Here is a 238,397-nt window from a genome sequence, read left to right as displayed (position 1 = left end):
GAGAAGAAGTCCTTCAAAGTGAGTCCATAGGTTGTCGGAACATTTCAGTGATGCAGCCGGTGAAGTTTGGTTCCTTTTGGTTCAAGAGTCTGGTGGTTGAGGGGTAATAACTGTTCCTAGATCTGGTGGTGTGAGTCCTGAAGCTGCAATGCCTTTTTCCTGATGGCAGCAGCAAGAAGAGAGCATGACCTGGTTGGTGGGGGTCCCTGTTGATGATTGCTGCTTTCCTGTGACAACGCAACGTGTACATGTGCTCAATGGTGGGGAGGGCTTAATCCTTAATTCCCCCACTATGGAATATTGTGTTCTAAATACATTCAATGAGGTGGTTTATCATTCCAATGAGGAAGTTAATCATCCCATCATTAGCAGCTGGCATAACTATGCCTTCAGCCTGGGTTCTAACCTTTGACATACCTTCACAAAGTTTCTCAACTTCTTATTTAAGATGTTCCTTAATGTAGACCTTTTTTAATTCAAACAATTAGTTGCATTCATAATTTCTCAGCCAATAAAGCAATTGTCTTTTTTAGGTTCAGCAAGTCTTTATAAGTGGAGTTTATAATTAAATTTATATTTATAATTGTGTTTATACATTGAGCAAGTCGGGGGGTTTTCTCTTTGAGGTGAAGGAGGATGAGATGTGGTTTGATACAGGTGTATGAGATGTTAAGAGGCATAGATCTAATGGATAGCAAGAGACTTCTTTCCAGGGTCAAAATGGCTAATGCAAGGGGGCATAATTTGATGTGTTTGGAGGAAATTATGGGGGTGGAGGATGTCAAAGGTAAATTCTTTACACAGAGAGTGGTGGGTGCATGATAGAGGCAGATACATTAGGACCATTTAAGATAGGCATATGGATGATAAAATAATAGAGGGCTCCGGAGGAATCAGAATCAGGTTTATTATCACCGATATGTGACATGAAATTTGTTAACTTACTACTGACATGAAGGCCAGAGGGTTGCCCGTCAGCGCGATCAAACTGAGGGAAAGCTCGGCTGAGCAGTTATCCCGCTCTGCTTGGGAAATAGAGAATCGAGAAAGCAGGGGATGAGAGGAGGGCGACAGAAGTATATCAGGAAGAGACCTGTGAGTTTTCCGAAGACAGCCTTCACCCCCTCCAGAAGAGTCATAAAGTTTGGCTAACTTTAAAAGTGTTGATAAGCTAAACAGAAGCAAAAATAGATGGTGCTATACCTATCTAAACAAATACTTACTATAATATGGATTTTATATTACTACAACTATTATATAATATATTACTATTATTATTATATTTTTTATTCATTCATTCATTCATTTCTTTTTCCCCACCTAAATGAGAATGTGTGTGTATGTATATATATATATATATATGGGAGGAATACACAGAGAAATCTTTTCTGTGTAATGCACTTAACTTTTATGGGTACTGCAATGGGGGCCTCAACTCACAGGTAGGAGGGGTTATCCTCCACAGCTAGACGTTTCCTCTAGCTCAACCCAGGGCCATCTACTAGAGACCTCAGCCTTGGAATCACACCTTTGTTGCCTTTTTTTATTATTCACATCTCTTGGTTCTTATTTGTTCAGGGAGTAGATCAATTAAGTTTTATTCTGTTAATTTCAATAATATCTTGACAGATAAATACACATGGCTAAGGACAAAGTAAAATTCATTTCTTTTAATGTCAATGGCTTGTTAAATCCAATCAAATGCAGTAAAATTTTATCCAAAATGAAAAAAGAACAAGCCGATGTAGTATATTTACAGGAAAATCACTTAAGTGATAATGAGCATGGAAAACTAAAGAGAATGGGCTTCACTAATTTGTTTTTCTCCTCATATAAATCAACACATAGGAGAGGAGTTGCTATTCTTATCTCAAAAAAGCTAAATTTTGAAAAAGTATTTGAAATGGGAGATAAGGAGGGCAGATATATTCTGGTAAGAGGGAATAGAAACAGAAATTTAGTTAGTCTATTGAATATATACGCACCCCCAGGAAGTGGTATTAATTTCTTTCAGACAATTGCTAATATTATGGTAACGGAAACAGAGGGTCTCCTGATATGTGGGGAAGACTTAAATTTACAATTAAAACCGAAGTTAGACTCTTCCAATAGAAAAACCTATGAAACAAAATTTTTACATAAGAAAGTTAATACACTTTTTAAGGATGTTGGTCTAATTGACATATGGAAGGACCTTTTCCCCAACAGAAGGGATCACACTCATTATTCTGCCCCCCCCCCATTCTGTATATACAATAATAGACTATTTCATAACATTTGGAAAAGACAAAGACAAAATAAACACCTGTGGAATTGGGACAATAGATGTGAGTGACCATGCACCTATATATTTACCTGTTGATTTTGACCTACAACCAAAGAATACTATTTGGAAACTAAATTCAAGTCTACTCAATGATCCCTACTTTAAGGAACAAGTTAAAAAAGAAATTGGTCTTTACTTAGAATTTGATGATACTGGAGAGGTTTCACCTCCCATTCTATGGGATACTCTGAAGGTTGTTTTAAGAGGAAAAATTCTAGCGTTATCTTCATATAAGAAAAAAATAAGGAATAAAACAGAGGAATTAAAAAATAGGCTGAAGGAACTAGAAAAAATCACATTGATTTTGGCACAGGATACATTAGAGGAAATTTTAAAAATTAGAAATGAAATTAATAGTTCGGCTACGCAAGAAATCAGGAAAAATTTAATTTTTCTGAAACAGAGACATTATGAAAGTGGATCTAAGTCTATGAAAATACTGGCATGGAAACTGAAAAAAAAAATAGCAGAAAATACAATTCATGGAATTAGGGATCCAAGAACAAAAATGATGAAAAATAAGCGAAGTGAAATTCGAGAAGCTTTTGTAGTGTTTTACGAAACTCTATATTCCAAAGTTCCAGGGGGAAGCATAACCCAGATTGACACCTTCTTGAATTCTCTAGAGTTACCCACTTTAAGCGAAGAACAAAATAAAACGATGACTGCTGACATAACTGAAGTTGAATTAAAAGCTGCAATTAGTAAGCTTAAATTAAGCAAGTCACCAGGATCAGATGGGTATACGGCAGAGTGGTAAGAAGAATTTAAAAATGAGTTAATTCCTGTCTTACTCCCCACACTGAATTGGGCTCTAAAAAAGGCACAAATGCCACCCAGCTGGAAGGAAGCGATAATCTCAGCTATACCGAAAGAAGGCAAGGATAAAATGGAATGTGGGTCATCTAGACCAATATCCGTTCTTAATGTAGATTATAGATTATTTACCTCCATCATGGCCAAACGATGAGAAGAGTTTCTACCCATTCTGATATATAACGATCAGACAGGTTTTATACAACAACGCCAACACAAGACAATATACAAAGGACACTTCACATTATGGATCATATACAAAAAAAATCGAAGCAATAGTGATAAGCGTGGATGCTGAAAAGGCATTTGATTTGGTAATTGGAATTTTCTTTACAGAGTTTTTCATAGATTTGGTTTCCATGACAGAATTATTAAAACTATACAGGCACTTTATGACAACCCTACTGCTAGGATTGAAATCAATGCGTATTTATCAAATAGTCTAACCCTAGAAAGGGGCACGAGACAGGGTTGTGCATGGTCACCACTACTCTTCGCAGCATTATATCTGGAACCATTAGCTCAATACATCAGACAAAATGAAGATATTAGGGGAATTACTATTAAAGGGACAGAGCATAAATTGACTTGTTATGTGGATGACATTTTGATCTATCTATGGCAACCAACATACTCGTTACCTAAATTGATGCAATCCTTTGAACAATATGGTCAATTATCAGGATACAAGATCAGCATAGATAAAACCCAATTACCCACATATAACTATAGCCCACCAAGAGAAATTGAAAGTAGATATCCCTGGGCATGGCAAACAGAGTCTTTCAAATATTTTGGTATCATTATGCCAAAAGATTTGACTAAATTATCAGAATGTAATTATCAGCCTATATATAAAAAAAATTAAGGAAGATATTACAAGATGGAACCTAATTGCTTTTTTTCCAGTCTCAGTTCAAGGGTTGAATCTATTAAAATGAATATACTGCCCCGACTATTATATCTCTTTCAGACCCTACCAACAGAGATTAATTAAAATCAATTCAATGAATGAAACAAAATGTTATCAATATATATTTGGCAAGGTAAAAGGCCTAGAGTTCGTCTCAAAACTTTACAGTTAGCCAAGGAAAAGGGGGGGATGGGGCCTACCTTCTCTTAAAGATTATTATTTTGCAGCACAATTGTGAGCTGTGATATGTTGGTGTAACCCATCATATGTCACTCAATGGAAAAACATTGAGGAGGGGATACTTCCCATCCCCATACAAGCAATTTTGGCTGATAACAACCTGCATAAATACTACTACATAAGTACTATTACCTAGTACATAAGTACTATTGATAACCCATGGGTGAAATTGACTCCTAAAATATGGAAAACTATTACAAAAGAATATAAACTAGAGGGAGATATTCCAATTCTTAAATGGTGTGCATATGACTCGGATTTTACGCTGAATGAACTGGATGCTAGATTTAAGGACTGGACAGCTAAAGGGATAACAGTTCCTTGCAATATAATGAAAGAAGGAACACTGTTCAGTTTTGAAATGCTTAAAGAGAAACACTTATTAAAAAAACAAGACTTTTATCGGTATTTACAGATGCGACAATATGTTAATAGGACAGTGAAAAATGTAACCAAGGCAAGAACGTGTTTGATACAGCTATTGAGAAAAGCATATAATTCAGATAATGGTAGTAGAATCATATCAAGTGTGTATAAGGGTTTGTCAAATCTTAAAACACATTCGACTTCATACATTAAAACAAAATGGGAGAAGGAAGGAGGGATAATTATATCTGAGGAAGAATGAACAATGATATGGAGGTATCAATGGAAGTGTACCAGTTCACAGAAATAGAGGGAGTTTGGATGGAAAAACTTGATAAGACATTTTATTACACCCTCTCAGAAATTCCATTATGATAGTAACCTCCCTTTTTGCTGGAGAAATTGTGGAAATCAAAATGAAAACCATTATCATATTTTCTGGGAATGCCCTGTTATCAAAGTCTATTGGAGTGGGATACACAATGTCCTACTAATCTCCTACATCTTTAAATGTGAAATACCCTTAGAAAGTAAGACCATATATTTTGGGTATATTCATCAAGAATGGTTGAAAAGAGATAAATATTTAATGAATATACTGCTGGTGGCTGGTAAAAAGACTCTTACTAGGAAATGGTTATGACAGGAGAGCCCAACATTAAATGCATGGATGGAAATTACAATGGACATTTACAAAATGGAGAAGATAACAGCATCTGTTAATCATAAACTGGAACAATTTGATTCATACTGGGAAAAATGGTTTAACTACATAACACCTCATAGGCCTGATTTTATTCTCACAAATCAAGTCAAGTCACTTTTTATTGTCATTTCAACCATAACTGCTGGTACAGTACACAGTAAAAATGAGACGTTTTTCAGAACCATTGTGCTACATGAAACAATACAAAAACTACACTGAGCTATGTAAAATAACATTAAAAACTACACTAGACTACAGACCTACCCAGGACTGCATAAAGTGCACAAAACAGTGCAGGCATTACAATAAATAATAAGACAATAGGCACAATAGAGGGCAGTAAATTGGTGTCCATCCAGGCTCTGGGTATTGAGGAGTCTGATAGCTTGGGGGAAGAAACTGTTACATAGTCTGGTCGTGAGAGCCTGAATGCTTCAGTGCCTTTTCCCAGATGGCAGGAAGGAAAAGAGTTTGTATGAGGGGTGCGTGGGGTCCTTCATAATGCTGTTTGCTTTGCGGATGCAGCATGGGGTGTAAATGTCTGTAATGGCGGGAAGAGAGACCCCGATGATCTTCTCAGCTGACCTCACTATCCGCTACAGGGTCTTGCGATCCGAGATGGGGCAATTTCTGAACCAGGCAGTGATGAATCAATGAATATGTTCTAAAAAAAGATCAGTTCCTACTTGTACATAGTTTTCTCCTTTCTCTTGTTCTTTCTTCCATCTCTTTTCTATAAATGTATACCTCAGATAAATATTATGTGGAGATTTGTAGCATATATGACCTTATTATATATATGTACAATATCTGAAATATACCTTATGGAAATGTTTGATAATGAACTTCAATAAAAAAATAAATTACAGAAAAAAAGAAATTTGTTAACTTAGCAGCAGCAGTTCAATGCAATACATAATCTAGCAGAGAGAGAAATAATAATAAATAAAACAAAAAATAATAAACATGTAAATCAATTACATATATTGAATAGATTTTTAAGAATGTGCAAAAACAGAAATACAGTATATTAAAAAAGTGAGGTAGTGTCCAAAGCTTCAATGTCCATTTAGGAATCGGATGGCAGAGGGGAAGAAGCTGTTCCTGAATCGCTGAGTGTGTGCCTTCAGGCTTCTGTATTGATCTTAATAGGTCGTGGGCATAGTGGGCGGAAGGGCCTCTACTGTGTAGTGATGTCCCATTTTCTACTGTATGTATCTTGGTACAACAGGACCCAGACAAGATTCAGCCAACATGCAATATTCATGTTGTATGTGTTACTGTCAGAGAAATTTACTATCACTGATTAGACTTAAACAAAGACATAGACCCCAGTATTCGATTTAACTACTTTGTACTTGAATTACATGATCATGGACAATCAGCTGCAACTCTACTAAAGCAAGCACAAGCATGGTCTTTTATACCTTAAATTACATGCAGTTCAGCAGTTTTGGGTGTTCAAGAGTTCCCGTTTAGAGCCTATCAACAAGATTCCAGATGCTTCCATTCCTTACACAAAATTAGACATAGGGTCCCCACTTAGTCCTGTAGCCTTGAAGGCTGAAAGAACCTCTCCATTAATTATAAGCAACCAAGCTGTTAGTCAGTTAGACTTGAAGGCCAATGGTCCCTCCCCATTCATTATAAGAAACCAAGCCATTAATCATGTAGCCTCGAGGGCTAAGGGTTCCATCTTACAAACAACATCCGTGCATTATTAGTTCTTCATTACCAATAGGACTTAACACATACGTGCATAATCAGATCTTCATTTCTAACAGGACTTACTGCTAATTAGTACGAGTAGGCAGACCCCATCTACCTCTTACCCTGCTATTCTCATGATTTCGTTAACCATTAATTCTCAAGCTTAATTTTCTTCCACAGTTCCTGGGACAATTTCCAACAAAACTCCAACTATTTTCCATTGACATTCATCAGCATACCCACCAAATCAACTGGGTTACAGAAATGATAAGAGGAAGAAATTCCTCACCGATGAGATCCCATGTGAACCAGGAAACTTCTCGTAGATGAAATAACAACCATTTTTTAAATTAATTGAGCAACAACCACAAGGTGCTGGAGGAACTCGGGAAGAGAAACAGTATCAATGGAGGGGAATAAACAATTGACATTTTGGGCCTAGACTTTTCACCTGAAACATAGATTATTATTGTCCTCCATAGATTTTCTCTCACGAGTTCCTCCAGCATTTGATATGTTTCACTCAAGATTTCTAGCATTTTCAGAAGCTCGTGATTACTTGTTTAGCTATTTCTCTATTTATTTCAAGTCAAGTCAAGTCAACTTTTATTGTCATTTCGACCATAACTGCTGGTACACTGCATAGTAAAAATGAGACGACGTTTTTCAGGACCATGGTTTACATGACACAGTACAAAAACTAGACTGAACTAGGTAATAAAAAAAACACAGAGTAAGCTCTACTAAACTACAGACCTACACAGGACTACATAAAGTGCACAAAAACAGTACCGGCATTACAATAATTAATAAACAGGACAATAGGGCAAGGTGTCAGTCCAGGCTTCGAGTATTGAGGAGTCTGATAGCTTGGGGGAAGAAACTGTTATATAGTCTGGTCGTAAGAGCCCGAATGCTTCAGAGCCTTTTCCCAGACGGCAGGAGGGAGAAGAGATTGTATGACGGGTGCATGGGGTCCTTCATAATGCTGTTTACTTTGCAGATGCAGCGTGTAGTGTAAATGTCCGTGATGGCAGAAAGAGAGACTTTGATGATCTTCTCAGCTGACCTCACTATCCGCTGCAGGGTCTTGCGATCCGAGATGGTACAATTTCCGAACCAGGCAGTGATGCAGTTGCTCAGGACGCTCTCAATACAACCCCTGTAGAATGTGATGAGGATGGACGGTGGGAGATGGACTTTCCTCAGCCTTCGCAAAAAGTAGAGACGCTGCTGGGCTTTCTTTGCTATGGAGCTGGTGTTGAGGGACCAGGTGAGATTCTCCGTCAGGTGAACACCAAGAAATTTGGTGCTCTTTACGATCTCTACTGAGGAGCAGTCGATGTTCAGCGGGGAGTGGTCGCTCCAAGCCCTCCTGAGGTCAACAATCATCTCTTTCGTTCACATTAAGAGACAGGTTGTTGGCTCTGCACCAGTCCGTTAGCCGCTGCACCTCCTCTCCATATGCTGACTCGTTGTTCTTGCTGATGAGACACACCACGGTGGTGTCATCGGCGAACTTGATGATATGGCTCGAGCTGTGTGTTGCAGCACAGTCGTGGGTCAGCAGAGTGAACAGCAGTGGACTGAGCACACAGATCTTGGGGGCCCCTGTGCTCAGTGTGATGGTGTTGGAGATGCTGCTCCTGATCCGGACTGACTGAGGTCTCCCAGTCAGGAAGTCTAGGATCCAGTTGCAGAGGGATGTGTTCAGGCCCAATAGGCTTAGCTTTCCAATCAGTTTCTGAGGGATGATTGTGTTGAATGCTGAACTAAAGTCTATGAACAGCATCCGAATGTATGTGTCTTTTTTGTCCAGGTGGAGGGTGGTGGCAATGACATCATCAGTTGAGTGGTTGGGACGGTATGCAAACTGCAGGGGGTCTAGTGAGGGGGGCAGCAGGGTCTTGATATGCCTCATGACAAGCCTCTCGAAACACTTCATGATGATGGATGTAAGTGCAATGGGACGGTAGTCATTTAGGCAGGACACTGAAGACTTCTTCGGCTCGGGGATGATAGTGGCGGCCTTGAAGCATGTTGGAATGGTGGCGCTGCTCAGGGAGATGTTGAAGATGTCAGTGAGAACATCTGCTAGCTGGTCTACACATCCTTTGAGCACTCGGCCAGGAATGTTGTCTGGTCCAGCAGCCTTCCGTGGGTTGACCCTGCACAGGGTTCTTCTCACGTCAGCCACGGAAAGACACAGCACCTGGTCATTCGCAGGAGGGGTGGACTTCCTCGCCGCCACGTCATTTTCTGCTTCAAACTGGGCGTAGAAGTTATTCAGCGCATTTGGGAGGGAGGCATCACCTGCACAGTCAGGTATTTGATTTTTTTTTCTCCATATTTCATTTGTTCCAACAACTTCAAGCATTTTCTTACTTCCCTTTTCAGTTTATTTCCCACATCCTCCTGGGAAATCATGATTCTCGAACAGCTGCCCAATCTAAGTGATTCCCAATATAGAAGAAGGTAGTGATTTTCGCAGCATAGGTCTCAATATGTTGTAGTTCCCTTTTACTGCATTCACTCTAGCATCTCGTTTCCATCTTTGAACGGCACAGAGAAGAAGAAACGGCTTGAGCTTTAAGCCCTGAGAAAACCCTACAAGGGAAAAACCATATTGTACACATTTAAAGAATCAACACCATATTGACTTTTGCCTGTACCTCTGAACAACTCTCAGCGATAGATACAATTAATTGCCCTTCAATTATTGTGTCAAATGGAGATATGTGCATCTTTTTTTACTCTTAATATGCTTTCCCCCTCCTATTCTTGATTCTGCAACCTGCACTTTGCTTCTGCAAGACCATGAAACATAGAGGCAGAATTAGGCCATTCAGCCCATCATGTCTGCTCCACCATTCCATCATGACTTATTTATTATCCCTCTCAATCCCATTCTCCTGCCTTCTCCCCATAACCTTTGGCTGTCTTACCAATCAAGGACCTATTAACCTCCATTTTAAATATACCCAATGACTTCACCTTCACAGCTGTCTGTAGCAATGAATTCCACAGATGCACCACTCTCTGACTAAAGAAATTCCTCATTTCTTTTCTAAAGCAATGTCCCTCTATGCTGAGGCTGTGCCCTCTAGTTCTAGACTCCCCCACCATAGGAAACGTCCTCTCCACATCCACTCTTTAGATAGATAGATAGATAGATAGATAGATAGATACTTTATTCATCCCCATGGGGAAATTCAACTTTTTTCCAATGTCCCATACACTTGTTGTAGCAAAACTAATTACATACAATACTTAACTCAGTAAAAAATATGATATGCATCTAAATCACTATCTCAAAAAGCATTAATAATAGCTTTTAAAAAGTTCTTAAGTCCTGGCGGTAGAATTGTAAAGCCTAATGGCATTGGGGAGTATTGACCTCTTCATCCTGTCTGAGGAGCATTGCATCGATAGTAACCTGTCGCTGAAACTGCTTCTCTGTCTCTGGATGGTGCTATGTAGAGGATGTTCAGAGTTATCCATAATTGACCGTAGCCTACTCAGCGCCCTTCGCTCAGCTACCGATGTTAAACTCTCCAGTACTTTGCCCACAACAGAGCCCGCCTTCCTTACCAGCTTATTAAGACGTGAGGCGTCCCTCTTCTTAATGCTTCCTCCCCAACACGCCACCACAAAGAAGAGGGCGCTCTCCACAACTGACCTATAGAACATCTTCAGCATCTCACTACAGACATTGAATGACGCCAACCTTCTAAGGAAGTACAGTCGACTCTGTGCCTTCCTGCACAAGGCATCTGTGTTGGCAGTCCAGTCTAGCTTTTCGTCTAACTGTACTCCCAGATACTTTTAGGTCTTAACCTGCTCCACACATTCTCCATTAATGATCACTGGCTCCATATGAGGCCTAGATCTCCTAAAGTCCACCACCATCTCCTTGGTCTTGGTGATATTGAGACGCAGGTAGTTTGAGTTGCACCATATCACAAAGTCCTGTATCAGTTTCCTATACTCCTCCTCCTGTCCATTCCTGACATATCCCACTATGGCCGTGTCATCAGCGAACTTCTGCACATGGCAGGACTCCGAGTTATATTGGAAGTCTGATGTGTACAGGGTGAACAGGACCGGAGAGAGTACGGTTCCCTGCGGCGCTCCTGTGCTGCTGACCACCGTGTCAGACCTACAGTCTCCCAACCGCACATACTGAGGTCTATCTGTCAAGTAGTCCACTATCCAATCCACCATGTGAGAGTCTACTCCCATCTCCGTTAGTTTGTGCCTTAAGATCTTGGGCTGGATGGTGTTAAAGGCACTAGAGAAGTCAAGGAATGTAATCCTCACAGCACAACTGACCCCATCTAGGTGAGAGAGTGATTTGTGCAGCAAATACGTGATAGCATCCTCCACTCCCACCTTCTCCTTATACGCAAACTGAAGAGGATCCTGGGCGTGCCTGGTTTGTGGCCTCAGATTCTGTATTATCAGCCGCTCCATGGTCTTCATCACGTGCGATGTCAAGGCAACAGGTCTGAAGTCATTCAACTCCTTTAGGGCTTTCAATATTCAATATGTTTCAATCAGATCCACCTCATCCTTCTAAGCTGCATTTCATTTTTCTCAAGCTTCTTTTTCTTTAACAAAATCTGCCATGGATGATCATTTCAATGTGTGTCCATCTAACAGAGTAATTTCTTCCGTTGGAGAGTATATTTCAATCACAGTAGTTCAGCATGACTTGTATGACACATAGGCTTATTGCTTGAGAATAGCTTAAAAGGGCAAACTCAGATCTGGCCAAGTTGTACCAATTGACCAGTTTGGCTCTAAACCAGACATTTACTGTGCAGTAACAGTATGAATTTGCACAGCTCTAATTACAGGAGCCCAAAGTTGACATCGACTCCAAAGCACACCTCCTCACTGCTCGCTAAACGTGTCGCTGACTTACCTAAACGACATTCCAGCATAATTTGTCACTCTGATTGTTATTCATTTGGGTACTGATCTATCCTTCGGTTATGAACACCTTGCGTGCACACAGCCTATTCATTTGAATCAGTGTTTGGGTGACTGGTGAGACAGATTTGCCAGCTTCTGCAGGCGGCAAGCTTCTTTTGCCACCTGGAAACTCCTGTGGCTGCATTTCTGACAGTTCACGTGAATGGAACTCTGCCATAATCTGGAATAATGTGTATACCAGAGTACGTACTCTTGTAATGAAAAGTCAAATTTGATTCCTGTTGCCAGCACATTATGTAACATTGATTGGTTGATAAGTATTATCTTGTCTCTTTTACTTCTTCATTAACCATTTTCTTTATGTTTTTATTCTTTATATAACTTCAAAGTTCATTTATTATCAAAGTTTGCATTTCACCTTTTGAAGTAATTTCTTATGACCTTTTACATGTGCACATTGCCTCCTTTGTTTGCTGCTGAAACAGGAAAAGGCAAGGAACGAACTTCAAAATATGTTTATTCCATCGGAAGCAGGATGTATTCCTGCTTCCACTCAGCAGATGATAGCCATTTCAATCTTATTGGCTAGGAAAGCCATTTTACTTAAATGGAAGGACCCTAACCCTCCTACCTCCTTTTATTGGCTTTCCTCTATCAGGTCCTGTTTAAGTCTAGAGAAAATAAGAAGTCAGACATTGGATACATCCTTTAAATCTGAAGAAATCTGGCGACCTTTTATTCAATATTTTCATATGATCTGATTTTTGTACTAATTCTCTTCCAGTTATTTTTTCAGATCCTTGGATTTGATCAGAGAGTCTCTCTTCTCTTGGTTTTCCTCTCAGGATGGACTGCCCAGTCCTTCTTTTTCTGTTTAGAATAGTGCTTTTTTTTCCTCTTTTCTTCTATATAAAAATTTCTAACGGTCCTTCCTTTCTTCATAAATTGATAAGAGGAGAATTATACATTCTATACCAAATTTATACTTTGTAGATTAACACTATGTGTGATTCTGATATTGTCTATTTTACCTTCTGTATGTACTGCTATTGACATACATACCAGAGATATTCTCCTCTTGTTTGTATACACACATTTTTTAAAAAAATCAATAAAAAGATTGAAAAAGAAAAGAAAGAACATATGTTCATTAAAATACTTTATAGTATCATTAGCAAAAGCAAGTTCTCTATTTACAGAAATTAGCAAAATCAAGCTGGTATCATCCCATTCAAAGCCTCTGGACCTTCTGCAATACAATGCACATGGTCTGTTCAAAACACATTCCCCTAATCTATTTGTTTCTTTTCATTATATCGTTGTTGGGCGGTTAGTTATTGGCCACCCCTAATTGCTCGAACTATGAATCAAATGCATTGGTGAGATGGAATTACATTCTTAAAGAAGATTAAAGATTTGCTATATTTGTCATATGCACCTCAAAGCATACATTCTTTGATAATAAATGTGCTTTGAATCTTCGAGTCTTTGAAATGCATCATTTGCGTCAACCCAGTACGACCAGTGCAGGCAAGAATGTTATTTGCGTACTTTTATTGTTTGCACAATTTGTTTCTTTCTCTGCACATTAGGCATTAGACAGTCTTTTGTTTAAATGTGTTCTATCGGGTTCCTTGGTTTTGTGGCTGCCCGTAAGGAGACACATCTCAAGGTTGTATATAGTATACACGCTTCAAAAATAAATGAAGTTTTAATTTTGCTAGAGGCAGCCTGCAAGAGTTGCCCCACTTCTCTCAACAACATAGCGTGCCTACAACTCACTAATGCTAACTGTATGTTTTTGGAACGTGGGAGGAAACCAAGGCACTCGGAGGAAACGCACACGGTCACAGGGAGAATGTGCAAACTTCTTAACAGGCAGCAACGGGAATTGAGCCCCATTGGTGGCCACTGGCGCAACGGTAGCATAGCAGCTCAGGATGTGAGAGTTCCAAGTTCAATTCCAGTGCCATCTATAAGGAGTTTGTATGTTCTCTGCATGACTGCGTGGGTTTCCTCTGGGTACTTTCGAGTGATGAGACCTTGGTGGTGGCAGGGTATTTATTGGTCTCACACCCTGAGGGAAGAAGCTGTTACCCAGTCTGGCTGTTCTAGTCCTGATGCTTCTGTACTTCCTTCAAGACGGTAGTGCATTAAAGAGATTGCAGGATGTGTCGTAGGGATCTTCAGCAATGCTTTGGGCCCATTGTCTGCAATGGTAAATGTCACAAATAGGGGAGAGGGAGTCTACGGTGATCCTTTCCAAAGGTTTTTACTGTCCTCTGTTGGGTCTTGCAGTCCGATGCCTTGCAGCCTCTGTACCACACAATGATGCAGCCGGTCATGACACTATTGATGGTGCTCCCGCAGAAAGTTGTCAGAATGGGGGGTGGGGAGCCTTGCACACCTCCATCTCCTCAGAAAGTGTAGATGCCGCTGTGGCTTCTTGACTAGAGAGAAGGTTTGGGTCCAAGTTAGATCATCTGCTATGTGCACTCCAAGAAACTTTATGCTCTTTACTTTCTCCACAGTGGAGTCGTTGATGTGCAATGAAGTAGTTGACATGTGCCTTCCTGAAGTCCACAATCACCTCTTTTGTCTCGTCAACATTGAGACTCAGGTTGTTGTTCCCGCACCATTTAGCAAGCCTCTCTGCCTCCTCTCTGGATGTTGACTCACCATTATTTCTGATGAGCACAGCCACTGTGGTATCGTCAGTGAACTTGATGATGCGGTTTGAGCTGGATCTGGCAGTGTAGTCGTGAGTCAAGAGTGCGAACAGCAGTGGACTGAGCACGCAACCCCGGGGGGGCACCAGTTCTCAGTGTGAGGGAGCTTCAGATGTTGCTGCCAACTCAGATTGACTGGGGTCTTTCAGTCAAGAAGTCCAAGATCTAGTTACAGAGAGGGGTGTTGAGTCCCAAAGAGGACAGTTCACCACCAGTCTCTGAGGGATGGTTGTGTTTCATGCCAGGGTGAAGTCAATGAGCCACATACTGGCATATGAGGCATTATTTTCTAGGTGGGGCAGGATGGAGTGCCAGCCCAAGCCTATGGCATCATCAGTAGACTGGTTTGAGCATTAGCCAAACTGGAAAGGGTCCAATGTGGCTGGATGGTAGGATTTTATACCATCCATTACCTGGCACTCAAAGCACTTCATAATTGCTGAGCACAGTAAACATTGAGGCCAGTTACTGTTCCTCCCTTGGGCACCAGCACAGCGGTGGCTGCCTTGAGGCCTGAAAGGATAGTGGACTGTTCAGAAAGATAGTAAAGATGTCTAACACCTCTGTTGTCTGGGCCACACAGTTACTCAGCGCTTGACCGAGTACATTGTCCGGAAATGTACAGCTTTGTGTGGGGTTTATCCTGGCTCAGTTCCCTTCACCTCAGCTGTGGAAAGGCAGGCTACCTGTTCCTCAGGAAGAGAGGGGACTTTCCTCGATGTCACGTCATTCAAATGGTCATATCGTGCATGGAAAGCATTCAGCCTATCAAGGAGAGAGATGTCACTGTTGTTGACATGCAGAATGGACTTGTAATCAATTAAAGTTTGTACAACTTGCCACGTGCACTGCGTGCCCCTGGTGTCACAAAAGTGTTTGTGGATTTTCTGTGCACACTCATGCTTTGCCTTCTTGATGGCATGGGAGAGTGCAGTTCTTGCTGGCCTTAGAGACGTCCTGTTCCCCAATCCCTAAGAAATGCACGAATCTCCGCATTTGCCCTGGCAGTGCAGTATTTAATCACGGTAATGTCCTCAATGCATTTTCCTATGTAGCCAGTCACATATTCATCAACATTGACGTGATGATTGTAGGTAGCCTCCTCCCCGAATATGCTGCATTTTGTGCTTTTGAAGCAGTTCTGCAGCACTGAGGTGGCACTGCCTGGCCAAGTCCTGATCTCCCTTTGGACTGGTTTGACTTGTTTAACCAGTGCTCTGTATGCAGGGATTAGCAAAATGGATATGTGGTCTGAGGATCTGAGGTGGGGGCAGGGTTAGGGTTAGCTTGTAGGTTCCATGAACATGGGTAGAATTTTGACAGTCTTCGAAGTCCATTGGGAACGACAATGATGTCAGTGATGCCTCTGATGAGAGCAAAGCCCGAACTGGGAAGTGCAGATGTGCCTGCAACTCGGGCACGTTACAGCCATTGAAGGGTCAGGTCGTCTCTCTTTGTGGCCCTGGCGCTTTTGATCGAGGTCCTTCAGCCGCTGCTCTGTGAGTGTTGCTGGTGCCTTTGTAGACTGCCAGGCACAAGGCGTTGCGGTCTTTGGCCAAGGACTCCCAACCAGTCATAGGGACATTGCTTGCCTTCAAGAACAGTTCCACATGGTCTGTATAGGGCTTTGTGGAGTCTCCCTGCTTTCTGGTGCCGTGCCAGCTCGGAAAAGAATATCATCTTTGGAAGGTGGTTGTCTTCCATCTGGACACATGCCCAACCCGTCGAAGTTGAGCCTTCCTGATCGGTGTCTCCGTGCCAGAGCTCTTGATCCCTCATAGCACTTCTGTGATGGGGGCTCTATCTTGCCCATGGTCTTGCGAGGGCATCGCAGGTGGAGCTGGTCAAGCATCTTAATGTGGTATAGGGTCCGTGTTTCACAGCAGTACAGCAGAGAAGTCAGGACAACTGCTCTGTAAACTGCCATCTTGGCCTTCAGCTGGATGCCACATTCTCCCCACACACGTGTCCATAGCCTGCCAAAGGATGTCTCAGGTTTTGCAAGTCTGTTTGAGACCTCTTGATCTAGACTGCAGGAGGAGGTGAGGCAGTTTCCCGGGTAGGTGAAGGCATCAACATTGTTGAGCTGTGTGCCTTGAATCTCAATTTGTGGTGTCGCAGGGTTGGTATGGGGTGCGGGCTGAAGTAGAACTTCTGTCTTCTGCAGGCTGATGGTTAGAGCAAACTTTCTTGCTGCCACAACAAGACAGTCAGTGAGTTCCTGCAGATCCCTTTCACTGTGTGCTGCAAGAGTGCAGTTGTCTGCAAAGAGTAAGTCTGGTACTATTGCTTCCAGCACTTTGGCCTTGGCCTTGAGGCATCACAGATTTTTAAAAAAGGCGTCCATTAGTCAGTCCTGTAGCAAATTGTTATTCCTGCATTAGTCTGTGAGAGAGCAGAGAACAGCATTGTGGCAAACAGCAGGCTGTACAGAGTAGGTGCGAGGACACAGCCCTGCTTAACACCTTTGGTTACTAGGAAGAGGCCAGAGGTGCAGCTGTTTTCAATTACCTTGGCATCATGCCATTGTGGAATTGTTTCAAGACAGATATTTCAGATAAAAACAACGGCGCATGTGCACCAGCTTAATCGTCTGCTCACGAGTGCATGTACAAGTATATCATAACATCCCCAAAGAGAACAAATGCATTAACAATTAAACTCAATTTCTCTGGAGACTCAAAGTTCCTTCTTTGAGTATAAACATGACATTAAAATGCCAAATAGTGTCACCGACTTATTGTTCAATTGTTCATGCAATTATTCAATGTGGGACAAAGTCTTCTAAATATTGTGGCCTTTTCACTGTGCGGCCAGAACGAGCTTTTACTGTTTTGTCCGAGTTCTATTGTTTGTTATTTGCATGCTTCAACGTTTGTGTTAGTGTTTGTGTTGTGTCATTGGCCTCTGCTAGTGTTTGGCTGTGTGCATTTGATGCGGTAGGCACACTGTGGTCATTGATCTCGGTTGTTTGACCTGATTTTGCCTGTTCACGTGTGATTAATTTTTCAGGCGGTTCCTCAGTCGTCTTTCGTAGATGTGTGCGATTACGTTGGTAGATCCCAGAAGGGGTTTGAACTACATACGTATGCTCATCAAGGCACCAACACACAATTGCTTTCTCCCAGTTCTTTTTACCTTGCACCAGGGGTTGCATGCGCATGGTATCCTCTTCGTCGAGTGGGGCAAGATCTTTGGCTGATTTGTTGTAATTGTCGGCCTGCTGCTGGACGCGTTGTTTCATACACTTGCGTTCGCATACAACTCTGGGTTCCAGTAAACTTGCTGTTGTAGGCAGGAGCGTGCGTGTGCAGCAATTCATCAGACGCTGGGCAGGACTCGTGCTGAGCCCTTGCGAAGGTGCGTTGCGATGGTCTAGAAGTGCGGGGTAGGGATTTGCTCGCAATTTGTTGCTCTTTGTGAGGATCCGCTTAGCTGTTTTAACTGCTGATTCAGCTTTTCCATTCGCTTTGCTATTTCCGGGACTGAATTGAAAATTGAATGATCTTTATTGTCATTATACATAGATACAATGAGACTCTGTTTAGCTTCCTCTCAGGCAATTAAATAAAGCGGTAGATAAAAACAAGACAGTAATAGAAAAACAGTATTAAATAGATAAGTAGCAGAAAATAAGTTGCAGCAGCACCAGAATATCACAGTAATGCACAAAGTGCCGTTAGTGCGAGTATTTGTGTCCTTGTGTGTGCATGTGTGTGCTCACAGTTTCAGTCATTGTTCTGTGGGAGTGGAGTGATGGAGGCCACAGCTCCATCACACAAGTGCTCAAAATCCCATTCTCGTGCAAATCTGTGAAACTCCGCTGATGTGTATTGTGGCCCCATTATCACTAACTACTTGTGTTGATATATCTCGCAAAATGAGCCTTCAATTTGTGAATGATGGCTGTGCTGTTCGTATCACAAAGAAGATCTACCTTGAAGAAATTGCTGTAGTAATCAACGGTGATGAGGTACTCTTTTTCTTCGAATGTAAATAGGTCGGTGCCTATCTTTTCCCACGGCCAAGCAGGTACCTCATGACTCATAAGCGATTCTTTCTGCTGACTCATTTCATATGTGCGACAAACATCACCTGTAGCAATATATTGCTTGACGTCGCTGCTCATGCCTGGCCAAAAAAGACATTCGCACGCACGTCTGAGGCATCCTTCTACCCCCAAGTGTGGCGAATGAATTCTTTCCTTCATTTGCTTTCGCTCACTTTGCAGTATGATGATACGCTCACCATTGAAGATTAAGCTGTCTTGGACTGCGAGCTCATCCCTATAGCTATAGTAAGATGTGAGTTGCTCTGGTAGCACGTCATGTTCACTCGGCCATCCACTGATGATTACGCGTTTCAACATCAGTAGTGTGTCATCTTTCGCTGTTTCTGCGTGAATCTGTTCTAGACGCTCATCGCGGATTGGCAGGTGCAATAGGAAGTTGACTTCATCAAAGCTGTTCTCCTGGCCTGGAGTACCACTGACTGCTCGCGATAGCGTAACTGCGAGGCGCATGAGCTTTCCTTGACAGTAGGTGATGTCAAAGTCATAGCTCTGCAGGCGAAGAAGCATTCCTTGTAGGCGCTTTGGTGCCTTCACCAACGGCTTCTTAACTATCATTCCAAGCGGCTTGTGATCACAGAGTACTCTTGTGAAGCAGCCAAAAATGTATTCACGAAAACGCTCAAGTGCAAAAACTATTGCCAGCATTTCCTTTCCGATCAGTGCTTAACGCCTTTCTGTGTCCGTTAGCACTCTGCTTGCATATGCGATCGGCCACCCATTCTGGAGGAGGGCTGCCCCTAGGCCTTTGTTGCTGACGTCACATTGGATGGTTAGCTCTTCCTTAGAATTGTAGTATGCTAACACCGGTGCTTCGGATACCATCTGTTTGATCTTGGAGAGAGCATTTCGCTGCTCAGCTGACCACCCCCATGCTACATCTGGCTTTGTCAGCTGTCTGATTGGCTCAAGAGTATCTGAGAGACTTGGTAGAAAATGGCTCAGGTAGTGACAAATCCGATCAATCGCTGCACTCCCTGCACATCTGTGGGTGCTGGCATGTTGAGAACATCAGCGACCTTTTTAGGATCAGGCTGAAGTCCCTCACTTGTGATGAGATGCCCCAAAAAGGGTATCTCTGTCGCTCTGAAGACAGATTTGTTCTTGTTGAGCCTGATATGCTGCTCTGCACAACGCTGTAATAGCTGCTCAAGTTTCACACCATGATCGGCGATTGCCTTTCCCTGCGTTTCCCCTTTTCCGTACACCAGAATGTTGTCTGCGACGCAGATCACTCCCAGTCTGCAGTCTGCGCTGGAAGAGCTCAGATGAAACGCTGCTTCCAAATGGAAGTCTGCGCCATCTATACCGCCCGAAAGGTGTGTTGAAGGTGGTGAGCACGCTTGATTCACTGTCCAATTTCACTTGCCAGAATGCAGAACTCATATCAGGCTTGCTGAAAACCTTAGCCTGGTCAAGGTCTGGTCTATCAGTGGAAGGGGGGCAGTGTTCTTTCCTCAGCGCTTTGTTCAATGGTCGAGGGTCAATGCATATACGAAGATTGCCGTTCTTCTCTGTGACCACTAGCTGGCTAACCCACCTTGAAGGTTCATGGACTGGAGCTATCACCTTGCGGTCTACCAGCTGATCAAGCTCAGCTTTCACCTTCCGCTTCATAGCGTGAGGTAGATGTTGTGGGGGTAACTTCCTCATCAATCTTCAAGTGGGCTGAACCCGGATGCTCCCCGAGCGCATCATCGAACACCTCTGCATAGCGTTCCTCTGGTGTGCATTGTTTTTCTCTGAGTGTAGGTGCATGCACCCTGCGAAAGTTGTCATCGTTGACCGTAATCAGCTTCATTTGTTGGCTGGCCCTGCTTCCCAGTGTAAAGTTGTCAGTGACCACGACAAATTCGACAGAATACTTGCGGTTCGTCATGGGGTTACGCAATTTCACTCTGCACATCCCTTCCGCATCCATGGTGGTCTTGTTCCACATCATCAGCTTTTTTTGTGCATTGTCTTAGTGTGTGATCTACTCCCTCCAAGTATATCCGGGATAATATGTTACTGCTCACCCGGCTGTCAACTTGGAAGTCTATTGGCTTTCCATTGATGAGCATCTGTGCGAATACGTCATCCTTTGTCTTCAAACTGCTGACCACCAGTATGACATTGTCGATAAACTGGGTGCTGCTGTCACTGTGGGTTTGGTCATCGCTTTGTGCTTCCACCCCACATACGGGCTTTTGCTGGCATACCTTTGCAAGGTGATTTCAAATGCCACACGCCTTGCACACCTGTCCGTACGCTGGGCATTGTTGCTTGTCTCTTGCATGTTCTGTGCCACAGTACTTGCAAGGGTTCACTTTGCTTCTGTGGCTGTTCAAGGTGCCTTTTGCTCTGGCTCCACCACTAGCACTCGCCTTCTGTCCAGGATGCTTTGAACCCTTCTTGTTAGCACGAGGTTTAATCCCATGGACAGTAGCGCACCCACTATCTGCAGCTGTGCTGAATGCTTGTAGGTGTGATTCAGTCATTTCTGTGCTTTTACAGATGTCAATGCAGTCATTGAGCGATAGCTTCCTCTCTTTTATCAGACGTTTTCTGGGTTGAGAGTCGTTAATGCCCAGTACGATCTTGTCTCTCAGCAGACTGTCTGACATACACGAGCAAAAATTACATGTCTTTGCAAGAGATCTAAGGCCAGCAAGAAATGATTCAAAGGTCCCACCTTGATCTTGTTGAACAAGTACCTTTCATATGTCTCATTTTTCTCACCGACAGCATATCTGTCAAATGCAGCTAAAATCTTTGTGAGGTCTTGGCCTTCAGCCTCATCTGCAAACACAAAACTGTTGTAGACCTCAAGTCCTGACGGTCCAATTGTATGCAAAGATACTGCCGACTGGTATGCTGGAACTTGTTTGTGCAGTTGTGTCACGATGCTGTAGTTAGTCCACATCTGTTGCCATGTCCGTCTATCAGTCTGCAGTTGACCATCTTGACTATCATGGCCAGTGGTGGGCGAATGCCGCTGACTGGAGGAGGACTTCTGGCCCAACCATATTTCCCCGGCACAGGGTCGCCTGTGGGTGCTAGGTGCCGCTGAGGTTCTGCTGTCTCACCTCCCGACATTGCTACTGCACCCGTCTAGTTGCTAGTTGCTCGTCTCGGTTGATATTTTTCTACTCTTACACTCACCCTCCGATGCTTCAGAGTTGCACTATTATTATGCTGCCAACCGCAAGTTGAAAAAATCGGGCACTGCGGTTGAAGAAAGCAATTTTCCGAGCACCACCGCTACCACCATGTTTCGAGACAGATATTTCAGATAAAAACAACAGCACATGCGCACCAACTTTAATCATCTGCTCACGAGTGCATGTACAAGCATATCATAACAGAATGACCTGACGACACTGACCAGCCTTGGGCAGCAGCCTAACTTGATAAGGATGCGCCAAAGGCCTGTGTGACTGACAGTATCAATTGCCTTCATCAGGTCCACAAAGAGGATGTAGAGATTCTGGTTCTGTTCCTGACACTTCTCCTGGAACTGTCTGACAGCAAAGATCACGTCCACTGTTCCTCTGTTAGATCTGAAACCACATTGACTCTCTGAGACCATGTCGTCAAGGAGGTGAGAGGTAATCCTGTTCAGAGTGAAACAGCTATGATCTTCCCGGTTATGCTCAGGAGAGATATGCCTCTGTGGTTGTCACAGGATGCCCCGTTCCCCTTGTTCTTGTATTTGCGGATAATGTTTGCATCCCTAAAGTCCTGTGGTACACAGGCTTTCTCCCAGAACTGCTGCATGAGCTCTGTCAGCCTCTGAAGAAGGGTTTCGCCACCCTTCTTGAAGACTTCTGGTGGGATCCCATCCAGGCCAGGGCCCTTACCTGGCTGCAGCTGGTTGTCTTGCCTTCTGAGCTTCTACCAATGTGGGGGGGGGGGGGGAATCATCAACAGCCTCTAAGACTGGGTGCTGGGGCATGTCTTCTATGGCCTGGCCATCTATCTGGGATGGCCTATTCAGCAGCTGGTTGAAATGGTCTGCCCAGCATTGGACAATGTCACCTTTGTCAGTGAGTGGCACTCCATCCAAGGAACTGACTGGCGCACGATGTTGGAGGAAGGTCCGAACACTGCCTTTAGACCATCAAAACATTTCTTTGTGTTGTTCTGGTCAGCGTAGTGCTGAAGCTCTCCCACTTTGGCCTCCCACCACTGACCTTTCACCTTCCGCAGCTCAGCCTGGGCCTTACTACGGAGGTGCTTCAAGCGGTCGCGTTTGGAGGTTGACTGCTTGTCACTGAGCCAGCTTGCAAAGGCTTCCTGCTTCTGCTCGTGAAGGGTGACAATATCAGAGTTGTTCTCATCGAACCAATCCTGATGCTTCCTCTTGGAGAATGGCACTTGCAGCGCTGTACAAGGAGTCTCCGAAGGCGGCCTATGCTGTTTCCGGGCCTGCTCCCACAGGCAGCTGCTCAAGTTGTTGCTGATCAGCTCTTCTTTGATGCTGATTGAGTGTTCAGCTTCCGCTTAGTGTCAGCCTCATGGCGCCTGAGCACCCTGGCGATCTGAAATGACAGCCTGCTCCTCGGCAGCATGTGGTCAGACCAGCACTCTGCACCCCTCATTGCTCTGGTGATGATCACATCCCTGATGTCCCAGTGCCTTGTGATCAATCAGGCGCCAGTTCTTGGAGTGCGGGTGCATCCAGATTGCCTTGTGGATGTCTGGAAGCTAAAAGATGGTGTTCGTGATTGACGGCCCATTTTCTGCACAGAAGGTGAGTAGCAGCTGTCCATTTGAATTCTCCTTTCCAAGGCTATGCTTGCCAATGACTTCTGGCCAAGACTGATTATCACTGTCTACTCGGGCATTAAAGCCACCAAGTAGCAGGATCTTGTCGTCTTTGGGGGCAGAGCATAGTAGCTGGCCGAGCTCCTGGTAGAACAGTTCCTTCTGTTCAGAGGCGTAGGTCACGGTGGCATTGCTCAGAGTTGGATGAGTCTTGGCTTCCAGAGGCAGCTTCATTACCAGGAGGCGATCGTTGATGTCTCTAGGGAGGGACTCCAGGTTCCCGATGATGGCAAAGTCAACTCCAGGCTTCTCTAGCCTCATCCATTCACTCGTCACTCCAGAAAAATATGTAGCTAACCCCCACTTCTGTGATTTCACCAGTCTGTCAGGCATGTCTCACTGAGTGCTGCAATGCCAGCGCTGTACTTCTGAAGCACGTGTCCTACAAGAGCAGTTCGCCTCTCCAGTCTGTAACGGATCCTGTTGTCCATGAGTGTCCTGATGCTCCAGGCTCCAACACAGAGCTTGCTCAGCTTTCTGGTGGTTCTTCTGTCTTTTGTGGCTTTTGAGGTAGTTTGACCGCAGAATAGATGTCCAGTCAGCTGCGAATGAGACATGCTTTCTTTAGGTCACTTTTTCCAGACCTTTTCCCATGGGAGGGGCGGGGGGGGGAAGCAGTGCAGTCCCTGAGGAGGGCTGATCTGTCGCCAAGGTGGCAGCTGAACACTGCCCTTGCTCCGTGAGAAGAGAGCGACCATCCTGCCTTGACTGCCTGAGTGCAGGTCCGTGACTAGTGGCTCCCAGCATCATCTTATGCCTGCCACTATTGTCACTTGCCCATCGCTCCAGGTCTTGAGTTGGTTGTGGAGATTGGCATTACCAAATCCTGGGCAGGAAGTGTATGAAGACCATGAGTTGCCCAAGCGTCATGATCGCTCTCTCTGGTCCAGACGCTCATGTCAAAAGGGATGCCAGGCATAATGTTTTGATGACAGCTGAACTGCAGGAGCTGCCAGAATGTCACTGAATCAACATCAGACTGCCTCAGAGTCTCCGACCCCGGATTTCTTCCTCGGGGTTTACTCCCGAAGCCTTTCACGAGTGCATATAGCCTCTGTCTGCGGTGAGCAGTGGGCCATTACTCCGAGGTGTTCTTTTCAATGTAGACACATGGACCTCCTCCATGAGCCTTGCCAGAATTCACAGGATTTCTGACTCCCTCCCCCCATGAAGGGGGATTAGTCCTTCTAGTTCGATGGCTGACTCTGGAGTAGAGTCCTGGAGCCTGGTGTCAGGGCGAGTGAGCAACAGTCCCTCATCTCCTGCTGGTTCAGACACAGAAGCAGGTAGTCCAGTTTATTTTCCAGCAACTGGACGTTAGCAAATAGAATCGATGTAAGTGTAGGACTGCAGGGATCTGCTTCAAGTCTCACTTTATTACCGGCATGCTGTGTTCAAGTGCTCCTCTTTTGATCCCCACTTCCCGACTAGCTCTAGTAGATCGCAGCGCGGAGAGCCCGCTCCCCTCTTTAATCCGTAACTGAGCAGCCCCTTTGTTATTCTGCGCACTAGCGAGGAAGACTTGCAGATATTAGTGTCCTGAATGTTGGTAGAAAAGACAAATAGGACAAGAAATTTCACCCTTGGTTGGATCCGGCGTGACCGCTCTGTCAATTACACTGCCGCCATTTTGTGACAGGATCATTGGAAAGAAATGGTCCACAAGTCTGATCAAAGGGCAACCCAAATGTTTCTCTGTTTCAGAGTACTGTATTCATAACCTCAGTGCAAAGCTTTATAGCGCCAGCTGTGTGATTGGGGGTTCGGGTCCCATCGCTGCTTGTAAGGAGTCTGTACGTTTTCCCTGTGACCATGTGGGTTTCCTCTGGCTGTTCTGGTTTCCTCCCACATTCCAAAATAGTACAAGTTAAGACCAGTGAGTTGGGGGCATGTTGTTTTGACACTGGAAATGTTGTGGCACTTGCAATCTGCCCAGCACAATCCTCGCTGATTTGATCTGATGCAAACGACGCATCTTTGTACAAGTAGCAAAGCTAACCTTTCAAGAACTGTATGCATCTTTCTGACATTAATTGTTGGCTGCCACGTCGTTCAGGCCAACGAATACCAGACAGTCAGGTATTTGTACACTTTGTTGACTCCGCTCTGTTCAAGGCTCTAGGGGTAAGGAACTGACACCAGTTCCTATGTATGCTAGTAGATGGACTTGCAGTGCTGTTTATTATTGTATTAAAATAGGCCGACACAACACTATGCCAATTATGAGGGTATAGATAGAATGGGCAACAGGGTAGAAATACATCTCTACCAAAGGAGGTGTAAGGTGCACCTTCCCTCTGCTAGTCTGCAGGCCACCCTTGGGCAAGGTGAAGCTCCTGCTTAGCCCCCTGACCAGGGTCACATGAAGTCATGGGAGCAGGTGGTGGATGGTCGTATGAGCAGCTGATGCAGATCACAAAGTCCTGGTCATGTGACCACTGACGCCAGGCAGACAATCTCTGAAGAGTACTGATTATGGCTGGGGTCACCCGTCTTGTAAAGACACTGCCCAGAAGGCAGCAATGGCAAACCACTGTAGAAAATTTACCAAGAACAATCATGATCACATACATCATACAACATGGTGCATAATGATGATGACAAAAATATAACGAAAATAGTAATTGGGTTATCATTCGACAGGCATTTATTCTCGGCACACATTCAAAGTATTAAATATGCAACAATGTGTAAATAATGTTGTAAACAAAGATCAATCCAGTTTAAGCAATAAAAGTTTTCCTTTCTTCAAGCCCTTAAATTTACATTCTCATTTGGATATCTTGAAGGATTATTCCTTAGTAGAGGCCACCAGGAAGTAGGCAAGGCATGGGGGGAGGATGGTGGGTACAAAAATTGTGCAGTGTTAATGCAATTTAGATACAAAGGGAATTCAGTCTGAAAACAAATGTATATACAGAATTGTTTATATTTACACACATTCACAGTGGTCAAAATCTTAAATAGTCATGTTAATTTATGTTATCAGATAATCTAGTAATATTAATTGCCATCACAAGCAATTTTGAGGATGATAGGACATTGACAGAAGAACTGTGTCAAAGAAGATTTATTGTAAGGCCACTGCTAGCCTGGATAAGAGACAATCTATCACCTAGCAGAATTTCACCCATTCTCCTCTTCAGCATAGATATTAAAGTTGTCCAATTTAGATTCTATCTTGAATATGGATGGTCCCAATAATTTATATTCTGCCCTGCACCTTATTCAAACCACTGAAAATCTACAAAGCATATGATTTAAAATGGAGTTCCTCATTTTCACTTATTATATAGCTTTGCAAGCAGTTCTGTAACGGTATTAACATTAGAAGGGTAAATTTCTGGCATGTGACTAAAGTAACAATTTCTTCCAGTATTTAGTATTTTACTGTTATTGTTAAGATATATTCAATTCAATGTTCTGTTGTCATTTCCAGAAAGTCAAATGCTATGTTTTCTTCTATTCTTCGTAAAACAACGTCGGCATCAGTGGCAGGCTCTGTTGGAGAAACCAAGTCTTGAAGATGGTGTGCATTTGGTGCTCCAAGTGTTCCATTTGGTTGGGTTTTGAACACGTTACACAGTACTCTGAAAAAGTGGGTAAGCATCCGAATGCTGGAAACAGACCGACAGGTCAGGAGAGGAGATTCATACACACAGCTGGGTGTAATTTCTTCTTCACAGTTCACTTCCTGGGTTAAATTAGAGAAAAATACATTTAAAAAAAAAATTCCACACTTTTCACCCAAGCTTAAGTGTCTTTGCAATGGAGTTAGATTCATTCCATATAGTCAAAAAGCACTGAAACAAATACTTCAACCCAATACATAATGCTGACTATCAAATACACATCTATACTAATCCCATTTATCAGAACTTGGTCTGTAACCTTCTCTGCCTTGGCAATCAGGCGCTCATTTAAATTTAGATGAGATTAGCTTTATTTGTCACACGTGGATTGAAACGTACAGTGAAATGCGCGTTTTACGTCACCGATCACAGTGCGAGGGGGCAGCCCACAAGTGTCGCCACGTTTCCAGCGACATCATAGCGTGCTCATGACTCACTAACCCTAAACCAGCGCACCCAGAGAAAACCCAAGCGAACACGGGGAGAGCGTACAAACTCGTTACAGACAGCCGCGGAAACTGAACCCCGATCTTGCAGGCGGGACTGTAAAGTGTTGCGCTGGCTGCTACTCTGCCTGCCTCGTTTGGATCTTCGTGAAACGTTGTGAGCTTACCTGCTTGGGCTCTGCATTCCAGATTACAGCCACCCTCCAGATCAAAAGAAAATCCTCCCTGGGTCTCCCCCAAACCTTTACTGTAAACATTTGCCCTTTAATCTTACATTTCTGTTAACGGGATTGGTATTTCACTGTGAACCTTACATCTCTCAGTTTTGTGTACCCCTATCACGTCTCTCCTCAGCCTCCTCCACTCTGGGCGAGTACAGGCTCAGAGCCATCTAACGCTCCTCATATATCAACCTTTTCATTCTTGGAATCATTCTCATCAACCTCCTCTGGACCCTTTCCAATGCCCACATATATTTTCTTAGATAAGGGGCCCATAAGTGTGGTTTGACCAATGCTTTATAAAGCCACGGCATCACATCCCTGCCCCTTAAACTCTAATCCTCTAGAAATGAATGCTAACATTCATTTTGAAAGGACTAGAATATAAGAGCAAGGAATCCTGCACAAGGACTCCCAAGACCCTTTGCACCTCTTTCTTTGAATTTTCTGCCCCATATAGAAAATAGTCCATGCCTTTATTCCTTCTACGAAAGTGCATGACCATACACAACCCAACACTATATTCCTTCTGCCACTACTTTGCCCACTCTCCCAATCTGTCCAAGTCCTTCTGCAGACTCCCTGCTTCCTCAACACTACTTGCCCCTCTGTCTATCTTCAACTTGTCCACAAACTTGGCCTCAAAATCATCAATTCTGTCATCCAAATCATTCAGGCATAATATGAAAAGGAGTGATTCCAACACCGAATCCTGCGGAACACTACTAGTCACGACAGCCAACCAGGAAAGGCCCTTTTATTCCCACTCTTTGCCTCCTGCCAGAGGTCAATCTTCTATCCATGCTCGTATCTTTCCTGTACAACCATAGGCTCTAGTCTTCTTAAGCAGCCTCATATGTGGCACTTGTCAAAACCCTTCTGGAAATCCAACAAAACAACATCCGCTGACTTTCCCTTCTTGATGCTGCCTGTTATTTCCTCAAAGAGTTCCAACAGATTTGTCAAGCAAGATCTCCCCTTAAGGAAACCATACTGACTTTGGCCTATTTTATCATGTGCCTCCAACTACCTGTTCCTTAATAACAGACATCTCTCCAACCTCTGAAATCAGGCTAACTGGCCTATAATTTCCATTCTTCTGCCTCCCTTCCCTCTGAAAGGGTTGAGTGAATTGTGCAATTTTCCAGATAAAAAGACAGAGGTAGTCAGCCCAAAACTTCAACTTTTTATCCTGTTCTATAGATGCCACCTAGCCGGTTAAGTTTCTCCAACATTTTGTGTGTTGTTCTGGATTCCAACACCTGCAGAATCTCTTGTGTTTATCAGGGCAGGAACCTTGTTTCCAATGGAAGGAGAGACAAGAACAAGGGTCATAGCCTCAAGTTTGGGGGAATAGACTTGCATCAGAGCTGAAGAAAAAAATGCTTTCCCAGAGAGTAGTGGATTTATGGAATTCCCTGCTCAGGGAAGCAGTAGAGGCTACCTCATTAAATATATTTAACACAGTTTGATAGATTTTTACATAATAGGGGAGTTGAGGATTATGGCAAAAAAGCAGTTAAGTGGAGTCAAATCCATGGCCAGATCAGTCATCAAGGCAGGGTAGGCACAATAGGCCTAGTTCTGCTCCTATTTCTTCTGCTCTCGTGTTCTTAAGTTAGGTTGAACACCGATATCTATCGTGTGCAGTGCAACACCCACGAAATGCTGGAGCGTCTCAGCAGGTCAAGCAGCATCCATGGAACTGAGTAAACAGTCATCGTTTTAGGCTGCAGCACTTCTTCAGGACTGAGAAGGAAGGGGGAAGACGCCAGAATATATAGGTGGGGGGAGAGGAAGGCGGCTAACTGGAAGGTGATAGGTGAAGCCAGGTGGTGGGAAAGGTCAAGGGCTAGAGAAGAAGGAATGTGTTAGGAGAGCAGAGGACAATGAACCAAAGGAGAAAGGGGAGGACAAGGTAACCCAGGGGGGAAGTAATAGGTAGGTAAAAGGTCAAATTGGGGAACGGAGGGGGGATAGTTTGCTTACCGGAAGGAGAATTCGATATTCACGCCATCAGGTTGCAGGCTACCCAGGCAGAATACGAGGTGTTGCCCCTCCACCTTGAGGGTGGCCTCATCTTGGTACAAGAGGAGGACATGGACCAATACATCGGAATGGGAATGTGAATTAAAATGTCTGGCCACCAGAACGTTCCCACTCGTGGCAGATGGTGTGAAGGTACTGGGCCAAACTGTCTCCCGATTTACGACGGATCTCTCCAATGTAGACGAGGACGCATCAGGAGCACCGGATACAATAGACGACCCCAGTAGATTTGCAGGTGAGGTGTTGCCTCACCTGGAAGGACTGCCTGGGGCTCTAAATGGAGGTGAGTGGGCAGGTATAGCACTTAGACCGCTTGCAGGGATAAGTGCCAGGAGGGAGATTAGTGGTGATGAGTAGTCATGGGAATCGTAGAGGGAGCAATGCCTGTGGAAAGTGGGGGGGGGGGGTAAAAGATATGTTTAGTGGTATGATTCCTTTGGAAACGGCAGAAGTTGTGGAGGATAATGTGCTGGATGCGGTGGCTGATCAGGTGGTAGGTAAGGACACGAAGAACCCTATCACTATTAAGCTGGCGGAAAAATGGGATGAGCACGGATACATGGGAAATGGAGGAGCTGCAGGTGAGAGCAACATCATTAGAGGAGGGAGAGAAATCCCATACTTTAACGAAGGAACTTTTAAATGATTCAAACTTTTAACTAGGGTTAAATAGGTGGGTTGCTGGGTGGTACAATTCATTCAGCTGGAAAGACCTGATCCGTTCTTTATCGCTAGCTAAATAAATAAATATCAAATTTTTTTTTTTAAACTTCAGACTTTGTCTTATGGGAATAAAAACTTATTTTTAGATAATTTTATTACCCCAAAGTTTTGATCCAGAATATCTAGAATCCGCACAGTGTAGGGTTTATATGCGTGGAACGACTCCACAATGTCCAGGTATGGACGACAATCTTCAGCATCCACCTCAGGAACAAAAGCCCATCTGTACCTAAAAATATCACAACAATAAAGATTTTTCAACATGTAGTTACAAAGATGCTCCAGCTTACAGTGGAAATATGCTCTGCGCAATTCTTTCAATCCAACGTGGAACTTGATCAGTAGACATGGGGTCATTGGCAATGTACAACAGAGCCTGTGTTTTACCGAAGTTATAGCCTAGGCTGTTGCTATGGAGGATCTCAGTGCAGAGGCCTCACCTTGTTCAGAACCCATTCAGCACCTCCTTCCATTGTCGCTGCAGGTTTAAATACTCAGTGTGTAATATCAAGTTCTCTTAGGGCAGATAATCACAATTCCATAAAGGAAATTTATTGATAGCAATAGGCAGGAGAGAGAGAGATACGGAGTATTTTCATGAGGCCAGGTGGCTTCACTCCAGTTTCTAGGCCAATCTGATGTTGCATTAGTTTAAAAATATTTAAGATTAAGTTAATTGAAAATATTCATGATAGAGAAGTCAGTATTAGTGGCAGCCAATCAGTACTGGGGTCAATGATAGTGAAGAATGAAGTCACTAAAAGCAATTTCACAGGATTTGAGGCCAATGACAAGGATGTATGTGCATTGAACAGAAAAAGGATATGATCAAGCTTCTCTGCAACTACACTTGCAAATTGAATAGCCTGCTAATACTCAGATGAATATTGCATGCAGTTCTGGCTACCTGTCTGCGGGAAAGATATCAGTAAGATTTAGTGAGCACAGAGAAAATTTACAAGGATGTTGCCAGGACTTGAGGACCTGAGATGTAGGGAAAGGTTGAACTGGTCAGTATGTTTTTTTTAAAAATCTGGATTACAGGAGAATGAGAAGAAACTTGATAGAGATATACAAAATTATGAGGGGTATAGATAAGTTCAATGCAAGCAGGCTTTTTCCACAGAAGTTGGACGAGACTAGATCTAGAGTTCAAGGGTTAAGGGTGAAAGGTGAAATATTTAAAGGGAACCTGAGTCGGAACTTCTTCACTCAGAGGATGGTACGAGTGTAGAACGAGCTGCCAGTGGAAGTAGTAGATGCTGGTTTAACTGCAGCATTTAAGCTAAATTTCGATAAATGCACAGATAGAAGGCCTACAGAGAGCTATGGTCCCACTGCAGGTCATTGGGATTAGGCAGAATAACTACTAAATATACCAAAGTGTCTGTATCTGTGCTCGAAGAACCTTAGTGACCTGAAAAAAACAACACACTTGACTTACACAAGAATTCAGAGAACTTAAGTTCCTGAAGATTTAATAGTGGTAGCAGCGTAGTGGCTAGCACAATGCTTTACAGTACCAGTGACCCGGGTTCATTTCCCACCACTCTCTGTGTGTTCTCCCCATGACCATGTATGTGGGTTTCCTCTGGGAGCTCCGGTTTCCTCCCACAGTCCAAAGACATACTGGTTGGTAGGGTAATTGGTCATTGTAAACTGTCCCATGATGGGGCAAGGGTTAAATCGGGGGATTGCTGGGTGGTGTGGCTGGAGGGGCCGGAACAATAAAAAATAAATTTAAATAATTTCTTCATTAATGAACTTAATCCAACAAACAGAGTGACGGCAGAACTGCTGATAACCCATAGAGCACATATCCTGTATTGCAGCATCCTGGCTGACCACAGAAACAAATAGCAACAAGAGCTGGCACAGCTCGAGACTTCAAACATTCAGCAGCATCTAATATGGTAGGGGGATGGGAACCAGTATGATCGAGATGAGGATGAGCCCACACATTTACAAGTAGATGATGAGTCTACTATGAACGTAAGGAAGGACGAGTCAATGATTGGGTACAAATGCAGACAGAGCAAAGAGTTAGATTGTACCACACAGGCAAACTTCAAAAGGGCAAAGGATGCGGGACTGAAGGTGCTGTATTTAAATGCATGCGGCATTCAGAATAAGGTGGACAAACTCGTGGCACAATTAGAGATTGATCGGTATGACGTTGTGGGCATCTCTGAGTCGTGGCTGAAAGGAGGTCATAGTTAGGAGCTTAACATCAAAAGATATACTTTGTATCGAAAGGACAGGCGAGAAAACATAGGCGGTGGTGTGGTTCAGTTGGTAAGAGATGGAATTACATCTTTAAAAAGAGGTGACATAGGGTCAGAGAATGTTAAATCTTTGTGGGTGGAGTTAAGAAATTGCAAGGGTTAAAAAAACCATTACGGGAATCATATATAGGCCTTCAAATAGTAGCCAAGATGTGGGGCTGAGATTGCAGAGGGACCTGGAAAGAACATATAATAAGGGTATTGACACAATTGTAATGGGGGACTTCAATATGCAAGGGGATTGGGAAAATCAGGTTAGTGTTTGATCGCAAGAGAGGGAATTTGTTGAATGTCTACGAGATGGATTTTCAGAGCAGCTTGTGCTTGAACCTACTCAGGGGAAGGCTATCTGAGATTGGGTGTTCTGTACTAACCTAGATCTTATTAGGGAGCTTAATGTAAAGTAACCCTTAGGAGGCAGTGGTCATAATATGATTGAATTCATTCTGCAAATTGATAGGAAGAAGCACAATATATCAGTATTTGAATGGAATAAAAGGAATTACAGAGGCACGAGAGAGGAGCTTGCCCAGGTGATTGGAGGAGGATATTGCCAGGGATGACGGCAGAGCACAGATGGCTGAAGTTTCTGGGAATATTCACAAGGTGCAGGATAGATATGTCCCACAGAAGAAGTTGTTCTCAAACGGCAGAGTTAGGCAACCACGGCTGACAAGGGGGAAATTACGGACTGCATAAAAGCCAATGACAGGGCATATAATTGGCAAAAGTGAGTGGGAAGCTGGATGATTGGGAAGCTTTTACGATCCAACAAAAGGCAACTAAAAAAGCTATAAGAAGGGAAAAGATGAAATGAGGGCAAACTAGCCAATAACATAAAACAAGATACCAAAAGTTCTTTCAGTTATATAGAGTAAAAGGGAAATGAGAGTTGATATTGGACTACTGGAAAATGATGCTGGTGAGGTAGTAATGGGGAACAAAGAAATGGCAGATGAACTTAATGGGTACTTTGCATTTGTCTTCACTGTGGAATACACTAGCAGTGTGCCAGAGGTCCGTGAGTGTCAGGAGGCAAGAGGGAGTGCCATTACTATTATCAAGGAAAAAAGCGCTAGGCAAACGCAAAGGCCTTAAGGTGCAAAAGTTATCTGGACCAGATGGACTACATCCCAAAGTCCTGGGAGAGGTTGCTGAAGAGATAACAGATGCATTGGTCACTTGATTCTGGCATAGTCCAGGAGGACTGGAAAATTGCAAATGTCACTCCATTTGTTAAGAAGGGAGGAAGGCAAAAGGAAGGAAATTATAGGCCAGTTATCCTAACCTCAGTGTTGGAAAAGTGCTGTACTCTATTATTAAGGTTGAGGTTTTGGGGTACTTGCAGACAAATGATAAAATAAGTCAAATTCAGCATGGTTTCTATAAAGGAAATCTTGCCTGACATATCTGTTAGAGTTCTTCCAAGAAGTACAAGCAAGATGGACAAAGGAGAGGCAGTGGGTGTCATTTACTTGGATTTTCAGAAGACATTTCATAAGGTGCCACACATGAGGCTGCTAACAAGATAAAATCCTATGGTGTTACAGGAAAGATACTGGCATAGATAGAGGAATGGCTGACAGGCAGGAGGCAGTGTGTGGGAATAAAAGGGACCTTTTCTGGTTGGCTGCCAGTGACTAGTGGTTAGTACTGGGAACACTACTTTTCACATTGCTTGTCAATGAATTAGATAATGGAATTGATGGATTTGTGGCAAAGTTTGCAGATGATACGATGATAGGTGGAGGGGTAGGTAGTGCCGAAGAAGCAAGATGGAATACAGTGTTGGGAAGTATATGATAATGCATTTTTGTAAAAGGAACAATAGTGTGGACTATTATCTAAATGGGGAGAAGGGTCAAACATCAGAGGTGAAGAGGGACTTAGGAGTCCTCATGTGAGACTCCCAGAAGGTTAATTTGCAGGTTGAGTCCGTGGTAAAGGCGGCAAATGCAATGTTGGCATTTATTTCAAGGAGAATAGAATATAAAAGCAAGGAGATAATGCTGAGGGTTTATAAGACACCAATCAAGCCACACTTGGAGTTTGTCAACAGTTTTGGGCCCCATTTCTCAGAAAGGATGTGTTGTCATTGGAGAGGGTCCAGAGGAGGTTCACAAGGATGATTCTGGGACTGAAAGGATTAACATATGAGGAGTGTTTAGCAGCTTTGGGCCTGTACCCACTGGAATTTAGAAAGATGTGTGGCGACCTCATTGAAACCTACCGAACGTTGAAAGGACTAAATAAGGTGGATGTGGAGAGGATGTTTCCTATGGTGGGGATATCCAAAACTAGAGGGCACAGCCTTAAAATTGAGGGGTGACTCTTTAGAACAGAGGTAAGAAGGACCTTTTTTTAAAAAAATCCAGAGAGTAGTGAATCTGTGGAATGTTCTGCCTCAGACTGTGGTGAAAGTCAAGTCCGAGGGTATATTTAAGGCGGATGTTGGTAAGTTTCCTGGTGAGAAGGCAGGTGTATGGAGTTGAGTAGGATCCAGGATCAGCCATGATGGAATGGCAGAGCAGAAAATTATGGGCTAAGTAGCCTAATTCTGCTCCTATGTCTTGTGGTCTTATATCATTGCAGTCCATTTTGAGGCTGTGCCCTCTAGTCTTAGACTCCACCCCCCTCCCCACAGGAAACATTGTTCCACATCCACTCTGTCAAGACCGTTCAACATTCGATAGGCTTCAATGAGGTCACCTGAATTCATCTGAATTCTAGTGAGTAGAGACCCAGAGCCATCAAAAACTCTTTATATGACAAGCTTTTCCATCTTTCATGATCCTCCTCTGAACCCTTCTCCAATGTCAGCACATCCTTTCTTAGACAAGGATAAATGTAATATATATTGATTTTGTAGGAAGAAGGAGAAAGGTAAAAATGAACTGGAGGCCTGCTGAGTTCCTCCAGCACTTTGTGTGTTGCTTGATTCCAGCATCTGCAGATTTTCTCATCTGGCGGGCACAATTGTAGGACGCTTTTTGAAGGTGTACGCGATGCTGGGGAGGGTAGTACCCATGAGCTAGCTGGCTGAGTTTGCAACTCTGCAGCTTTTCCCAATCCTGTTCAGTGGCCCCTGCGTACCAGATGGAGATGCAACCAGTTAGCATGCTCTCCACGGTGCATACAGTATGATGTTGCTGAATGTTAGAGCAGGCCCGAAGGGCTGAGTGGCCTCATCTTCTATTGCATATGTTCTTATGGAGGTATGGCCAGCATGCCTACATTGATACCTTCATATTTTCTTGTAAAGATAAGGAAAAAGCCTTGATGGTGAACCTTTTATTCCAAGCCCCGCATGACATGCCCTCTTCTCATTGCTACCATCAGGGAGGAGGTACAAGAGCCTGAAGACACACACTCAACGTTTTAGGAACGGCTTCTTCCCCACTGCCATCAGATTTCCGAATGGAAAATGAACCAACCTATGAACACCACCTCCCTGTTTTTGCTCTCTATTTGCACTATTAATTTCTTAAAATATATATTTCTTATTGTAATTTATAGTTTGTTGCTATGTATTACACTATTCTGCTGCTGCTAAACACGAAGATAGAGTAGGTGGGGGGGTAGGTAGTTTTGAGGAGGTAGACAAGCTACAGAAGGACTTGTACAGAGTGGCAGATGGAATACAGTGCAGGAAAGTGTATGGTCATTGCACTCTGGTAGAAGGAATAAAAGCATTGACTATTTTCCAAGCGGGGAGAAATTTCAAAATTCCGAGATGCAAAGGGACTTTGTGAGTCATCGTGCAGAATCCCCTGAAGGTTAATTTGCAGGTTAAGTCAGTGATGAGGAAGGAAAATACAATGTTAGCATTCATTTTGAGAGGACTAGAATAGAAAATGATGTAATGCTGAGGCTTTATAAGACACTGGTGAGGCCTCACTTGAACTATTGAGAGCAGTTTTGGGGTCCTTATTTAAGAAAGGATTTGCTGAGATTGGAGAGGTTTCAGAGGAGGTTTATGGAAGTGAAAGGCGTATGAAGAGTGATTAATGGCTCTGAACCTTTAATAGCTGGAATTTAGAAGAATGAGGGAGGATCTTATTGAAACCTATTGCACATTGAAAGGCCTAGATAGAGTGGATGTGGAGAGGATATTTCCTATGCTGTGGGAGTCTAGGACCAGAGAGCAAAACCTCAGAATAGAGGGATGTTGCTCAAACCAGCGACAGAGATGAGTTTGAATTTCTTTAGCCAGATAGCAGTGAATGTGTGAAATTCATTTCCACAGGTGGTTGTGGAGTCAGGTCATTGGGTGCATTTATGTCAGAGGCTGGCACGTTCTTGATTAGTCAGGATGTAAAAGGTTACGGGGAGAAGGCAGGAGAATGGGGTTGAGAGGGAAATGGGTCAGCCATGATGAAATAGCGGAACAGACTCAATGGGCTGAATGGCCAGATCAGCTTCTATGTCTTATGGTCTAAACAACAAAATTTAATGACATGTCAGTGATATTAAACCTGATTCTGATCCTGATCTTTCAACTTCTGCTCTAATCCCCAATTCCTTGATTCATTAATATCCTGAGTCCCTTTTGGTCAGATATTGTTGTAATACTGATGCACAGTGATAAAGTAGAGCAAAAGAAATAGTGTTTCTCACCCATACTTACATTTGGAATAAAGGCATTGCTTCTTGAGGGAAACAGAGTGCTGTATCCAAAAATTTACAAGCAGATAAATACATGTCAAGTTCCTTTTGCTCCAGATCTTGCAGACAGGATCCATTTGCATGGTTAGATGAAGACTTTTGACCTACTTTACTGTAAGAAAGATTAGTTTGTTATATCTAAATGCAATGGACACACACAGTTCTGGAAACTCAATAAGATGAATCTCTCTCATGTGTTTATACACTTAACTCCATTTATTCACTACATTTTTCTCGTTTAAATATTGCCCAATTCTGAAGCAAGTTTCGAAAGGTGTCATGCTACCCCATAACCTCATGCAAAAACCGTGCGACGGGGTGGTGGTGGTCAGACAATTCTGACATCACCAGTGCTCAAAAACCACATCTCTTTTGCTAATTTCCACTGTAAACTTCAGCAATATCCCTAGGCGGCAGAGTTGCACAGCAGTTAACACAATGCTTTACAGCACCAGCAATCGCCGATCGGGGTTCAGCTCCCCCCACACCCACCCCCGCTCTCCCTGTGACCACGTAGGTGGTGTAGTGGCATCAGCACCGGACTTTGAGGTGAATGGTCCCAAGTTTGAATCCGGCCGGCTCCTTGCACACTGTCCATCCATGCTGGGTTGAGTGTCAAGCTAGCAACTAAGCCTTGTAAAACAAAAACAGCAGTCAAATTCTATGGAAACGGCAACACTGCTGCCCAATGAGCCAAAAAGAATGATAACAAACTGTGACCACGTGGGTTTCTTCTGGGAGCTTCGGTTTCCTCCCACTATCCAAAGACGTGCAGGTTAATACGTTAATTGGTTATTGTCAGTTATCCTGTGATGAGGCTCATGTTAAATAGGTGGGTTGTTGGGCGGTGCAGCTCATTGGCCTGTTCTGTATCATATCTCTAAACATATAAAACAGCAATGTTCTGATTCTGAAAGTTCTAGTTTATTTGAATTCGGCAGAAGCAGCATAATTGTGCTCTTGATCAAATTAAGGTTGCTGATGTAAGTACAAGTGGTGGCGGTGAGTTAATCAATTTAAAGAGACCAGGATATACTAATTTAAAAATTTTTTTTAAAAATTTATTTGCTTAGAGATTCAGCAGAGCAGGCTCTTCGTTCCCAACAAACCATACTACCCAGCAACCCACCAATTTAACTCCAGCCTCATCACAGGACAATTTACAATGGCCAATTAGCCTACTAACCAGAATGGCTTTGGACTGTGGGTGGAAACCAGAGTGCCTGGAGGAAATCCACGTGGTCATGGGGACAACGTATAAACTCCTTATAGACGGTGCTGGAATTGAACTCCGAACTCTGGAACATCCCAAGCTGGGACAGCATTGCACGAACCACTAATGCTACCATGACACTCTACGAGTCAGCAGATGTCAGGAGTGAAATTCAAACCCACATCCCCAGGCGGAGACCAGAGCACCCGCGTTTCTGCGGGAGGAATTTTATTCATTGTGCCTGACGCCTTAGATCTCATGGCCGCCCTGATAGCTCCAGTGCAACCATTAATTAATTTGGTTTAGAATACATGCCATCAGTATTCACAAACACTCTGCAAGTCTTTCAGTCTTAAGAAACAACTCCCAGGATGAATCACTGATAACTACTTCAACCATCAACATGTTGATGAGCCTAACCCAGAACAGAGATAAAAACTTGTTGATTGGCACAGCATGGACTATAGAGGATAGAGCACTTCCTCACTCACTTCCAGTTTTACCATCACCTATTCTACAAGTTTCAATTAAGCTAATACTCAGCATGAGATTTGCATGAGGAACTCACCAGAACTCAAAACATCTACAGTTTTGTGCAAAGGTCTTAGGCACATATCTAGGGTGCCTAAGACCTTTTGCACAGTACTATGGTAATTTTATGTATTACACTGTATTGCCAGTGCAAAAAAAAATCAAATTTCATGACATATGTGAATGATGATAAACTGATAGGGGTCTCTGTTTTGGACTGAGTGTACGAAGGGACCGGGAAAGGGGATTCTCTGCCACCTGTCCCACGCGCCTTCTGTGGTATACCAACCTTGCCACTCCCAACATTCTTTGCTCCGGCCAGATTTACAAACTCACTCTCCACTCTGCATTGACAGGTATAGTACTGTGTAAAAGTCTTTGACACTAAATATATACATAGGAAAAAATCATCATAAAAAACTTACTTTGAAACAATTTCAAGTAAATCCTCTTCTAATTGGATGAATACCTGAACCTAAAGATAACATAAAGAAACTCGTTACATTACAACCAGAGGATCCTGTAGTCATCTGTTGAAGTTAATTCATCATTAATCGGAAATTCTGACACAAACATATTTAAGACATTTTCAAATCAGATGCCTAACAAAAATAATGTTTGTATATTAAAGGGTACAATTATTGTTTACACAAAGGAGACTGCCGATGCTGGAAATCCAGAGCAACATACACAAAATGCTGGACGAACTCAGTAGATGAAGGAGCATCTACCGCGAGGAATATGGAGAGTCAATGTTTCAGGTCACACCGCATCCATGCAAATGGGTAGAGACACTTCTTTAGGACTGGAAAGGAAGGGGGAAGATACCAGAGTAAAAAGTGGGGGAGGAGAAATAGCTAGAAGGTGATAGATGAAGCCAGGCAGGTGAGAAAGGTAAAGGGCTAGAGAGGGGGAATCTGATAGGAATGGATCATAGGAGAAAGGGAAGGAGGAGGGGCACCAGGGGGAGGTGAGAAGCACTCATTCAAGACTGGCTTGCAGCACACATGGTCCAGCATGTAGGGAAATCTCATTTGTTGAGCCAAACATTTTTCACATGCAAAGTTGGACCAACTTAACACAATGCAGAAACCTGCTGGCACAAACGAGGCTGGTTGCAGGCTGTGGTGTTGAAGGAAAGCTCTGGCATTCAGTTGCTGCCAGACAAATCAGTGGCAAACTTGTCACTCCAGAGCAGAGGTGTCCCTTTGCTCTATCAATGAACTTCACATGGAGCCCAATAGCACACCCTGGTTGCCATGGGACTGCCACTCAATTTTTTTTTTGATTAGAAATTCCCAGAGCTTTGAATTTGAAAGGAAAACACAAGAATTATTTTTTAAATAAATTCTGTAGTGTTTCATTGATTTCCTGTAAATGTCTATAAGAAAATTGGGGTGGCATGGTAGCGTAGCGTAGGTTCAATTCCCACCGTTGCCTGTAAGGAGTTTGCACATTCTCCCCATGTCCGCATGGGTTTCCTCCAGGTGCTCAGGTTTCCTCCCACAGTCCAAAGACATACCATTTGGTTAATTGGTCATTGCAAATTGTCCAATGATTAGACTAAGGCTGAATAGCTGTTGCTGGACGGCACAGCTTGAAGGACCAGAAGGGTCTACTCCACACTGTATCTCAATAAACAAACAAACAAATAAATAAAATGAATCTCAAGGTGTATATGGCAACAACACATATTATACATCTACCACAATAAACTGCAACTGCCCTTCAAATCCCTAGAGGAGGAATTCAAAGTTACAAGAGCCAGAGAAGTGGTACAGTACAGGGACTCAAGTGATCCGAAGGTGGCTGGAGCAGGGATCCAAGTGAGGACTGGCAGGAAGTGGAGGGCAGAGGAAGCTGTTCAGGAAGCAGAGGAAAAGCTGCGTCACAGGAGGCTGGTGGGAGTGGTCACACGAGGCGGAGCTGGGCTAGGATCCTTTCCAACTCTCCAAATGGACACCATCAGAGGGAAGGAATGGTGCCGCCTAGTTCAGGAGGAGGTGAGAGCAGCAGTGGAGGAGAGGAGAACCTGCAAGGCAGTGGGAATGAAGCAACAGGGAGCTTGGACAAGATGGGAGAATGCGGTGGAGAGGAAAGTGACCTAGCCTGAGCTTCGGAAAGCTGAGCCACACTGCATCCAATTTCTCATCCAGGCAGTGTACGATGTGCTTCCAAGCCCATCAAAACTGCACACATGGGGCAAAGCAGAGTTATCTGCGTGCCCACTGTGTTCCAAGCGAGGAACCCTGGAGCACATCCTCAGCAGCTGCACAAGGGCACTTGGTGAGGGACGGTACCAATGGAGGCGTGATCAGGTCCTGAAGACCATTGCTGGAGCCATCAGCGCAGGAGTGGAGTGGGCGAAGCGGTCCCAACCCTCCAAGCAGACCATTGCCTTTGTAAGAGCTGGGGAGCAGCCAATACCCACCAAGAGAACATCTGCAGGTATCCTGATCTCTGCAAGGGACTGGCAGCTGTTGGTGGACCTCGAAAGGCAGCTGAGGTTCCCCGACCATTTCGCAGCCACCACCCTGCGACCAGACGTTGTCCTTGTGTCTGAGTCTACGAGGCAGGTGATGATGCTGGAGCTGACGGTCCCATGGGAAGATCGCTTGGAAGAGGCCTTTGAAAGGAAGCTCTCCAAGTACGCAGGACTGGTCAGCAACTGCCAGCAGGCTGGATGGAGAGCGAGGTGTCTCCCAGTGGAAGTTGGTTGTAGGGGATTCGCAGCTCGTTCCTTAGCCAGAGCCTTCAGCAATTTGGGCATCGAGGGAGAGAGGAAGAGGAGAGCCATCCGCAGTACCACCGATGCGGCAGAGAGGGCCTTGAGGTGGCTGTGGCTCAAGAGAGGGGAGCCATGGAGTCATGTGTAGCCAGCCATCTGGATACAAGCCGGGGTCTGATCAGCCCCGGCTGGGTCACCTGGAGGAGGGTATATGACGTTGAAAGACCCAAAACACCCGATGATTCCAGGAACATCACTGATGATGTGTCCAGAAGCATCAGTAGATGTATGCACACAGCACTTTGACTTTGCACCCAGCATTATTCTTCTATCAGGTTGGAGTTTTATTCAGAATTATTTAAATAATCCCACTTCCTCTCTCAATGCTAACCACACGAGAAAGAGATGCAAGAAACAACCAGTCTCTCTAGCACTGAGCAGCTTGATTGTACAACCACAAATATGAGTCACTGTCTTCCAAGTCTACTGTTGAACCTTGCAAACCTGCCAGGCACTGCTCTTACCAGCTCCGTCACCATGATGGGCCACAGTGAAGTCAGATGCTGGGGAGATATTCTTGTCAGCAGCACTCTGAAGGCCAAAAACATCTGAGCCGTTACAACAGGCGACATCCCCACACGAAGAGTTTCCGTCAAACGTTCTAAAAATGTCAATGTGTTAAATATTAGGAACGATTGAGAGGCAGATCATTTCCTCAATATGTGCAAAATTTACCTTCAATCCCACTCCTCATATGAAACAGTTACTTCCTGCTAATATTGGAGGATAAAGGTTGAAATTTTGCTGTGTAACCAAAACTATGTAGTCAGATTTGAAATTTGCTATTTGCTATGCATGTATCCAATTCTGTAGGAGAACAAAATCTTAAGAATGTAGAAGACAATGGTGTGTTAATGTGAGGTAGCTAAGAGATGTAGATTAGAACATGATTAAGTCACGAAATCTTAAGAATGTAGAAGATAATGGTGTGTTAATGAGAGGTAGCTAAGAGATGTAGATTAGAACATGATTAAGTCAATGGGTAGAAACAATAGTGGCGGATGTACGTGTGATACGCAACTATAGACCAATTGCATATGCTAATGCAACTAAACCAGGAGATTACTATAAAAAATGCTGTGTCCAAGGATCGGTGGGCAATCAGCGACTAGCTCAATGACTGTCTCAGCTTTGATTTAGATAGACAGATAGATAGATAGATACTTTATTCATCCCCATGGGGAAATTCAACTTTTTTCCAATGTCCCATACACTTGTTGTAGCAAAACTAATTACATACAATACTTAACTCAGTAAAAAAAATATGATATGCATCTAAATCACCATCTCAAAAAGCATTAATAATAGCTTTAAAAAGTTCTTAAGTCCTGGCGGTAGAATTGTAAAGCCTAATGGCATTGGGGAGTATTGACCTCTTCATCCTGTCTGAGGAGCATTGCATCGATAGTAACCTGTCGCTGAAACTGCTTCTCTGTCTCTGGATGGTGCTATGTAGAGGATGTTCAGAGTTATCCATAATTGACCGTAGCCTACTCAGCGCCCTTCGCTCAGCTACCGATGTTAAACTCTCCAGTACTTTGCCCACGACAGAGCCCGCCTTCCTTACCAGCTTATTAAGACGTGAGGCGTCCCTCTTCTTAATGCTTCCTCCCCAACACACCACCACAAAGAAGAGGGCGCTCTCCACAACTGACCTATAGAACATCTTCAGCATCTCACTACAGACATTGAATGACGCCAACCTTCTTAGGAAGTACATTCGACTCTGTGCCTTCCTGCACAAGGCATCTGTGTTGGCAGTCCAGTCTAGCTTCTCATCTAACTGTACTCCCAGATACTTGTAGGTCTTAACCTGCTCCACACATTCTCCATTAATGATCACTGGCTCCATATGAGGCCTAGATCTCCTAAAGTCCACCACCATCTCCTTGGTCTTGGTGATATTGAGACGCAGGTAGTTTGAGTTGCACCATATCACAAAGTCCTGTATCAGTTTCCTATACTCCTCCTCCTGTCCATTCCTGACACACCCCACTATGGCCGTGTCATCAGCGAACTTCTGCACATGGCAGGACTCTGAGTTATATTGGAAGTCTGATGTGTACAGGGTGAACAGGACCGGAGAGAGTACGGTTCCCTGCGGCGCCCCTGTGCTGCTGACCACCGTGTCAGACCTACAGTCTCCCAACCGCACATACTGAGGTCTATCTGTCAAGTAGTCCACTATCCAATCCACCATGTGAGAGTCTACTCCCATCTCCGTTAGTTTGTGCCTTAAGATCTTGGGCTGGATGGTGTTAAAGGCACTAGAGAAGTCAAGGAATGTAATCCTCACAGCACAACTGACCCCCTCTAGGTGAGAGAGTGATTTGTGCAGCAAATACGTGATAGCATCCTCCACTCCCACCTTCTCCTTATACGCAAACTGAAGAGGATCCTGGGCGTGCCTGGTTTGTGGCCTCAGATTCTGTATTATCAGCCGCTCCATGGTCTTCATCACGTGCGACGTCAAGGCAACAGGTCTGAAGTCATTCAACTCCTTTGGTTGTGGTTTCTTCGGTACCGGGACAATACAGGATGTTTTCCACTGTCTGGGTACTCTTCTCTGCTCCAGGCTCATGTTGAAGATGCGCTGTAGTGGTTCTCCCAGCTCAGTCGCACAGGCCCTCAGTAATCGTGGGGAAACTCCATCCGGTCCAGCCGCCTTGCTGGTACAGATCTTCCTCAGTTGACCTTCCACCTGTGCAGCCGTAATCCTGGGCGTGGGCAAGGTCTCCTGTGAGTGGCTATTTTCCTGTGAGGGAAGTAAGCCTGGTGTGGATTTCTGCGGTGAGGATGAGATTGAGCTGTCAAACCTGTTGAAGAAGTTGTTCAGCTGGTTCGCTTTCTCCACATCTCCACTTATGTTCGCCCTCCGCTTTGCACCACATCAATTTAATTTGCAAATTAAAGTTTAACCCTTCTTGAAGAATCTTCTGCGTCTCCTGGTCATTTGTGGGGCAAGAGAAACCACGACACTAATTCCCCCAAGTCCTTTCAATGCCAGACAGCATCCCATGGGACCAGGGTCCACGGACCTCTCCGTTAATGGTAGGGGTCCATGACATTAAAAAGTTTGTGAACAAAGCCTTCTCTCCAAGCCCTACAGTATACACAAAACAGGAGCTTGAAAATAAAAGTGCTTCATGTGCCTGTACAACTTTTCCCCCTCTCCTAGCTTTAAGTTAACCTAGTCTGCTGTTAATTAGTTTTACAGTGTATCTGCTCTCCTAAGTTTGTAAGAAAATGCATTAAATATATCGATCATATGGGATTGCTCATGGGTAGCATTGACTCACTGGACCAAATGGACTTATATTGCCTTTGCTTATGCTGAGTGCAGATCACTGAATCATCAGGAAGTGCCTAATTATGAAATTAATAGGTGATAGAGGCACGTACATTAGCGACATTTAAGAGACTCTCAGGCACATGGTTGAAAGAAAATGGAGGGCTACGTGGAAGGGAAGTGTTAGATCAGGCGTTCCTGATCTTTTTTGTCCCATGGACCAATACTCCATTAAGCAAGGGGTTTGTGGAGCCTAGGCTGAGAACCTGTGTGTTAGGTGGATCTTGGAGTAGTTTGAAAAGTCAGCACCACATTGTGGGCCCAAGGGCCCATACGGCATTCCGCTGCAGCAGCGAACAAGCGGCAGCTGTGAAAGGAGAGACGGAACAACAAAAAGACCACAGCCACCGCTTCATCGTCCACACTGCAGCAAGACATGTGGATCCTGGGTCAGGCCCAGCCACTCAAGGACTCACCAATGGGCAGCCCAAGGAGAACTTCATACTCAACTCGAGTGATTGCTCTAATACAACTATTACTACTGTTTTGTACCATTTTATGCCCTATATTCCAAAGCAGGATTGCAGTTAACTATCTAGACATTCAGTGTCAGTTATTAAAAATGGGAGATAGAATCAGACAAGTGTGTTTGAACTTGCTACCATGAACAATACGATGTTGGTAGCCTCTGATTACAGAATCATCTGTAACCTGTGTTGTACAGTCCTGTGCAAAAGTCTTAGGCACATACATATGGCTAAGGTGCCTAAGATTTCTGCACAGTACTGTAGTACATATATGTATTGTACCGTACTACTGTTGCAAAAAAAAAACAAATTTCACGACATATGTGAGTGATGATAAACCTGATTCTGATATGGGTCTCTATTGTGGACTGAGAGTTGAGTCATGGTTGGGAAAAGGGGAAGGGAGCGGGAAACACTAGAGAGACATTCTGTAATCATCAATAAGCTAATTGCTTGGAATCAAATGACCTTGCCTGGTGTCTCCGTGCAGGGTGCTCTCCACCACACGCACTCCTCCTCTGCCAGCTGCCTCACACTCCACCCCATGGCACTCCACCCTCGCCACTCCCAACATCCTTTGCTCTTGCCAGGTTTACAAACTCACTCTCTGCTCCACACTGACAAATACAGTGCTGTACGAAAGGCTTAGGTACCATAGCTATAAAGATATGTGCATAAGCCTTTTGCACAGTACTGTACAATAAAACGTAAGCTGAAAACAAACTGCTGGAAGAACTCGGTGGGTGAGGCCGCGTCTGCAGAGAGGAAATGGGCATAGTTTTGGGGTTAAGATCCTTCATCGGAACTGTCCATTTTCCTCCACAGATGCTGCTGACCCTGCTGAGCTTCCCCAGCAGTTCGTTGGTTCTCCAGTTGACAGCACCTGCGGTCACCTGTGTCAGAGTCCCATGCTGAAGTCTGCAATACAAATTTGACAACCTCCACGTCAACCGATGTGAAGGAATGAGGGACAATAATTGATAGGCTTGGACATATCTCCTGCTATCGCAACACCTTGTTGAACATTGATTGCCGCAGGCCTGTTTCCCATGTCTGATGGTGAGATGGGCAGCGAGGCAGCAACATAACTTTGGTTGTAGCAAGGACTAGGCCTGAAGCCATGGGCTTGCCAGCTGCTGCAGTCCAGGTGAGAAGACACTGGAGACCAGTGCAGGGTGGCCTTGACTGTTAGTGCCGCCCTTCAGTGTTCAATTGGTGAAATGACAGGCTGGATTGCCCGGAACCAACAATTTGTGGGACCTGTCACTCAGGAAGGGGAAGTCAGGAGAATGCACACATTGAGAGTCCAGTGGTGGAAAGGGTAATTCCTGGGCATCAGCATCTCAGAGGATCTACCATGGGTCCAACATACTGATGTGAGAAGCTCCACTTCATCAGGAGTTTGAGGAAATTTGGTATGTCACCAAAGACTCCTGCAGATTTCTATAGATATACCATGGAAAGCATTCTGAACGGTTGCATCATTGTCTGAAATGGAGGCCCCAATGCACGGGATTTCAAGAGGCTTCAGAGAGTTGTAGAGTCAGCCACTTCCATCGAGGGCACAAGCCTCCCACCATCGAGGGCATCTACGAGAGGTGTGCCTCAAGAATGCAGCATCCATCATTAAAAACCCTCACCATCTCGGACATGCCTCTTCTCATTACTACCGTCAAGAAGGAAGTTCAGGAGCTTGAAGACCCAGAGTCACTGTTTTAAAAACAAATTCTTCTTTTCCACTACCATCAGATTTCTGAATAGTACATGACCTCATGAACATTACCTCAGTATTTTTCTTTTGCACCATTTTTAAATTTAGTAACCTGTAGTAATTTAGCATCTTGCACTGCACTGCTGCTTCAAAACAACTCATTCCATGACATACGTCATTGATAATAAACATGATTCTAATTCTAATGTTACTCATTTTACAGAGCTTATGTGTTATAAGCTGCTTCGGGCTTAGTATTTTATTACATTTATAAGGAACTTTGCTGTTGACCAAAATGCGCTAACTGCTGAGCTCAATTTTCACACACAGTCATAGGTTTACTAGTGGTTAGAAGCAGGAAACCCAAGGACCTTTCTCAAAAAATTATTGGAGAAAATGTCATCTTAATGTTGTACTTTAACCTGTTTTGGTCACATTTCTCTTTGTTAGATCAAAGCATCATTTTTGCGAACAATTAACGCAGGTCACCTTGTATGAGTGGGAGGTACAGGTGATACTGGTCGACTTCACCACTGAAGATTGCGAAGGCTTGGCGCTTCAGCAGCATTGCTTTTTGCTCATAGTTAGCAAAAAGCTTCACTGAACTGCTCTGCATACCTGAAAGAGAGAAAACATCAATTAGAAAAATGCAATAGCAAAAAAAACTATAAAAACTAAGGGCAGCAAGGTAGCGTCGTGGTTAGCACAACGCTTTTCAGTATGAGTGAACCAGAGTTCAAAAGGAATTTGCACATTCTCCCTGTGACCACATCGGTCTCCTCTGGGTGCTCTGGTTTCCTCCCACAGTCCAAAGACATACCAGTTGGAGGGTTAATTGGTCATTGTAAATTGTCCCATGATTAGGCTAGGATTAATTTGGGGATTGCTTGAAGGGCTTATCCTGCACCGTAGTGCAATAAATAAATAATTAACAAACAATCATTTAAGGGCACCTTATTGCAAACACCTCCTTGTTAATGCAAGTATCTAATCAACCAATCATGTGGCAGCAGCTCAATTCATAAAAGCACACAGACATGGTCAAGAGGTTCAGTTGACAGCTTTCAATTCACTTTATTTTCCATGAGGAACTTTCTTTGTGCAGTGGCAAGGGCAACATGACAGAACTTACAATACATTATACCACACCACATATAGTTAAACACACCATAAAATACTCAGAATAGATAATAAAAACTAACAATTAATGCATGTAATTTAAAATACAAATACACATAATAAAACTAACCTTTTACTGTTAAAGGTGCTGTGCATATTATACATTCAAAATTGGGTGTTGAGGACGTGAATGGAGGAAGGCTCTTCTGGTGCTGATGGGCAGGGACCTGTAGCAGCGACTAGATGGCATGAGAATGTAGTGTGTGTGTGTGTGTGTGAAGTGTATGTGTAACGTCATCTACTCTTTCTTGAGCCTTCTTTATTGTCCGTCTTTAATGGACGCTGCTGAGAGATTCTTGTTCCTGGCCAATGATTTTACTACATACTCTGACAATTCTGTTGAGTGGGCTGAGGTTGATAGTGCTCATTGCTCCGAACCATTCAGTGATGTTGTAGGTTAATATTTATTCAATTTGTAAAATATCCGGAGAATTGATGGCTGGACCTGAAGTTTTCTCATCTTCCTAAGGAAAAATAGCCATTGTTGGCACTTGGAGAGTATCAGCCCACCATTGGCCTTAAAGGTGATTTTGTTATCTACAGTTGTGCCGAGGTACCTGTATTCTCCAACATGCTTTATCGACTGGCCACTTAATTTCCAGGGTTGGGACAGTGTATGTTGTTTTCTAAAATCCACTGCCATTTCCTTAGTTTTACTGGGGTTCAGGTCCAGATAATTGTTTATGCACCATCCAGCAAATGTATTGATTTCCTCATTAATGCAGTCATCAGAGATGGTAGTGTCAATGATGACTGTGTCATCTGAGTACCTGATGTACTGCATGCCTGGGGGTGAGCTTCTGCAGTCGTCCGCGAACAAGACTGGTGAGCTAACTGAGCCCTGTGGTGCTCCAGTTGATATTTGCCTGTTGGCGCCCACATGACCATTATATCTCACTTTTTGCTGTCTGTCTGTGAGGAAGGAGAGGATGAGGTTGGGGTTTACATTCATTTGCTGGAGTTTGTGTCCCATGACGTGAGGTTGCACAATGTTAAGTGCGCCGGAGAGACAACATCCTAACAAATAATCCAGACATCCCCAGTGATGTGTAGGTATGGTGCAGTAAAGTCAGTACTGCATCTTCCAGGCTTCTTTTCGGCCTACAAGCAAACCGGAGTCCCGCTTACCATCACCTGTAGCTGTGGTAGTGGAGCCTTTCAAAGGACTTCATTACCAGCGATGTTAGAGCTACAGGAGGATGGTAATTATTGCAGGTGGGGTTGCTCTTCTTAGGAATTGGGAATATGATGACGGTTTTCCAAATAGTTGGTATGGAATTTCAGGCAGAGAGCGTTTGAAGAGATGACAGAAAACCTCTTGACAGTTGTCTACAGCAGAGCTTCAGTCTCCATCCACTGACGTTGTCTGGACCTGGTGCTTTACTGGGGTTTGTTCTCTTGAGTACTCTCTCCACCTCTCTCGGGTGAAACTCTAAATTGGCGCTGCTTGGTGAATCTGATAGAAGAACGGTGGTCAGCTCCCCCATCTCCAGTGTGACGTTGTACTGATCAAACCTGCAGTAAAAGCTGTTTGGTCCTTTTGCACACACTACACATTCCTCCTGACCTGGGCAAGATGGAGGCTTGCCACTGTTTTGACACCTTTCCAGGCGCCTCTAGCTTTGCCTTAGCAGGAAGGTGACAGCAACTCAGATAACCACGCATTACAACAGTGGTGTGCAGAAGAGCATCTCTGAACACACAACACTTCGAAACTTGCAGTAGATGAGTTATAGCAGAAGACCACAAACATATACTCAGTAGCCATTTTATTAGGTACAGGAAGAAATTAGTAAAGGGGCCACTGAGTTTAGTCCCGGAGAAAGAATTTTTAAAAAAGCATTTAAACTGAAATTTTTTACAATTTGCAGAATGTTCATTCACCTTCATTGGTATATGAAGAACAAAGAAAATGGCTGACAACTTAATTTATCTTTATGTTCAAATACTGATGCATTGAATTATCAGCACTTCAAAGATCTGCAACTTTATGACCTTGTTAACCTCGATCCCTACTTTGGTTTGCAGATCTATAAACACTCATCTCTTTTTGTATTCGACCTGTTATGTACCCCGTAACTGGGTTGTCAAACCAGCAGGAATGGAACACTCGTTGGAGTCTGTAACTACTAGAAACTAATAACGTTTATTAGTAAATTAAGTAATACAGTACACTAAAGGCAAGGATATAAATGTAACAGGTTAACAATGATAATATACACAGAAATATGGGAATAGGAATCAGCCAAGCTCTATCGAAGTCTAGGGGTAAATGATCAGTCTTCAAGTGAAGCAGAGTTCAGTTCAGTTTAGAGTAGTTTGAGGTAGTTGTTGTGGTACCGTTGGGGGGGGGAGGGGGGGAGGGGGAGAGAGAGAGAGAGAGAGAGAGAGAGAGAGAGAGCTGAGATTTCAGGCAAACCTTCTGTTGTGGTCACCAACTGTGACCCCTCTGTTCTAGATGCGACCGTGGTGAACCCGTCACCCAGCCAAGGGTGGACACACAACAGGTCCCCACCGGTCGTATCTTTACACCCTGTGAGCCTCTGACCGATTCCCACGAATCGGTCCTCCAAACTCCCACCGACTTGTGGGGGCATAGTGCTCTCTCCAGGGTCTCGTGGCGTGTCTGCGGTGTCTTAGCAAACCCGCTATTTTATCCCCCCCCCCCTCGATGGGGTATCACCTGTCCATCAAACTTCACCGCTTCCTTTTGTCTCAGCAGAAGTGTTAATGAGCAATTCATGTTCAAAGCAAAGTGTCCGTGGCAGTATCACTGCAGACGCCAAAATACTGAATTATGTATGTCTCTCTCTCTCTCTCTCTCTCTCTCTCTCTCTCTCTCTCTCTCTCTCTCTCTCTCGTTATCTCTCTCTCATTAGCATTTTGAATGGCTCTCCCTTATCTCTCTCTCATTAGCATTTTGAATGGCTCTCCCTTATCTCTCTCTTTTTAGCAGCATCCGTTCTGCAGCTCTGCTTGGCTTCACACATAACAGACCTATTAGACTCATTTTCAAAAAGGATGTTCTCTCTCATGCCTCTGCTGAAACTCTGCCACCTCTCAACTCAGAGGCAAGGTACAACATGGTAAATAGCTAAAGTTGCAACTATTGTTTTGTACAATAGCAGCAGATACAATAAAGAAAGCAGCTGTTACATTCTCAACCTGTGGCTAACAAGTAGAAAGTAGCAGAATAAACGTGTGTAAGTGACAGATTTGTACCTCATAATTAAGAGATAACACACCCGTAGCATCAAGATGTGGCATGTTACAGCAAGTTATGCAGGCCAGAAAGAGAAAAGCAAACACGAGGAAATCTGCAGATGCTGGAAATTCAAACAACAACACACACAAAACGCTGGTGGGACACAGCAGGCCAGGCAGCATCCATAGGGAGAAGCACTGTCGACGTTTCAGGCCGAGACCCTTCGTCAGGACTAACTGAGAGAAAAGATAGCAAGACATTTGAAAGTGGGACGGGGAGGGGGAAATCTGAAATGATAGGATAAAGCTAAGAGCTGGGAAGTTGATTGGGAAAAGGAATACTCAGTTGGAGAAGGGAAAGGATCATGGGACGGGAGGCCTAGGGAGAAACAAAGGGGGAGGGGAGCACTTGAGGGAGATAGAGAACAGGCAAGGAGTGATTGTGAGAGGGGCAGAGAGAGAAAAAAAAGGGGGGGGGAAATAAATAAATAAGGGATGGGTTAAGAGGGGGAGGAGGGGCAGTAACGGAAGTTATAGAAATCAATGTTCATGCCATCAGACTGGAGGCTACCCAGATGGAATATGAGGTGTTGTTCCTCTAACCTGAGTGTGGCTTCATCTTGACAGTAGAGGAGGCAATGGATAGACATATCAGAATGGGAATGGGACGTGGAATTAAAATGTGTGGCCACTGGGAGATCCTGCTTTCTCTGGTGGACAGAGTGTAGGTGTTCAGCAGGATCTCCCAGTGGCCACACATTTTAATTCCAAGTCCCATTCCCGTTCTGAAATGTCAGGTACCTTCTTCCTGATGGCTACAGTGAGAAGAGAGCATGACCTGTGTAGTATGGGTCCCTGATGATGGATGCTACTTTACCTGTGATGGACTGGGCTGTATCCACCACTTTGACAGGGTTTTGCATTCAAGGGCATTACATTCCAGGCTGTGATGCAACCAGTGAATATACTCTCCACCACACATCTAGAAGTTTGTCAATGTCATGCTGAATCTTCAGAAATGTCTAAGGAAGTAGAGACTTCCTTCGTAATTGCACTTACATGCTGGGCCTAAGGCAGGTCCTCTGAAATGATAGTGGTGGCATCCGTTAGCCTTGCGAGACCATGGATCTATGCCTGGAATGATTTCCAGGTCTCTATGGAAGACTGGCAGTTGCCCATGCAGCGAGTCTCCCCTCTCCACGCCACTGATGTTGTCCAAGGGAAGAGCAAGTGTCGATACAGCTTGACACTGGTATCGTCACAGGAGTTGTCAGAACGAGGTTGAAGGCAACGTCGGACCGCCTTAGGGACTCCAGCTACGGATTTGTCCTCAGGGTTTACTCCCGAAGCCTTTCCCATGAGTGGGTATGGCCGCAAGGCAGCGGAGGTTTGAAATCAGAGTTTTCCCTCTCTTAGATGGACTGACTTCCCAGGCTGATGAACTCCAACTACCCAAAGCACTGGTTTTAAGGCGCCAGGACCCGCCTTCACCCCTTCTCTTGTTAGTAGTGTCATGACCTCAGCCTCCTCCTTTGTGAGAATCGCAAGAGAGAGAGAGAGAGAGCCTTATGGTTTGGAATGTGGGCTGGTCGCTCAGCAAGACAAAAGCCTTGGACATAGCCATTGTCTTGGGAGACACCTTTGTGGAATAAGGAACTGGACTACGTGCAAACCCTAAGGGCAATGTGAGATGGGTGATGGGGGAAAGATTGCCTCACCCCCACCCTGATTGACATCTACAACCCTGCCAGTCCAGATAAAAGGTGGGCTGCCGAGGCGGGGCCTCAGACGCACCAAGGAGACACACGAAGAAGACACGATAGTGCTTCCCGTCGGAGCGGGAAGCCATTCTGAAGGAAGCCACGTGCGTTAGATTCCAGATCGGGAGTCTGTGGCTGGACCCAAAAGGAAAAACCGCTTTAACTAACAGCAGGGATTTGCTTCACAAGGATGACGGGCAAGTGTTCCTTTTCTCTCTCTCCAACACGTGAAATGCCAGCGGTTCCCAAAACGGGGAAGCCTGCAGACTTTGAGTGACTCTTATATCCAATTGGACTCAGTATCCCCTAGACAACGATAGAGCTCATTTTTGATTGATTATTACTACACCTGTGCTTTAGATTGAGTTTTGACGATGTATATGATCTGAATGTTTTGTATTAACCATACGTTTGTGCCCCTTTATAAATAAAACGTTTGAAAATAGTAGCACCAGGCTTCAGCGGACCTCTCTATCTTTGCTGGTAAGTCACCCGGTTACTGGGGAACGTAACAGTAGGAACATTTCCACTGGGCTTAGAGGCTGAGCCACACGAGACAGCATGGAGTTGGACTTGGTTGTCAGAGGCTATTTGAGTCGCATGAAATGGTAACACCGAGGAATTTCAAGCAGCTGACTTTCTCCACCTCTGTTCCCCCGATGAGGACTGGATCATGGATCTCTGGTTTCCTCCTCCTGAAGTCGATAGTCAGCTCCTTGGTGTTGCTGACATTGAGTAACAGGTTGTTGTTATGACACCACTTACTCATATTTTCAATCTCCCTCCTATATGCAGATTCATCACCACCTTTGATTCAGACAACAACGGTCGGCAAACTTAAATATAACTGGCCAATAAATCACCACCGAGTTCCAAACCTGTTCTTCGACTCCCCTTGTGGAGACTTCCCTTCTGGCATTGGCATACTTCCACACACTCCTTGCCTTAAGGACAACATGTTTTTATGTTGAATGCTTGTTTTCCTATTTATTTATTTCAATAAATTTACATGAGTGCAATATGTTCAAAAGTTTTTCCTTCATGAGCAACTGGAATTCAGTGACAATAATCATGTTGACACTTCAAAATTTGAAGTAAATTTATTATAAATAAAAAAGCAGTAAGTATTGAGAGCTTGTGATGAAGAGTGCTTGAAATGAGTCCACAGGTTGTGGGAACACTTCAATGACAGGTGAAGCAAAGCTGAGTGAAGTTATCCCCTTTGGTTCAAGGGCCTGATGCTTGAGGGGTAATAACTGTTCCGGAGTCTGGTGGTGAGAATCCTGAGGTTCCTGTACCTTCCTCCTGATGGCAGGAGCAAGGAGAGAGCATGAGCTGGGAGGTGAGGGTCCTTGATGATGGATGCTGCTTTCCTACAACAATGCTTTGTGTAGATCTGCTCAATGATGGAGAGACTTTACTTGTAATCGACTGCCATATCCACTACTTTTCGTAGTGTTGATGTTTCCATACCAGGCTGTGATTCAGCCAGTCAATAAACTCTCCACCTCACACATATAGAAGTTTCTCAAAGTTTTAGGTGTCTTGCCAAATCTTCACAAAGTAGAGACACTGCTGTGATTTCTTTATAATTGTCCTTACCTGCTGGCCCAGGACAGGTGCTCTGAAAGGATAATACTGAAAAATTTAGTTGCTGGCTGTCACGAATCCCGTGACAAGTTGAAAAGGACCAGCAGAAATGGAACACACCTGGAGTCTGGTTTACTATAAATTAAGACTATATTTATTACTACTACAAATTAATATCATTAAAACCAGATTATACGATACAGGTTATAAACTATTTTATATATCTCCCCGTAAATGTGTGTGTGGATACAAAAATAATAGACCCGGAGGTAGATATCAGTCTTACGGTGTCAGGTAAGTTTAAGCAGTTCAGTTCACTTTGTGTTGCATTGAGTTGAATTGATGGAGAGAGAGTTAATTGAGTTGATGTTTAAGTTGGCAGCTTTAGTTGTTCTTGCTTCTGAAGTCTTCAGAGTCACTTCGTGTGAAACCCACACAGACACAGACGGACAAAGCCCCTTCCAGGGAACGGTCTACTAACCCACGGCACGGGTTCACCACCAGCAGACCCCCACAGGCAAGCTCTTACCCGCACTGGTAATCACTGGTCGAAATTATTCGGTCCGTGGCCTCCACCCTCGTGGTGGTCTTAAACTCCGCCAGCGGTTTCTCGGGTAGCTTGCGCACTTCTCCCGTGTCATGTCTCCTCCGCCGTTATCAGACAAAAGCCTCAACTTTTATAATCCATCCGAAAATTCCAGCCATCTGTTAGCTCAACTGCTCTGAGCTGTTACCATGGTGACTTCCCAGCTCATGTCTCAGCTGGCAACGTACTCTCTCTCTCAAGGTCACAATTAAAAGTGTTATCAAAACCAAGTCAGAGTCCCCTCTCTCGTTTAATTGCCTCCTTGTTCATTAGACTGCTGAATTTTCTAGCAGTTTCTCACCTACTTGACACTGGTCCTCTCCACCACCTCTGATGAGAGCTGGTAAATGGATCTCTGGTTTGCTCCTCCTGAAGTCAATAATGATCTCCTTGGTCTTGATGACATTGACTAAGAGGTTGTTGTTATGGCACCACCAGCCAGATTTTCAATTTCCCTCCTACATGCTGATTCATCACTGACTTTGATTCAGCCTACGACATTGGTGTCATCAGCAAACTTGAATATGTTGTTGGAGCTGTGCTTAGCCACAGTTATAAATGTAAAACGAGTAGGGCAGGGAGTTAAGCACACAACCTTGTGAGGCACCTGTGTTGATGGAGATTGTGGAAGAGATGTTGTTGCCGATCCAAACTGACTGGGGTCTACAAGTGAGGAAACTGAAGATCCAAATGCACAAGAATGTATTAAGGTCAAGGTTTTGAGCTTTATAGATTTTGAGGTCGGGGATGATGGTATTGAATGCCAAGATGTAGTCTATAAACAGCATCTTGATGTAAGCATCTTTGCTGTCCAGATCTTCCAGGGTTGAGTGAGGAGACAATTAAATGGTATCTGTTGCCCTGGTAGACAAATTAGAATTCATTGCCACAAATACTTATGGAGGTCAAGTCATTGTGGCAACGAATATTTAAAGCAGAGGTTGATAGGGTCTTCACTTGTAAGGGTGTCAAAGGCTATGGAGAGAAGACAGAATATTGAGGTTGTGAAGGATAATAAATCAGCCATGATGGAATGCCAGAGCGGACTCAATGAGCTGAATGGTCTAATTCTGTTTCTGTGTCTAAAACGCTTATTGTCTACCATTGCTAACAATTGCAGTTTCAAAAATTCTCATCAAATAACAGCTTAGTATTCATAAACACACCAGATTATGCAGAGCAGGCAGGATGAAGGGTCTAGGTTCAAAATGTCAACTACATCTTCCTTTCCATAGATGCTGCCCAGCCTGCCAAGTTCTGCCACCATCTTGTGTGTGTAGCTTGATATTCGAATAGCAAAACTGCTTAAATTTGGGTTGAATGCTAGTTTGAATATGACTATTTGCAACCACAAAAAACTGGACTTACTCATCAAATCCTTGAACATTGTTTTCTCATGAGTCAACAGGTGGTCAATGATGGACTTCCAGCTGGGGAAAAAAAAGACAATTTAGTAATCATTTATTCTTCTCTCTCTGGATAATAGAACATAGAACAATGCAGCACAGTACAGCGCATTCAGCCCATGATGCTGTACTGATCTCTTAACCTACTCTAAGATCAATCTAAGCCTCCCTCCCGCATAGCCCTCCATTGTTCTATCATCCGTGTTATATCTAAGAGTTGCTTAAATGTCCCCAGTGTTGTGCTTCTACTATGCACTACCCCCGGTAAAGTCCTGCTCATCACCTGAGCAGTGACACTGATATTCCAACAGAAGCTTCGTTTATTAGGATCTGGGTGACACTGGAAAGATGACATATAACTCCACTGCTGTTTGGTCCATGGGTAGCATCCCATCTGAATGTTGATATCGGAGAGGGTGTCCCATCCCTCACTGCTGCACTGAAGCGACTGCCAAGTTTTACAACAAAAAGATAAACTCGACCAACTCCCCTCCTCCCAACATCCGAGCTACTATTTATGCAAAATGTCAAAGGACAGGGGTGCATGGGTTGTCCAGGGAGGTGCAGCACCTCCGGTCAACGGTCCATTCCACAGCAGCTCATTCACCTTTGGTCCCCACAGAATGCTCAGCTCTCACCTTTGGCTCCAAGTAGCTGTTTGCATACAACAGCAGACACCCCATACATCACTTCAAAAGGTAAACCTGAGCTAGCACGTGGTCAGCTTTGGAGAACTGGGAGGTTGAGATCTACAGTGAGATCCAAGGCCCAGGAAGGCAGTTATACAATGCTTCATGGAGAATGAAGGGCATGATGAGGCATAAAACCCCTCATGGTCATCCACTGCATCTAAGGGACACCCCAGTCTGCGACAACTACTCATACCACTGGACCCGGACTTCCAAAGTCAAGAGAGTGAAAATGCCCCCAGTGCAACAGCTTTCCCACCTTCAAAGCTCCCCACACAGGTTTGCTGTTATTGTCAGAAATGATGGACAACCAATCAAAATGATACAAGAATATTTCCACTTTTAAACATTCTGATTTGAAGATAAGAAGGTGGTTCAGTGGTAATATTCTTGCTTGAGTCATGGCTGTGGACTAACATATTTAGCGGGACTTACTGATTAATACACGACAAGTCCATCTGAAAGAAGAGTGGGTCCATGAAGAGATCAAAGGCTTCCTTTTTCCAAGCCCTCTTAGTGTACGCGTAGCCACTTAAACTGCTCAGTAACTGAGCGGCAGCTCGAAAACTTGGTATGTTGTGCACACTAGAAAGAAATAAAAGGTCACTCATTCAGAAAAGAGGAAAAAATCCACTATTTGGTAGACGGAACATACTTGCACCTCAACAAAACCAAAGCTCTGCTGTACAAACTCTGCAAGTCTCAGTATCTACAGATGCAATGGGACAGTCAACAATTTGGGTTGAAACTCTGCTTTAAGACTGCAAACATCAATCATCCCTTTGCCTCCATAGATGCTGCCTGATGCACTAAGTTCGCTGAGGCTTTATAAGATATTGGCCAAATTGTACTTGCAGTATTGTGAATGGTTTTAGGCCCTGCATCTGAGAAAAGATGTGCTGACACTGAAAGGGTCCTGAAGAGGATCACAAGAACGATTACAGGAATGAAAGGGTTAATGGATGAGGAGCATTTGATGTTTGGGCCTGTACTTGCTGGAGTTTAGAAGTATGGGTGGGGGGGGAGAAATCTCACTGAACGTATCAAATGTTGAAAGGTTTTGAGAGAATGGATATGGAGCGGATGCTTCCAATAATGGGAGAGTCTAGGACCAGAGGACACAGCCTCAGAATAGAAGCACATCCTTTAGAACAGAGCTAAGGAGGAATTTTTTTCTCCAGAGGGTGATGAATCTGTGGAATTCTTCGCCCCTGTGAATATCAGTTCATTGTGTATACTTAAAGCAGAGGTTGCTAGGTTCTTGATTAGTAAGGGTGAGATGGGTTACAGGGAGAAGGCAGGGGAACAGAGTTGAGAGGGATAATAAATCAGCCACGATGGAATGGCGCAGTAGAGTTGATTAGCTGAATGGCCTAATTTTGCTCCTATGTCTTATGGTCCTATGTGTTTTGGCCTAGTTCGTTCAGCTATTTGTTTTTCCACTCCAGTTTCTGATGTTTTCCAAAGTAATTGCATTCATTTACATTCAATATTTACATTTTATTTACATAAAATATTCAAAAAGTTCTCTTACCAGAACATGTTCATCAATAGATATGAACAAAAAATTATAAATCTGCACCAACACAATTAAATTGATGGGAAAATAAAGACTAAAATAAAAGAACCACAACATCCAGAAACCCAGATGTAAAACACAGAGATAAGGGTATCCAGTGAGTGGCAATTCATGGGCAAAAGTACCTTAATAATGAGAGAGGTCAGAAGAAAATGGCCAGTTTGGTTCAAGCTGACAGGAAGGCGACAGTAACTTACAAACAACCACACATTACAACAGTGGTGTGCAGAAGAGCATCTCTGAATGTACAACATGTCAAACCTTGAAGTGGATGGGCTACAGCAGAACACCACACATATTTCCACTCTTCCACGATGTGAAAGCCATGGATTTTGGGAGGTGTATCCAGGCTAGCATGCACACTCAGTGGCCACTTTATTAGGTACACCTATACACTTGCTCATTAATGCAAATATCTAATCAGCCAAACATGCGGGAACATCTCAATGCACAAATGCATGTTTAATTGTTCAGACCAAACAACAAAATGGGGAAGAAATGTGATCTAAGTGACTTTGTCCATGGAATTATTGTTGGTGTCAGATGGGGCAGTTTGAGTATCTCAGAAACGGCTGATCTCCTGGGGTTTTCATGCACAACAGTCTCTAGAGTTTACAGAGAATGGTGCGGACAAACAAAAAAAAAATCAGTTCAAAAGATGAAAACGCTTTGTTAATGGGAGAGCTCAGAGGAGAATGGCCAGACTGGCTCGAGCCAACAGGAAGGCATCAGCGACTCAAATAACCACACATTACAACAGTGTGTGCAGAACAGCATCTCTGCATACACGTGTCAAACCCTGAAGTGGATGGGCTACAGCAGCAGAAGATCACAGCTAGTTCCATTCTTCGGTACACACCTGTACCTAATAAAGTGGCCACCGAATGTATATTCAAGGCACAGATAAAAGGGTTTCTAAGGTAAGATTTACTGGGATGAGGCAGCAGCTCCAAGGCCTGTGATCAGTTAGCCCTTGACTTTACTGGATTATTGTGTGCAATCCTGGTCACCTAGCTACAGGAATGATAAAATAGAAAGAGTGGAGAGAAAATTTACAAAGATTTAGCTAGGACTTAAGGACCTGAGTTATAGCGAATAGTTGAATAGTTTAGGATTTTATTCTGTGAAGTGGAGGAGAATAAGGGGAGATTTGATAGAGATGTGTAGAATTATGAGGGGTATACATCGGGTAAGTGCAAGGAAGCTTTTTCCACTGACGTTTGCTGACACTAAAACTAGAAGTCAAAGGTTAAGGGTGACAGGTGAAATATTTAAAGGGAACATGAAGGGGATCTTCTTCACTCAGAGGGTGGAACAAGCTGCCAGTGGAAGTGGTAGATGCAGGTTTGATGTTAACATTGACAAGTTTGGATAGGTACATGGATGAGAAAGATATGGAGGACTATGGTTCAGCTACAGGTCAAGGTGACTGGAGAGAACAATAGTTCAGCATGGACTAGATGGGCCAAAGGACCTGTTTCTGTGATGAAGTGCTGTACAACTCTACTATGTGATAGGGCAGATGTGGGGATTTTTAGCCCACTCTCAGTTTAAGTTTATTTCGGATTTATCAACTTCCCTCCTGTTCTTCCTGTTCACTGTCACTTTACACTAATCACAGATTCAGTTATAGAGCCACAGAGGACTGCAGCACAGAAACAGGACATTTGTCCCATCTAGTCTATGTCAGCTGGGTTTTCTGCCTAGTCCCTTCCACCTGCACCTGATTATAGCCCTTCCACGCCTCTCACCCACCACATCCGCTGGCAGCTCGTTCCACACTCACACCATTCCCCCTTGAATATTTCACCTTTCACCCTAAATCAGTTCTAAGTCTCACCCAATCTAGGGCAAAAATGTCTTTGCATTTTTTGAAGCAACGTGGCATGCACTCAGCCAGCTCTGCTAAATTATTGTTTTTGTATACTGTATTTTAATAACTCAACTCTTTTCAAATCCTGACAGGGTACTGGAGCACTCTAGCAAATCTTCTATCAGAACATTTTTATGATGCACTACCAAATCTGGGTTACTGCTGGTTCATATTCATTCTGCACGACTGAGCGAAATGTGCCAGAGCTGAGAACGTGAAACAACTCACTACAAAGGAGCAGTGCCTACAATATTGTCCAGCTCACCACAAGACATACACTCAGTGGCCACTTTGTTTGGTGAACCTGCTCATTCATGCAAATACCTAACCAGCCAATCATGTGGCCGCAACTCAATGCATAAAAAAATTCCGTACATAGTCGAGAGGTTTAGTTGTGTTCAGAGCAAACATCAGAATGGGGAAGGAATGTGATCTAAGTGACATGAACCATGGAATGATTACTGGTGCCAGATGGGGTAGTTTGAGTATCTCAGAAACTGCTGATCTCCTGGGATTTTAACACACAACAGTCTCCAGAGGAGGGATTTCCAACCTGGGGTCTGTGGACCTCTTGCTTAATGCTATTGGTCCATGGCATGGAAAAGGTTGGGAACCCCTGCCCTAGAGTTTACAGAGAATGGTGCAAAGAAACAAAAAAAAAATCATCCAGTGAGCAGCAGATCTGTGGATGAAAATGCCTTGTTAATGAGAGAGGTCAGAGGAGAACGCCAGACTGGTTCAAACCGACAGGGAGGTGACAGCAACTCAAATAACCACACACTACATGGTGTGGAGAAGAGCATCTCTGAAAGCACAACATGTCAAACCTTGAAGTGGATGGGCTGCAACAGCAGAAGACCACATCGGGTTCCATTCCTGCACCTAATGAAGTGGCCGCTGGGTGTATTTTAGAAGGAGGAGCATAAACTGGTCAATATAGCCACGTGGCAATGAGAAACTTAAAGTAAAGCTATAGATTCTGGAAATGAGAAATAGAAGCAGAAAATTTTGCAAAAACTTAGTGGGGTTGGAGAGAATCTGAGGAAAGAGAAACAGTTTCAGATTACAACTAACATTACTAGATAAAGTGGAGATAAACAGTACGCATGGATCTATTCAAAGCTCTTGTCTTATTGATATATTCGGTTGTATTTAAATCTAGTTTTTTGTCAATTTTGTCCTGAAACTCAGATTTCTTTCAATTCACTCCACGGTGATTAGTCCACTTAAACCACATAAACACTCCTTTTTATTACCTGTGGTTTTTCAAGTATGGGAAGACGTAGTATAGCAGCCGAGAGATAAGCGGCACTGCTTTCTCCTTCTCATCGCTCCGGTAGATAACGTCCAGGAGATGAGCCAGCAGCTGACCATTTGCAAAATCAAGTTCAAACAAAGCATGTCAGAAACAGATTAGCTTGGTTTGTCACAAGTACATTGTACCCTGGTCACTTGCACCAGGGGTCCATAAGCATCGCCACGTGGCCAGTGTCAACATATAACGGCCACAACTTACTAACCCTAACCTGTACGTCTTTAGACTGTGGGAGGAAACCCATGTGGTGTCTGGGAGAACCAACAAACTCCTTACGGGGACTGGTGGAATTGAAACCTGATCCTACAGCTGGCGTGGTATAGCACTGCTACAACTGCTACTCTATCCTGCTCCCTCTGAACAGTATATAAAAACTCCTCTCAACATCCCAGTGCTTACCCACTATAATCTCAATTATAGCAATTTGTCAACACAATTTTTCTTTCAATTGATTTAAAAATTATTTTGTGTCTGAACAATTATTGACTTGGGAAGGAAAGGGTTAAAGGGGGACCCAAAGACAACCTTTTCCCATTTGGAGCAGGGGCTTGCAACCTTTTTTATGCCATGGGCCTTTAACTACAGCTCCTTCACCCTCAAAGGCGAGCTCAGTTGCTGCAAAAGAATGAATGTGCATTTACATTGATTCAACTGTGATACCATTACATACGTACATGGCCCAGGTGCAGGTAGATGGGACTAAGAAGCCAATCTGGTTAGCATGGACTGGACGGACCGAAAGGCCTCGTTCTGTGCTGTAGTTTTCTATGACAAGTCTGCTTGACAAGAAGTGAATCACTTCACCATTGTTACCAGCATGACAACATGAGAAAGCTTAAGTTTCATTTTACTGGCTTGTACGTGTGATGTGGGTGTGATGGGCACAGCCAATATTTACTGTCAGTTTCTATTGGCAACCTGAAAGGAGCGACTTGCCAGGTTATTACAGAGACACTTAAGAGTCAGCTATATTAGGGGATCGCATATTAACACTGGCCGAGTAAGATTTAGACATTTCTTTCCTCAAGTACATCAGTGAACCTGAAGGAATTTCATGCCATTTGAGGATTACGTGGGGTATGACAATGAGAGGTTCCTGGCTCCCGTACCAATGCTATTTGTTTTTAAACTATAGAGTAGGGATTTCCAGCCTTTTTTATGCCATGGACCAATACCATTAAGCAAGGGGTCCATGGACCCCAGGTTGGGAACCCATGCTGTAGAGGATAGAATAAAGAAAGCTTCTCTAAACTTTTCATGAACTAAGCAAATCAGATGGTTGAATGACTAGGGAACAAGGAGGTAAAATTCTGTGTGAAAGAAACTTTGGAAGCTTTAAGGAAAGCTATGGAATTGTGATTCAGATCGGAAATTTATGATCAGAAAGTGGCAGAAATTGAATTATCATCTCAATGGGGGAAATAGGCACTTGAGAGGGAACAAATCCCAGTACAATGGGTGCAGGAATAGGACTGATACAATTGCTGAACTGGTAGCAGTTACACCAGGTGATTTTCTGAATTGCTGTGACAATTCTAACTACAGCTCCTTCACCCTCAAAGGCAAGCCCAGTTACTGCAAAAGAATGCATTTACTGAACATGTAGCAATGAGGAAAGATTCCACTGTAAAAAATAAGTCTGAAAGAATTTACAAGATCGTTGATTGAATCTGAAAATATGGATGGTATTTTATAAAATCAACACTGTCATTGCTGGGGAAGTTATAAATTTGCACATATTTACGTACCTCAGCTAGCAAAGTTAGAGCTTGCACACTGTACAGAGAAGCGACTGTTGTCGACACCACAGTAGAAGGTGGAGGGGAAGAGCCTTAGAGTCAGAAACAACGAAATCTGTCTTTACTTTAATCAGTGGCACATTAATATCATTCAATTACTGTTGGAAGATACAAACTATATGTTGCATTCTGTATAAGGTACTTACAAAATATATCAGTTTGATCAAATGTATAGCTCCGAACTAGACAATATTTAAATAAATAGAGTGGGAATCGATCCACATTATTTATGTTTTCGGCAAGTCGTGTTAGCACAGTACAACGTTCAGCACCGATACGTTCATCTTCAGCACCACACAGTCCCACAAAACAAAAACACCACTTTCAGCATGGACTGAAGCATAATCATTTCAAACAGTGTGTTTTCATGGAGGTGATTTTTTGGGTTCTGGCTGCATTTAATTCTATGGCAATATACGAGGATACACAATATGACAGCAGGAAAAATTAAACAGCATTTTCTGCTTCCCATGCCAGAGTCACACCCCAAATCTGTCAAAAAAAAACCCCATCTTTCTGACTCGTGCCAATTTGATCTGCAATTCAACAAGTTCTTCAAAAAATATATTGCTGGTATCAACAGCCGTCTCTGAGTGAGATTCGTCCCACACTGAAACAGGCCCTTAGCCTATCATATCTAAGCCAACTATCGAGTATCTATCCACTAATCCCATTTACCACTCCTAGGGGAAACAATCCCACTCTGAGAAGATCCAACCAATGCAACACCCTGGTACATCTCACCTATAGCTTCTCCATTACAATCATGTCCTTCCTATAATGTGGTGACCAGAACAAAGCTGTGGCCCACCCAATGTTTTATGATGTTGTAACACACACTAAAGCTGGAAGAACTGAGCAGACCAGGTAGCATCTATGGAAAAGAGTAAACAGTCAATATTTTGGCTGCTGAGTTCCTCCAGCATATTGTGTGCTTTGATTTCCAGCATCTGCAGATTTTCTCTCTTTTATGAAGTTGTGACAGGACCTCCCTGGACTTGCATTTTGTGCCCCTGCTAACAAAGGCAACCATCCCTTATGCCTTCTGCACCACTCCATCTCTGTCGGCTGTCACCCTTACGGTTCTTTGCCATTGGACATCCCTACACTCCTTTGGGGCATACCAGGAATAGTATGTCCTGCACCTATTAACTGTCAAGAATGCATCACCTCTTAGAACAGGGTTCCCAACCTGGGGCTACACACCCCTTGCTTAATGGTATTAGTCCATGGCATAACAAAGGTTGGGAACCCCTGTCTTAGAACATTGAGGAAGTTTGCCATGTTACCAAACACTAATAAACTTAAATCGAGGCAATGTTAAAAATATGCTGACTGATTGCATCATTGTGTGGTACAACAATTCAAATGCACGGGAATGCAAGAAGCTGGAGAGAGTAGGAGACGCAAGCCAATACATCACAGGCACACCGTTCCACCAGCAGTGGAATTGATAAGAGGCACTCTCTCAAGAGGGCAACATCCATCACCAGCACCATCTGAGCCATGCCATCTTCTCAGTGACCATCAGGCAGGAGCTGCAGAAGCCTGAAGTTCCACACCACCAGGTTCAAGAACAGCTGCTTGCCTTCAAACCATCTGGTTCTTGAACCAAGCTGCTCAAGCGTAATCACCACCCCAGTATATCAACATGATGAGCATTCTGCACCGCAATGGACTTCTGGTATATTTTGTTTTAATTGTGTTCTTTCTTGTAAAATTTGGGTGGGGTTTATGTTTAAGTTTTACTTGTGAAAGCTGTTCATCTGATGCTCTGTGTCTGTCTTGCTGCTGCAAGTTTTATTATTGCAGCTCTGCAGACATGTACTTGTGCATATGACAATAAATTCGATTTTGATTTTAATCTAGATCAAATTTAAAACGCTACTGCCCTACCCAATTATTTTATCAGCTGATCAACTTCATCCTGTGACACAAGGTTACCCTCCTTACAATCAATGACAATTCAGTACTGTCCCAGCAATAGCAAAACCACATGACACACAAGCAAAATAAAAGAAATTGTAAACAAAAAAAAAATCTAAGGATACAGGTCTTTAAAAGAAAGATGTGTCAAAAGCTCCACGCTGTTCTGTCCTGCATGGATACTGTTCAACCTGCTGCTGTTTCTGTTCTGTACTTAATCTATATCCTCCTCCTGTCCAAACCAAAACCCTTCAACTGCCATTCCATGAAGGGGAATAAAAAGTCAACATTTCAGGCCATGAAGGGTCTCAGCCCAAAACAATGACTGTTATTCCTCTCCATGCATGCTCCAGTATTTTGTGTTTGCTGCTCTGGATTTCAACAGCTGCAGAATTCGTGTTTATGAAATGCCACTGCTTGCTGAGAATGCGAGTGCCTGATGAGAAATGGCCAAGTTGGCAAGTATATCAGGAGCTGCTACGTTTTTTTTCTGCTTTCTTACTAGTATTATCCTGACTGCTTGGTCCCAATTAAGAAAATAGAACTATATGATTGAAAGCTCAATACTTTGTTTTTTTTTGCACAAGATGCAGGTTTCTTTATAGAAACAAAGAATGAGGAAACGTCATAACTGTTTACCAGCAGCCCCAGATAAATTCTGTACAAGGTACACGATACCAGTAATGAATCATCAACTAATGTGATTAATGTCTCAAAAATGCTGGAGGAGAATAAATGGCAAGCTGGATCTTGTTAAAACAAAGATCAACAGGACTCTCAAAATAAAATATAGTTGTGCAACTTGTGTGCTCAAAAATGCTGTAGTGAAGTCATTAAAAACAATGTATTAGGAGCTTCCTAATGCTTCCTCCATCACATGTCCTTCATTTTCACTCATGACTTACTTTTCCTCTTCCCTGGACATCCACCATCCCCAATCTGCTTCCCTTTTTCCCTTGGTCTATTGTCCTTTCCTATTAGATTCCTTCTTCTTCAGCCCCTTACCTTCTCCACCTATCTCCTTTCAGCTTCTTTCTTCATCCCTCCCACCTTCCCCTTCACCTGGTCTAACTTATCACCCATCAGCTTGTATTCCTTCCCGTCCCCCCATCTCCTTATTCTGGCTTCCGCCCCCTTTCTTTCCAGTCCTGGTAAGGCTGTCAGCTCAGAATGCGGACTAATTTCCTCTCCATAGATTCTGTCTGGCTTGCCGAGTTCCTCCAGCACTTTGTGGGTGTTGCTCAGGATTTCCAGCATCTGCAGAATCTCTTGTGCTTATAACATACTTCTAAGATTAAAAAAAACAAGTTCTTTCATATAAGGTACAGTCACCATTAAGTTCACAATGGACCTACAGATGAAATGTAACCTCTATTAATTGTGTGGCACTTTAGAATGTGCTGTAACTTCAAAAAAACATTCATTATTGTCATTGCTGAGGACAATGAGACTGCAGTGCATCTCCATTCAGTGTAAAACAGCACACTGGCAAATCAATGACGAAAAACACAGCCACTAAATTTAAAATGACGCCTGCGTTATTTGGAATGACAACTGATTTAAAAACAAAAACTCTAAAATTAAAAGAAACAGCCGCTGCCCCATTGCACTTGCCCAACGTTACAAAATACGATTAAGTATAAAATAGCATCAAGAATTAAAACTGAAATATAAGTAACAAAGAGCTCTGAAATCAAAGGAAGGTAGCTGTCCCATTTAAACCCAAATATTGCACATGCCCTTGTATTGTACTTAGAAATTGCCCATCCTGCCTATGGATTATTTGTGGGTGGGAGGTGAGGGGAGCTTTGTTCATTTGCATGACAGCCAATACCGTGACCAATATTTGCAAGTTTAATGACCATAAGATATTAAGCAACTGGAGTAGGCTTCAAAGAAAGATTCAGAGTCAAAGTATTCACCGTCTTCAACAGTGTCCGAATTAGCGTCCTCCAAGTAAACTTGAGGTCCTGCTTTAACTTCCAGATTTCTGCTCAGCCAGCTGGTCTGTTCCAGGGAGGAGCCGACAACATTCCCCACCGCTTCAATTATTTTCTGGGCCACTTCCTAAGAGAGAACATTATAGACAAAAAAATTCATCCTGCATCCAGAATTTACAAGTCCAATGTGTGGCCTTTCACACAAGATGCTGAGACTCACCTGAAGATCTCTCTGATCCTTCTTATTTTCCAAATTAGGATTTCTAGACATGAAGTCATTCAGTATTCTGCAAATTAAATTTAAAAAAAACTTTTGTGAAATTGAGATAAAATTAGTGCCGCACTGGAAGATAGCAACTTTTTAAATTCTAGTGGGCTTCATGGGCTAAGCCATGAAATTGACACAAGACCATAATACACAGGAGCAGAATTAGGCCATTTGTCATTTCAAATCTGCTCCACCTTTCCATCATGGCTGATCAATTTCCCTCTCAGCCCTATTCTGCTGTCTTCCCCTGTAACCTCTGACACACTTACTCATCAAGCACCTCAGCTTTAAATATACCCCAAAACCTGGCCTTCATAGCCATCTGTGGCAATACATTCCACAGATTCACCATCCTTTGGCTAAAGAATTTGCTCCTCATCTCTGTTCTAAAGGGACACCCTTCTATTCTGAGGCAGTGCCCTCTGGTCCAAGACCCCCCCCCCCCCTTCCCATTATAGAAAACATCCACTCCATATCCACTCTACCTAGGACTTTAAAAACTCAATGAGATCACCCCTCATTCTTCTAAGTTCCAGTGAGTACAGGTCTAGAGCCATCAAATGCTTCTTGCGTGTTAACCCTTTCATTCCCAAGATAATTCTTGTGAATCCCCTCTGGACCCTCTCCAATTCAAGCACATCCTTTCTTAGATACAGGGCCTAAAACCACTCACAATGGTCCGAGTGCTGTTTGGACCAATGCTTTATATAGCCTCAGCGTTACATTCTTGCTATTTGGCCTGCTAATTCTGCTTCACCATTCTATCATGGCCGATTTATTTTCCCCCTCAACCTCATTCTCCTCTCTTCTCTATAGCCTTTGATCCAAGACTTTCAAACTCCGCTTTAAATATACCCAATTACTTGGCCTCCACAGCTGTCGGTGGCAATGAGTTCCACAGATTAACCATCCCTTGGTAACTGGCAAAAGAAAATCCTCCCATCTCTCTTCTAAATGCATGCCCCTCTATTCTGAGGCTGTGCTCTCTGGTCCCAGACTCTCCACTGTAGGAAACATCCTCTTCACATCCACTCTATCTAGGGTTCTCAATATTCAATGAGGTTCAGTGAGGACTGTCCCTCTCATTCTTTTAAACTCCAGTGAGTACAGGCTCAGAGCCTCCCCTTTCATTGCCAGAATCACTCTCCTAAGCCTCCCCTGCCTGTCCCCTTCATTATCACCATTAACAAATTGGTCTGATACTTCAAAGAAGAAATTTCACCTTTTAAATTTGCCAAGACAAGGAAGTCCACAAGGAAGATTCAAATAAACTGAAGTGCACTTTCTTACCCAAGTAACAGGAAATGTCCTGGCGGGGCCAAGTTCAACGACACAGATTCTTTTAATAGGTACAGCAATGACGGCAGAACAACCTGCGGATCAGCAAAGTAAAGCCTGTGACAAAGCACAGAGGTGAAGGTCAGTTAAGGGCGTCACTGAAACAAGAAATAGATTTTACGGCAAGCAGCAAACTCGTCGGGAGTGAATCATCCTTTGAAGTAGTGGGTGAGAGAGTGACATTTTGCAGGGCAGGAGCCATTTGAATGCAGCAAGTCTCGTTGAGATAGAGACTTCTTTAAGCCAATGAAAAGAAGGGAGGTGTAAGCAGAGCTGCCATTGTTGGAGTGGGGCAGTGTTAAAGTGGTCTGTGTTTGGCTCAGTAGGCTTTGGTGAGAACAGGCGAGCTGAGTGCAAAACTGAAAAGGTTTCAGATACAGGTAACAACAGGTAAGTTTTTTAAAAATTGTCTGTAACTCTATTGTCCTTTGTTCAGTGCAGGCAGGATGGTTAAGGCGGTGGAATGCTCCTCCTGCGAGATGTGGGATTGCAAGATACCTGACAGTCACCCTGATGACTACATCTGCAGGAAGTGCAGCCAACTTCAGCTCCGGAACGACAAGGTCAAGGAACCGGAGCTGGATGCACTCAGGACCACGCAGGAGGCTGAAGGCCTCAGAGATGAAACTTTTACTGTGGTGGTCACACCCAGAGTGCAGACTTCAGATAAAAGATTGGGCGACCACCTGGAGAAGTGAGGGGAGTAAGCAGTCAATGCAGGGTTCCGCATAACCATTCCCCACAGCAACAACTCTGCCCCCTTAGGATACTGCTGGGGGTGGGGGGGGGTGCCATATCAGGGCCAGTGGCACTGTGGCCAGCTCTGAGGCTCAGCAGGCAAGGGTAAAGTCAAGCAGAGCAGTAGTGATAGGAGACTATAGGGAGACAGACAGAAGAGACGCCAGGATGGTATGTTGCCTCTCAGGTGCCGGGGTCCGGAATGGCTCAGCAAAGCTACAGAATATTCTCAAGGGAGAGGGTGAGCAGCCAGAGGTCGGAGTGCACATAGGTACCGAAGACATAGGCAGAGAAGTGGGGGGTGGGGGGGGGGGGAAAGAGGTCCTGAGCAGTGAGTGTAACGGTGGATGCTGCTTTCCTGTGACAGAGCTCTATACAAATGTGTTCAATGGTGAGGATGCTTTTACCCACAATGGACTAGGCTGTGTCCGCTATTATTTCCAATATCTTTATTTATAGAGCATTTTTATATAGACTATGTTGCTCAAAGTGCTTTACAGTGGGATACAAGAAAAAATGAAAATAAAAGATAAAAATAACAGCAAACATGAAAATAAAAGACAAAAAGATGTTAGTTACCGGTAAAAGCAAGGTTACATGAGTAAGTTTTGAGCTGGTGTTTAAAAGCGTCAACTGAGTTTGCATCTCTTATAGTTTCAGGTATTGGGTTCCACAATTTGGGAGTGTAATTCAGAACAATTATCTTTTGAGGGAAATTGTTTACATTTAAGATGCTGGTGGAAGAAGACCTGAGAGCTCGAGCAGGATTATAAAACAAAAAAAAATTCTGACATGTACTCTGGTTCCAGACCATGAACAGCTTTAAAAACTAGTAAGAGAACTTTAACGTCAATTCTGAAAGATACAGGAAGCCAGTACAGAGTAGTTCGGATAGGAGTGATGTGCGCGCTCATTCTGGTTTTGGTTAACATTCTAGCAGCAGCTGGAGTGGCAGTTTACCAATAGATTGCTTTGGAAGGCCAGTGTGTTGCACTAATCCAGTCAATTCAATACAAAGTCTTGAATTAGTTTTCCAGCATCATTACGTGACAGAAACAAACATACCTTTGCAATACTTCTTAAGTGTAAAAATGCTGCTCTGTCCACTTTCTTTATGTGAGATTTAAAATTCAAATCTGAATCAAGAATAACACCCAGGGTAGTTACTTCTGATTTTACAAGGTGAGCCAGTCTCAAAGTCAAATCTATTATCAGAGTACATATATGTTACCAATACAACCTTGAGATTCTTTTCCCCGCGAGCATACATAGCAAATTGATAGAACAGTAACTGTAAACAGGATCAATGGACCACAAATCGTGCAAATGTAGACATAAATAAATAACAAGCATGAAATAACAAGATAGAGTCCTTAAAGTGAGACCATCAGTTGTGTGTGCTCCAGAAGCTGAAAGGTATATGAATGAAATCATTGAAGGGTACTATCAAAAAGGCCAACTTGGTTCTCAAGGCAATTTAGGAGAATATTGTGGTCAATTGTGTCTAAAGCAGCACTTAGATCCAGAAGAATTTGAAATACGAATCTGTTGGCATCTGTGCTGAGCCTAAAACTGCTGACAATTTTGATGAGATCTGTCTCCATACTCTGGTTTGCTCCAAAACCTGACTAAAACTTTTCTGGAATATTGTTCTCATTCAGAAAGTTGAGCTGATTTAAAATTACTTCAAGCATATTGCCCAGGAGAGAAGATATATAGGGCTGTATTTAGCTAGTATCTAAAGTCAAGGTTTGACTACTTAACTAGGGGCTTGACATCTGAGGCTTTGAAAGCATCAGGAAAAGCTGTTTCAAGGGATGTGTCAATAACTTTTGTAGGCTTTTCTGTTCAAGGCATTGATGTTTCTGTATTGGTTAATGGAATCACTCAATCACCACACATCTATAGAAGTTTGTCAAAGTTTTAGATGACATGCTGAATCTGCATAAACTTCGAAGAAAGTAGAGGCATTGCCATGCTTTCTTTGTAATTGCACTTGCGTGAAATGGTAACACTGAGGAACTTAAAGAGGCTGACCCTCTCTACCTCTGGTCCCTCGATGAGGACTGGCTCATCAGCTCCTTGATCTTGCATTGAGTGTGAGGTTGTTGTGACACCACTCAGGCAGATTTTCAAACTCCCTCCTATATACTGATAAGTCACTACCTTTAATTCAACTAGTGACCGTGATGTCCTCAGCAAAATTAAATATGGTACTGGAGCCGAGCTTAACCTCACAGTCCTAGGAGTAAGGCAGGGGCCTAAGCACACAACCTTGTGGTGCACCTTTACTGATAGAGATCGTGGAAAAGTTGTTGCCATTCTGAACTGACTGGGGTCTGCAAGTGAGAAAACAGAGGATCCAGTTGCACAAGGAGGTGTTGAGGCCTAGCACTTGAAGCTTACTGATAGTTTTGAGGGGATAATAGTATTGAATGCTGAGCTGTAATCAGTGAAGAGAATTCCGATGTATACTTCTTCACTGTCAAGATGTTCCAGGGTTCAATGAATACCCAACAAAATGGCATCTGCTGTTGACCTGTTGTGACAGAAGGCAAAATAGAAGGGATCCAATTCGTTTCTTAGACAGGAGTTGATGTGTTTCATCACTAACTTCTCAAAACACTTCTGTCAAGTAGGTGAGAAACTGCTAGAAAATTCAGCAGTGTAATGAACAAGGAGGCAATTAAAAGAGAGAGAGGACTCTGGCTTGGTTTTGATAACACTTTTAATTGTGACCTTGAGAGAGAGAGTACGGTGCCAGCTGAGACATGAGCTGGGAAGTCACCATGGTAACAGCTCAGAGCGGTTGAGCTAATGGACGGTTGGAATTCCGGATGGAATATAAAAAGTTGAGGCTTTTGGTCTGATAATAGCAGAGGAGACACGACACGGGAGAAGTGCGCAAGCTACCCGAGAAACCACTGGTGGAGTTTAAGACCACCACGATGGTGGGGGCCACGGACCAATTAATTTCGACCCGTGATTACATAAGAGCTTGCCTGTGGGGGTCTGCTGGTGGTGAACCCGTGCCGTGGGTTAGTAGACCGTTCCCTAGAAGGGGCTCTGTCTGTCTGTGTCTGTGTGGGGTTCACACGAAGTGACTCTGAAGACTTCAGAAGCAAGAACAACTGAAGCTGCCAACTTAAACATCAACTCAATTAACTCTCTCTCTCTCTCCATCAATTCAACTTGATGCAACACAAAGTGAACTGAGCTGCTTAAATGTTTTCCTGTGGGCACACTTGACAAATCTATAATATAGTAACTACAGCAGAATCAATGAAAGATCAACCAGAGTGTAGAAGACAACAAACTGTGTAAATGCAAATATAAATAAATAGCAATAAATAATGAGAACATGAGATAAGGAGCCCTTGAAAGTGAGATCATTGACCATGGGAGCACTTCAATGATGGGGCATGTGTGAGTGTGGTTAACCCATTTTCGTTCAAGAGCCTGATGGTTGAGGGGTATTAACTGTTCCTGAACCTGGTGGTGTGATACCTTCTACCTGATAGCAGCAGTGAGAAGAGAGCATGACCTGGACAGTGGGGATCCCTGATAATGCACTCTCTTTTCATACAACAGTGTTTCATGTAGATGCGCTCAATGGTTGGGAGGGTCTTACTCGTGATGTACTGGGCCAAATCCACTACTTGTTGGAGGGTTTTCCATTCAAAGGCATTGGAGTTTCTATACCAGGCCATGATGCAGCTAGTCAATATACTCTCCACCATACATCTATAGAAGTTTGTCAAAGGACATAAACACAGATTCTGCAGATGCTGAAAATCCAGAATAACACACACAAAATGCTGGAGGAACTAGATACTATGGTAGCATAGCTGTTAGAACGATGATATTATAGCTCAGGGCATCGAAGTTTGGAGTTCAATTCCAGCAGCATCTGTAAGGAGTTTGTATGGTTCTCCCCATGACCACATGGGTTTCCTCCAGGTGCTCCAGTTTCCTCCCACAGTCCAAAGATGTACCAGTCAATAGGTTAATTGGTCATTGTAAATTGTCTTGTAATTAGGCTAGGGTTAAATAGGTGGGCTGCCAGGCAGTGCGGTTCATTAGGCTGAAAGGGCCTGTTTTGTGCTGTCTTGCTAATTAAATAAATAATCTATCAAAGCTTGAAGTGGGATCCGTACCAGCTGGAAAAGTGGCCTGAAAATTGGCAAATGGAATTCAATGCAGACAAGTGCGAGGAGATGCATTTTGGAGGACCAGCCAGAGTAGGTCTTACACACTGAATGGGAGGGCACGAAAGGATCTGGGAATAGAGATCTAGAATTCCTTAAAAACGATATCACAGGTAGATAGGGTCATAAAGAAAGCTTTTGGCACATTAGCCCTCATAAATCAGTGTATTGAGTACAGAAGATGGGATTTTATGTTGCAGTTCCACAAGATGTTGATGAGGCCTAATTTGGAGTATGGTGTGCAGTTTTGGTCACCTACCTACAGGAAAGATATCAACAAAATTGGAAGAGTGCAGATAAAATTCACAAAGATGTAGATGGATCTGGAGGACCCGAGTTATAGGAACAGATTGAATAGGTTAGAACTTTATTCCCAAAAACATAGAAGATTGACAGTGGATATTTGACAGAGGTATACAAAATTATGTGTGGTATAGGTAGGGTAAACATAAGCAGGATTTTTTCCACTGACAATGGGTGAGACTACAACTAGAGGTCATGGATTAAAGTTGAAAGGTGAAATTTTTAAGGGGAACATGAGGGGAAACTTCATTCAGAGGCTGCCGAGAGTACGGAACAAGCCACCATATCCAAGTGGTGGATATGGGTTTGATTTCAACATTTAAGAAAAGTTTGGATAGTTACATAGAGAAGAGGGATATGGAAGGCTATGGTCCCAATGCAGGTTGATGGGAGTAGGCAGATTAATGATTCAGCATGGACCAGGTGGGTTGAACAGGGCTATTCCTGTGCTGTAGTGTACTATAACTCTGTGACTCCAATGGTTTCCCTGAAAACCTTGTTCAGTCATTTTGTGTTGTTACATTACCTTGTGCAGTTCGCAAAATCTCCCCAAATTATTTCAATAATTCTTTCATGCTATTGTTGCATCTTCTCTTAAAGTGTACACATGAAGCTTTCTGAAAGATATTTACCTTTGAAGTAATGCAAAACTGAACTGCAGCATTGGGATATCGACCAAAGTTGGCTTCTGAAAAAAAAAAGATTGACAAATACTTCAACTTCAATTGTATTTCAACACATGAGCCAGTTGCACTATTAGAATGAATCGAGAGCTTCATGTCCATTAATAAGTGCATCACACAATTAAGATACAAGACCATAAGATATAGGGCCATACGATACAGGAGCAGAATTAGGCTATTTGGCCCATTGAGGCTGCTCCGCCATTTCATCATGGCTGATCCAGTTTCCTTCTCAATCCCAATCTCCTGCCTTCTCCCCATATCCCATCATTCAGTGACTAATTAAGAATCTATCAACCTATGCTTCAAATAAACACAGCGATTTGGGCTCCACAGCCACTCTGGCAATGAATTCCACAGATTCACCACTCTTTGGGTAAATAAATTCCTCTTAACTGCTTTCTAAAAGGGCACCCTCTATTCTGAGGCTGTGTCCTCTGGTCTTAGACACCCCCACCCTTGGGAAACATCCTCTCCACATCCACTCTATTCGATAAGTTTCAATGAAGTCTCCCCTCATTTTTCTGAACTCTAGTGAATACAGGACCAGAGCCATCAATGCTCCTCATTTAACAAGTCTTTCAATCTCAGAATCATTTTCGTGAACCTCTGTTGAACCCTCTCCAATGTCAGCACACCTTTCATAGGTAAGCAGACTAGATGTGCCAAATTGTCTAATTCTGCTCCTATACCTCATGGTAAAGGGCCCAAAACTGCTCACAACACTCCAAGTGAGGCCTCACCAGTGCTTTATAAAGCCTCAACATTACGTCCTTACTTTTATATTCTAGTCTTCTGGAAATGAATGCTAATGTTGCATTTGCCTCCTTCACCACTGACTCAAACTGCAAATTAACCTTTAGTGAATCCTGCATGAGGGCTCACAAGTCCCTTTGCTCCTCAGATTTTAAATTTTCACTCTCATTTAGAAAATAGTCTATGCTTTTATTTCTTCTACCGAAGTGCATGACCGTACACTTCCTGACACTGTATTCCATCTGCCACTTTGCCCATTCTCCTAATCTAAGTCCTTCTGCAGCCTCTCCACTTCTTCAAAGTTACCTACCCCTCCTGCCTTTGTATTATCCACAAACCTGGCCACAAAGCCATCAATTCCATCACCCAAGTCATTGACATGTAACGTAGAAAGAATATGTCCCACCACAGACCACTGTGGAATACTACTAGCCACCAGCAGACAACCAGAAGAGGTTCTCTTTATTCCCACACTTTGCCTCCTGCCAATCAGCCACTGATTTATCCATGCTAAAATCTTTCCTGTAATATCATGGGCTCCTAACTGGTTAAGCACCCTCATGTGTGGCACCTTGTCAAGGGCCCTCTGAAAATCCAAGTACACAACATCCACCGATTCTCCTTTGTCTATTCACCTCATTGGATTGGAAAGACCCATTTCCACACTGTACCTTTAAATAAAAGTGACAACATTTCCACAGCAACAGTTCCACTAGTTACACTCTGCAAAAGCTGAGACAAGTAGCTTGCAGTCCCATCCCAAATCTATATCAAACGCCCAAACCTACTAAACAATGAACGCGTGACCAACTGCTTGGAGTTATACTTGCATCAAAGTCAGGCCAGAATTGCATGAATTACCTCTTCCCCCTTGGTTTGGGGTGGCTTTTTGACAACTTCCCTTATCAGCTGTAATATGCTGTCGGTGTTGAGTGTTTCCAGTGCTTGGACTAGCCCTACCAACGTCAGTTGAGCTTCACTGGCAACTGGCAAAACCTGTAAAGACAAAGATGAGAAGAGCTTTCAAAGTATAATCCATACACCTGGCAAAATGCCACAGTCACATAGACAAAATATTTTAATGGCCTTTTTCAACACAAGAACTTCTTGCAGCACATGCAGATAGAACAGTTAAAAAGCAGTAATGCATAATCATCTTCATTACTCGTATATTGAGCACAAATTGGCAGCTTGTGTTGCCTCTGTATAAAACTGAGTATTACAGAGTGCTGGAGAAAATCAGCAGGTTAGGCAGCATCTATGGAAGGGAATAAACGGTGAATGTTTTAGCCCAAAATATCAACTGTTTATTCCTCTCCATAGATGCTGCCTGACCGAAGCTCCTCCAGCACAATGCGCGCATTGCTCGTGACTTCCAGCATCTAGAGAACCTCTTGTGTTTCTAACTCTGGACTGTTGTGTACAGTTCTGGCTGCCACACCACAGAAAGGACGTGGAGTCTTTGGAAGAGGTTCCCCGGGATGTTACCTAGACTGCAAAGTATTAGCTACTAGGAGAAGTTAGAAAAACTTCCGAGTGCCTTTTCCTAGATCAGCAGAGAGGCAACTTAATAGAAGTATATAAATTAAGGAAGATACAGATAGGGTAGACGTCAGAGTCTTTCTACAAGGATGAAGATAAAAATGCAAAATATAGCGGGGCATAGCTTGGGATAAGAGGGGACACAGGTTTTTGTTTTCAAACACAGAGGGTGTTGGCGCTGGAAGCACAGCGACATTCGGGCTGTCCCCAGCGCATCACAAAACTGCCACAAAATAACACAATTTCATTGTATGTTTTTATGTATCACCATCATCATTATGTGCCGTATTGTATGACGTGAGTGATTGCGGTCTACGTGAGCACAATTGTTCTTGGAAAAATGTTTCTACAGAAGTGGTTTTACATTGCCTTCTTCTGGGTAGTGTCTTTACAAGACGGGTGACCCCAGTCATTATCAATACTCTTCAGAGACTGTCTGCCTGGCGTCACTGGTCTCACAACCAGGCTTGTGATATGCATCACCTGCTCATACGACCATACACTACCTGCCCCTATGGCTTGACATGACCCTGATCAGGGAGGTAAGCAGGTGCTACACCTTGCCCAGGGTGAACCTGCAGGCTAGCTGAGGGAAGGAACGCCTTACAGCTCCTTTGGTAGAGATGTATCTCCACCTTGCTACCCCTTTTCTATGTACATGTGACAAATAAAGCAAATCTTTAAAAAACTTGGAACACGATATTCCAGATCCAATGAAGCATAAAAAACACCATAAATATAAAAGCAATTCTGTAAAACACAGCGTACAAGTAACTGTTATGCACATAGACTGATTGTATTAACAAAGTCTATGAATGAACAGTATATAATAGCTGCTTGTACGTTAAGTTTTATAGGATTACTTTTAAAAGTTTTCCCTAAAGTTGGAAAGACTTTAAAATAAAAAAAGTTAAAAGAGTTTGTCTGAAAAAGAATTACTCTGTACAAGACAATCCATCTAGAACTACACAGTATTTAAGAGATGACTGGAAAAGTGGCAAACTAGTAGACAGGATTATTCTGGACTCAGTGAGAGTTGAGAACAAAATTAAAGCTGAAACCTTGCGACAAAGTCTCGAGTGATTAGCCTTGGTTCTTACCTTACTTTGATTCACTTTCTTGCTGCTTTTCCTCTTGTTCCACACTGTTGCTACGGCTGCCATCAGGTGAATGCCCATCTGTGCAGCAAACGGGTTTAGAAGGTCCAGAATTTTCTGCCTCAGTGTCTTAAAATAGACAACCAAGATTATTTTTAAAGTGGCTTAAAACACAATTTTCTCCAACTTTTCACAGCCCATTCAGACTAATTCTCATCTCAAAGGATTTCCAAGCACAACCATTGGTGTCAAAACGTGTGCTGACACTTGCATGCAGAATTAGGCCATTTTTCCCATCGAGTCTGCTCTGCAATTTCATCATGGCTGATCCATTTTCCCTCTCAGCCCCAATCTCCTGCCTTTACCCTGTATACAAGACCTAGATAGTGCTAGCTGCTGGTGCAAACAATGGATTTCAAATCTATATGCTTCAATGAAGATGTGGTAAATAATGCTGAATCTGAATCACAAAGCAAAAGCTCCCCATAAAACTGAACAAAACTTCCATTCATACTGGAAAAAACAAGCAGGCTTATTACACACTGTAGGTCAAGGTTTAACGCCAGATTGTCTGAAGAATACACTGTACAACTCAAAAGCATCCTAATTTTGGGGCTACTTTTGTATTCGGCTCAGTTACAAATAGTCACCTAGCCCAAGACAAAGTGTGTTTGAAACTTGAAGCACGATAAGACTGCCTTGGATTTTATAGACAGCAGAACTTTTGGCCCAAATTATTCAGGATGTTTTTATATATTTCATGTTATGTAGAGATACAGCTCAGAACATGTTCTTTCAGCCCAATGAGTCACACTGTGCAGCAACCCAACTATTTAACCCTAGCCTAATCATAGGACAATTTGCAACGACCAATTAATCCACTAACGAGTACATCTTTGGACTGTGGGAAGAAACTGGAGCTCTCGGAGGAAGCCCACATGGTCGCAGGTAGGACATACAAACTCCTTACAGCTGATGCCGGAACTGAACTCCAAACTCCGAGCTGTAATGGCGTCATACTAACCACTATGTTATCGTGGTGGCCCATTGAATATTGTGGGATGCCATTCAGCCCACTGAATCCATGCTAACCCTACATACAGCAATCCTGCTGAATCTTTTCCATAATATATAGATTCTAACACAGTGGGGCTCATCTAGCCAAACATTCCCACTGCCCCATCTCCCCAACTTATTTCCCTGTAACCCTAGACTCTAGTAATTAATTAGATAACATTTCATCATTTATTTATTTATTTATTTATTAATTATAATTATATTTATTTTTCTTTTCGTATTTGCAGTGTTTGTCATTTTTGGTTGTCCATCTTTGCATGTAGTTATTTTACTGATTCTATTTTGTTTCTTTGTATCTACGGGGAATACCGGTAAGAAAATGAATCTCAGGGTAACAAATGGTGACATATATACGCTTCGATAATAAATTTCCTTGGAACACACTACTCATTAGCTCTCAGCTGGCCGCTTCTCTCCATGAGGAATGATTTCACAATGGTCAATTAACCATTGCAAATGCAAATCTGAGAGAAAACTGGAGCATCTGGGGAAACCTCAGGCAGTCAAAGGGAGAATGTGAAACTCCACAAAGACAGGGGGTCAACGCCAAATCCAGGTTACTGGAGCTGAGAGGCAACAGTACTAACAATTCCTGTTCTCATCTCCTCCGATCGACACCCAACCCCCCCCCCCCCCCCCCCACCAACTGGATAACAAATTTGCCTTTGAACATCTCCGATTAAATTAGTTTCCACCAAGCCTGTGGCACTAGAGTTCCAGATCACAATGACTGTACCCTCTGCAAAGTAAAAGTTTTTCCGCATCTCCCATTTCCTCACACGGCGACAAGTTGCCACATACCTTTGTTGACTTAAAGTAAACTGAAGACGAGCCCTTCGTGGTATTGAGTAAGCTTGTGGGTTTTCTCTGGGATTCTTCTCGCTGGACGACTCCCCAGAGGAGAGACATGGAGTCGATGATTAATGGCAGTTCTTCCAGGATGGCATTCTTGGCATTCTTCAGGCTTGTGGAATCACCCAAGGTGGCAGACTGGTACAGGAAGAGAAGCCACTTTGTTACAGTAGATGAACACAGTGTTAGATATGCACACCTCTCACAACAGCACAAGCTCATCTTAAATCACTTCAGACCAGAGGTTGTAAAAGAAGTCCATTTATAACTGGTTCACCCCCCACCCCCCAAGTACCTTTCTCCAAAATCTTACTTCAGATTTCTGACACAGGAGTCAAATCTTTTTTTTAAATGAGGAACTAGACCTTTGTTACCTCACGTATCCAGTATTTGTATTAAGCTTTCCCTATTCTGATCTAACAGGGTAAATTCTGAATAAACTTCCACCACTCCAGCCAACAAAGTACCGTAGCCCTGACCTCAGGAGAACATGAACAATACGCTAATATCTTCCATAAAGGTGTCCTGGTCTTGGTCAAGGACATCGATTAGCTGTTAAATTACAGACAGTTCTGTGATACTTGTATCTAGCTTAAGAACATTTATTCCATTTCATTCAATCTCTCAAACCCCAGCAGCCTCCCAACCTATGGGGAAACGCACCACAGAAACAAGCCCTCCAGCTCAGAGTCCACAACATCAACCACCCATTTACACTCACGCCACATTAATCTTCTTTCTTCTGCATTCTATCCTCAGATAGCAGAGATATCCTCAGAATACAGCAGGGGTATTTGGGGATACACATTTGTGCCCAAATTGGCAACAATCTTCTGAAACAATTCTCTCAGATGCCATGGTATTTGAAAGCAGAAATGATCATTGATAATAATTATAATCATGGACTTTAAGGGAGGTAGATGAGTCCTGTTAGCTATTTACATATAGTCACTGAAATACAATGAATTAATAGAAATACTATTTATAGAAGTGTAACAGATTGAAATAAATGAAGCATTTTAGAAAACCTGTGTTTTTTTTGTTTTTTTGTGTTTATTTATGTATTTATTCAGATAGTAATTGCAAAGTAGGACCCTTCAGCTCACGCTACCCAGCGATCCCCCAATTTAATGCCAGCTGAATCACATGACAATTGACCAATTAACCCACCAGCCGGTAGGTCTTTGGGCTGAGGGAGGAAACCAGAGCAGCTGGTGGTGACCCATGCAGTCATGGGGGGAGGGGGGGGTGGCAACGTACAACTTCCTTACACTCAGCAGCAGGAAATGAGCCTGGGTCACTAGTACTGTAAAGCATTGTGCTACCACTATGCTACCGTACCGTAGTCAATTTCTAAAAAGTATTTTAATTGTTATTGGAATTGTTTATCAATTGGATCTGTGAGGATTTCAAAATGTATCATCCAAAGTCATGTGTTCTTACAACTGTCCAGCTAGCGCCAAGCCAGTGTGAAACGGTTTCCTGTGAAAACATTCCACTGCTCTTGGGTTGTAAAATAATCATTCACTGGTTCATTTGGCAGCAAAGGTTACCACTGATTAAAGATAAGCATGCATCTTTGTATTATGGTCAGGTTCAAAGAATCGAGGTTCGACACTTCATGCCAAGCGCCATCTTGGTCACGTGTGCCATTGGGGTTTCAGCCTGAAACATTGACCGTTTATTCCCTTCCATAAATGCTGCCTTACCTGCTGAGTTCCTCCAGCATTTTGTGAGTGTTACTCAAGATTTCCAGCATCTACAGAATCTCTTGTGTTTATGACACCTAACCTAGGGCTTGTGGTAGAGATCTACAAGTCATACTGAAAAGAATTAACCTGGACATAGAGTCTACTGCAATAAAACAGTGCCTTAGATCCATCCAGCCCACGCTGAACTATTAATCTGCCTTGTCCCATCAACTGGCACCTGGACCAATGCTCTCCACACCCTCCCACCCATGATATCAATGCTCAAATCATAAATATAGCCAGCTCCTTAACTTCTGCTTATGGAATGCATTTTTATGTGCAGTTTCTATCTGCAAATTATTGCCCACTGTTCTCACTGTGGAAGGAAGCAGAGATCAGAGAGATGATGAGCAAACTTCACACAGCACTCTGACACCTGAGGTCTACATCAACTGGAGAAGTGGGATTATAGTGGAAGGAAAAGCAAAATAAAACAGAAAGTGCTGAAAATGCACAGTAGGTCAGGCAGCATCTATGGACAGAGAAACATTTCAAGTTGGACCCTTCATTAGAAATGGGAAAACAAGAAAACACTGTTGCACAAATGAAATCACCAGAGAGAGTTACTGGTAAATACAAAGCTGCTGCTTTATTCGATAAAACACAATATATAGCAGGCATCATACGGAGACACTTTTGGTGGAAAGGTCTGCTGGCCCTACATTGGGCTCGATATTTTTTGCTAAACACAAAGGACAATTCCATATTTACAAAGTATAGACAATGCTTTCTTTTGAAGCTACATACAAACTTCACACCTTCTGATTCGCATCCATCCCACAGGTGCCAGCAGGTCTGTGGACTAAGATTCACAGCTTCTAGGAAAGCATTGTTCCAAATTAAATCCACAACATATTTTCAAGGAACAGAAGACTAATAGCCAAAGCCATTTTCTAAATGTAAATGACGGAAACCCAAAAATCACTCTAATAACACAAACATGAGAAAGTCTGCAGATATCCAAAGCAACCCACACAAAATGCTGGAGGAACTCAACAGGCCAGGCAGCATCTATGGAAAAGAGTAAACAGTCATCGTTTCAGGCCAAGACCCTTCTTCAACAAGAAAACACATTGGCTTTGAGCACGAGGCCAGGGTGATTCTGATGTTCACTGAGCAGTTTGGAACTTTAATTAATTAATTTTATTTCAAGATATAGCATGGAATAGGCCCTTCCGCGCTGTCTAGCAACCCACCTATTTAACCCTAGCCTAATCACAGGACAATTTACAATAACCAATTAACCAGTATGTCTTTGGACTGTGAGAAGAAACTAGAGCACCCGGAGGAAACCCACACAGCTCACGGCAGAATGTGCGAACTCCCTGCATACGGCTATGCTAAACGTGGGCTTAGAGAGAAAGAAAATAAGTAATGGGAGGTAGTAAATCTATAAAACGCTACTCAAAGCTGTGGCAGGAACACAAAACTAAAAGCAGAATGCGGGAAATTATCAGCAGACTATCAGAAACATTCCTTTTACCCTACCCATTCCTCCCTCACTCATTAGACCAGTTAGGGCATGGCGTAATTCACTTCCTCCTCCCACACCCCAGGTGAAGTGAATCACCACTCATCTACAGTCAATGGCAACTTTACTGGATACAGGGAGTGGAACCCGGTGTGGTCTCCTGCTGCTGTAGCCCATCCACTTCAAGATTCAGCAAGCTGTGCGTTCAGAGACGCTCTTCCGCGCACCGCTGTTGTTAATGTGTGGTTATTTCAGTTACTGTCAGCTTGAACCAGTCTGGGCATTCTCCTCTGACCTCTCTCATCAACAGAACTGCTGCTCACTGGATGTTTTTTGTTTCTTGCACCATGCTCTGTAAACTCTAGAGACTAGTGAGTGTGAAAATCCCAGAAGATCAGCAGTTTCTGAGATATTTAAACCTCCCCATTGGGCAGCAACAATCATTTCACGATCAAAGTCACTTAGATCATATCTCATCCCCTTTCTGCTGTTTGGTCTGAACCTCTTGACCATGTCAGCATGCAGTTATGCATTGAGTTGCTGCTACATGATTGGCTGATTAGATATTTACATTAATGAGCAGGTATAACTAATAAAGTGACCACTGAGTGTATCTGTGCACGCATCTGCCTTTCTTTGCCCTTCCAACTCAATTAACTCTTCTCAGTTTACCACGGTAGCCACTGGTATAGTCACATCAGAGCTGAGCTAGTGGAAGCTTCTTGTTTAACAGCAAAGTACCTTTTTTGCCTGTGCCAAGGTATCCAGAAGGCAATAGTGAGAAATGGTTGTGAGTCCTTCCAAAAGAGTGAGTGGGTAGTCCGGTGGAATATTTTCCTTCTTTAAAGTCGTGCTGAAGAACAAAAAGAAAGAAAGAAAATATTGATAAAATTAATTGAGTGCATTTTGTCTGTCCACGGAAATGCCTAATTGTACCCAAGGTCAGCAGAAACCCTGCAATAGTGGGAGTAGATCACTTGGCCCAATCCAGCCTATTCCTCTATTCACCATGATAGCATAGCAGTTAGCACGATGACATTACAGCTCGGGGCAATTAGGAGTTCAGTCCCAGCGCCATTCTGTAAGGACTCTCTGTACGTCTTCCCTGTGGTTTTCTCCAGGACTCCCAGTTTCCTCCACAGTCCAAAGACTAGGTTAACTGATCATTGTAAATCATTGAGTAGGTTGGGGTTGTGGGGTTGCTGAGACGGTCTGGCTTGAAGGGATGGAGGAGCCAACTCCGCATTGCATCGCCAAATAAAAATAAATAAATATTCATTAGTATTTAGGCCAATTTGTTTCAGGTAGAAAAAGCGGTATCTCATATTTCATCTGGGTAGCCTCCAAACTGACAGCATGAACATTGATTTCTCTGAACTCTGGTAATTTCTCCCCCCACTTCTCTCTTCCACATTTTCCTCTCCCCCCTTACCTATTCATTTCTTCTCACCTGCCTATCACCTCCTTCTAGTGCCCCTTCTCTTTCCCTTTCTCCCAAGGTCTATTCTCTCACATCAGATTCCTTCTCCTTCAGTTCTTTCTCTTTTGCACCAATCACCTCCCAGCTTCTCACTCCAAACCTTGGTGGCTGTAAGTGGTGCTAGATCTTCTGGGACCGAAGCCCAGTGTCGTGCCCACTTCCAGAATGGTTTGCACTGGTTCTCGGTACCCAGGAGTTGGTGAGTGGGCAGAATAATCCTCCTCCCCTGCTTCTGGAAAAGGGTGAGTGTATCAAAGGTGTGAAGTCAGTGTGAACAGATTTATGACATTGGGCAATTGGTAATTAACAAAAAACATTTCCCAGCCCATAGGTAAAGAATGTCTCAAACATGACAAAATCTGCAGATGCTGGAAATCAAAGCAACACACACAAAATGCTGGAGGAGCTCAGATGCCAGGCAGCATTTAAGGAAAAGAGGGAACAGTCGAGACGTCAGGCCAAGACCCTTCCTCAGGACGGGGGGGTGGTGATGCCTAAATTTAAAAGTGGGGGGAGGTGAAAGAGGCTAGCTGGAAGGTGATAGGTGAAGTCAGGTGGGTAGAAAAGGTCAAAGGATGAAGAAGAAATGATCTGATAAGAGAGGAGAGTGAACCTTTGGAGAAAGGGAAGGAGGACAGGATCTGGGGTGGAGGTTATAGATTAAAAGAAGGAAAAGGTCAGAGTGAGGAATAGAGAAAGCTGAGAGGGATGGAATTGTGTTTACTGGAAGGAGAAATGGATATTCATACCATCAGGTTGGAGGGTAGCCAGACAGAAAATAAAATGTTGCTCCTCCACTCTGAGCTTGGCCTCATCTTGGCACAAGAGGAGGCCATGGACTGACATGTTGGAACAGGAATGGGAATTGGAATTAAAATGTCTGGCCAAGGGGAAGCGCCAATTGTGGCAGAAGGTGCGGACGTGCTTGATGAATCTGTTCCCCAATTTATGACAGGTCTGTTAATGATCCTTTGATCTGGCACAGGGCTTGAGTACTGATCGCTCAGTGAAGTTCTGGGGAAAAAAGTGGAATTCTGGGCTCCTGCTGGATACTTAGCATTGGAGCCGAGTGATAAATCCTGTGTTACCTGTTGGTTCACTTATGGATGGGAGTAATTACTGGAAATTTCACAGGCGAGGCCTGCAGCCAAAATTTGGCTGATAAAGATCAGCATTATTTGTAACATGTACATCGAAACACCAAAGCTTACACTGAAATGCGTCATTTGTATCAGTGAATACACAGTTCAGTGCCATCGTAGCAAGCCCATAATTTATTAACCCGAATCCACATGTCTTTGGAACAGTGGAGGAAACTGGAGCACCTGGAGGAAATCTGCATGGTCATGAGAAAAACATACAAACTCCTTACAGACAGCGGTGGGAATTGAACCGTGAACATCGATTGCTGGCACTGTACAGTGATTGCACTAACCACTACACTACTGTGTCACTCATAAAGCCAGTTCAGATCTGACAATACAGTGTTGAAACGTAGACACAAAGGATTCTGCAGATACTGGAAACCTGTGCAATACACACACGCAGACACACACAAAGTGACTGACGAATTCAGCAAGTCAGGCAGCACCTATGTAGAGGAGTAAACAGTCGACGCTTGTGATGAAGGGTCTCAGCCCAGAACAGTGGCTGTTTATTCCCCTCCAGAGATGCTACCTGATTTTCTGAGTTCTTGCAATGTTTTGTGTGGGTTGAAGCATTGAACTTGGCAGGGTAGTAACTGGGAGAATGTTTCCTCTGGTAAGAAGTGTCTGAGCTGGTGGGTCACAGTCACAAGGCCTAGGCCATTTAGAACGGGAATGCGGAGAAATTTGGAGTACTCTATCACTGGATTTGAAACTGAGATTGATTTTAAAAAAAAAGAAAATTCTGCAGATGCTGGAAATCCAGAGAAACACATAAAAAGCTGGAGGAACTGAAGATCAGGTAGCATCCATGAACAGGAATAAACAGGCAAAATTTTGTGCCAAGCCAAGACTCTTCATCAGGTCTGGAAAGGAAGGAGAACTCCTTTGCGTGCATCTTTGGAAACAGCTCTATTTCTATCTTCGACATCTCTTTTTATTCCTTTTCAGGGTTCTTTTGAAGACCCTGACCTGGAGTTACACGCTGACTGGCTCTTTGCAGAAATGGGACCTGCTCTCGGGGCTTCGCAATCGGCCGCTTTTCAATATGCCTGGAAGACTACCGCACCTCCAGGGTGCCGGACTTTCCTGGCTCTGGAGGCGGGCGGATTCGAGGCCGGTGCTGCCGCTGCCCGACGTGTTGTGTGAGACGGAAGATCGTGAGCAGCGAGCCGGAAGATCGTGAGCAGCGAGCCGGCAGCTGGCGGTGTGCCAAGACCCGAGTCCTTTAGGCACAGAGCTCGGAAGAAGCGGCGCAACAGACTTTTAAAACCCTGAATCAGAAAGTAGCTTTGTTTGGTCTCCCTTCTCGCTGTGAAATGGGGACATCTCTTTTTCCCTTATTAGGGAGAGAGAGCGTCTGTGGTTTGTCGCATTACCAGGTGAAGGAGTAGTCTTTGGGGTACTGCAAGACCGTGAATTTATTGATGCTTTGCTGCACGCTTGAGTGGGGCTGGTGGGGGAGGGGGGTCATTGCTTTGCCGCTGCTTGTGCACGGGAGGGGGGAGCTGGGGGGGCTTTGGGGTTCTAACATTTTGCTGTCATTCACTCTTTCAGGCACACCTCTGTTTTCGTGGATGTTTGTGAAGAAGAAGAATTTCAGGATATGTATTATATACATTTCTCTGACATTAAATTTACCTATTGAAACCTATTGAGAAGTCAGAAAGGAAGGAGAGGGGAGGGGAAGGAGTTAAATCCGGATGGAGTTAAAAAGGGAAGGTGGGTTGGTAGGGGTGAGGCAGGATGAAGTGAGAAGCTGAGAGTGATAGGTGGAGGAGGTAAAGAGTTGAAGAAGATCAGAGTTGGAAATGGAATAAGTAGGAAGGGAGTGAAGAGAGAAATTACTAGAAATGAGAGAAATCAATATTAAGTGAGTTTACAATGTGCCTGACTTTAGCTGATGACTACTCATTTCAAATTCACAACATACCCAGGGCAGTTCAAGTTAACTGTTTTTCAAGCTATTGGGTTTTTAACCAAATACAACTGAGAAAAACATTTCAGGATTTTGCTAAGTTGTTTATTTTACACCAATAAAAACTGCTAGTAATACATTTAATAATGTAAACCTTATATATTTTCTCTTTTATAATTTTCAATTATTTTTGTATTTTCACAGTTTGCACATTGGTTGCTCGTCCACCTTTGTTTGTTTACAGTATTTTACTGATTCTTTTGTGTTTCTTTGTATCTACTAAGAATGCCTGCAAGAAAATTAATCTCAGGGTAGTAGATGGTATTTTAGCACTGCTTGGTTAATTTAATTTTTATTATTGTAATTTAGTTTTTTCACTATTATATATTACAATGTACAGCTGTCACAGAACAACAAATTTCATGACATATGCTGATGATATTAAAGCTGATTCTGATAATCTGCCAAAGAATCCCTAATACTGGCTCGTTTCTTTTTCTAGTATGTATCTGCAAACCATGGAACAATCAGTCATCTGATGCAATACAATGTTTACCGAAAGTCCTGTCATACATACAAAAGCATGTGTAATAATTTAAACATTGTTTCTCAAAATCATTTCTTCACAGGGTACCTGCAGACAATAGGAATTAGTGTTAAAAGCCTGTCGAATTTTATTGTCAGAGGATGTTTACATATTTAAACATGACCTAATTCCGCTCCCACGTCTAACAGTCTCATGTCATTGGGTGTGGTCCATAAGCAACCATTTACTCCCAACACTTCCCTCAATCATTCTCATCACAATGCTAGCTCTGCACCAGAGGAGAACTGCAATCTAAAGGACTAACACTCAATCAAGGTCACCTTCGTTCCAGAAAGAATTATATCCAACCTCAGTCACTGAGCAGAAGTGCACAAATGAGACTTAGCTTGCACACAATTGGAAGACAAGGCACTGTCAGACAGACAGACATACTTTAATAATCCCGAGGGAAATTGGGTAATTGTCAATGTAATTGATGACACATGAAAGGGTCTTTGGTCTTGTACCCAAAATCAAAGGTCCCCTAGCAGCCCCCCCCCCCACTCATTATACAATTACTTACAGCAGTAAAACATCTATTGTGACTCCCCCCACCACCTGGGAAACATGAAGCCCATCCTATATTCTAGAGCCAACTGTCAAAGAGGGCTGAAGTCAATGATGAAGGGTGTTGGCTTGAAACGTCAACTCTTTATTCCCCTCCACAGATGCTGCCTGACCTGCTGAGTTTCTCCAGTATTTACTGCGTGTCGCTCTGAACTTGCAGCATCTGCGGAATCTCTTGTGTTTAGTCAATAGTCATAATGTACAAAAACAGGCCCTTTGGGACAACCACGCCAACCAGGATGCCAATCTGAGTTAGTGCCTTTGGCCAAAATTCATCTAAATCAGGGGGTTCTCAACCTTTTCTATGCCATGGACCCTTAACATTAACCAAAGGGTTCATGAACCCCAGATTGGGAACCCTTGATCTAAACTTTTCCTATCCATGTACCTGTCCAAGTGTCTTTTCAATGCTATCATTGTACCTGCCTCAACCACTTCCTCAGGCAATTGATAATCAGAGTTATGCAGCTTGGAAACAAGCTCTTCAGCCCAACTGGCGCATGCCTACCAAGATTCCCGACCAAAGCTCATCCCATATGTCGAAATACACCATCACCTCTAGTGCCCCCATGACCTTTGGCCAACTGAAGAAGAGTGGTTCAAGAGCAACACATCAAATCCAATACAAAGCCCCTGTGCTCCCACAGTAATGATCCCTGCCTTCCAATCTGCTTCTGGCTTTTCCTACAATAGGAGATCATTGGATATAAACCAGCAACACTATCTCCATAAAATCCTCCAAAATGCATTGTCAGAAAATGTAAACCAATGCCCCAGCATCACTGAGCACTCTGCTACAGTATGGTAGTGGAGTAGCTAGCACAATGCTTATTAGTACCAGCGACCCGGGTTGAATTCCTGCTGCTGTCTGTAGGGAGTTGTACTTTCTCTCTGTGACCACTTTGGTTTCCTCCTACAGTCCAAAGATGTACCAGTTGGTACGTTAATTGGTAATTGCAAATTGTCCCATTGTTAGGGTAGGGTTAAACTGGGGGTTACCGGGTGGTGTGGCTCGAAAAGCCAAAAGGACCTTTTTCACGCTATATTTCAATAATATATCAATAGGCTGCGTGGCCATGCCCCACATAGTAACCGAAATGCTCCTGCACACAGAGCCTTTGTTGCCGTGCAGATGGAATTTTCTTTTTTATAATGTTAATATAATTGTGAAATACCCTGTAATTGTGGTAATAAATACAATCCATAAATTTACTAAATAATAAATGTACCAAAACCTTAACTTTGAGTAGTTTGAGTACTTTGACTAGTGGAGTGCCGCAGGGATCTGTCCTGAGACCCCTGCTATTTGTGATTTTTATAAATGACCTGGATGTAGAGGCGGAAGGATGGGTGAGTAAGTTTGCGGATGACACGAAGATTGGAGGAGTTGTGGATAGAGCTGTAGGTTGTCGAAGGTTACAAGAGAATACAGACAGGCTTCACAGTTGGGCAGTAAAATGGCAGATGGAGTTCAATCTGGATAAGTGTGAGGTGATGCATTTTGGAAGGACAAACCAGAAGACTGAGTACAGGATGAATGGTCAGTTACTTAAGAGTCTGGATGAACAAAGGGACCTTGGGGTTCAAATCCATACATCCCTCAAGGTCGCTGCACAGGTTGATAGGGTAGTTAAGAAGGCCTATGGGATGCTAGGCTTCATTAACAGGGGGATTGAGTTCAAGAGTAGAGAGGTTATGTTGCAACTCTACAAATCTCTGGTGAGACCGCACTTAGAGTATTGTGTTCAATTCTGGTCACCTCATCATAGGAAGGATGTGGAAGCTATGGGGAGGGTGCAGAGGAGATTTACCAGGATGTTGCCTGGATTGGAGAACAAGTCATATGAAGCAAGGTTAGCAGAGCTGGGACTTTTCTCTTTGGAGCGTAGAAGAATGAGAGGGGACTTGATAGAGGTCTACAAGATTATGAGAGGCACAGATAGGGTGGATAGCCAGTACCCGTTTCCCAGGGCACCAACAGCAAACACCAGGGGGTATATGTACGAAATTAAGGGAGGGAAGTTTAGGGGAGACATCAGGGGTAAGTGTTTTTTTTTTACACAGAGGGTTGTGAGTGCCTGGAATGACTTGCCAGGGATGGTGGTGGAGGCTAAAACATTAGGGGTATTTAAGACCCTCTTGGACAGGCACATGGATGAAAGAAAAATAGAGGGTTATGGGGTAGTGTGGGTTTAGAACTTTTTTTTAAGGATTATATGGGTCGGAACAACATGGAGGGCTGAAGGGCCTGTACTGTGCTGTAGTGTTCTATGGTTCTATGAGACATTTTAGAGCTTCAATGTATTCACACTGTTGGTGTTTTAGTTACAACACTACTACAAATTGTGACAATGAACACAGAACAGAAATCAGTAGCTGACTGTTTCTAAACTGCTGGCCCACTGAACTCTGCCACCATCTAGTCAAAACATTTTACTTTTGCTGTTGTGCCTGAGAGCTGTTTTGACAGCCTGACATTGTTTATTTGGGTTGTGAGTCGTGGTTTGTGTTGATTTGAAGAGTATATTACAAAAAAAAAACACATTTAAAGTGCTGCACAGTTTTCAGGCTGTGTAAAATTTCCTGCTCAGAGCAATGGTTGGTCTGCGCAGCTGTAAACGAAATTAGAGGAACGTCGCTCATACCACTGAGGGTACGAACAGGATGGCATGACACATGAATGCTTGGCTGAGGAATTAGTGCAGGAGGCAGGGTTTCAGATTTCTGCATCATTGGGATCTCTTCCGTCACATGTATATTGAAATATCAAAACTTGCATTGCAATGCGCCATTTGCTTTATGAATACAGTAGTAGCAGCGATACCTCATTAGAAGTCTGAAGAGATTTGGTACAACAGTAGGTGGTTGGCAACCTGGGCAGGTGGATTGTTTGAGAAGTGGGGCATTTGGCTTTTGTGTGTCTCCACTGGATGAACTGAAGGTCCTTAATGCCACCCCAAGCATTCCTTCTGCATTCTGGGCAGTTGTGGGCCTAGAGTCAGTGAGCTTGCTCCATTTCAAGGAGGCTTTCAGAGCATCCTGGACAGGGCTTGGCGTGAAGTGTCTGTTTCGGGAGTCTGAAGCAAGGCTTGCCCATTGGAGCTGGCTGAGTGTGACTCAGGTTTCAGTGCTGGACAACATTCCCTCCACTTTTATTCATATAGAGCCGTGCCTCAAAGTTTTAGGATCAGCTTTTTTCCCCCACTGCTATCAGATTTCTGTACAGTCCGTGAACACTACCTCACTATTCCTCTTTTGCACTCTTTATTTTATATTGCTACTTTTAATAATTTTAAATAATTTTAACACTGCTGTCACAAAACCACAAATTCCAGAACATATGTCAGTAATAATAAAGGTTTCTGATTTTAACTAAGAGATTCCTAATGTAGTGTTATCATAGCTGTGGTATCAATACTGACTGGCCGTATTATTGTGGTAGAACAACCCTAGATGATACCCAAGCAAATGTAACAGCAGATGGATGATTGAATCATAATTCTCCCTTAGAAAGGCTTTTATGGTGAATATATGAAAAAAAATAAAAGTTATTTCTCTACCTTGCTGTGCTCTTTTTGTCTTCACCTTCGTACTGTCGGACAAGATCGTTCAGGTTTCTGCAGACCTGGGCGACAAACGGCGCGACAACCAGTCCCAGGGATTTGCCGAGGTAAGGTAGGGAGAGTGTGACCAGGCTCACCCATGGCGGGTGAATGCTATAACCATACTGAGGCTGCAAGGCCCTGACAACAGCTGACACAAACATCCCCTGGGCAGTGATTGGCTGAGACTGCACGTAGCCCATGGCAGTGATAGACATCTGGAAACCCATGACCTTGTGCCACTCCTTCGAGAGGTCAGAAGGGCCCTCGTGGTCATCGGCTGTCTGGCCGAGGTGGTGCTCCAGCACGATGAGCACCTGAAGCAACTTGAGGAGCTCAATCTGAAGCGGGTGCTCGCTCCAGATCTGGTCCTGGCCGAAGTTCACAAGGTTTTCCTCTGACAGACCTTCCTCAATGAGCTCGTCACTAGATCCCGCCAAGCTGAGTGCGTAGCTCTTCTCGCTGAGGTACATGGAGGCGGAGAGGGAGAGCAGCACGTACTCCTGAACCTTGCACTTGGTCAGCCAGCTCCTGATAACATCAAGGCTTTTGCCATCCGGCGATTTCGCGTTGGCGATCAGTTGTGTCACAATCCGAATCAGGACCTGCACACTGTTCACCTGGACATCCCTGTTCCCCAACAAATCCTTGTGGCTCAGTCTCATCTGACAGGGGTAATAGGATCTTAAGAAATTCAGGCAAAGATAAGTCAGCAATTCCATCAGCGAGGATTGGCGATGAATCGCAGGCAATACTGGAGTTGGAAGCTTCCCGTAGAAGCTCAAGCCAATGAGGGATTCCTGATGGCGAGTGAGGAGATTATGAATGAGGTTCAGCTGGCTGGTGGAACTGGTATCTACTAATGTGGAACAGAGGGCTTCAATGAATTCTTTAGGAGTAGTTTTTAACACAGCTTCCAGAACAGAAAAAGCATACAACACCCTTTTAGAATCATATGGCTGGATGTATAACAAGATGTGCTTAAACAAAGCTTCCACGAAGGTGTGCTTCTCCCTCTGACGTTTTAAAACTTTTTCTCGAGTGATCAGCTGCATTTCCAGATCTATCTCTTCCTCATCACTGGACAGGGACTGCGACATCTGAGTTCTGTCAGAATCGGTGTGGACCAGCATCAACTGGTTGTTCGGCAGTGGGTCGCCGTTGACCAGCTTGTCAGTGGTAACTCTATCAGGCGGCACGTGTCCTTCATCATCGGTGGCGCTCGTAGTATCTTGGTGTTCAGGAGACGGTGGCGATGCAGAGGAAGTGACCCCTGAAGAGACCGCTCCTGAGCTGGTGTCTATAGATTCCGTGTGCTCACTGCTGTCCTTGCCTTCTTCCACGTGGATGCCTTGAGGCAGCTCATTGGCAGGGTGACTGGTGGTTTTTCTCAGGCTTGGTTTATGGGCCAGCCTATCGGGTTCTCCTTCTACTTCAGCCCAAAGAGCGTCCCTGTCCACCGATGAAATGTAGGCAGTTTTGAAGCTCTCTTCAGAGCTGCTTTCTGCCACTTCCAGCGGCGTGCTGAATGCTTTCGGACAAGCAGACACCCTGTTGTACAACAAGCGAAGGTCCTCTGAAACACAACCACAAGACAAATTAATACTTCTCCATTCTGTTCCAGTCGAACCTCAAAGTGTACTTGTATCATTTTAAAGAGCCTAAAGAGAGAACAGAGTATCAAACATTGCATTGCAACTGAACTTGATTCATCATCATCACGTGCCAGGTCATGTGGCGTAGGCAAGCGGGGTCTCGTGACCACGATTGTTCTTGGCAAATTTTTCTTCTGAAGTGGTTTGCCATTGCTTTCTTCTGGGCAGTGTCTTTACAAGATGGGTGACCCCAGCCATTATCAATACTCTTCAGAGATTGTCTGCTTGGTGTCAGTGGTCGCATAACCAGGACTTGTGATATGTATCAGCTGCTCATACGACCATCCACCACCTGCTCCCATGGCCCCGATCGGGGGCGGGGGGGGGGGCTATAAGTGACTTGCAGGCTAGCAGAGGGAAGGAATGCCACAGACCTCCTTTGGTAGAGTCGTATCTCCACTCCGCCACCCAAACTTGATTACCCTTCACAATTTGAATGGTGATAATTGGACAGGATAATCCTGGGTTAAATTGCAAGTATTAAAAGATCAGCTTCATTTGTCACATGTACATCAAAACATAGTCGTGAAATGTGTTATTTATGTCAATGGCCTGTTATGGGCTCCCGTTTCATTAACTGTGAGTGTCACTTTAAGAGGCTGGACTGAGTGATGTCAAAAAGGCAGAGCTGGGTTCTGAGTGACAGCCGGAGAGAGAGAGAGAGAATAGTTATGAACTGTGTTTTGTATTCGAAAAGCCAGTGTGTGGATCAGCGAGAGAGTCTGTGACTCTGTAACCAGACATGGGTCTCCCCATGGTCTGTTATCATCGTAAAGCATCGGACCACGAACTTGAGACAGGCTCGTTGCAAAGTATGGACAACTTTGATAGTTCTCCCCGCCCGGAGAATGATTGAAAGATCGACACAGTGCCTGTGGCTACAGTAACTATCACTTTGATTGATCCATTTGTGAGTTTGGAAGTATTGGTTGTGATCACATTTTTTGTCTTCCCTTGTACAGGAGTCAAGGGGTGTTGTGACAACCACTCATGTCAAAGGATACTTCTCAGGATACTTCAGCGTGGATCTGTGGGATTTCAAATTGGGATGGTGGTGCTGTCACTCAGCTCACTCAGTCTCATAATCTTTTCGTAACTACGTCTCATTATTATTAACACTGGATTCTTAAGAGTGATTTTGGGAAAAGATTTTCCAGAGCGGTTCCTAAACTTAATTGTTCAGGAGCTACATACACATTTATACACACACACTTTTGTTTATTTTTGATTAATGTTTTATATATTAAGTAGTTACTAATAAAAATAGTGGTTTTAATGATAAAACCTGCCTCCAGTTGTGATTCATTATTGCTGGTTCTTTGTTAGATTGGAACAAATTTTGGGGTATTTTGTTTTGATCATATCAAAATTGGGGGCTCGGCTGCAATATGAAATTTTGCAGCTTATTGATCGATTGATTATTGATTTGATTTGATTATTGATTTGATTTGATTTTAAGTAAAACAGGCTGTACTTAAAGCCTATGAATTGGTTCTGGAAGCTTATAGGCAAAAGTTTAGGAATTTAAGGAAAACTGTGAACCAGACTTACATAGATTTTGCTTATGAGAAGGTAGAGTTTTCTGAACATTGGTGCACATCTAAAAGTGTGAATGAAGATTATAACAGACTGAAGGTGCTAATTTTAGTTGAGGAGTTAAAAAGGCACATCCCTAATGATATAGAAGTCTATTTAGATGAGAAGGAAGTGGCAAGAATCTGCTAGATTTGCAGATGAGCTTGCTTTAATCCACAAGGTTAAGTTTACCCCAAGTAAGACCTTCCAAAATAGGGTGGGTAATCCAGGTAAATTTGAAATCAAATCTGGAACTAGTGACAAAGGTACAGCTGAAGGGAAACGAGTAAAAGAGAAACCTTCTGGTCCCACTTGTCACTATTGTAAGAAACCTGGTCATGTGATAGCCAATTGTTCCGTCCTGAAGAAGAAGAAGAAGGAGGCAGTCCCAGATGCTTGTATTCAGTGTTGTGAAATACCCATAAACACAGAGGGTTCCGCTGAGGCTCAGTCCGACCGAGTTAGGAAAGGATACAATCCTTTTATATCAGAGGGATTTGTGTCAGTGAAGGAAGGGTCAGACCTGGTACCAGTGAAAATTCTTAAGAGATACTGGAGCTTCTCAGTCACTTATATTAGACAGTGTTCTAAAGTTTAGCGATGAGACAGACACTGGTGAGGTAAATCTTGTTAAAGGCATTTGGGGCAACATGGCTTCTGTGCTGCTGCACCAGGTAATTTTGAAGTCAGGGTTGGTTTCGGGGACGGTTAAGAGGAATATGCTCTGATTTACCAGTGGAAGATGTTACTTTGTTGTTGGGGAATGACCTGGCAGGTGGAAAAGTAGTTCCTGCAGTGCAACTGACATCCAAGCCAGTTATTGATGATTCCAAGATAGATTCTGACGTATATCCATCCTGCGCAATGACTCGAGCTATGGCTAAGAAACTTGCCAGTGCAGACGGCCCTGTGCAGACTGATTCTGGTCCCTGTGCAGACTGATTCTGGTCCCTGTGACAGCCCAAACGAGGACTCAGGTTGTGATGGCCTGCCAAAGACCTTACCTCCTTCCTTGCCGGACCAGAGTGCTAGTGTTGAGTTCCAGTGTAAAGATTTGTCCATATCCAGAAAGGAGTTCATAGCAGAACAGAACCGAGACCCTGAGATTGAAGCTTTAAAAGAAACAGCTCTCTCAAATGATGAGATTAAGCAAGTGCCAGTAGGGTATTATATCAAGGATGGAGTGTTAATGCAGAAGTGGAGGCCACCTGCTATACCTGCAAGTGAAGAATGGGCAGTTGTTCACCAGGTTGTAGCTGCTAAAGCTTAAAGGAATGAAATTCTAATCCTGGCCCATAGTACGCCCTTGAGTGGTCATCTTGGTGTGAATAAAACTATACACACGATTATGAAACAATTCTTTTGGCCTGGTTTGAGGGGGCGATGTTGTGACATTTTGCCAGACCTGTCACACGTGTCAGGTTGTGGGTAAACCTAATCAAGGTCCCCCAGTTGCTCCATTGCAGCCTATTCCAGCATTTGGTGAACCTTTCTTTAAAGTTATTGTGGATCGTGTTGGCCCATTGCCAATGACTAAAGCTGGCCATCAGTACTTGCTAACTAGCATGTGTACAGCCTCCAGATTTCCAGAAGCAATACCACTCAGAAATATCAAACCTAAAACTATGAGAAAGGCTCTTACAAAATGTTTTTTACTTTAGTTTGGTTGCCTAAAGAGATTAAATCTGACCAGGGAAGTAATTTCGTGTCAGGAGCGTTTCAGCAGCTTGTTTATGAATTGGGAGCTAAACAGATTACGTCATCTACTTACCATTCAGAGTCTCAAGGCGCCTTAGAGAGATTCCACTGTACTCTCAAAAGCATGATTAGAACATATTGTTTTGAGAACAAAAAGGTGTAGGTTGAAGGAATACCTTTGTCTTATTTGCAGCAAGGGGAACTGTGCAGGGGTTTAGTCCCTTCGAAATTGTATTCGGACATGAAGTGAGAAGGTCTCTATTCTTATTAAAAGAACAGTGGGCTAATGAGGATGTACAGCTGAACTTGCTAGACTATGTTTTAAAATTTAAAGAGCAATTGCAGAAGGTTTGTAAACTGGCCCAGGAAAATTTTAAAACAGCCCAAAGCAAAGTGAAAGTCTGGTACGATCAAAAGGCGAGAAAGTGAATTTTTAAGCCGGGAGATAAAGTTTTAATACTTTTACCTATAAGTTCAAACCCCCTTCAGGCGAGATTTTTAGGTCCTTATGAAATTGAATCTCAGGTTAGTGATGTAAATTTCACAGTCAAAACACAGCTTTGCAATATCAACATGATAAAACCTTACTATGAGAATATGACCTTTGGTGAGACACATCCAACAGCTGTGGTGGTTGTTGACAGCAGCCGTGAGTTTGAAAACTCTGGGAACGAAATTGTTGATTCTACTGAGTCCCATTTTAAGCAAAACATTGTCTCAGCTACATTAACGAATGCAGCCATTTTGAAGGAGCTTGAGGGGAAATTGGCTCATCTCCAACCCCAAGAGAGACAGAAGATGAAGCAGCTAATTTTTAAATTTCATGATTTATTCCCTGATGTTCCGAAAAGAACCACAGTGACTTGCCATGATGTAGACGTTGGAGATGCTAAACCTATTAAACAGCACCCATGTCGAATGAATGTTGAGAAAAGTAAACTTGCTGAACAGGAGATCATGCTAAAGAATGACATTATTAGACATTCCACTTCAAATCAGAGCTCACCAGGTACCAAAGCCAGTTAGGAGTATCCGATTTTGTACTGATTACAGGAAGGTGAACGCTATAACAAAAACAGATGCTTATCTTATCCCCAGGGTAGGTGTTTGCATATACATGGTTAAAGAAAATGGGTAATCAGACTCAGTTTAACCACACATTCTGATTTTACAAGAAAATGATATTATGATAACTCATTAAATGCAAGAATAACATAATTGCTGACTGTCTTTCTAGATGTTAAGTTTGCCATGATTTTTTTCATAGTAGAATGATATTTATTATTTGTAGACGCTTCTGCAAAATGCTATATTAGTCTGTAGTATGCCATGTGGGAACTGTAAATGTATTAGTTCAAATATTGTAGCTTGCAGTTAAAATTTTGTTCTTGCAGATCAAAATTTTCCTTTTTAGGGGTGGAATGTTACAGGCTCCCATTTCATTAACTGTGAGCGTCACTTTAAGAGGCTGGACTGAGTGACGTCAAAAAAGAGAGAGAGAGAGAGAGAGAGAGAGAGAGAATAGTTATGAACTGTGTTTTGTATTCGAAAAGCCAGTGTGTGGATCAGCGAGAGAGTCTGTGACTCTGTAACCAGACATGGGTCTCCCCATGGTCCATTATCATCGTAAAGCATCGGACCACGAACTTGGGACAGGCTCGTTGCAAAAGTGCGGACAACTTTGTTAGTTCTCCCTGCCCGGAGAACGATTGAAAAATCAACACAGTGCCTGTGGCTAAAATAACTGTCAATTTGATTGATCTATTTGTGAGTTTGGAAGTATTGGTGGTGATCACATTTTTCGTCTTCCCTTGTACAGGAGTCAAGGGGTGTTGTGACGACCACTCATGTCAAAGGATACTTCAGCGTGGATTCGTAGGATTTTGACTTCAGATGGTGGTGCTGTCACTCAGTTCACTCAGTCTCATAATCTTTTCGTAACTACGTCTCGTTATTATTAACACTGGATTCTTAAGACTGATTTTGGGAAAAGACTTTCCAGAGCGGTTCCTAAACTTAATTGTTCAGGAGCTACATACACATTTATACACACACACACACACACTTTTGTTTATTTTTGATTAATGTTTTATATATTAAATAGTTACTAATAAAAATAGTGGTTTTAATGATAAAACCTGCCTCCAGTTGTGATCCATTATTGCTGGTTCTTTGTTAGGTTGAAACAAATTTTGGGGTATTTTGTTTTGATCGTGACAGACCAACATACTACAAGGATGTGCTGGGGGATGCCTGCAAGTGTTGCCAAGTTCTCGGTGCCTATACAGCCTGCCCAGAACTCACTTACCCAAACCATACGTATTTGGATGTGAGAGGAAACAGGAGCACTCGGAGGAAACACACACAGTCATGGGGAGAATGCACAAATCCCTTACAGACAGAGGCAGGAATCAACTCCAAACAGTGACCAATGGTACTGTAAACACTTGCTCTGTATCAGCCAATTTTTATTTCCTTCAAACTTTATAATAAAATTCAAGCTCAATACCCATAGCTCACCACAGTTGGAAGAAAGCTCTTCTTTGTTTAAAAGCACAGATCATTATAACACCGTACAAGTCCTTTGGTCTATAGTGTTGAGCTTAACCTTTAAGCTACCATAAGATCGATCAAACCCTTCCCTCCAACACAGCCTCCATTTTCAATCATTCTTATGCCCATCTAAAATTTTCTTAAATGTCCCTGATATATCTACCTCTAGGACCATCCCCTAATATCACAGTCCTCACACCTATGACACTCAGTGTAAAAAAAAACTTGGCTCTGGCGTCCCTCCTATACTTCCCTCCAATCACCTTAAATTTATGCACTCCTCATATTAGCCATTTCCACCCTGGGAAAACGTCTGGCTGTCCACTGGATCTACACCTCTTATCATCTTATACACCTCTATCAAGTCACCTTTCATTCTCCATTGTTCCAAAGAGAAAAACCCCTTGCTTGTTCAGCCTTTCCTAATAAGACATGCTCTCTAATCCAAACAGCATCCTGGTAAATCCCCTCTGCACCCTCTCTGAAGCTTTCACATCCTTCCAATGAGGGAACCAGAACTGAATGCAATATTCCAACTGTGCTCTAATCAGGGTTTTATAGAGCTACAACATTACCTCGCAGCTCTTGAACTCTGTCCCCCAACTAATGAAAGCCAACACACCATACACCTTCTTAACAACCCTATCAACTTGTGCAGCAACTTCAAGGGATCTATCGACATTGACAACAAAATCCCTCTGCTAAGAATCCTATCATTAACCCTGTGTTCTACCTTCAATTTAGTCTTCCAAAGTGAATCACTTCACACTTTTCCAGGTGAACTCCATCTGCCACTCTTCAGCCTGGCTCTGCATTTGTCAATCTTCTGTTGTAACATACGACAACCTTTTACACTATCTTCTATCCTTTTAAGCTACTCCAAGATCAATCTAACCCCTTCCGCCTGGAAAATTTTCCATTCTTCTTTCATCCATGTGCCTATCTAAAAGTCTCTTAAATGTCCCTAATACATCAGCCTCTACCATCACCCATGGCAGCACGTCCCAAGAACTGTGTAAAAGAAAATAACTGGCATCCCTCCTATACCTTCCCCCAATCATCTGAAAACCATACCCTCTCGTATTTGCCATCTGTCAGGTGGAAACTCTGTTCAAGCTTCCACCTTGCAAATTGTCCGTATTTTGTTATCACAGGAACAAAACTTTACCGTAACCTAGGAAGGGCTGTACCCGAAAATGTCCGTCTACACCAGGGGTTCCCAACCTGGGGGGGGGGGGGTCCATGGATTCTTTGGTTAATAATGGTAGGGGTCCATGGCATAAAAAAGTCTGGGAACACTTGGTCTCTACTATCTGCTTCTGGTAGTGAGGTCCAAATTCTAACCCACTTTGTGTAAGGTATCTCCTCCTAATTTTCATGATTGACTCATTAGTCACCATCTTAACTGGATTATGGAGACATCCGTGTCAACTCCTTGTACCTAGGAATGCAAGTACTTTGTAGAACAAAGGGACCTACGAGAACAAGTACAAATCTCCCTGAATGTGGCACACATGTAGATAGGGTAGTGAAAGTGGCATTTGACACACTGGCCTTCATCGTTCAGAACAGTGAGTACAGGAGTTGGGACATTACGTTACAGATCCACAAGATGTTGGTGAGACCACACCTGGAGCAATACATACATTTTTGTTATCCAATTAAAGATACAATTAAGCAGGAAAGGGTACAAAGTAAGTTCCTATAGTAATGCTGCCACAAACCCAAGTTATAGGGAGGTTTGACAAGATAGTACTTTATTCCTTAGAGCATTACTGAATGATGATCTTACAGAGATGTCATAAAGTTATGAGGATGGCAGGTTGGAGATACGTCTCCACCAAAGAAGGTGTAAAGTACACCTTCCTTCCACTAGCCTGCAGGTCACCCTTGGGTGAGTTGTAGTTCCTGCTAAGCCCTCCGATCAGGGTCACATGAAGCTATGGAAGCAGGTGATGGATGGTCGTAAGAGCAGCTGGTGCATAGCACAAGTACTGGTTATGCAACTGACACCAGGCAGACAATCTCTGAAGAGTATTAATAATGGCTGTGTCACCTGTCTTGTAAAGCCACTGCCCATAAGAAGACAATGGCAAACCACTTCGGTAAAAAAATTTGACAAGAACGAGTGGACATAGGTTTAAGATGAGAGATGAGAGAGTTAAATGGAACTTAATGGACAACTTCTTAATGCAGAGGGTGGTGCATATATGAAATGAGGTGTTGGAGGAACTGGATAAGGTACATATGATAACAAGGCTCAGCTGCAAAAGGAGGGGGGTTGGGCATGGGGCTAGCAACCCCCCTCCTGTAAAAACTCAGAGCTACAGAAACACCAGCAGAGGCTCCAAATAGCTCCTTCCTGGGAGAGGAAGGATCTTCACCTTGACGACATATGAAGTGGTGAGAGTGGAAGATCAACCTTCTGTTGACCCAGGACAGAGGACTCAGGTGAGCTGCTGTTGGCAGCCTAGTAGGGGTGACGAACTAAAGAAGAAGATAACACTTAAAAGAAATTTGGACAGGCACATAGATAGGAAAGATTTGGGCTTTAAACCTTTCCTATCAATGTACAGTACCTGTCCACATGGGGATACAGCCCAAATCAGGGAGCAAGGGATTAGCCTGGACGGGCACCTTGGTCAGCATGGACGAGTCAGGCCGAAGGGCCTGTTTTGGTGCTGTATTACTCTAAGACTCATTTTAATTAAGCTCTGGCAGGGAAAGGTCAATCTCATTAGCTGGCAATTCCATACATACAAGCCACAGATTGGCTACAATGGAGGAAAGGCAGATTTCAACCATCCATATAGTCACTGATATTACCTCCCATAACTTTCTTCTTTAGGAACTGAATGGAGTTGCGTTGGGTCTTTGGGTGGAGAAGCAGGAGGAAGACTGGTTCTAGGATTCGAGAGACATCGTTCAGGCTCAGGGCTCGGACAAGCCAGCCCTGAGCGGCTGCTCCTATCGCTCCATCCGAACAGTTGAGACTGTCCAACACCACAAACAGGCACCTGAGCAAGGGAATTAAACATTCAAGGGAAATGCAATGTTAGTGTTCATTTCCGGATATAAAAAGCGAGGATGTAACATAAGGCATTGGTTAAACCACAGAGTATTGTGAACAATTTTGGGTCCCTTATCTAAGAAAGGATGTGCTAGGATTGGAGAAGGTCCAGAAGAGGTTTGCAAGAATGATCCTGGGAATGAAAGGATTAACATATGAGGAACATTTGATGGCTCTGGGCCTGTACTCACTGGTGTTTAGAAGAATGAAGGGAGAATTTCATTGAAACCTACCTAATATTGTAAGGCCCAGATAGAGTGGCAATGGAAAAGTTGTTTTCAATCGTGGGAGAGTCTAGGACCAACAGGCACAGCCTCAGAATACAAGGTCATCTCTTTAGAACAGAGGTGAGGAGGGTGGTGGCTCTGTGGAATTCATTGCCACAGACAACAGTGGAGGTCACATTATTGGGTATAATTAAAGCAGAGGTTGATAGGTTCTTGATTAGTAAGGGTGTCAATGGTTATTGGGAGAAGGCCAGAGAATGGTTGAGAGGGAAAACAAATCAGATATGGTCAAATGGCGGAGCAGTTGTAATGGGCCAAATGGCCTAATGGTGCTCCTATGTTTTATGGTCTTATTCTGATTGTAACAGAAAAGAAAGTTCAAATTTCAAAGTAAATGTATTATCAAAGTACATTTCACCATATACAATCCGGAGATTCATTTTCTTGTGGGCATACTTAATAAGTCCACAATAGAATAATAACCATAATAGAACAAATAAAAGACTGCACCAACTTGGCTGTTCAACCAGTGTGCAGAAGACAACAAACTGTGCAAATACAAAAAGAAGAAACAATAATAATAAATAAATAAGCAATAAATATTGAGAACATGAGATAAAGAGTCCATGAAAGCACGGTGGAGGGACAAGTGAAGTTCTTTGAAATTATCCCCTTTGGTTCAAGAGTCTGATGGTTGGGGTAATAACTGTTCCTGAACCTGGTGGCGTGAGTCCTGAGGCTCCTGTACCTTCTTCCAGATGGCAGCAGCAAGAAGAGAGGATGTCCTGGGTGGTGGGGGTCCCTGGTGATCGATGCTGGTTTCCTACGACAATGCTTCGTGTATACGTGCTCAATAATGGGGAGGGGTTTATCCACGATAGACTAGACTGTATCCACTACTTTAACATTTCTCATTCAAGGGCATTGGTATTTCCATACCAGGCTGTGATGCAGCCAGTACTCTGCACTACACTTCAGATACTGAGCAGGTCAGGCAGAGTTAGTGCAAAGAGAAACAGAGAAAATGTTTCAGATTGAAATCCTTTGTCAGAACTGGGCAAGAGAGCTGGACTCTTACACAGCACAAAATCAGGCCTCTGGCCCAACTGTTCTACGTGACCACAATGCTGCATCCAGGCTAGTCCTATTTACCAGATGAAAGCATCAATTGTAGGGAGGAAGGGATAGAATAATAGGAATAGCTTTGACAGGTCAAGGCCAGGGTTCCCATGGGGATAATCAGCAAATGAGGGGATCAAGTTGATGGGCAGTTAGGGAGAGAAATCACCTTCCTCCAATTGTAAAGGTTGTGAAAAGAGGACAAGAACATGGAGTGTGAACACCCAGAAATGATAAACAGTGCCACAGAGAGGAAACTTGAGCCAATATCAGAACTTGGTAGCAACATCTTTTCCTTTATGCTTAATGGCACAAAGGCAGATACAAGTACTGGAGGCAAATACTTCAGGGGCATTTCAGAAACACTTGGATACGCACATGGATGAAAAGAGGGCTATGTAGGAGGGATGGATTAGATTGATCTTGAGTCGGTTAAAAGGTCAGCATTGTGAGCGGAAGGGTTTCTACTATGCTTAATGTTCAATGTTTTATTCTGACAAAGAATCTTCAACCCAAAATATAAACCTGCTCGACCTGAGCGTTTCCAGCATTTCCTGTTTTTATTTCGGATTTCAGAACCCAAGTTGCTCAGACTACATTGTGTGAAGGTGATCCACGATATGTATGTGTGTGCCTGGCGTAGACCATCGGCCAAAATACTGGGAATGCCCAATATTACCATATTTTTCCTGCCACTGCCTACCTTGAAAGCACTGTCTCAATCCAGAGCAGGCTTCTAGTGTCGAAGGACATGGACCTGGCCGTCTCAGTTAATGTGGGTGTTATACTTTTTCATATTTCTCATAATGAAGGAGGTTATTCAACTCACTGAATTTATGCAACACACACAAAATGCTGGTGGAACGCAGCAGGCCAAGCAGCATCTATAAGGAGAAGCACTGTCGACGTTTCGGGCCGAGACCCTTCGCCAGGACTAACTGAAAGGAAAGATAGTAAGAGATTTGAAAGTAGGAGGGGGAGGGGGAAATGCGAAATGATAGGAGAATTTTCCCCTCCCCCTCTTACTTTCAAATCTCTTACTATCTTTCCTTTCAGTTAGTCCTGACGAAGGGTCTCGGCCCGAAACGTCGACAGTGCTTCTCCCTATAGATGCTGCCTGGCCTGCTGCGTTCCACCAGCATTTTGTGTGTGTTGTTTGAATTTCCAGCATCTGCAGATTTCCTCATGTTCACTGAATCTATGTCTGCTTTCAACCTCAGTTTTCCTGACCCAATTCCCAATAATCTAATGTCTCACCATGTAACATCAACTCCACCCCAGTTCTCCTACCACCTACCTACACTGGGAATGATTTAAAAAGGCTGCAGTCAAATCCAGAAAGACAAGATAAACTGGAAAAGGTTTTCATTTTCAGTCCACTATATTACCTATCAAATGAACGAGTGCAAAAAGATGTCCTGTTCCCTTGAATGTCCCGGGTAAAATGCCACAATACTGAAAACCTGAAGAGTGTTTCCAAGCGGATTCCCTGGGAGAGAAATACAAGTGAATAATTAGTGGTGGATATGTGATCCATGTTCAACAACAGAATCTTCATTTTGCAAAACGGATGTAGAACTCAAAGCCACCAGCTATTTTATAGAGGTGACCACAATTGGAGTATTGTGTAGTGTTCTGATCGCGTTGTCATAGAAAGTGTGCAGAGAAGATTTACAGGACGTTGTCTGGATTCAATGGCCCAAGTTAAATGGAGAGGTTAAGCATGCTCTATTCCTTGGACCGCAGCAAATAGAGGGGTAACCTTATAACAGTGTCTAAAATCACAAGTGTAGAGATAGGGTTAGGTTGATGGGTCCATGATTAGTCATGGTGTCATTAGAAAAGGTTTGAGAGGAAAAGCAAATCAGCCATGTCTGAAAGACAGAGCAGAACCGATGGGCTGAATGGACTAATTCTGCTCCTGTGTCTTATGGCTTTTTCCCCTTGGAAGTGGAGCTAAAAACTAGATTTAAGATGAGAGATGAATGATTTGAAAAAGAAATGGGACCTGAAGGAAAATTTCTCCTCACAAAGGATGGTGCTGGCTACCAGAGGAAGTAGTTAAGGCTGGCACAACGATGCATTTGAAAGACATTTGGATAAGTACATAGATAGGAGGGGCTTAGAGGGAAACGGGCCATGTGTGAACAAATGGGACTCAATTGCCGGTCACCATGGTCAGCATAAATTGGGCTGAACGGCCTGTTTCCATTCTGTGTTATGCCGTGACTAAATGGAACATTTGACTGGGAGTTCTTCAGAAATCAGCTGGAGTACCGATCACAGTATTGGAAGTAAACGTTACAAATAAATATCATACTGGACAACCACGGCAAGACAAAATGGGGAAAAAACAGCAGCGTGGCACTTTCACTCTTGGCTGCACTTCCTTTTTTAGTTAGACTCATTAGAGTTTTATCTGGTCTAGAATGGGTCTGGAAGGGGACACACAACTAGTTATCAAAGAACAGAACCAGTTATCAAAGCACACAGCTGGTTACACTGGACCAAAAGCATTTTACTTCCTGAATATGTTTGGCTGTATCTTATGGATTTTGGGCTGATGATCATGAAAATCACCGTGAAATTTTCCAATCATGCACCATTTTATTCTAAAATTGACTAGATTTGTTATTCCAATCCATAATTCAAGTCAGTTAAAATGTCCCCCACAATGCAAGCTGAGAAGTTTCTTTATCTTATCCAGGCATGCCTGAGCAGGCTTAGGCAGGGCGGATCCTGCATGGCAGGACATGTTTTAAAATTACTACAAATTTCCATGAAAGATTTCAGTATTTGAGACAGATATTTCCCAGAATAACTGATGTCAAGATTAAGGAAGTCATTTTTGTTGGCCCACAAATCAAACAGGTCATCAATGACAGGCAATTCAAAGAACTTCTGGAGGGACCAGAGAAAATTGCATGGAAGACATTCAAGGATGTTGTTGAAAATTTTCTTGGCAACTGCAGAGCACCAATCTACATGCAGCTGGTTGACAAGGATACAAAACCATGAAGTGCAAAATGTCACTAAAGATTCATTTTCTGCATTCCCATTTTGACTTCTTCCCTGCAAAACAAGGCACTGTCAGTGACGAGCATGGCGAAAGGCTTCACAAGGACATCATGGTCATGAAGAAATGATATCAGGGTGACTGGAATCCACCAATGCTGGCTGATTACTGTTGGACGCTTAAGTGAGAAGCCTCAGACACTAAATACAAATGAAAATTATCAACAAAATTGGAAGACAGCAAATGTCACACCACTTTTTAAAAAAGGATGTAGGCAAAAGACAGGCAACTATAGGCCAGTTAGCTTAACATCTGTAGTTGGGAAAATGCTTGAAGCTGTCATTAAGGAAGAAATAGCAAAACATTTAGAAAGGAGTGGTTCCATTAGACAGATGCAGCATGGATTCAGAAAGGACAGGTCCTGTTTGACAAACTTACTGGAGTTCTTTGAGCACATAATGAGTGCAATGGATAGAGGGGAACAGGTGGATGTCGTATACTTGGATTTCCAGAAGGCATTCGATAAGGTGCCACACAAGAGACTTAGAAATAAGATACGGACGCATGGAGTTGGAGGAAGTGAACTGGCATGGATAGTGGATTGGTTAACCAATAGAAGGCAGAGAGTTAGTATAAACGGGTGTTTCTCTGGTTGGCAGTCGGTGGAGAGCAGGGTGTCGCAGGGGTCGGTGCTGGGCCCACAGCTGTTTACCATTTACATTGATGATTTGGAAGAGGGGACTGAGTGTAGCGTAGCAAAATTTGCTGATGACACTAAGCTGAGTGGAAAAGCAAATTGTACAGAGGATGTACAAATTGAGTGGACAGCTGACTTCGGAAGTGAAGGCAGTTTTTACTACTCGGGACAAAAGAGAGGCAAGATTGTGCAGGTGCGTGACGTCAGCCAGTAGAGCGCAGAAGGTTTAAAAAGAATATTGCCATGTACAGCGGACAGCGTCAGAGAGGGTAGCGGAGTGAGAGGCAGCAGAGTGATAGGGCTTTGACTCAACGGGCTTAGGCGGTAATGGGACAAGGCGAGGTAGGAACTATGTGTGTGAGGCCAGTGTTCTGTGCTCGGTGTCAGATGTGGGTGGTCCTAGAGTCTCCCAGCCTCCCGGATGGCCATATCTGCACCTGGTGTGTCGAGCTGCAGCTCCTAAGGGACCGAGTTAGAGAACTGGAGACGTAGCTCAATGACCTTTGTCTGGTCAGGGAGAGCGAGGAGGTGATGGAGAGGAGTTATAGGTCACACCGGAACCACAGGAGACAGACAAGTGGGTCACATTCAGGATGGGGAAGGGGAAAAGTCAGGTACTAGAGAGTACCCCTGTGGCTGTACCACTTGACAATAAGTACTCCTGTTTGAGTACTGTTGGGAGGGACAGCCTACCTGGGGGAAGCAACAGTGGCCATGCCTCTGGCACAGAGTCCGGCCCTTTGGTTCAGAAGGGTAGGGAAAGGAAGAGGAAGGCAGTGGTGATAGGGGACTCTTGAGTTAGGGGGTCAGATAGGCGTTTCTGTGGACGCAGGAATGAAACTCGAATGGTAGTTTGCCTCCCAGGTGCCAGTGTCTGGGATGTTTCAGATTGCATCCAAGATATCCTGCAGTAGCAGGGAGAACAGCCAGAGGTCGTGGTACATATTGGTACCAATGACATAGGTAGGAAAAGGGAAGAGGTCCTGAAAAAAGACTACAGGGAGTTAGGAAGGAAGTTGAGAAGCAGGACTGCAAAGGTAGTAATCTCAGGATTACTGCCTGTGCCACGTGACAGTGAGAATAGGAATAAGATGAGGTGGAGGATAAATATGTGACTGAGTGATTGGAGCAGGGGGCAGGGATTCAGATTTCTCGATCATTTTTGGGGCAGGTGTGACCTGTACAAAAAGGACAGGTTGCACTTGAATCCCAGGGGGACCAATATCCTGGCGGGGAGGTTTGCTAAGGCTACTGGGGAGAGTTTTAAGTAGAATTGTTGGGGGGTGGGAACCAAACTGAAGAGACTGGGGAAGAGGCGGCTGGCTCACAAATAGAGAAAGCTAGGAGACAGTGTGTGAGGGAGGATAGGCAGGTGATAGAGAAGGGATGCACTCAGACCAAAGGTTAGAGCGTGGATCAGTACTTGAAGATGTGATGTGGTGGCCATTACAGAGACTTGGATGGCTCAGGGACAGGATTGGTTACTTCAAGTGCCAGGTTTTAGATGTTTCAGAAAGGACAGGGAGGGAGGCAAAAGAGTTGGGGATGTGGCACTGCTGATCAGAGATAGTGTCACAGCTACAGAAAAGGTGGACGCCATGGAGGGATTGTCTATGGAGTCTCTGTGGGTGGAGGTTAGGAACAGGAAGGAGTCAATAACTTTGCTGGGTGTTCTTTTATAAGCCACCCAATAGTAACAGGGATATCGAGGAGCAGATAGGGAAACAGATCCTGGAAAGGTGTAATAAAAGAGTTGTCATGATGGGAGATTTTAATTTCCCAAATATTCATTGGCATCTCCCTAGAGCAAGGGGTTTAGATGGGGTAGAGTTTGTTAGATGAGTTCAGGAAGGTTTCTTGACACAATATGTAGATAAGCCTACAAGAGGAGAGACTGTACTTGATCTGGTATTGGGAAATGAACCTGGTCAGGTGTCAGGTCTCTCAGTGGGAGAGCATTTTAGAGATAGTGATCATAATTCTATCTCCTTTACAATAGCATTGGAGAGAGATAGGAACAGACATGTTAGAAAAGCGTTTAAATAGAGTAAGGGGAATTATAAGGTTATCAGGGAGGAAATTGGAAGTTTAAATTGGAAACAGATGTTCTCAGGGAAAAGTACGGAAGAAATGTGGCAAATGTTCAGGGGATATTTGTGTGGAGTTCTGCATAGGTACGTTCCAATGAGCCAGGGGAGTTAAGGTAGGGTACAGGAACCGTGGTGTACAAAGGCTGTAATAAATCTAGTCAAGAAGAAAAGTAAAGCTTACAAAAGGTTCAGAGAGCTAGGTAATGTTAGAGATCTAGAAGATTATAAGGCAACTAGGAAGGAGCTTAAGAAGGAAATTAGGAGAGCCAGAAGGGGTCATGAGAAGGCCTTGGCGGGTAGGATTAAGGAAAACCCCAAGGCATTCTACAAGTATGTGAAGAGCAAGAGGATAAGACGTGAAAGATTAGGACCTATCAAGTGTGACAGTTGGAAAGTGTGTATGGAACTGGAGGAAATTGCAGAGGTACTTAATGAATACTTTGCTTCAGTATTCACTATGGAAAAGGATCTTGGTGATTGCAGTGCTGACTTGCAGCAGACTGAAAAGCTTGAGCATGTAGATATTAAGAAAGAGGATGGGCTGGAGCTTTTGGAAAGCATCAAGTTGGTTAACTCGCCAGGACCGGATGAGATGTACCCCAGGCTACTGTGGGAGGCAAGGGAGGAGGTTGCGATGATCGTTGCATCATCAATGGGGACGGGATAGCCCAGGAAATTATATACCAATGAGTCTTACCTCAGTGGTTGGTAAGTTGATGAAGAAGATGCTGAGAGGCAGGATTTATGTACATTTGGAGAGGTATAATATGATTAGGAACAGTCAGCATGGCTTTATCAAGGGCATATCATGCCTTACAAGCCCGATTGAATTTTTTTTTGAGGATGTGACTAAACGCATTGATGAAGGAAAAGTAGTAGATGTAGTGTATACGGATTTCAGCAAGGCATTTGATAAGGTACCCCATGCAAGGCTTATTGAAAAAGTAAGGAGGCATGGGATCCAAGGGGATATTGCTTTGTGGATCCAGAACTGGCTTGCCCAAAGAAGGCAAAGAGTGGTTGTAGATGGGTCATATTCTGCATGGAGGTTGGTCACCAGTGGTGTGCCTCAGGGATCTATACTGGGACCCTTACTCTTTGTGATTTTTATAGATGACCTGCATGAGGAAGTGGAGGGATGGGTTAGTAAGTTTGCTGATGACACAAAGGTTGGAGGTGTTGTGGATAGTGTGGAGGGCTGTCAGAGGTTACAGTGGGACATTGATAGGATGCAAAACTGGGCTGAGAAGTGGCAGATGGAGTTCAACACAGATAAGTGTGAGGTGGTTCATTTTGGTAGGTCAAATATGTTGGTAGAATATAGTATTAATGGTAAGACTCCTGGCAGAGTGGAGGATCAGAGGGATCTTGGGGTCCAAGTCCATAGGACACTTAAAGCAGCTGCACAGGTTGACTCTGTGGTTAAGAAGGCATAAGGTGTATTGGCCTTCATCAATCGTAGATTTGAATTTAGGAGCCGAGAGGTTATTGTTGCAGCTATATAGGACGCTGGTCAGACCCCACTTGGAGTACTGTGCTCAGTTCTGGTCGCCCCACTACAGGAAAGATGTGGAAGCCATAGAAAGGGTGCAGAGGAGATTTACAAGGATGTTCAAGCAACACACACAAAATGCTGGTGGAACGCAGCAGGCCAGGCAGCATCTATAGGGAGAAGCACTGTCAACGTTTCGGGCCGAGACCCTTCGTCAGGACTGCATTTGCCTTTTTAATTCACTACTGCGTTTCCTCGTGTTTGCTCTACAATGATGTTGCCTGGATTGGGGAGCATGCCTTATGAGAATACGTTGAGTGAACTTGGCCTTTTCTCCTTGGAGCGACGGAGGATGAGAGGTGACCTGATAGAGGTATATAAGATGTTGAGAGGCATTGATCGTGTGAATAGTCAGAGGCTTTTTCCCAGGGCTGAAATGGTTGCCACAAGAAGACACGGGTTTAAGGTGCTCAGAAGTAGGTGTCAGGGGTAATTTTTTTACTGAGAGAGTGGTGAGCGCGTGGAATGGGCTGCCGGCAACGGTGGTGGAGGCGGATACGATAGGGTCTTTTAAGAGACTTTTGGATAGGTACATGGAGCTTAGAAAATAGAGGGCTATGGGTAAGCCTAGTAATTTCTAAAGAAGGGACACGTTCGGCACAACTTTGTGGGCCGAAGGGCCTGTATTGTACTGTAGGCTTTCTATGTTTCTATGTGCAGAGTCTGCAGAGGGATATAGATAGGTTAAGTGAGTGGGCCAAGGTCTGGCAGATGGAATACAACGTTGGTAAATGCGAGATCATCCACTTTGGAAGGAATAGAAGGGCAGATTATTATTTAAATGGTGAAAGATTGCAGCATGCTGTTGTGCAGAGGCACTTGGGAGTGCTTGTTTATGAATCGCAAAAAGTTGGTTTGTAGGTACAACAGGTTATTAAGAAGGCAAATGGAATGTTGGCCTTCATTGCTAGAGGGATTGAATTCAAGAGCAGGGAGGTCATGCTGCAACTATACAGGGTACTGGTGAGGCCGCACCTGGAGTACTGCGTGCAGTTCTGGTCTCCATACTTGAGGAAGGATATACTGGCTTTGGAGGCAGTACAGAGGAAGTTCACCAGGTTGATTCCAGAGATGAAGGGGTTAACCTATGAGCAGAGATTGAGTCACCTGGGACTATACTCTCTGGAATTCAGAGGAATGAGAGGGAATCTTATAGAAACATACAAAATTTTGAAAGGGATAAATAAGATAGAAGTAGGAAAGTTGTTTCTATTGGTAGGTGAAACTAGAACTAGAGGACATTGCCTCAAGATTCAGGGGATAAGATTTAGGATGGAGATGAGGAGAAACTGTTTTTCCCCCAGAGAGTGGTGAATCTGTGGAATTCTCTGCCCAGGGAAGCAGTTGAAGCTTCTTCAATAAATATATTTAAGATACAGTTGGATAGATTTTTACATAGTAGGGGAATTAAGGGTTATGGGGAAAAGGCAGGTAGATGGAGCTGAGTTTGCGGACAGATCAGCCATGATTTTATTGAATGGTGGGGCAGGCTCGATGGGCTGGATGGCCTACTCTTGCTCCTATTTCTTATGTTCTTATTAACAAAACATTTTTAGCTTAGTTGAACTATTGAAAAGTGTCAGCACTGTTGGACAATTAAACATATCATATTCAATAAAAGTAAAGTTCTTGTTTCTCCAAATTCCTATGTGATACAAGTAGTCTGAGATTATATTTATGGTCAGTTTCTAGTAGTTTATCATAAACAAAAAAAAATTCTGAGGAAGAACACTTTCAGAAAGAAAAAATTGTTGTCCAGTGCTATCAAAGCACAGAGCTAATTATCAAAGCAGGGGGAAAGAAGAGAAGAGAACCAAGCCAATTTTTGTGTGATCACTGCTGTAATGCAAGAACTACAAGAACTGCTGGCATAACCTCTCAGAAATAGTCAACCTGGCTTTCAGCTGCTCTCAAATCAACGCAATGGGCTCTTCCATACCCAACTGAGAGCACTATTTTAAAAAATTCATCCAAAATACAACGCATGCGAAAGTTGAGAACATCCTGTCTCCTCATTCAACACAGAGGTGGGCAGCCACGTTTCCAAACTCAAGAGCGGGCCTTGAACCCAGAACTTGTTTCTCAGCCAAGCATACTTCCAGCTGAGCTACAGATCACACAAGCTGGCTTACAGACTCAAACAAAATTTCTGATATTTCAGGATTAAGTCTTAACTAAAAGACCAGTTTTAAACAAATTATGAGTACAAGATATTCTGCAAATGTTGGAAATCCAAAGCAACACGCACAAAATGCTGGGGGAGCTCACCAAGTCAGATAACATCTACGGAGAGGAATAAAGAGTCAACGCTTTGGACCAAGACACTTCAGCAGGACTGGAAAGGAAGGGGTAAGAAGCCAAAGAAAGAAGGCAGAGGGAGGGGGAAGGATTACAAGCTGGCAGGTAATAGGAGAATTACTCATTTCCATTTCCTATTCGGCCACCCCTCTTACCTCCCCCTTCACTTTTTCCCCATAGTCCACTCTTCCCTCCTATCAGGCTCCTTCTTCAGTTGTTTACCCCTTCCACCTATCAGCTCCCCCCAGCTTCTTACTTCAACAATGCCCCACCCACCTTTTCCCTCACCTGATTTTACCTTTCACCTGCCAGCCTGTAATTCTCCCCTCCCCCCACCTTCCTACTTTAGCTTCTTCCCCCTTCCTTTCCAGCCCCGATCAAGGGTCTCAGCACAAAACTTCAACTGCTTCTGGGTGCTGCCTGACCTGCTGAGCTCCTGCAGCATTTTTTGTGTGCATCTTTATCAAATACATTTTCCTGCATCAAAACAGGATAAAGCCGATGGACTGTATTGCACAAGATGATGAGAAACTAGAGGAGTACAATTAAGTACCAAGCAATAGGGATGTTAAATGAAACTCACGTACCTGTCGAGGCAGAGGAAACTATATAAACACACGGATGATATTATATAATGGAGAACTCTGGCCTGAGTGTGAGGCATCATGGGACTTAACTACATTCCCATGGTTACCAGAGTCACAAACTGCTCGGCAAGTCTCCTCTCATTAGCACAACTGTAGAACAAGGGGGAGCTACTGGGATAAAGGAATCATAGAACACTACAGCACAGAAACAGGCCCTTCAGCCAGGCCAAACTATTATGCTGCCTCATCCCATCAACCTGTGCCCTCTGATCCATGTAGCTTTCCAAATTTATCTTCATTGTTGAAATCGATCCTGCATCCACCACTTCCGCTGGCAACTCATTCTACACTCTCACCACCCTCTGAGGGGAGATACTCCCCCTTGTATTCCCCCTTAAACACTTCACCTTTCACCCTTCACCCATGACCTCCGGTTTCCATCTCAATCTTGAGGATTCTGGTTCATTCTGAAGGACCGGAGCTGACAAGAGTCCGGTAAACATCACAAGGTGGCCCAGAACTGACCAGACATTGATCACACAGCTCTGGTCAAATTTATCAACTTGATCAGATGTTTGTTGCACTGACCATTCAGGTGAGAACCTGAAACAGTACAGCACAGGAAAATGACCGTTGGCCCACAATGTCTGTACCAAACACAATGCCAAATCAAACTAAATCACTTCTGCTTTTACATGTTTCATACCCTCTTCATCCTGCTTGTGTTTCAATTAATTTCTAGTAACTAATTTAAGTAATTTAAAAAAAACTTGAGGTAAAATTGAACCCTTTTCAACCACTTTGAAGTTACTTTGGTTGATTAACAGAAATGCTCCATCCTGGGGGTACTGTACTTGCACGGTCTAATCTGGATCCTCCTCCCTGCTCCAACAATCCATTGAAGCCACAAGTGCAGGTACAATCTGGCCCTTTGTGCGTGGTTAACTGAACTGTTCTCAGAAGAGTTGCTGCCCTTGCCCATTTCCAAACTTCAGGAGGAATTGCTATCTGCGATACGCAGCCAACAGAAGGAGCTTTGTGAATTGAGGGCAGAAATTCAGTTGGAACTTGTGCAAAGACTCACTAGATGGAGCCTAGGGCTCCATTATGGGACATGTGGAGCGAATTATGGTCACACAGCAAGAACAATAACAAAGACCAACAGATTGGATCTTGGCAGAAGGTTATGAAAGAAATTAACTTCTTTATCAGAGTTCTCAAAAAGACACTAATATTAACATAGAATGTGAAAACAATACATCTCTGGAGACAAAGAGCAGACCAAAAAGGATAACCAAACCACCTCAGAGACTGATTGAGAGTCTAGGAGTGAATAGGGTACTGCATTTGCTCATTACAATTGAAGTTCATGTAAATATATTTGTTGGAAAGCATTGTTGCTTCTTGCAGGTTTATGACAATATTGTATTGTGTTTGGTTTTTCTTTAAAGGGGGAAGGTGTTATTGTATGTGTACATAGTAAAGAACTGCATTTCCCAGTGTGCAATGTGGGAAGTCATCAGACCCAAGTGGGGACTGAGGTCCTTCTAGGAAAGATCAAGAGTAATCAATTCCAAATTCCTCTGTGCTCATTTGGCTTCATATCAGTAACTAAGCTGCTACACAAGATGTGACTACAAACAGTCCTGCCACATAGCATATAGTGGAAATGAGTGATAACTGAAAGACAGTGAGCAGAAAATTCCCACTGAAAAGAAGTACGAGGGAAATAGGATTTAACTCGGCCAAGCTCTGTTACAGACAATTACTGGAGACCGCACAAGAGCCGAGGACCAACACTCACAAGCAGAGACGCAGAGTCTGGGTCCCACAATACTGGACACCCCAGTTCTGACTGAGATTGATCACAATGCATCATTATTCTTTATTTTATTTTAGAGGCATGGCAACTGGCCTCTCCAGCCCAATGAGCCCGCACTATCCAATTACACCCATGTGACCAATTAACCTGCTAACCTGTACACCTTTGTGGAAGGAAACCAAACAAACCCCATGTGGTTATGGGGAGAATGTACAAACTCCTTACAGACAGCAGTGCAATTGAACCTGGATCACCAACACTAACCACTATGCTACCGTGCCACCCACCCTTGCCTTCCCCCACCGCTGCCGGTGGCATGCCGTGCAATCCGCAAGAGTTTGAATTTATGCTTACGATCAAAAGTTTGAATAAGGAGAAGTGTTCCTTCCACCAGCCATTGGTAACGTGTCTAATACAAGTGCAAGCTCTACACCACAACGTCAGTGTCTAGCACAAAGTTAATGGAAAAACGAATCTTGGCATATTGTTATCTTGCAAGTGAGAAGTGAAACAAATCAAAACCTCAACGTATAATAACAACTAAATCCTGTCAATCAGAAGCAAAGTCCTGTACTTCTGAGGCAGAAATAAGAAACGTAAAATATGTTCATTAACAAGAATCATTTGAAGTCAGGAGCCCAATCCCAATCCACGGAGATTTTCCTGAGAATTCAACACATCACCATGCAAAAATTAAGGAACCAGGCGGAAGTGTGGATAAAATTCAACAGGCAGAGAATTTAAGCTCCAGTAACTAATCTACCAGCAGTAAACTTTCAGGATTTGTGGTATTCACTTAGTGGCTTCTTTATTAGGTACACCTGTACACCTGCTTGCTAGTGCAAATGTCTAATCAGCCAATCATATGGCAGCACAAGCAGATGTGGTCAAGTGGCTCTGTTGTTGTTCAAACCAAACATGAGAATGGGGAAGAAACGCGCTCTAAGTAACTTTGACTGTGGAATGATTTTTAGTGCCAGACAGGGTGGTTTGAGTATCTTGGAAACTGCCGATCTCCTGGGATTTTCACATACAATAGGCTCTAGAGCTTACAGAGAATGGTGCGAAAAGCAAGGAACATCCAGCGTGTGGCAGTTCTGTGGGTAAAATCGCCTTGTTAAGGGAGAAGTCGGAGGAGAATGGCCAGACTTGTTCAAGCTGACAGGAAGATGACGGTAACTCAAGTAACCACGTGCTACAACAGCGATGTGCAGAAGCACTCTGAATGCTCAACACATCAAAAGTGGAAGTGGCTGGGCTACAGCAGCAGGAGACCACACCAGGTTTCACTCCTGTATCTAATGACGTGGTTCTTTCCAAAGCTGATTTCTGTGGTCTGCCCACGTCATTATTTGTTTGGGAGTCCACCAAAAGGGACTGGAGTATTACCAGATATCAAACTGCATAAGGAGGAGGTCTCACTCCTGAACAACCCTTGCAAAGCTGCGACAGAGCTTTTCCAACTATCAATTATTACCATTTAGAACACAGGAGCATGCCCTTCCATTGAGGCACAGTGCAAAAATCAATAAATTCTCTTGTGCCTGTAAATGATCCATTTTCTCCATAAGCTTAGTTCAAGCTCAAGTTTAATTGTCAGTCAACCATACCTACACGAATACCATGAATACAACCAAATGAAATAGCATTACTCTGGGGCCAAGATGCAAAATACAGTACTAACAGTCACAGACAGTACAAGGCACATATGGAATAGCAAGCACATATAAGACAGCAGTAAAATACAGTCACACAAAAAATATATATAGTCCATGACCTCAAGACCATGAATGTTACAGCAGTCTGCACTCAAATACATCTCGTCTTCTGCTGAACGAACACTAGGGGGCAGCACTGACTCCAGCTTGCACCACACCATCACCAGCACTCACCGGTGGAGCACACCGACTTCGACGCCTCTCTCCTGGGCAGCTGTACACAGGTGACACTGCAGCTTGAGGCCTAGTCCTCTTTATGACCAAGGCCACACAGCTCCCCCACCGTCCGCCAATAAATCAGTGAATTGGATTTGCAGCATTCCACATTAACAACGCCCAACAGGGACTTGCGATTACGAGAAAAGTCAATCACTTGCTGTTGGACCACACACCTTCGCGCATGGACTCCTGCAACACTAAAGTAAATTGGTAGAAGCTGCTAGCAGGGAAGTTAGCAGAGCAGCACAGGTATGCGTTTCTGGGAAAAATGAGGAAGGCAGAGAACAGATATATTCCAAAATGAAGAAATACTCAAATGGTAAAATAGTACAACTGTGGCTGACAAAGGAAGTCAAAGCCATTGTAAAAGCAAAAGAGAGGGCATACAACAAAGGAAAAATTAGTGAGAAGATAGAGAATTGGGAAGTTTTTAAAAACCTATAGAGAGCAACTAAAAAATCATTAGAGGGGAAAAGATGAAATACAAAAGCAAGCTAGCAAATAATATCAAAGTAGATAGTAAAAGTTTTTTTCAAATATGTTAAATATAAAAGAGAAATGAGAGTGGATTTAGGACTGCTAGAAAATGAGGCAGGAGAAATAATAATGAGGGACCTAATAATGTCCTGTCTCCCTTTCTCTTCACCATCTACAACTCGGACTTCAACTACTGCACAGAGTCTTGCCATCTTCAGAAGTTTTCTGATGACTCTGCCATAGTTGGATGCATCAGCAAGGAAGATGAGGCTGAGTACAGGGCTACGGTGGGAAACTTTGTCACATGGTGCGAGCAGAATCATCTGTAGCTTAATGTGAAAAAGACTAAGGAGCTGGTGGTGGACCTGAGGAGGGCTAAGGCACCGGTGACCCCTGTTTCCATCCAAAGGGTCAGTGTGGACATGGTGGAGGATTACAAATACCTGGGGATACGAATGGACAATAAACTGGTCAAAGAACACTGAGGCTGTCTACAAGAAAGGGCAGAGCTGTCTCTACTTCCTGAGGAGACTGGGGTCCTTTAACATCTGCCGGACGATGATGAGGATGTTCTACAAGGCTGTGGTGGCCAGTGCTATCATGTTTGCTGTTGTGTGCTGGGGCAGCAGGCTGAGGGTAGCAGACACCAACAGAATCAACAAACTCATTCGTAAGGCCAGTGATGTTGTGGGGATGGAACTGGACTCTCTGACGGTGGTGTCTGAAAAGAGGATGCTGTCCAAGTTGCATGCCATCTTGGACAATGACTCCCATCCACTCCATAATGTACTGGTTAGGCACAGGAGTACATTCAGTCAGAGACTCATTCCACCGATATGTAACACTGAGCGTCATAGGAACTCATTCCTACCTGTGGCCATCAAACTTGACAACTCCTCCCTCGGAGTGTCAGACACCCTGAGCCAATATGCTGGTCCTGGACTTATTTCCATTTGGAATGATTAACTTATTATTACTTAAATATTTATGGTTTTATATTGCTATATTTCTACACTATTCTTGGTTGGTGCAGCTGTAACGAAACCCAGTTTCCCTCGGGATCAATAAAGTCTGTCTGTCTGTCTGGACAAGGAGATGGCTGATGAGCTAAATGAGTATATTGCGCCAGTCTGCACTGTGAAAAACACTTGCAGTATGCCCAATGTTGTAGTGTGTGAGGGAAGAGAAGTGAGTGCAGTTAGTTACAAGAGAGAAGGTGCTCAAAAAGCTGAAAGACCTAAAGATACATAGGTCACCCGGACCAGAGGAACTGCACCCTGGGGTTCTGAAAGAGATAGCATTAGAGATTGTGGGTGCATTAGAAATGATCTTTCAAAAATCATTGGACTCTAGCATGGTGCCAAGAGGACTGGAAAACTGCAAATGTTATTGCACTCTTCAAGGAAGAAGGCAGGCAGCAGAAAGGAAATTATAGACCAGTTAGCCTGACCTCAGAGGCTGGGAAGACGTTAGAGTCAATTGTTAAGGATGAGGTGATGGAGTATTTGGTGACACCGGACAAGGTAGTACAAAGTCAGCATAGTTTCCCTTCAGGGAAAATCCCGCCTGAAGAACCTGTTGGAATACTTTGAGGAGATACGAGTAGGATAGATAAAGGGGATGCAGTGAATGTTGTATATTTGGACTTTCAGAAGTCCTCTGATAGGGTGCCACACATGAGGCTGCTTATCAAGTTAAGAGCCCATGGTATTTCAGGGAAGTTACTAGTATGGTTAGAGCATTGGCTGATTGGTAGGAGGCAGCAGGTGCGAATGAATGGATCCTTGTCTGATTGACTGCCAGTGACTAGTGGTGTTCTGCAGGGGTCGATGTAGGGACCACTTCTTTTTATGATGGAATAGATGGCTTTGTTGCCAAGATAGCAGATGATACAAAGATTGGTGGAGGGGCAGGTAGTGTTGAGGAAACAGGATGCAGAAGGACTTAGACGGATTAGGAGAATGGACAAGAAAGTGGCAAATGAAATGGTGTTGGAAAATGCATGGTCATGCATTTTGATAGTAGAAATAAATGTGCAGACTATTTTCTAAACAGGGAGAAAATCCAGGAATCTGAGATGCAGGGGGAATTGGGAATCCTTGTGCAGAGCACCCTGAAAGTTAACTTGCAGGTTGTGTTGGTGGTGAGGAAGGCAAATGCCATGTTAGCATTCATTTCAAATTGTCTAGAATAAAAGAGCAAGAATGTGATGCTGAGGCTTTATAAGTCACTGGTGAGGCCTCACCTTGAGTATTGTGAACAGTTTTGGGCCCCTCATCTTAGAAAAGTTGTGCTGGCATGGGAGAGGGTCCAGAGGACGTTCACAAGGATGATTCCAGGAATGAAAGGGTTATATGAGGAACGTTTGATAGCTCTGGATCTGTACTTGCTGGAATTCAGATGGATGAGGGAGGATCTCATTGAACCCTTTTGAATGTTGAAAGGCCTAGACAGAGTAGACGTGGAAATGATTTTTCCCATGGTGGGAGAGTCTAGAACAAGAGGGTACAGCCTCAGGTTACAGGGGCGTCCATTCAAAACAGAGATGCAGAGAAATTTCTTTAGCCAGAGGGTGGTGAATTTGTGGAATTTGTTGCCACAGGCACCTGTGGAGGCCAGGTCGTTGGGTGTATTTAAGGCAGAGAATGATATGTTCTTGATTGGACATGGCATCAAAGGTTACAGGGAGAAAGCTGAGAACTGGGGTTGAGGAGGAGATTTTAAAAAATAGGATCAACCATGATTGAATGGCAGAGCTGACTCGATGGGCCAAATGGACTAATTCTGTTCCTATGTCTTATGGTCTTATTACCTTTCACCTGTAGTTCAGTCAAGACCAATGGGGTTTAGGGATTTGTATCCTCGTGGCGATTCCCCAGGACAACCCGAAGGAAAGTTAGCAGGACTGGGTGATCACTAGATTCCTCATGAGGTATCTCAGCAGAGTAAGTTAACAGATTTAGCCCTCCAAAATTACCAGCATGGATAAAAATAACTAATATGCCTAAAAGGATTCCCTCGATCGTTTACAGATACGCCGCAGGAAAAGCTTCTTGACAAGTTGCACTGCTCCGAACATGGAACAGCACAGGCCCTTTGTCCCACAACCTGAATCAGAATCACTTTATTGCCAGTATGTGAAACATACCAGAACCGACTGTGGTTCGGTGTCAAGCATCAAACACAGGACAATACCGTAACAGACAGCACAACACCAACCAAGAAGTTACAAGACAGTAGAGCAAACAGCCATCAGCAATCAACAACTAGCAGAACGGTGACATGCGCCAAAGTCAATAATAAAACTTAAATAAATATTAATATATGAACTGACTCAACAGAATAAGGAGAGCAGGAAAGACCATTTAATGGATATTGTGCAGGGACAGTTAGGGTATTACACCCGAGTGAGTTTTGTTGAGAAACTGATAGCTGCAGAAAAGAAGGTTAAGAGGAGATGTGTAGTCCTGGTAGTGATGGACTTGTAGCGTCTCCCTGATGGCAATTTGGTGAAAAAGTCACCTACGCTAAGATCAATCTAATGCTTCGTTCCCACATTGCCCTCCACTTATCTTTCATCCATGTGCCTGTCTAAGAGCTGTTTAAATGTTCATAATGTTTCTGCCTCTGCCACCACCCTAGAGGGTGTTTCATTCACCCACAACTCTCTGTGTAAAAGAAAGCTATGTCTGACATCTTTCCTAAACACCTTAAAATTATGCCTCCTCACATTTGCAATATCTGCTGATTCGAATTAGATTATTGTCACAGACACCCCTCAGCACTGGACTGATGAACCTGCTGAGAGTGACAGACATCACCCAGTCTGTCACGGGCCAATCACTTCCCTCCATGCAGCCCACTTTCTTGGTACATTTCTGTAGAATGGCGAGAGCATCAACCCTGCCTGGGAGAACGTGCAAGAGCTTAAAAACCCAGAAGTCCAGCTTTCTAACAGCTTCCCCGCCACTGCTGTCAAGCCTCTGAACCAACCAGCTCTTTCACACATCTCCTTCCTGTTGGTGCTGCCGTGTTCTCAGACTCTTAGTTCTACTTCTCGTAATTACTCCATTATTAGATTAGACAGAGGAGCTTTATTTGTCACACGTACAGTGAAATATACAGGTTAACGTATCGTTTGCATCAATGACCTACGCCAGGGGTGTCAAACTCATTTTAGGTCACGGGCCGGATTGAGCAAAATGCAGCTTCATGCGGGCCGGATCAGTCGGACGCGTGCGAACGCAGCTTTCGTTGCCTCCGTTTTTTCAGCCTGCTCTCATGTGTCTCAGTCTCTGCTATAACTACAAAGTGTTTCACTTTACAAATTCCGTTTCTTATGAAGAAGACTGCCGAGCAAGACTGCCGAATAAACACTAAAAACCCTGAAAACCTGGTACCTGAATAAACTCAGCATTAGCCATATCATACGCCATAGGCGCTTCGATTACTGGGGCCAGCTTTAATAGTAATTAGATATTATCTCGCGGGCCAAAGATAATTCCACCGTGGGCCTTGAGTTTGACATATATGCCCTACGCTGTCTGAGGATGTGCCAGGGCAGCCTGCAAATGTTTCACCATGTTTCAACACTAACTTGTACAATACCGTGCAGAAGTCCCAGGCACATGCATATAGCTCAAACACCAGGAAATCTGCAGATGCTGGAAATTCAAACAACAACACAACACAAAACGCTGGTGGAACACAGCAGGCCAGGCAGCACCTATAGGGAGAAGCACTTCAGGACGAAGGGTCTCGGCCCGAAACGTCGACAGCGCTTCTCCCTATAGATGCTGCCTGGCCTGCTGCGTTCCACCAGCATTTTGTGTGTGTTGCTTATAGCTCAGATGCCCAGGCTTTTGCACAATACTGTAGTAATTCTATGCATCGCATTGTACTGCGGTGGCAAAAAGTAAACTAATTTCATGACATCTGATTCTGATATGGTTCTCTATTGTGGACCTGGGTGACTGTCGGGAGAGGGAAAGGGGCAGCAGTACCCCAATGGCCAGTCCCCTCAATCGTAAGAATACCACTTTGGATACTGATGGAGGAGGGGGAGGGATGAGCTACCAGGGGAAATCGCAGTGACCTGGCTCTGTGCCTCAGCAAGGAGAAGTGCAGTAGTGATAGGGGGTTCCACAGAGGAGCAGACAGGGGACTCGGAGGACGTAAAAGAGACGGCTGTATGGTATGTTGCCTCACAGGTGCCAGGGTCAAGGATGACGTAGATCGGGTAGAAGCACTCTAAAGGGGGAGGGTGTCAGAGAAAACTACTATCACCGATTAGACTTAAACAAAGACACAGGCCCTGGTATTCCATTTAGCTACTTTTATAACGTGATCATGGATAGCCAGCTACGACTTTGCTAAAGCGAGCACAAGCACAGATTTTTACACCTTCAAATACATGCAGGGATGTGATGCTGAGCAATGGTTGGTCCGCTCAGCTGTTTAAAAAATAAACTAGAGGGAACGTTGTAAGCACCAGTGAGGGTACGATTAGGACGGTATGACACATGAATGCACGGCTGAGGAATTAGTACAGGGGGCGAGGGGTCAGATTGCTGGATCATTGGGATCTCTTCTGGGGAAGGTATGGCCGGTACAAAAGAGGACAGGGTACGCCTGAACCCAAGGAGGACCAATTTCCTTGTGGACACATTTGTTACAGCTGTTGGGGTGGGTTTAAGCTAATTTGGCAAGGGTCTGGGAAATGGAGTGATAGTGCTGATAATGGGGCAGTTGTATTACAAACAGGGGCAAAGCGTAGTGGGACTGCTAGCACAGACGGACGGATGATAGGGCAAAACTGCAGCCAGTGAGACGAGTTGAAGTATAACACACAACATACAAAACAAAGTAAATGATCTTTTTGTGCATTTAGATATCGTCAGCAATGACACGGTGGCTGAAAGGTGATCATAGTGGGAAGATGTTGGAATCCATGATTAAGGATGAGGTTTCGGAATTCTTTGAGGCACATGATAAAGTAGGTCAAAATCAGCATGGTTTCTTTAAGAGGAAACCTTGCCTGACAATCTATTGACACTATGTATATTCGCTTAGAATCTGAACCAAATTGGAATTCTTTGAGGAAATAGCAGGCTAGATAGACAAAGAAGAGTCAGTGGATGTTGTGTACTTGCAATTTCAGAAGGTCTTTGACAAGGTGCCGCATATGAGGCTGCTTAACAAGTTAAGAGTCCATTGTAACACAAGAAAGGTATTGGCACAGATAGAAGATTAGCTGGCTGGAAGGAGGCAGTGAGTGGGAATAAAAGGAGGGCTTTTCTGGTTGGCTGTCGGTGACTAGCGGTGTTCCACTGGGGTCAGTAGTAGGACCACTTCTTTTCAATGATTTTACACGTCAATGATTTGGAATTGATGGCTTTGTAGTCAGGTTCACAGACGATACAAAGGTGGGTGGAGGGACAGGTCTTATTGAAGAAACAGGAAGTCTGAAGAAGGACCTAGATTAGGAGAGTGGGCAAAGTGGAGATGGTATGTAGTGCAGGGAAGTGTATGGTCATGCACTTTGCCGAAGGAATAAAGGTGTACACAGTTTTCTAAATGGGGAAAAAAAGGGACTTGGGAGTCCTTCTGCAGAATTCCCGAAAGGTTAGCTTACAGGTTGAGTCAGCGATAAAGAAGGTAAATACAATGTTAGCATTCATTTTGAAAGGACTAGAATATAAGAGCGAGGATTTAATGCTGAGGCTTAATAAGGCATTGGTCAGACTGAACTTGACGAGTATTATGAGCAGCTTTGTGAAACTTATCTTAGAAAAGATGAGCTGGCATTGGAGAGAACCCAGAGGAGGTTCACAAGAATGATTCCAGAAATGAAAGGGTTAACATGTGATGAGTGTTTGATGGCTCTGGGCCCATACTCATCGGAGTTTAGAAGAATGAGGGGGATTTCATTGAAACCTATTGAATATTGGAAGGCTTAGATAGAGTGGATGTGGAGACGATGTTTCCTATAGTGGGTGAGTCTATTGGAATAAGCCTCATAATAGAGGGATATCCCTTTAGAACAGAATGAGGAGCGATTTCTTTAACCAGAGGGTGGTTAGTCTGTGGAATTCATTGCCACAGATGGCTGTGGAGGCCAGGTCATTGCGTGTATTTATAGTGGAGGTTGATAGGTTCTTGACTAGTTAACGTGTCAAAGGTTACAGGGAGAACGCAGGAGAATGAGGTTGAGAGGGATAATAAATCATCCATGATGGAACAATGGAGTAGACTCAATGGGTTGAACAGCCTAATTCTGCTCCCATGTCTTATGGTTGATGACCTTAGCGTTAGCTGTTAGACTTACACAGCATCTGAGCAAAACACTTTAGCAAATGAAACTTACTTTATTCTTGTGAAGCAAGGCCTGGCAAATAATGTCCTCGCAAAGGTTGGCAGATGGAGCAAGGCAGTGCAGCTTATAGAAGAGTTCAACGCAGGCACAGTGGTGTTCTCTGCTCTCTTTGTCTAGCTGGTTCCACAGCACGTTTGCAGCCCGCTGCGTTAAAGCAATTGGAGAAAGTGTAAGCTTGAACAGTTTCCGCAGGTTCAACATACGATGCAAAGTAACATGGAAGAATTAAGGCCTCAGCGTCTTCCAGAGCAGAAAAATAGAACTAAATGATTTTGGGCATTTATCAACAATTGCCATTCATTACAGAAATTAACAGCTGATTCATTTTCCCTTTAATAACAACAAGTGCCCAATTTTTCTCCAAAGGTAAACACATAATTAGCCCTAAACTATATGATTTTTTTCCTTTAAAAACTGCACTGAAAGGATCTTTTATTCTTCTCCACAGATGCTGCCTTACCTGCTGAGTTCCTCCAGCAATGTCAGTGTATTGTTCTACACCAATGAATCTCTTACACAAACAAAATAAGTCTTTTTTTAAATATATAAACAGACTATGTACAGAGTGGACCTCACATTTTTCAATTTTTGTTTAGTTTGGGGGTGTTAGAAACAAAGAAAACATAGAAAATAGGTGCAGGAGTAGGCCATTCGGCCCTTCGAGCCTGCACCGCCATTCAGTATGATCATGGCTGATCATCCAACTCAAAACCCTGTACCTGCTTTCTCTCCATACCCCCTGATCCCTTTAGCCACAAGGGCCATATCTAACTTCCTCTTAAATATAGCCAATGAACCGGCCTCAACTGTTTCCTGTGGCAGAGAATTCCACAGATTCACCACTCTCTATGTTGTATTTAATTATTTGTGACAAAATCAAGTACATCCAGTTAGAAAAAAATTCTCAGGTAAATGCAACACTTCAGTTTCTATAATATCTGCAATTAATTAGCAATAACCATAAATAACAAGAACATTCAAAAACATCCCCTGCCATCTGTGACAGGGTTACTCACTGGTGCATTCAGACCTTTGACTACAAAGTTATGTCCAAGAGCCATTCTTTAAATCAATTGTCTCGCTGGCATTCTAAAATATTTGTTAAAGAGTTCTATCAAAGTTACATTTTATTCAGTTTTCAGTGATGGATTTCAAACATCCGAAAGGTTGAAAAAGTCCTAACTTCACACTTAAATAATAATTTCCACATCGGGTACCTGATAGAAATTAGTGTTGTCTGCGATCAGCTTTAGAGTTGTTTGTGTAATGGGTGGCGCGGTTATCATCTGCAGCTTCTCAATAAACGTTTTATATTCAGAGGTTTTGTAACGCTTGACCTTGTCTTCAATAACAAGTGCTAACGAGTGAGAGCGATTCATGATTTCCAGCAAAGTGGATATTGCAACGTTCTGCACGTCACAGTCGCTGACACAACACGATAAAGTCATAAGTGATTTCAGCCAGAGGGGAAGACAAGCATCAGCATCACCTGCAGGATGTTAAAAAAAAAGGCAGAATTCATTAATATCAAAATATTAATATCATTATTATTATTATAAGAGCATAAGATATAGGAGCAGATTAAGCCATTTGGCCTATTAAATCTGCTCCACCATTTCATCATGGCTGATCCATTGCTCTTTCAGCCCCAATCTCCTGCCTTCTCCCCATATCCCTTCATGCCCTGACCAATCAAGAATCTATCAACCTTTGCCTTAAATATACATAAAGTCTTGGCCTCCACAGCCAACTGTGGCAAAGAATTCCGCAGATTCACCACCCTCTGGCTAGAGAAATTCCTCCTCTTCTCTGTTCTGAAAGGACATCCCTCTATTCTGAGGCTGTGTCCTCTTGTCTTAAACTCCCCCACCATTGGAAACATCCTCTCCACGTCCATTCTATCAAGGCCTTTCAAAATTCAGTAGGTTTCAATGAGGTGCCCCCTCATTCTTCTGAATTCCAGTGAGTACAGCTCTAGAGCCATCAAACACTCCTCACGTGCGAAGCCTTTCGATCCCAGAATCATTTTTGTGAACCTCCTTTGAACCCTCTCCAATATCAGCACATCCTTTCTTACCATTATACCCGGCACCGACATGGTCTGTAAGGAGTTTGCATGTTCTCCCCATGACAGTGTGTGTTTCTTCCGAGGGTTCCAGTTTCCTCCCACACTCCAAAGACCAGTTGGTAGGTTAAATGATCATTGTAAATTGTCATGTGATTAGGCTAGTGTTAAATAGGTGGAGGAACAGACCCTCTAGTGGAGCAAGTCTGTGCCAAAAATCAACCACCATTTATACTCAACCAATTTTACTCCTCCTGCGGTATCACCAATTCCTCCCACATTCTACCAATCACCTGCAGACGAGGGGCCACTTACAGCAGCCAAATATCCTACCCATCTGCCTGCCTTTACAGTTTGGGAGGAAACCAGAGCAGCCAAAGGAAATCACCAGGGGGGTAGGGTGAATCTATCGACTCCGCACAGAGCAGCACCAGAGGTCCGGAGCAAACCCAGATCATCGGAGGCTGGATCTCTACTCACCCCCTCAATTTTAGACCAGAAATCTATTAGCCTATTGTGGGAGAAAATTAAGAATTTTCTTGAATTCTTACAAGGGCTCAAGGGTTAACTTCAGTTTCACTAACAAATAAGGAATTAATTGCTAAGCTTTGCCTTGAATAGATGTTTCATGTCTTTCACGTCCAATGCAGGATGTGGAGGTCTAATTATATGTCAAATGCTAAGACTAAATACTGGAACTATGTTTGCTTCATTGCACGAAAAGCGAAATGATTTTTACTTCCGCTATCTGTACCTTAGTGCTTCTAGTCATGTACGACCGTAGTATAAATAAGACTGAAGTCTCTTGGTCGGGTAGAGCTGTGGAGCTCCGCTTTTAGGAGCCTGTGCTCTCCATGATATCATGTGACAATAAAGATTTCAGAAGCAGATGCCCTCTGAGTCCGACTGATCTGTAATACTTTTCCACGACACCTATAACACGTTTGATGTCCAAGGTGCCACAACCTAAGATGATAAATTCCCAAGATTCACAATGCTTTATGTAAAGGAACACACACAAAATGCTGGAGGAACTCAGCAGATCAGCATCAATAGAGGGGAGTAAACAGTTGACATTTCAGGCTGAGACTCTTCCATCAGGACTGGCGAGGAAGAGTGACGAAGGTGAATGGAGGGAAAGGAGCACAAACTGATAGGTGAGGCCAAGTGAGAGGGAAGGTGTACACACAAAATGCTGGAGGAACTCAGCAGGCCAGGAACATCTATGGAAAAGAGTACAGTTGACATTTTAGGCTGAGACCCTTCAGCAGGTCCTGGTGGGTAGAGGAGGGGAATGAAGATGAAGTAAGAAGCTGGGAGGGCATAGGCGGAAGAGGAATTTCTCCTTAACCCTAAAAAGCATTCCACGCCGCTGTGTGTGCCATCTGAACTTAAAAAGAGCAGTAATAAACGGCAAAGTCAGAGCTTGTGCCCAAGGAAGATGATTTTTATAATGACTTGGAAGAGGTTAGTAAGTTTGCAGATGACATGAAAGTTGGTGGTGTTGCGGACAGTACAGAAAGTCATTGAGGACCACAGCAGGACACTGATAGGATCCTGAATGGCCAGATGGAATTCCATCTGGAAAACTGTGAAGTTACACACTTTAGGAGGCCGAACCTGAAGGCAGATTTCAAGGTTAATAGCAGGACTCTTCGCAATGTGGAAGAGCAGCGGGATCTTGAGATTCACATGCATAGACCTCTTAAAGTTGCTGTGAAATTGATAGGATGGTTAAGAAGTCTTATGGTAGGTTGGCCGTCATTAGTCAATTGAGTTCAACAGCCACAAAGTGGATGTTTCAGCTCTATAAAACTCTGGTTAGACCAGACTGTACTGTGTTCAGTTCTGGTTGCCTCTCTAATGAAAGGAGGTGAAAGCTTTAGAGAGGGTACAAGGAGATTTACCAGGATACCACCTGGACTAGACAGCATCTCTTATGAGGGAAGGTTCAGCAAGTCTGAGGCCAAGTTTTTAAAATAAAAAAAAATTAAACAGAGTGGTGAGCGTGTGGAATGGCCTGCCAGGGATGGTGACAGAGGCAGATACATTTAAGAGACTTCAGTAAACACACGGATGAAAGAAAATGAAGAGCTACGCGGGAGGGAAGTGTTGGATTGATCTTGAAGTAGGTTAACAGGTTGGCACAGTATCACGTGCCGAAAGGCCTGTGCTGCCCTATGGTGCAGACATCAGCTTACCGACAAACTGGAGCGCAGAGGAGTGAAGGCTCTCGATCTCCCTGAAGGACACGTAGACAGGAAAGCTGCTGCAATCCAGGAGCAGCTGGCAGATAGCGGCAAATGCCAGGCGACACTCCTGCGTCACCTCCTTCACCTCCTGCAGCATGCGATCCATGTCCCCGCTCCCCCTGTCGCCTGGCGTGAAGGTGCCTTGCTGACGGCTCTTCACCTTCAGCGGCGGCCCACGGACAGAGAAGAACTCGGAGAGCATTTGCTTAAATTGCGGCATGGTGATCTGCCCCTTCTCCCACGTCTTCTGCCCCTCGGTGACCGCTTTCTCGTTCTCCCCCTGGGCCCAACATTTCATCCCGAAGATGTACTTCAAGGTGAAGTGCGCAAGGAGCCCCTGTGTGTTTCTCAGGGTCATCTGAATGCTCCCATTGTTCCTCCACACATTGACGTTTTCAGACGACACCCTAGGCTGGCTAGCGTCCTGGGATGGCTCCGTCGGCATGACACTCAAACCGATTCCGCTGTCCTCTGACTGCAGCGGGGGATAGGTCGAGTCCGTGCCATCTTCTGGACTGTGGTCACCGTCAGACGTCGCCTCACCGGCTTCCTCCCGCGAAGGACTCTGAAACGGGCACAGTTAATAAAAGTACGTCACGAGGAAGAGGCAAATTCGGACCAAAATAAGGGTCTCAGGTCAATAGCAATAAACAAGCTACCAGAGAAACTCGGCGGATCAAGCAGCATCCGTGGGAGGAAAGGGAACATGGATGGCTCAGGTCAAAACCCTGCATCAGGACACAGGGCCCTGATACTGATCAACTGGCTGAGTTCCTCCAGCAGATTGTTTATTCAGCATCAGAGTCAGGTTTATCATCACTGGCATATGTTCTTTTGCTGCAGCAGTACAGTACAACACATAAAATATACTGTAAATTATAAGACCGTAAGACATGGGAGCAGAATTAGGCCATCCAGCCCATTGAGTCTGCTCCAGCATTCCATCATGGCTGATTTATTATCCCTCTCAATCCTATTCTCCTGCCTTCTCCTCTTTGACACTCTGATTAATCGAGAGCCTATTGGCCTCTGCCTTAAATATACCAAATGATTTGGCCTGCACAGCCGGCTGTGGCAATGAATTCCACAGATTCACCACCCTCTGGTTAAACAAAAACTTCTCCTCATCTCTGTTCTGAATGGACGTCCCTCATTCTGAGGCTGTGCCCTCTGGTCCTAGACGGCCCCGTTACAGGAAATACCCTCTCCACGTCCACACTATCCAGACCTCGCAATATTACAATTCAAAATAAATATAAAACAATTAAATTAGTTCAAAAAGAGAGCAAAGGAAGTGAGGAGGTGTACTTGGGTTACACGAGTGAATCTGCCGACGTTGGAAATGAAAAACACACGAAATGCTGGCAGAACTCAGCAGGCCAGACAGCATCTATGGGAGGAGGTAGTGTCGACGTTTCGGGCCAAAACCCTTCATCAGGAGAAGAAGGGTTTCTTCCTTCCTGATGAAGGGTTTCAGCACGAAACGTCGTTATTACCTCCTCCCATAGATGCTGTCTGGCCTGCTGAGTTCTGCCAGCATTTCGTGTGTTTTTAGGTGTACTTGGGTTCATTTTCCATTCCGAAATCTGATGGGGAGGGGAAGAAGCTGATCCTGAAATGTGAGTGTGTGTCTTCAGGCTCTTGTACCTCTTCATGGTAGTAATGAGAAGAGGGCCTGTCCTGGGAGCTGGGAGTCCTTCATAATGGATGCCACCTTTTTGCAGCATCATCTTTTGAAGATGTCCTCAATGGTGCGGAGTCTGATGCTGACGATGGAGCTGGCAGAGTTTACAACCCCTGCAATGTTTTTCTAATTCTGTGCAGTAACCACCCCCCCAACCCCCTCCATAAAAGACAGCTATGCAAAAAGAGAGCAAAAACGTCCTTGCTCCATATTCCAAACTCTACTGTAATGACAGAAACGCCTTCAATGTGTCCCAAATTTCAATTTTAGAGAATAATTTGAATCGGAATCCAGTTTGCTGGATGTGGAAAGGTAGTGTGCAGGAGGGGCACTGAGTGGGGCAAAAATCCCAACAGTAACAAACTACTTGCTTTTCGGCTCTTTATAAAATGAATGAAACTTCTAGAATGGCAGGCCAATCAGACCACAGAAAAACAAACTGCTTCATCTTGTAATTTAGTTTTTTATTCTTATGTATTTCAAGGTACCGCTGCCACAAAGCAGTAAATTTCACGACATACCCCAGTGATATTAAACCCGACTCTGATTCAGCAGCTGCTGGAAATCTTCACACACAAAACACTGGAGGAACTCCGCAGGGAAACAGCCGATGTTTCGGGCCCAAGTCCTCATGGAGGGTTTCAGCCTGACACATCAGCTGCTTATCCCCCCTCCATAGTTAGCAAGTTGCTGGCATGCTGGGTTGGTGCTGGAATCGTGGCAACACTTGCGGGCTACCCAGCGCATTACCCGCAGATTGAATTTCATTGTACGTTTCGGTATACATGTGACAAACAAAGCCTATCTTTATCACATGCCTGATACAGATAGACCTGACCTGCTGAGATCCTCCAGTGTTTTGTACGAGTTTCTCAGGCCATTTTTTCGCCATGGTGGCTGAAAATGGATATCCAGTTAATCCCAGTTCTCAGCCTCTGGCCCACTACACAATAGCTCTTTAAAAGTGCCTTCTCCCACTTGGGCTCTAGATATCAACTGACATCTCCTCACATTACATCAGTAATCTGTTAGTTTTTGACATCTCATCTCCGATCTGAACTCACTTCCTGATTTTATTTTCCGATTTTATGTCCCTTCACCTTACCATCCAGAACCCAAAGAGTCTTTCCGGAGAGGTGCGAGGGGTTTATGGCCACAGAGGTGGAAGATGAGGTCACATGACTGACACCAGGCGTCAGCGTAGCTGAGAGACAGTAAGCGTGGAGGTCGTAAACATGTACTTCTTCCTCCCCCTCCCACAGCTCCACTTTCCTTTCCCATCCCAAAGGCATGCAAATTAGTCATTTAATAGGCCATTGTAAGTGGTTCCTTGGACTTTGAACTTAAACCAGTAAAGACCCTATGATGTTCTGCCAACCTTTTAACCTACTCTAATATCAATCTAACCCAGGTGTTCCCAACCTTTTTTATGCCATGGGCGAACACCATTAAGCAAGAGGTCAGTGAATCCGAGATTGGGAACCCCTAATCTAACCCTTCCCTTCCCCACAGCCCTCCATTTTTCTTTCAACCATGTACCCAACTAAGGGTCTCTCAAATGACCCTAATGCCTCTATGGCCACCCCTGGTAACACCATTCTCTGAGTGAAGAAAAGAACACCTTTAATATTCCTCACTATACTTCCCTCCAGTCACCTTAAAATCATGCCCCCTCGAATTATCCACTTACACCCTGGGAGAAAGGTGCTGTCGGTTCACTCAACCTATGTCTCTTATCATCTTGTACACCTTTAACAAGTCGCCTCTCATCCGCCTTCACTCCAAAGAAAAAAGCCCTAGCTCGCTCAAACTTTCCCTCATTAGACATGCTCTCCAATCCAGGCAGCGTCCTGGTAAATCTCTGCTGCATTCTATCCAAAGTCTCCACGTCCTTATCATCATGAGGTGACCAGAGCTGAAGTAGAGTCCAGGGTGGGGTGGTGGTGTTGGTGTGAATGTGGAGACTATCAGTCACAAGAAATATTACTGGGGGATCGTTCTGTATCCTGTGTGGGGTTGAAACAGCAAAAGGGTAAGATAGAAATGATAAGGTATTCACACTATAAATACCTAATCATGCCAGATTAGCAGCGAAGAGTTAGTGCATAGCAATGAGATCGAAACCCAAGCAATGCCACAAACACAAACAGTCAACAAAACCAAAGAGCTAACTGTTGACGTCAAAGTCAGAAAACCACATTGAAGAGAAAATCTGCAGGTGCTGGAAATCCGAGTAACACTCACAAAATGCTGGAGGAACTCAGCAGGTCAGGCAGCATCTATGGAAAAGAGTACCATCGGTATTTCGGGCTGAAACATAGGTGCTGCCTGGCCTGCTCGGTTCCTCCGGCGGTCACCAGGTACTCTGTTCAATACTAAGTATATATTATGCTGGCGGTGGATCACATCAGGTCAGACAACGCCTGTAGAGGGGAATAAACAAGTTGGCGCTTTGGTCCGACCATTCATCAGGAGGCCTGATCTGCAGAGTTTCTCCGTCGTTTTGTGTGTGCTGCTCTGGATTTCCAGCATTTGTAGAAACACTTGCGTTTTTCATTCTTTTACCTCACTGTTTTTGGGCACAAAATAATAAAGTCAGCTTGAAACTTGAAAGATACAATAGTTGGTCAAAGGGCTTGTTCATGTGCAAACTGTCCAAGGTTGAGCAGAGGTTCATGAGATGCTTGCAGTACAGTGAGCAGGTATAGGCCCCATTATGTGTTAGCATTTATTTTGAAAGGACTAGAATATAAAAGCAAGGATGTAATGCCGAGGCTTTATAAGGTAGTGGTAAGACCGCACTTAGAGTGAGCAAAATTGTACTGGCATTGGAGAGGGTCCAGAGGAGCTTCACAAGAATTAGCCTGGGAATGAAAGGGTTAATATGTGAGGAGCGTTTGTAAAGACTGGATAGGGTGAACATGGAGAGGATGTTTCAGTAGTCTAAGACCAGAGGGCACAGACTCAGAATACAAACACGTCCATTTAGAACAGGGACGAGAAGGAATTTCTTTAGCCGAAGGAAGGTGAATCTGTGAAATTCATCTGTGGAGGTCAAGTCATTGGGCACATTTAAAATGGAGGTTGATATGTACTTAATTAGTATGGGTGTAAAAGTTATGGAACAAAGGTAGGAGAATAGCATTGAGAAGAAAAATAAATCAGCCATGATCGAATGGTGGATCACTCAAATGGTGGAATAGGCCCGATTTTGTTTGTACATCTGAAGGGAACTATACTTTTTCCCTTCCCGTCTGTAACCTGTTGGCATCCAAAGTAATTGTGGATTTTATGACATGAATAAGATCATTTCACTCTCACCTCTGAGATTAAACCACAGGACTTGGGCCCCTCCCCCAACCCAACAAGCATCCCAACCCTTACCTCAGGTGGTCGTCCGGTGTCCAGCTCAGCTTCTTGCGTTCTTCCGGCCTCTGTGTCCATAAACGCCGCAGGCAACTGTATTTTGGAGAGCGTCACACAGCACATCTTCAGGATCTTTGTTAACTCTTGCAGATTTAGGCTTTCCATGTGTTCCATCAAACACTGTACAACGTGACACAGCATTTGAGGGAGAAACTGAGTCTGAACCTCAATGTAGAGCTCCTGAGGGCAATGGTGAAAATAAAACATTTTCAAAAAAATACTCAAGTAACAAGGAAAACAATTTTTGACCTCCATGGGTAAAACAGTAAACAAATACGTCCTCATCCCCAGACCATTACAATATTCATCTCTGCCTTTCAACAGCTGTCTGCCTCACTCACTCAATGACACATTCTTAAAACAAACACTATATTGAGCAAAGATGGCACTGGTAAAGCACAGCATCGACTTGCTGGTAGCAAAACAAACACAAAAAAAACTACAGATTACTGTTTCTATCACAGATTTTCTCAGATATGACCACCGCAATCAATAGCCTATAATTTCCATTTCAGAGTTGAGCAACTGAACTGCCTGCATGACCTGGCATCTTTGCGGTGCGAACGGAAGTCTCCACGGTGCCGCACAGTGACGGAGTGGTGGGTACGGGCTGAATTGAGGCAGTGGGGCCCGGCCCGGGTGCGGGGAATGAGCCAAGGTTTTGCCATGGCCGGAGCAGACTTGGAGGCAATTCAATGCTGCAGTGATAACTGGTTTTGTGGCTGTGGAGTCACTTTTGTGAACTTCAGCTCTGAACTTTATTTGCTGACTTCTGTCGTTTGCACAATTTGTTATTTTTCTGCACATTAAGTGCTTGGCAGTCTTGTTTTAGTGGGTTCCATTGGGTTTCTTTGTTTTGTGGCTGCCTGTAAGGAGACGAATCTCAAGGATGTATGCAATATACATACTTTGATAATAAATGCACGTTGAACTTCAACACAATTGAAAAATTAAACATAAATTAGTCTATAACTCAAAATAAAAAGCAGACCTTTCAACGTTTTGATTTTTCTTCATAGTGACAAACATTTTCAATTTTATGCTAAATGAATGTCAACAGAAATGATGGAAGTTGTTAAATGAATCGTACCTTCTGAACACAGGTCCGTGAGGCAAGTTAATGAGAACAAAGAGAAAGACATGTTTATCTGCAGCAGTTCCAAAGGCCCTGTGGAATCAGATTCACAGAGTTGTACAGCATGGAAACAGGCCCTTTGGCCCATCTCACCCATGCTGACCAAGCTGTTCACCTGAGCTGGTCCCTTATCCCTCTCCAGGGGTTCCCAACCTCTGGGATGCCATGGACCCCTAAAATAACTGAGGGGTCTGGAGAACCCCAGGTTGGTAACCCCTGCCTTGAACCTTTCCAATCCACGTCCCCCTCCAAATCTTTTTTAAAATATTGTTTTCCTACCACCTCCCCTAATTTTTCCCCCGCTCATCTTGAATATATGCCCCCTTGTTTTAGACTCTCTACCCTCGGCTTAGCAAACCCCACTCCCCGATCAGGGATCAGGGTCACGTAAAGCCATGGCAGCAGGTGGTGGATGTTCGTGCGAGCAGTTGGTGAAGACCACAAGTCCTGGTTATGCGACCTGGCAGACCAGCTCCGAAGAGTATTGATAATAGATAGATAGATAGATAGATAGATAGATACTTTATTCATCCCCATGGGGAAATTCAACTTTTTTCCAATGTCCCATACACTTGTTGTAGCAAAACTAATTACATACAATACTTAACTTAGTAAAAAATATGATATGCATCTAAATCACTATCTCAAAAAGCATTAATAATAGCTTTTAAAAAGTCCTGGCGGTAGAATTGTAAAGCCTAATGGCATTGGGGAGTATTGACCTCTTCATCCTGTCTGAGAAGCATTGCATCGATAGTAACCTGTCGCTGAAACTGCTTCTCTGTCTCTGGATGGTGCTATGTAGAGGATGTTCAGAGTTATCCATAATTGACCGTAGCCTACTCAGCGCCCTTCGCTCAGCTACCGATGTTAAACTCTCCAGTACTTTGCCCACGACAGAGCCCGCCTTCCTTACCAGCTTATTAAGATGTGAGGCGTCCCTCTTCTTAATGCTTCCTCCCCAACACGCCACCACAAAGAAGAGGGCACTCTCCACAACTGACCTATAGAACATCTTCAGCATCTCACTACAGACATTGAATGACGCCAACCTTCTTAGGAAGTACAGTCGACTCTGTGCCTTCCTGCACAAGGCATCTGTGTTGGTCATCCGTTTTGTAAAGACACTGTCCAGAAGAAGACAATGACCAACCACTTCTGTAGAGACATTTGTAAATTTGTGGCTGAACCAGTGAAACTCTGGGACATTCTGTGGAGTCGTCACCTAATAGCAAGTTCTGATGTCATGCTGATTACGGACACCAGATGGCAATGGTAGGATTCCATGCTAAAAATTACCTGGAGACTATGAAGTAAATTTTAAGGATCACTGGTCAAACACTAGCAGGTTAGAAGAGCTGAGAATTTAATTGATAATGTGGCCCTTTGTGACTCATAGAAACATAGAAGATCTACAGCACAATACAGGCCCTTCGGCCCACCAAGTTGTGCCAAACATGTCCCTACCGTAGAAATTACTAGGCTTATCTAAAGCACTCTATTTTTCTAATCTCCATGTACCTATCCAAAAGTCTCTTAAAAGACCCTATTGTATCCGCCTCCACCACCGTTGCCGGCAGCCCATTCCACGCACTCACCACTCTCTGAATAAAAAACTTACCACTGACATCTCCTCTAAACCTACTCCCCAGCACCTTAAACCTGTGTCCTCCTGTGGCAACCATTTCAGCCCTGGGAAAAAGCCTCTGACTCTCCACACAATCAATGCCTCTCAACATCTCATACACCTCTATTAAGTTACCTCTCATCCTCCATCGCTCCAAGGAGAAAAGACCGAGTTCACTCAACCTATTCACATAAGGCATGCTCCCCAATCCAGGCAACATCCTTGTAAATCTCCTCTGCACCCTTTCTATGGCTTCCACATCCTTCCTGTAGTGAGGCAATCAGAACTGAGCACAGTACTCCAAGTGGGGTCTGACCAGGGTCCTATATAGCTGCAGCATTACCTCTCGGCTCCTAAATTCATTTCCATGATTGATGAAGGTCAATACACCATACGCCTTCTTAACCACAGAGTCAACCTGCGCAGCTACTTTGAGTGTCCTATGGGACTTGAACTCCAAGATCCCTCTGATCCTCCACACAGTCAAAAGTCTTACCATTAATACTCTATTCTGCCATCATCCTTGACCTACCAAAATTAACCACCTCACTCTTATCTGGGTTGAACTCCGTCTGCCACTTCTCAGCCCAGTATTGCATCCTATCAATGTCCCACTGTAATCTCTGACAGCTCTCCACACTATCCGCAACACCTCCAACCTTTGTGTCATCAGCAGACTTACTCACCCATCCCTCGACTTCCTATTCCAGGTCATTTATAAAAATCACGAAGAGTAAGGGTCCCAGTATAGATCCCTGAGGCACCCAACTGGTGACTGACCTCCATGCAGAATATGACCCGTCTACAACCACTCTTTGCCTTCTTTGGGCAAGCCAGTTCTGGATCCACAAAGCAATGTCCCCTTGGATCCCATGCCTCCTTACTTTCTCAATAAGCCTTGCATGGGGTACCTTATCAAATGCCTTGCTGAAATCCATATAGATTACATCTACTGCTCTTCCTTCATCTGCTTCATCATATGAAAAACTCCGTATGTGATTTCTTCAATACAGTGACAAAAAAATCTGCTGGAGAAACTCAGCTGGGGAAGGAGCTGCTCTTGCTGCTGTCTCTTCTTAGATTAGACGAGCTTCATTTGTCACATACACATCGCGACATACAGTGAAACACTTTGTTTGCATCAACAATTAACACAAGCCAAGGATTTGCTGGAGGCAGCTCATAAGAGTCGTCATGATTCCAGTGCCAACATAGTATACCACAACACAAGATACAAGTGTAGAATTACGCCATTTGGTCCACTGTGTCTGCTCCCCATTCCTTCCATCATGGCTGATTTATTATCTCCCTCAACCCCATTCTCCAGCCTTCACTCCGTAATCTTTCATGGCCTGACCAGTCAAGAACCCATCAACTCTGCCTTAAATATATCCAATGACTTGGCCTGCACAGCCATCTGTAGCGATGAACTCCACAGATTCACCACCCTCTGGCAAAAGAAATGCCTCCTCATCTGTTCTAAATAAACGTCCTTTTATTCTGAGGGCATCCCCTCTGGTCCTCAACTCCCTCACTATAAAAAAATCCTCTCCACATCCACTCTATTTAGGCCTGTCAATATTTGATGGGTTTCAATGAGATCCTCCTCAGTCTTCTAAACTCCAGCAAGTACAGACCCAGAGCCATCAAACACTCCTCATACATCAATCCTTTCATTCCCGAAATTATTCTCATGAACCTCCTCTGGACCTCTCCAATGCCACATCTATTCTTAGCTCAGAAGCCCAAAACTGCTCTCAACACTCCAAGGGCAGTCTGACCAGTCCCTTATAAAGCCTCAGCATTACATACTTGCTTTTATATTCTCATCCTCTTGAAATGAATACTGACATTGCATTTGCCTTCCTTATCACCGACTTAACCTGCACGTTAACCTTTGGGGAATTCTGCACAAGGACTCCCAAGTCCCTTTGCACCTCTGATTTTTGAAGTTTCTCCCCATTTAGGAACCAGTCCATGCCTTTATTCATTCTACCAAAGAGCCTGACCATACACTTCCCCACACTATATTCCATCTGCCTCTTATTTGCCCATTCTCCTGATCTATCTAAGTCCTTCTGCAGATTCCTACTTCCTCAAGTTTGTGGACAATACAAAAATAGGCGGGAGGGCAATCCCTCTCCCTCCACCTATCTTTGTATTATCCGCAAACTTGGCCACAAAGACACCCAAATAATTGACATATAACATGAAAAAAGTGGTCCGAACTCTGACTCTTGCAGAACGCTACTAGTCACTGGCAGCCAACCAGAAATGGCCCTATTTATTCTCACTCTTTGCCTCCAGCCAGTCAGTCAATCTTATATCCATGCAAATATCTTCCCTGTAATGGGGCTCTTATCTTATTAAGCAGCCTCATGTGTGGCACCTTGTCAAAGGCCTTCTGAAAATCCAAGTAAACAACATCCAGTGACTCTCCACAGTCTATCCAGCTCGTTACCACTTACTAACCCTAACTGGTTTATCCTTTGGATTGTGGGAGGAAACCAGAATATGTAGAGGAAACCCCCAGGGTCACAGGGAGAACCTACAAACTACTTATAAACAGCAGAAAGAAATGAACCCCAATTGCTAGCACTGTACATGCAACGTTACTGTGCAAAATCAGGACCTGAGAGTGGACAGACAGAAACCAAAAGCAACACATACAACACGCTGGAGGAACTCAGCAGATCAGGCAGCATCCGTGGAAACGAGCAGTCAACATTTCGGGCAGAGACCCTTCGTCCAAACGTTGACTGCTCGTTTCCAAGAATGCTGCCTGACCTGCTGAGTTCCTCCAGCGTGTTGTACGTGTTGCTTTGACCCCAGCATCTGCAGTGCACTTTGTATTTAAGAAACCAGAAGCAACTGGTTTACTGAATCGAGGTCAAAGATGACGGGCACATGGAGCTCAGAGTCAAGTCTGGGAAATGACGAGTTGAAAGACATGTATGTGGATGACGGAGATAGAGAGGGGTGAAAACAAAAGATTAGTAGATAAAGCCTGACAATGGTGAAGGGAAAGTGAAGGTGGAGATAGGAACTGATGGGATGCAAGCAGGAACACATTGCTGGAATCAGTTCAGTGAGGAAGGTGACAAATGGAACCATAGAGTCATAGAGAAGTACGGCACAGAAACAGGCCTTTTGGCCCATCTAGCCTATACTGAAAGCCATTTAAACTGCCTACTTTTAAAGACCTGCACTGGGACCCTAGCCCTCCATATCCTTACCATCCACGTACCTATCCAAACTTCACCTAAACGTTGAAATCAAGCTCGCATGGACCACATGCTGGCAGCTCATTCCACACTCTCACGACCCTCTGAGTGGAGAAGTTTCCCCTCATGTTCCCCTTAAACTTCTCACCTTTTACCCTTAAGCCATGACACCTAGTTGTTGTCCCACCCAATTGCACCCAAGTGGAAAAAGCCTGCTTCCATTTACCCTATCTGTACCCCTCATAATTTTGTATATCTGTATCAAATCTCCTCTCAATTTTCTATGTTCTAAGTAGATATGGATAGGTGCAATGGACAGTATGCATATGATGGGCCAAAGGGTCTGTTTTTGTGCTCTACATTTCTATAACTAGGACACTGCACTGCTCAATGTTTATTACTAGGCCAGGTTCCCGATGACATTATTATTCTGTGATTTGCTTTGTTCAAACTCCCCGCATTGCAATATCTCAATTTCAATTACTTTGGAACATCCTGTGAAGACACATCACATATATACAACTCTGCTCGGTAATCAAATTCAGAAACTTATATCAGCCTAAACAGCATTTAATACTGTAAACAAGAGACCCTGCAGTTGCTGGGAACGCATAAGACAGACAGACAGACAGACAGACACACGCACACACACACACACACACACAAAATGCTGGGGGAACTCAGCATGTCAGGCAGAATCTATGGAGAGGAATAAACAGTCAACATTTCAACTGAGACCCTTCCATCGGGACTGGAAAGGAAGGGGCAAAAGCCAGAATAAGGTGGGGGGGGGGGTGGGGAAGGAGTACAACCTGGCAGGTGACTGTGAAGACAAGTGAGGGGAAGATGGGTGATGAGGTGAGAAGCTGGAAGGTGGTAGGTGGAAGAGGTAAAATGCTGATGGAGGAAGAATCCGATAGGATAGTGGACCATGGGAGAAAGGGAAGTTGGAGGGGCACCAGAGGGAGGTGATGGGCGGGCGAGGAGAAGGGAAGGGGTAAGAGGAAAGCCAGTCACAAACAAGAGAAAATCCATAGATTCTGGAAATCCAAGCAACGCACACAAAATGCTGGAGGAACTCAGCAGGTCAGATACCATCTACGGAACAGAGTATGGTTGATGCTGCTGAAAGCCCAAAACATCAAATGGACTCTTTTCCATAGATGCTGCCTGGCCTGCTGAGTTCCTCCAGCATTTTGTGTGTGTGTGTGTTACTGTTAAATAGTGTAAAGTAGTAACAAATAACAGGAGGAAATCAAGTTTTCTGTGAACAGGGAGCCACTGAGGTCCTGTTCTGCACATCAGATCAATATCAACATACCAGTGGGATGACTTCTAACAGGAACACTAACAAAGTGCAGAGTTCTTCAACTGTGGGAGGGGGACTTGCATCTTCCTCTGCCACCTGGCTCATCACTTGAGATCTGTTCCTGCAAGTCAGAAAACATTGCCCTTCATTCCTCAAATCCTTTCAACAATGGTGCACGGTTCATTACTTGAAGCTTCAAGACCACTGTTTATTATGTCTTTGGTTTGTTGGTGTTACTGAAGAGAATGAACACCAATCCCCAACCACCGAGATTCAATAATACTTCAGAAGATATCAGGTACTGAAAACCCGAACAGACGGCTTTAGAGTATTTGATAAATTCCTGGATCTTTCTTTTTGCTCTTCAGCCCACGTGGTCCTGAAGACTTCCACAGAAGAGAAATACAGAAAATAAAGGCAGAGACAGACAGAAGGACGAATGGGATCCAATTTGCTCGATGTTCTGCTGTGGAAACATCCCGTTGTACAAGCAACACCCAAACACATCCACTCAACACACCAGCTCCTGTTTTTGGCCCATGATACATCTGTCCTTACAGGATCAAAATCAGGTTTATTATCACTGTCCTAGTGCACAATTCCCTAGAGGTTAATTTGCAGGTTGAGTCAATGGTAAGGCATGCAAATACAATGTTAGCATTCATTTTGAGTCTTCAAGAATATAAGACCATAGAGGTAATAGACAATAGGTGCAGAAGTAGACCATTTGGCCCTTTGAGCCTGCACCGCCATTTTGAGATCATGGCTGATCAATTACTATCAATACCCGGTTCCTGCCTTGTCCCCATATCCCTTGATTCCCCTATCCATAAGATACCTATCTAGCTCCTTCTTGAAAGCATCCAGAGAATTGGCCTCCACTACCTTCCAAGGCAGTGCATTCCAGACCCCCACAACTCTCTGGGAGAAGAAGTTTTTCCTTAACTCTGTCCTAAATGACCTACCCCTTATTCTCAAACCTTGCCCTCTGATACTGGACTCTCCCAGCATCTGGAACATATTTCTTGCCTCTATACTGAGGCTTTACAAGGCATTGGTCAAACCGAACTTGCTACTGTGAAGAGCCTTGGGCCCTTACCTAAGGAAGGCTGTGCTGCCATTGGAGAAGGTCCAGAGAGGCTCATAAGAATGATCCCAGGCATGAAAGAGTTAATGTATGAGGAGCTCGGGGCCTGCACTCACTGGAGTTCGGAAGAATTAGAGGGGGATCTCACTGAAACATATCGAATGTTGAAAGGTCTAGATATAGTGGATGCGGGGAGGATGTTTCCTGTAGTGGGAGTATCTAGAGGGCACAGCCTCACAATAGAAGGCCATCCCTTTAAAAGAGGCATGAGAAGGAATTCCTTTAGCCAGAGGGTGGTGAGTCTGTAGAACTCATTGCCACAAACGCCCGTGGAAGCCAAGTCATTTGGTATATTTAAAGCAGAGTTTGATAGGATCTTGATTAGTAAATGCATCAAAAGTAATGGAAGAAGACTTCCTGTAACCTTTAATGGAAGGAATGGGGTTGGAGGGATAATAAGTTAGCCATGATGGAATGGTGGGGCAGCCTTTTTTGGCCCAATGGCCTAATTCTGCCTCTATGTTTTATGTCTTATAGGGTTTTATATGTTGTGAAATGCATTGTTTTTGTGGCATCAGTACTGTACAAAAACTTCCATTTTGACATTGATATTTTGTAAATGGGGGAGAAAAGGAATAATGGGGTAGTGTTCACTGATTTTAGAAATCTGATGATAGTAGAGGGATATTCTAGAGACTGTTTAGCATGAAAATCCCAGGAGATAGAACCATAGAACATTACAGCACAGAAACAGATCAGCAGTTTCTGAGATACTCAAACCACCTCATCTGGCACCAACAATCATTCCATGGTCAAAGCCACTTAGATCACATTTCTTCCCCATTCTGATGTTTGGTCTGAAGAACAACTGAAGCTCTTGACCTCGTATGCATGCTTTACTGAGTTGAGATGCTGCCACATTATTGGCTGATATTTACATCAAAGAGCAGGTGTACAAGTGACCACTGAGTGTATTTCCTAACCTTGATACTCCTCCCAAAATCCATGGCTTTGACAATTTTCAGGGTTAAATTTTATCTGTCATTTCTTTGCCCAGTTTACTAACTGATTTGTGTTGTTAATGACTGTGTTGCTCATCATCATTATTACCAATCTTCATGTTGTCTGGGAATTTCTTCATACCTTCTATATTCATGTACAGATATTAATATATAGAATCAACCGTAAAGGTCCTGGTGTCAGTCTCTACAGGACTACCATTTGTCAAGAGCTTTCAATTGCAAATCATTTCAACCATCATCCTGTTTCCTTTCATCAAGCCAATTCTGGATTAAATTTGCCAAAATGCACTGGATCCCTTGGGCTCTAACCTTTTGGACCTGTCACCCATGTAAAATCCTGTTAAAGGCCCTTAAGTCCACATAGGCATCATCAACCAAACCAACCTCTTTGAATTTCTTTAATAATGAACGTAGTCAAAGAGGAACTCCCTCTTAACACAGTCAAGCCTCGACTCCTTGAGCTGAAAACACACACTCAACAATTCAGAAACTGCTTCTTCCACTCCAACATCTCAGGACATTCCATGAACCCATAAACATGGCCTCATTATTCCTTTTGATTGGCACTATTTACTTACTTTGTAATTTATGGTTTTTACACTCAACTACTACTGCAAAATTTCATGGAAAATAAGAAAGTGATAATAAACCAGATTCTAATCCTTGATGAATTAGTCAATCCAAATGCAGATTAATTCTGGCCTTCAAAAACATTCCATTTCCAACCCCCACCCACATACCCAATAAATTCCCTACCACTGATACTCATAGAGCACTCAAGCATGTCAAATTGTTACTCAACCAAGTCCCATTGACCCACACCTGGACCACAGCTCTCCATCCCCTTCCCAACCATGTATCCATGATGTTAGACCCACTGGCCTGTGATTATGTTACTTACCACGCTACACTTGCTGAGTTAGCACCACGCTACTGGAGCCACAATGATTTTGTCTCATCCCAAATTTACCTGATGCAGTCCTCGAAGAGTCTAGTGACATAATCCCACAAGAAGTCTGTGCTCAGCGAGCCGATCAGTACGTTCACTGTCTTTATTGCTTCCAATACATTCTTATTTTCTTTCATTTTGCTGGAGAGGGAAGATAAAGATTTGTGAGCTGGCCATGAAAATGCCACTGTGTACCACCATCTTTTTGAAGATGAATGACGTTTCTTTGTTCTACTCAGAATGCCCACCAGGAAATGAATCGCAGGATAGTATTTGGTGACATATACACACACTTTGATAATAAATTTCCTTTGAACTTGTATTGAAAATATGCTGACAGAATTAAGCAAACTAAACTGGAAAGAGTTTAGGATCAACAAGACCATTGAAAAGAAACAGCAAATGCAACTGCAGTTGAGGAAAGCAACAAGCCTGTAGAGAAGAACATCGATGAGACACCAACAGCTGAAGACATTCTACCAGCAGTTTATTAGCATGCATTACAGTTTATGCATCTAGACTCCAGTAGAACAGTTCAAAGCAAATTTATTATCAAAACATTTATTATTATCACCATATACAATCCTAAGAATCGTTATCTTGCAGGCATGCACAGTCAATCCAGAAACACAATAGAATCAATGAAAGACCACACCCAACAGGACAAACAATCAACTTGCAAAAGACAACAAACTGTCTAAATACAAAAAAAAGTAATAAACATACAAACAATAAATATACAGAACATAAGATGAAGAGTCCTTGATAGTGAGTCCGCAGTTTGTGGGAATAGTAGTGATGGGGTGAGTGAAGTTATCCTCATTGGTTCAGGAGCCTGATGGTTGAGGGGTAGTAACCTGGTGGTGAGAGTCCTGAGACTCCTGTACCTTCAACCTGATGGAAGCAGTGAAAAGGGAGCATGGCTTGGGTGGAGAGGGCTCCGGGATGATGCATGCTGCTTTCCTGCGGCATTATTCAGTGTAAATGTGCTCAATGGTGGGGAGGGCTTTATCCATGATGGACTGGACCATAACCACTACTTTTCACAGGATTTTCTATTCAAGGGATTTGCTGTTTCCATGCCAGGTCATGATGCAACCTGTCAATGCACTGATCCACATACATCCAGAGAAATTTGTCAAAGATTTAAATCTCATGCTGAATCCTCAGAAACTTCCAAGGAAGTAGAGGCACTGCCGTGCTTTTCTCATAATGGTCCTTATGGGCTGGGCTCAGGACAGGTTCTATGAAATGTTAACACCGAGGACCCTCTCCACTTCTAATGAGGACTGGCTCACGGACTTACAGTTTCCTCCCACAAAATCAGTTTCTTGGTCTTGCTGACATTTCTATTACCCTCCTTTATGCTGATTTGTTACCACCTTTGATTTGCCCAACGACTGTGGTGTCGTCAGCAAACTTAAATATGGGATTTGAGCCTCACGGTCATAAATGTAAAGCGAGGGGGCTAAGCACACAGCCCCGTGGTGTACCTGTTCTGAGGAAGATAATGGAGGAGATGTTTCTGCCAATCCAAATTAACTCGGGAACCATTATCTGTACCTTAAAATCAGACTTTCATTCTGACTTGATTGAACATCTAAATCCAGCAGCAGTTTGCAGATGGAGTAAAATGCTCTAATCACTTCCAGCAGCAAGTCCTCAATGATCTGTGGGCCTGACAAAGGGATAAATGATTAATTCACAGGGCAGTGGTCTGTTCCTGTTATCAATGAGCGGGTTAAAAATCTGCAAACCCTAATCACAATGGATATCCGATTACTCCACTACGCTTGAAATTAAACACACACACACACACACACACACACACACACACACACACACACACACACACACACACACACACACACACACACACACACACACACACACACAGTGCCTATAAAAAGTTATTCGCTCCCCCACCCCCAGAAGTTTTCATGTTTTATTCTTTTACAATATTTAATCACAGTGGATTTAATTTGGCTTATTTTGACACTGATTAACAGAAAAGAACTTCTGTGTCGTGAAAACAGATTTCCACAAAGTGATCTAAATTAATTACAAATATAAAACTCAAAATAATGGATTGCATTAGTATTCCCCCCCTCCTTTCATATAGCACACTAAATCATGGCTGGTGCAGCCAATTGGTTTCAGACGTCATAGTATTAGTTAAATGGAGATCACTTGTGTTCAGTCAAGGTGTTTCAATTCATTGAAGTAAAAATACACCTGTATCTGGAAGGTCCAACTGCTGGTGAGCCATTATCCTGACGAAAACTACATCATGAAGACAAAAGAACACTCCAAGCAACTCCATAAAAAGGTTATTGAAAAGCACAAGTCAGGAGATGGATACAAAAACATTTCCAAGTCCCTTGGAGTACAATCATCAAGAAATGGATAGCATATAAATCTGTAAATCTGCCTAGAGCAGGCCATCCTCAAAAACTGAGTGACCATGCAAGAAGGGGACTAGTGAGGGAGGCCACCAAGAGACCTGTGACAACGCTGGAGGAGTTCAAGTTCCAGTGGCTGAGATGGGAGAGACTGCACGTACAACAACTGTTCAAAACATTGGAGGAACTCAGAAGGCTAGGCAGCATCAATGGAAGAGAGTACAGTCAATGTTTCAGGCCAAGATCCTTTGGCAGGACTCCAGCATTTTGTGTCTGTTGCTCGGATTTCCAGCATTTGCAGATTTTCTCCTATTTGTGATACACAACTGCTGCCCAGCTGCTTCACCAGTCACAACTTTATGGGTGGATAGCAAAGAGAAAATCACTGTTGAAAGAAAACTCACATGAAATCTCAGCTAGAGTTTGCCAGAAAGCACGTGGGAGACTCTGAAATCAGCTGGAAGAAGGTGCTATGGTCTAATGAAACCAAAATTATGCTTTTAGGACATCAAACTGAACACAGCACATCAAAAACACACCATCCCCACCGTTAAGTACAGTGGTGGCTGCAATCTTGCTGTGAGGGTGCTTCATTGCAGCAGGCCCTGGCAGGCTTGTGAAGGTAGAGGGTAAAATAAACAGACGGAAAACCTAATGCAAGAGAACTGCGATTTGGGAGAAGATTTGTTTTCCAACAAGACAACGACCTCAAACACAAAGCCCAAGCTACACAGGAAGTGGCTTAAAAACAACAAAATTAATGTCCTGGAGTGGCCAAGTCAGAGTCCAGACCTCAATCCAATTGAGAATTTGTAGCTGGACTTGAAAAGGGCTGTTCACTCACAGTCCCCATGCAGTCTGACAGAGTTTGAGTAGTTTTACAAAGAAGAACAGGGAAAATTGCAGTGTCCAGATAGGCAATGTTGCTGGAGACCTATCCACACAGACCCAAGGCTGTAATTGTTGCCAAAGGTGCATCTAATAAATACTGACGTGAAGGGGATGAGTAGTTATGCAATTAATTATTTTGTTTAATTATAGTAATAAATTTAGACCAATTTGTAGAAATTTGTTTTCACTTTGACACAGAAGTCTTTTCTGTTGATAGTGTCAAAAAGGCCACATTAAATCCACTGTGATTCGATGTTGTAAAACATTAAAACATGAAAACTTTCAAGCTGGGGGAGGGGTTAATACTTTTTATAGATACTGTATATAGCTAGGGTGCCTAAGACTTTTGCAGAGTACTGTGTTTGCCAACATGGAGCAGAGAGTGAGTTTGCAAATCTGGTGGGAGCAAAGGATGTTGGGAATGGTGAGAGTGGAGTGCCACAGGAGGGGTGTGGGACAGGTGACAGAGGAGTGCCAGTTTGGGGAAAGGCACGGGTGCAGACACACCCAGACCTGAGATACCAGGCTAAGTCATTTGATTCCAACCAATTGGTTTATTTGATCATTACAGAATCTCTCTCCGGTGCTTACTGCTCCCTCCCCATTTCTGAAGCATGATTCCCCTCTCCCTGCCCCCTTCACACTCTCAGTCCACAACAGAGGCCCATATCAGAATCAGGTTTATCATCATTCACATACATCAAGAAATTTGTCCTTCTTTGTGGCAACAGCACAGTGCAACACATAAAATTACTCAAGTAATGTGCAAAAGTCTCAGGCATTCTAGCTACAGTATATAGATACGTGTAAGACTTTTGCACAGTACTGTATCTACACTTTCATGAGCATTGCCAGTCTATCATTCCATCAGAATAATGATATGTGTGAACTCACTAATTTTAAGTAAGGTTATTCTTAATGCTTTTAAATTAGAACTTCCTATTACATAACTATTTCAAAGTTTAATGGTTTACTACCTGCAGTGGATGTGGCCACAACTTTTGGTCATCTCATTTAAACTATTTTACTTCACTTTGATCACTACTCCAGACTCTGTATTGTCATTCTTCAGTACGTGAGCGTAAAGTCATTGAGTAATAGAGTCATAGAGGTTAGAATCAGGCCCTTCAGCCTATCTCATCCGTCCCAAAAGGAGAGTGAAATGATTGTCACTCAAGATCCAACTCAACATTAAAAAAACATAAGCAAAAACACAATAAATATAAAAGCAATCCTATAAAACTGTTTGAATATGACTGTATATACATGTGTTTATATACATAGATGGCTTGTATGCAGATAAAAAGACGCTGGGTGCAGTAATATCTGAACACAAGTTGGCTCTGACAGGACGTTATAAAGTGACAACATGACTCTTGACAAGAGGAACTCATCGAGGTAGCAGCAGGACATGTGAAAATACAACAGGACAGAGAGTGTGTCAGTGCAGGTATGAGCTGTGGAGTGTAAGCATAAAGTGGCAGTGGAGGGTGCTGAGGCACTGTGGACAGGAGTGGCTGATGTGGATGGTGGGGTGGGTAGATGGGTGGAAGTGCTGATCAACCTGATAGATTGTTATTGATTCTTCCTTCACTATCAGCCAGGTGTTACCATATTCCTCCCCTCAGTCTTGGTTTGATTTCAGTGGACACAAGTCAACTTACTGAACAGCTCCCAGCTGCTCTAGAATCAATATTGGGGACCAAAGTGCAACAGTCCTTCTGACATCACACTTTAGGTACTCATTGTTTGTTTAATCTGATTACCGTTCTCTCTTAGCATCCAACTGGGAAAGCAGATTTTTTCCCCAAATCATTTTACAGGTGCCAACATTTATTCTCCAACCTCAACTCCCATTGAGAAGGTGGTGGCCAATCTAATTCTTCAATCACTACCAATATATGGTGATGTTTTGCAGACAGCTGAGTAAAGTACCATTTATTCATCTTCCAAACTGTTATCACTATAATCTGCAGTCTATCATTTCCCTTTAAGAAATGAACATTTAATGAACGAGACAACTCAGTGGCCACTTTATTAGGTACAGCTGCTCTTTAATGCAAATACCTAATCAGCCAATCACGTGGCAGCAACTCAATCCATAAAAGCATGCAGACATGGTCAAGAGGTTCAGTTGCTGTTCAGACCAAACATCAGAATGGGGAAGAAATTATAATCTAAGTGACTATGACCATGGAATGATTGTTGGTGCCAGATGGGGTGGTTTGAGTATCTCAGAAACTGCTGATCACCTAAGATTTTCACACACTGAAGTCTAGAGTTTACAGAGAATGATACAAAAATATCCAGTGAACCGCAGTTCTTTGGGCGAAAATGCCTTGCTAATGAGAGAGGTAAGGGGAGAATGGCCAGGCTGTTTCAAGCTGACAAGAATATGACAGTAACTCAAATGACCATGTGTTACAACAGTGGTGTGCAGAAGAGCATCTCTGAATGTAGAACACGTCAAGCCTTGAAGCGGATGGGCTACAGCAGCAGAAGATCGCATAAAACAGAAGTTCACTTTATTCAGCCACTCCTGTACCTAATAAAATGTCCACTATGTGGTTGAGGGTCAACCAATTTAGCACCAGACCAGAGACCAAACATGAAACCTTCAATTTACACATTGCACAAATAAAAGACTTACTCATTCATCAACAGCAGTCAAGCAAAATACTTTGTATAAGTCAAAGGTATAAAGCGACATTTGTTGCAAAAGTGAACGAGTTTGTTTCAATTCCATTGACCTTAAGCAACTTCTAATACAAATATAATAACAGTCTTAAGGGAATATTCAGTTCAAAGGATTAAAAGAAAATTATTTTCTAATTTACCCAAATCAGGCTTATCAAGCAGACTTATCAGAATCCGGAAGGGCTTCAGATGCACTTGAGGCCCGTGGTCCCGATCACTCTCAGGGTTCACCTCTTGCAAAGATTTTGTCAATGCCTGTGGATAAAGCATGTTGGTTACAAAATCCAATTCGGATTCAAATTGTTCAATATCATTTCCAATACACATGTATAATCAAGAATGAAATATTTGTTAACCGGATCTGATGCAGCACAAAAAAACCCACAATAAATATAAATACACTAGATAGCCTATATACATAGATGTCCATAAAGTGATGCTAGGCACAGGAGTGTCTGTACATAAGGTGACTGACAGGAAATGATAAAGTAGTGGTAGTTGGGGGTGTGGAGGGGTGGATTAGTGGGTGGAGGTGTTGATCAGCCTTACTGCTTGGGGAAAGTAACTGTCCTCAACTATATATATTGGGGCTTTCGTTCCACTCCTTAAATGAAGAATTTAATTTTTCCCTTCCTTGATTAAGAGCCAACAATTTCTCAAGTTAAGATTTTTAAAAAAACTTTATTCAAGGCTACAGAAGAATTACCACTTTTGCCATTCATAGGATGTCAATAAATTAACTTTAAGGCTTATGAAACAATATGACAATTACAGTCAGTGGCCTCTTTATTAGGTACAACTGTCCTCCTGCTCATTAATGCACATATCTGATCAGCCAATCAAATGGCAGCAACTCAAACACAAAAGCATGCAGACACGGTCAAGAGGTTCAGTTGTTGTTCAGACCAAACAGTAGAATGGGGAAAAAATGTGATCTAAGTGACTTTGACCATGGAATGATTGTTGGTGCCAGACAGGGTGGTTTGAGTATCTCAGGAACTGCTGATCTCCTGGGATTTTCATACACAACTGTCTCTAGAGTTTACTGAGAATGGTGTGAGAAACAAAAAATACATCCAGGTGGCAGCAGTTCTGTGGATGAAAACCATGTTAATGAGAGAGGTCAGTGGAGAATGACCAGATTGGTTCAAGCTGACAGGAAGACCTCAGCAAGTCAAGTAACCACACATTACAACAGTTGTGTGCAGAAGAGCATCTCTGTACACACAACGTGTGTGTCACTCTATTAGGTACAGGAGGCACCTCGTAAAGTGGCCACTGAGGGTAAAGCCACGTTTGTCATTAGTGTAGGTACAGCACCTCTCCAGGTTTGACAGGGCCGCTAAACCATCAGTAAAAATGTACTCACTCGAACTAGCAAGTCCTTGGAATGCTCATCAAAATAAGTCTTGGTTTCATCTTCGGAAATCTCTGTGTCTGCAGTCATCATGCCTCCTTTGAGATCTGTACCTGAAGGAATCAACGTGAACCATCACAGAGAGTATACAAGAACAAAACAAGCTCCGCCTTTGCTGCCAAACTTTGTGCAGAAAAGATTTCATTGGCACAATTACATATGAAAAAAATGCAAATGTTAAAATGTATAACTTCCACAAGGACAATACAGAGACAGACACCAACAGATTTAGTAAGCTCAGATCAGCTCACTTTTATCTTACTAATTATGTTATAAATGCAGGATGATTATGGAAAACTATAAGGCATAGAAGCAGAAATAGACCATTTGGCCCATAGAATCTGCTCCACCATTCAATCATGGCTATTTATTTTCCCTTTCAACCCCAATGAAAGTTCAAAGTAAAAATTTATTATCAAAATATTTATATTTCACTGTTCACTACCCTGTGATTCAATTTCTTGTAGGCATTCACAGTAGAACAAAGAAATCTTCATTCTCCTCCCTTCTCTCTGTAACCTTTGATGTCTTACTAATCAAGTACCCGTCCATTTTAAATATACCCAATGACTTGACCTCCACTGCCGTCTGTTACAACAAATTCCACAGATTCACCACCCTCTGGCTAAAGAAATTCCTCCTCACATTTGTTCTAAATGGACATTCCTCCATTCTGAAGCTGTTCCCTCTGGTCCTAGACGCCCCCACTATTGGAAATATCCTCTCCATGTCCACTCTTTTTAGGTCCTACAATACTTGACAGGTTTCAATGAGATTTCCCCCCCACCCCCACCACATTCTTCTGAACTCCAGTGCCCAGAGGTATCAAACATTCCTTCCATGTTAACCCTTTCATTAATGCTGACAGTACTCCAAATGTAGTCTGACCAATGCCCAAAGGACAACCTGGATAATGTCCGGATACAAGATCAGAGTCCCTTCATTTTCCACTCTCCACCCACCCCTTTTCTTGGTCTATGAAGCCAATCAATGCCAACGTCAGATCAGAGCTGTGAAAACAAAAATAGCTTAAATCTTTTTTGGCACTTTCAAGCAGGAAATAGATGAAGACGAACAAGAAATCCAATTTTACACTCATCGCTATTACACCATTTTACATTTCTTCACAGCTGCAGGAAGTCATTTTGAGGATGCAGTGCTCAGATCTACATTTTAATAATCCACAATCATGTGACTGTTATTCTACAAAGCCAAAAGATGACAGAACTGCCTATTCCTTTACTACCCAAGTGGACTATCCCAGCCATTTAGCATTCTCTAGGGAAAAATTGCCCCTCACGAAGCTGACAAAACTGTTGTGTGACAATTTGGCAACAGTCCCATTTCTTTGGGAATTCTCTCAGCCAGAGTGTAAGAAAATTGCCAGATTTTTGGACACTGGGAGAATCAGAAGGCATCTATGTAGACTTTAGACGCAAAATCTGACACAATTTTACTGAAGGATAGAATTTCTTGGGCTACGTTTCAACTTCCAACTCCCACCTCCTCTCCGGCAAAACTCCAATAATCCGCTATCCAACTATTCAGAAATCTGAATGACTCAGCATCTGGCACATAAGGTTCTGACTGCTGGATTCCCTTTCACTCAGTGGGACACCAGTTCCTATGTTCCTTCACACTCAAAAGCTGCTCTGGACAGTTCACTGTTCTACTGTGCGGCATCCATCAGTCCAGAAAATCTGCTGCTCCAGCACCACTAGTCATGGGACTCCAGTCTAAAACACAATTCTGCACTATCATTCCCTGGTTCCGATTATCAAGGTACAAGACCGTAAGACTTGTGGCCTCTTTCTGCTCCCTTGGCTCACTCAGTCATTTGATCGTGGCTGAATTTACTCCAGATTAGTGGAATTTGACTGGTTTTCCTCAGGAAGGTGGGAAGGAAAACACAGGAAATAATTGGAACTCAAGATCAGATTTGCTTTAACTGGCTAATTTGGGCAGGGGAATGGAAAACAGAGTAAGAGGCTGAGGATGAAGCGGCTGGCATACAACTGGCTGTAGCGCAGAGTGAGACTGTAAGGAAAGACGGCAGTCAGTGGGAATGACGAGGTGTAACATGGGGGGGGGTGGGAAAAATAAAAATCAAAGAGGGTGACATATATAGGACTGAAGGTGTTATATTTGAATGCACGCAGTGTAGAGAATAAGGTAGATGATCTTTTGGTGCAGTTGGAGATTGGTAGTTATGACATTCTGGGCATCACTGAGATGTGGCTTAAAGATCATAGTTGGGAGCTTAACATCCAACGATACACACTGAATCGAAAGAACAGCCAGGTGGGTGCTGTGGCTCTTTTGATTAAAAAAACAAAATCAAATCCTTAGAAAGAGATAACATAGGATAGGAAGCTGTTGAATCCTTGTTGGAAAAGTTAAGAAATTGCAAGGGTAAAGAGACATTGATGGGAGTTATATACAGGCCTCTGAGCAGTATCCAGGATGTGGGCTACAAATTACAAAGGGAGATAGAAGACACATGTTTACAATAGTCATGGGGATTTCAATATGCAAGTAGTTTAGAAAAATCAGGTTGGTGCTAGATCCCAAGAGAGAGAATTTGTAGAATACTTATGAGCTGGCTTTTTAGAGCAGTTTGCAGATGAACCCACTAGGGGAAAGACTATTTTGAATTGGGTGTCCTGTAATGAACAGGATTTTATTTGGGAGTTTAAGGAAAAGGGACCCTTAGGAGACTGTGATCATAATATGATAGACTTCACCCTGTAACTTGAGAGGGAGAAGCTGAAGTCAGATGTATTACTATTATAGTCGAGTAAATGAAATTACAGTGGCATGAGAGAGGAGCTGGCCAAATTTGATTGAAAAGGAACACTAGCAGGGATGATGGTAAAACAGTAATGGCTGGAGTTTCTGGGAGCAATTCGGAAGGCATAGATTAGATATACCCCAAAGAAGAACTATTTAAAAGAGAGGATGAGGCACCCGTGGGTGACAAGGGAAGTCAAAGACAGGATAGAAGCAGAAGAGAGGGCACTTAATAAAGCAAAAATTAGTGGAAAGTTAGAGGACTGGAATGCTTTCAAAAACCAGCAGAAGGTATTACAAAAGTCACAAGGAGGGAAAAGTTGAAATAGGAAGGTAAGCTAGCCAACAATATCAAAGAGAATACCAAAGGTTTTTTCAGATATACAAAGAGTAAAAGAGAGGTGACAGTAAGTATCAGACCACTGGAAAATGATGCTGAAGCAGTAGTAACAGGTGACAAGGAAATGGCACACGAAGTAAATAAGTACTTTGAATCCCTCTTCACTGTGGAAGACACTAGTAGTATGCCATAAGTTCAAGAGTGTCAGGGGGAAGAAGCGAGTACAATTGCTATTACTAGGGAGAAGGTGCTTGGGAAGCTGAAAGGTCTGAAGTTAGATAAGTCACCTGCACCAGATGGACTATACCCAAGCTCTGAAAGAGGTAGCTGAAGTGGTGTGGAGGCATTAGCAATGATTTTCCAAGAATCACTAGATTCTGATTTGGTTCCAGAGGACAGGAAAATTGCAAATGTCACCCCACTCTTCAAGAAGGGAGGGAGGCAGAAGAAAGAAAATTATAGGCCAGTTAACCTGACTTCAGTGCTTGGGAAGATGCTAGAGTTGATTGTGAAGGATACTGTCTCAGGATACTTGGAGGCATCTGATAAAATAAGGCAAAGTCAGCATGGTTTCCTTAGGGAGAAATCTTTCCTGACAAATCTGTTGGAATGTTTTTAGGAAATAACAAGCAGGATAGACAAAGAGAATCACTGGATGTTAATATATTTGGATTTTCTGAAGGCCTTTGACAAGGTGCCACAAACGAGGCTGCTTAACAAGATAAGAGCCCATGGTATTGCAGGAAAGACACTAGAATGGATAAACGATTAGGCCGGAGGCAAAGAGTGGGAATAATGGGGGCTTTTTCTGGTTGGCAACCAGAGACGTTCAGCAGGGGTCAATATTAGGTCTGCTTCTTTTATGCTACATGATTTGGATGATGGAATTGATGACTTTGTGGACAAGTTTGCAGATGATACACAATGAGGGGCAGGCAGTGTTGGGAAAGCAGAGAGGCTGCAAAAGGATTTAAGAGAGATTAGGAGAATGAGCAAAGAAGTGGCAGGAGGAATACGGCATCGGGAAGTGTATGACCATGCACTTTGGCAGAAGGAATAGAAGTATAGGCTATTCTCTAAATGGTTAAAACATTCAACAATCTGAACCACAAATGGACTCAGGAGTCCTCGTGCAGGATTCCCTAAAGGTTAACTTGCAGGTTGAGTCAGTGGTGAGGAAGGTAAATGCAATGTTAGCATTCATTCTGAGAGGATTAGAATATAAAAGGAAGGATGTAATGCTGAGGCTTGATAAGGTACCGGTGAGGCCTCATTTGGAGTATTGAGAGCAATTTTGGGCCCTTCATCTAAGAAAGAATGTGCTGACATTGGAGAGAGTTCAGAAGAGGTTCACAAGAATGATTCTGGGGATGAAAGACTTATCATACGAGGAGCATTTGATGGCTCTAGGCCTGTACTCACTGGAGTTTAGAAGAATGAGAGGGGAGCTCATTGAAACCTATGGAATGTTGAGAGGCCTAGAGGGGGATGTGGAGAGGAGGTTCCCTATAGTGGGGAGTCCAAAAAGAGAGGGCACAGCCTCAAACAGAGGGATGTCCATTTAGAATGGAGATGAGGAGGAATTTTTTTTAGCCAGAGGGTGATGAATCTCTGGAATTCATTGCCACTGACAGCTGTGGAGGCCAAGTCATTGAGTGTACTTAAGGTGGAGGTTGTTGGGTTCTTCATTAGTCTGGGTGTGAAAGGTTATGGGAGAAGACAGGAGGATGGGTGTGAGAGGGAAATGAATCAGCCATGATGGAATGGCGGTTCAGACTCGATGAGCTCATTGGCCCAATTCTGCTCCTATCTCTTACGGTCTCAAGGTCTCATTTAGAATTTAACTGCTTGGCACCTCTCATTGTGCAGATAGTAACATGTTAATTCAAAAAGATAATATTTTAAACAAATAAGTAATTAAAAGAAGAAATACAAGATGTTACCCAATAGCCATGCATATAGCCGCCTGTTCAATGACATGTCTCGTCTCAGTATGGTGTGGAGAGCAGCAGAGAGAATGTACACCATTTCTGCCTGGGTCATCGGGATAACGGATTTATTTGGATCCTGGAAATAAATAACCAGTGACTTTAAAAATAGCACACACCATTCTGAAAAGCCTCCATAAACCTTTTACCAAATAAACATTCTTTAGAAATTATTTCTAATCAACATTGGAAAAACAAGAAATTGAATTACTATGGAACTTAAACAAGTGTCTTTTCAGCAGCAGATTCACCTGACACTTAAATTCAATGCAGTTCACAGGTGATTTTACATAGATTGTACCATTGGGCACAATATTAAAAAAGGAACATTTCCACAATAAAGTGGACAATCTCAATCATCAGACTTTGCTTTTTGCTGGTGTATTGCAAAAGGTTAGTCTTTATGCTTGTTGAATGTCTCACTGCCAGCGTGGTCTTGAATGCAACAGAACTGGCTGCAGGAGCTTTGACTACTACAATGGGAGCGTAGAAGGTTGAGGGGGGATTTGATAGAGGTATTTAAAATTATTAGGGGGATAGATAGAGTTGACATGGATAGGCTTTTTCCATTGAGAGTAGGGGAGACTCAAACAAGAGGACATGAGTTGAGAGTTAAGGGGCAAAAGTTTAGGGGTAACACAAGGGGGAACTTCTTTACTCAGAGTGGTAGCTGTGTGGAACAAGCTTCCAGTAGAAGTGGTAGAGGCAGGTTCGATTTTGTCATTTAAAAAAAAAATTGGATAGGTATATGAACAGGAAAGGAATGGAGGGTTATGGGCTGAGTGCAGGTAGGTGGGACTAGGTGAGAGTAAACGCTCGGCACGGACTAGAAGGGCCGAGATGGCCTGTTTCTGTGCTGTAATTGTTATATGGTTATTTGGGAATACATCATCACCAGTATGTGCCAAGGTCTTTCCATGACCATGACTGTCCTTGCCAAATATTTCTACAGAAGCAGTTTTCCATTGCCTTCTTCTGGGCAGTGCCTTTACAAGACGGGTGACCCCAGCCATTATCAATACTTTTCAGAAACTGTCTGCCTGGCGTCAGTGGTCGCACAACCAGGACTTGTGATCTGCACCAGCTGCTCACACGACCACCACTACCTGCCCCCATGGCTTCACATGACCTTGACTGGGGAGGGGCAAAGCAGGTGATACACCTTGCCTGAGGGTGACCTGCAGGCTAGCAGAGGGAAGGAGCTCCTTACACCTCCTTTGGTAAAGGCACATCTCCAACACCCCCCCCCCCCACCCCACCACAGGAATACACTAGGAACATGAAAGTTAATCAAACACAGGGTGGGACTCGTGAATGATGACTGGTTTGATGAGATGGTGCTGTGTGTTGGTCCACTTACTGCAGCATTTCATATCAGTGGAGAGGGTATAAGAGTAAAGGTTTTGGGGTGGGGGGAGATCCTGGGGGTAGTTCTTTGATGTCTCACAGATGCGCTGCTTGTGAACGGTGCTGCTGATCCAGTGGGAGGCGTGCTGCAGTCAGCTGGGCCTCTGCACACCACGATAAGTATTTTATTGCTTGCTCTGTTCTGTCCTTACGAATATAGTTTTGCAGACAATTAGTATTTGCATCTTTCTGCCCATTCGAATCGGTTGAGAGAACCTATTGTTTTCACAAAACAGCTGACGTCACCGTTTAAATGAGGAATGCGCACATCACCAAACATGGTCAACTTGGCTGTGGAAAGCAGACACTCAGCACCTCCTGCGTAATGACCCCTGCATCACCATCTGGTGTAGGGAGGACACCGCAGGGGGCTGCAGCCAGCCCCATCGTGGGCACCAGCCTCGCCAGCATCAAGGACATCTTCAAAAGGGGATGCCTCAAAAAAGAAAATGGCATCCATCGTTAAGGACCATCGTCAACCAGTACCTGCTCTCTTCATACTACCAGAGAGGAGGTACAGGAAACACATACACTCAGCACTTTAGGAACAACTACTTCCTCTCCACCATCAGATTTCTGAACGTACAATGAGCCCTCCCATAAACACTGCATTATTTTTGCTCTCTTTTTGCACTACCTATTTATTTTTTTTTTACTTACAGTATATTATTGTAATTTAATTTTATGTATTGCACGAGACTGCTGCCGCAAGCAAATTTCAGGACACGTCAGTGATATTAAACCTGATTCTGACCCCTAGTAATGCTCTCAGCAACCATTGCTGCCTCAGAAAGTTACCATCAACCACTTCAGCTTATTAACATGCTGCCCACCAAATGAGCGCCTGTCCTAGAAGGACAAAACAGATGTTGAAAGAGGCTTAAACAGTGATACTGCTCAGTAGAAGAACCAGACTCAGGTACTTGCATTGCAACCAATTGCTACCAGTTATCATGTCATTGTGCAGGATTCCCAAAGGGTTAATATGCAGCTTGAGCCAGTGGTAAGATCGGCAAACTCAACGTTTGCTTTCAACACAATGAAGGTAGAGCATCGGATGTAGTGCACATGGCTTTCAGTAAGACTTTTGATAAGATTCCTTGTGAGGCTCATTCAGAAAGTAATGAGGCAAGGATCCAAGTAGACCTTGCTTTTTGGATCCAGAATTGGCTTGCCCACAGAAGCCAAACGGTGGTTGTAGATGGTTCGTATTCTGCATGGAGGACGGTGACCCGTGGTGTTCCACAGGGATCTGTTCTGAGACTCCGTCTCTTTGTGATTTTTATAAATCATCTTGATGAGGAAGGGGAAGGGTGGGTTAGTAAGATTGCTGATGACAGAAATGCTGAGGGTGTTGTGAATAGTCTGGAGAGTTGTCCAGAGGTTGCAGCAGGACATATCGTTGGATCATGCAGTAAAGCACATATTTACTCTGACACTTCATGAGTCTGCTAGCCAACTTCACATTCGTCGCGACTCAAAATGGTGGAAGCAAATCTAAGCTCAGGGGCGAGAGTACAGGGTTCCCTGCTTAGTGAGCAGTATCATTCTAAACACTGTAACATGCTTCAGTCTTACTAAACACTTCCTTTCAAAGCAACCACTTTTCAACAAGACGATAGGAGGCATAGATCAAGTGGACATAGATCAAAAGACTTTTTCTCCCCCCACAGGGCAGAAATGACATACGAAAAGGCATAATTTTAAGGTGACTGGAAGGAAGTCTGAGGGGGTTGTCAAAAGTAAGATCTTTACACAGAGTGGTGAGTGCATAGAAAACTCTGCCAGGGGTGGTGGGAGAGGCAGATACATCAGGGGCATTTAAGAAACTCTGAGGCATAAGGATGACAGAAAAATGGAGGGTATGTAGGAGGGAAGGTTCGGATTGATTTTACAGTAGGTTATAAGGCTGGTAGAACTTTGTGGGCTGAATGGCCTGTAGGATTCAATGTTCAATCAGTCCTAGCGTGCAACTTATGTCTCCAAATAAAACATCTACCAAGGATTGATGACAGGATCAACAAAATACAATGTTTCCAACAAAATGCACAGACTGTGAATTATGACATAGCACGTTGCTTTCTGCAAGTTAATCTAACAGAGAGAATCAATGGAGATGCTGCAGTAAGCCTATAGATGTTAAAATCAATGTTACTGCTTACCAGGCATGTGTTAAGTGGAAAAAAGTAAAATAAAATTTCTAAAGTATTCCGTTGCACAAGAACATTTGAATCCTTCACAGAAGCACACAAACCTTTCACCTGAAAAACAAAGAAATGGACAAATCGATTAGAGAACTGACGAGAAAATTAACATATCATTTTCCCCTGGCAGCTACACTCTGTGGCGATTCTATTAGGTACGGGAACCAGTACATCAGAATTGGGCAGCTCTGACAAAAGTTCACTGAACTCAAATGTTGTTTCGCTTTCCACAGTGGCCACGTTATTATGTACCTCCTGTACCTAAAAAAAGTGGCTACTGGGAGCTTGTTCATGGTCCACTGCGGCTGGAGCCCATCCACTTCACTGTTCAATATGTTCTATGTTCAGAGATGCTTTCCAGCTCACCACTGTTGTAAAGCATGGTGTCAGACTGAACCAGTCTAGACATTCTCCTCTGAATTTGCCCAGAAGATGCAATCTGAAAGCAAGCATGCAGGTACAGCAGGCAGTGAAGAAAGCTAATGACACGTTGGCCTTCATAACAAGGGGAGTTGAGTATAGGAGCAAAGAGGTCCTTCTCCAGTTGTACAGGGCCCTGGTGAGACCACACCAGGAGTACTGTGTTCAGCTTTGGTCTCCAAATTTGAGGAAGGACATTCTTGCTATTGAGGGAGTGCAGCGTAGGTTCACGAGGTTAATTCCCGGGATGGCGGTTCTGTCATATGTTGAAAGATTGGAGCAACTGGGCTTGTATACACTGGAATTTAGAAGGATGAGAGGGATAACAGTTCTTTTCAACATAATGAAAGAAGGAACACTGTTCAGTTTTGAAATGCTTAAAGAGAAACACTTATTAGAAAAACAAGATTTTTTAAAATCGGTATTTACAGATGCGACAATATGTTAATAAGACGCTTAAAAATGTAACCAAGGCAAATACATGCTTGATAGAGCTCTTTAGAAAAGCATATAATTCAGATAATGGTATAGAATTATTTCAAGCATGTATAAGGGGTTGTTAAATCTTAAAACACATTCGACTTCATGCATTAAAACAAAATGGGAGAAGGAAGGAGGGATAATTATATCTGAGGAAGAATGGACAATAATATGGAGGTATCAATGGAAGTGTACCAGTTCACAGAAATGGAGGGAGTTTGGATGGAAAAACTTGCTAAGATATTTTATTACACCCTCTCAGAAATCCCATTATGATAGTAACCTCCCTGTTTGCTGGAGAAATTGTGGAAATCAAAATGCAAATCATTATCATATTTTTTGGGACTGCCGTGTTATCAAAAACTATTGGAGGGGGATACACAATGTGATACAAGACATCTTTAAATGTGAAATACCCTTAGAGAGTAAGACCATATATTTTGGATATATACCTCAAGAATGGTTGAAAAGAGCTAAATATTTAACGAATATACTGTTGGTGGCTGGTAAAAAGACTCTTACTAGGAAATGGTTATCACAGGAGAGCCCAACTTTAAATACATGGATAAAAATTACAATGGACATTTACAAAATGGAGAAGATAACAGCATCTGTTAATCATAAGCTGGAACAATTTGATTCATTCTGGGAAAAATTGTTTAACTACATAATGCCTCATAGGCCTGATTTTATTCTCACAAATCAATGAATCTGTTGTAAAAAAAAAATCACTCCCTACTTGTAACATTGTTCTTCCCTTTTGCTTGTTTTTTCTGTCCACTCTTTTCTATAAGTGTATACCTCAGATAAATACCTTGTGGAGATTTGTGATATATATGATTATATGATATATATGTACAATGTCTGAAATACATCTTATGGAAATGTTTGTTTGATGAACTTCAATAAAAAAAATAAATTACAAAAAAAAAAGGATGAGAGAGGATCTGATTGAAACATATAAGATTATTAAGGGATGAGACATGCTCGGGGCAGGAAACATGTTCTCGATGTTGGGGGAGTCCAGAACCAGAGGCCACAGTTTAAGAATAAGGGGTAGGCCATTTAGAACGGAGTTCAGGAAAAAAAATTTCACCCAGAGAGTTGTGGATCTATGGAATGCTCTGCCTCAGAAGGCAGTGGAGGCCAATTCTCTGGATGCTTTCAAGAAAGAGTTAGATAGTGGAGTCAAGGGATATGGGGAGAAGGCAGGAATGGGGTACTGATTGTGGATTATCAGCCATGATCACATTGAATGGCGGTGCTGGCTCAAAGGGCCGAATGGCCTACTCCTGCACCTATTGTCTATCCTCCTTTCTGAGGTTGTCTGAAAACAAGGTGAGGGGTAAAATCTAAAGCATACTGTCAGTGACCACTTTATTGGGTACCCCTGCACACCTGCCCATTAATGCAAATATCTATTCAGCCAATCATGCGGCAGCAACTCAATGCGAAAAAGCATGCAGACACGGTCAAGAGGTTCAGTTGCTGTTCAGACCAGACATCAGAATGGAGAAGAAATGTGATCTAAGTAACTTTGACTGTGAAATGGTTGTTGGCACCAGAGGGGGCTGTTCGAGTATCTCAGAAACTGCTGTTTTCCTAGAGTTTACAGAGAATGGCACAAAAAAAAATTCCAGTGGGCAGCAATTCTGTGGATGAAAATGCCTTGTTCATGAGAGGTGTCAGAGGAGAATGGCCAGACTGGTTCAAACCGACAGGAAAGTGACAGTAACTCAAATAACCACACACTACAACAGTGGTGTGCAGAAGAGCATTTCTGAACGCACAACACGTCGAACCTTGCAGTGGATGGGCTACAGCAGCAGAAGATCACAAACATAATAAAGCGGCCACTAAATCTGAATCTGATCAGCTTCATCCTAAACTCCTCAGCGGCTTGCAACTCCAACAAACTCCAAATCACTTGCTTTGCTCCCCGTTTTCCAGAGGAGACCCCAGTAAAAAAGCAACACACAAGAACCGTAGTTGGATTGGATTAACAGACTTACAGCTAGGTTAGGGTCTGAGCCAAACATGTATTTCTGGTCCTTCCTTTGCATAGTTTTATTTATGTGACTGACAATGAAGAGGGAGGCAGGGAGGCGAATGGAAGGGCTCACAATGACACTGCCCCACAGCGCCCCATAGAAGACTTCCTGGCCCACTACCAGAACTAGCTTCTGCAGCAAGATGTCCGTCCTTCGGAAAGCGTGGAGAGAAGGGGAGACAAAAACAAAAATTAACAGCTTAAAATGTCATACCTTGAAACACAATAAAACACCGACATTACCCTGATTTCAAGGACAAACAGCAAACAAGTAGCTCAGAATACTAAACATAAAATTTCATCGATATATTTGTCAGCTTGTAAATCACCGTGAAAGCGGAAGGTACCAGCTAACGATACACAGAGACAGGTGAATTGCACTTGGTGTCTGCCTGGTGTAGATATGAAACTACAAATGCATCTTGCTTCAGAGAATTAAGAGGCAAAAGAGAAACAACGGTTAAGACTGTCTGCAGGCCAAGATTAGGAACCCAATTATGTCACGTACCATTTTAACAATCACTGTGTGAACCAAATACTTTCTCATAGAATCTATTCAACAACTGAGATTTTTTTCTCAGGGTGCCAATGGCCAATACAAGGGGGCATAATTTTAAATGACTGGATGAGCGTATAGGGAGGATATCAGAGGCACGTTATGTTTTTATTTTGTTTTACACACAGAGATTGATGTGAGTGAGGAACGCCCTGCCAGGGATGGTGATAGAGGCAGATACATTAGGGACATATAAGGAATTCTTAGATACGCACAGGGATAATAAGAAAATGAAGGAATCTGTAGGAGGGACGGGTTGGACTGGCCTTAGAATAGTTTAAAAGGTTGGCACAACATTGTGGGCCGAAGGGCTGTACTGTTCTATGTTTTATGTTCCTAACTGGATAAAGAGTGGTCAGATGTAGAGTTCTGATAATGAGCATACTCTGTAAAACCCAACTTGTTCTTTCCATTGGCTACAAATGTAATGCAAACACAATAAATCGATTCATCTAAATAGATACAAAAAGTCCTACAGTACAGAAACAGACCCTTCAGCCCAAGTAGTCCATGCCAACCTGATCCTATGCCTAGTCCCATCTACCTCCCCCGGACCATAGCCCTCTTGCCCATGTACTTATCCAAACATCTCTTATATGTTATAACTGAGCCCAGATCTACAACTTCTCTAGGCAGCTCATTCCACACTTGAACCACCCTCTGAGTGGAAAAGATCCCCTTAAATATTTCACCTTTCACTCTACAATAGTTCTGGTCTCGCCCAACCCCTATAACAGGGGTTCCCGACTGGGGAAGGCTCCATGGAGCAAAGAAAGCTTGGGAACTTCTGCTCCATAAGATCCCCCCTCATTCTCCTGCACTCTAGGAATAAAGCCCTAACCTACTCAACTCAGGTCCTCAAGCCCTGGCAATGTACTTTAGTGGACAATATCCTAATCACTCATACAGTAGCCATACACTTTCACCCAGTTTACTCATGAATCACCTAAGCACTTCATGATAAAGAGGCAAACTCTTACTTCATCATTTAATAGAATAGCTTGACAATTTCAGTGAAACCCTAAACTTATTACCTGGGTTAAAGGGAGTGTTGGCGCGTGGCCCAGTGGATAAACATCAGGTCTAGTGATCTGAAGGTCACTGGTTCGAGCCTCAGCTGAGGTAAGCGTGTTGTGTCCTTGAGCAAGGCACTTAACAACACATTGCTCTGCGACAACACCGGTGCTCGGGTCCTAGTGCCCTTCCCTTGAACAACATCAGTGACATGGAGCAGGGAAGGCCTGCAGCTTGGGCAACTGCCTGTCTCCCATACAACCCTGCCCAGGCCTGCGCACTGGAAACCTTCCAAGGCGCAAATCCATGGTCTCACGAGACTAAAGGATGCCTATTAAAGGGATCCTAGAATGAAAGCCTAGCCTCAGTCCTGCAATAATTTTCATTTTCTAACTCCTGAATTCATTGTTCAGAGTTCCACCACCCTTTAATGATAACAATGCTAGAACATAGAACAATACAGGCCCTTCAGCCCACAATGTTGTGATGACCCTTTAACCTGCTCCAAGGTCAATCTAAAGCTTCCCCCCTGCATAGCCCTCCATTTTTCTTTCATTCGCGAGCCTATCTACAATTCTCCTAAATCTTCCCAACTTATCTGCCTCTACCAGCATTACTGGGAGCATGTCCCATGCGCTCACCACTCAGTGTAAAAAAAGTTAACCTCTGACATCCTCCCGTCCCCATAGTGTGTTTTAAAAAGTGTCCAATAGAATACCAGCATTCTAAATAACTCATCTGAACAAAGTAATGGCTTTCTGTTCATTACCAATATATCGAGTTATAATTAGTACAAACCACAATACTCTAATTCTAGCTTAGAAGATAATGTCCTTCTCTCCTGACAGTGGGTTTCACAAATTGTACTGTCACATGTTCTCTCAGTCTCGTTCAAGCCTTCTCATAAAAACCTTGGTGACCTATCACACATTCATAGCTTTCTCTATCTTCAGCCTCCAGATGTGCAAAATCATTGCACCCATAGATAAGGTGGGTGCAGTCTTTTTCTCTGGGTTGGAGAATCAACAACTAGAGGCCATAGGTTTATGGTGAGTCTGATAGGGTCAACTTCTTTTTTTTATCCTTAAGAGTGGCCAGTATATGGAATGAGATTCGGAGGACGTGGTTGGGGCAGGGACATCACCAATATTTAAAAAGGTATTTGGACAGGTATGTAGAGCCTCAGAAGGGTAGGCTGAAGTCAGGCAGAGCAATAGTCATCCGGGACTCGATAGTCAGGGGACAGATAGGAGGTTCTGCGGCAGCAAAAGAGACGCCAGGATAGCGCGTTGCCTCCCAGGTGCTAGGGCCCAGGATGTCTCTGAGCGGTTGCAGAATATTCTTCAAGGGGACGGTGAGCAGCAAAAGGTCGTGGTACATGTTGGTACCAATGACATAGGCAGGAGAGTGGTCGAGGTCCTGCAAAGTAAATTTAGGGAGTTAGGAAGGAGGCAGAAGAGCAGGAACTCCAATGTGGTCACCTCCGGATCACTCCCGGTGCAACGAGCTAGGGAAGGTCAGAACAGGAAGATAGTGAAGATGAATGAGTGGCTGAGGAGATGGTGCAGCGGGCAGGGTTTCAAGCTCTTAGATCACTTGGAGCCTTTTTTGGGGAAGGGATGACCTGTACAAATGGGACAGGTTGCCCCTGAACTGGAGGGGAACCAATATCCTGAGAGGGAGGTTTGCTAGTTCTGTTGGGGAGGGTTTAAACTAGATTTGCAGGGGGTGGGAACCAAAGTGAAGAGGCAAAGAATGGGGCAGTTGGTGCACAAGTAGTGAGAGCTTGTGAGGACGGACAGGCAGATGATGAAGCAAAGAAGCACTCAGCCAGATGGTTTGATGTGTGTCTATTTTAATGCAAGGAGTATCATGAGAAATGTGTATGCCTGCAAGAAAATGAATCTCAGGGTAGTGTACAATGACATACACGTACTTTGATAATAAATTTACTTTGAACTTTGACCATTATGGATTAAGGTAAGCTTTCCCATTTTCCTACATGGATCTGTGGCTGTGGCCTGAGAGTTATAGACAGTTTTCAGTTGGAACTGTATTCTGGAAATTGGGTCGAGGACTCTATAATATATTCTACAAAGCCACTAAATTGATGGGATGTTTCTCTCCAGTCCAAGCAGGATGTGAACTACATTTGACCCTGTATTTGAGTATCTGCTCAGAAATTGCTTCAGTAATCAAACAAATAGTCGTTCCTTTAAAGCCTGGAACCACTCCTTAATCCTTTTACTGACTTAACGCCCACAAAAGTTGAAACACAAGTTTCTGAAGTGGGTGAAATGAAGTTTGCTCTTGAACTCACCTGTCATAGATCTCTGATCCCTCCTCCAGCCCTGGAAGCAATCCAGTAATGAACGCCTGAAGACTGGGATTTAAGGACTTTTGCAGAGGGAGGTAGTATTTCTCGTAAAGTCCAAGAAGCACTGGCTTCACTGACATTGCAGCGTTGCCCAGCAGAGGAAACAGGCCGGAACTACAAGAGTATAAACAGAAATTAATTGTTCTGAAATTTGTTCATGCTATACGTCCTGAGATACAGTGAAGGGCTCGACTTGTACACTGCTCATACAAATCAAATCATTACCACGGTGCATTGAGGTAGGTCAAGGTAAAATGATAATAAAATGCAGAAGAAAGTGTAACAGCTACAATGAAAGCACTGTGCAGGTGGACAATGCAATGCAAGGTCACAACGAGGTACAGTGAAGTCAAGAGTACATTTAATCGTACTTGGGACCCCTTCAAAAGTTTTCTAACAGTGGGAGTAGAAGCCGGGTGGTCCATATGGAGAACAGAAGATGTCCAGGGTGGGTGGGGTCTTTATTAAACTTGGTCAACCTACCCCGTGCACAACACTGAATATACCCTTTCATAAGCAGCCAATAGTGAGACCCAGAAATAAGTGTGAACCCAGCACAACACCAGCAATCACACTGTGAATCTACGCCAGGGGTCAAATTTCTGTTTTCAGGTTTACATTCAAATCCAAATTAAATTTCAGTTTTTTTTTGTTTTTTTTTAAAACACATCTCAGTGAAGCAGAAATCAAGTAAGCAATAGTTCCTGAAAAGCTGATTACAAATGGGGAAGGTCATAACTGACCACTGGAAGCATCTCATCCTGATCCACCTCGGCCTGGTGTGGCGACTGCTCTGCCCGAAGCCACGAGAAATTGGATACAGCTCGGTCCATCAGAAAAAGCAGCCTCCCATCCGTAATCAGAATCTGACTCAGACTTAGCATCACTGACATACAGAATTGTGCAAAAACCTTGGGCACTTATATATAGCTGGGGTGCCTTTGACTTTTACACAGTACTGTGGTAATTTTATGTATTGCACTATACTCTTGCCACAGAAAAAATATTTTGACATATGAGTGATTCTGATATGGGTCTCTATTGTAGGTTGAGAGTGGGAAAGGGGAGAAAGAGAGGAATCATGTTGAGAAAAGGGGGAAGGGAGAGGTGAAGCACCAGATAAACCAATCACTTGGAATCAAATGACCCTGCCTGGTGTCTCGGGGTTAGATGTGTCAGCACCCATGCCATCTCCTGGCCCTGGCACTCCTTCTCTCACCTTGTCTCTCACCTTCTCGCATCACTCCACCCTCACCATTCCCAAAATCTTATGCTCCTGGCAGACTTACAAACTCTCTTTCCGCTCCACTTTGATAAATACAGTGCTCTGTGAGCGTTATAGGCACCCTAGTTATATATATGTACCTAAGCCTTTTGCAAGGTACTATATGTCGTGAAATGTTATGTTTTGTAGCAGCAGTACAGTGCAATACATTAAAAATGTTACAGGTTACAATATGAAATATAGTATTAAAAATCAATTAGATCAATAAGTAGAGCATAAACAGAGCAAAATATTAAGGTAGAGTTCATAGGCTCGTGGACTGTTCAGAAACAGCTCTATTTCTATATTTGATATCTTTTTTTTCCCCTTTCAAGGTTCTTTTGAAGACCCCGACATGGAGTTACATGCGACTTCGGTTCTTTGAGGAAATGGGACCTGCTCTCGGGGCCTCACGACCGGCCGCTTGCCAAGGACGCGGCCTGGGAGACTAGCGCGCCTTCAGGGTGCCGGATTTTCGTGGCTCTGGAGACAGGCTGATTCGAGGCTGGTGCCACCACCTGACGAGCTGGCTGCGTGCCCAGAGACCCGAGTTCTTTGGGCACAGAGCTCAGACAAAGCGACGCAACAGACTTTTAACACCATAAACCAGTGAGCTGTTTTGCTATGTCTCCCCTCTTGCTGTGAAATGGAGACACCTCTTTTTCCCTTATTAGGGAGAGAGAGAGCCTGTGGCATGTCGAATACCGGGTGAATGAGCAGTCTTTGGGGTACTGCAAGTCTGTGTCTTTATTGATGCTTTGCTGCACGTTTTGAGTGCTGGGTGGGGGATGCCGATACTTTTTTTGATGGGGGGTTCGTTGCTTTGCTGCTGTCTGTGCATGGGAGGGGGGAGCTGGGGGGCGGCTTTGGGGTTCTAACATTTAACTGTCATTCATTCTTTGGGGCACTCCTCTTGTTTGTTGATGTTTGCAAAGAAAAAGAATTTCAGGATGTATATTGTATACATTTCTGACATTAAATGTATCTTTGAAACCTATTCAAATCTGACGGCAGAGGGGAAGAAGCTGTTCCTAAAATGTTGAATATGTGTCTTCAGGCTCCTGTACCTCCTCCCTGATGGCAGCAAAGAGAAGAGGACATGTCCTGGGTGGTGAGGGTCCTTAATGATGAATCTTGCCTTCTTGAGGCATTGTCTTTAGAACATGTTCTTGATGGTGGGGAGGTTAGTGCCCACGATAATGCTGGCTGCGTTTGCAACACTGCAGCCTTTCCCAATCCTGTGCAGTGGAGCCTGCGTACCAGACAGTGATCCAACCAGTCCGAATGATCCCACGTACATCTGTGGAAATTTGCTACAGTCTTGGGTGACATAACAAATCTCCTCAAACTCCTAATGAAACTCAAAGGCCTGTCCCATGTGGCCTGCTGAACTGAAGTTTTTCACTATAACTCAGTACATGTGACAATAATAAACCCATTCCAATTATATTTTTATACAGGTCTTTTATCTACTGTACCTGTAAAAGAACAAGTCCTTGGCCAGCCATTTGGTTCCAATGATTTTAAATATGACTTCATAAGTTTCCAGGGCTTTCAGGTGCACACCGATGGGCAGTGCTGGGTGCAGGCATTGGGCTAGTCTTTTGCTGATGATCAGACGTTTCGGCAGGAGTGAGTACTTCAAGCTGCTCTGGAGTGCCTGTGCGTACAGAACAGGGTTGTTAATGTAGCAAGGTTGATAAAAGACCACAGAATTATTCATTCATAAATGCAAAGGATGAGATAACACCATGGTAGTGTAGCAGTTAGCCTGGGGCCTGGGGTGTTGGAGTTCAATTCCTGCCACCATCTGCAATGAGTTTGTAAGTTCTCCCTGTGACCTCTGCGTGTGTTTCCTCCCCTAGTGCCAGTTAGTCAGTCGTTGTAAATTGTCCTGAGATTAGGGGGAGGTTAAATACGTGGGTTGATGGGTGGTGCGGTTTGTTGGGCCGGAAAGGCCTGTATTTCTAAATTTTAAAAAAACTTCTCAGCTTTCCCACACAGTGTGCAATTAGTCTGGATATGTTAACAAAGGACAGAACAGGAACAAAGAACAGAACAGGAACAAAGGACAGAACAGGAACAGGCCCTTCTGTCCACATTGTCTGTTCTGAGCACAATGCCAAATTAAACTAATTTTCTTCTGCCTATATACATTCCATATCTCTCCATTCTCTGTAATTCATTAAATCCTCTTGAACACCGCAACCAAATCTTCCATTACTAGCCCTACCAGACACCCATCAGTTGCTGTGTTAAAAAACTTGCCTCATATAGTACTGTGCAAAAGTCTTGTGTATATATCTGTAGAGTGCCCAAGACTTTTGCACAGTACTGCAGTAACTTTATGTATTGCACTGTACTGCTGTCGCAAAAAAAAAACACATTTCATGACACGTGTTTGATGATAAACCTGATTTTGACATGGGTCTATGTTGTGGACTGAGAGTTGGAAGGGGGCAGGGAGAGAGGAATCACGGTTGGGAAAAGAGGAAGCAGAGGGGAGGGAGCGGGAAGCACCGGAGAGACAATCTATAGTGATCAATAAACCAATCGTTTGGAACCCAAATGCCCTTGCCTGGTGTCTCAGAGCTAGGTGTGTCTGCACCCATGCCACACAACACCCTGGCACTCTTTCTCTGCCACCTGTCCCACACCCCCCCCTCAGCACTCCATGGTTCCCATTCCAGACATTCTTTGCTCCTGCCAGGTTTACAAACTCACTCCATATTAACAAATACAGTACTCTGCAAAAGTCTTCGGTACCCTAGCTGTATATATGCACAGTACTGTACATCTCCTTCAAGCTTTCTCCATCACACCTTAGAGCTACACTCTCCAGTATTTGACATTACTACCATAGGAAATACATTCTGACCATCTACCCCGGGCCTCTCCTAATCCCAAACTCTGTCAGGTCTCCCTTCAGCTTCTGACTTGCCAGAAAGAAATCAGCCGAAGTTTGTCTAACCTCTCCTTCCAGTCAATACCCTCTAATCATTTACTTGATCAAATAATGCAGGGCAGGGACAACACCTGTGAAAAAAATGCATTTTCACTTTCCTCTTCCACCAGAATGGGACAAAATTATTGTGGATTGTAGGTCAAAAGCAGAAGCAAAGGAGAATTAATGAAATTTTGTGAGATTAATTGATAGTCTACATCTCCAGACAAGACTCTTTTGGTACAGAAACAATCCTGACAGCTACTCAACCACACAGAACAATACGGGCCCTTCAGCCCACAATGTTGCGCCAAGCTATATACCTTACTCCATGATTAATCCAACCCTGCCCTCCAACACAGCCCAATACTTTCCATTTTTTCTTACATCCATGTACTTATCTAGGAGTCCTTTAAATGCCCCTACTGTATCAGCCAATACTACCATCCTCATCAGCACATTCCACGCACCCACCACTCCCCATGAAAGAAAAAGACCTACCTCTGACATTTTCCCTAAACTTTCCCCCACTCACTTTAAACTGATGTCCTCTGGTAATGGCCACTGTAACCCTGGGGAGAAGACACTGGCTATTCACTCTCTGTCAAGTCAAGTTGAAGTTTAATTTTGTTGTCATGCATCCATAGAGCATGCAGAACAACGTTACTCTGGACAACACAGTACATATAACTCACACACAGAACACAAAATAATATTACCACTAATAGATTCACAAATAATGTGTATTTGTGACACAAGTTAGAAAACAAACAGTACAACACTACTGGCGCTTCGAGTGTGATGATATCTGGGTGGTGACAGGGAATTCAGTCGTCTCATGGCCTGTAGGAAGAAGCTGTTTCCCACCCTAACAGTTCTTGTCCTAATGCTACGGTACCTCCTGCCGGCTGGTAAGGGGGGTGGACAAGGAGATTGTTGGATGGATGGGAGGGATCATTGACAATACTAAGGGCCCTGAGTATACAGTGCTCCTGATAAATATTTCTGACGGCTGGAAGAGAGATCCCAATGATCTACTCAGCAGTCACCATAATCCTTTGTGGGGAGTTGCAGTTAGATGCCTTACAATTCCCATACCAGATGGCGATGCAGCTGGTCAAGACACTCTTGACGATGCTCCTGTAAAAGTTAATTTGAATGGAGGGCGGTCCGAGAAGCTTCACCTCAATCTCCTCAGGAAGTGGAGATTCTGCTGTGCTCTTCTGACGAAGGAGGGGGAAAGATGGACTGTTATGTTCACTCCCAGAAACGTGGTGCTCCTAACTCTCGCCACAGATTAGCCGTTTACCTGCAGTGAGGAGTGGGCATCCTGCACCTTCCTATGGTCCACAATCACCTCTTTGGTCTTGTCCACATTGAGACTCAAGTTGTTGTGCTTGCACCATTCTGCCAGCCGCTCTACCTCCTTTCTGAAGGCCATCCTTCTGTTGTTGTTGATGAGACCAACCACTGTTGTGTCATCACAGAACTTGCTGATTTGGTTTGAACAGGTTCTAGAAGTCCAGTCATGCATCAATAGCGTGAACAGCAGCAGGCTGAGCTTGCAACCCCGGGGGCAAGGAAGGGTGTGGGAGGTGATGGAGCATAATGGAGCTAAAGATGTTTCTGCCAACACGGACCGACTCTGGCAATATTATGCACCTTTATCGAGTCTGTTCTTATTCTCCTGCACTCCAAAGACAAAAGCCCTAACTCACTCAACCTTTCCTCATAAGACACGCTCTCTAATCCAGGCAGCATCCTGGTCAACGTCCTCTGCGCCTTCTGAAAAGCTTCCACATCTCTCCTGTGTAATGAGGTGACCAGAACTGAACACAATACTCCAAGTGTGATGTAACCAGAATTTTATAAAGGTACAACATTAACTCACGCTCTTGACTGACTGACACAGCGAGCAAACCACACGCCTTCTTAAGCACCCTGTCAACTTGCATAACAACTGAGAGGTCCATGGACTTGGACTTCAAGATCCTGATGTTCCTCCACACTGCGAAGAAACCTGCTGATAACCTTGTTCTCTGCCTTCAAATTCCATCTTCCAAAGTATATCACTCCGCACTTTTCAGAATTGAACTCCATCTGTCATTTCTCCTCTGAGCTCGCAGTGTCAAATATCCTTTATAACCTTCAACAACCTTCTACACCATCCACAGCACCACCAACCTTTGTCATCTGCAAACTTGCTAACCCACCTTTCCACTTTCCCATCCAGGTCATTTATAGAACTAAGAGTCGAGTGGTCCCAGAGCATATCCCTCTGGAACACCACCAGTCACCGACTTCTAGACAGAATACACTCCATTTACTATCACCCCCTTGCCTTCAGTTCTGAATCAACACAGCCAAGTTTACATAGATCCCATGCCTCATAGCTTTCTGGAACCCCGTTAAACACCTTACACCATGTTGCTACCATCAGGAAGAAGGTATATATACACTTACTACAATTCACAGTCTTATTTTCCCATTATTTATTATTGCATTGTACTACTACCGCAAAGACAACCAATTTCACAACATATGCTGGTGGCATTAAACTTGATTCTGATCAACTGCTCTGCCTTCATCAACTGGTGTTGTCACCTCCTTGAAACACTCAATCAGGCTCATGAGGCACAACCTGCCCTTCAAAAAACCATGCTGACTATTCCTAATAAGATTATGCTTCTCCAAATGCTCATAACTCCTATCCCTAAGAATCTTCTCCATTAGTTTGCCCACCACTGACATGAATATGATTGGTCAAGTCCAATCCAATTAATTATCACACAGTCTTTGCCTAACCAAAGTGATGGAAGATGCAATTAATAGTGCTATTATAACAATTATTTGACTAATGCTTAGTCTGAGTTTTACCAGAGCAACTTCTCTTCTGATATGCACCAATGAGTTGAGTTCCAGATGCGTTGAAGGAGCAAATACCCTTGATTCCCAGGAAGCAATTGACCGAGTGTGACATCAAGGAGCCCAGCTCAAAGAGAAGTCATTGGGCACCATGAAGAATGCTTTCTAATGGGTGTAGGTACTAGAGATCAGTCATTCCACGAGAGTGCCCAAAGCCCGAATATCTTCAGTTCGAGGCCTGGTGTTCAAGATTCCTTCAGCAGCAAGTCTGGAGTTGGAGGCCTGCTGTACAGTTATCTACAGCCCTGTGGTTGATGCTGAGAATTGTGGAGTCAGGATTGAATCAGAAGCCCAGAAGTCAAGGCCTGGGTCTATGAATCTCTGTGAGTCCTTTGGGGTGGTCAAAGGCCCAAGACTAAATGCAAGGTGAGGTCCCTCTTGGGTTTAGAGGGCTGTGTATGTGGATGGGTGGGAGGGAAAACTGGGGTTTGCTTTTGCTGTTGTTGTTTTATTGCTTGTTGTGTTCTGTGGGCATGTTGTGTCAGCACCAGAACGTGAGGTGACACTTGCCAGCTGTCCCTAGCACACCAGTTTGGTTGTTAATGCAAATGACACAATTCACTGTATGCTTCAATGTACACGTGATAAATGAACTTGAATCTTGAATCTACTTCAGTGGCTGCCCTTCCATTACCAGATCAGAAGTGGGGATATTTGCAAATGAGTGCATAATACTTATTCCATTTGCAACGTTTCAGCAAGTCCTCATCTGCATGCACCAATACCCAGACAGCTCCGGGCCTGGTAATGAAGGAAAGGCCATTACCGAATGGCAAGGACCGATTACTATGGCTGTAGAATGCTCAGAACTATCTCCACAGGAATGGAAATGGGGTAATCTGTCTGGAATTATTACACAAACATCAGGCATTACCCATAGAAATTTAAGGCCATTATATCTTGACAGTAAGTTCTGCCAGTCTAAATTCAGTGGCCACTAAATTTAGGTACCTCCTATATGTTCATGGTCTTCTGCTGCTATAGTCTAGCCACTTCAAGGTTCGATGTGTTTTTGTGTGTACAGAGACACTCTTCTGCACACCACTGTTGTAATATGTGGTTATTTGAGATACTGTTACCTTCCTGTCAACTTGAACCAGTCTGTCCATTCTCCTCTGACCTCTCTCATTAATCAGGTGTTTGCAGTCACAGAGCTGCTGCCCCTTGGAACTTTTCTGTCTTTCCACACTCTTCTCTGTAAAATCTAGAGACTGTTCTGTGCGAAAATCCCAGCCTATCAGCAGTTTCTGAGTCACTCAAACTATCCCAGCTGGCACCAATCATTCCACAGTCAGAGTCACTTAAGTCACATTCTGTTGTTTGGTCTGAACAACAACTGAATCATTTGACCACATCCACATGCTTTTAAGCATCGAGTTGCTGTCACGTGATTGGCTTATTAGATACTTCCATTAACAGGTACACCTAACACCGAGTGTACACAGTCAACTTCACTCAAAGGATCACAAACACTAGAGAAAAGGCCACACACACTTACAGGATTAGATTTAAGGAGCACTTCAATCTAAATCAAACACTGAAAACCTCTGAGTTCCTCCCTTCTGTGGGCCTAGATACTGCTGTTGAATTTTGAAACACTCCTAAGAAGGGATACGTACATACCCTCAACCAGTTATAACTGTACTTACCACAAAATTACCACAGTAATATTAAATTTGTATCAATAGTACTGAATGGAAAAGCCGACAAAAAGTAGGCCCTTTCATATAAAGACATCAAAGCTCACCTTGATAAGCTTTCCCAGTGACGAGATAAGATCTGCCCATTCACTGGATGACTCAAAATTCTTCAAAGCTTTGTCGATGGTAGCAGAATAACTTCTGTATCTGTAATCATTGATCAAGTTCAGCTCTTCCTGATCCATCTCCTTCTCATTGTAGCTCACTTAATCTTGGGCACAAGAGACAACAGCAGGTCAGTTTAATGATATGACTATCAGGTGATGCACATAAATATTAAACAGACATTTCAAGGTTAGCTCCAGATATCTCGGTTACTCCCTAGGAAAACAATGAGGTATAAAACTGCATTTACTTCCACAGATTTTCGACAGCTGTTTCCGGGTTTAATTAACATGGGTGCATCACTGTTAAACCATAGACTGGTTTAATTTTCAACAGACCTGATAAACAGTCTGCTTATTCCTCTCCATTCATTTGGTGGTGGTGGGGGGGTCCCAACCATTTTTATGCCATGAAGCCTTACCATTAACTGAAGGGTCCATGAACCCCAAGTTGGGAAACCCTGCTGCCTGACCTGCTCAGACCCTCCAGCATTTTGTGCGTTTCCAGCATCTACAGAATCTTGTGTTAATTTTCAACAAGTTGGTTTTATGCCATCCTGCACCGCGAGTTGATTCAAAAATCAACCTGTTGAAAATTAAACCGTTCTCTCTGGGCTGTTGCCATGAGTTCACTAGATATTGAATTACTCTGCCTGGTATCAGATGTAGCAAAGGCCCTGGCAACATGCAGACTTTGGGTGTTCCTCAATTTTCACAGGAGGATTCAAATAAATACCGACATCGGTCAGAGGAATTGGAAGTTAACACATAGTGAAACAAAATACACCACTTGTTAACCAAATGAATTTCAAACTTGAACCGAACAGCAAAAGGAAAACAAGAGGGTTTATGAAGCCTCTATATTAGCTCAGGGAGGCACCATAGCGTAGTGGTTAGCACAACACTTTACACCAGCGATCCAGGTTCAATTCCCACACGCTGCCCGTAAGGAGTTTGTACATTCTCCCTGTGACCACATGGGTTTCCTCTGGGTGCTCCAGTTTCCTCCCACAGTCCAAAGACGTACCAGTTGATAGGTTAATTAGGTATTATAAGTGCACCAGTGCTGCAAAGGGTCACAGGCACATTTATTATCAAAGTATGTACGCAGTATACAACACGGAGATCTGTCTTCTCCAGACAGCCACGAAACCAAGAAAACAATGGATGCCGTTCAAAGAAAAACATCATCCCCCCCCCCCCCCCAACGCCGGGACACACACAAAAAAAACCACACAAACTGCAACAGGAAGGTCAACACCCAACCCCCCCACGCAAAAAATGTGCAAACAGCAACAAGAACATCAAACCCCAAACCTCCCCCTCATGGGAAAAAAAACTTAACAATTCACACAAACGGCAACAAAAAAGAAAGGGCAAAAATGCAGAGTATAAAAACTAAGCTGGAAAAAGTCTAACTTGAACTCAGCCCGCCTATCAATGCAGAACTGTGGTAACATTGAGGGAGGGAGAGAGATCACTCAAATTCAGAGGCCTTCCCTCAGGAGGAGCAAGCGAGAGATTAGGTGGGTTTCCTCCAGGTGCTCTGATTTCCTGCCACAATCCAAAGATGTACCAGTTGGTAGTCTAATTAGTCAAGGATTAAATCAGGGTTGGCATGGCTTGACGGGAAAGAATGGCCTATTCCGCGCCGTATCTATATAAATAAATAAATAAAACTTTACCTCGCGGCTCTTGAACGCAATCCTTGCTCTACTTTCATCTGGACTGAAAGATAAATAGGAGACAGCCAGAAAAAAAGAGATGAGGGAAAGGGGAGGTGCAAGTATGAAGGGGCGGTGCAAGAACTGACAGGTGATAGGTAGGTTCAGTTGAGTGTAGGTGATAGGCAGGTGGAGGATATCCTGGAGGAATGAGATGCTGTTTGTGTAGTTTGTGTTCAGGTTCACCCTTGCAGACTGAGGACAGAGTGTGGGAGTGGGGAGGGGAATTAAAATCAACGGAGAGTAAAGATGTCAGGGACAGAACAATTGGAAGTCAACACAGTGAAAGGGAAAACACATCAATTATTAAACAGATGGAGTTCCGAATTTTAACTGTACACTCTGTTGTAGTTTTGTTATTTTTTCCTTCTCGTTCGAAGGCAGTGAGTCACATGGATCTGCAATTCCAAAGTAACTCTTCATAAACAAGCTTTAACCATTTTAGTAGAATTAGACTGCCATTTGGCCCCTCAAACCTGTCCCACATTCGACAGGACTGCGACTCATCTATGGACAATTCCATTTCCGTGTCAGTTCCCCATAGCCCTCAATCTTTCAAACGTTCATCTATTTTCACCTTAAATATATCTAGTGACCTAGTCTCCACCATCCTGGGGAACAGAAGATTCACCACCCTCAGAATTTTCTACACACCTCAGTTTTAAATGACCAGCCCCTTCGAGTCACACTTCATAGAAAAGTACAGCACAGAAGCAGGCCCTTCAGCCCATTTAGTCTGTGCCGAACCATTTAAACAGCCCACACCTGATATGCCGTTATGTCCCCTCATTCATGACTCTCTCACGAGTAGAAACAACTCAGCCCTTTCAAGCCCTCCTAGGATCTTGTATGTTCAATAGTTCCATTTACTATCGGAGAATATATACAACATACAACCTAAAATTCTTACTCTCCACAGACATCCACAAAACAGAAGAAACCCCCAAAGAATAAATGAGAGAAGAATGTTAGAACCCCAAAGCCTCCCCCTAAATCCCTTACTCTTCTGAGCTCCAAAGAGTACAAAGCCATGTTGTCTGGCCTCTCTTGATCGGACAATCTTCTCACCCAGAGAAATTAGCCAGAGTCAATGACATCTGTTGATGTTTCATGGAGGGGTCTTAAATACGCTGGCAAACACATCACATGAGACCTGGAGCTCCTCGGCATTGAGCTGCTCTCAATAGAGAACGCACCAAGGACGTTACCAGGGCTGGGCTGCTTAAGCAATACAACAAAGCTTGAAAGACTGAAATTTTAATTTATGCTGAAGTGTAGGAGGTTGAAGAGTGAGTTTATAGAATTAGATAAACTTGTGAGGGGCATAATAAGGAGGATAGCCACTAACATTTTCCCTCCAGAATAGGGGAAACTATAACTGGGGGGGGGGGGGGGGAGACGCACACAAAATGCTGGAGGGACTCCTCAAGTCAAGCAGCATGTATGGAAGAGAATACACTGTTGTCGTTTCAAGCCAAGACCCTTTATCAGGACTGGAAAGGAAGGGGGCAGGAGCTAAAATAAGGTGAAGGAAGGAGGAGGCCAGTGATAGGTGAGGGGGAAGGTGAGTGGGTGGGGAAGTTGGGTGGGTGAGTGAGGGGGAGAGGGGATGAAGTAGGAAACTGGGAGGTAATAGATGGAAGAGGTAAGGAGCTGAAGAAGAAGAAATCTAATAGGAGAGGACAGTAGACCATGGGTGAAAGAGAAGGTGGAGGCGCACCAGAGGAAGATAATGGGCAGGTGAAGGGAAGAGAAAGGATGATAAGGTAATCAGAAAAGGAAATGGAAAAAGAGAGACGAGAGAGGGGAAGAAATCACCAAAAGTTGGAGAAATTGATGTTGATGCCATCAGGTTGGAGGCTACCATATGAGGTGTTGCTCTGTCAGCCTCAGTTTGGCCTCATCATGGCAGTAGAGGAGGCCATGGAGAGATATGTCAGAATGGGAACAGGAAGTCGTATTGAAGTGATAGATCCTGCTTTCTGTGGCGGACAGAGCCAAAAAACTGGAGAGTGTAGGTTTAAGGTAAATGGAGAGGAAATTTAATGGGGACACAAGGGACAACTCTTACCACTCAGAGGATGATGGGAAAATGGATCGATCTGCAAGAGGAAGTGGTACAGGAGGCACAATCAACATCTAGAAGGTGTTTATACAGATAAATGGGTGGACAGGTTTAGATTCCAAAAGGAGTTCCCAACCTTTTTTATGCCATGGACCAATATCATTAAGCAAGGAGTTCATGGACTCCAAGTTGGGAACTTCTGATTAAGAAGAATATGGGCCAAACGCAATAAAAAGGAACTAGCTCACAAAGGCACCTGGTAGGAATGGATGTTGGGCCAAAAAGGCCTGATTTAACGTGATGTAACTATGAATTTATGTATCCAATGTGTAAATATGGCTGAGTCCTAAACATATCGTATCTACTGGGACTAAGCATTCCATTAACAGTAGCTTTTCATGTCACATGCAACCAGCTGTCGTCATCAATACACCCAGGGCTACACAATCACCTTTGATAGACAGGAAATAAAAATGTCCTTGCCACCACCTTAACTCTGTTAATGTGGAATGCTGCAAGTCTGGTCCACAGATTTACTGGCAGACAGCGGGGCCTCTGTTGTAGCGAGGGTCAGACCTCAAGCCACAGCGTTGCCTGTTTACAACCATCCGGGAGAGATACGGCAGTGTCGATGCACTCCGCCGGAGGTGGTGAGGCATGACGTTTAAGCTGGAGTAAGTGCTGCCCCCAGTGGTCACTTGGCAGAGTGCAAGCTGCAGACTGCTGCAACAGTCACGGTCTCAGGGTCTTGGACTGTATTTTTGTTTTGTGTGACTGTATTTTACTGCTGTGCTATATGTGCCTAGTGCTGTGTGTGACTGTTAGTACTATGTTTTGCCCCCTTGCCCTGGAGTAACGCTGTTTCATTTGGCTAAACTCATAGGTATTCATGTATGGTTGAATGACACTTAAATTTGAACTTTTTAAGGTCATTTACCACAAACATCAAGTGAAGCAGCCTCTACAATGCAACACCATTAATTACTACCAGTAAAGTCCACATTACTAAATGACTGCTTTTACAAGTACAAAGAGTTCTGCAATTTCAACTTTATAAATACACATTGAGTCAACAGATCCTTATGGTCTGTATCAGATGCAATAATGGTTTATGCTAGTACAGTTAATTTAATCTTAAAAAAAAAATTGCCCTATGGTTTGGTATATTACAACCAGAACAATTTGCACAATATTGAGGAACACGAGTCTGTGTTCAGGACAAGACGAAAAACTCAGATATAAAATGAACAAAAGATCAATTTGAAAGCCGTGGAGATCTCTTGGAATCCTAGATGCCTAAATTCTTACTCACAGATACTTCAATTGATCCCACCACTATGATTTTTTTTAAATTGGAAAATCATTGTTCGGAGGTCTAGAAGCCTGGAAGCCCCCTACCCATATGTGGGTGGGTGGGAGGGAGGAAAAGGGTTTGTTTTGTTGCTTGTCGTGTTCTGTGTTGTCTGACCGAGCATTACGGGCACACTATGTTGGCACCAGAATGTGTGATGGCAGTTGTGGGCTGCCCCCAGACCATCCTTGGGTATCTTGGTTGTTAACACAAATGTGGCATTTCATGGTATGTTTTGATGTACACCTGATAAATAAATTAATCAGAATCTGAATTTCCAATTTCCTTTGTGTCCCCATTACATTTAAAAAAACAAGCTGATCAGATTCTTGAAAAATCCTAACTAGAGTCCTGGAGACGGGCAACAAGCTTTCTGATTTAGTAACAAGGTTAAAAATGGTAAAAACACTGCAGTTCCAAGACTATTCTCTGGGTAAGTTAACCTATCCAACAAGGTAAATTACTTTGAAATGTTTTTCTCTGTTTTATCTAACTCAAATGAACTCACCTCCACCCATTAATTCAACAGTAACTCAGTAATAAATAACCTATCTGTTCAATAATTATCAATGATCCACCAGAATTCCCTACACCTAACTTTCTGATCCGGATAACCTCACTTACCACAACCCAACCTGCAGGCTCACTTTCAAAGACTTTTTGCAACTCAAGTTTTTTTTTAATTTGCATGATTTGTCTTTTGTTAATTGGATTGTCAATCTGCTCATGTATGACTTTTTCACAGATTCTATTGTATTTCATTATTTTACTGCAAACACCTGCAAGAAAAAAAATACTATTTCATTTATTTGGGCATACAGCGCAGAGTAAACCCTTATAGCCCTTTGAGCCACACCACTCCCAGCAACCCCAATAAACCCCATTAACACTAACCTAATCAGAGGACAATTTACAATGTCCAATTAATATGTCTCTGGACTAGGGGGAGAAAACCCACGCATACTTACTTTAATAATAAATTTTACTTGGACTCTGACTTTTTGACCATCTTATCCTGCTTTTAAACAGGTGCTTCTGTTTATCATCAGGGTGAGCTGGCTGAGAAAAAATGGCATAAATGCACTTCAGGTGACCTCTGAACTTAGTGCTACTGGAGGAGAAGCAGGAAGGACAGAAACCAGCCATACGCCATCCTGACACTTCAATCGTAATGCAGCCCGCCTTGTTGGCGAGTTTACAGTCAAGAAAAGGAGAAGGCTTGGCTGTGGTCATCCAGCCCCTTCCAGATCTTCAATAGGGCTGAGCAAATCACGGCCAATGGCTTGGGCTGCCATTGCTCGCGGAAACAAGTTACCACACAAGAGCAGGAGTAAAGGGGAAAAGGGAGAAAACAATTTTCAACCCAAATAAACAGGAGGGAGCGAAGCTGATTGAATGGCTCCAATGGGGGGTTCAGCATAGATCTGATGAGCTGAATTGCCTCGCATCCACAAAACAATTTAGTTATAAAAGTAAGAAAAGCTGAAAATTCTACCATCTACAAACCCCATTTCCAGAAAAGTTGGGATATTTTCCAAAATGCAATAAAAACAAAAATCTGTGATATGTTAATTCACGTGAACCTTTAATTAACTGACAAAAGTACAAAGAAAGATATTGAAAGATTTTCAATAGTTTTATTCACCAACTTAATTGTATTTTGTAAATATACACAAATTTAGAATTTGATGGCTGCAACACACTCAACAAAAGTTGGGACAGAGGCATGTTTACCATTGTGTTACATCACCTTTCCTTTTAATAACACTTTTTAATCATTTTGGAACTGAGGATACTAATTGTAGTAGATTTGCAATTGGAAATTTTATCCATCCTTGCTTGATGTAAGACTTCAGCTGCTCAACAGTCCATGGTCTCCATTGTCTGATTCTCTTCATGATGCGCCATACATTTTCAATAGGAGATAGATCTGGACTGGCAACAGGCCAGTCAAGCACACGCACTCTGTGTCTACAAAGCCACGCTGTTGTAGCCCGTGCAGAATGTGGTCTGGCATTGTCCTGCTGAAATAAGCATGGACGTCCCGGGAAGAGACGTATGGCAACATATGTCTCTCTAAAATCCTAATATATGCCTGAGAGTCAATGGTACCTTCACATACATGCAACCCACTCATGCCGTGGACACTGATGCACCCCCATACCATCACAGATGCTGGCTTTTGCACCTTTCGCTGATAACAATCAGGATGGTCGTTTTCATCTTTGGCACAGAGAACTCGACGCCCGTTTTTTCTGAAAACTAGCTGAAATGTGGACTCATCTGACCACAGCACATGGTTCCACAGTCTTTCGGTCCATCTGAGATGAGCTCGGGCCCAGAGAACTCACCGGCGTTTCTGCATAGAGTTGATATATGGCTTCCTCCTTGCGTAATACAGTTTCAAGTTGCATTTCTGGATGCAGCGACGGACTGTGTTAAGTGACAATGGTTTTCCGAAGTACTCCCGAGCCCAGGTGGCTATAATTGTCACAGTAGCTTGACGGTTTCTTAGGCAGAGCCACCTGAGGGCTCGAAGATCACGCACATTCAACAGCGGTTTCCGACCTTGCCCTTTACGCACTGAGATGTCTCTGAATTCTCTGAATCTTTTCACAATATTATGTACTGTAGATGTTGAAAGACCTAAATTCTCTGCAATCTTGCGTTGGGAAAAGTTCCTTTTGAACTGACTAACAATTCTCTCACGAATTTTGGCACAAAGGGGTGAGCCACGACCCATCCTTGCATGCAAAGACTGAGCCTTTGATGGACGCTACTTTTATACCCAGTCATGATACCTCACCTGCTACCAATTAGCCTGCTTAATGTGGAGTCTTCCAAACCGGTGTTACTTGAATATTCTGTGCACTTTTCAATCTTATTCTAACTGTCCCAACTTTTGTTGAGTGTGTTGCAGCCATCAAATTCTAAATTTGTGTATATTTACAAAATACAATTAAGTTGGTCAGTAAAACTATTGAAAATCTTTTCTTTGTACTTTTGTCAGTTAAATAAAGGTTCATGTGAATTAACATATCACAGATTTTTGTTTTTATTGCATTTTGGAAAATATCCCAACTTTTCTGGAAATGGGGTTTGTATTTCTCTGCATGTTCAACTTCAGAAAATCAGCAGCACATGGTAATTAAACGATTCTCTCATCTGATAAGGTGGACCCGACCGGCAGTCTGGTCACTGTGGTCTCGCACCTTACTGTTTACCTGCACTGCACTTTCTCTGTAGCTGTTAGACTTTATTGTGCATTGTTATTGTTTTACCTTGTTCTAGCTCAATGCAATAATTTGATCTGCATGAACAGTGGGCAAGATCTCAGAACAGGTGACAATAAGCTTTATATCATTAGCTCCTCATTCACGCTCCCTACTGTGGTGCACAAAATCACAATTTAATATTCATTGGGGCACAGTAATACCAGGAAGGTTTGGAATAAAATATACAGAGACCCGTTAAATTCCTCCAGCAGTTTGATTTTCACTCCCCCCCGGATTTCAACATCTGCAAGTCACTTGTGTCTCCATACACAGAGCAGTTCTCTGTGTCAGCTTCATAGGTGTATTAGAGGTAAGGAACAGAAGCCTATCGACAGTCACAGACCATACTCAGCACCCAAACAAAGACAATTATTGGCATTTCTTCTTAAATTAAAATTACAAAACTAGTTTTCGCAATCTGTTTTGCTCATACACACAGCTCGCCACTTGCAGATCTTTCCATATTTCACTTTAACATTGAAGGCGGCCATTTTGTCCCAGTTCACAGAGCTGGGGGCAGGGGGGGTACTGCACAAGACTGAAATAAGCTGCAGAGAGTCGTCAACTCAGTCAGCTCCATCATGGGCACGGGCCTCCCCAGCATCCTGGATGTCTTCAGAGAGAGGCGTCTCAAAAAGGCAGTGTCCATCATTAAGAACCCCCATCACCCAGGACCTGCCCTCTCCTCATTACAACCATCGGAGAGGAGGTACAGGAACCTGAAGGCACACACTCAGTGATTCAGGAATAGCTTCTTCCCATCTGTTATCAGATTTCTGAATGATTACTACCTCATTACTTTTTTAAATTTAACTTTTTAATATATCTATATATAAATACAGCAGTACACTGTAATATACAATGAGAACCGAATTACTGAGTGTGTGTGTGTGTGTGTGTGTGACTTCTTACTGTAATTCAGTTTTTATTTTTGTATATTGCAATGTACTGTACAACAGAACAACAAATTTCACAACATAGTTAATCTTAATTCTGATAATTCCCAAAACATGCTAAATGTCATGGAATCCACTTCCCTCAGATTCCCATCAATTCCCCTTCGATGTAACCATTCATCTGTCCAGACGTCTCATAATACAGAAGTGTCACGTTGCTTTTCAGCAACTATAACGCACTTCGAGCAAAGACTTAAGAGAGCAGTGGGTTAGCAAGAGATGAGGTGTTTATATGATCATAATCAAATATGAGGCACAGAGGATCAAATGCTTATAATAAGTAATTAATTTCTTAAATTAAAACTAATTAATCAGCGGGTTGCTTGCTATTGAACGCCACCCCACTTTCCACCTTTATCTTTGTCGCCCCCTTAGAAACTCCCGCCACCCCCCCCCCCCCCCGGAGGACCAACGATGCCCATTTTGGGAACCACTGAGGACCTAGATGCAACCGCTCGCAATTTACAGCAGTTAATTGATTACCATCCTCAGGATGGTGGGGGGTGGGGGGTGGGGGGAGAACGAATATCAGAATACCCAGAGAATGCCCGTGCAATCACAGGCAGAAGGTCCAGACTCCACACTGACAGCATCACAGACCTGTTCGGATCCGGGTTGCTGGAACTGAGCCTGCAGCTTGATTACACGCCCCACTGTGCCTCGCTTTCATAATCGGCGATGCAGTGTACAACGCAAGAGCCAGTAACAATTGTAAAATGGCACACTGTAAAAGACAAATAATTTCACCCAGATTCTGACAGAACATAGAACAGTACGACACAGTACTGTGGCCCTTTGACCACCACGGCGTCAGACAGGACCCGTCCCTCACAAAACCGGAGCGCCTGGAGAAAACGTACGTGTTCAAGAGGAAAACATACAAACTCCTTCTCGCTGCTGCCTGTAAGGAGTTCATACGTTCTCCCCGGGACTGCAAGGGCTTCGTCCAGATGCTCCGGTTTCCTCCCACTGTCCAAAGACGGACCTGTCAGTAGGTTAATTGGTCATTGTAAATTGTCCCGCGATTAGGTTAGGGTTAAATCGGGGGGGGTTGCTGGGCAGCGCAGCTCGAAGGGCCACAAGGGCCTACTCCACGCTGTATCTCAATGAAATTCCATGACCAAGCCCAAAAAGTCCTCACTACTTGTTCCAGCAACCAGGTCATCTTCACCCACTGGTTTCTGAGTCATTTGGTGTATATCAGCAAATAAACTATTAAAGTCACAAGACAGATCACATTGACTGTTCACTTCCCTCCAGATGTGCTGCCTTGTCTTCCCAGTTCCACCAGCATTTTGTGTGAGTATGTGTGGTGCTCAAAGTTTCCAGAACCCCGTGTCTCAGGATTAGCAGGGTGCCTTGCTCATAAAACAAAGAAGCCGCTTCAAAGACCAAGCTCTCCCAGGTTCAAAGTTCAAAGTAAATTTACTATCAAAGTGTGTATGCCGTCAGATACCCCCCTGAGATTCACTTTCTTGCAGGCACTCACAGTAGAACACAGAAACACAACAGAATCAATGAAAAACCACCCATAAACACTAGCAAACAACCAATGTGCAAAAGATGACAATCAGTGCAAACACAAAAAAAAATAATACTGAGAATACGATTTGTAGAGTCCTAGTTTGTGGAATGAGTTCAGTGATGAGGTGAGTTAAGTCGTCCATGCTGGTTCAGGAGCCTGATGGTTGAAGGGAAGTAACTGTTCCTGAACCTGGTGGTGCAGGGACCCAAGGCTCCTATACTTCCTTCCCAATGGCAGCAGCCAGAAGAGAACATTGCCTGGATGGTGGGGGACCTCGAGGTCACCAATTGTCCAATTCCGCTCTGATTCTTGGAAAGGTGTTGACAACTGGTAATGCAAAAATGTCACTATTTCCTTGCCCTCAGCACAGTAAATCCACAAACAAAGCCTGCAGTATTGAAACAGAGTGAAGTTGCCTGACTCTTGTACGTCCAGATAACTTCTAAGAATATATTAAGACGTCCTTATCAATGTATATGTTTATGCAGCTGCTGTAATGTAAACAAGTCAGAGGAAGCCGTTTCAGAAACAATCTTAAGGATACAAATGGGATTTAGGATGTGGAGAAGCAACCGAGCCAAATACGCATGCAAAGATGGGCTCCATTGTGGCCACATTTTGTTCACAGCACGTTTTGTATCCAGAGTCAGACAGCTTGGAAAAGGGCCCTTCGATCCAACTCATCCGTGCTGGCCAAGATTCCCAGCACCATCATTCACCTCCAGTGGACTTGTTCATGGACTTTCAGAAGGCTCCAAACATTAGACAGCAAGGAGTAAAAATAAGTAATACCAGCTGCATTTAAATCATTGCACAGAGAGCAAAATAAAGACAAGGATATCAAAAGACCCTGCCAGCTGAGTAAGCCAGTCAGCGGTCCACAGAAGGTAACTGGAGCGTCGAGGGAGGGGAGGGGAAGGCACATTGCATTAACACTCCTGCCTCATGGCTCCAGGACCCAGGTTCACCCCCGACTTCTGGTGTTGTCCATGTGAAGTTTACATCTTCGCCTTGTGACCACAAGGGATTCACTCACGTCCTGATTGATAGGTTAACGGGCGATTGAACATTGAACCTCAGTAGGTGGGTGGCGGGTGAATGAGAAGGGATTTGACAGAGCATACGTTATTGGGAAGTCATGGGGGTTGGGGAATGGGATTAAAGAAATTGTTGATAGCCAGCAGAAACCAAATGGGTTTCCTTCTGTGTCATGAGAAACACAATTGCTTCATTGGAACATAATATTCAGAACAGAGAAGCTTCACCTCTGGGACGATAGAAACTTTCATTATATTAACTTTATATTACAAGTTTCCCACATTGAGGACTCCTCACAATATTTATTTAGAGATACAGCACGGTAACAGGCTCTTCTGTCCCAAGGAATCTGAGCCTGCACCACTCAATTACACCCATGTGACCAATTAAACCACTAACCTGCTCTACTCTTTCTACACCCACAACAGTGCGGCTAGGCACAGCTCAAACAGCATCTATAAATTTGCTGACGACCCAATTATTGTTGGCAGAATTTTCAGATGGTGACCAGAGGGCATACAGGAGCAAGATATACCAGCTGGTTGAGTGGTGTCACAGCAACAACCTTGCACTCGACATCAGTAAGACCAAAGAGCTGATTGTGGACTTCAGAAAGTGCAAGAGAAGAGAACACACACCAGTCCTCAAAGAGGGATCGGAAGTGGAGAGAGTGAGTAGCTTCAAGTTCCTGGGCATCAATATCTCTGAGGATCTATCCTGGGCCCAACATATCAATGCAGCTACAAAGAAGGCGCAACAGCGGCTGAGTTTGAGGGGGCATGGTGTGTCACCTAAAGCACTCACAAATTTCTACAGTTGACCCAATAACAGCATTCTAACCGGCTGTATCACCATCTGGTATGGGGGGGGGGGGGGGGCTACTGCACAGGATCAAAGTAAGCTGCAGAAAGTTGTAAAATTAGTCAGCTCCATCATGGGCCCTAGCATCCATAGTATGCAGGATATCTTCAAGCAGCGATGACTCAAAAAGGTGGCTCCATCAATAAGAACCCCCATCACCTAGGACATGACATCTTCTCACTGCTACTATCAGGAAGGAGGTACAAAAGCCTGAAGGCACACATACAACGATTCAGGAACAGCTTCTTCCCCATTCCCACTGGATTGCTAAACACTGAAGCCGTACACAGTAGCTCACCGCTTCTTTCCTTCGAGCAACACAAACCGCCAGTCCTAACAAAGAGTCTCGGCCCAAAACATCCACTGGACTCTCTTCCGTAGATGCTGCCTGGCCTGCTGAGCTCCTCCAGCATTTTGTGTGTGTTGCTCAGATTTCCAGCATCTGCAGGTCTTCTCTTGTTTGTACTTCTTTTATTTCTATTTTTTGCACTAATTTAACTATTTAATATACATATTATATGTCTCTCTCTCTCTCTCTGCCTTTCTCTCTTTCTGGCTCTCTCACTCTCTCCCCCCCCCCCCCCCCCCCGTGCCTATCTCCCCCTCTCTCTACTTCCGTGTGTGTGCACACACTCATTCGGATCTTTGGAATGTGGGAGGAAACCAGAGCACCCAGAGGAAACCCACACACAGTAACAGAGAGAACAGGCAAGCTCCTTTCTGGTAGCAAAGAGAACTAAACCCTGATCGGCGATCACTGTGTTTCACAGAAACCACTACACTGCTGAGCCACATCTACTTGCTCCAGCCACTTCTCGGCTTTTTGAAGAACAGAAAGCACCTTTACAGGACTTAGTCGTCTCATTTACATACACCCAAACTAAGCACGGTGTTCTTACAAGCTGAGCAGATACCTTTACAAACAGGTTTTGCAAATTTGGATGGGCAAATATTCAGGTGTGCCTCTGCAGTGAATTACTGAGATCGCAATCCATTTCCGTAACTAATACTAAAGCTTCGAGGAAAATGCCTACGTGTAAAAGCATGTCTGAAGCTGAAGAGAAACCACTGCTTACTAATGACTGGCGTTCTTAAACTATAAAACACGTTTACAGTAGAGGGCCATGGACCCAATGAACCATCTCCATTTTACTTTCCATAGACAACAGCAACCTAATGAGTGTTTACAGAATTTTCCATTTTCATTTCAAATATCCAGGATCCACAGGCTTTTAAAAAAATCATTTACCGAGTAAACATCGTTTTTAGTAAAGGTTCCCAGGTACATTCTCAATAAGAAACCGGATTTAAAAAATCCAAATAAAAATGGACAAAATTGTCAAGTAACACTACCTCAGACAATAGGGAGTATTCCATTACTGCAAACTACATTTAGAATAAATGCAAAAAGCTCCAACTGATTAAAGTACAATTCTTTACATATATCAATTTATTCTTGCATGCATTTATTGTCCATATTTAAATCAGGACATTAGTTGAAGTTGGAAGATTTATTTTTGTTAATTATGCACTGTAAAGTTAGATTCAGCATTTACCGAGAGGCAACCTTGCCATGTCACAGAAAGAATTTCTGTTCACAAATGGGGAATATCATGTTATTACTTCCATCTGCAGATTTCGATCACCAGTAAGTCCACCTACTCTGATTTAGAGAGATATGGGCATGACTTACTGGCGCCAGAAATGCGGAGACACTTGCAGGCTGTCCCTAGCACACCCTCATGTGATTTGATTTAATGCAAACGACGCATTTCAGGGTTTGTTTTGATGTATGTGCAACAAATACAGCTAATCTTCTCAATTTCAAATCTCAATGTCCTTCACTTGGCTTTCCATTATGGAACTTGCAGTGACCCCAGGAGAGGAATACAGTGTGGACCTGTCAACGTGCTTAACTGTTGGTGTCCGGTACCATCTCAATAAATCCCTATCCCATGCGGAGGAAAGGAAATCTACAATGATGGGAGAGAATATTGGCACGTCTACACTATACAGAACTTATACAGTACTGTGTAAAAGTCAAAGGTGCATATATATAGCTAGGCTGCCTGAGACTTTTGCTATTTCTCAATGTGGAGCGGAAAGCATGTTTGTCGGATTCAGATTTAATATCACCGGCATATGTTGTGAAGTTTGTTAACTTTGCAACAGCATAACAATGCAAAACATGATAACATAATACATATAAAACTGTAAATTACAGTAAATATATTAGTTAAATTAAATAAGCAGTGCAAAAACAGATATAAAAAGTAGTGAGGTAGTGTCCGTGGGTTCAACGTCCATTCAGAAATCGGATGGCAGAGGGGACGAAGCTGCTCCTGAATCGCTGAGTGTGTGCCTTCAGGCTCCTGTACCTCCTTCCTCATGGTAACAACGAGAAGAGGGCATGCCCTGGGTGGCGGGGGTACTTAACGATGGATGCTGTCTTTCTGAGGCACCGCTCCTTGAAGATGTCCTGGCTAGTACCCATCATTGAGCTGACTAATTTAAGTAAGCTGCAGAGAGTTCTTCAATCCTGTGCACTACCCCATCCCCCCCATACCAGGCGATGATGCAGCCAGTCAGAATGTTCTCCACAATGCATCTGTAGAAATTTGAGAGCTCTTGATGACATACCAAATCTCCTCAAACTCTTAAGGAAATATAGCCACCATCTTGCTTTCTTTATAGCTACATCGATATGTTGGGACCAGGTTAGGACCTCAGAGATATTAACACCCAGGAACCTGAAATTACTTACTCTCTCCACTACCAATCCCTCTATGAGGATTGGTTTATCTTCCCTCATCTTACTCTTTCTAAAGTCCACAAGCAGCACTTTAGTCCTACTGACACTGAGTACAAGGTTGTTGCTGTAACACCACTCAACTAACTGGTATATCTTACTCTTCTATGCATTCTTGTCACCAAATGAGATAAGAGCAAAGTATGTTGAGAATGGCAAAGGTAGGGTGCCATGGGAGGAGTGTGGGAGAGGTGATAGAGGAGGAGCGCCAGGGCTGGTGGGTGGCATGAGTGCAGACACAACCAGCCCTGAGACACCAGGCAAGATCATTTGATTCCAAACAATTGGTTTATTGATCATTACAGAAAGTCTCTCTGGTGTTTCTCACTTCCTCCCTTCTCCTTTCCACTTTCTCCAACCATTATTCCCCTCTCCCTTCCCACTCTCAGTCCACAATAGGGAGACCCGTATCAGAATCAGGTTTATCACTCACATGTCATGAAATTTATCTTTTTTGCAGCAGTACAGTGCAATACATAAATTTTCTACAGTACTCTGCAAAAGTCTTAAAGACACCTTTGTTACATGTGCCCAAGACTTTTGCACAGTACTGTATGTAATCCACCAGCTAGTTTCATATCTAGCCAAAAGAGACAATTGTTATCCTTTCCTCTTCATCAGCTCTTCATCTGTCAGTTCTTGGTCACAGGATGCCAAAACCTCTTCAACATCATCTTCGTCAACTTCCACAAACCCTTAGCCAAACTCACTATATCCTTACTTCGTTCACCACAATCGAAACGCTTCATCATGTCTAGTTTTACGCTAAGTATAACACCCTTATGTGTTCTTTTAGGCTTTTCCCTTAAACAATGCCAGCCAGAATGCAGTTCCAGGGGAGGAGGCGGGCTGCTTGGCACACGCTGCCTTTTTTCGTAACAGTGAAAACACCTTCTGTTAGCGAAAACAGGTAACTAATGTAGGTCTTTCGTAACAGCGAGGTGTCGTAAAGCGAGCGTTTGAAAAGCAGGGACCACCCACATTAGTTTATTTTTTTATTTATTGAGATACAGCACAGAGCCTCCTGTACTGTAAAGCATTGTGCTAACCACAACACTACCGTGCCATGGTGCAAAAATAATCCCCTTGCCTGGGTAAGTGTAAGTTTACCAACACTCGACCACTGGACGTGGAGAGGACGTTTCCAATAGTGGGAGAATCTAGGACGAGAGGGCACAGCCTGAGAACACAAGGATATCCTTTTCGAACAGAGACGAGGAGGAAATTCTTCAGCCAGAGGGAGTGGTGAATCTGTGGAATTCATTGTCACAGGCGGCTGTGGAGGCCGAGTCACCGGGTCTGCTTGATGCAAAGGTTGTTAAAGATTGCAGCAGCTACTCGAGCAAACCAACTTCGCTGCTGGAGACCAAGCACACAGAATTATCCTGTATGACGTGCCTTCTGATACAATCCAACAGTAAAGTTCAAAGTCAAAGAAATGTAAACAATTAGCAAACAAACAACCATTAAGGACCTCCATCACCCTGGTCCTACCTTGTTCTCACTGCTGCCATCAGGAAGGAGGTACAGAAGCCTGAAGGCACACACTCAACGATTCAGGACCAGCTTCTTCTGCTCTGCCATCCAACTCCTGAAAGGACACTGAGCCCATGAACATCACCTCACTACTCCTTTTGTTTCTATTTGTGCACTATTTATTTAACTTACCTATTTAATATATATACTTAGAGTAATTCACACTCTCTATTACTATGTAGTGTGATGCTGCTGCAGAGACAACACATTTCACGACATATGCCAGTGACATTAAACCTGACTCTGATGTGATAAAACTATTGAAACTAAAACTAGAGACATTAGATGTAATTAAGCACTCATACGACATCATACCCGCTGTCTCTAATTCTAACAAAGCACAAATACATAACTAAGCTCTTCACTGTTACCACGCCCCTCCCATGTGACCAACTACCATAATAAATGGGGTTGAGTGGGATCTGGGATCAGCCATGATGGAATGGCACAGCAGACTCGATGGGCTGAATGGACTAATTCTGCTCCCTTGTCTTATGGTCTTAAAACAAAAAGGATAGTAGAGTTTTGACGTACTACAGCACTGAAACAGAGAGTCTTCAGCTCACTCAAACCTGCTGACCAAAATGCCCATCAAAGCTAGCCCAATTGCCCCCTGCCTGGCCCATACCGCTTTAAACTTAGATAGCATGAGCTGCAGATGCTGAAACAAATTAGAATAAGGATTTCCCTTTCATGCCTGTTTATTCTCTCCTTCTTGGATTGAAAATTGAGCAAGTCCCAAGAAATCACAGATATAATGCAATTACAATCTTGTTAAATTAAGAATGAAATAAAACAAACTGCAATTCAGAAACTCAAGTCTTTTATTCATAACAAAGAACATGCAACACATACATTATACTGCAAAGAGTGTTGAAAATTGAATAAAGAAATAATTTCAGGGTTATATTTTTGCACCACAAAGTCAATGCAGCTTTGTTCTAAACTGATATTTGAGCAAAATTTGCTGCCTCCTGAGTAAAGAGTCCTAGATAGAGAGGACAGGAGAAGACGTTTTCTATAGAGGGGAGTCTAGGACCAGAGGGCACAGCCTCAGAGTAGAAGGACGTCCCTTCAGAACAGAGGCAAGGAGGAATTTCTTTTGCCAGAGGGTGGTGAATCTGTGGAATTCATTGTCACAGACGGCTTGGGAGCCATGTCTTCGGGTGTAATTAAAGTGGAGGTTAGTAGGTTTTTGAACATTAAAAGTTTTGGACAGAAGAATGGGGTTGAGAGGGATAATAAATCAGCCATGATGGAATGACAGAGTGGATCAATGGGCCAATTGGTCTAATTCTGCTCCTATGTCTTATGGTTTTGGTTCAAAACCATCCTCACGAAAAGTGTCGGCCCAAAACGTCAACAGTTTACTCTTTTCCATGGATGTTGCCTGGCCTGCTGAGTTCCTCCAGTATTCTGTGAGTGTTGTGGAGTGGTCCGACTTCGGCAAGAACAGGCTTGGGTAAGCCCAAGCACAGGCTCAGAGTAAGTTTTGTTCCGTTAGTACATGGCTAGTGTGCTGAGAGTGGGCAGGGAAGAGGCGAGCTGTAGTGATGGGTGATTTGTTGGTTAGGAGAACCGAAAGGAAGTTCTGTGGACAAAAACAAGGTTCCCAGACAGCTTGTTGCCTCTGGGGTGCCAGGGTCAAGGACATCTCGGATAAATTCCACACCATTCTTAAGCGGGAGGGTGAACACCCAGAGTTTGTGGTCCATGCCAGTACCAATGACGTGGGTAGGATGGGTGATGAGGTCCTCAAAGTGAGGTCAGTGAGTTAAGTGCCAAGTTAAAGGACAGGACCGCCAGGGCTGTGACCTCAGAGTTGCTACCTGTGCCGTGTACTCATGAGGCCAGAAACAGGAAGATCATACAGTTTAACATGTGGCTAAGGAGTTGGTGCAGTAAGGAGAGCTTCAGATATTTGGATCATTGAGCTCTCTTGCAGGGAAGGTGGGACCTGTGCAGAGGGAATGTTTGCACCTGAACTAGAGGGGGACTAATATATTTTTTATATTCAGCAATACAGTGCAAAGTAGCCACACTGCCCCAGAAACCCCACAACCCCAATTAACGTTAAACTAATCACAGACAAATTATAACGACCTATTAACCTACCTGGTATGTCTTTGGACTGCATGATGAAACCGGAGCACCAGGGGAAAACACAGGCATTCCACACAGAGGCAATACAGAGACTGGAATTAACTCCAATCTCCGAAATGCCGTGAGCTGTAAAAGTGTCACACTAACCACTACGCTACCGTGGCGACACACTATCCTAGCAGGAAGGTTTCGTAGAGCTGCATTGCGATGGGGGAGGGGTGGTGGATGTAAACTGGAGTTATAGGGGTTAAGAAGCAGAGTGCCAGAACAGATAGTGGAGGAAGATATTGTTAAGCCTACATACAAGGTCAGGAATCAAAAGGTTGAGCATGGTGGAACTAATGTTCTAACCTGCATATACTTCAAGGCAAGGAGAACTGTCGGAAAGACAGATGAGCTCAGGACATGGATCAGCACTTGGGATTATGATACTGTTGCCAGTCATGAGACTTGGAGCAGGACTGGCAGCTCAAGGGGTTCCGTTGTTTTAGGCGTGATAGAGCAGGGTACATTAAAGGGAGAAGGGTGCCATTGCTAGTCAAGGAAAATATCACGGCAGTGCTCAGTCAGGACAGACTGTAGATGTCATCTAGTGGTGATGCATGGGTAGAAACGAGGAATAAGAAAGGTATGACCACATTAACGGGATTATATTTTTGACCACCAAACAGTTCACGGGATTTAGAGGAGCAAATTTGTAGAGAGATCACAGACTGCTGCAAGAAACACAAGATTGTGCTGCTAGAGCAACACACACAAAATGCTGGAGGAACACAGCAGGCCAGACAGCATATATGATAAAAAGTACAGTCAAAGTTTCGAGACGAAATGTCGACTGCTTACTCTTTTCCTAGATGCTGCCTGACCTGCTGAGTTCCTCTAGCATTTTGTGTGTGTTCCTCAGATTTCCAGCATCTGCCGATTTTCTCTTGTGCTACTAGATGATTGTAACTTCCTACATATAAACTGGGACTCCCATACTGTAAAAGGGCTGGATGGGAAAGAGTTTGTCAAATGTGTTCAGCAAAGTTTCCTTCACCAGTACATGGAAGTCCCAATGAGGCAGACTTGATCTCCTATTGGGGAATGAAACAGGGCAGGTGATAGAAGTTTGTGTGGGGGAACTATTTGCATTTAGTGATCACAATGCCATTAGTTTCAAAGTAATTACGGAAATGAACAGATCTGGTCCTTGGGTTGAGATTCCAAATTGGAGAAAGGCCAATTTTGATGGTATCAGAAAGGATCTGGCAAGTGTGGATTGGAGCAGGTTGATTTCTGGCAAAAGTGTACTTGGTAAACGGGAGGCTTTCAAAACTGAACTTTTGAGAGTACAAAGTTTTACTGTTCCTGTCAGAATAAAAGGCAGGATAACAGGTTTAGGGAATCTTGTTTTTTGAGTGATGTTGAATCCTACTTAAGAAATAGGAGGAGGTGCATAGCAGCTGTTGGCAGGCAGGAACAAAGGGGGCACTTGAGGAATAAGAGAAATGTAAGAGAACACTTAAGGAGGAAATCAGGACGGCTAAAAGAAGACATGAGGTTGCTCCAGCAGACAAGGCAATGCACCAGCGAGGTTTACAGATGACAGGGGAGGAGGCGTTTGTTGCCTTGGGACAAATTAAGGTTGATAAATCCCCAGGGCTTGACAAGTTGTTCCCTCAGACCCTCAGGGAAGTTAGTGCAGAAATTGTAGGGGCCCTAACGGAGATATTTAAGACATCTTTAGAAAAGGGTGAGGTGCTGAAAGATTGGAGGACAGCTAATGTTGTCCTGCTGTCAAGAAAGGCTCTAAGAATAAGCCAGGAAATTATAGGCCAGTGAGTCTGACATCAGTAGCAGGAAAGTTATTGGAAGGCATTCTAAGGGAACATATATACAAGTATCTGGATAGACAGGGGCTGATTAGTGACAGTCAGCATGGGTTTGTACGTGGCAGGTCATGTCTAACCAATCTTATAGACTTTTTCAAATAAGTTACCAGGACAGTTGATGAAGTCAAAGTAGTGGATGTTGTGACATGGACTTTGGCAAGGTCCCACGTGAGAGATTGGTCGAGAAGGTTCACTCGGGATCGGTGCTGGGTCTGTTGTTGTTTGCCATCGATACCAACAATCTGGATGATAACGTGGTAAACTGGATTAGCCGATTTGCAGATAACACCAAGACTGGGGGTGTAGTGGACAGCAAGGAGGACCATCAAAGCTCATAACAAGATCTGGATCACAAGTAAAACTGGGCTGAAATTCGGGTGGAATTTAATGCAGACAAGTGTGAGGTGTTGCACTTTGGGAGGGCCAACCATGGTGTGCAGTAAGGTACTGAAGAGAGTGGTAGAACAGAGGAATCTGGGAATATGGATTTAAAATTCTTTAAAAGTGGCGTCACAGGTAGACAGGGCCATAAAGAAAGTTTTCAGCACAGTGGCCTTCTTAAATCAAAGTATGAGTACAGGAGTTGGGAGGTTAGGTGTAAGATGCTGATAAGGCCTAATTTGGAGTACTGTGTGCAGTTTTGGTCACCTACCTACAGGAAAGACGTAAATAAGATTGAAAGAGTGCAAAAGAAATTTACAAGGATGTTGCTGGGACTTGAGGATCTAAGTGTGAAGATTTGAATAGGTTAGGACTTCATTCCCTAGAACACAGAAGACTGAGGGGAGATTTGATAGAAGTATACAAAATTATGAGGGTCAATGATAGGGCCAATACAAGCAGGCTTTTTCCACTGAGGTTGGGAGGGACTAGAACTAGAGGTCATGGGTTAAGGATGAAAGTGAAATGTTTAAAGGGAACATGAGGGGTAACTTCTCCACTCAGATAGTGTTGAGAGTGTGGAGGAAGACAGATTTAATAGGAACCCACGGAGCAACTGTTTCACCTAGAGGCAGTAATTAATAGTTCATGACTGTCAGAAAATAGACTGCAAAATTAGTTTTGCAAGCCATCCATATAGATCATTTCAACACATCATCATTGTGTGCTATGTCGTAGGATGTGGGTGATCACTGTTTAATTAACTGTGATAGTTCTGGGCAAACTTTTCTATGGAAGTGGTTTACCATTGCCTTCTGCTAAAACATACTGTATGGAAATTAGCAAAGCATAGAATTAAAAGTATAAACAGAATGCAGAATATGGTGTTACAGCTACCATTACAGAAAAAGACAGACAGACATACTTTATTGATCCCGAGGGAAATTGGGTTTCGTTACAGCCGTACCAAGCAAGAATAGTGTAGAAATATAGCAATATAAAACCATAAATAATTATAGGTAAATTATGCCAAGTGGAAATAAGTCCAGGACCAGCCTATTGGCTCAGGGTGTCTGACACTCCGAGGGAGGAGTTGTAAAGTTTGATGGCCACAGGTAGGAATGACTTCCCATGATGCTCAGTGTTGCATCTCGATGGAATGAGTCTCTGGCTGAACGTACGCCTGTGCCTAACCAGTACATTATGGAGTGGATGGGATACATTGTCCAAGATGGCATGCAACTTGGACAGCATCCTCTTTTCAGACACCACCGTCAGAGAGTCCAGTTCCACCCCCACAACATCACTGGCCTTACGAATGAGTTTGTTGATTCTGTTGGTGTCTGCCACCCTCAGCCTGCTGCCCCAGCACACAACAGCAAACATGATAGCACTGGCCACCACAGACTCGTAGAAGTGCATTACAGGTGGACAAATATGGTGGAAGAGCCATAACAGGGAAGAACAACACACACAAAATGCTGGTGGAACACAGCAGGCTAGGCAGCAGCTATAGGGAGAAGCGCTGTCGACGTTTCGGGCCAAGACCCAATTCTTCTTTTTCATACAAGAGGCCCACACGTGGAATGAGCTGCCAGACGAAGTGTTTTCGAGGCAGGTGCATTAACAACATGTAAAAGACACCTAAACAGGTACAGTACATGGTTAGGAAAGGTTTAGAGTAGAGGGTTCAAACCTGGGGCCGGTGGACCTCTCGGTTAATGGCAGGGAAACCATTGGTTTAGAGGGATACAAGCCAAAGACTGGCAAATATGACTGGCTCAGATGGCAATCCTAGTTGCTATGAACTGGTAGGGCCAAATTATCCATTTCTATGTTGTATGACTCTGAATGGTTACCTTCAAATTAGGATACTTTTGCTGCTGCTTCTGCAGAGGGTGGAGGGGGGGGGTCGGGACTTTGATGTTCTATCATTCATTCTATGGGGTCTCTGGTTTTGCGGATGCCTGTGAAGAGTACGAATTTCAGGTTATACACTGTATATATTCTCTGATACTAAAGGAACCTGAACTTAAATCTAAAACTACACTATAAACAAGGACTGGAATAACGCTGTTGAGTAACACACAATTCTGGAGTTGTGTACTTCAGCAAAGAACAAACAGGTCTTAACAGCAGAGTTTCTTTCTGCTGCAAGATTAATCTGACTAGAAAGTAACAGATTCCTCTTTGCACACAGGAACTACGAACGAAGTTGCTAAGGAAATTGAATGAAAATGTTGCAATATTGATCCAGAACTTTTTTTTTAGGATAATTGCGGAAGTTTCCGAGCTAAACTGTTAAAAGCGAACATAAATACGATTTATTTCGCCACCTAAACTAAATGAAATGAGATTAAAATTAAAAAACATCCGAGACTTCAGTTACTGCAAAACAGAAAAAGGCCAAACACAAAACGCTCAACGTGAAGTCAAAGTCGCAATCCTTATGACATACGCGAAGGCACAACTCACCAGCCTACAAGACAGCTATCCAAATAACTAACAATGTGATTATTGGTGTTATCATTTTAAACCTTCGTAGCTGCCTACACGTTCTTCAAAGTGCGTTCTGCTCTTCGGTATGGATTTCAGCACAGATCTTGGATAGTGACTCCGGCTGCTTACTGATGCATCGTTTAAGGATGATCTGACGCTTGGGGAGCAGAATTCGAGTTCTGCAAAGCCGGACATGACAACATTGTCTCTAATCCCGGGGATGTTATACACTAAGACCCACAATTCAACAAAACAGATATGAAGAAAACAGCGCAGTCGTCCGAAGGGGGCAAGGAGGAATAAGACAAATCAGGATGAGGTGTTGGGAAGTCGCTACTCACCAGAGGTGCAGTGACGGCGGGGACGGAGAAGACTGGCCCGGCTCGGAGGGTGTCCGCACTCAGCTGAGGACAGGGAGGGGACTTACGTCAGGAGCTCACAGGGCCACGAACGCGGTGACTGTACGGCTGGGGGATGCCGCCGCTGTAACATTGTCATCCGCCGCCCGGAACCCTCAATCAGAGGGGCTCCCCCCACTTTCTACGTCTGTTTCTGTAACAAAATCCAACTCGAAGCAGAGGTGCACACGACTCACGGTGCAAAACGACAATTCCGCGCGATGGCTACCAACGTGGTTCCCACCGATATGGTAGAATCCAACCCCCCAGCGGAGACGACTTGCAATTTCCTCTTGGATAAATATGTCGTAAATGGTAAAACGCTGAATTAATCCGGGAGTATTTGGAATAACTATATTTTTGCGACAGGATTCTCATTGTTATGACACATACGTTTTCCAACTTTATATCGGTTTGGCCGTTCAAGCCTTCCCACTTTTTCTGTCATTCTTGTGAAATGAAACTGAATTTTTTTTTGGAGATACTCAGCGAAGTGGGTTGCAAGCCACCCACGGTTTCCACAGAAGTTGCCCGATACTACAAAACATTGATTATTTTTAATATTTCCTCTTTTTCTCAGACTTCAATTTTAATGACATAATGTAGGAATTATTTCACACAGGATCCTTTCATTATTTGCATTATCGCATCCCACTGCTACAATTTAAAACAATTCATTTGGATTATATTTCAGTTCACTTGTACTATCTGTCCTACTTGACTGATTATTTCCCAGTTCTGATTAAGCATTGTAGATTAAGTCCACGTTTTCAGCCTTGTATTTTGCATAATGTTATCGAAGGAGGATGTGGGATTGAATAACTGCCGCATAAACTGGTGGCCAAACATTCAGACGTGTCCATCCATTCTCTAGAGAATGCGTTTGCAACGGGTAGTCAAAACTGCCCAATGCATCACCGGCACCAGCCTACCCTCCAGCAAGAACATATGTGGAGAAAGGTGCCGGGTAGGGCGTGTTTCATCATGAGGGATCCCATCCACCCGCTGGTGGACTGTTTATCCCACCGCCGTCAGGGAGGAGGTTACATAGCATCCACGCCTGGACCACCAGACTCAAATATCGTTATTTTCCCCAAGCAGTAAGGCTGATCAACATCACCACCCACTGACCCACTCCCCAGCACTACTTTATCCTTTCCTGTCAGTCACCTTGTATACAGACATTTCTGCACCTATTCAAGATTCAAAAGTACACTTACTATCAAAGCACGTATGCAGTATACAACCCTGAGATTCGTCTTCCCACAGACAGCCACAACTAAAGAACCCAATGCACAAAACAATTCAAATAACACAAACTGCAAAAAGGTGAAAAACACAGAATAAAAAACACCAAATCTCCAGGACATTTAGAGTCCGGGCATGTCCAGTTCAGTTCAATCCGGTGCTACGTCTCTAGCCATCTGCAAGCCGTAGCGTTCGTGCATCCTGACCGAAAATGCGCAAAACTACATAAAAAGCAACAACCAGAAACTCGAAACGCGTCACAATGTGAAATACAGGGTCCGATCTGCAAACCACTTCCGAGACCCATGGACTCCAGCACCATCCTCAGACAAAACTGAGTGAGAGAGAGACAGCTTCATCCTCATATGTAGGCACCTTCATCCAGGATCAGCAGGCAAGAGAGAGAGAAAGAGAGAGAGAGACAGTACGGAACATCCTCATTGATTTCAAGTTCCTTGATGCTTTCATCAGCGGGATTGGCAAGAAATTGAGCCGATCACGGGCTCATCGCCCGTCTCCAGGCCGCACACTCACCAAACTCCCTTGGAGACAGCAAGGTGCCAGATTGCTCAGGTGCCCCAAAGCACATACTGCCAAATGCAGATGACAAGATTGTATGATTGGACATACAATCAATCTATGCACATAAGGTATCTTTTGTATCTATTTATATTTATTATGTTTTTTTTTACTGTGTGATTGTGCTGCATAGGAACCAGAGTAACGATTATTTCATCCTCCTTTACACTTAGGTATTGGAAATGACATTAAACAATCTTGAGTCTTGAAAAGAATACCTGCTTATTATAATGCAGAAGGAACCCCCTCACACCCTGAGATTCTTTTCCACTTGCATACACTTGAGGTAATTTGTGCAGGCCTAATTCTCGGGGTAAGGTGTGTCTGCAGCCACACCACTCCTCCTCTGCCACTTGTCTCTCACCTTCCTGTAGCGCTCCACCCTCACCATCCCCAAAATATTTTTGCTCCTGGCAGACTTACAAACTCTCTCTGCTCCATTTTGACAGACACAGTATTGTGCAAAAGTCAAAGGCACCCTAGTTTATATGTCGTCCAATTTGTTGTTTTGTGGCAGCAATACAGTGCTAATACATTAAAAACTTGCTGCAGGTTACAATGTGAAATACGGTATAAAAAATCAACTAGATCAATAAGTAGTGCAAAAACGAAAGTAGTAGAGTGAAGTAGAAAGGTAGTGTTCATGGATCATTCAGAAATCTGATGATGGAGGGCAGAAGTTGTTCCTAAAATGTTGAGTGTGGGTCTTGAGGCTCCCGTTCTTCAGCCATGATGACAGCCATGAGAAGAAGGCTTGCCCTGGGTGGTGGGGGGTCCTTAATGATGAATGCCACCTTTTTGAGGCAATTGGTTTTGAAGATGTTGTCAATGCTAGGGAGGCTAGTGCCCATGATGGAGCTGGCTGTATTTGCAGCCCTGTGCACTTTTTCCAATCCTGTGCAATGGCTGTCTTTTCACTAGCTTTGAGACTTAGTCCTTCCTCGGCATTGCAAAAGCTTGTCTTTTAGGACAGATAACTGGCAGACTGGTTTTTGACACTTTTACTCCTGCTGTGACCGGGTCTTGATTAGCCAGACACCACCCAAAACTAATCCACCTGTGGCTCCTGAATGAGAGCATCATGGAGAACGGTTTTCCAAATGTGTGTCCTGCGATGGATGAAAATAGGTACTGAGGGGAGGTCAAGGGTACGTTTTTCACACAGAGAGTGGTGGGTGCGTGGAATGCACTGCCGGAAGCGGATACAACAGGTTCTTTTAAGGTCTCTTAGATAGATACATGGAGCTTAGAAAAATAGAGGGCTATGTGCAAGGGAAATTCTAGGCAGTCTCTAGAGTAGGCTACATGGTCGGCACAACATTGTGGGCCGAAGGGCCTGTAACTTGCTTGTTTTTCATCCAAGTCCCTAATTCAGGAATGTTGCATCAGTCTGCATTCGAACACAATGCAGCTCTTCTGCTCAGTAAACACTGGGCAGCTGCAAACAGGCAACACCACAGCTTAAAACCCAGTCCTCGCCATAACCGAGGCCACGCAGTCCACCCGCCATCTTCCCCACCATTCGCCAATGAACTGGACTTGCAACGTTCCACTCCACCAATGCCCGACCAGGACTTGCAATCACAAGAAAAGCAACTAAGACGTTCACTCATTGATAAGAGTTCTCTTTGCTATTTGCATACTTATGGATATCTCTTTGCTATCTCACTTTTTTTTCTCCTCTCATCTGCACATTTTCCTTGTGAGGGTGTGGATGTCCTCTAGCTGCTCCTCTGTTGGGATATGAACCTGGCGGGGGCAGGAAAGGTGGGGCTTATGATCAACTAAAGATTTGCCTTTTGAGGCAGCAGGAAAACCCTGAGTACTAAATTGACCTAGCTAGTCCATAACTGGACCACATGAACATTGAATTCTCCAACTTCTGGTAACCTGCGTCCCCTCTGTTCATTTTCTCTCCTTTCCTGATCTACCAAGTTCGTCCTACACCCACCCCTCCCCATCGAACTGTTTCTTACTGCTGCACCTGCCCATCAGAATCAGTTTAATATCACTGACATATGTCATGAAATTTGTTTTGCTGCAGCAGTACAGTGCAATACATAATTAAAATATAAATTATGTTAAGAATAAATATGTATATTAAAGATTAGATTAAATAATAAGTTCAAAAAGAACATAGAACATAGAAATCTACAGCATATTACAGGCCCTTTGGCCCACAATGTTGTGCTGACCATATAGCCTACTCTAGAAACTGCCTAAAATTTCCCTAGCGCATAGCTCTCTACTTTTCTGAGCTCCATGTACCTAACTATGAGGCTCTTAAAAGATCCTATTGTATCCACCTCTACCACCTGCCGGCAGTGCATTCCACGCACCCACCACTCTCTGTGTGAAAAACTTACCTCTGACATCCTCTCTGTACCTACTTCCAAGCACCTTAAAACTATGCCCCCTCGCATTAGCCATTTCAGCCCTGGGAAAAAAGCCTCTGGCTATCCACACGATCAATGCCTATCATCATCTTATCCACCTCTAATCAGGACACCCTTCATCTTCCATTGCTCCAAGGAGAAAAAGGCCAAGTTCACTCAAAGAGAGCAAAAAAAGTGAGGTAGTGGACTTGGATTCATTGTGTATGCAGAAATCTGATGGCAGAGGGGAAGGAGCTATTCCTAAAATGTTGAGTGTGTGTCTTAAAGTGCACAATGGACCCATGCACACTCCTCCATTTCTTTTCTTTTGAGTGTGTCTCTTAAGGCTCTTGTACCTCTGACTAGATGGTAGCAATGAGAAGAGGGCATGTCCTGGGCGGTGCGGGTCCTTAATGATGGATGCAGCCTTTTGAGGCATTGCCTTTTTAAGGTTGTCCTCAGTGCTGGGGAGGCTGGTGCCCGTGATAGAGCTGGCCGATCCTGTGCAGTGGCCCCTCCATACCAGAATGTGGTGCAACCAGTTAGAATGCGCTCCATGGTACAGCTGTAGAAATTTGCGAGTGACTTTGGTGACATACCAACTATCCACAAACCCCTAATGAAGTACAGCTGTTGCAGTGCCTTCTTTCTAATTACATCAATATGTTGAACCCAAGACAGACCCTCAGAGGTGTTGACACCCAAGAACTTGAAACTGCTCTCCCTTTCCACTTCTGATCCCTCGCTGAGGATTGGTGTGTGTTCCTTCCTGAAGTTCACAATCTTGGTCTTACTGACCTTGAGTACAAGGTTGTTGCTGCGACCCCACTCAACCAGCTGATCCATCTCGCTCCTGTACGCCTCCTCGTTACCATCTGAAATTCTGCCAACAGTAGTTGTGTCATTGGCAAATTTATAGATGGTGTTTTTGCTGTGCCTAGCAACACAGTCATGGGTGTAGAGAGAGCAGAGCAGTAGGTAGGCGGAGCGCACATCCCTGAGATGCGCCATGGATTGTCAGCGAGAGGGAGATGATTTTTCTTATATGCATAAACTATGGTCTACCAGTGAAGTCCAGGATCCAGTTTCAGGGGGAGGTAGAGAGGCCCAGGTTTTGGAGCTTGTGGATTAGAATTGAGGGTATGATTGTGTTAAAATCTGATCTGTTGCCAATAAACAGCAGCCTGATAGGTGTTACTATTGTCCAGGTGATTCAAAGCCAAATGAGATTGTATCCACTGTAGACCTATTGCGGCAAAGGGCAAATTGCAGTGGGTCCATGTCCTTGTCAATGCAGGAGCTGATTCCAGCCATGACCAACCTCTGAAAGCACTTCATCACAGTAGATGTGGGGGCCACTGGGTGATCGTTATTGAGGCAGCTCACCCTGCCCAACCCTGCCGAAGGGTTTTGTTCCGAAACGCTTCCTGGCCTGCTGAGTTCCTCCAGCATTTTGCATGTGTTGCTCGGATTTCCTGCATCCTCAGGTTTTCTCTTGTTTGTGGTTTCACCCTGCTCTGATTGGGCGCTGGTATGATTGTCGCCCTTCAGCAAGTGGGAACCTCCAATTGCAGCAATGGAAGATTGAAGATGTCCTTGAACACTCCCGCCTGCTGGTTGGCACAGGTTTTCAAAGTTCCACCACGTACATCATCAGGGACTGGTGAGGGTTCACCCTTTTGAAAAATGATCTGACGTTGGTCTCCAAGAGAGATCGCAACTTCACCAGATGCTGCAGGGATTTGCACAGGTATGGTTTTATTCTCCCTTTCAAAACATGCATAAAAGGCATCGAGCTCATCTGGGAGCGAAACATCACAGCCATTCATGATGTCTGTTTTTTCCTTGTAGAAAGTAATGGTCTGCAAACCCGGTCACAGCGGATGTGCATCTGATTCAGTCTCTAACCTAAATTAGAAATATTTTTTCGCCCTTGTGATACCCTCCGTAGGTCATACCTGGACTTCTTGTATATTTCTGGATCTTGAATGCCACAAATGTAGCCCTCAGCAGACTACGGATTTCCTGGTTCATCCATGGCTTCTGATTTGGGTAAGTCCAATATGTTCTCAATGTGGTGTATCCACTCAGCCTCAATGATGAATTCCTGAATATTGTCCAGTCCACTCAGAGAAGTACAGCCAGGTGATCTGACTTCAAGGATCAAGCCACGATCACCCACATGGAGCTGCCACAAGATAGCTGCATTCATCAATGACCCCCACCATCCGGCCGTGTTCTCTTCTCAGTACTGCCTCTGGGAAGGAGGTACAGGAGCCTTTTGGATCCCACACCAGCAGGTTCAGGAACAGCTATTACCCTTCAACCACCAGGGTCATGAACCAGCATTGATAATTCCACTCGCTTCAACACTTAACTGATCCCACAACCTATGGACTCACTTTCAAAGACTCTACCACTCATGTTCACAGTATTATTTATTATCATTGTGGTTTTTAACTTGGAGAGTTTGTCTTCTTTTGCACATTGGATGCTCAGTCTTTGTAGTTTTCATTGATTCTGTTGCAGTTTATTCTCTGAATGCTCACAAGAAAATGAATCTCAGTGCAGTATATGGTGACATATTGTCAGTACCTCCAGTCTTTTTGTGTTTCCCCCAGCTGTCAGTCTGTGGTTTTGTATTGCCACGTGCTCCTGTCCCCGCTCCTGCTCTACTCCGGCCCCTGTATTACTGAGTACTCAGTCTCTCATTATCACCTGTATTGCTGCCACCTGTGTCTCATTGTGCGCTACGTATCATTTGCCGCTCCGTTTATTGCTCAGTGTATTCCAGTCCTGTGTTTTCACCTGTTTGTTGCCAGATTGAGGCAGTGAGTTTTCCTGAGCCTTACCAGCATTCGTATCTGTACTCTGTCCGTCTGGATATCAACTCTGCCGGTTTTCCAGTTCTGGTTTTTGGATTTCTCTGGATGTTTTGATCTCTGCCTAAACTTTGATGTCACTTTGTTTGTACCTCAGGATTTGTTACTCAATTAATATCACCATGTGCACAGTACTGGGTCTGCAATTGGATTCCCTGTTCCAGTGTACTTTATTAATAATTTTACTTTGAACATTGAACACACACCTCTCTTTGGGTCCCCTTCTCCCCCCGCCCCCCAACTGTTCCCACCTGGCCTCTGTATTCCTCACTTGATTCCACACTCTCCTCTCCAATTAGATTCCACCATCTGCAGCACTTTGTCGCCTCCACCAATCACCTGCCAGCTTCAGCCATTATTTCCACTCCACCCCCCCCCCCCCCCCCCATCAGACTATCACCCTTCCTCATTGGGTTCCAGCAATTACTTACTAGTTTTTATCCTTTGTCTCCCTTCTGTGGAGCAATATAACCATATAACAATTACAGCACGGAAACAGGCCATCTCGGCCCTTCCAGTCCATGCTGAACGCTTAACTCTCACCTAGTCCCACTGACCTGCACTCAGCCCATAACCCTCCATTCCTTTCCTGTCCATATACCTATCCAATTTTACTTTAAAATATGAGCACTAGAGCACAGAATCAAGCCCCCTGTCCCACCTAGTTCATGCCAACCTGGTGTTCTGCCTGGTCCCATCGATCTGCACCTGGACCAGACTTCCTTCTCTCTCTCATCCATGTTCCTATCCAGACGACTCTCAAATGTTGTAACTGAACGTGAACCTTTCACTTTTGCTGGCAGCTCGTTCCACAATTGCACCATTCTAGGAGTGAAGTTCTCCCCTCATTCTCCTGCACTCTAGGCAATAAAGCCCTAGCCTATTCAAACTTCCCTTATAATTCAGGTCCTCAAGACCCAGCAACATCCTTTTTAATATTCTGGGCACTCTTTCAAGCATATTAATAAATTTACTATAGGTAGGTGATCAGAACTGCATACAACGCTCTAAATTTGGTCTTGCCAACGTCTTATACACCTTTAACAATAACATCCCAGCTCCTGTGTCACATACTAAGTCACCAGCTAACCTTTCTGCCACTGTATTAAGCTGCTGATTTATGCACAGTACTGTGCAAAAGTCTTAGGCACTTACTATATATAGCTAGGGTGCCCAAGACTTCTGCACAGTATTGTAATAATTTTATGATTTGTACTGTACTGCTGCCACAAAAACAAAAGCAAATTTCATGACATAGGAGAGTGTTGGTAAACCTGATTCTGATATGGGTCTCTATTATGGACTGAGAGTGGGAAGAGGGCAGGGAGAGGGGAATCATGGTGGGGAGAAAGGGAAGAGAGAGAAGAGGGAGTGGAAATCCCCAGAGAGACTTTCAGTAATGATCAACAAACAAATTGTTTGAAATCAAATCACTTTACTTGGCACCTCAGGGCTGGGTGTGTCTGCACCTGCACCACCTCCCCGCCCCTGGCACTCCTTCTCTGCCAGCTGTCCCACTCCCCTCCCACAATGCTCCACACTCACCATTCCCAACATCCTTTACTCCCACCAGATTTACAAAATAGTTGTCTGCTCCACGTTAACAAATATGGTACTGTGGATTCGTCTTAGGACTAGCTATACATACAGTATGTGCCTAATACTTTTGCACAGTACTGTACATAAACAGACACACGTAGCACAGAGCCCTTTAGAAAATCGTGGAAACCAATCCAATCTGCTGCCAGGAAGTGACAGTTAATTGCCTCTTGCAATTCATTATAAGAGCCAATTCAAATATAACACAAATATAAACATCAATTAAGCACAAACATGAATTAAAATTGAAGACAAAATGGTTTGGATAGAATAACAGTTGTTTATTGAAAATATCTAAGGTGCATAAAGTCATTAATGAAACAAGACTATGAATTTGCAAGGATCGGCATATCAGAATCAGTAAATCAAGAATAGCCTTCAGAACTCTGCACTCTCTGATCTTCATAACTACCCCAGGCCCTATCATTCAAAATTACCACTTCTGCACAGTTTTATTGGTAACGTATTCTCCGTGTGGGCCTTCTGCACCTTCTGGTAGAAGGGCTAAATATACGGGGGTCACGGCTCCCTCTTCGGCAGTGCCGGGTGCATTAGGACCAGCCATATCAGTTTTCACCCAACCAGGGCAGCAGGCGTTCAAGAGGATCTTGTCTGCTGCTCTCTCCTTACTCAACCTCCTGGCAAGGATCCTGGAGAGGACAGTAAGCCCCAACTTTGTAACCCCGTAGGCATGGGAGGGCCACCCCTGCTGGGTGTGCACCTCGTTTTTAGCATCTTCAACAAACTTCTTCATCAGCTCCACCAATTCTTCCTCCGTGATGGTCGTGCTGCGGAATTTCACCTGCAGTTCCGGGCTGCAATTCCTCAGAGCTCTGGCACCGCACATGCTGGACACATTCACCACTCGCCCTGCAGATGCAAGAGGACATTAAAATGGTTAACAAAGAAAGAGCACAAGAAAAAAAAACCTAAGCAGTTACCTCCTCTGTTAATGTGATCCCATTTTCTGTCCTCCTGCAAACCACATTCAGTGGCCACTTTATTACATGCCTCCTGTACCTAATAAAGTGTTCAGAAATGCTTCTACGTGTGGTTATTTGAGTTACTGTCACCTTCCTGTCATCTTGAATCAGTCTGGCCATTCTCCTCTGACCTCTCTCATTAACAAGGTATTTTCACCCACAGAAGTGCCGATCACTGGATTTTTTTCTTTGTTTTTCCACACCATTCTCTGTAAACTCTAGAAATCGTTGTGCGTGAAAATGCAGATCAGCAGTTTCTGAGTTGCTCAAGCACCAACCTCACTCAGATCACACTTCATCCCTAATCTGATGTTTGGTCCAACAGCTAAACTTCTTGCTGCCACATGACTGGCTGATCGGATTATTTGCATTAACAAGCAGGTGTACAGGTGTAACTAATAAAGTGGCTGCCGAGTGTATTTCTGATCAGAATCAACATTTCAAGTTTGCTATCAAGTTTAAGGCATTGTGTGTGCAAAAATGAACTTTGTAGATTCACAGGAAATTTATTGCACAGGAGATAATTTGTCAGATCATGTACGTATTACTGGAAAAAGAGATATTCAGATTAATCCCATCTTTCTGCAATTTTCTGTGGTCTGCAAATAATAATTCAAGTCCAGAGCTATGTACTGTACTGATTACATGTGGAAGGAGTTTCTGCTTCTACCAACCTTTCAAGTTCAGAAACAGGTTTAATATCACTTTATAAACTCTTCTTGGGCTTCCAGTCAGGTACGGGTATCAATTTTAACCGACCTTTCAATGACAAATTCTGACATCTTCTCAGGAATGATGCCTGGGCGTGTCTTGTCCGGTGATATTTATACTCCCATCCTCCATCCCTCCTGATTGGTTAGTCCTCATCCAATCAGGTTTCCACCGTCCCACTTTGTTTACCATCAAATCACACCTTACTTAGAACAAGGCCTTCATTTTTGTTAAAAATTGTCTCTTCTAGTTTTATTTCAATGGCTTCCTTTACCAGGCTGTCCAAAAAGTCATTGGCACGGCACAGTAGTTTTGTGCCATCAAAGTCATTCCTATGGCCATTGCGAATGCAATGTTCTGCTATCACTGATTTCTCCGGGTAACCAGGAAACCTAACAAAGAGGAGGAACCCATCACTACTACCTGCCTTCCCTATATTTCCATGGTTCCTGGAAGGACTGCCAGGATCCTGAAGAAATACCAGATTATTACCATCCACAAACCTGTAAGGAAGCTGAAATCACAGCTTATGGGGGTCAAAGATGACCTGGGACTCAGGATGGTTGGCGTCTACAGGATTCCCTGTGAATGCAGAGCAGATTATATCTGCCAGACGGGATGCACGGTGGAAACCCGCATCAAGGAGCACAGGAGGTGTATCTCTTTGGGTTACCCTGAGAAATCGGTGGTAGCAGAACACTACATTCACAGTGGCCATAGGATTGCCTTCAACAGCACAAAATTACTGTGTCATGGCTTTTGGGAGTGTTGGTGAAGGAAGCCACTGAAATAAAACTAGAGGAAAAGAATTTTCACAAAGATGAAGGTTTCGCTCTAAGTAAGAAATGTAATTCGATTGTAAACAAGGTGGGAGAGCGGAGACTTGATTGGATGAAGACTAACCAATCAGGTGGGACGGACGACAGAGGTATAAATGCAAGCGGACTAGACGTGCCGAGGCATTATCCCTGATGAAGGTGGCAGAGTTTGTTATTGAAGCATCAGTTAAAGTCGCGTGAGCTGGAAGTCCAAGAAGAGTTTATTCGTCATATACGCTGGGAAGGCACTAGATTCTTTATCACTGACATATGTTGTGAAATGTGTTATAGTGCAGCAGCAGTACAGTGCAATAAATAATAAATAGTACCATAAATTACAATAACTAACGAGTTTTTCAAATTTAATAAATAGTGCAAAAAGAGAGGAGAGTTAAATAGTGAGGCAGTATACATTGATTCATTGTCCATTCAGAAATCGAATGGTAGAGGGGAAGAAGCTGTTCCTAATATGCCTTCACACTCCTGTACCCCCCTCTTGTTAGCAGGAATGAGAAGTGCGCACGTCCTGGGTGATGGGTGTCCTTAACAATGGATACTGCCTTTTGAAGCTTTGAGTTTCAAAGTTCAAAGTAAATTTATTATCAAAATACATATACTTCACCATATACAACCCTAAGATTCATTTTCTTGTGAGCATACTCAATAAATCTATACAGTAATAACCATAACAGAATCAATGAAAGACTGCCCAAGCTGGGCATTCAACCAGTGTGCAGAAGACAACAAACTGTGCAAATACAACAAGAAAGAAATAATAATAAATAAACTAACAATAAATATCGAGAACATGAGATGAAGAATCCTTAAAAGTGACTTCATTGGTTGTTGAAACATTTCAACGGTCCCTGATGGCGGCAGCAAGAGAGCATGAACTGGGTGGTGGGGGCCCCTGATGATGGATGCTGCTTTCCTGCAACAGGACTCCATGCTGACGTGCTCTGTGGCGGGGAGGGCTTTACCCATGATGGACTGGGCCAGATCCACTACTTTTTATGGATTTTCCATTCAAGGGCACTGGTGTTTCTATACCAGGTTGTGATGCAGCCAGTCAATATACCCTCCATTACACATCTACAGAAGTTTGTCGACTTTTATTAGTCATGCTGAACCTCTGCAAACAAATTGAGCAAGTACAAAAAGAAAAACAATATAATAATAAATAAATAATATATTGACAATGTAAGTTGTAGAGTCAATGGAAGTGAGTCTACAGGTTGTGGACTCAGTTCAGCATTGAGGTGAGTGAGGTTATCTATGCTGGTTCAGGAGCTTCTTGGTTCCAGGGCAATAATAGTTTCTGACCCTGGTAGTGTGAATCCTGGACTCCTTCCTGATGACAGTGAGAAGAGAGCATGACCTAGGTGGTGGGGGTCCCTGATGATGGATGCTGCTTTCCTGGGACAGCGTTCTTTGCAGATGTGAGATGCACATCTAGAAGTTCTAAAAGCACATCTAGAAGTTCTAAAAGCACATCTAGAAGCCCACAGTGTTGCCATGTATTACCAACATCATGATGGTTGAAACCATCAAGTCACCCTGCCACCCTGAATTTTACCATCTTGAATTTCAGCTGGACACCCAGAATTTTGACACCTCTGCCAAGAAATGAACAAAATTTGGCCTAAAATCTAAAGTAAATTGATTTTTGCCTTTAATAGGTTTAATGACTCAGTACCAACAGCTCTTCTTAAATAGAAAATTCTAAAGATATCTGACCCTATAAGAGAACAAATTCAATTTCTTCTCAATCCCCTTAAACACTGAACTGACTCCACATTCTATGGAATGATTTTCAAGGACTCTACAACCCACGTTCTCAATGTTTATTTATTTATTATATATTTTGGACTTTTCCCCCTCAGTCCAAGCTGGTAAAACCTGAGGTACAGGTGTTCCCAAGCACGCTCATTTGTCAATTGCTAAGGACTTTCAGACTATTAGGTCTTTAGTATTGTGGCTTTTTGAAGATTTACATAGATATTCCTGTGTGGCCCTAATTGTTTAATGCTATTGTGTCGTCCCTTTGTGATGGTATCAGTTGTAGATATTACTACTAGACGATAGGGACAAGTTTCCTCTTTTAATTCAGCACATTTCTGGTGTTTTTCAATTATTGGTTTCTGCATGTTGTCTGCGTTTGGAATGGCAATATCTATGAAGTAAGTTATTCTGTCTTGTTTATCCTGTATTAAATCCAGATGGTTATCACAGATTGCCCTATCTGTAATAATGGATCGGTTGTAATACAATTTGTGGGACTCTGCCTGTAAAATTGGATCAGGCTTGTATTTATAGTGGAATATGGTTTCTTCTGTGAGTTTGTATTTTAAAGCAAGATTTTGGTGAATGATCTTTGCCACTTGATTGTGCATGTGTGAGTGATCAGATTGAGTTAAACTGCTGCAGGATCTTGTAATGTGTTGGATTGTTTCGGGTTTCTCTTGGCGTTTTCTGCATTTATTGTCTTTTTGATAATTTTTTGTGTTAACCGCCTGGTCCTGCGTTGCTACAAGACATGAAACCCGTACTCAATGAACTATACCATTCTGTGGTCAGCGACATTGAAATGAGATACTCTGAGGCCCTCTTCATCACTTTTACGTATGCATTTCAGGTGAGAGGGGTAAATCCTAAGAAGATGTGAGGGGCAAGTTTTTGTTTTTAGAGTCGTGGGTCCCTGGAATTTGCGGCCTCCAGTGGGTGGTACAGGCAGAAACATGAGGCTTACGCGACATTTAAATAGGCACATAAATGTGAGGAAAGTCTAAGGATACCATGAATGACAGAATGAAGAGAAAGCACCAAGACAGACTTCAAGCCAGATCAGAGTGTCGAGGCCCGAGTGTGGAAAGCGAACTGCTGTTCAGAATCAGAATCAGGTTTATTATCACCAGTAAATAAATCAATTACAGTGTATGTATATTGAATAGATTGAAAATCATGAAAAAACAGAAAAAAATATATATATTAAGAAAGTGAAACAGTGAGGTAGTGTTGTTATGAGTGATGAACAGACCTGATGGACAATGAGGTACAGAGTTAACCATTCCCCCCACCCCCGAGAACCACGAACTATTAGTGTTGCTATGCTGACCATGAGAGAGAGACGAAAAGCCCAGGCAAGAACATTTGCTACAGATAAGAGAGGGGAGAGAGACTGTTGATGTTACTGTATTATGACTTCTGCAAGGGTTATTTATCTTCTACTATTTTGCTCATAAACATCCCTCAGTGGACTGAAGGAGTGGCCTGATTTGATGGACACAGTCATTCAAAATTGATTGATAGTGAGTAGGGATAAAAGACAGGTCTGGAGAGACACCCTCCAGACACGCCAGTGGACACTGATTGAGTGTTGGAACCCACAAGAAAGGTGGGGGCTTCGAAGACCGAACCAGAAGGTCGGTCAGTAAGGCTATCAGTGTAAAAGCAGGGCCGGTGGGGGCTTGTGTACATGTTCACTCATGCTAGAGTGACGAGTCCACCACAGAAGAACAGTCTAGCAGAAGGACGAAGAGGTCATAACTGAATGACCACACCGATACGACGGATTAAGAAGGTAAAGGAAGATTTGCCTGACTGTAGCTGTTACATCTCGCTCGCTCTCCCTCTCTCTCACTCTCCAACCATTACATCAGCACTCATGAACTAAACTGAACTATATACTTTTCTATGACAATTTATTTACCCCTAGACATCGATAGAGCTTGTTTATTATTGATTATTATTATTCCTACACTTTTAGGTTTATTACTGCTAACTTGTTTTATATGTATATTTGCATTATTGATATGGTTTTGCTTATTTTTATTAATAAACACCTTTAGTTTGGTACCACCAGACTCCAACGGTTTCTTCTTTCTCTGCTGGTTAGACACCCAGTTACGGGGTACGTAACAGTGTTCATGGATTCAATGTCCATTTAGGAATCGGATGACAGAGGGGAAGAAGCTGTTCCTGAATCGCTGAGTGTGTGCCTTCAGGCTTCTGTACCTCCTACCTGATGGTAACAGTGAGAAAAGGGCATGCCCTGGGTGCTGGAGGTCCTTAATAATGGAAGCTGCCTTTCTGAGACACCACTCCTTGAAGATGTCCTGGGTACTTTGTAGGCTAGTACCCAAAATAGAGCTGATTAAATTTACAACCCTCTGCAGCTTCTTTCAGTCCTGTGCAATAGCCTCCCCCATATCAGACAGTGATGCAGCCTGTCAGAATGCTCTCCACGGTACATCTATAGAAATTTTTGAGTGTATTTGTTGACATACCAAATCCCTTCAAACTCTGAATGAAGTATAGTCACTGTCTCACCTCCTTTATAGCTGCATCGATCTCACTGTCTCTATCTCTGGAGAGAGCTTATCTACTGATATCTATTATAACACATGGACTCTCACAGCTACCTGGACTATACCTACTTTATCTACAATGAATATAGGCAGCATGGAGTAAATGAGGTGCTCGAGGAATATAAAGAATGTAAAAAGAATCTTAAGAAAGAAATTAGAAAAGCTAAAAGATAATGAGGTTGCTTTGGCAAGTAAGGTGAAAATAAATCCAAAGGGTTTCTACAATTATATTAATAGCAAAAGGATAGTGAGGGATAAAATTGGTCCCTCAGAGAATCAAAGTGGACAGCTATGTGCAGAGCCAAAAGAGATGGGGGAGATTTTGAACAATTTCTTTTCTTCAGTATTCACTAAGGAGAAAGATATTGAATTGTGTAAGGTAAGGGAAACAAGTAGGGTAGTTATGGAAACTATGATGATTAAAGAAGAGGAAGTACTGGTACTTTTAAAGAATATAAAAAGTGGATAAGTCTCCGAGTCCTGACAGGATATTCCCTAGGACCTTGAGGGAAGTTAATGTAGAAATAGCAGGGGCTCTGACAGAAATATTTCAAGTGTCATTAGAAATGGGGATGGTGCCGGAGGATTAGTGTATTGTTCATGTGGTTCCATTATTTAAAAAGGGTTATAAGAATAAACCTAGCAATTATCAGCCTGTAAGTTTGACGTCAGCAGTGGGTAAATTAATGGAAAGTATTCTTGGAGATGGTATATATAATTATCTGGATAGACAGGGTCTGATTAGGAACAGTCAACATGGATTTGTGCGTGTAAGGTCATGTTTCACAAATCTTATTGAATTTTTTGAAGAGGTTACGAGGAAAGTTGACAAGGGTAAAGCAGTGGATGTTGTCTATATGGACTTCAGTAAGGCCTTTGACAAGGTTCCACACGGAAGATTAGTTAGGAAGGTTCAATCGTTAGGTATTAATATTGAAGTAGTAAAATGGATTCAACAGTGGCTGGATGGGAGATGGCAGAGAGTAGTGGTGGATAACTGTTTGTCAGGTTGGAGGCCGGTGACTAGTGGTGTGCCTCAGGGATCTGTACTGGGTCCAATGTTGTTTGTCATATACATTAATGATCTGGATGATGGGGTGGTAAATTGGATTAGTAAGTATGCAGATGATACTAACGTAGGTGGGCTTGTGGATAATGAAGTAGGTTTTCAAAGCTTGCAGAGAGATTTAGGCTAGTTTGAAGAGTGGGCTGAAAGATGGCAGATGGAGTTTAATGCTGTTAAGTATGAGGTGCTACATTTTGGTAGGACTAATCAAAATAGGACATACATGGTAAATGGTAGGGTATTGAGGAATGCAGTAGAACAGAGTGATCTAGGAATAATGGTGCATAGTTCCCTGAAGGTGGAATCTCATGTGGATAGGGTGGTGAAGAAAGCTTTTGGTATGTTGGCCTTTATAAATCGAGCATTGAGTGTAGGAGTTGGGATGTAATGTTAAAATTGTACAAGAGATTGGGGAGGCCAGATTTGGAGTATTGTGTACAGTTCTGTTCACCAAATTATAGGAAAGATGTCAACAAACTAGAGAGAGTACAGAGGAGATTTACTAGAATGTTACCTGGGTTTCAGCACCTAAGTTACAGAGAAAGGTTGAACAAGTTAGGTCTTTACTCTTTGGACTGTAGAAGTTTGAGGGGGACTTGATAGAGGTATTTAAAATTATGAGGGGGATAGATAGAGTTGACGTTGATAGGCTTTTTCCATTGAGAGTAGGGGAGATTCAAACAAGAGGACATGAGTTGAGAGTTAAGGGGCAAAAGCTTAGGGGTAACACAAGGGGGAACTTCTTTACTCAGAGTGGTAGCTGTGTGGAATGAGCTTCCAGTAGAAGTGGTAGAGGCAGGTTCAATTTTGTCATTTAAAATAAAAAGTGGATAGGTATATGGACAGGAAAGGAATGGAGGGTTATGGGCTGAGTGCAGGTCAGTGGGACTAGATGAGAGTAAGCGTTCGGCATGGACTAGAAGGGTCAAGATGGCCTGTTTCCGTGCTGTAATTGTTATATGGTTTTTATATGGTTTTCTTCCTTTCCTGTTACTAGTAAAAAATGCCATCTCCTTCTCTCAATTCCTCCGTATCCGCCACATCGGCTCTCAGGATGAGGCTTTTCATTCTAGAATGAAGGAGGTGCCCTTCTTTTTCAAAGAAAGGGGCTTCCCTTCCTCCACCATCAACACCGCCCTCAACCACATCTCTTTCATTTCACGCACGTCTGTTCTTACCCCATCCTCCTGCCACCATACCAGGGATAGGGTTCCTCTTGTCCTCACCTACCACCCCACTAGCCTCCATGTCCAACACATAATTCTCCAGAATTTCTGCCAAATCCAACGGGATCCTGTCACCAAGCACAATCCTTCCCATTTTCTGCTCTCCGCAGGGATCGCTCCCTACGTGACTCCCTTGTCCATTCATCCCTCCCCACTCATCTCCCTCCTAGCACTTACCCTTGCAAACGAAACAAGTGCCACACCGGCCCCTACCTCTCCTCCCTCACTACCATTCAGGGCCTTAAACAGTCCTTCCAGGTGAGGCGACACTTCACCCGTGAGTCTGTTGGGGGTCATCAACCACATCTGGTGCTCCCGATCTGGCTTCTTGTGTATTGGTGGATATACAAGATTAGGAGACCACTTCGCTGAGCACCTACACTCCATCTGCCAGAAGAAGCAGGATCTCCCAGTGGCCACCCATTTTAATTCCACTTCCCATTCCGATATGTCAATTCATGGCCTCTCTGTTGTGAAGAGGCCACTGTCAGTTTGGAGGAACAACACCTTACATTCCATTTGGGTAGCCTCCAACCTGATGGCATGAACATTGATTTCTTGAAAAAGTAATGGCCCCCCACCGTCCTTCAGCATTCCCTATCACTTTTCCCTTTCTCACCTTACCTCCTTGCCTGTCCATTGCCTCCCTCTGGTGCTCCTCTTCCCCCCCCCCCCCCTTTTTTCCATGGCCTTCTGTTCTTTCCTATTAGACTCCTCCTTCTCCAGCCCTGTATCTCTTTCACCAATCAACTTCCCAGCTCTTTACTGCATCCCTTCTACTCTTGGTTTCACCTGTCACCTGCTGTTTCTCTCTCCTCTCCTCACCTTTTAAATCTACTCTTCAACTTTTTTTTCATCCAGCCCTGCAGAAGAATCTTGCTCTGAACATCAACTGTACTCTTATCCACAGATGCTGCCTGGCCTGCTGAGTTCCTCCAGCATTTTGTGTGTGTTGCTCGGACACACACAGATGCCTTGTGCAGGAAGGCACAGAGTCGACTGTACTTCCTAAGAAGGTTGGCGTCATTCAATGTCTGTAGTGAGATGCTGAAGATGTTCTATAGGTCAGTTGTGGAGAGCGCCCTCTTCTTTGTGGTGGCGTGTTGGGGAGGAAGCATTAAGAAGAGGGACGCCTCACGTCTTAATAAGCTGGTAAGGAAGGCGGGATCTGTCGTGGGCAAAGTACTCGAGAGTTTAACATCGGTAGCTGAGCGAAGGGCGCTGAGTAGGCTACGGTCAATTATAGATAACTCTGAACATCCTCTACATAGCACCATCCAGAGACAAAGAAGCAGTTTCAGCGACAGGTTACTATCGATGCAATGCTCAGACAGGATGAAGAGGTCAATACTCCCCAATGCCATTAGGCTTTACAATTCTACCGCCAGGACTTAAGAACTTTTTAAAAGCTATTATTAATGCTTTTTGAGATAGTGATTTAGATGCATATCATATTTTTTACTGAGTTAAGTATTGTATGTAATTAGTTTTGCTACAACAAGTGTATGGGACATTGGAAAAAAAGTTGAATTTCCCCATGGGGATGAATAAAGTATCTATCTATCTATCTATCTATCTATTTCCAGCATCTGCAGAATTTCTCTTGTTTCATGGATTCTATTGTATTTCTTTATTTTCCTGTGGGTGCAAGGAAATTAATCTCAAGTTTGTACTTTGATAATATGAATTTACTTTGAACTTTGAACACTTGAGCAAATTTGGCTCAAATATCCCGTCCTTCCTATTCGTCTACAACACCCTAATTTCACTGCAATTTAAATGTAACTTTTTGATCTTTCAAACCGAAAGTTTATCTTTGTATTTTCGTTTGCTTTGTCTGTGAACCCCGCTGACCCTCCTCCCTGGAATCATGCTAACGGCATCTTAAAAGCATACCGAATGCCAAAGAGAGGTTGATTTAAAATCAAAGTGAACAATTCATAGTATTCAATCAGCGCTCACCGTGAGGTTTGATGATTGGGAGAAGTTCAGTGCACATATCCCTGGTGGCGAAGAAATTGGTGGCCATCGTCACTTCAGCTTGGGTGCCGAACGGGGTTGTATCTGCCACTTTGAAAGCGATGCCAGCGTTGTTGATGAGGACATCGATGCCTCCGTATTTCTCGAGCATGGTCGCTCTCAGATCTCGGATGCTCTGCAGGCTGTTGATGTCCAGCTGATGGAAGAGCGGCTTCAGCTGCTCCTGCTGCAGTTTCTCCACCGCCTGATGCCCGCGGCCCACGTCCCGGGCGGTCAGGTACACGTCCCCGTTAAACTGCCGGCACAGAGCCCGCACCACCTCCAGCCCGATGCCCTTGTTGGCTCCGCTCACCACCGCCACTCGCTTCGACATGTCCCCGGAATTCCAGCAGACGGAAACAGATTCCAACCCTCGGTTGGGTGGGTACGTCCGAGCCGAGTGCGCAGGCGCCCGGGACGCGGAGCTTCGCGAGTTTCTGATTGACACCCAGCAGCCTAAAGAAACGCTAGTGGTTTTGCAGACGCTGGAAAACTACACACACACACACACACACAGAGAATGCTGGAGGAACTCAGCAGCATCTATGGAGGGGAATAAACAGTCCGCGTTTTGGGCCACGTCCCTTTATTGTTTATTATAAGACATAAGAGAATAATTAGGCCATTTGGCTCATCGAGTCTATTATGCCATTCAATCACGGCAGATCCTTTTTTCCCCTCTTCAGCCCCACTACCCAGCCTTCTCCCTATAACCTCTGATGCCATGTCCAATCATGAACCTATCAATCTCTGCCTTAAATGCATATTCAATGACCTGGCCTCCACAGCTGCCTGTGGTAATAAATTCCACAAATTCACTACCCTCTGGCTAAAGAAATCTCTCTGCATCTGCTTTAAATGGACGCCCCTCTATCCTGAGGCTGTGCCGTCTTGTTCTAGACTCTCCAATAATGGGAAACATCCTTTCCACGTCTACTCTGTATAGGCCTTTCAACATTTGAAAGGTTTTAATGAGATCCCCTCTCATCCTTCTAAATACCAAGGAGTACAGAGCGATCAAACGTTCCTCATATAACCCTTTAATTCCCAGAATCATCCTTGTGAACCTCCTCTGACCCCTCTCCAGTGCTAGCACTTTTTTTTTTAAAGATGAGGACCATCTAAGATCCTCCATAAATGCTGCCTGACCTGCCGAGTTCCTCCAGTACTTCATGAGCACTGATTTTCAGTACCCCACCAGGTGCACTGTCAGGGTCTGACTTTTGCAAGATTTCACCCTCTGGAGGGACGGTGTGATGTTGGCCTCCAGCTTTGTTACTGGATCCTCCTCGTTTGTATCCCTGATTTACCGAATGTTGCTCAGTAGGTATCTTTGATTTGAATTACCAGGAGGGGTGTGGTTAGTAGGCATTTTTGTTGGTTATGTAGCAATGTTCAAGGGTATTTGGGCACCTGGTGAAACAGGAGGTGTGTTGGTAGTATTTTGAGAACACAAGTTTAAGTTGGCCTAGTTTAAGTCCACAGCAGTGATGAAGAGAGCCTCTGAGTATCTCGTTTCAAGGTTGACCACTGACTAGTGATTGAGTTTGGGTCTCGTATCTGTCCGCGGTGGGATGTAGACTAGCTGATTGATTTCCCGTGGCTCACAGTATATGGATGCCAATTACTGTCCAATATTCCAAGCTGGGTGCACAGGAGCCGTCACAACCAAGCACCATGAGGTCTTGATAAAGAAGCAGGCCTGCCTCTAACTTGGCCCCAGGACACCATACGGTCTACACAGTGAGTTGAGAAGCCCTCGGTACCTTGACCAGGTATGGCCCTTGTGAGCACAGAAGTAATTTCTGTCTAAACTGGAATTAGGGGTGAACACTCACAGCCACAGCAGGCCTTACACTACACAACTTCCTTCAATGTGGGGTCGGGTAGCATGAGCAGCAGTGCCCTGGGTCCAATCCTGCATCAGTCAAGATGACTTTTGTGCACATTTACCACAGCGTGTCACACTCACACGGACCCCACATCTCCGGATGAGCTTGTAATCTCAGTCTCCAAGACTGACATCCAGGCATCCTTCAAGAGGGTGAATCCGTGGAAGGAATCCAAGTACCAGATGATGTACCCGGTCAAGTATTTAAAGGGAACCTGAGGGGGAATTTCTTCACTCAGGGTGGTGGGAGCGTGGAATGAGCTGCCAGTGGAAGTGGTGGATGCTGGTTTGATTTCAGCATCTCAGAGAAATTTCGGTAAGTGCATGGATGGAAGGGGTATAGCGGGATATGGTCCAGGTGTGGTTCAATGGGACGAGGCAGATAAATAGTTTGGCACAGACTAGATGGGTGGAATGGCCTGTTTGTGTGCTGTAGAGCTCTATGACGAAGCACAAAAGACTTGTGCAGACCAACAGGCTAGGGTATTTACAGACACAGTCAATTTCTCGCTTCAGTGGACTGGCGTTCCCACCAGATTCAGAAGGGCATCAATTGTACTGGTGCCCAAGAAGAACATGGTCACCAGCCTCAATAACTACCATCTAGAAGCACTTAAATCAACCATAAGGATCGGCTTTGCAAGGTTGTTTATGGCCGGGATCTGCCTAGCGCCACAACAGGTCAACAACAGATCTGATTCCCTGGCTCTTCACTCCGGACGAGCCAGGTACCAGGAGGTTGTACATCAAGCTATTCACCTGAAATTGTTACACAGGTCCTTCAGTCCACAATGTTGAAAGGAAGAAAGTTCAGCTTTCCTTGTTGCATCTACATTGAAACATGCAGTGAAATATTGTGCTCACTTTTTAAACCTGCTGTAAGATCAATCTAACCCTTCCCTCCAGTATAAGCCTCCATTTTTCTTTCATCCAAGTGCCAAAACGGCTCAGGCTCTCAGGATCCCAGTCTCTGAGGCTTTATTCATAAATCCTGTGCACCCCAAAAAGTTACAGTCTTTGTATACTCTCAGTTTCATCTTCAGGGTGGCATAGTATTTGCTCAAAGGAAGGTTTTTAATTAAAAATCCTTATACTGTATTACATTATGGACTGTGATCATCTAACAGCCAGACTCCAGGTGCAATTGCCCTGTTGTTCCTGCTGAAGTCGGAGGTAAATTGATGACATTTTAAACATGAGAAATTCTGTAGATGCTGGAAATCCAAAGCTGGAGAAACTCAGGCAGCAAACTCAGGAAATGATTGTGTTGCAAGAGTTAGTGCTTCCAGCACTTACTCAGGCAGTAGGTTGCAATCCGAGGAGAAACACAGGGAGCAGGTACAAGGGAGATTAGGAGGGGAAAATGGATTAAAACTTTTGAACGAAACCTGCTGTATTAAGCAATGTACAAAAACTACAGAAAGCAGTTCTCCATGGCATTCTGAGACACAAATTCACCGGCCAATTTTCCTGCAGCCATTTAGGCCTGTTAAATATGCACGAAAATTCGTGTACACACGGCACAGTGGCCATCACAATCCTGACAGCTAATCCACTAATCTTTCTCTGCCCTTTACTCTAGTAACTAAGAAGGCAAGTGTGATAAAATGGCTAGTCTTATAATATAAAACACGACAGCCCAGTACAGGCCCTTCGGCCCATGATGCTGTGCCACCTTTTAGCCTACTCCAGGATCAATCTAACCCTTCCCTCCCACATAGCCCACCATTTCTCTATCATCCATGTGCCTGTCTAAGACTCTTTTAAATAGCGCTAATATATCTGCCTCTATCACCCCTCCGAGTGCAGTCCAGGCTCCCACCTCTCTCTGCATTTAAACAAAACTGAACTCTAACATTCCCCCTCTATTTTACTCCAATCACCTTAAAATTACACCCCCTTGTATTAGCCATTTCTGGCCTTGGCCGACCACTCGATCCACATCTTTTATCATCTTTTACATTGCACATCCCCATCACATTAGCTCTCATCCTCCTTCACTTCGTAGTAGCTAGCACAAGACCATTACAGCGCCAGCGATGGGGATTCATTGCCGATGTTGTCCGTAAGGAGTTTGAAGATCCTCCTCCTGACGGCTTGGGTTTCCTCCAAGAGATCCGATTTCCTCCCACATATGCATTAGTAGAGCAGTTGGTCACATGGTTACAATTGGCTGGCACAGTCTTATTGGGCCAGAAAGCCTGCAACTGTGCTGTATTTCTAAATTAAAATTAAAAAGCAAGAGAAATTCTTTATAGAATTTATTTAATTATAATTATTTCCACTGAGTAAACAAAGCCATAAATTTGCAAGAATCAACATACAGATTTGTGGATCAAAAATAATCTTCTGGACTTTGTGCTCCCCAAATTTTGTATCTGCCCCATGACCCATATTTCAAAATTACCACTTCTGCACAGTTTTATTGGTAACGTATTCTCCGTGTGGGCCTTCTGCACCTTCTGGTAGAAGGGCTAAATATACGGGGGTCACGGCTCCCTCTTCGGCAGTGCCGGGTGCATTAGGACCAGCCATATCAGTTTTCACCCAACCAGGGCAGCAGGCGTTCAAGAGGATCTTGTCTGCTGCTCTCTCCTTACTCAACCTCCTGGCAAGGATCTTGGAGAGGACAGTAAGCCCCAACTTTGTAACCCCGTAGGCACTGGAGGGCCACCCCTGCTGGGTGTGCACCCCGTTTTTAGCATCTTCAACAAACTTCTTCATCAGCTCCACCAATTCTTCCTCCGTGATGGTCGTGCTGCGGAATTTCACCTGCAGTTCCGGGCTGCACTGCGACAGTGCTCTAGAACCAGCCATGCTGGATACATTCACCACCCGCCCTGCCAATTTAAAAGTTTGCAAAACGTTAGACACAAAGAACAAAAGAAAGAGTGAGATCATCTTTTCTCTCAAGTTAATCCTATTTTTTCTTTTGACCAAATTGGACACGAGATCCTGCAGATGCTGGAAATCCATTGCCATACACACAAAGTGCTGGAGGAACTCAGCAGGTCAGGCAGCATCTATGGAAAGGGATAAACAGTCAGTGTTTCAGGCTGGGACCCTTCATCGGACTGGGTTATTGTTCAAGCCAAACGCTCCAACTGTAGGCATGTCAGCTACTGTGTCATATGACATGGGAAATCATGGTCTCATGACCATAATTGTTCTTGGCAAATGTTTCTACACATGTGGTTTGCCAATGCCTTTTAGTCAGTGTCTTTACAAGATAGGTGATCCCAGCCATTATCAATAACATTCAGAGTTTTGTCTACCCAACGTCAGCGGTCACATAACCAGTGCTGTGACATGCACCAGCTGCTCATACAACAATCCGCCACTGCTCCCATGGCTTCATGTGACCCTCATTTGGGGGGGGGGGGGAGGGGAGGGGGGACGGGGTTGCTAATTGGGTGCTACACCTTGTGCAAGGGTGGCCTGCAGGCTAGCAGCGGGAAGGAGCACCTTATACCTCCTTTGGTAGAGACATATCTCCACCCTGTCACCCATGTAGGAATGTAGTTACCAAAACTACAGATCCTGACTGAGTTTGTATTTACATAGCAAAGTGGAACAGGTCTTTGATAATAAGTTAACATTGTCAGGATGTTCAGTCCAGGGGTCACTCACTAATTAACATATATATATGTATGTTAGAATAAAATGAAGGTGTGTGTATATGTGTATGTATGTGTGTGTGTGTGTGTGTGTATATATATATACACATACATACATATATATATACATATATATATACACACACACACACACATTCATTTTTAGTTACACCTGTACTCCACCTTGTTAATGCAAATATCTAATCAGCCAGTCATGTGACAACTCAATGCATAAAAGCATACAGACATGGTCAAGAGGTTTAGATGTTGTTCAGAGCAAACATCAGAAGGGGACGTAATATGATCTAAATGACTTTGACTGTGGAATGATTGCTGGTGCCAGACAGGGTGGTTTGAGTATCTCAAAAACTGCTGATCTTTCAGAATTTTCTAGAGTTTACAGAGTGCACCCGGTGTGAAATACAAAACATTCAGTGAGCAGCATCTCCGTGGGCAAAACTAACTTGTTAATAGAACATAGAGCAGTGCAGCACAGGAACAGGCCTCTTGGCCAACAATGTTGTGCTGAGTCAATTAAATTAGTAATCAAATGGCTAATATCTTCTGCCTACACAATGCCCATATCTTTCCATTTTTCTCACATTAACATACCTATTTAAACATCTCTTCAGTCTCTAACGTTTCTGCCTCTACTGCCACCTCAGGTAGCACATCCCAGGCATCCACAACTCTTTAAAAGCAACTTGCCCCTCACATCTCCTTTGAACTCACCTCCCTCACCTTAAATGCCTACCCTCTGTTGTTGGACATTTCAACCCTTGGCAAAAGATATTGTATGTCTACTCTATCGATGACTCTCAATTTTATAAACCTCCATGAACCTCCCCTTAGTCTCTGCCGCTCCAGAGAAAACAACACGTTTATCCAAACTCGCATTATGAGACGTGCCCTCTAATCCAGCCAACGTTGTGGTAACCTTCTTCTGCACCTTCTCCAAAACCTCGACATCCTTCCTATAATGTAATGACCCCGACACTATGCAACGCACCAGATGTGGTCTAACTAGTTTTATTAAGCTGCAACATAACTTCCTGACTTTTAAACTTAATGCTTCAACTACTAAAGACAAGAAAGCCATATACCTTCTTAACCACTATCAACCTGTGTAGCAATTTTCTGGCTATGAATTTAGACCACAAGATCCCTCTGTTCATCAACACCGTTAAAGATCTTGCCCTGAACAGTGTACTGTCTCTTTTTGGCACGTGGCCAAGTGGTTAAGGCATTCATCTAGTTATCTGAAGTTCGCTAGTTCGAGCCTTGGCTGAAGCTGCGTGTGTGTCCTTCAGCAAGGCACTTAACCACACATTGCTCTGCGACGACACTGGTGCCAAGCTGTATGGTGCCCTTCCCTTGGACAACATCGGTGGTGTGGAGAGGGGAGACTTGCAGCTTGGGCAACTGCCGGTCTTCCATAAAAAAAACCTTGCCCAGGCTTGCGCCCTGGAAACTCTCCAAGGTGCAAATCCATGGTCTATCGAGACTAACGGAGGTCTACACTGTCTCTTAGCATTTGTCCTACCAAGGTGCAATACTTGGTATTTGGCCAGGTTAAACTCTTTCCCCACCCATATCTGCAACTGGTTTATATCCCATTGTATTCTTTGCAGTATTCTACACTGTCCACAACACCACCAACCTTCATGTCCGCAAACTTACTAGATAGATAGATAGATACTTTATTCATCCCCATGGGGAAATTCAACATTTTTTCCAATGTCCCATACACTTGTTGTAGCAAAAACTCATTACATACAATACTTAACTCAGTAATAATATGATATGCATCTAAATCACTAACTCAAAAAGCATTAATAATAGCTTTAAAAAAGTTCTTAAGTCCTGGCAGTTGAATTGTAAAGCCTAATGGCATTGGGGAGTATTGACCTCTTCATCCTGTCTGAGGAGCATTGCATCGACAGTAACCTGTCACCTAACTCACCCATCTACGTTTTCATCCAGGTATTTATATATTTCACATACAGTTGAGGTTCCAGTACAGATCCCAGCAAAACATCACTGATGACTAACCTCCAGTTAGAATAAGTTCCTTTGACCACTACCCCATCTTCTACAGGCAAGTAAGTCCTGAATCCAAATGGCCAATTCACCATGGATCTTAATCTTCCGGATGAGTCTCCCAGAGGGACATTGTCAAATCCCTTACTAAAATTCATGTAGACATCATCCACAGATCTACCTTCATCACCCTTGTCACCTCAGCAAACAACTCAATTAAGCTAGTAAGACATGACTTCCCCACACAAAGCTATGCTGGCTGTCCCTAATTACACCATAGTTTTCCAAATACTTGGGGTTAGGGTTTATTTCCAAATAAACCCTATCCCCACGAATTCTCTCGAGTAACTTCCTTACTACGAACGCAAGACTGACTAGTCTATAGTTTCTGGGTTTAGCCCTGGTCCCCTTCTCGAACCAGCTACTTACCAGTCCTCCAGGACCCCGCCTGTGTATAGAGAGGACATTAAGTTATTGGTCAAGGCCCCAGCAATCACTTCCCTTACCTTTCTCAATAATCTGGGGTATATACCATCAGGCTCTGGGGATTTATCCACTGTAAAGCTCTTTAAAAGACACAACACTACCTCCTCCTTTACTTTGAAATGCCCAAGAATATCAATATGCTCAGTACTGATCTCCCCAGTCCCCACGTCCTTCTCCTCGGTAAATACGGATGGAAAGTACTCATTAAGGTTCTCACCCATATCCCTCATATCCAAGCAAATGTTCCCCACCCCCCCCAACTTTATCCTTGAGTGTCCTTGCCTTCTCCCTAGTTATCCTCTTGCTCCTGGTACATGTATAGAATGCCTTGGAATTCTCTTTAATCCTACTTGTCTTGGACTTTTCATGGCCCCTCTTTTGTCTTTCCTAATTCCCTTGAGCTCCTTTCTGGTTTTTTTATAATCCTCAAGGGCTCTGTTTGATTCCAACTTCCTAAGTTTTACATTCTTTTCCGTCTTAACTAAATCCATCAGCTCTCTCAACATCCAAGGTTCTCTGACCTTGCCATCCTTGTCCTTTCTACAGACCAGAACATACCTGTCCTGAACTCTGTGCAGTTGGTCACTCAACACCTTTCACGTGTCAGATGTGGACTTGCCCCAAAACAGCTGTTCCCAAATAACTCTTCCTAGTTCCTGTCTAATGCTCTTGTAGTTTGCCCTGCTTCAATTCAATACTTTCCCCGCCAGGTCCATAATTATCCTTACTTATAGCTATCTTAAAACTTAAGTAGTCAATGTTCCCTAACTATTAACCCACTGAAATGTCAGTCACCTAGCCAGGCTCATTACCCAAACCACCAGGTCTAGTACATCCCCTCATCATGTTGAGCAATCTACATACTGATTTAAGAAACCCTCCTGCCCTCCTGGATGCACCTAACAAATCCTGCCCCATTCAAGCCACCTGCATTCAGAAGGCCTAAGTTTATCCAGGAGAGTTGAAGATCCCCCCCCCCCCCATGAAAACAACCCTATTGTTTTTACACCTTTCCTTAATCTGCCTGCATATCTGTTCCTCAATGTCCTGGTGGCTATTTGGGGTCTGTTGTACAATGCATCAGAGTGACTGCACCCTGTCTATTTTTGAGCTCTATCCCTACAGACTTAGTGGACGAGCCCCCCATTATGTCCTCTGAATGCAGCTGTGATATTGTCACTGATTAGAAGTGCAACTTGCCCACCTCTTCTACCCCACCTTCTCTCTTTTCTAAAACATCAAAACCTGGGACATTAAGCACCCACTCCTGCAGAAAGGATGTGCTGAAACTGGAGAGAGTTCAAAGGAGATTCATGAAAATGATTCTAGGATTAAACAGCTTGTCATATGAAGAGCATTTGATGGCTCTGGGCCCGTATTCACCGGAATTCAGAAGAATGAGGGGGTGCCCTCATTGAAACCTATCAAATGGTGAAAAGCCTTGATAGAGTGGCTGTGGAGAGGATGATTCCTCTGGTGGGAGAGTCCAAGAGCAGAGGCCTCAGAACAGAGGGGCATCCTTTTAGAACGCAGATGAAGAGGAATTTCTTTAGCCAGAGAGTAGTGAATCTGTAGAATTCATTGCCACGGGCAGCTGTGGAGGCCAAGTCTTTGTATATATATAAGGCAGAGGTTGATAGATTCTTGATTGGTCAGAGCATGAAGGGATACGGGGAGAAGGCAGGAGATTGGGGCCGAGAGGAAAATGATGAAATCGCAGAGCAGACTTGATGGGCCAAAATGGCCTAATTCTGCTCCTATGGTTTATGGTCTTATGTTACAACTGAACCTGCATTTACCAGGTCCGCTGGCAGCTCGATCAACAATCATCCCACCAGGGGGATGCTTTCACTCCAGGAGGAGTGAAGAATATCCCCCTCAGATATCTCCACTGTTTGACCTTTCACCCTAAGCCTATGACCTCTAGTTCTCATCCAACCTGTGGAGAGAACATCTGCATGCATTCAATATATCTATAACGCCTGGAGTTTTGTAATCCTCTGGGAATTGTTACGAAGGATGAACAGCTCTGATGGGCAGAAGGGTGCAAGGTTGCCCATGTCCCCCTTCCCTGGGAGAATCACAAACTGTTACTGTTTCCACGTGTTAATGAGAGAGAAAGAGATGGAACAAGACATACTTGGACTGGAACATTGCTTCAGACAAGGGAGAGATAACACAGGGAGGAAGAGACTTGTTGTTCCACCATATTATGACTCCTGTAAGACTCATGGCTCCGGAGAGGGCTGTTTACTTGGTACTATTCTGTTCATTAAAATTCCTCAGTGGACAGCCGGAGTGGGCTGGTTTGATGGGCTAAGCCATTCAAAACTGATTGACATCTGAGACCCCGTGAGTAGGGATAAAAGTGAGGTCTGGGGAGACACCCCTCAGACACACCGGGAGACGCACCAAGAGACACACTAGTGAGCACTGTTTAAGTGTTGGAACCCATGAGAAAAGTGGGGGCATCAGAGACTGAACGAAGGATCGGTCAATTTTAACTCACAGTGTTTATAGCGAGGCCGGTGGGGGCTTGTGTGTGTGTCCACCCTTGCCTGGGTGATGAGTCCACCATAGAAGAACGGTCTAGCTAAAGGACAGAGGGGTCATACCTGAATGGCCACAACAACACATCGACGGATCAAGAAAGTAAAGGAAGGTTTGCAAGACAATAGCTGTCACTGTTTGCTCTCTCTCTCTCTCTCTCTCTCTCCAATTACAACAAAAGAACCAACAACTACCTCAGCCTATATGAACTGAACTGAACTTTATACTTTCCCATAATAATTCTTTATCCCCTAGACAATAATAGAGCTTGTTTATTATTGATTATTATTATACCCACATTTTTAGGTTTAGTATTGCTAACGTGTATTATCTGTATATTTGCATTGTTGATATTGATTTGAATATTTTACTAATAAACACTGTTTTGAAAATAGTACCAGACTCCATCGGATACCTCTATTTTTGCTGGTAAGACACTCAGTTATGGGGTACGTAACAGAATACAGATCTATAATTCCTTGAAAGTGATGTCACAGGTAGATAGGGTCATAAGAATGGACTTCATTATTCCAAGCATTGAGTCCAGAAGTTGGGATGTTAACGTTGAAGTTGTACAAGATGTTGGTGATGCCTCATTTGGAATACTGTGTGCAGTTCTGGTCAGGAAAGATATCCGTAAGGCTGGAAGAGCGCAGAGAAAATTTACAAAGATGTTGTCAGGACCTGAAGACCTGAGTTGCAGGGAAAGGTTGAAGACCTTCGAGCTTTGGAGAATGAGGGGGAGATCTGATATGGGGATACAAAATTATGGGGGGGGGGGGTACAGGCAGGGTAAATGCAAGCAGGCTTTTTCCAGAGGTTGGGTGAGAGAAGAGCTGGAGGCCATGGGTTTTAGGGTGAAATGTGAAAGTTTAAAGGAAACGTGAGGGGGGAAACTTCTTTTTATTTTCATTTACTTATTGAGATACAGAGTGGAATAGGCCCTCACGGCTCTTCGAGCCACGCTGCCCAGCAACCCCTGATTTAACCCTAGCTTAAATGCGGGAAACTCACATAGGCATGGGGAGAGCACACAAGCTCCTTACAGACAGTGGGGGGGGGGGGGGAATTGAACCCAAGTTGCTGGTAATGTAAAGCACTGTGCTAACCACTACGTCACCATGCTGCCAGCGGAAGTGGTGGATGTAGGTTCCATTTCAATGTTTAAGAAAAATTTGGATAGGTACATGGATGTGAGGGGTATGGAGGGCAGTGGTCAGGGTGCAGTTCGTTGGGTACTGGGCAGAATGATGGTTCAGCATAGACTGGGTGAGCCAAAAGGCCTGTTTCCGTACTATAGTGTTCTATGACTCTATATGTCTCCCGTCAGACTGCTGAGCTATGGGAAAGGGCCAGGGAAGTCAACACTGACTAGATGGGCTGAATGTCCAGTTTATCTATCAAACTACTTTGAGGTTCCTTTTAAAACATGAGCACATTTGTATTCCACCACATGGGGGTACCGTATTCAAACAGGCTATATATTGGGACCAAAACAACACATTATTTTTGTGTTCATTTCAAAGTAACTTGGCTGCTTATTGTCAATTACAAGAAACCTCCTTACCAATTAGTTGCTGCCCAGTAAATGCACTCAATAAATCTTCTTGCAAGCAGTTGTTAGGATGGGAAACAGCTTCTTCCCCTAGGGTGTGAGACAGCTGAAGTCCCTGGCACCACCCAGGTCTCATCACGCATGATGCACCAGTATTTTTAAAACTTGTGTAATAAATGCACCTTATTATTTTTTAAGTTGTGAATGGTAATATTACCTTGTGTGTTATGTGTGTTGAGTCACACCTTGGTCCAGAGGAGTGTTGTTTCATTTGGTATACATGTGTATGGTTGAATGACAAACTGACTTGAACTTGAATGAGTACCATCTTAGAGGTCAAGAGCAAAATCCAAAAGTTAAGGACCCAATAGCTTAGCAACAGTTAAGTATATATTGAAATCTAGAAGGTTAGAGTGCAGAGCACGAAAGAAAATCTGACCTTATTTAGGAGAAGCAATATGGTTTGACTTTATGTGAACTCATAGAAGCTATTTAAGGTTCTGAATTTAAAAAAAAAACACACTAAATGAAAGTATGTGAAATTGAAGTCAAATTATTAAACTAAGATTTGTCATTGGTTTGATGTTCAGGATAGCGGATATAAACTAGAATTAATATAAGTAGAAAATACTAATTGCAGGTATGCTGTGGGCTCAGTTATTCTTATATTTCTTAATGACTTTAAAAACTGTTCTAGTTTGTTGGTTGCACAAATATATTTTTCAGTACAATAAATAATCAAACAGGTTTATGGAGGGGAAAAATAATTGATTAGGGTAGTAGGCAGTCACTGACCACATAGTGGGTCATGAATGTATCCCGGACAAACCCTCAAATGTTGTGACTGACACAGCAACTGTAAATGGCAAATATTTTTAAAAATGTCTTTATTCACAAGCATCCAGGGGAAACGAAGAGAATCTCACTCTCCTCACACATTGTTTTATACTTCCTCAACGCTAAACAGCCATTTCAATTGCTATAATCACCCTCTTAATTTTAAATATAGCCAGGTACACTTTACAGAGCTTCACATTTCCAATGGTAGCCCATCCCCAGCTAGAAGAACTTACTGAAAATTCAATTCGGGCTTGTCCCAAAAGCCCGAGTATGAACTCCAGACACGCAAAATACAGTCTACCTTTTTGTTTTACTCGTGTTGAGGGATGGGTCCCATGTATATACAACTATCTAGAAGGCTAAGTGACCTGTCCTGAAACATGCATTTAGTGACAGGGATACACCTTTTAACATTGTGCTAATAGTCCAAACATTAATTTGTCGTCTTGCCCTACTGTAGTTCAATGGGACAGAATCCTAATGATTGGTTTCACTAGCCACAAAGTATCAGGTGGAAATTAAATGAGATACAGATTTTATTTCCTTAAGACTGGTCCCCATTTTAGTTATTCCATAAACCCAGAATGACTCCTAACAACCATGTTTATAGCAACGTGAAAACATGCCGATTATAAGAGAACTCAAGTAAGCTTTTTTTTTACTGAGTCAAGTGTACACCGGGGGTCACTGTACACTCGATAGTTTTTTTTAAAACCAAGTCCTAGAAGCCTTCAAATATCAGAGAGCCCAAAATGAACTGAGTAACTTAGCGTGATGAGTTCTACAGAAGCGAACTACGCGTTGTTGCATGAACTTCACTGTAACTTTTGCTCTTTCAGACCGAGGTTCTTCGACCTGAAACTTATCTCGGTCTTTTTTTTTTTGTTTGCTTTGGTCTGTGAACCCCGCTGACCCTCTCCCTGGAGAATCATGCTAACGGCATCTTAAAAGCATACCGAATGCCAAAGAGAGGTTGATTTAAAATCAAAGTGAACAATTTATAGTATTCAATCAGCGCTCACCGTGAGGTTTGATGATTGGGAGAAGTTCAGTGCACATATCCCTGGTGGCGAAGAAATTGGTGGCCATCGTCACTTCAGCTTGGGTGCCGAACGGGGTTTTATCAGCCTCTTTGAAAGCGATGCCAGCGTTGTTGATGAGGACATCGATGCCTCCGTATTTCTCGAGCATGGTCGCTCTCAGATCTCGGATGCTCTGCAGGCTGTTGATGTCCAGCTGATGGAAGAGCGGCTTCAGCTGCTCCTGCTGCAGTTTCTCCACCGCCTGATGCCCGCGGCCCACGTCCCGGGCTGTCAGGTACACGTCCCCGTTAAACTGCCGGCACAGAGCCCGCACCACCTCCAGCCCGATGCCCTTGTTGGATCCGCTCACCACCGCCACTCGCTTCGACATGATTCCACCAGCACGAGAGCTCTAGAATGCGCGATTGCAGCAGGTGCGAACTGATTGGTTGGAAACGTCAGAATCGAATCTCAGAACTGGATACATTCGATCCGAGTGCGCAGGCGCTCCTGTGATACTCCTCCCGACGACGTCTGGAACTTTTTCATTTAATCCTTTTGTTGTAATTATATTGTTTAGCGTCGGTTTTGTTTGATTATTTCTATTTGTTCGGTTACTGGTCATCTATGGGTGTGATTTTTCATCGATTCTACTGTATGGCCTTATTCTACTGTGAATGCCCGCAAGAAGCAGAATCTC

General features: G+C 43.6%; 3 protein-coding genes across 3 annotated transcripts; all 3 read right to left on the bottom strand.

The window, feature by feature from the left end:
• Positions 1–26,246: 26,246 nt before the first annotated feature.
• dop1b (DOP1 leucine zipper like protein B) lies at positions 26,247–204,074 on the bottom strand. Its single transcript, XM_073044896.1, has 37 exons — positions 203,767–204,074; positions 179,372–179,535; positions 173,234–173,415; positions 170,435–170,605; positions 166,507–166,696; positions 163,553–163,651; positions 159,939–160,062; positions 154,818–154,918; positions 153,589–153,703; positions 149,022–149,136; positions 147,480–147,599; positions 144,413–144,521; positions 137,064–137,285; positions 131,945–132,560; positions 128,896–129,167; positions 127,670–127,822; positions 107,216–107,316; positions 104,238–104,428; positions 93,889–95,506; positions 85,374–85,485; positions 81,360–81,548; positions 79,485–79,610; positions 77,704–77,838; positions 76,036–76,091; positions 70,107–70,211; positions 68,769–68,835; positions 68,531–68,675; positions 64,632–64,714; positions 62,825–62,934; positions 58,552–58,701; positions 57,390–57,451; positions 48,192–48,320; positions 42,640–42,776; positions 39,813–39,862; positions 37,606–37,755; positions 30,793–30,922; positions 26,247–27,316 (listed from the first exon to the last, which is right to left on the bottom strand). Exons 2-37 carry the CDS (start codon positions 179,507–179,509, stop codon positions 27,038–27,040), a joined length of 6,852 nt encoding a protein of 2,283 aa, XP_072900997.1. The 5' UTR covers positions 179,510–179,535; positions 203,767–204,074; the 3' UTR covers positions 26,247–27,037.
• An 8,692-nt stretch (positions 204,075–212,766) lies between these two features.
• On the bottom strand, positions 212,767–224,100 carry LOC140727507 (carbonyl reductase [NADPH] 1-like). The gene is made up of 2 exons (XM_073044894.1): positions 223,640–224,100; positions 212,767–213,376 (listed from the first exon to the last, which is right to left on the bottom strand). Exons 1-2 carry the CDS (start codon positions 224,028–224,030, stop codon positions 212,940–212,942), a joined length of 828 nt encoding a protein of 275 aa, XP_072900995.1. The 5' UTR covers positions 224,031–224,100; the 3' UTR covers positions 212,767–212,939.
• Positions 224,101–227,835: 3,735 nt separating this feature from the next.
• LOC140727506 (carbonyl reductase [NADPH] 1-like) lies at positions 227,836–238,188 on the bottom strand. Its single transcript, XM_073044893.1, has 2 exons — positions 237,698–238,188; positions 227,836–228,427 (listed from the first exon to the last, which is right to left on the bottom strand). Exons 1-2 carry the CDS (start codon positions 238,086–238,088, stop codon positions 227,991–227,993), a joined length of 828 nt encoding a protein of 275 aa, XP_072900994.1. The 5' UTR covers positions 238,089–238,188; the 3' UTR covers positions 227,836–227,990.
• Between the last annotated feature and the right edge of the window lie 209 nt (positions 238,189–238,397).

The sequence above is a fragment of the Hemitrygon akajei genome, chromosome 5, assembly GCF_048418815.1.
Source record: "Hemitrygon akajei chromosome 5, sHemAka1.3, whole genome shotgun sequence".
NCBI lineage: Eukaryota > Metazoa > Chordata > Chondrichthyes > Myliobatiformes > Dasyatidae > Hemitrygon > Hemitrygon akajei.
The sequence above is the reverse complement of the archived record's forward strand: the minus strand, read 5'-3'. Positions and strand labels throughout refer to the sequence as shown.

What these genes read in the sequence shown, in the direction of transcription:
- LOC140727506 (XM_073044893.1), bottom strand. Translation starts at nt 238,088, where the DNA reads ATGTCGAAGCGAGTGGCGGTGGTGAGCGGATCCAACAAGGGCATCGGG. An exon ending in CCCAATCATCAAACCTCACG is followed by an intron (nt 228,428 to 237,697) that starts GTGAGCGCTGAT and finishes TTAAATTGGCAG; the next exon opens with GGCGGGTGGTGAATGTATCC.
- LOC140727507 (XM_073044894.1), bottom strand. Translation starts at nt 224,030, where the DNA reads ATGTCGAAGCGAGTGGCGGTGGTGAGCGGAGCCAACAAGGGCATCGGG. An exon ending in CCCAATCATCAAACCTCACG is followed by an intron (nt 213,377 to 223,639) that starts GTGAGCGCTGAT and finishes TTGCATCTGCAG; the next exon opens with GGCGAGTGGTGAATGTGTCC.
- dop1b (XM_073044896.1), bottom strand. Translation starts at nt 179,509, where the DNA reads ATGGATCAGGAAGAGCTGAACTTGATCAATGATTACAGATACAGAAGT. An exon ending in GCTTGATAAGCCTGATTTGG is followed by an intron (nt 149,137 to 153,588) that starts GTAAATTAGAAA and finishes TCCCTTTGTCAG; the next exon opens with GCCCACAGATCATTGAGGAC. An exon ending in CCTTGGCACAGGCAAAAAAG is followed by an intron (nt 81,549 to 85,373) that starts GTACTTTGCTGT and finishes TTCCTGTACCAG; the next exon opens with TCTGCCACCTTGGGTGATTC.